Below are 288,358 nucleotides of genomic sequence, written 5' to 3'. Positions count from 1 at the left end.
AGACAGAACCACAGAGCAAGGTTCAGTAAAATTAAGTTGCTTTGCTGTTGACAACTTCATACAGTTAAAAATATACAGTTACTACATCTTCCCTGGGCTCTTTTCTTCCACTGCCATTTTTTGATTGCTCTGTGTCATGAAGTACTTCTCAAAAATCACTGTCTAACTTGCACAGCTCAAATCACTCTGCTTTTGACCTTGCCTCACGCTCCACAGTAGAAACACACTTTAATTCCAATAATCATGCAGTGTTTGTATTCTGAAGCGACAGATCTCAAATGACAATCACACCCTCGCATCGTTTTTGAAAAAAAAGTTCTTATTTTCTAATGAATTTCCCTGCTTTGCTTGCAGTCCCTGTGCTTCACCCCCTTCCCCAGCACACACAGACTCTTGTGCCCCATCTCCCAGGACAGCATAGGTACCCAACCAGGTGACAGTGCCAGGCAATTGTCCTCCCTGAACTTGTCAACAAGGTCCTTTGTAAATGTTGCTCAACACTCAGCGAGCGTTTCTTCCCTATTCCATGCCCTCCAAAATAAATCAAACCCATCCCACGTGCAATTTCTACAGAAAACCAACATGCCCCCAGCATCCCCAGTTTTGGACTTGCCCAATACAGAAATTCCTTGTGGCTCTCACTGCTGACACTTAGGTTTGCAATGTAAGCTGTGGCTTTTTTTGAGTACAAGCCCCTGTTGTTCACTTGCACTTTTATTTCACATCCTCAGGGTCGACTTAACAGAAGCAAATCCAAAGTAGATTCATGTCTACAACTGTACAAATTTGGCATAACAGAATCACAGAGTGACCTGGTTTAGAAGGGACCTTAAGGATCATCTTGTTACCTACAAAAAATCAACATAAACAAGGTAATAAACTTCATGTTTACACACCACCAGTCCTGTACTCTTCATTACCACATATTGCCTTGCTTTCCTGTTTCCTCCTACACAAATACTTGAATGGGGATTAGAATATGAAATTCAGCCATATCAAAAGAAAGAACATCCTGACTCTGATCTTCCTGCAAAGCCCTGGATGTTCTAGAGAGCCCCACACTGTGCCCAGAAGGATAATTAATTCTCAGAACACTTATACCAAACAAGAGCTGTTTAAAAATAAACAAACAAGGATAGAAGTGGGTTCCAAGTAAATCTTCTCTATTGGTTTCTTATTATGGTACATCAGTATGGCATTTCTGAAGAAATGTTGTTTTAGAAACATAGTTTAGCAATGGAAGGATCCATTCCAATTACAATTAAAATTGTTAGAACAGTCAAGGACCAAGTAACCACTGTTAATTCATACATTTTTCTAGATTGTTGCATAAAAGTTCACCCAAGTGTTACTGAACTTGATTTAAAATAGAAATAGTTTAATAATTTACCTTATTTCAGTAGGGAAAAGAATCATTTTTGATAAAGCAGCAACTTACAGAAATTTAAGCTACTCATAGCTTCAGCAATCACATGAATATATTCAAGCACATGATCAGCCTTCGTTGTGTAACAAGCTCCACAGAGGTTGTTATTAGTCACAGATAATAATTCCACTGTTACAGAAAATCTGTGCTCAAATAGTACCTCTCAAGGAAAAAAATTCATCGCAAAGGCAATAAAGCTTGGTACGACAATCCTCAGGTTGGGGAATTGGGAAGGAAAATTGAGAGCTTGCACAATATCATCTGTCATTTCAGGAAAAGCAGGCAAAGCAATCAGATCTTCTAAATTATGTTGCAGACAACATACTACAGTAGGGGGAAAATACCTCTTGTGAACTACAGAAAAATGAGTATATTTACCTTTTTAAGTTAATTCAATTATAAAACCACGGGTTTAAGCTCACTCAGAGCTGTTACTGGGCTCCAGTTTTTTGGCTCTAGGAAGTGAGAATTTGATTTCACAGCTTAAATGCAGGAAAATTTTAACGGGATACATTGGATAGATTCAGAAGGAAAATCAACACGTTAGATAGCAGATTCATCACTTCCTAGCAACAGGAACAACGTTAAGTGTGTCATCTTAGCTCCACTATCCTCTTATCAGTATGCTTTAATGTGTGAAGTCTCATTAACAGAACAACAACAACCTTCCCAGGAAGGAAGAGGCACATTAAGTATTTGCTACAGAGGACTAAAAAGAATACAAACAAGAACATTCCGCTGCTGATAATTTTAACTTGCCTAACTGAAGCAACAAACATGTTTGATGAGCTGTCATCAGTGGACAGATGTTACTCTTATTAGAGAATACAGAATTAGAGCAGTGAGTTTCCAGTGCAGGTCAAGACCAAGTTCCTCAGACTTCACTCACTGAGCAGATCTAGGAAAGAAAATACGACCATTAAAAAAAAAAAAAAAAAAAAAAAAAAAAAAAAAAAAAAAAAAAAAATTTACTTATTCATTTGTTTTGTTCCTTTAAATCCAAGGAAATTCTCTAGGTATGTACAAAGACACAAACCAAAGGAAAATATGTTCTAAAGCAGAAAGACCTAAATCTTGCTACTAAAAGAGTATTTAGCTTCATTTATGACCAGCTCACTTTCAGAGATCCTCCACATGTTCCAGTCAGAGACTTCTTCTGACAGAAAAGCAAGCAGCCACGTACCACAACAGCTGGTGAGCCCTGGGGTTGGCTCTCTGGGGTGATTTCTGGAGCCAGTGATGCTTTTACCTGGACTGTCGGGACAGCAGGTGCTGCACTAAAAACCCCAAATGGCTGACAAGGAGAACATTATCCACACTGCTGTCAGACTGAAACCACTGCACCACAGCAACTGCATTTATCATCCCTGACTCTGGCCGTGGAAAAGGTGTCAAACACACCACACGTCCCCAGAGTATTCGCTATTTTACTGCGTTTAGTTCACAGGAGTGAGAACTGCACCTCCTGAGCATCCCCACCAGCAGACACGTTTACATCACTGCAAGCATTTAAGTACTTTAATCTGGATTCCTTTTGGATTAAACTAAGCCAGAGGGTGTGCTCGATTAACCCATCTGATGTACCCTCACTGCTGCAAGGTTTTTTCAACCTCCAGGACCCAGAATTAATTTTAAATGACTGCTGCCTTCAGCTGCAGTGTCTCACTGCAAAGAGCTGTGCCCACTTCACCACAATAGCTGCTGATGGTCACAGTCGAAGTTTGATTGTCTCCTGGAACATCTCCAGAATTGAATTTACTTGTTGAGAACCTTGGCAAAATTTCTGAAAAAGGGAGAAAGGAAGAAAGGAGAAAGGGAGAAGGAGAAAGGGAGAAAGGGAGAAAGGGAGAAAGGGAGAGAAAGGGAGAAAGGGAGAGCAAAGTCTGTTTGAGCAGTCACAAAGTCCAGGATCTCAGGACTCAGCCATCTGGCTGGACCCCATTCAGTGCTTCCACAGTGGATGCTAATAGTTAAATAGTCAAAAATAATGAAAATGCCTGTGATTAATCTGCTTCTTCTCCACTAAATTTGTGTGGCTAAGGAAAGTATTGCTGTATGTTCCACACTTACTGCATAAAGGTGGCACTTGGATGAAGGGTGGTGCCAAGACAGGAGCTGGTTTGCACCTCTGTGTTAATACACATTTCTTTCACAGCTGCACCTTTTCACATATAACTGGCTCAAATATGAAAACTTCATTCTTAGAATTACAAACATCAACTTCTCCCGTGTTTTCAGGAAAGGATTACAATATTTTCTTGACTTTAATTAGGTTGAATAAACCAAGTAAGTTTGTTGTAAGTAAAACAATTCTACATTGAAATTTTAACCGTATATAAAATTAATCCTCTTTTCCCCATCTGATACTGAGGAAACAGCTGTAAGCCCCAAATGGTTTGTTTGGTCAAACTGAAGTACAAACCCTGATAATTGTGAATTATCAACTAACCCTGTCACCAAAATACACCAATAATTAAGCAACTCTTATACCGCCACAAGAAGAAAGCACAGTGTTCTTAAAGGCTCTTCAATATACCTTCAATTTGGAAATGCTTTATCAGTTCAGGTGAACTTCAGTTACAAAGATCTTGATATTTTCTGGACTTTTACTTTTTACTTTTACTTCCTTAGCAAAAATAACTTCTTGCCACTTGGGGGAAAAAAAGTTAGCTAGGTTTTATCAGTAAAGCAGAATTATTCATTTCTTTGGATTCAGTGTATTTGTTATGAGTTTCATCAAATGAACTTTCTGAGATCATCATGAGGATTTTATTATGTTTACAGTTACTGAAATAGTTCAGTTTATTACTAGTGCTTGCTGTTGAAAGGCTGATATTTCAGTTTAACAGGTCTATCAGTTCTCAAGTTTGTAACACAAATATCAGAATATAATGTTAAGATTCATATTTTTGTACTTATTGGCTTTGCGTAGCATTTTACAGCCTAAAAACACTGTGCTGCTTGAATCATGGGTTGCATATTCAGAATGCACTTATAAAACATGAACATAAATAAAATAAATGGGACGGTAACACTTTTTTTTATTAGGAATCAGATACCTTTTTTACCCCAACGTCATTAATTATCTTGGGTAATATCACTTGAATAATTGGCAAAAAGATTTTCCAGTTGACTCTGGTCACACGGGAACATTTCACTGTCAGTCCTGGTGAAGATACTTTTAAAGAAGGATTTAATCTTGTTGCTTGGCATCAAAATTAGCGGAAAACTAGAGTGTAAGTGGAATTCTGAGCGCAGTAATATATGGACATGATCACTGTTCATACAACTTGAGGCTCCTGTGTCCCCCTTTTCCCCACTATTCCTACCTGACAACCTGATTTTCTCTTCCCTGGTGGCTCTTGTCCCCTGCTCTTGCTGAGGTGCCTGTGGGAAAGAAGAGACACGTGCAAAGTGTCCCTCCACTGCAGCTCTGAACATGGAATCATGGAAAGGCTGGGGCTGGAAGGGCCTTAAACATCAGCCCCTTCTCCCCCACATCGTGGCAGGGACACTTCCCACTGTCCCAGGGGCTCCAAACCCCAGTGTCCAACCTGGCCCTGGACACTTCCAGGGATCCAGGGTCTGCCCACCCTTATAGGAGAGGAACTGTGCTGAATCTCTGAATCTACACCCATCCTCCTTCAATTTAAGGCCATTCCCCTTCTACTGTCACTCCAGGCCCTTGCCCAAGGTTCCTCTCCATTCCTCTTGGAACGCTTCAGGGGCTCTGAGGTTTCCCAGAGCTTTCTCCTCTCCAGGCTCAGCAGCCTCAGCTCTCTCATTTAACTGATAAACCCGAAGTATTGTGCACATGATTGCACATATTTTTTATCTTTCAACGTATCCATGGGTACTTATTTTTCTCTTGGTGGTGACAAAGAGTGTGGCACTCTTACACAGAATTATCTAAACACCAACGGCCCCTGTCCTAAACCCCAGCGGGCAGGATTAGACAGAATTAGGAGTAGATCCTACTTCAAAACCATTTCATCCTCCAAGGCCACCCACCTGTGTCACCTGCTGGGAGCTCTGTTGTCACTGGCAGGGACGTGTCATTCACACCAAAACTTAAAAGCCCCATATGTTGGAAGGAGCAAATGCTCGAAGTTCCATTTTCCCAGAAGAAAACTTTTACAGGGTAAGGAAAAAAAAAAAAAAAAAAAGAAAAAAGGCTTGTACATCCCAGGGAGTATTAATGGCTGTTTTATGTATAATTTTGATTTTCCCTGATTTCTCAAGTAAATAACAGCAAGCACTGAGAAATACTACAAATGACACAGAAGATGAGTTTCTATGAAGAAGGAAGAAGTGGCAATATTTCAGTGGAATGATGTGTTTTCAAGCTCCTGAAGGTAAATTTCAGGCAAGAAAAAAAGAAAAAAAAAAAAAGTAGGTCTGCTTCCAGGGGCAATCTCTGTACTCTGACAAGAATGCCTTTATATCTCAACAGTCCAATATTTTATTACCCTTGCCATGAATATTTTTTTAAAACATCTCCTCAAACATTGTACCCAAACTGAACCATCGTCCTCTAACGTGTAACATCACCTGCCTGATTATAATTTACCATTTTATATCATTCTGGTTCTAAAACTCCACTGCTTAAATGCAAATAGAAGCTAATGGCTTCCATTTTATGCAGCTTTTGAAAGCAACATCCAATCTCAGCCAATAGAGAATTTCTATACTGCAGTTTTATTTCACTTTCCACTATATGGAGCACGCTTAGTATTTTTCAAGGCAGTTTAATATCTTGCCTCTGTAGGCTCCTATTTCATGGTTGTAGAAGAATTACAACAAAACTTGAGGAATGTGTAGGTTTTGGAAATTATTTAAGCTTTGTGTTTCTGAATTGCTGTCTCTTGCACCAATCTTAAATTCTTTCAGTGTTCATATGGGGAGAAACAGAGAAACCATTTCCTCTATTTTGCTGCTTTCTCTCCATTAAATAAGTCTTTTTATTCATGTGCTTAAGATCTCCCTCACACCTAAATTAAATTCAACGAAGTCATAATAGTCATTATTCACACATTTTTTATAGTACTTGTAGTATCAGTTCTTTTCCAATCTCTTATTTGTTGAGTTTTTTGAGATATTAGACTGATTCCAAGCATGATATCTCTTCTCATATTGGGAAACACTTTCCAATGCCAAGGATAATCCACTCCTACAGCACCCACAAACAGTGAAATTTTCATCAGGGGTCTGCTCAGCCTCTAAAAGGAAAAGCTGACATTTTGGGGACCGTTCATTGAAATTCACTTTTGGGTATATTAAAGTGGCTTTAGGAATAGTAGCACAAAATTTAGTCCCAAACCTGCCATAATCAGTAATGGAAGTGTCTTTATAGAGGAATAGCAAAATGTGAGACACACTAAAAAAAATAATAATTAAAAAAAAAGAAACAGAGAAATTATAATGCTGTGAATGCCTCATCTTTGTTTAATGATAAAAATTTTCAGTCCAAGGACAACCAGCTGACCAACGATGAGTCCTTCATCATTAAGAAAAACACAGTTTCCTGAGTGAAGAGCTTCAACAATTTGCAAGGAATGATTTAATTATGGTATCTTGCTTGTCATAAATAGTCTCAAATCACATTAATTATAACAAACACCGCTGGTGACAGTTCTCACTTTACTGAACTTGCTTTCCAGCTCCAGTGCATTATTTCCACCTAAACCACTAAGTGCCACTAATCAGGACACCAAAGGCACCAATGGAATTTACTGTAAGAACACTTAGGTAAAAATATCCTTAAAATAGACGTGAAAGCAATTTGCCAAGCTCACTGCAGCAGTCATTAAAAGCCAGAGCTGTATGTATGAAAAATTATTTGAAAAGATTCTTTTGGTAAATGCATTTTTGAAGAGTATATCCTTTATCATTTGTTGAAAAAATCTGGAAAGGGAAGTAATTCTGTGTAGCTTATTTATGGGCTACATTCACTGATTTTTAGTTTTTTTTTCTTTAACTGTATGAGTAATTCTTTGGCAATATGCCTTCAAGTTAAAAGGATGAACATTAAATTATGCGCAGAACATTTTAGCAAAGACTACTCATGCTGCACACAGGAATAAGAATCCACATCACGATTGTATTTGGTCTCGGGATTTTAAATTGGTGGCAGATAACAATCTATTAGCTCCCGAATTTGTAGGGTACTGCTGCTGGTAAGTGTTTCATTTAATGCCTCTTCCACAGACTCTTCCCCATGTTCTGATTTCCATTTAACAGTTTAAAGGAAATTAAGCTCTACAGGTTCTTGTCAGGTGATTTTATATGCTAGACAGAACCAGCTTCCCTATCAAACATGTGGCCGTTTATTTTAAGTCCACAGAGGGAAAAAAAAAAATAAATAACAAGTCTTTGTAGCTTTCTGCTGCTGCCCTCATTCTATCACCAAAACACAAATCCACTCCAGGGGCTTCGACTGAACAGGAGTAGGGATAATTAAACAGGAAGAAACAGAACCACTCCAAGCTTCACCGAAAAGACAGAGGGTGCTAAAATAATCCTGGGTGACTACAGGTTTTCTAGGTGATGCCTGACCCCAAGTCCCCTTTGGGGACAGTGACCAGGCACCCACCTCAGGGATGCCAGCCCAAAGGCTGCCATCTCACGTCACAGAAATGATAAAGAGCCAGCTTATCAAGAAAATACAGAGCTCTGTTGGTTCAGCTTCAAGCAGCACCTGGATTGGATGCACAGAGCCTCACCAGGGCTGAAAAGGCCACACGAAAACAAGATTTCTCCTAACCCTGGAAAGCTGCCTTAGCTCTGCATCCCAGCAGAGGTGTAGGAGACTGTGGCAGCTACCAGAGATGGCCTCTCATTAAAATCATTAAAAGGGAGCAAAAAAATATAAAAGTAAGTATTCAATAAGGAAAGATTTCCATTTTTAATCTTCGCAGTAAAGGACGAGAAAAATGTAAAATCAAAATGTAAGTAATTTGAAGACTTGTTGAAGAAAAAGGTGAAAAATGACAGTCCTGCACAGCTAATGGCACATCACTGAACAGTAAACACTGGTTTAAGTGACCAGATATAAGTCATCTTAAGAAGCAGAACTCTTTTATTCACACTGTCAGGGATCATTAAAATAATGCACTAATGAACATCTGCAAACTCTCTGAAACTTCTCCTTTTCTAGAGATCCTTATGAGCCTATTAACTCCAAGGAAACACAAAAGGGAATTTTTCAGGAAGGTACCAGAACCACAGGGCTTCCCACTTCTGTAAAACTCTCCGTGGAGTCACACCATTGCTCCAAGGGCCAGGAGCCCATTTAAAGTCAGGATATCTCACTAAATGTACAGGGAACTCTTTGGTGGCCCCATTTGGTTGCTTGCACCATCTGCAGCACTAATTGGCACCTGTCTTGGCAGATTCAAATGAACAAAAGTAACGGGGACTGAGCAGCATAGCATTTCAATCATTTTGGAGAGAGAACACTTATGCCTTTACACCCAGTCCTGAAAATTCTTTTACAGCCTCCAACCTGAGGAACAAATCCAAAAAAAAACTAACACTGATGAATCACGCAACTTCACCTTATTAGTTCTTGCCTAAACTGAGAGTCACAGAGAACAAGTTCTACTTTGTAGGGGATTTTCCTTTACATTTATTAGAGAAGCTACCTGAATTCTCACACCTGTCCTTGCACCTGCAGAGCAAGGATGGCTCTGAGTGCTCTAAGGGAGCCAGGAGAGGGCTGTGTTTACTCACAGAGAAAAGATGGAGCCAAGAGGGGGTTTGTGCTCTGAGAGGAAACAAGAGGAAAGTCACAGCAGTCCAAAACCAAAAGCTGACCAAGGGCCTTGGCAACAGGTGAGGACAAAAGCACCATCACAGCTTTTGTCACTTCAGCACAGTGTCGTTCTATCCCCAACAAAGAAAGTTCCAGCAGCTGTACCCAAAGTTCAGGATCAAACCATTGCAAATGGCCTTACAAGGTGCTCCTGTAAGCAATCTGAGCAATATATGTTGGTTTTAAACTCCATCAGCTTCAGAAGGACAACTGCAGCAAGTAATAATACGCATCAACTTAAAAGAACACTAAAAAAAAAAGTCACATTTGTTTTGTAAAGCATTCAGCTTTCAAGACCTGCATTCTTCCACATGCAGGAGCACTAAACAACGAATATATTGCAACATACTATCTTCAGAGCAAATGAAATGCAAATAAATGAAATAATGCCCTTCCCGGCAGCTCTTTGTAAAATCATTTCAGGAGGAGAGAACACAGCAAGCACCTTTAGATCACCAGAATGCCCAGTGAAGATCCATGATGATCCAAGCTGACACAGTTCCAGCTGTTTTGTTTTAAACACCTGGCACAAGGAAGTTGTATACCCTGCTCTCTTCGCTTTTGCCATACAGCAAGAGAAAAAATTTTACTTGTCACAAAATTCCATTTTCCCACAGGGGAAAAAAACCCATCCAAACCCAAAAGCCACCAAAGACAGGTTAAGCTTTCTCATATTTTAGCAGTATAAGCACCATTCTTCCATAATTTTAAATTCTTTTCCTGGTGAACACTTTGCCTTGTAGCTACAGGACACGATCTGTGTCAGCATTACAGAGTTGTTTTTTTTTTTATTTATTTAACAGAAGTCATTGTAGAAAATGAATCCAAAAAACGATGTGAGTCCCTCCATTCAGGTCAACTGTGAGGAAATATTTGCTTCACCTAGCCAATGTGTACCTTTGGATGCAGAGAGGGGGAAACAAGAACGAAATAAAGAAAGAGATCAGCAGGAGGCACAAGAGGCGAGATTACATTTCCACCTGCATGGGAGTTTGCAGCTAACCCAGCCAGCCCTAAACTGTTTCACTTTGTCTGCATTTCCAAGAGGTTCATACTGTGCAGAATAACAGCTCCCACCTTCTCTAACACCCACTGAAGTTTGAAAATGAAAGAGAATGAATTTTTAAGAATGTGCAATTCTGATGGATCACACTGTGCAAAGAAACAAGCTACTTTAGCATTGTTGTGGTTTCACAGGGCAGGGAGCTGAGCACCACCCAGCCACTCACTCCCTCACTCCTTCCCCAATGAGACGGGGGAGAGAGGAGGGGAAAAAACCCAAAATCTGTGCCTTGAGAGAAAGGTAATTTAAGAGGACAGGAACAAAGGAAATGAATAATGATAAAACAATCAGAATGTAGAAAACAAGTAGTGCACAGTGCAGTTGTTCAGCACGCACTGAGTGATGCCCAGTCGGCTCCTCAGGCAGTTTTCCCCCCGGTTTATTCTCAGAGCATTCGGGATGACATGAAGAATGCAATATCCCTTTGGGCACTTTGGTCAGATGGCTCTTCCCTGCCTCTTCCTCAACTTTCTTTGTCCCGTACTAAACAACCTTTCCACTCCCAACACTTCTTGTGTACAGGGTGCCTGATGCTGGCCAGGTTGGTTTTTGGGGCAGCTGCAGCGCCTGTAGCCAGGGATGGAAGAGGCTGTGCCTCTTGTGCTTCTGGCAGTCCCAGGGACACTCTTTTTCCCTTTGAGCCCTGAATGCTGAACAGAGCTCATCAGCCAGGGACCAGCACAGGGCAGTGATTTCTGCCTCTTGGGAACTCTCAGAGCAGCAGCCCATTTTTCCAAACATTTCACCTCGGTTTGCGGGATTTTGCCACTTGCTCCGGGGTGAAATCCCAAAACGCTGGAGGTGATCGCAGCCCGAGGCACCCACCTTTAGTGCCCCCACACCCTGTCACCCAGAACCATCCAGCCTTGGGGCGGGAGTCTTAAATCCTAAACCTTAGGCTCAGCCCTAAGCAGGGCAGGAGGCACGGCAATGGGACCGCGCTGGTTTCAGCATATGGGGATACTGAAAACTCCCAGGAGCTGCCGGAATCAGGCTGGAGGGGCGGAGGAGGAGGAGGAAGGAGGGAGGAAGCAGGAAGGAAGGAGAAGGAAGGAGGAGGAGGGAGAAGGAGGAGGGAGAAGAGGAGGAGGAGGAGGAGAGGAAGCAGAAGGCGGAGGAGGAGGAAGAAGAAGGAGGAGGAGGAGGAGGAAGAAGAGGGAGGAGGAGGAGGCACTGAGAAGGAGGAAGGAGGAGGAGGAGGAGGAAGGAGAAGGGGGAGGAGGAGGAGGAGGAGGAGAGGGAGGAAGGAGGAGGAAGGAGAAGGAAGGAGAAGGAAGGAGATGGAGGAGGGAGAAGGAGGAGGAGGAGGAGGAAGAAGAAGAAGGAGGAGGAGGAGGAAGAGGAGGAAGAAGCAGGAGGAGGAGGAGGAGGAAAAGAGGGAGGAGGAGGAGGAAGAGCAGCAGCAGGAGGAGGAGGAGGAGGAGGAGAAGGGGAGGAGGAGGAGGAGGAGGAGAGGGAGGAAGGAGGAGGAAGGAGAAGGAAGGAGAGGAAGGAGATGGAGGAGGGAGAAGGAGGAGGAGGAGGAGGAAGAAGAAGAAGGAGGAGGAGGAGGAGGAGGAGGAGAAGAAGGAGGAGGAGGAGGAAGAGAAGGAGGAAGGAGGAGGAAGGAGGAGGAAGGAGAAGGAGGAGGAGGAAGGAGAAGGAGGAGGAGAAGGAGAATGAGGAGGAAGAAGAAGGAGGAGGAGAAGGAAGAGAAGGAGGAAGGAGGGGGAGGAGGAAGAGAAGGAGGGAGGAGGAGGAGGAGGAAGGAGGAGGAGGAAGGAGAAGGAGGAGGAGGAGGAAGAGAAGGAGGAAGGAGGAGGAGGAAGAAGAAGAAGAAGGAGGAGGAGGAAGAAGAAGAAGAAGAAGAAGGAGAAGGAGAAGGAGAAGGGGGAGGAGGAGGAGGAAGGAGCCCGCGCAGGGAGCGGCCGGGCGCAGGCGGCGGTGCAGTGACCGAGCGCGGCCGAGAGATGGCGCCCGAGGCACGGCAGCGACCCGAGCCGCGGCTCCGCACCGCCCTAAACCCGGCTTAAAACCGAGCCTAAAAAACTACCTCTGCCCAGCCCATCACCGCCTAAACCCGGCTTAAAACACAGCCTAAAATTACCTCTCCCCAGCCCCATCACCGCCCTAAACCCGGCTTAAAACACAGCTTAAAAAACAGCCTCAGCCACGGCTCCATCACCGCCTAACCCCGGCTTAAAACCGAGCCTAAAACTACCTCTGCCCAGCCCCATCACCGCCTAAACCGGCTTAAAACACAGCTTAAAAACAGGCCTCAGCCACGGCTCCATCACCGCCTAAACCGGCTTAAAACCGAGCCTAAAAACTACTCTGCCCAGCCCCATCACCGCCTAAACCCGGCTTAAACTGAGCCTAAAATTATCTCTCCCCGGCCCCATCACTGCCTAACCCGGCTTAAAACCGAGCCTAAAACTACTCTGCCCCAGCCCCATCACTGCCTAAACCCGCTTAAAACCGAGCCTAAAAATTACCTCTCCCCAGCCCCATCACCCGCCTAAACCCGGCTTAAAACTGAGCCTAAAAAATTACCTCTCCCCGGCCCCATCACCGCCTAAACCCGGCTTAAAACCGAGCCTAAAAATTACCTCTCCCCGGCCCCATCACCGCCTAAACCGGCTTAAAACTGAGCCTAAAAACTACCTCTGCCCAGCCCCATCACCGCCTAAACCCGGCTTAAAACACAGCTTAAAAATTACTTCTCCCCAGCTCAATCACTGCCTAACCTGAAAAGTTACGAAAGTGGAAGCAGAACCACATGCTGCAACTCTAACTTTGTAAAGATGAGCTCTATTTTCCAAATAAAAGGTTTAACACAACAGACGAACATAATGTGTCAATAATAAGCACCAATATCCTCTCACACAAGAATGTAAAAGACTGGGGAGAAGAAAAAAAAAAAAAAAAAAAAAAAAAAAGACAGCAAAATGTTCAATGATATTAATTTAAAACAAAGATTTTCTACATTTGTTGCCTATTAGAAACCAAATAACCAAAACACTCCACCATACACTCCAGAGGTGATTTTTCTTAGCCCATCATACAGTGTTCCAGCAGAGTGAAACCCATATTAAAATGCTTAATTATTGGGATATTTTTGCAGGCAGTCTGACTGATGCTGTAGTAACCATAAGAAGGAAAATACCTTATTGCTGGGCATTCCTAATTTTTTGGAGAGGCTGCAAAGCCCACAAAGTACATTCAAGTGATCAAAGAAAAGCTTACAAAAGAGAATTATTCTGAGCAAGGAAGAACAGAGGAGCATATGAGAACAGAGGATTCAGTATGAGTTGGTGTTACAGTGTTCGTAACTCTAATATTGAACAGTTTTACAAAGACTAAGACCCAACTTTCAAGCAACTGGCTGGAAATGCATAAATTGAGAGCGCAGAATTAAAATGCAGTCAGGGTTGATAAATCCCAATATGGGATTGAGGGAAAGGGATTGCTGGATTACAGCTCTGGCTTTACAAAAACTAGATTTTTTTTTTTTTTTTTTTTTTTTTTTTACATTACACACATTAGCCTCTTTAGGCAAAGCTGCTGAAAGGAAGGAGTAAATCAGATTTGAAGTTATAACTGTTCTCAGTATGACAGAATGCTTCCATCATCCCAAAGTAATGCAGTTATTCTTTCCCAGTTTAAAATCCGTGGGTTTCTTGGCCTCAGCTTTGAAGCTCCATAACATCACCTCTTGTATTAGCTCTAATAGCATGCACCACTCATTAGCCTGCAAAATGAATTTGGCATTTAAAAAAAAAAAAAATTTTTGTACCTGGGTAACATTTTGTTTACTGTATAATTATTTTTTATTAGTTATTTAGTTCAGTTATCTGAAGCCTTTAACTGATCATTTTAGAGGCATCCTAGACAGAGAATTAATTGTTGCACAATGATACTATTTTCTATTTCACACAGAGGCTGGCAATCCTGTCTTGTTTTGCTTCCCTTGTTTCTTTGGATATGATTAAGTACCCAGAAATATGGTTAACCCCAGGGCTGAAGTATTTAGTTCTGAGAAACTTTAATACAATCAATTATGTTTTGAACATAGGGAAGCAGGGAAAGGGGGAAGTTTTAATTACCATTAGTTAGCAAAACAGTCCTGATGCACTGTTTGATTACATTTTGTCTGAAATTCCCTCGGTATTTCAAGTTCATTACAAAGATATTTGAGTTCAGTTTTTCTGTAAATTAACTCTTTCAGTACAGCACTTCAATACAAGCTTTTAAAACTAATTTTGTTGGGTTTTCCACGAGAAAAGGAAGCAGAGAGACACAGAAGCATCTGTTCTAAAATCAGTAGATGCAGAACTATGATACTTTCAGAAAAGCTGAAATTAATAAGTCTCTATTTCATGGACAAACCAGTTGGGTTTTTTTCTGCCAGGAGAAAACACAGTGCTGAAATAAAGGATATGTCAGCAAATCAGTTCTGTTCTGTATTGAAGAGAATACCGAAAATTATTGTTTTTTATTAGTGTTTAAAACAAAGACTGAAGCAAATCCCCAAAAAACAGAATGCAACAGAAGACCTAAAAATCCTAAAATCTAGCACCTTCCCAAATAAACTACCATGGTTAAAGCAATCCAGTCAATTAAAACTGGGTTTCTCACAGCCCAAGAACTGTCCTCAGCACTCAGCTGTTCCCCTGCTCACAAATTACCTTTCTGATCAAAAAGAAATCCCTTCCAATGTACTCAAAACATTTATTTGCAGCATTCCTCTCACTCCTACAGGGACAAAAGGCTCCCATGACAATGGGGATGCCAAAAGTGAGCAGATCAGCTCTGCAGTTAGAGCTGCACCTTTCTGACTACTGCACTTCTGCCAGCGACAGATTTGCAATCCAGGCAAAGAGAAACCCCTCAGCACAAGGATGTGCTCCTCGCTGCACACCAGACCCAGGGATTGGCAAGCTCAGGATGTCACTGGGTTAATGCTGCCTCCAAACCTTTTGGATTTATAGATCTTATCTTCATTAGCTCGATTCCCAACAACCCCAAAACGCGTAACAGTCAAACTCATAGCTTAGGCTTACGGGCAAGATTTGCTTTCACAGATCAAATTTCATCCACATTTATCTTAATTTCTGATCAAATTTGAAGCCAAACCCTTTCCCGGTTTAGCAACTAAATAAAACCCCAACACACTAAAGGGATTAATCCCTTCAACTTTCTCTTTTAAGCTTTTCCTACACCAAATGATAGATATATTTTACAAACTAAATCATGAATTTTTACGAGCATGAGTAAACAGCCAATACCTGTTATTTCAAAACATTACAAGAATGGATGAAAAGAAAAGTAATAATGGAAGCTGGAATACCATTTTTTGCCATGACTTGGGGATAGTTTAAAGACAAAGTAGATGAGGGACCTGGGGTTCCTGAGCAACCCTCTGACTACAGATCAGCCACACTTCATCCCCACTGCAAGGTCACTTATGGAAAACGCAGCTGCATCAGGAAAGCATAAAATAAAGGATGAATAAGTATAAAATCCACTCCTAAGTTATCATCCTGTCTTTTGTGTGTTCCACACGTTCAGAGCTGTTGGCTTAGGAAGTCACTCCTCTGCTCCCTCCCTCTCCTCCCAGGCTGGGTTTGCTCACACACAGCATTTGGCAGCACAGCTGCAGCACCTGCCATGGATCCTTAGAAAACACATTTTGGTGCCTCCTCACCACACCTGGTTTCCACTGGATGAGAACAGCTGGGCCCCAGATATCCTGTACACTGGAATTTTGCTTTTGCCACTGTTGATAAAACAGGGAAATCAGCTCCATCCCACTCAGAGCCAGCCATTGATAACTGAGGAGCTGAGATGAGAGCGACTGATGGAGTACACCAGGGATGCAGGAAAAGAGTTAAAACCAGAACACAGCACCCTTTGAACTCCACTCCATATGGCTACTCCCACCACAGCAGATGGTGGAGCTATTTGTTTTCTGTTTACTCTTGATGTACTGTTTTCTGTCTTCTGATAAAAATCACTGTGGCTAAACAGCAAAACTGACAGCTGCCCATTGCTGTTGTCCTTTCCTTGCAGCTTGCTATCTTCAAGCTCAAGAACGCTGCTGAAGGAGGAGATTGCTCATATGCTGCAGCAGGCTTTCCAATTGCTGTTTCCTACTTCCCACTCCTCCACAGAGCACAGCTTTGCTTGGCTGAATAATCTCACTGCTTGGGAAGCAAGAGGAGGAGACTCCAGAGGAGTCAGGGTCTTGCTTACAGGCCATAAGCACCAGATAAAGGTAAAATGTTGTGCAACACCATATCACCACCCCCAGTTAAAAATCCAAAATTATTGGTGTGTTTTAATATTAGGTGTCCTTACAAAAACATCAAAACCCACACAAGATGCCTGAGTTAACCCAGTTCAATTTTATAACTTCAGAAAAAGCTACGGCTTTCCAAACAATTTAGTTCCAGCTCAGCTCTGAGCCTCAGGAAAGGCTTTGTACGATTCCAGTCTCCACCTGACTCCTCCTCCATAAAGATGAGGCTCATATTTAATTCAAGTCTTTCCCAGTCACTTCCTTCTCCACCTCAGAAATGACATTTTGGCTACCAAATATCCCGGGAACATGGCAGTGAGCAAGAGCTGTGATCAATTCCCAAATTGTACCCAGATAATGGATACAGGAATATTTCACGCAGATCACAGAACAGAGAGGTCTTCACTAAATTTTCCTTATGATTTATTGTATAAACAGAGATGAGCCTAGAAAGTGCAGCAAAACCGCACAATCATTTATATAAATTAATGACAACAATGTGCATCAATTTACAACGTAAAAAGACATTTCTGGGGATTATTTCAGCCACTGTTGAATGAAGTCATTAGCTTTCATTTCTTAGTATGACCAATGGAAAAATGATCCAAATGCCAACATCAAACTGAAACAAGAATTATGTACTGCTAAATTATAGAACAATCTCCTTAATGTAGGAAAATCAATTCTGTAGGCAAGGTGGAAATATGTAGAAATGCCTATTTGGCAAGAAGTAAGTATTATTCAGTCTTTTTGATATTTCCCAGGACAGTTTAAAGGTACATATTTATCTGAATTAATGTAATTCAGCCTCTAGACAAGTGACCTCTACAGCAGTAGCTACACACAGGTTGATGGCACTCGCTCAGCTGTGCCTTTTCTCCCTAGAAGTTAACACTGAGGTAACTTCCAGGATTCACCTCACAAATCCTGAGATCCTGGGCTGATGCTCACTCAAGCACTTCAAACAGTGACTTTCACATGGTATCAGTGGGAGATTTTCTATCCCTGACTGCTTTTAGAGTTACAGCAGTTTCACTGTGAAATTCAGGGTTCAAAGAGAAATCTTCCCAGCTGTAACCTGAACTCCAGGCTGCTCCTTGTCCCAAAATGAGGCTCCTCAAGAATGATTGAAGTGTGCTGGAACAACATAAAAGCTTCTGGTATGAATCTGAGTCTAAAACATTCACTCTGCTAACAAATACATTTGCAGATTAGGTTTGCTTGAACCATTTCCAGCCCTGAGGAAGATGTGTTGTTGGAAATTCCAATGTTCTCTTACAGGTACTTTCTCCTCTTTTAGACCTTACTAAACCATTTCAAGGACCCAGGCCCCGAGTTGTGCTTGGAGAACTCTCACAATTTCCACTGCTACCTCCAATCTCATGCTACTGTTTATAATGTATGAATTCTTTGTATTTCAAACAGATTTGGGTTAGTCCCTAAGTTGATCACTAGACTTGTGCTATGTCTGAACAGAAAATTCCTTTTTCTGAGCACTTACATTTCACCTAAGGAAGAATAAATCAAGTGTAGCACTTGCTGTAGGACCTCAGAGAGTTCTGCATGCTGATAGACACCAAACTCAGCAAAACTCCTGCTGCTGCTCTGGGTTGAATCCACTCTTTCTGTCTTACATCAGTGTGAACCATCAGCACAATCCAATTTTTGAGTCTGTCTGTATTAACCTTTCCATTCTCCACGATGCCCCATGGTTCATCCAGACTGGCCAGCCAGGCACACACTTCTTCAACCAGAAAAATCTAATCCTGCTTTGGTTTTGAATCTATTTGCTGTGGAAGGAGCCAAAGCCGTGCTGTCATTTCTTCTAAGTGCAGCTAACAAGTAATCTGTAAGTTCCCACATGAAGCTGTTTTGAGAATGAGAAGTTCCTTCAACCCAAAAATCTATCCTGAGGGTGAAAAACAAGTGTACCTGTAATAACAAGGGATTTGTCCCATCACTATCAGTAAAGAAAATACGTAAACAATCCGAGAAAAGACAGATTTTATGGAGAAGCAGAATACCTTTTATTAACCAACAGAATAACTGGCAGGAAAGCTGCCAACCAACTAAAGCTGCCCCTGAGGTTTGTAAAAAACTGTATAAAAGCCAGCATGCCACCACCATAAGGAGAGCCTTCTGAAGATTCTACCGTGTCACTCTATATGTCATGTCTGCCTCAACAATGACAATCAGCCAAATAAAATGTGAAGCATTAATGGTCCAGCACGGGCAGTGGATGCTCATCTAGCTGGATGCAAAGGCATCAGCAATTCCTGCAGAGGCACAAAAGGAGCAGGTTTGCTGAAGTGGATCAGTCAGTGCCAGAATTACCCCCGTTACTCATCCTGTGCAATGCACACACTGTCACTGGGAAGGTTGTGTTTCCCTGGCAACTATCAAACACATTGTTAATGTCCCTGAAGGATTCCTAGTCAATAATGATTTCACTCCTTTCAAGCTGATATTTTGAAGTAAGTTTTTGGTTAGCTTAATCTTACCTTCCAGTTTGCAGTGTTTAATTTATTATTGTCAGGTGGCTGGACATTTCTGGGAAGCAAAGTTTTTAAACCTGAGTTCTCTGCAGACATTCAGAGCAGCACCTCTGAAGAAATCAGAGATGCCAGAGAGAAATAACAACGTGCAAGGGGCCTACTCCATCTTTCACAGAAATCTAGAATCAAACCGAATTAAGGTGAATACTGAAATTACATCACAAATGCCAACTCCCATTTATATGTTTTTTTTCTCTCAGCTAACTCCTACATGGAAAACAGGAACAGAGAAACCAGTTTTATTACTGAGATAAAGAGAGCGACCTCAAATACTAAAGTAGGATGATAAAAAACAGCTTTAAGTTGGGCTTGAATTAAGATGTTGTTTTGGTTTGGGAGATTTTGTTGGGGTTTTTTTGTTTGTTTGTTTTGGTCTGTTTTTTTGGTTAGTGGTTATTTTTGTTTTGCTTTTCTTATCATACTGTCAACAAAAAATTGTATGTGACTAGTACAATCTGCCTTGTGGTTCTTCAAATGAAATTATCATAAAAGTGCACATGTAATTACTGAATATTAAGAAATATTGGGGGGACATACTAAATCTGGAACAACACGATTCCCTTCAAAGTGAATTTCTTTAAATTAGAGGAATTTATGGTATCTAAAACCACTAGAAGGCAGCCCAGTTATTTTCTTTGGAGCTGCTATTTTTCCTCACAACTAAAGCTTTGCTGTAGAAGAATCTCAGCCAGAAAATAGTTTATGGGAAAAGGAAGTCAATTGGTTTTGTAAGCTATAAAGGTCAAAACACTTCTGAGAAATATTCCCTTTGGAAAGCTTGGAAACAACCTTTTCCTCCAAAATTTTATGACAGCTGGAAAAGCAGGAAGACATATGCTTTTTTGTATTGCCTAAATAAAAGTGACTGATCTGACTTAATAACACTGATCCTCTCAAGATGCAAAAAAGAGTTTCCAGCAATTTTATGCTGTTCTTAATAGTCATTAAGAATATCTGCTTTTTGATGGGCAATATTTATCCTAAACATCTGTCTGCAGGATCAGTTTGAGGATTTATAAGATGCTTCCAAATTTATTAGCTTTCACGGAAAGTATTTTTCAGTCTATTGGGAATGATTAACTGAAGCTTTTAAGGCTACAGAAATAAAAACAAGCACTAAGGTCTGATAAAAGTCATGCTGGTAATTATCTGATTCATAGACCAGAGAAGTTCAGCTACTTATATTTTGAAAAAGTATTTCAGAGTTTTCTTTTCCATACACTTTTAAAACCAAGGGAGAGACTGTCCTGTAGACTGAAAATAGAATAGTAAATTCATTGTGGTAGATAAAATAATAAAAAACGCCTCTAAATAAATAACACAGACATAAAAACAAGAGCCTAGTAAAAATTCTTACTAAAAAGCCATACAGCTTCCAGAATAGGCAAGACACCATAATTCTTCATGCAAAACCAGGCTGAGAGGATGGGGGCTGCTCAGCTTGGAAAAGAGAATGTCCAGGGAAACCTTGGAGCCTCTTCCAGTGCCTCAAGGGGCTTAAAGAGAGGGACTTCCTACACAGGCACACAGTGACAGGACAAGGGGCAATGACTTCAGACTGCAAAAGGGCAGGTTTAGATCAGGGATTAGAAGGAAATTCACTCTGGGAACAGTGAGGCCGTGGCACAGATTGCCCAGAGAAATTTTGGGTGCCCCTGGATCCCTGGAAGTCTCCAAGGCCAGGCTGGATGGGACTTGGAGCAGCTTGGGACAGTGGACAGTCCCTGCTCATGGCAGGGGAGTGAGACAATATAACCTTTTTAACATCCCTTCCAACCCAAAACATTCTGTGATTTTATGATAAAAGGAAAAAACAAACAAACAAACAAAAAATCTACAATTAAATGGGCATCTTTGAGGAGGGAGTCTATGAAATTCCACTCAGATTCTCTATAAAATAATCTAGAATCTCCAGATCCTTCCATATATCCACCGACCCTCCTGGTTCTGGACAGCAGCTGAAGAACAGCACAAGAAGAGCACAATTCCAGCACTATCAGTGAAGCTGGTTTGCGGGGAAGTTTTCATTCATGGACACAAGACCAGCCAAGCATCGTGGGCACGCTGATGACTCTGAACAGTGTGCCCAGAGAGAGGCACACAGGCCAAGGATACTGACATGGAGGGCAGAAAGTTGCTCAGGAACTCAGCTCCATCACACACTTCCCTCTTGCAATCACCTCTACTCCTTGCAGAGCACAGACCAGACTTGCAGAGTCCCAAGAAAACTCACTGGGCACACACATTTTCAACCAACACTCACAGGGTCCCTGTCAACACGCACAGAAAGGATTAAAATTTGTGCACATGAAGGCTGCTTGGCTTAAAATATACAGTAAACAGGAACTGGGATGTTATTAATGGTTTTAAAAATAGAAGCTGTTAGACAGCCACGCTATTTGTGTTCCTCATACAGACTGCCCCACTTTCTCCCTGTTCTGTATCATCACTCTAATACAGTATTCTCACTTACATGGTTAAATACACAATTTTTTTTTCCCCTCACAGGGAGTTTTTAGTACTTCTTTAATACAGTCCAGCTGTCCAACACTGGGAAACTCTCTTCATAATGAAGCAGCACAACAACAAAGACTATGTCCTGGGTTGTAGTTTAGGATGTATTCTATCACAATCTTTAGTTCATGGCCCATCAATGCCTTGTGCATGACTCACAGATCACTCCCTCCGGGTGTTATCTCTCTTTAATGGGCCATCAAGGAGCTCCTCTGTGACTCATCATCCCATTGGGAGACGCTCCGCCCACGGGGAGGAGCCAAGCATTCTCACCTGGATATAAGCTGGGATTTGGGACAGTAGAAGCAGCCCTCACCCACTGGATTCCCAGAGGACCGGAGCTACCAGACCTTTCTATGGGATCACTGCTTCAGGAAGAGCACCTCACCTGGACTGCTTCCATCACCCTGATCAGGGTGTATTCTGACTCTGTCAGTGGTTTTTTTCTTTTTGTACTGTTGCTTTTATTTTATTTTATTTTATTTTTCCTTTTCTTCTCATTAAATTGTATTTCTGACTTAGAGCCTCTCACTCGGTTTGTTTTCAAACCACAACAGACTTCCAAACTCACACAAGGAAACTAACACCGCCATACAACACAGGTTTTGTCCAGATCACCTTAACCAAGGTGCAATCTTTTTTCCTTGTCAGCAGGCTCAGTCCTGAGCACACACACTGCAATGTGAATGAGAAGATTTCAGTCTTGTTACACTCCAACAATCCTTAGAAATACTACAGGTAACCACCAGCAAGTCCAGCAGAATTACCACAGAAATTCCCTAACAAGAAATAAAATAAAGGTCCCCTCCAAAATGGAATTGGTGCTTCACCACCAGACAGTGATCACCCTTCTACTTCAGAGGAACACAGTAAATTATTCTCTTCTTATCTTTATTAAAACAGGTTTTCATCAGTATTACAGTGCACCTAGACAAAGTCAGATTGCTGGGGTTGGTTTGGTTTTACTTTACCTAATACATCTAAACAACAAACTGATTAATAGACCATGCTATGTTTCTTTCCAAATGCAAAATATTGCAGGCCATTGCTTTTCCATCACAGCAGGCATTACATCCTTCTTTGCTGAAGCCTCCCAGAGCTCCCAGAAAGCCACTACAACTTGCAGATGTACAATTAGAGGCTTTCAGGGCAGTCAGAGGCTGGTCAGCCCAGCATTAGATACCAGCAACCCCAGAGATTTCACCATCTGAGTTTTGGAATCTCCTGCTGTGCTTTCTATTCTGTACAGATCCCCCAACCAACCAATTCTAGGCTCTGCTTCTCAAATTACTCCAATAACCACATATGGGAGAATTTAGAGCCAAGCCGAGAGATAGAAAAGGGATAATGATAGAACAAAAGGATAAAAGGAAAGTATTGAGGAAAATCAAGACAAAATACAGTGATTTAACCCACATTATAATGCGATATCTGAAGTATAAAATCCTTAAGAAAAATTCCTCGGGACAGGAAGGCAGTTGAGGCTGCTGGTCTTTGAATTGTAATGTGCCAAGGCAGCTCTTTAATCTCGCAGCCTATCTATAGTAACATTCTGCAGTTCTACAGAGCTAAGCTATTTTTTACTTTCCTCTCACTGTTCTTCCCATGCTATCTAATGCTAATGTGTACTGTGATTAATAGACTTTCAGCAAAAATCCAGTTTTTCAGTTATTCTGATTCCCTGCCTGCCCTTTCTGAGGAGCTCAGTCAGGTTTGTCAGTGCAGGGTCAAACACTCTGTGCCATCCTGCCCCTTGTCCCTGGAGTCCTCCAAAAGCAGAGAGAAGCACAAGAATGATTTCACACAGGCCAACTGCAGCCAATGTTTTGTGTGTGTGAACAGATGCTTCCCTAGCCTCAACAAAAACTGCGTTGGAAAACGTAGCATATTATGGAAATGGATGTATTCACTCATTAACCAAATTCTGCATTAACTGCTATTTAATGCAGGTAATCAGGCAAGAGTTACAATAAACTGGAAAAACCTCGGTATATTCACAGTAAAATTACTGTACTAATAATTTGCCCAAATAGAAGAAAAAGAAAAAAAAGTCTTGAAATTCCCTGATAGTACATATCTGATGCTACTAAGTTCATACAGCAACTATTCACTTTCTAGAACTGATCTGGCCGATACAATTCCAATTTTCTGGCACTTCCCTGTGAACAGAATGTGAACACAATTCCAGCTCAAGTCCCCATGGTCTTTAGTTCTTTTATATTGTTTCACTGTTCTTTGGTATTAAATTCTGAACATTTCTGTGAAAACCCAGGAGATCCCCAATCCTGCAGAATTTCAGCAGACTGCATTTACACTGGAGTACCAAACAGAAGAGTTACAGTTCCCTAGAGCTGGAAAATTGGCATCTTCCTTACAGGCACATCTCATGCTTATTTGGAGCTACAAAGTCTTGCTCCAAACCATGCAATTATAAGTAAGCAAATAATCACAAAATTATTTTTTCCTATTATGTCTTCCCTCTCCTCTGAAGGCCTTTATTTAAAATGAAAGCAGAACCAGGTCTCGATATTTAGTACCAACTGCACTTTGATAAACTTTAATAACCAGATCTGTCAGAGAGAAGACGTATCATTATATACAAAATTACACAGCTCATCACTCATTTCTAGACTCAAAATGGAAGGGAGGTGCAGGAATTTCCATCACCTAAGTCACTTCAAAGCAGTCCTCAACATCATTTTCAAAATCAAACTTTGTCATACTTCCAATAATGTTATAAAATGACTGATTCTTTGCCTCAGCAGCAACACAAACATCAGTAAAAATCCATTCCCGGCAGCCAATTTTTTTTTCAGGTTGGAAGGCATTTAGAATCCACATGCCCACATTACCCTTTCCTTCTATTCATTGTTGTCCTATTTCCAAGATCTTATTTCCACAAATATCTTCACGCACCTTGCTGACTTTCCCCCCACCTCCATCTTCCTTACTGATGGCACATCTAGGAATTCATGCATAGAGCTTGTCATCCAGACAATGACAGGATCATTTCTTCAAAAATAAACATAAGAACTCTGCCTTCTAAGGTTATTACTTTTATTGGTTCTTATTTCAAAGAAAATAGGGAGAAGAGGGGAAGGCAAAGAAAATGCATCATTGGGCTGATGAGAACTGTAGCAGTAAAACGTACTGAGGAAAAAGCAAATGGAGACAGGAAGATATTTAAAAAGAGGTACCTGTACAGCAGGTATTTACTAAAACAACCTTTTCTGAGAGGCTCACTGGGGGAAGTATGCTTCCTATATTTCTACATATGACCTTAAAGATCAAGGAAAAGGAATCTTTATCATGAAGAACTGCAGGGAGTTTAAAACATAGCCACATAAAAGAATCTATAATCAGGTAATTCCTCTGTATAAACAGATCTGATAAAGCAAGTACTCTTCAGTTCATCAGCTGATAATCCTTGTGTCTCATGGGCCGGCTTTCTTAAAATGAAAATTGGATAGAATTCCCTGTTGAGAAACAAATCCGTATCCAATGAGCACCATCCTTTTGTATGAATTTAAATCATCAAGCATACAAATTTCTGATTTTCGTGTCCTAACTACAGAAATTATTTGTTTCCGCAGAGAACGCAGTTCTATATATTCAGTGTGATGCATTTAATGTTTCTCACATAATGCTTATTTACACCCCAGAAACTGTTTAAATGATTATGCTTTTCCTTCTTTTCCATCTCTGTATCAGCAATGAATACTGAACTGTAAAATCACCTTTTGGGACCTTAATCTGTTGCCAAGGATACTGGGGATATAATTATGATTTTATTGTAGACTAACTGAAAGACTTCTCTTTGTTGCAAGTGCAATTCAGCCTCATCCAGTGTTAATTGCAGCTCCACACCCCCTTTCATCCTGCTACTGCGGAGTGCTAGGAAAATTATACACCAACACTCCTGAGACTCTGATTCTGGGTCTGTTCCATGGGCTGGGAACCTGCAGCACAAAGGCTGGGGATGCCTTTTGCTGAAGGTCAAAACTTCTACTGGAAATCAAATCCAGCGCCACCCTGACGGGGGCTGATAAAATCCACACACACCTGGCCAAAGGCTGCTGCCTTTGCTGTAAATTCCGACTTCGGGTGGGTCCTGGAATGCAGCTGTGCCATCTCCCTGTGCTCCCCAGTGCTACCCATGGATTTATCAGACAAATTCCACTCCAGTACGGGTGTTGTCATCGCTCACGTGCAGCTGGTACCTCCCTGACCAGAGCCGCCAGCTCCCAGGAGGAAGTATCAATAAATTTAGCTAAGCTTACACTCCAAAGAGCACAGAACTTGAAGGAAGACTGAGCCAATTAATTGTTGCTGTTGTAATGATAAAAATGGTATGGAGACTCAATAATGGAAGGAGGGGATTTGGGAGGGTTGAGTGTTCCCCTTTTTTTGTTGGGGAGGTTGATCGTTTTTTATTAATTTCCCAATATTTTGGGGGGCTTATAGACTATTCCCCTTCCTACAGCTCTGAAGCTTGATACACATCCTGTGGGCTCATTTTTCTCCCCACTCTTATCTTTAAAAGAACTAAAATGAGAAGGGGAACACATAATTTAAAAAGAAGAAAAAACCCCAACTCATACATCTAACAAAGGTGCAATTCAACCCAAACGCATTCATCAGAAAGATGAAGAAAACACCATACAAGGGGAGGAAAAAAGTACTAAAGGGCTAAAACATCTTGGAGAATTTCGAACATGTATTTGCAACCCAGACCCTGAATTTCCTGCTGCAGGGATTTTCTGCCACAGCTGAGGATCACACCTTGTGCACCTGGCCTTGCAGGCAGCTCCAGCTCAGGGGTTTTTAGCAGCTCATGGGCACCAGGACACTTCCCTGCCACATTTCCATCTCCCTGCAGTTTGACACGTCCTGGTGGCCCTGACTGATCTGCATCCAGCAGGGCTATAAAGTGGATTATGGAACGGCCCTGAGCTCCCAGGAACTGCCTCCAAAAAGGCTCCTCAGTCAGCTCAGCCATGCTTTCCGTGTTGAGCAAGAGTAATGTGAACATAAAAAAGTCAGAACTCTCAGGTAACGTCCACAGATAACATCAACCAAGCCTTTACAAACATTTATCCTTTTTTTATTACTATTTTTAAGCATTTCACTGCTGAAACTGAGCCATTTTCTCTTTCACGTCATGAAAAGTTTAAGGTGTCATCAATGCAGCACCCTCACCCTAGGGAAAAAAAAATACCAACTAGTCTACTAATTTTGGCTGAAAAAAACCCACCAAAACTCCCAAATACCCTTGATACACTCTCATTTTGATTCCTGTTTTCAAATACTTAATTGTTTGGTTTCTGTACTGAGAATATTCCGTGTTAGCATCACTACTGGACATGAAGTGGCTGAAAATATTTGTGCATTTTTCCCAAAACAAACAGAGGCCAGTCACTTTAACATAAAACTGGTTTGTGATGCAGGTAAGTGATTTCATTTGCCCTGAGTAAGACACTGCAATAACAAACCCCTTTCCTCTCCCTCCTAAGTACAGGGTCTTTTTTTTTTTTTAAAAAAAAAAAAAAAAAAAAAAAAAAAAAAAAAAAAAAAAAAAAAAAAAAGGAAGAACTAGGGGGGAGAAAAACCAACTAAAAAAAAGGTTTAAAAAAAACACCAAAACAAACAGGAAAAGAAAAAAAACCCAGGAAAAAAAGAATACCAACTCAGAAGGAAAAAAAAAAAAACAAACAATCCCCCCCCCCAAAAAAAACCCCAGGGAAAAAAAAAACCAAAACAACCTGGGGGTGGGGGAAACAAAACAAAAAACCAAAAAACCCAGGAAAAGAAGAAAACACAGGAGGAAAAAAAAAACCACAACAACAAAACAGGGGTGGGGGGAGAAGGAGAGGAAAAAAAAAGCCAGGAATAAACAACGACAACAACAACGACAACAACAAAATAATAATAATAATAATAATAATAATAATATTAATAATAATAAACAACACAAAACAAAACAAAACAAAAAACCCAAAAAAAACCCCCCCACACCAAAACCAAAAACAAACCCGGAATAAATCCAGGAAAGAAAAAAAAAAAAAAAAAACCAAAAAAAAACAAAATCAACAAACCAAACCAAACAAACAAACCGAAAAAAAAAAAAAAAAAAAAGAAAAAAAAAAAAGCAAACCCACCACCACAATAAAATTACAAAGCAGCAAGAAATCCTTTGCTCGTTTCACAATAACTCGTTTCACAGTAAAATTCCCGCTCAGCGTGGCCGGCAGAGGGAAGCATCACATTCCCCAAAGTGCCGCAGGACAGCGCTGCCGGAACGCACCAGCGCAGCCCCAGAGTTCTGCGGTTTAACTGCAAAGAAAAACTCCCAGAACGATCCCTAAAGCTCCGAGCGCCCCGCACACGGCCAGGAGATGCCGCAAACGCCGGATGGAGATGATGGAAATGCCAAAGATGATGTCTGAAGTGCGGCACGGGAGAAAGGATCCACATCAGGCAACATCTGTCCGAGGGGCAGTCAGATTTTTTGGCATGAACATTCTACTCACACCCAGAGTTTGGTTGGTGGCTTTTTTCATGGTTTTCCTTTAGGTGTTATAAAAGATTGCAGTGGTAGGTAGAAACACTTGATGAAGCAAATCCCTAACTATTCCATACTTCCCTGTTTGCATCTTAATTTTATTCCAAGTTGAAGGTATATAAATCGGGTTAAAATTAATCTAAGCAGGGAATTCTGTTTAGAAACCACATGAAGATAAGAACTATTAGAATGTGCCCTTAGTCAAACACTTGTTTTCTAAAACAACACCTGATATTTAACACTGAAAGAAGCACCATTGTAATGGTTTTCTCAGATTTGTGCAAATCCTTTCTGTTCCCAGCATATTGATTTTTGGCTCCTGCACAAGGCCAGACCTTGAAGGGAGGCCCTCAAACAAAGAAAAAAAGAAAAATCAAAACAGATTTCAGCAGTAAAAAGCCTCTTGTAATCCATCATGACTTCAAATTTTTGGTTTGTATTCATTCCTCTAATTAACATGAGTACTCTCTGCAGCATCTTGTTTAGGAACACTGGAAAAGGCTGTAACAATTTCAGCAATAATCTTTCTTCTCAACAACCCACTCCCCTTTTTCAGTTCTTTACCTTTCCAATAAAGCAGTGCCAATTCCATTACTTGGAACAGAAAAAACACTGCAATACCCTCCTTTAGCAGGGCTCAAAACCAACAAGTGGACACCAAGTTATCTGCAATTTTCTCTAACCTTATTTCTGCTCATCTTCACCTATGAGGCAGGCGACTCCTTTAGAACTTCTTTATTACTCTGCTAATAGCCATTCTCCAAACAGCCCCTTTGGGGTCACAACTTGCTGCAAACCTTCAATAACCAGGCCTGAATCACATTTCAGTGACATTACAGCTTCAAACATAATTTTATTTTGGACTGGGACAAGCATTCCCCGAGCATGGCTTCTCAAAGCTCAGATTGCTTCTGGTATATCTGAAAGCTTAATTGGTTATTAATTGGCCCCCATATTATTTGAGATTTTGAAATGCTTTGACCTCTCCTCCTACAGTTATTGCTGCCAGTTCACAGGCACTTGTTAATTTTTATCAGGCAGAAAGAAAAAACTGGGTTTAAATTAATAAAGCTCCAGCCTTCAAGATGAAGAATTTATTACTAGTTTTTAAAACTGTATATCTGAGGTAATTTCATAAGTATTCTTTATAAAACTTTCATTAGCAGAACTTACCAAAGGCAGAAAGAGCCCTGATTAAGGGAGGATTTAGTCCTTCCAGTGTTCCTCTGACACTGCTCAAATACTGGACTCTTCCCTCCATAAAAATCAATCACTGGCTTGTATTTTTAACAAATACAATTTCCAGCTGTGCACAATCATAGCTGTATTTTTATACACAACATACAGCTTTGCAATATCTTCCATAAATTATTTTTGCAGCTTTTTCCTCCGGTTACATGCCTCATGGATGTTTTCATACAATGCCTGGTTTCCTGCCCCATCATCACTTCCTATCTGACAAAGCTCCAGAGGGCATAAATCACAATGCAATCCAGGAATCAGTGGTAACACCAATGTTCTGTCTGCAGACTCAGGAAACAGTGGGGTGGTTTGATGTTCCTTATATTCATAACAGAACATTGACACTTGCAGAAATATAGGAATTATACACGTGGGAATAAACACAACCCAGTCATCTCATTTGTTATAGAATTTTATATTCCTGGGAAGTTTAGACACTTCCATCACAGGGATTTTAAAAGTGTGGAAAACTCAGGGTGGGACACGAAGTGATGCTAGAATACATTATTTTATGCAAAATTCCCAATTTATGCTGTGCTCTCTTTCTCTGTGCAGATGTGTGATACAGAGGGCTCAGCTGCCTTGCAGGAACACTGATTTCTCTTACACAAGTGAGTTTGACTTTAAGGTAAATTTCATTCAACTTCAACTTTTACCACTGTCATGACACATCCCAGTGCCAGGACCAGAGCATTTCCCTGTCTAGGATTCACTGTCACCCCAATAACCAGCATTTGTGGGATTTTACACTAAGTCACCTCTGCTTTCTAAAACTCTGATGCACTCCAGTTTCAGAGACACTCTTTAAACACAGATCAAGACCTTTATTTTATCCCTAGGGCACTGCAAAACAAAGAATGAAGGGGAATTAGAGACTAGCACAACTGGAGTGGACTAAAGATGAGAAAGACTCAACAGATCCACTTCTGTTTTTAAGTTAGGCCTGAACAGCCTTGCTCCTACTCCCTGCCCAAATTATGGATTCAAATACAACAACAGCACTACATCATGGCAGAATTTCTCATGGACTTAAAAATGGAAGGAAGAGGAACAGTATGAAAGGAAATTCAGCTGGTGACTAGAAAAACCGTCACTTGAAAAAGCCCTGTCTCCACATGGTCTGTGCCTCCAGCTGCTGTCAGCACTGCAGGAACATTCTTCTTACTCGTGGGCCTCTTTCCAAAACTTGCAGCTTAGGAAGGAGGAGAAACTGGGCTGCTGTTTTGTACTGGTAAAGCAAAACCTGGATTTCTTAACATGAACCAATGTTCTCCGCACAGAGGATAAATCCATGTGTGTAAGTCATGAATGTATCCTGCTCTTCAAAACAAAGATTTTCTGGTTACTCACAGATCTCCCTTCAGAGATTCACAGCCTCTCCAAAATTCTACATCCTGTCTACAGGTTAACGACAGATTTTACCTGCAATTACTTGGTGCTCTCCAAGTGTCAGAGATGATTTCTAGAAGCTTTTATTGTAGTCTCAGCTCTGTCTTCAGCGACCTCATTGGCTTTTCAAATACCTAAAGATGCAATACTGTCCTGTGCCATTAATTGGTGTCCTGTTTCTATTATGGTTTCAGGAAAAAAAAACCCAACTTTATCACTTAATTAGACTATGCCACTATTACTGAAAGCATTGGGCGCTTTTCAGCATCACTATGAAAAGGCAAGTTCATTTCTAAATGTGTTTCACAGAATTACCAGTGTACAGTGGGGGTGACCCATGTCCCTTTAATGATTATTCCCAGAGCAAAAAGCAGCAACATTAAATACAACTAAAAAGTCTGGTGTGCAACAAAGCTGAGTGGAAATAATTAGCAAAGACTCAGCTATGAATTCATTTTCTTCCAGGTAAAATTAAAATAATAGTGCCATAGCCTCTAACTCTTGTGGAATGTCCAGGTAACAACAGGTAACTTCAGAGACAGCAGAACAAGCTGAGGCGGTAGAAAGCTTTGTTTTGCTTTTCAGAAGCCTATTTAAAAATGTTAACTATAAGAGATAACCAGAGAGAAACAGAGTTCTTGATTTATTGAGAGAAAAATAATTGTATGTAGAAAATCTGCTTCAGAGAGCAGCAGGGAGAATGATGAAGATCAGATCACCTTCATCACTCAGTGTGACATGTTCCTACTGCTTATTTACTGTTCCACAAGTCACTTGGCAGGGAAAACAAAGTTATCTTTAATTATTCAGAGAGCACCAATACAAGCAGATGACAGAGGACAGTTAAAGCCTTCCCCAGTTCACGTTACAAATGCTGTACTGATTCTGACAAAGAAGACTCTGATAGTAGTAACCTGGAAGCTTTCTTCAACAAGTTTCTGAACTACTTGTGCTGTACACACCTTATCTTTTTTTTTTTTTTTTTCCCATCCCCATTTTAACCCAATTTCCCCCAGAGATCTCAAAGGATGGCCTTAAAACCTCTCTGAATATCAGTGGCAATGTAGAGGAGAGATCCACGGTATGTTCTGTATTGAAACTGCAGAAATTTATCCCTTACACACCAGAGAAGCTGTGTGGGAAAGAGGCAAGCACCTCATACGCTGGAATGATTTCAGAGTTTACACCTCAGATATGAGAACTTGAGCAAAACACTTCGAGAATGCAGGTTTCATAAACTCCTCTGTTCATCATATTAATTATCCTTTTACAGCCTTAGTTTTGTTTTTATTTTTATAATCTTTCATAACTCCCAAATCATTAACTATTTGAATCTCCACTTACTTATATTTGAATATCTGTAAACCCAGCTTGGACAAATCAAGGCAAGTTTTGCAATATTTTTAAAGCACCATCAACAACCACCTGCAATGTTACAAATCCAAATAAGAGCTTAAAGTGTGTGCAGACCGGATTGCTAAAACACAACTTGATTTTTACAAACACGTTTGGTTGGAAGCTTTCTGCCTACTCATATTCCATTCAGGCTTAAATACTTTAAAAGAGGGTCCTTTTTTTTTTTTTTTTTTTTTTGAAAAGGCTAAAATCTGCTCAGATATATGGAATGGAAGACACGTGGCCCAAAATTGGAAACAAAACCCCGTATCTAGTGACCCAGATCTGCTCTATTAACAGGTAGGATATCCCATCGCTATCATGAACATCTGAGTTATTTACTTGATGCACTTATTTGTAATAGAAATAATCCTGTGTAGTTAAGTACTCAGCTTCACAGTATCTCATAATCTTGTTGTACTTACACGGAGTAAGTATCCATTACCACTTGGAACACTCATTTAGCTGCTCAACTGACTGCTTAATGAGGTCTGGAAAGTAAAAGCCTTATCTGCAAAAAGCCAGTGTAGAAAGAAGCACGTATGTCTTTCATGTATGTTCTTTCTCCAAAGCAAAGCAAAGTATTTATTCTGACTTCATGTGAAAAGGATTTAGATTAAGGAGAGTGTTCACAAAAATAGAAATTAAATAAAAGATGAAGTACATATATGCAGTATTTTCTAATAATGAAAGCCATGTTTCTTCCCGTTCATTGAATACTCTACTGTTAGAATTTTGTCTCTATAAATACCATCAGTCTTCCAAAATTTCTCCTAGGAGCTAGCCTGCTACCTCACCCCCACCAAATAAACCCTTTAAGAATTCCATGCAGCAACAAGTCTAGTACAGCTCCCTTTAACAGCTTTTTTTTTTTTTTTTTTTGGAGTGCTTAATGACTCAGTCTGGTCTGTGTTTCAGCTCCAGAAATACAGTGGGACTTCATCAGCTGCATTCACTCAGGTTTTAATTAACATACTAGTCATCATTAAATGTTTAAAGGATACTGTCAGTGAGTGCTGAGTGCTTCCCCTTCACTCATCACCCATTTGGAGCTCCAAAAACAAATCCATTACAGTGAACCTTGGCCCTGCCACTGCTGCCAACACAGCTTAAAACCAGCGCCACCAGCTCAGAGATGCCCAAAAGGGATCAAGCAGAGCTCAGAAATTACCATAGAGATTATACATATACATAGACTGTTTCTCAACACGGATCTGCATCATGACTCAAAGGCCCTCAGCCACAAGTATTTGCTACCACAGAAATCTAAGTTTAGGATGTGTTCCATGAACTTTTATTTGTCTGCCGAGTGGAAAATATTGTTTTAAGCAGACTTTGAGTCATTCCAACGCTTTAAATTAAGTTTATGCTTATTTTGCTGCTTAAGAGCCCATATTTCTAAAAGCCGTAATTCGTTTATATTTACTTTCTCATTAAAACAAAAACAACTTCACTGATCGTGCAGCAAACAGAGCACTTAATCCTTCCTCATGAGCATTACTCAAAGATCTGGTATGCAGCAGTCCTTACATCTGCAGGAAGATCACTGGCACCACTGAGAGCTGCCTTTGAGCCCTGCACATGCACAAGGAGGAGGGGAATAATGGGTCTAACCCCATTTATTTGTCATTCCAGCAGCCAGAACTGAGCTGCTCCCATCCCTCTGCTCAGGGTGCAGCCCTGGGCGTGCCCCAGAGCTGGCACATCACTGCTCGGGTGATGGGTGGTGATGCTGCAGCCCCCAAAGGAAGTGTGACAAAAAAGCTGTTTCCTGCTCTCTGCTCACTGTGGCCACATTATTCATCAGTAACTAACAACAGCTTCAGTTTGTCGACACTTGGTTACACGTAATAATATACACCACCAAAAAAAAAAAAAAAACCAAAACCCAGCCCAAAAAACACCAAACCTAAACAAAATACACCTATGTAAAATCTATATGCTTACTCTTCCTATAAATTCTTGTTCGCCACTTTTCACACAGGTCTTACCCGTGCTTATCACACTTGTCAGTCAAAGTATTTTTTTCCCCCAATGCGCCTCATTTCTCTGCCCTTATGGTGATGTTATCACTGTCAAATGAATTGGTTTGACAGTTGTATGATGTCTCCGAATCACTGTTGCCATTCCATGGGAGAATTGGTCTCATGAAAGACAGAACACAGTAAATTTCCTGATTAAATGGAGAAAGGTAGGAGCAGCTAAAAACTGGAAAGGCTCCGAGGTAGTAGGAGTGAACTGCAGCCAGATTGCAAAAAGAAGGGCCAGGTGGGAAGCCCACATATTTCCAGGTTTCCTGACTCTTCAAAGATGAGGTTTTCCCATTCTTCAGTTTTCCCTTCCCTCGTTTCTCACCACTGTTCCCTGCGGCTGCTCAGGCAGGAGGTGGAACAGCTCTAAAGGGCAAACCAGCACTGCCCCACCTATTTGGCCCCAATTAACCAAAGAATCTATTATAAAACTTAGAACAACATCTCAGTTGTTAGAAACAGGGAGTTGTTCACAATTATGTCATCACCCTTATCTAAACATTCACAGGGTCAAAACATTTTTAACTCGAGTCTGTCACCCATGAACCAGTGCCCACATAATTGCATTAAGGGATTCAGTGACCTCACTTAGATGAGGCCTCCCAAACACTCCTCAAACCCAGGATCTGAGCCCTGCAGGCCTAGAATTACTGAATTTTCTATAAGAAAGCAATTCTAGATAAAACACACACACACACACACACACACACACATATATATATATATATGAAATCAGGAGTTCTGAGCCCCACCATGTCACCCTTTGTCCCTTCAGCTGAGACAAAGGGAATTTTGGGCACTGCACTCCATCTCCACTGATTCTGCCCTCTCCTCTTGGAGCACATTGCAGCCAGGGCTTGTTTAACTGGCTGCAATTAGAAATAAATATAGTTTTGTATTACAAGGAAAAAACCTCAAGGAACACTGTGGTTTACACAGAAAAAAAAAAAACCCATGGTGTTCTAGAAGCCACCTACAGAATAAGCTTTAAGTAGATTTTTAGCTATAGATACAGCGATAAGCATTTGGTTATTAAGGAGAGAATAAACTGGTTTGTTAAAGCACAGGTTAACTTTGGAAAAATAACTTCAAGAGTTAATTTGACAGGCTAACCGTGGCTAGTCAGACTACACTAAGACTAAATTAGTAGAGCACAAAGGATGAAACAGGAAATTTGAGTCAAACCAACACTGTAGGATGCTACGAACAACTTAAAAATTAAAAAAAAAAAAAAAAAAAAAAAAGGCTTTTTACAAGTATACTGGGTTCATTTAAAAGGGGGAAAGAAAATAACTAACAGAACCACAAATCCCCTTTCAAACTCACAGGACGGCCTAAAGACATCAATTTATTTAAACATTACATTAAGATGCAAAAAGAACCAGAAATAAACAAAAACATTCCTCTTTATTTCCGCTGATTGGTCTAAAAGCAATTAAATCCAGAAAAGCTCTTCTGCTGCCATAAAAGCACTGGATGTTGATATTTCTCCCATAAGTAGGACAAAAGCCATCCCTTTGTATAATTACAAATACAGGCCAATTACAAATACAGGCTGCATTATAGTGCTGCTAAAACAAAGCCTCCATCACTGCCTGGGGCTCTTCTTAGCCACCTTCAGCTACCAACAGAAACCACACAAACACAAATGCCAGCAAGCCTTAAAACATAAAGCAGTAACTTAAAAGCATAACTTGGGGTTAACAAGTTATTTCATTGAGAGCAGCACACCCACCAGGCTAATAAAACACCTGAAAAACCCTTGCTGGCCACACAAGCAAACACCCAGGAGTCAAAAATGAGCTTCTCCTGGCTGAAGCATTATGATTTATATGTGGATATCTTTCATTAAACTCTTCCTATATTCACTACAAATTTCATATTAATGTTTTGGGTTTTTTTTTTCCCCTTTTTAATCCTTAAACCACCAAAAAGCCAAGCTCAGGCTGTAATACTGCCTTTTCCCCTCCCCTGGTTGTGGTTTTCAGCCTTCTACACAGCTGTTGCCCAAAATGGGGCAACTTCCTCCAGCCAAGCTGAGGCAGCTGGGCCAGCTCAGAGCAGGGAGACAGTTTCCTGGCCAGGGTTTCTGAGGTGGGAAAGGACTTTTTAACTTTCCTTTCTTACCATTCTCCCCTCTTATACCACTGCAGGCATTTCTGAGAGCACATGACAGGCAAGTTCAAGGAGCTGAGCTAAAATGAGCCATTTTTTTTTTTTTCAAATAAGGTAAATTTTAACCCAGGTCACTTTTGCAATCCACTTAACACCAGTCACATGAACATTTGGTGTACACAAAAGAAAGCACCAAGAGACGGGGAAAGGCAGAAACAAAAGAATCAAATTCCTTTTGCAGCAGCCGTACTGTTTTAAAGTGACACCAAAGTCCAGAATAAACCCGCAGCACCTCCCAGCTAATAACATTCCATTAGCAGAACTATACATGGAAAAGTAGAACTTTACAGCAGAAACGTCAGAACCAACTCAGCTGTTACCTGCACAGAAGCAGTTTCGCCTCAGGTCGATAAAATCCTGTCCTTAATTAGGGGGTGGGAGTTTCAAATAGCCTTTGGGGAATTTAAAGAGACAAATCCCCCCAAGAATAATGAGCCATGATTTACAACACAGAGCCCCAGATTCCAATGCCAGTTCCACCCCGTCAGACTGCAGGGAAAGCACTCAGTGAAGTCTGGAATGACCTTCTGGTCCAGCTGGGAAACCCCGACCTTTCTTGTGCCATCAGACACCTTTAGCAGGTGATACAGCCAACCTCTGAGCTCCTTCTTGTTGCTCCTGGTTCTCTTTCAGAGACTTGTGGGCAGTCTCAGCTCTCACCAGCTCTGAAGATTACAGTCTCTCCTGTGGACTTTAACTCCCTCTTCTTGCTATGTTCTCCTTGGACAATTTCATCCACAGATTTTCTTGCCATTTCTATCCTGAAATTTTCAGACTGTCAGATGCAGGGGGGAGATGGGTCAGTGAATAACAGAACCAATATGATTCCAAGAGAAGGTGTTTGCTGTTTACATTTCATGTCAGATATAGATTCCAGGTCTGCTGTCCCCGTGGGCAGCTCTGGGCTGGCCAAGGGGCTTCCTCCTGAGGCAGGCACATCCTTCAGGACACCCAGCTGGTCAGTGTCCATCCTCACCTGGTGCTTCCCCTACCCAGGGTTTAGTCTTTGCAGACAGTTCCTCAGGCTCTCTTCTCTTTTCTCCTGTTGTTTTCTCAGGAACCGCGAGGAATTCCTGAGAGCTCTAACAACAAACCTGCAGGTGGTTTGATAAGATTACTCACACCCAGTTTGGCCGGAGCACCAGAATGGCCTGTTATACAGACACATGGCTACAGTCAGAAACATCAGGTTCTTCAAATTAAAAAAAGAAAGGATAACAACCATTCCTGCAAATGGAACCTATATTCTCCTACACATGAAATTTGCATTTTTTGTCCCATCCTTATCACTGGAGTGTTGTGACACCTTCCTGTAATGCATTAAGCAATGGAACAAGCATCTGCCACATGCTTGGCTCATGCTCCTCCAGAGAGGCCTGTGCAGGACAGGGTTTTGCAATGGCATCTTTGGATTCATACTGAAGACTCAATAAGGAACACGATGACAAAGAGTTCTGACCCAGAAATAGGCAATAATATCCACTGATATGGCTGATGATCTTAACTTGCTCTCAGCCTATAGACTTTGCCCTCTTTGCACAATTTCTATTGATCTTCAAACACATGGCAGAGAGCTGTGGCAACCTGGTGCACAGTGCTGGTCCCTAAGTCAATGTGGCAGCAGGAAAGGACAAAAGCCTTGCCAGCTTTCACAATACAAACTGTCAGGTCTCATGAACCAGAGCACTTTTAGTGGAAAGTTAAAGGTGAGAGAATGTAATTGTTAGCCTGATAATCTTACACTGTCACATTTGTGTCCTTTCCTTATGCCACAGCTAGGGACACTACAGGTGAGGATTAGCTCAGCAGACTAACCTGGCAGAGAACTACTCTCTTTTTTTTCCCTTATTCATTTTGTATCACACAAAAATGCTAAGGCTGCTGAACAAATCCACTTGGCACGTGGACAAAGCGAGGGAAATATGAACCACTGCCACCTTGAGAGTCACCTCTTCTTACATTAAATGAAATCTAATGTGTGTTCTCCTGGGCCGAGCCTCAAACTCATCTTCAGCCACTTGTCTGATTAAAATTAGAGAATTGTGCATGTGCAGGAGAAGATCACTGTCATTATTTTAGCACATGCCATCTTAATTCATTTATAAAAAGGAATAAGAGGACAAGCAAAGTATTTTGATATCAGGTTGCAGAATTTTGCGTTTCACAAGTAAGTTCACTGTGAGCAATTTTGCAGGAACTAACAGACACAAAAGGAAGAATAATTCAGAACAAACCAAAATGTGGAAGAAGATCAGATCCTTGTTTTCGGCAGTATTTTATACAGTCCCATCCTGCTGGAACTGTGTGCTGGATGACAAGGATGCATCTTTGACTTCAGAGCCAGGTTCTCTCTTAGAAAAGATAAACATGCACTTGATTTCAGTGAAAGTTACTAAAGACACTCAAGTTAAACCCAAATATTGAACCAAAATCAAGATAGGGAATGTACCAAAAACATCCGTGCTGAGAGCAGTTCTTCTCATCCCTCAAAGCTGCAATACCTGCTTTTCAAGATATTTAGCTAAGTCAGTCTTTTAAATAACATGATGAAATTATATAATAATATTAGCTTACGTGCTAAATAACTGCATCATGTCACCCATTTATCCCCCTTGAAAGAAGCTGTTTAAATAACCCCACTGTCAGCTCCTGTAAAAGGACACACTTTAAAATGTATCTCTTTATTCTCCCCAAAAATGGGCTTTAGTGGAATTAGGATGGCCATGGAAAAACCTTTGGTACAGGTGTGGCAATGGAGCTCCCTCCATACACCACCAACAAATTATATGTGCTACCCACAAGGGCAGAACAGCTAAATACAAAATAAAAATCCATCTCTTTCTAGGAAGTGAGACTATTATGAATATGCTGAACAGGCAGTGACCATGGGTGAACATTCTACAAGTTTTTATCTAATTCTTCCATTGAACAATTTGAACAAAGATTTCTTAACACAGTCTTTAGCTTTAATCAGGCCTATTTCTGTCCATCTGCCTGGAAGCTCTTCATTAGCATTACTAATGCCTTCACCACGGGCATTATTTCCATCAAAATGAACTTTATTTCCATCCAGAAATCTGCTTGTTGAGGTATGGGCTATGGAGAGTGACATTTCAAGTTACTCCACTGATAATTATTCATTTCCTGCACTGTAGAATTCTTATTTTTTAGGGGTTTGTACCATGTACTGAAATTATAAACATTCTGATAGACATATTTATTTTGTCTTTGTAGACAAAATAAAGTAGGAAAGTTCCCAGCCTGACCATTAAATGCCCAGTTTGGTTCTGTCATGCTCTGAGCAGCCCTAGGCAGCTATAGAAATGTGGTTTATTAAGAGAATGGCTGTGGTATTTAGTTTTTGTGAAAAGCTGGAAGGATGTACAAAAGCAGGACAAATAGAAAGGTCTCTAGTGCTGAATGTGGTCAAGGGAAGCCTTGCAGTAAATAAAAGGAGTTTATTTTGAACTGCTCAGTCATGTTTGAGAAGCAAATTGTACTGTGAGATACGAACATCAAAAGATATTTTCTAAACAATTTTGGGAAGATCCTACAGCAAGATAAGCTGTGAGCTCAGCCATGGGGCTGTGGGGAGAAGTGCAGAACAGAGAGAAAAAGCCTCCAGGAACCTTCAAGGGAGAAAAAAAAAAGTGTCCCAGTGTGAAGAAATAGCTTTTCAGTTTCCTTCTGCAGAACTGCAGGCAATGACAGAATTGCACTGTCAGACAAGACAAACCAGAGGTGCTGGGGGCCTAACACACCAGAGATGACAGGAAAAGAGTAAAAAATGAGTAGCTTTTACTGAGAATTTGAATACTCTATTTAAATCCACACTTACTGTTGGGATTTGACTCTAAATCAGAAAGATGTACTGTATTGTTAAAAACTGTAAGGGAAGGTAGCACATGTGAGTAATAGTAACTGTATGTTTAAAAACTGGGTTTAGTGGCAATTTTAACTTTTTTTTTCCCTCTGCACAGATCACCTCCAGTTCTTTCAGGCTTGGGAAAAGACTCATAAAGTATTATGAGACATAAATGTGTTTTATTCACATCGAGCAGTTGTGTTCTGGAATACAAAATGTTGGGGAAAAAATCAGAAGTACTAACCCATAAAGTTCTGATTATTCTAAGGAACAGGATGCTTGAAAGGTAAAGGGGAAAAAAGAGAATCAGTTAGTAATTAATTACTATTACTTCATATATCAGCAGTTTACTTAGTTTCTTATATGGGAAAAGTCCAAAATGAAGCAAAATAATTTCTTGTATTTTTTTTACCTTGTCCTCTGAAATAATCCTGCGCTATTTTTTATACATTCCTCATTTCTAAAAAGCATGAAGGGAACAAGAACTATGTTTTCTTACTGTCCTGTTAAAACCTGAAGGCAGAAAATCTTTTGAAGAAGATAAACCTCATTGAGATCTAGAATTATAGACTTAGTGGTGAAAATGCAGAAAAGAGTGACAACACAATTCATTGCTTCAACGAGGGGAAGTGTTTGTAACAGAGAAGTAACACTTTGGAAAATATAAGCCTAAAAACTGTATTGATGTTTTGTTTCCTGACTATTATTTATTATAATATTATATGACTATTATTTACTATAATATTCCTGACTATTTCCAGGCTCCAGGGGAGCCTGGCCTGGAGTAAATTAAAATCTCTAATGATTTTTTTTTTTTCAGATTAAAACAATTATTCAGTTTAATGAAAAAGGTGCCTTGACACAAGTAAACTTCATCTTTTTATTGCAACATTTAATAATAGTATAGCTCATCCAGCTTTATATTTGAAATCAGAGCTGGATTTAGTCAGGTTGAACTGGAGGTTTGCTGTAAGCACAATTACCTCCCCAACGTATTCAACATTAAATCTTTCCCAAACAATAGGTAGGAAACTCAACTTCCTCTTCCTGCAAGGCAAAAACGTTTAGGCTACCTTGAAACTGAAAAGTTTAAACCCCAATAAATGAGCTGTGGTGCAGCCATCTCACAGCTGGTTAAAAACAAACTGCACCCATGGAGAATTAACCTTGCTGAAGTGTCATCCTGAGCCATTTAAAAGAACGTTCAGAATCAGCTGTGGTTTTAATTAGCATTTGTGATGCTGTGCATGATTGTAACGTGAAATGTCACTGTTGAAAGGTTAATATAAGATGTTTAATGTACCTTCGAATGACTAATAAATTTTATACATGTGTGATAGTAACTTCTTGTGGCTTCATTTACAGAAGCACTGTGGAATGTTCAATTATTGCCTCTAGAAAGCCAGGAAATTATGGTTTAGATTAAATAAAGCTTTAGCAAACAAATAATTCTTGAAATTATCAGTGAGTGGATTTTCTGTGGATTTGAGTTTGCAAATAAATAATATATATTAAGTAGTCAAAGAGAGCGTTTTTTAGGAAGTGAGGTAGTTTTGTCAATAGAGACTATCTATTCATATGCAATCAATGCTCTTCATTTATTTTAATTGCTTAGCAGTTAATACTTCTAATCCTATTTTCCCACCTGTTAAGATAAGCTATTCAACCCCACGCTTTTCTTGTGATCTACCTATCTTACATTCTCATGCACTGTAAACAACCTTAGACTGATTTCCTTCTGAAGATAAATTCGGAAATTTTTTAAAATTCCTAAATGTAAATCGATTCCAACTAAAACTGCAAAAAGGAGGAAGAGACAGGAGAGTAAAAGCTGACTGCAGAGATGACACTGATCAAGAAGACAGAAAAGCTTCCAGCTCCACAGGAGCAGGGGAAGGATTGTGGTGTGTTTTCAGTGGTACAGTGGTTGTGCTAATGACATAGAATTTCTGGATGAAAAGCTGGGAACGTAATGCTGGGTGACTTAGCAACACATTTCCTGTTTGTGGTTAAGTTAAATACTGGGTGGTTTTTTGTTTTTTTTTTTTTTTTCTTCTGTAGCATACAGAGTAATTACTTTTTTTTTTTTTCTCCTTTTTTTTTTTTTTTTTTTTTTTTTTTTTTTTTCCCCTCCAGTGCAGTTAGGACAAAGACTACAAAACTGTTAACTTTCTTCTTCAATTCTAGAAATGTGGAGAGCAGAACCTTTCCCAGGGACTGAATTGCTGTTCTGGTGATATGTCAACTGCACTCTTCGAGCCTGTGCTTTCTCTGGCAAATGGAAATTCTACCACTGAATTATGAATTCTCATAAATCCAGAATCTCTTTCCTTTTCAGATATACTTGGAGTGAGTGCCTTCTGCAACCTTGCATGATTGCACTTTTGGTCTGTTTAAAGGGAGAATGTTAAGAGCTGTAAGGCCTCATATTGCTGGGTTAGCCACTCATCCTCAGAGGCCTATTTCATCAGTTCAGATATAAAATAATGCACGTTTTGGGGATGGTCAGGATACCTCATGCTGATTAGTGTCTGATCATTTTGCTGTAAGGTAATGGTGAGATCTCTGTGAGTGCTGTGGTTGTGTGGCTGAATGGGATTGAGATGACATGAAACCATAAGGAGAAATGTCAGCACCTACCTAGCAGTGGCTTTTTGGAGTTACATGTTTGCGGTGTTGTGAAAAGATATTTGTAATAAATAGTTCTGAAATCCATTTGCTTCAGAGATGAAGCCAAGTTAAGAACAGTTTGTACAGCTACTCGTTTCCACCCTCAGGCCACACTGTTGCTCTCGGAGTTGAGCCAAAATACTGCATTGCAGTGTCTGCCAAAATGAGGATTTTCTGCTTGCCTTAAGCAGAGTTGTGGTTTTCTGGAGAGTTTTTTGTTTGTTTCCTTTTTGTGTTCAGGGTTTTTTTCCATGTGAATTTTTCCTGATTGGGATAGCTACATTATTTCCTTTCACTCCTTTTGTTTGGAATCACCTGCAGAGTTTATATGGTCATAAAGGTCCTTAGTTCATACATGGAATATTTGCTTTTCAGTCCTGGAAACTGGAGTGGGGTGGGGGAAGAACACTAAAATGCAGGAGCATGACTAAAAACATTTTCAAAAAGAAAACAACAGGCTTTAAATTCTGCTGAGGAGGCTGTGAAGTGGATCTAATGACACTTGATCCATAGCAAGCTTTTCAAAAGCAGGTCTCCAGCAAATCCTGTAGCAATGTTTTGTACAACACAAACAACAATTCTGAGCCATAGCTGAAAACTCCAAATGGGGACTTGCAAAGCATTTGTAAATCAGAGTTAAAAAAATGACATGACTCTGCTAAGCAAGCAGCCATCTGTCCCAGGAGAGCAGGCAAACCCAGGAAGGGGAACCAAGAGCAGCTGTGGGATGACTTTTCATCACATGATGCAGCTGCAGCCTGATGGTTGCACATCTTCTCTCCATCACTCAGACAAGGGTACAGTAATTACAAAGTACCAGCACTAAAACTGCAAATCTCCTGTGTTTTCAGGGATGTGCAGTGTCCCCACACCTGACTTCAGTGTTTTTTTTCGTGTTCTGCTAAAATCAGGAATGTGCTCTGAGTTTTATTCCATCAAAACTGAATTAACTCAAGGGCCTGATTGTACATTTGCTCAGTTTTCCCCATTTTTCACATGTGCACTGGCTTTCACTCACACCACAAATTATTTTTGGCATGTTGTGTGTGCCAGCTGCTCCTGAATCTTAGGGGTCAGTAAAGGTTTTACTGAAGAACACTTGGCTAATGCAGTATGAGCATCGTTGTGGCAACTGCAGAAAATTTGGGGACAAAAAGCTCTTGGGCACTTAAGAGTTATGCTGAACAAACAGTGATACAGAATTTGGTTTAAAAACTCCTAAACTCGTGCACAGAGAAGCCAGGCTGTTGGAAATTATTCTCTGTTTACTCTGAATGTGGACTGACTGAATTTTGTGCTCCAGATATGGGTACTGCTTAATACAGAAAAATAGAGACAGCAAAGAAACCCAAAAATGGCCATCAGAGCTAATTGAAAAGAAGAAAAAAACCAGATTTGAGCATTTCTTTTTAACTAACCATTGTTAAACTGTTGCTGTAGGGTGATATCCTGTAAACTATAAACGGATGTAGTTCGAAATAACATTACATTTCCTGACATTGCAAACAAGTGATTAAATTCATGATTACTTGATTAATTTCATCATTCCAACTTAGGTATGGTTGAGATGGTGCCATAAACTAGGTCCAAATAACCACTGTTAAAATCAACAGAATGAAAAAAAGGAATATTTATACAGAAAGGAAGAGATGAATCTCAAAGAAAATTTTGGAACAGAGCAGCCAGACAGAGCTGGCCTATTTTATAACATCCTAACTTCTGCTGCCAAGATTCTACTTTGATTTTAAGACCCCTGTCAGTTTTAGAGCTCTCATTTTGTTTGAAAGCCGGTATTGTCAGATTTTATGAAGAGGTTTTCATTGCTGGATTTAAAAGACAAATATTTCCCCCAATACTCAGGTAAGCCTCGGGGAGTCACAAGAAATGCAGAGAGCCCCCTGAATCTCAGGCTTTGTATCACTGTGTATGTGTCAGACGGTGATCAGAAATCACTATTGTGTTGTGCTTGCCTTTTCAAAAGTACAACTTCCTCTGCAGAGGCAGTGCTGAGTTGAGACCATCTCCTAGAAGGCAATAAACTGATATATTTTTATCTACATGTGAACTCCAAAGGATTGTCCTTGTCCCACCAAAACAACAGATCATGGTGCTGTTCATGACTGCATTCTCAACATAATTTACCAAGCATAGATTCAGCTATAGCAACACAAAATGTGCATATTTCTTTTAAAAAGATCCATGACATTGATACAAAGATGTCTGTCAACATGATACCTTTAATAACCAGACATGTGACCCATGATTTTTCCCGTGTCCATGCTGATACAGAGCTGAGAGACCTGCAGTTTACACAGCGAGGCTCAGCCAAAGGGATTCTGGAATCCGCCAGAAACCGTTTAAACAGTTTTTCATTGTTGTCAGCCACGGGCACGGGTAGACGACTCAGATATTGCTCAGCCTGGAGAAGAGAGCGCCAGCTTTGGGGTGCTCTAAGTGGCCTTCCAGAACCTGCCGGGAACTTTCCCGGAAGATGAGGCAAGGCTGTTTGCAAGAGCACGTCCTGGGGGAATGGGTTCAAACTGAAACAAGCGCAGGTTTAGATTAGATATCAGGAAGAAATCCTTCCCTGTGAAGATGGGGAAGGCCTAGCACGGGTTGCTCACAACAGCCGCGGCTGGGCGTGTCCAAGGCCAGGTGAGACTGGGATTGCAGACACCTGGAGGCGCGAAGGTGACCCAGCCCAGGGCTGGGGCAGGAAGGACACGCTCCCCGCGGCTCCTCCCAGCGCACACGGCGCCACGAAGCCGTTCCGGAGCGGGGCCCGGCCTTTGGCAGCGGCGGGCGCCGCCGGGGGCGTTCCGTGAGGCGCCGCCATTTGCTGCCGGGGGCGCAGTGCGCAGGCGCGCTCAGGCGCGGTGGCGCGGGCGGGCCGTGCGCGTGCGCGGCCGGGGAGCAGCGGAGCCGCCCCGGGCGGAGCGGGGGCCCATGGGGCCGGTGCGGCCGTGAGCGTGAGCGCTCGCCTCGGCCCGCCTCGGCCCGCCTCGGCCCGGCTCGGCCCGGCTCGGCCCGGCTCGGCCCGGCTCGGAGCGCAGGAGGCCCCGCGCAGCCATGGACGGACACTCGGCTCCGGGCGCGGGCGGCGAGGAGCCGCTGAGCTCCGGCAGGATGAACGCGAAGCGCGGCGGGCGCGCCGCGGAAGAGGAGAGCCGGAACAAGCCCAAGCTGGTGAGAGCGCCGGCGGACGGGCGGGGAACGGCCCGGGCTCGAGGAGGAGGGTGTGGGCGAGGGGAGCCTTCCCGGGGATGAAAGGCGTTTAAACCCGCGGGGCTTCGGCGGCCGTGGGGGTTCCCGGGCGGTGGCTTCCCACGCCCGGGCGGGGACAGGGACGGGGACCGGGACAGGGACAGCGACAGGGACCGGGACAGGGCCAGCCGTGCCCCGCAGCCTGTGCCCCAGCTGGCGGAGCGCGGGGCGCGGCCGGCTCCGTGTGAACAATCCAGAACGCTGGTGGGCATGATGCACACCACGTGCTTGCCGATGGAACCTCTCACCGAACGGGAAAATAGTGTGGAAAAACTGCCTGCTTCCTTCCTTTTTTTTTCTTCTTTTTTTTTTTTTTTTTTTGTCTTTTTAGGGTGCGTAATTCTTTTTAAGGGCCGCCGTCTTTTTATTGTGGCTGTGCTCTTTTGGTATTTTTCACCGATAAATACAGAGGGAGTCCGAGGCAGCGTCACTGGGTCGTATCACACTTTAAAAATGCTGCTGTAGCAAAACCAGCTGATGGGACAGCGTTCACCTTTAGTTGTTTATCTCTGTTAGTTACACTTGTAGAGTCTACTCCCTTTTTTTGCCCAGTTTTTGCTTGTATTTCCAAGAGCAACAGTGGAGCGGACACGTAAACTCCTTGTTTCTTTTGGTGAGAGGAGGAGTTACAAACTTAATTTAACCTGTTGCAAGGGTTTCCCCCCGTACTGGTAAAACTGAGTCAGTATTGAAGTTTTCCCACCATGTGTTCCTTTCAGTGGGTTATAGAGCTTTTTAGATAACCAACCTGACAACTGCAGTTTGGTTTTTTATTTGTTTGGATTTTTTTCTCGTTTTGTTTTGGGGGTTTTTTTGTCACTGAAAATGAAGCGAAGGGGGAAGTTGGCAAATATGTAACATTGAGGCATAGAAAAGTTCCTGAAAGTTATAATTGTTTCAGAGGACGGTAGTCCAAAGCCTGAATGACTTGAACTGCGCTTGTATTAACAGTGACAATGTGTATCTTGGCAAAAGATAAGCAAATGTGGTGTCTTGTTTTGTTTCGTGGTGTTATTGGAAATAAACTCGTGTTTCCTTGCATAGGATAAACTTTGTATGAACAAGACGTTTGGGTGTGTTTATACTACCTTTACTGTTTCCTGCTAAAGTAGCTAAGAGGGCTGCCTGAAGATTCCTGCAGGGAACTGTTTCAAAAATCACCCAGAGAAGTGCTTCTGTTGGAAGCTGTGAGCATAAATTTGAATTTTGCTTTAGCCGAAGAGAACCCTGTTCTGATAGAAACATATGATTTGGAAAATCAAAGTGAAATGAGCTCAAAATTGGTTGAACAGGATGACTATTTCCATTGCATGGTCTGTTCATTTTTTCTAGAATCACTAGAAAAACTTTCCATTGAGTGGAAAAAAAAGAACATTGTGTTATTATTTGACTTCATTCACAGCAATATGCTTGTGTTTCTTGAGGGGGTGGATGATTACAGTCCAGCAGCACCATCGATCAGAGCAGGGATATGTTTCTCAAATCAGAGCCTTCTGAAAGAAAGTTCTGCCCTGGGATGACTGGCCTTCGATAATGTAATTGGATGAGTGGGTTGAATAGGAAAGCAGATTTTTTTTTTTTTTTTTCCCACTTTGGACATGATGTGCACAAAATAAACCTGACACGAACGGAGGTTTACTTTTGATAGAGAGACAGGGATGAGATTCAGGTGTGCTTTAGATGGAGCTGAGGTGACTGGACAGACAGATTTGTCAGTAATTACCATGGGGCTGTAAGGGAATAAGAAGCCTGTAATCAGGGCTTCATCCATTATACAGGAGAGTAATCCTATAAAATTTGGCTGGCTTTAATTTTGAATGAGGAATTGGTTCTGCTGAGGCTGGCAATGTCTTCAGGCACTGGGAAAGTACTCTTACTTGCACCTCGTCCCTGCTCTCTTCATTGTGCAAGTAAGATAAAGGCATGTTTGGGACTTGTGGCAAGAGAGCCACACTGTGCTGGTGCTGAGTTGTCACATACAAAGTTCCTCACAGCTGGGTGTGGGAATTTTCTTGGCTCATCTTTGTAACCTACAATTCATCAAGTTTCCGTGGAGTTACGGAGATGAATCAACCTGTGCTCTGTGCTGGGTGGATTCAAGGAGCTCTCAGCGTGCTGACAGGAGTGTGCCTCTGCCCCAGAACTTGTTTCACACATCCAGGGGAGTGCTGGGCAAGGGCTTGGTGGGAGAGGGTGTGCAGCAACACGGAGAGGAGAAGGTATTTTTGGTTCCTGGCACAGGAGCTGAAATTAGGCAACTCCTTGGGAAGAAGTCCAGAGGAATGATCTTTATATGATAAAAATGGCTCTAGGTGAGAGAGGGCTAGGAACTGAAGTCATTATCCTGAGGGAAGAGAAACTAGAACAGAAAGGTGGAAGGTTTTTTATTTCCTTGTTCTCTTCATCTGAAACTAAAAGGAGTGCAGTGGTGCTTGGCCTGCAGAAGTGTAGTGCTTTGTTTGGTGAGGTTTTTTAAGGGCTGCAGCCTGATCAACAGCACTTTTTCCTGATCGACAGGAAGTAGGACTGGGCTGTTGAGAGAGAATCTGTGCTGGGAAAGAAAACAATGCTTTAATGTATTTCTCTGTAAGACAATTGATGACTATGTATACACACAAGTCATTAAAGGTGAGCTGTATCAGAACTACTAATTCTTCTATTCTGTGCTTTAGGTAATTGGGAGAGGTGTTCAGGTTTCAGGCAATTTGTTGAATGTGACGGAACTGTGCAATGAGAATTTCGTTCCAGTTTTTATGGTAGTAGTGTATAAACTGGAGTACTTTTTTGAAGTTTGATGTCAGTGTTACGAGCACCTGGACTAATAACTGCCACTGAGGGAGCTCTGGTTGGTGTTTTGAGGGTCTTTTTTTCTTTATTTTTTGCTAGCTTAAGGTCTAGAGGTTGGAATAAGTGCCTGGTACTTTTTTGTTTACAGTGAAATGGGTAGAAAAAAAATCTGAATTGTTTTGGCAAACAATCATCTGATTTCACGTCAGCCCTGAGAATAGGCTGGCAGGAGGTGGCAGAGAGCAGTCCCATGCATTTGGCAACATGCTTATTTTGCTTGTTTTAAAGCATGCCTGTTCTGCTAGGGCAAACAGACTAAATTAAGGTTGTCAGGGAGATTGCTGGGATTCCTCTGTTGGTTAATGCTTAACTCAGATGTTCTTTGCTCTCCTCCACGCTTCAGTGTCACATGGGAAATAGAAAATTCTGTCGGGGACCTAGGAAGTGGGAAGTGCTTGAGAGTGTCAGCTCTGGTATGACAAAACTGGTGTAGCTTACTAAAGGCTTGGCGAGTTGAGCATCTCTTTGGTTGAGGAGTTGAAGTCAGACTTTTTACAGAAGCTTATGGCAGAAGAAGGGGTGATAGAGGTCATAAAAAGGAGCAGGAGAGGTTGCTGGAGAGGATACTATAAGAGAAAAAATAATTTGAGGGATGAATAAGTATTTGTTGGTCAGAGACACTGAAGCCACTGTTCTTGGAGGCTTTCAAGTTCTGAACCTGGACAGAGTCTTTAGCATGCTGATGTGAATTTGATAAGTGACCCTGATTTTTGGACAGGAGTTTGGACTGCACTGGGAGAAGAATGAGATCTTTTCAAGGATCTGTGAGTCAGCACTTGGAAAGAGGTCCTGTAACACGATTTGGGGTGCTCTGGGAGTGTTAAGAGCACTGTCTAACTAGAAGTTACCGTGGCCAGTGCTTTTTGGTGGTGTTTTTAATTCAAGTTAATATGTCAGTTCAGGGTTAGCAGGAGCATTTGGTGTCCAGTGCCATGCTGACACACGCTGCTTTACCCCCAGGTTCCCTCCAGGTCTGTGTGGGAGCTGTTCAGTGCAGGATTCTCCACTTACTACAAACCACATTTCTGAAAGGGGTTGCCTGCTGAGTGTGATGTGGTCTTTAAAATCAGATTAGGAGAAAGATGTTGTGTAACTTGCAAAACAAATTGTTAGGGGGAAGACAGCTCCTTTAATTGGAGAGCAAGTGGATTTGGTGATTCACCCAAGGAGCATCTCATATTTTGTTTCAAAAGCAGAAATTGTTTGTGCTTAACACTGAAGTCTTTTAAACCTTGTGTGCTTTGAGATGAATCAAAAGGTAGGAACTCAACATTCTGACTAATGTGCCATAACCTGGCATCAGAGAGTGGGATAAAAGCTTTTACGAAGTCTCTTTAAAACAGAAGTAAGCCGAGTGTGCTTGGGAGAGCTTTCCCAGCTGTGTTGCACCACCCATATCAGTGGAGGAGTGCAGTGATTTAAATTGTGCCTATCTATCCCTGTCAGACAGACTGCTGCAGGACCCACCCAAAAAAAAATAAAAAATAGCTGTGTGCTTTTTGCATGACTCCTTCAGATATCTGTGTACTGCATACGTGAATTATGAGTCAGGTTGAGCAGAGATTTTTGGCAATCATACCGAATGTCTTGCCTTTGAAATCATAGTGTCTTTCTTTGACTGAGATCTGTGCATGCCTGTGGAGAGTTCTTGTCTCAAGTGTATGCTTGAGGAAAAAGTGCACCAAAATGCATGTGTTCTAAAGAAGTCTTGGTCTTATTAGATCAAAGTCAGGCTATTCCAGCAAGTGAAGTTATCTAGGGTGCAACCATTACTGAAGAGTAAAATTCATGTCTTATGAAACTTCTGAATTATTCCGGTCAGGCACTGCTGTGACATGGGAGGGTAGGGCAGGCTCGGTGCTGATGTTTAGGTAAATGCTTTAGTTTTTAATGGGAATTGCTATTGACACTGTGTAAGTGAGGTGATAGAGACAGTGATAAGCCTATCTGTGGTAATTAAACTTCCTGAACTGCTCCTTGTAAGACAAAACCGAAGGGCACTTGTGTGCACCACAGGAAGCTTTGCAAACAGAGCAGATTCCACCCAGGCCAAGTGAAAGGCAGGTGTGAGAACAGCAAATGGAAGTGGTGCTTTCAGAGACTTCAGGCAGTGTGTTGCTGAATACCTAAGTTGGAGGATGGACTCCGGCTCTGGGTGTCACAAGTAGCCTGTAAAGCTTGCTGGTGGCACTGGGATTGTTGGCGACCTGGCAGGAGGAAAAGATCTGCCTAAAAACTTGGGGTGGGTTCCGAGATGGTTTCATTTTTTTCTGCATCACTTGCAGCTCCCTGGAGGTAAACAACAGAGCAGTAATGGGTGATAACATCCCTCTGATTCTTTTCATCCTTGTCCAAAGTCGGAGCACAACAAGCGATGTCAGTTGCTGCTGGAGCAACTGTCAGTTTCAGTTTGCTCTTCCTCCGTTTCCTTGTTCAACCTTAAAGCACGAGAAGTTAGGAAATTACTAAAATAAGTGGCTTTATTCAGCTTTTGTGTCCTCATTCCTTACATTCAATTTTTTTTTTTAAATGATGCTGTAATTTTTTTAGGAAGAAATAAGGTGTTTTTTTTTTTTTTTTTTTTTTTTTTTTTTTTAAATTGGCTATGGTGGTAGAGCACATAATTTTGAAAGATTAAGAACTGAAAAAGCTTCTTTAGTATTTGTGTAGCAATTGATAAAGTTCCAGGTAGACAAAGCTAACTTGTCTCAAACTTGCATATTGGTTCTGTATCAAACCGGTCTTCAAATCCTGTGAATAAAGTGGCTTTTTGCTACAGTAGTTTGGAGTGAGCACCTCCAAGGATTCCCACTTGCAATTGTAGCTTCCTAACTAGTAGATGGGTGGGATGTTGTGTGACAAAAGCAGCAATATAATATAAAAGCAGATATATAATACCTGGTAACAATTAATTGTACGGGAGAAAGGGAGGCCAGCTGAAGAATTGTCTTTTTCAGGCAGCGAAACTGAGTCAATATTGAAGTTTTCCCACCATGTGTTCCTTTCAGTGGGTTATAGAGCTCTTTAGATAACCAACCTGACAACTGCAGTTTGGTTTTTCTTAATTTGTTTGGATTTTTTTCTCGTTTTGTTTTGGGGTTTTTTTGTCACTGAAAATGAAGTGAAGGGGGAAGTTGGCAAATATGTAACATTGAGGCATAGAAAAGTTCCTGAAAGTTATAATTGTTTCAGAGCAAAAGCATTCTCCATGCTCCCCTTGGTGCCCTGCTGACATAAGTTTTGTGTGGCAGTGGGATAAACGAGTCACGAAAATCAACCTGTCAGAACAACTCCTTTACTATTTGCTTTTTCTTTGATTGCTAGAACCAATAAGACTGGAGTTATGGCACATTAGAACTGCTCCTGTTATATAAATTTGTCTAAAGTTCATCCACCAGTTCCATCAAATTGTGTCTGCTTTCCAGCCCTCTTCTCCTGGTCAGGGTTTAGTTGGACATGGTGTGGTAGCAGCACAGGTCTGAGAGGGATCTGCTGTGGCAATGAAATGATATTGTGATGTACATTATTATTTAAATCATGGACTCCTCTGATTTGTAGAAATGCAGAAGTACCTTGGGAGTTCAATTCTGGAAAAAGCCACACGTGAGAATTTCATGGTTTGATGGAGCTCCTGAAGGTTTTTGGTTCACTTGGGTGTGGTAATATTTGGCCTGAAGGTGTAGTGCACAGTGTAATGTCACCACACCTTCTGTGTTATGTAAGGCAGAAATGTTCTGAAGAGTTTCTAATGGATACAGGCTCCTCCCGTGGAAACAGGAAACTCTCCTGGGGGAGTGTCAAGGTGGTGCTTGTGGCAGGCAGCTTTCTTGCAAGGTTTCCTTCCTTAGGCTGGTCCTCAGATAAAATCACTGGAGACAAGAGGGTATTGGAGAAAGTAATGAATACAGCTGAAGGTCTGACGTGTCTGCTGTCTGCAAGTGTTCTTTGCATAGTGTTACTAAAAAGATTTTCGATTTATAACAATCTAAGCTTGTTTCAAAGGTCGAAAATGTTAGTGTAAAGGTCACTGATTAAAAACAATTAGAAAAAAAATTCTGTTTTGTATTCCTGAGTGATTTGTGTGTGTGTGTGTGTAAATGTATATATTAACACACTTACTGCTGTCTTACTTACAGTGGAAATATGAACTTTTTATAACCAGACCCCATTAACATATTTAGTTTGTCCCTTTGAGTGAAAATAAATAAAGAAGAACTTGCTTGACGATTGTGGAACTTTGACTGCTGCTACTGCGCAGTTTAGAACAAGTTTCTAAATAAAAAATCTGAAATATTTGGGGAATAGTGCTGTAGAGTCCCAGCCTCTGGTGCTGCAGAACTGTTGCCCTACAGCCAGGAGGGCAGCAGCTGTAATTTTAGGTTCCAAAGGCTGAGAGAATCCCAGCATTGGTGAGTGCAGGTTGGTTTGAGAGACACAGGCCTGATTCTTTGTTCAGGGATTAGCTGGTCAAACATTAATAACTTTGTCCTGGCTGGAGTCACATAAACAAAAAATTAGCACCATACTACGTGTGTAGGCATGAAGATGAGAGGAAATAACCTGAGACCTTAGGTGTCCCCACAGACCACCTTTTTGTCAGAATTAGTTGGTTATGTATTGTCAAGTGGCTCTGTAGAAATTCAGTTTGGGCTCTCAGGAATGTGGAAAAAGACAAAATAAATACTTTGATCAGGAAAAATGTTAGTTCTGCAGTTCATTACTCCTTTTTAATACGGTAAGAGCTAATGATGGTTGTTATAATGACCTTCAAGGATGCCTGTGGTTTAGGTTTTTTTTTTAATGAATGTAGCTTTGTCAAGAACAAATACAGAGCCAACATGAGATTCATTTGATTCTAGCTCCTAATAACAGAATACAAGCTGTTAATTCTTATGCAGTATAAAGTTTTCTGCCCTCCTGTCTGCATTTTGGTTCTTCATGTTCTTTCTCTTGCTGTGAATTATTTTTGTCTATTGAATTTGAGTAACTTCTGAAATACTTTGGTTTAATAATGGAGCTGTGCTGGGTGTTAGCATTTGTAATTGTGTAAGTACATGAGTAGATGAGAACTTGACAGTTATTAAGAGTTGGAGTGTTTGTAGGTCCCAGTTATATTAGAACAGGTAAGAATTTCCAGAAAGAAGACAGCAGCACATCAGGCTGAGAACACACACTGATGTATGTTTTAATTTTTGTGCCTGACACATTCAGTGGGTAAATAAAAACAAGAGGTTTGAGCACAAAGCTTGGAACTCCAAGGGTAACTCCACTGGAGATGGCCAAATTCCGGAGGTGACACACCAACTCAGAATCAGCTGACTGCTCTCCTTCAGGCTGGCTCTGCCCCTCTTTGGGAGCTACAGTGTAGCTTTGCTATCTGAGCTTACACTGGGCTAAATTTTATAATTTACAAGCAATAAGTTCACAGAAGTGAATTTTGCTTTCATCCTCCAGTTTACTGTAGCTTGGTGGAGATGCTCCCAAAGCAAAAAGGTAAAGGGTGCAGCTGAAGGCTTTGGTGAAATTTCTGCCTGTAAATCAGAAAGCCAGTTGGCATTTTCAATATGCATTCATGTTTGAATTTCAGACAAAGCTTGGGTGGATAGGACGGGCTTCCTAAATCCATTAAGGTTAGTTTATAGTGGTCTGTGATTCAGACTAATTCCTGAATGACTTCTTAGATAAGCAGTAGTCCCATCAGTTAACATGTGATATTTCAAAAGAATTGTTTTGTGGAAGACCTTTATAAAATTCATGTGAATGTTTTGGGGTAACCAAAGCACATTTTAAACTTTAATATTAGGATAAACCTTTTTTTTTTTTTTTTTTTTTTTTTAATCCCCTTATATCCTTAAGCAGAAAATAACAGTTTGTCCATAATCTATGACAAGTTTCTCTAATTGTCTTGAATTCCAGTTTCTTCTTAACAGGGACTCTCACCTGTACTGAAGTGAAACAATACCATGGCATTCCTTGTTATTAAGTACAGTGTAATTCCTCTCTGTTCACACAGTGCTTCATTTCCTACTTCCCCAAAGGACAAATAATCTTCTAAGGATGCTGTTATAAACAGGAAAGAATTAGGAAAAGAACAGAAAGACCTTGTGTGTGACACAGCAGCTGTACATTGTTTAACCCAATATTCTTTGCCTGATGAGTTACATTATGGCCCATGCCTGTGGAAATTATTCAACCTTGAATTTCAGTTATTTGAGGAAAAGCCAGACTTCCCTGCTTCAACTACTCATTTTTCCAAGTTTTAGTATCACATAGTTTATTATTAAGGGAGAAAAAAAGTGACTTTTCCATCAACTAACTGTAATGTAGGGACCAAATACTGCTCTGATTAAGTACTTACTCTTTACTAGTAGGTCTGTCTTGGAAGACAGACAACATTATTCCAAGAAGCTGTTGACATGATCCCTGTGACCATGTTCCAAGTCTGCTGAGTACAGACAAAATGAATGGTCTTCAGAAGGAATTCCAGCTCCTTTGGCTCACTGCATCCCTTCTGCTGCCAGTTTGTTTGTGGGCTGTGCTTTGGTTGGTTGGGTTTTCTTATGCTTACAAAATAACCCAAACAAAGCAGATACACATGTTCTCACTTTCTCAAAGTCTATCAAAGGCAATATTTTCCATTTTCAAGGAACTGCCCAGTATCCAGTGGAGCTCCTGCAGCTTGCCGTGGGTGTTCTGCTTTATTTTTAAGTGTATTAGTCCTCTCCCAACAGATGCATTCTGCCAGTTTAACTTTTCAAATGGTTTTGTAGGAAAATCCAAACAGAGTCTGACACTTATTTCAGTGTTTACTGTACCCACAAGAGCCAGAGATGTTCCACACAACCACCAGTATGCACTGAAGAATCTTACCAAGTCTATCTCTAAACTTCAAGAGAAGTTTACAGAACCTGAGCCTCTCCCTGTACAGGGGTATTGGGCTATCCTAGCATACACTGTCATAGAGGAAGCAAGTAAGCAAAAAATGAAAAAAAAAAAGTGTGTAAGGTTTAGAGTGAGGGCATTTCTCAAAGCATTTTCTGCTTCGTTGTTTAAGATAATTTCAAACCAACTCTGTCAAGTCAACTTGCTCCTCTTGAGAAAAAAATACCGAGGTTGCAACGAAAGTTTAATTCCGGGTTCAAAGAGTGTGATTGTGGTTAAAAGGGTAAAAACTAAGGCTGCAATTCAGTCAGAGCAAAGGCGGATCTTGTCACCATGAAAAAGGTGTCTCTTGAGGAAGTGAGGCATAAAAGGAGGCCTGTTCTCACTCCTCTTCATTGACCCAACTCGGAGCTTTAGAGCAGCTCTCATCAGCCCCAGCAGCTCCCCAGTGTGTCTGAATGAAAACTCAGCCCCTGAGAGCCCAGGAGCAGGGGCAAAAGATGAGCAGCAATTCAGTGCACATCAAGTGTTGCTACCCAGCAAAACTGCTTTGTGCTGCCACTGTCATGGGAGCAAAGAGCTCAATCCCACTGCCTGTATCTAAGCAGAAAATTGAGATAAAGTCTGCACTTAACTGTGTCAGGAATTGTTTCGACATCGTTTCTCCAGTTTAACTGTTTCAGAATATTTCAAAAGCCCTTCACAATAATATTATACCAAAAAAGCAAAAGCCAAGTTACTGAAAAACTCAAAGCTCAAGTCAACTACACTTTTGAAAAATGAACAGCAGAGGTCCAGTGCTGAGCATGGTTCTGCTAGGCACACTTTGCAGGAAAGCAGCATGGCTCTTTCCAAAGTCTAGTTTGCAGAAGTTTTAACAGCAAGCTGTTGATAATTTGAACTGAGGAATGTAAAAGCTGTAGAGCATTCTGAGGAGATGTGTTTTCCTGTAACAAAACCCATGCTGTCTCTAATGAAAAGCATGCTGCACTGTCACAAGGCATTTTTTCAAGGTGCTCAAAGCAGAACTTCTCTTGCAGAATCCCTAGATATCAGGACAGGACCCAGACCCTGGATGTAGCAGGGGCTGCATGGAGAACTGTGCAGTTTTGTAGCAGGGTTATGAACCCTACTGGTCCTGGGCTGCTGGTGTGGCAGCTTATCTGATATAGTCGGTGTGGAGACTTGGTGAGAAATGTTTGCATTTCATCTACGGCTCTGGAAAATGCCAGAACTTCCTTAATTTGCTTCTGCACTAGCAGATGTTTCTGCAGTTGTCTAGCCTGATCTGATTGTCCTGCTGCCACCCTTGCCCTGTGTCTCACACCCGGCACTTTTGTTGGCTTAGGCTGACGTGGAACTGCAGCTTTTGGGAAAAAAAAAAAAAAAAATAAATAAAACAATTATAATTTTCTTCTGTTTTTTAAAGCTTATTTATCAATGAGCACCGAGAAACCATTGTCTGAAACAAACTTTTCAAAACAGTGATGGCAGTTTGAGCTTCAAATTATATATTTATATATATATATGTATAAAAGTTAGTTCAGATGTCTTCCTCATCTCCTTTTGTACCTTCAGTTACAAAGCATTGACTATGTTTGTTTACAGTGATTTTTTTTTTTAAATGTATTTCTGGCTGAATTTTCTGTTTTGTAAAACCTCATCCCCTGGCATTTGTGAGGGGAGTGTTTGATATGATTCCCAAGCCTCTAGCATGGGTTCCCTCCCCTTCTGTTTGGGAGCAGTGCTGAGGCATCTCCCAGCAGGCAATTAAAGAATTGCTGCCCTCTGCTGTTAATGATTTACCAGCCTGGGTGACCCTCGGGCTTTATTTAGCGTGAGGAATTGTCAGACTTATTTCTGCAGCATTGCTCATTTGTGGATGGTCATTCTCCTGGGAGGAAAACAGTTCTCCATTTTGGCAGTCCATGTTTCCCTCTGTCTTCAGGCTCTAGGTTAAGCCTTCATTTTAAAAAAAACTGAATAATCAAGGAGTTTTTGAAACAAGCAGCTGCAAGGCAAACAAGATTTTTTCCATATGGTGTCATATAGACCAAATGGAAGTGTACAACAATAGTAACAAAACTATTGGTATTGCTCAATTCAAGTGTTTTTGAGAAAGCAGATGGATTAAAACAGTCATTTGAAGGTTTTTCTGAAAGCATGGTGAATGCTCCTTGAAGTGCGAAAAATATTATGCTAAAGCAAACATTAGTAATAAAATTAATAAAAATATAAATCACAAAACATCAGGTATGCTTCATCCTGCGTAAAGATCTTGAAAGGCCTAAATGAGTGTGTAGTCCTGTTTTCTGCACATCTGCTTTTATGACTTGGGTATCTTTTCACAATTTCCTAGGTGCCTTTTTAGATTTAATTGCAAAACTGAATATGATAGCAGATGGTTAAATTGTCTAATGGGAACATTATTCATTCTCTGAACTGAAGAACAGAGGTTGTAGGAGTGAATTCTATTTTATGAGTAAGACCTAGATTCAAGATGCAGACAACTTTTTGTACTTCATATATTAACCAGTTTTATATTTGTCCCTTTAAACTCTCGTGGTTCAGGTGCTCATATGGGAAGTTATTCCTTTCCTGCTTGTATGCAAATTAAAAAGCTCTTGACCTTGATTTGAGCTGTACCAGGCCTTTTGCAGGTGTTGAATTTGAGCTAAATTTTAGAAAACAGTAATATCTGCTCCATTAAAAAACAAAAAACCCCCAAACAAACAAAAACAAACAAATACACTACCACCCCAAACAAAACAAAAAACCCCCAAAAAACCAAACAAAGCATGGAAGTTAAGAGAAGGTCAAGTTTCTGATTGTTGCTGGGAGCAGTGGGAGCTGTGCAGGAGTGGGTGTCCCAGCACACCACAATTTGCCTGGGCACTGGAGTGAAAATTGCTGTGAATTTCAAAAGTTACCCATCTGATCATTGTTCATCCTGCATATGGTGATCTGGGAGTTGCTGCTGGTTTGATTTTTGTGGTGAGATTGAGATTTCTGAGCATAACAATTCAGAACATGGCAATGTAATACTTAAATATAATCAGCCCATGTCAACACATCTCAGTTTACAACTCATGGCCAGCTTAAGTGATTTGGAAGGTTTTATTAAAGCACAGGTTAGAAAAAGGTATAAAAAAGTACCTTGCTGTGAGTTTTGTATTAAAAGTTGATGCAATCAGCTCAAGTAATTTAATTCTGTGAATGTGACATTGTTGCTGCTGTAGCCTGCATCGTTTGCATGGAGAAAGCAGTGCTTTCTGCATCAAGAAATAAAGTGATCTATGAATATCTTTCTACTGTTTTCATGTGCAAGATTTCAATTACTCAGAATATTAACTTGGCTGAGACCTTTTGAGATAAAAGAATTGTCTGATGCAGTTGCATTAGTACGTGCTATTATTTTTGTGTGCTTTGCTGTCACGATCTGTCTGTACCAATGAAAGTAGCCAGATACACAGAGTAAACTAAGACTGGGAAGAGTGAGTAGAAAATGATATTAACTATTGATAGACTGGAAAGGGAGAAGCTGTATCACTTAAATCTTCTAAGCAAAGAATGAAGTCCATCAGTAGAAAATGCCTTCTTTGGTATAGAAGCTGAAGAAGTTCTGTGGTTTGTGTAGTAGACATTGTAACTAGGAGAGAGAGATGATCTATAGCTGTCTTAAAGTGTATGTGTTATTATACATAGAAGTTTGATATCCCTTATCTGCAAATATTTGCTCAGAGATTTTTTTGTGAAGCTTTTTCTCTAGGGCTGCTCCTGCAAACAGGGACTCAATGTCTTTAACAAGCTAGGAAGGTGTAGATTTTTCTGTCTTGTCTTGCTCTGGCTGTCTCATAGATGGCTGATAGAATAATGCTAGAGGACTACAGAATCTGCAATATCTTGAATTTCCTTCTAGGGAGGTAAACTACTTTTAGGTTATGTTCTGAAATCAGCCTGGAAGTGCGATTTCTTTGTTAGTACAAGAGGTTGTCAAAATTGTATGAGGATCTGCAGGTACAGAACTGCCTTGACTTTGCCTCCAGCTACTTGCAATGTCTCTCCTACCTGTTAAATGTGGTGCTTATCTCGAGTGGCTGCTGGCAGCAGTGGAGCTTGTGCAGCGCAAGAATATCTGGGAAGAGTGCTTGCAGGGTCTGAAAAAAATGCAGTGTGCTATCTTGTTTTAGTATTCTGTATTTTGCCCAGAGGAGTTTGAGTGACAAATGCAATATAAGTGTAGAGATGAGGTAGATGATCCTGTTCCAGCTTCTGGCAGAGATTGACAGTACTTAAATGAGAAGGGGGAAAAAAACATTCTCATACAAGCAGCTCCTAAAATGCATATGGAGTTTCAGAACTTCTTGCTTGCCTGGCTGTCTCTGGGCTAAAAACAGGGTTAGGCTTTACTTCATTTTTCTCTGTAATCTCAGTAAAAAGGCTTATTTACCAGAGTGGTAAGTGAACATCTTAGTTCTGATTTCAAGATGGTAAATTCCGTGCTAAGTCCAGGAGAGGTGTAAGGAAGGGCATTGAGATGTGGTGGTTTGGAAGGTGAAAGGTTGGTGTCAACATCTGGGTTTGGAGATGGTCTGTACTGGGTTAAGCTCAGGTGGAGTTTGTTCAGAACAGCCCATCTGGTGCTCTGTCCTAGGTTTGTGACCAAAACAGCACTGACAAGAAAGAGCCCCTGTTCTTCAGCTTGTGCTGACCAGCTGTTGCCAGTGTCCAGGATTTCTGTTTCTTGTGAGCTCCCTCCAGGAGCAGGGTGGGTGGTCTGGAGGTGGGGACACAGCCAGGACAGCTCATCCACAGTGACCAAAGACATTCCAAAACCTACCACATCATGCTGGGCAATGAACACAGGGCTGCAGGGTGGCGAGGAGGAGTTTATTCCAAATCATCAGGTGCTCAGAAGCTGGGTAGGCATTGGCCTGCTGGTGCCAAATCATGGCTTTTTTTTCTTTTTTTTTTTTTTTTCTTCTTCCCTTTTTTCCCATCTGGTACTACATTGTCGTTATATCTCAACCATCAAGTTTTTCTAGCTTTTGTACTCCTGATTGGCTACATGATGCTGCTGGGAGGGAATGAGCAAGCAACTCTGTTGGGACTGACCTGTGAGCCAGGGTCATCCTCTCCACTGTGCAATGTACTTCTGAATTCTTCTCAAATTCTGTCCCCCCACGAGTTCCAGACCTTAACTCTTACTCATGACAGTGCTGTGTGTCAATTGGGCAAAGTTCACAAACCAAATGCTTCCTTGATAATTAATGATTGTTGCTGTTGGTGTGCGATGTGGGTGGCTTTTTTGTCCATGAATAAAAATATAACGTTGGTGATTGCCATCAGCAGGATTTTCCTGCTTCAGGAAGAAGTGACGGGGCAAAAGGAGGGAGGGAGAGTGGTTTGTGCATCATCAGTTCAGACTTCAGGCAGTTCATCTCCAGGCTGACATGGCTCAGTGTCCAGGAGCACTTGGCAGGAGGCTGCACAAGTTTGGGCACAGGGAAGTGCCTGGGCAGAGCTGAGAGTTCCCCGTGGCTCTGCTGACGCACTCGGGAGTCCAGGAGTCCGTGTTTGTTTTGGAAACCCTTCTGAGAGACCAGGCTGCTCTTTTGTGCAATAGTGGGGGTGCTGCAGCACTGCAGGCTTCAGGCTCATCAGTTACATACTCAGGATAAGGTACAATGGGATGCAAGCTTGCTTTTTCACAGAAAAGGCAGGAGATTCCATGTCCATTCGCCTGCAGCTTTTTTTAGAGCACTTAGTGACATTTCAAATGCTTTTTAATGTTCAAATACATGAAATAAACGTCTTTATTCTGAAGCAGTAGGTAACGCTGTCTTTTTTTCTTTGATTTGTGTGTTGTTTTTTGTGTCTTTTTTTGTTTTTTTTAATAGAATATTCAAATAAAAACTTTGGCAGATGATGTGGTAAGGTCTTTGTAGCATCTTAATATACAATGGTAACTCCTGCTGCATGCTACTTTACTCAATGTTGTGGACAAAAGAACAGTCTTATAAGGATATTAAGCATTAGATTTCAGAAAATTGAGTGACTGTTCCTAAAGATCTTAAATTCTGAGTTCAGTTGAAGTAGATTAATAATGATTTCTATTTGGAGAAACTTCTTTAAGCACATTTTAAATACTTTAGTAATACTGTGGCTGTGTTGAAACTGTTACTCAACAGTTGAAGTGTTATTTCTCTTGACCTTCTCTTTACCAATAAATGATCTGCAGTGTTTCTTCAAAGTTGGTTGCCACATGATTCAAGTGGAACCATTTTGAGTAATAAATGTGTACTGAATGCCAAAGAACAAGTTTGTATTCAGTAGCACTAATTTGATAAAGCTGAATACTTTGAAACTGGTTCCAAAGTTTGTTTTTGTTTTTGTTTGTTTTTTTTTTTTTTTTTTTTTTTTTTTTAGAAACTTATATCAAAATTGATTTAATTAAAATTGCAGCCTTGTATTTTATATATAAAATAAAACCAGGCTGGTTTTTAGTTAATGATTGTCAGCACATCTGCAATGAGGAAATGGTGCCTGGTAATCACATAGAATATTCCTTTGTGTCTTTCAAGTGATCTCACCGGTGCAATCTCCTTGAACAAATTTTATGTTAATCAGTTATGCTTGAAACAGATGACAGTGTGGTGAAATTGGATCTTAAATGACTTTTTGTGACTGTTGAATGGTCAACAAAAAGCTGAATTTGGCTAAATTTGGATACTGCCTTTCAGGCATTGTCGTATCCTTGGCCTTTTCACCAGGCTATGCCCTAATTTTAGTTTCCAAAAATGTAATTTAAACTACTCTAATAAGGTAGAAAATGGATTAAAGTGATATCCTTGCTTTGTCAAAGATATTAACAGTATCCTTGTAAGTATTGTGCTTCTGTCCACGAATATAAAAAATATTTAAGGAAGAGGAAAACTCCCCTACCACCCCCCCCACAAAAAAAAAAAAAAAAAAAAAAAAGTTAAAAAGAAATTCAAAGGGAATGCAGCTTATCTAGGGACACATTCCTTCAGAAATTTAAGGTAATCTTGTAGGATCTCAAAAATTACAAAAACAACAACAAAAATGTATTAAACCCCCAAAACAACAGAAAAATAGTATTTCTTCTCCATATGCCACAGCTGTTGTTCTGATGTCTCCACTCTGGACTCACTAATCTGAAATGAATCAAAATTTTTGCAAACAAAGTACTCCATCCAACGTTTCACACCTCAGAGAGGTTGTTTAATTGTAGCCAATATAAATTTTGGTGTACATGGTATACATGGTGACCCTACATCAGCTGCTGTTAGATGGAAGCACATCTTCATAAGGCTGTTGAGTGCCTGAAACAAATACAGGAGTATTTGTGGATGCAGACAGTTCTTTGAGGAAAATTGCTATATGCATGATGTTCTTGAACATATATATGTATATAAGTATTAAAAAAATGAAGACAGTTATTAAAAAATTCGGAGTCTATTCAGAATAGAGTTATACACAACACATAAAGACAGCCTTATAAGGAGGGTGCTGATTATTTCCAATATTAACCCAGTAACTGAGCATGCTTGCAGCCCAGGAGGTGGGGATGGGGATCAGCCCTAACCAGAGAACACCCTGGCAGTGTCTGATGCTTCCACCAACGTCTGGCCGTGTGTTTAACCATGGGTGGCTGCTTCTGTGTGGGCAATCCATCACCTGGCTTTCTAAAGCTCGGCACTAATTCCAGGAGTTCCTACTCAAAAACTCTTCAAGGAGTTGTGAGCTGTGCTTGGAGCATTAATTCCTCTACAAACTTTATTTTACTTTGGCAGGATTTTTTGATAAGCCTGATGGACTTGTGAGTATCTCCTTCCCAACACTGCCTTTTTCAGTTGTCCTCCAAGGACTTATACCTCTTCAGGGGAAGGAGCATTGGACATTCATTACCTTTGTGGTACCATAATTATTCACTATCACATAATTAGAGGGTAATGGAAGAAGATGAGCTGAAGATATTGAACTGCTAAGAATTTAACCTATCTGGTGCAAATTTGGATCAGTGAGAAATATTTAAATCTCTTTTGCATGTGACCTATCATGAGTTTACCTTATATGTTATTGTCTTTCTGTGCAAAGTAATCTCTTAATATTAGAGTATTTTTACTTACAGTTCAGTTTAACTCTGCTGCTTGAATTAACTAAAAACACGTGCATTGCTGCCATGTAATTGGCTGCTTTTCTCTGTTTCTATTTCTGCTTATTTTTGAATGTCTTTGCAGCGTGACAGAATCACAAGCTTCAGGAAATCAGCAGTGAAAAGAGAGAAGCCTCTCATTCAGCATCCTATTGACTCCCAGCCTTCCATTAGTGAGATCCCACATGCCCAGGCACTTGTTGATGAGCGCTGCATGAACTTATCAGAAAAAGAAGTTATGGATCTCTTTGAAAAAATGATGGTAAGGTGTGGGTATGGGGAAGAACTGTCGTGTTCCACTGGGTAGCTCAGCTCTGTTCAGTGGAGCTGTGAATGTCTTTTGAAGGATTGGATAAGTGTTAATTAAGTCTTGCTTGCTTTGCTTGTTAAGGGATTAGTTTTTACCTTTTCCAAGTCATGTTAATTGAAGCTGATAGGTCTGTCTCAGAGAGACCAACAGTTCTGTGACAAGGCTGTTCAACAGTTGTCACTGCAGGAACATTGGCTGCTCTGAGGTGCCAGTCTGAAGTTACTTTGACTTTTAATGGCAAGCCTAGTAATGACTGCATTGTATTTTAATCAGTTATTAAGTTAAAGTAGTGTCCTAATAGATGTAATCTAGCAGAGCATTTTGACTTTTAGGCTTGTTTTAAATATATCAGTTGAAACAATTTCACCTCTACCCCTTCTACAGGCTAATGATCCATGTAATTACAGCCTTCTGATTAGATAGTGCAGGAATGATGTCCACTGTGATAAGATTTCTCTAAAAACACAGGAACATCACAAGAGTTGACATTTATGCATCTGCTTGAGGTGTAGAATTGTTGTGCTTTTCCTCTAGTTTTACTTCTTGAGCCAAATTTCACAAATGTTAGCTACCCTTGATTCAGTTTAAATTTTGTCTAAATCTCAACAGCAGTGAACATTTCAGGTGACAGAATTGTGAAAATCAGGGCAAAATCAAACACATGCATATCAAGTGGAAAAAAGTCACTTCTATTTGTTTGAAAATTGATTGTTCAACAAAAGTAGCTTAAAAAGAATAAAGGCTAATAAAAATTCTGAGATGTTATTCCTGATGTTTTGTGGTCTGTTCCTTTGCAGGAAGACATGAACCTGAACGAGGAACGTAAAGCTCCTTTACGAGACAAAGACCTGAGCACAAAACGTGAGATGGTTGTCCAGTACATTTCTGCAACTGCCAAATCTGTAAGTACTCAGCTTTCCAGGGCACACCTGAGGAAGGAACTTAGCTTTGAGTCTGAGGCTTTTCAGGCTTGAAACTTGATTTTTTTTGTCTGGATTTATCTAAGAGTGATAGGAAAAAATAAGTGTGTTCTTGCTAACACACTTCTAAATGCTTGCAGCTGCATCTGAGCAGTTAGTTTGCATTTCCCTTGCTGAGCAATGTAAAAACTTGATCCTTTCTTAGAAACTATAAGAAATGGCAAATCCAGTGATGTGGAGTCATGGATGGAACCTGATCATATTTCTGTGCAATTCATCTTAAGAATTTTTTGGTGCCCATAGTTTCTGACTTGGTGATTTCTGTAGCAATGTATGCACTAGACTCCTTTAGTGAAAAAATGGTCTTAAAACCAGTTTCAAATTACATTTTGAATAGAAAAAAATGTTTTGACTTTTCATTGATGTTGATTATTCTCTAACTTAATTGATTGGTTAACCCTTCATGCAGAATTGTTGAAGTTTAACTTCTTTAAGGTGCAAAGAGTATACTAAGGAAATGACTGGATACCCCAATGTTTTTGGGGTGGAGAAATAAAATTACAAGTAGTGAAGAGCTGCAGTTTATTTTCTGCAGTTGAACTGCTCATACTAATTAGTTATACTCCAGCAATGCTTTGTATGTGTTAAAAGTTAACTGTGGCAAATAGAGAAATAAGATTATGTTGGTGTCTGCCTAAGGAATCTTTAGGCGTGGTCTGCAAGCAGTACAGTTGACTTGTCCCTTGTTAACCTTGAAAATCAGCTCTGCAGAGTTAAATTTCAAACATTAGGACTACAATGACATATAATTATTATGAAAATGCCTTGCATGAAACATTATAAACTTCATGAGGAAAAGCTTGTGTTATAATGCTGATGAAATGGTAATGAAAATGGTTATTTAAGTTCTGAGAGGAGTGATGTTCCTGCACGAGTTCATCTTAAACAAAATCCACAGTCCTTTAGTGTATGCTGGAAGGAATCCAGTGCTTTAAGCATGATCTAACTAAATGTACAAATTACTGGAGAATTATTCAAGCTTATGCAGTGAATGTTATGAACCATGAGCTAGACTGTCTTTGGGAACTGTTAATTATGCTTCGTAAGGTTTTTATCATCACTTGATGATCAATATTAAATCTGAAATTTTTCTTAGTATGCAAAAATACTTCATTGAAGCAGTAGGAAGTGGAAATAGAAACTGAAGTATTTGTGTTTTTCCCCACAAAGTAGTCGAACAATGGTGATGTCTCTCATGTACACTGCAATTGAAATGCAGTTGCCTCAAGCTCCAGATTTGTGCAGCTGAATAAGGAAAGCATGGCTACCATTGCATGGCTCACTGCTGCAATTTTATTGCATTGCTCCCCATGTGTGCTGCAGCATGGGAAATGTAACAGAACTAGGAATATATTTGTCCAAATGTACTAACAGTTTAAAACCCAAGTCATTCTAAAAGGTCCTCGTTCATATATGTGCACTTTGAGGTAAAGTCAGCCCCGGTGTGGATGTTTTACATATTGCGAAGTGTTTTTCCTGGAGGAAAAACAGCTCCTATTGAAGTCTGTGTGCTTCAGTATGTCCTCCTTGCAATTGAATCACAGCATTTTAATGGAATCTTTCACAAATGTCCATTACCTTTCTGTAGCGTATTGTCCTAATTTAACTTTTAAATTGCTGGCATCTTGATTGTTAAAAAAAATCTAAAATACAGAGGTTAATTTTAAAATGTTGATTGGGATCTTAAAGTGGCACAAAATCTCTTTTACTTGTAATTTCGTCTTCTGCTTAGTGCAACTACTATTCTGCTCAATGAATTCAAGTCCTAATCAATCTTTACTGCATCATGAATTGTCAAACTTTCTTTTCTTCAGGATTGTCTTCCATGAAAATGCTGATTGCATTCAAAATTATTTGTCTTTAGATTTTCTACACTTTTCTTTTGTCACAGATAACTATCTGTCTTCCTTTTTTACACTGAAAATACTTGGCTCTTCTGCTTAGAGCTCACAGAACATTTAACAGTTGATGTGACTTTTCTTGCAGTTCATTTCATGTTTGTTTTAATTAGGCTTTTGAGCTCCCTCCCTTCTTGTGAAAATATCACTTTCATTTGCTGATATTGTCTTAACCTGATTATTTTAAATTTGATGCTTCATTTTCTCTGCCTGTGTGCTGGCTGCAGCATGTTGACCATGCTTTTCTGAAACACTTATCTTCAGAGTTCTGCGAAAGGAACTTTGGGTTTCACTGAGTGAAGAAAATTTTTCCTTTGCGATGGAGGACATGTAGAAGCTGATGAGCTGGATGCTGTCATGGGGAGTGATTTTCTGTGCTTCTCATTCCTTCTCTCACTTGAAGAGATAGATTGTTGACCATGGAAATTGTACCTGAGAACTGGTGAAGGATTGAAATTCCATTTCAGAGCTGAACCTGGTGACCTTTTGTACTGTACTGAATAGTTGGACATTGGTGAGAGGAGAAGATAGTAAATTAGGAGGAGAGATTGTCTGGTGGTGGCAATCTCTTCTTGTGTTTCTAGAGGAAACTTCTTCAGGAAGAGAAGTGTTGATTGTGAAAGACTTGCAGGGACTTTTGTTTCAGAAGAGTTCCTAAAGGAAAAGATAAGAGTAGAAAATGAAGCAGGTAGAGGCTGAACAGATAGAGTCACATTCAGATCTCAGAACCAAGCCAGCTGGTGATCAGATAAAAGTGTTTATTCAATGAACTGGCTGCTGTCAGGCTGCAGCAGGTGAGCTGAGGGGGAGAGGATGCGCTGTTGGAGCAGATGTCCATTGTCCTGGTGTTCCCAGGAACGTGGCCATTTGTGCAGGGTGACAGAACAGGGCACAGATGTGCTGCTTTCCTGCAGTTTCCTCTGGGGAAAGTCAACTTTTTGTTCGTGAACAGAGAGAGATGCTGTGCCACGGTAAAGAGAAGATGGCATTCTGAAAATCACTGTTTAATTATCCATGTAATTAAAAGCATCCATACCGAGCAGTTGAATAAAAATGTCATGTGAGATTTTCTGAAATGCAAGTTGGAGTTATAACTGTAGGCTATGTTTTTGATTACGAAAACTTAATTAAATTCAGTGGTGACATCATCTAAACAGATCAAAAGCTCCATAATATAAGCAGTTGTTATACATACAAGGAAGTCAGTATGCCATTAGTGTGTTCTCAGTGTCATATATAAAGTATCTGACCTGATAATTTTAACAAATGGCATATTTAATCTTTCAAGATGCAGCTGTCAAGACAGGTATTTAGTTATTTGTTGTTAAATGCATCAAATACTGATGATTCAGCAACAGAACGTAAGAATTTGAAATTGTTGCTCCTGCCACAGAGCTGCTCTTTTCCTGTTGAGTCCCTAAACCGGTTGATAAAGTAATAAGAGAATGTAACTACTACTAATGATTAAACACTGAAAAATGTGTGTGCAACTACATCCTACTAAGTACTGTGCTGTGTTTATTTATGTATTATTATTATCTTTTTTACACAATAACCTCTCTTGGCTGACCACTGCATGCAGATAGTCGGAAGTAAAGTTCCGGTGAGTACGAACATAAGAGTTTTGTTTCCTCTTATGAACTTCCCCTCTTAGAGATTAGGCTGGAATATTTTGGACTTTTATCTGGGTTTTAAAAGTTCAGTGGGCACAACTGGATCCTTGGTTTCTCAAAATAATTGTCAACCACCTCAAACAAGTTTATCTTACCAGTGTGAGATTATTGCTTACACTTCTGAGGGATTTCTTTGAGTTTTCGGGAGTTTATTTCCAAATACTCCAAACTCACTGAGCTCATCTCTTCATTGTGAGCAACAAATATGATTTAAGGTTGTCTTTTTATTGAAGGCAAGCACTTGAAATTTTCAACTGACAGTATTTGGCTTATGTCATTCTGTTTAGATGTGGAATTTTATGTCTTAATTGTTATTATTTGTTGCTTGTCTTGGAAATGCCAACTTCAGCAGATTAGTGTGAGAATAAGATTAATTTAGAGGATTCAGGAGGTCATTAAGTTTAAGATGAGATCACCAAGAGCATAACTTTTCTCTTAGTAAAGACTCATCTACATTTTATGTTGTCTTGATTGAATTCAAATATTATTAACAAATATTTTGAATTTAACTTGTTGGAGTGAGTTCAGCGAGTTTTTGTTTCCTGGAAAAAAGTGTTTTTCTGGGGAAATAATTACAGATGAATTTTAAGCAGTGGTTGAAAACGAAGATGTTTTTTTAAATTATGGATGGACTTCTTTTTTATTACAGCCAAACCAGGTTTTTCAGGTCCAGCAAGACTTTCTGCTTGGGTCATATTCAGTAATTAAATTCTGTAGTAAAAATAATAGAAAACAATCTAACTAACAAGTTGTCTGATCATCACCTCAGATGTAGTTAGGATTTTATCCTACATACTGTATTCTTATATCTTTTTTTCTTGGCTTTGTTTTATTCAGAGTGGCCTTTAAAGATACTTTTATGTTCACCAGTACTTTTTAGTTTTGAACACACTGTTGGTTCTTCTCCTGACTGAGGAAAATACCTTCTATGTACTTACGTTTTTAAAAGTATTAGACTTTTGAGGAGACAAATTATTAATTTTCTAGTTCAGTGTGTTAAAAGTAGCTTCAAATAGTCCCTGCTGCTGTGTAATTTCCTTATGGTGTGAATTAGCCTGAACAGCTGCTTTGCAAATAGGTTATTTTGTAAAGGAAGCTGATATTCCCACAGTGGGCAGGGGAGAAATTCTAAGATGTTTTCTTCCTCATGCCTTTGAGTTCAGGGTCGGATAGACGGCAAGAACAGCTCTGCATTAAAAGAGTGTTTTTGTGCAAATAACTTGTTAAATACTAAAATAAGAAATGCTGTGCCTGGAGTATGGCTTCTGCATATTATTGCCTAACAAGTGCTTGCACCTCCGTGTGCTTCTTCCAGGATTCTTCCTCTAGGAACTCTCTGCTTCTGCCAGCACATGGAGCCATTTCCTTGAAGATTTACAGATTCACTGTCATCAGAGAGGAGAGGAATTTTGGGATGTTTCTGGTGGTGCTCTTGAGTTGTAGAGATTGCAGAAAGGAGGTTTCCCTGTTCGTGGGAACTTGGGAGCTTGAACTTTTTTGGGTTTTGCACAGCATCCTCAGCACTGTTGGGAATGCTGTGTGGTGCAGCTCTCATTTGAGTTGCTGTCAGTGAATCATTAATTAAGGCATCTCTGCCTTAATTGTGACACTCTGAAGGCGATTGGTCAGGAAGTAAATTCTAAGGTTTTCATTATTAAGCATTGGTTTAATCTCTGACTGTTCTGATGTGGGACCCAAGCCTCTTCAGTTTTTTCCTACTTCACTTTAGCTTTCATCTTCATTAGATGTTCTTCTGTAAAACATTTTTCACTGAGACCTTGTTCCTCAAAGTAAATGAAAAATGTTTTTGTTAAAATCTGATACATATGGAGGCATAGCTATACTTAAAGATAGTATTCCAATTAAGCTCTCTTTGAAGAGGGAAATAAAAGAGGTAGCACCTGGTTCAGCATTGGAGTTAGCATGGCTAGAGGTAAGACTGGATTGAGACTGAGACACTGATTGCAGGGAATAACACAAAATATTCCTGGTAAGCTAAAAATTCTGTGAAAGATTTCAAGAATGGGTTTTTATGAGCTGTCTTGAGTGACCATATTGAAGAGGGAGGAAAATAAGGAAGAGGAGTTGGTTGCTAACTGCTGTGCAGTTAAAGGTGCTTTTTGAAAGAACCAGTGAAGAAATGTACCTGTCCTGCAAGCCTTAGTATGTCCAGCTTCCTCCTTGGGATTTAGTAGAGCACACTGCCAGTTCTTTGAACTGTTGGTTCATTTTTTGAGGGAGTCATGAGTCTTCTGAAAATAAGGCACTAGGCAGAGCACGAGTGCTTCGCTGATGGCCTGGGTGGCGCAGAGAGGAGGCAGCAAGATCCCACCTTGGTTTAAAAGCAAAACAACAAGTAGCAAAGACTTCATGTTGCCCCAGCCTGAGCTGGAATCTCCTTTTGAGCCTGCAGCAGACTGCAGTGGAGGGACAAACTCATCTCTTGGGAAAAAAACACTGTCTTGCATTCTAGAGTGATTTTCAGGGTCTAGTTTAACAGGCAATAGCATTGACTGAAGTTGCCATTGTCTCATCTCTGTGCATTTTGTGGCTCTCAGCAGCATTTCTGTTCTCTTTCTACCGTTTGGGGGTTGGCTGAAATGACAAAATTTGTGCCCAGTTAGATCTGTATTGCATAGATGATGTGCAGTGATTACACACAAAATCTTTTCTGATTCCCATCTGTGCAATGGGTGGGATAAAGCTGTTCCTTTTTCCTAGTTCTTTACCTTATCATCCTTCAGAGTGATGATTTTTCTGAATTTTGATGATTTTTTAATATATTAGCCTGATTTACAAGCAGCTCCTACCCTTATAAAGATAATCCCCACCCATTTATTCCTTTCTCTTTTGGCGGAAGAGCATCTTTGATTAGGATGTTGATGGTGACTGATTCTAGTCCTTTTATGTCCTTCTTACTCATCTTTTCCTTGGTTCTTTGATGTGTACCTGGCATGTGATGCCCAGCTAAAGGTGCTTTGCATGTTAGGAAGGAATGTCCTCAAAGCTGTCACAGTGCAGAAGACCCTGTTGTCTCACTGCAGTCACAGTCTGTCCTGGTTTTGTTCTGAATCTGAAAGTACGTTGTGAACTCAGTTCTGGTTTGTGCCTTGAATCTGGCTAGGTCAAAGTCATGAAGTTAAATTTAGACAAGTCATTTTATCTTCAGCCATACTTCGTGTGTGTTTGGAAAATGAATGGTAAGAATTTGAACAGAGCGAACCTGAAGAATTGGAGCTTTGTGAAAGAGAGACAATTTGAATATTTGTAGTGGAAGAGATACAATTAAAACCAAATACATCTAAATCCTCTTCTAGGACAGGCACTTGATATTGCCTTTACACCCATGACATCTTTATCAGGTTCTCTTCAACAGACCCTTCAGAGCTAAGGAGCTTTAGGAGCTGCAAATGAATCAAAACCACTCTTCTGAAATAAGCTTACTGCAACTTGTCAGAGCTGTACAAAAGATTAGTTGCACCTTTCGGAAAAATATTTTGTCTTGTTCATGTGTTTGAATAATACAGCTCTAAAAACTGGTATTCAGGTATTTTAACAGTGAAATACTGTGTGAGTAGTTATTCTTCTGTAGTGGCACTTCAGCAGGAGAGAGCTCTGTCAAATCTACTTTATGTTTATTTTTGTGGCAAAAAAGCTCCTCTAGACACCTCTATTAGGGGCCAAACATGGACTATGGTACAGCTAAAAATTGGCTCATGAAGTTGCATGAACTGGGTTTTTTCTGTCTTTGTTTATGAATGATTGTTTCCAATACAGTGTTGTGAAGTAGCTGTTTAATACACTCTTATTTAATATCTTAATATAGCTGAATGATGGAATTAAATCTTATATTCAATTTGTAGTACATGAACTTTTACTCAAAGAAGTGAAAAAGATTCCAGCAAAAATAGTTATCCTTGTGATGTAAAACCTAAAGTGTTAAACTCTGATGTCAAATCCTTGAATACTTGTACTACGATTTGAAAATTCCTATGGAACTAATAGTCTTCTGTTTTATCATCTAAATAGTGTTTGATCACTAGAGCACTTACCAGCATTCTGCCTTCTGTGATAGGGTGGACTAAAAAACAGCAAGCATGAATGTACCCTGTCTTCACAAGAATATATCCATGAACTGAGATCTGGAATTTCAGATGAAAAACTTCTTAATTGCCTGGAGTCTTTGAGAGTGTCTCTAACCAGCAATCCAGTCAGGTAAGCAGAGCAATTTCTGCAGTAGTTTTCATCATGCTGTTTTTGCCAAGCGGCAGAGTTGTGGGCTTTGGGGGTTTTTTTTTGAAACCAGGGTAATTATGCTAATGCTTGTTGACAGGAGAGCAGTGTTGTCAGCACCCTGGATAAGGATATGTGAAATGTTTGCAGCTGTCTGCAGTATCTCCTCACCTTTCCCTTTGGCTTTCAGCAATCTGTGCTTGTTGGGACTGTTTGCCTTTGTTTCTGACCACATCTTTAGGGAAGTGAGACCAAAAGTGGAGCCTATGAAGGGATGCACAAGCAGTAAAGGAGAAACAGCTTTGCAGGTTTTGCATTTGATTAAGAAATAATTAAAAGCATTTTTCTTTGGTTTCTTATTTTCCAGCTGGGTTAACAATTTTGGGCATGAAGGTCTTGGACTTCTGTTGGATGCTTTGGAGAAGCTTCTGGACAAGAAACAGTAAGGACCTGGATCATTTGAAGGGAGGGATGGGGAGGTTGTGAAGATTTTCCTTATGTAATTTTCCTCATTCCTCTCAAGGCAAGAAAGTATTGATAAGAAGAATCAGCATAAACTTATCCAGTGCCTCAAAGCATTTATGAACAATAAGGTAAGTATTATTTTAAAGTCACATACTTCTGGCGTGATTGAGTTTTGTTGAGTTCAAGACGTGTATGGCATGTTAAATGTTGGAGAGGGAAGGAAAGTATGTCTATCTAGTGTTTCACTCTTTGGAAATGCAGGTCTTAGACTTAGTTTAACTTCTCTTGAAAATCTTCATGAACCTTCATGCATGTTTTTCTTAATTTTGTTAAACACTGTTGATCTTAGGAAATAAAATATTTGATAGAGAACAATAGAATAAATTTAAAGTAAGTGAATTTGGAAATTAATTACTTGAAATTGAAAAAAAATAACTTTCCAAATTCAGGCTTCAATACATGATTGTTAATATAATATACTTTTCACCTGATTTAAATTGACTAGGATTTGATATCTTTTTAGCTGCAATTTTTAAATTGGTAAGTCATGGGTAAGTTGTTTTTTTTTGTTTCTAATGTAGGTTACTCAGGTTTACAGCGTATGAGCATCTTCTAGAAGCTGATGTGTTAAACTTGTAATTTTGCTTTATTCATAGCAAAATATTGTCTTGTATTTATCTATCTCCCCAAGCAAGTAAAACTGCATAAAAGTTACTTGTAATTACTTTTACTTAGTTTAGAAATAACTCACAGAAGAGCATGTCTAATGAAGTGAGAGAAAAGCAGATTTTTCATACTTCTGAGGTGTTTCAGATATAGATGGAAAATAAAATCTGGTTTGTCTTTTGGTGGGTACTATTTTACAAGGTCCTGGTGTCCTCTGAGGAGCTGAGTCTCTCTCAGTCAGGAGAAAGCCTCAAATGCAAGACTGGGGACACTGACCTGTGTCCCCAAGCAGTGATGGCCAGGGGTTTTGGTGGAGTTTTGGTCGAGTGTTGCCAAACCCCTTCTGGGTGGGAGGAGTAGGGAGAATCCCTCAGGATATTAAGTAGGTGATGAGTATCCCAGGCAAGCACAACCTTTTCACGATGAGCTTTTTGTTTCTCCCAGTATGGTTTGCAAAGGATTCTAGGAGATGAAAGAAGTTTCTTGTTGCTGTCAAGAGCAATCGATCCAAAGCAGCCTCACATGATGACTGAGACAGTGAAAATACTTTCTGCTATCTGCATTGTTGGAGAGGAAAACATGTAAGTGAGATATTGAAGCTTTTTTTTTGTGCTCCTCTGAATTGTTAGTTTGGGCACAAGTGAGGAAGGCTGTCAGTGAAACAAGTGTGACCTATGAAGTCTTTAATAATGTGGTTTAAAATTAAAGAGACTTCACCTGTTTTGTTGCGTTAAATTCAGTATTAAATCAGAGAAAAGCAAATGGCAATACACACTGTGGGTGAAGTGGAAGGTTTGAAAGAACAAATCACCTCTCTGCTGCAGGAGCAAGAAGTTTACATTTACAGCTGGGCTTTGCAGCAGTTCAGCTTGGAGTTATTTAGCACTTGCCCATGACATTTTTAAAACAGAGATAATCACTTTGCATATGGTTCCTGTAAATTCACCACTGTGTTTATTTACTGAAGGTTAAAATGGGCAAACTTCATGTCTTCTATGCAATAAATAGATTAAAATATTTTGATTTCTGAAAGGACAATTTATTAGGATTTCCAAGCGTTAAACATGTCAGCTTGTTAATAAGTACACAGTCTTGCAAAGGTTAGGGACTTTTTCCTCCTCATTGGTTGTTGCTTGGCTGAAACAATAATATAGTTATTCACCTTTTTTTCTTATTTCAACATTAATCTTGTAGACATTTTTAACACTTGGTTCTTGGAGCGTTTTCAACTTCCTGTAGATAAATGCATTTAAACTAAAGTCTTGAGCTGTGTGACTAGTGGGCTGAGTATGTTTAAAACGAGCAAGTTTGCTGTGCTGTGCTCCTCTGACAGTTTGTCTTTCTCGTAGCCTGGACAAGCTTTTAGGTGCTATAACAACTGCTGCTGAAAGGCACAACAGGGAGGAACGTTTCTCTCAGATTGTGGAAGGCCTGGAGAACCACGAGTACATCCAGCTGCAGGTGAGTCTGCCTTTCTGTGTGCTTCAGCTGGAAGGCTGGAGCACTGGGTATTGCTTGGTGATCTTTAATTTACACAGGACTTCTCTTAGTACCATTAATCCAGTGGTTAGTAAAAGAGCAGAAATAAATACCAGTGGCCTACTGGTGCTAGGTTTTCTTCTTGTTAGTGGTGGGAGGCCAAGGAACTCATTTCCTGTCCCAGAAACAGGATTAAGAAATCCTGGCCTTAGTGAAGAGAATAATTAGTGATATTTCTTTCCTTGGATGCTAGGTGTCATGTTCAGGTAATAAATCTATTCCTAATGCTGGTATTTTAGGCAGCAGTACCTGTGGTCTCTTAAATATTCAGATAAATGCTGATGATGGCAGGTGTGTCCATTTTTGGCAGGGTCTTTTTTGGGATGAGTGAAGTGCAGTAGGATGTAATCTGTACTTTTGTCAGCAAGGACTCTGCATTCCTTGTGTGTTCAACATGTGCCTTTCATCTGCCACTAGTGGTTCTCGAGGGGTAATCTAGTGAGCTTCCAAATTTTTTTTAATACAATAATAAATAATCTGTGCCAGTGGTTTTTGCTAAGTCATGACTTAGATCATGTTTATTGCTGCTTGTTTGTCCATGGGTAGAGTATTTTTATGCTCTGTGGGCATCAGAGTTTTGGTGCTATTAAGATGTAAGCTTTTTTTAATTGGAATTGGTTGGGATTTTTTTGTACTGCCATTTTTGCATCGAAGCCAAGTGGCTGAATACCCTAATAAAGGATGACTTTGACTTATTACTTTCTCATAAGACAGTAGTTATGCACATTTTGTACTAAAATGTATTTTTCAGCTACCTTGGCTGAAGGATATGGAAAAATACAGGCAGAGCAGGTATCCTTGGGATGCCTTTTTCCAGTCTTGGCTCAAATACACATCAGCTGTAGTTGCCTTAATGCTGTGTTTACCATCAGCACCTCTAGTTTCAGAGCTGATGAGTTAATGATGTCCAATAAGTTCCCACAGACGACATTCTAATGTTAATAGTGCTCTCACTGAAGAATTCATTCTGGAGCTGTCTCCTACTCCATGACCTTGTTGATTTAAGGCAAACAACAACCACCACCCACCATTCCTGCCAGCCTCCCCCTCCCAAAGCTCCCTGATACCTCAGTGAAGGCACTATTGCAAGACTCATTACCTTGTTCCTGACAAAATCCTTCTTTGCTGGTAATGTATTAGCACAAGCCATTAAGGCAGAGTCTCTCTGGCAGAAGCAATCAGAGCAGATGGCACCTCTTCTCTCTATTAATTTCAGATTGGACATGTGCTTTGGCTTGTTAAGTCATGTCATAGTAGTAAAATAACAAGAATCATTCAAGCAAGCATGATGATACTGCATTATCTGAAGATGCAGCTCTAGCAAGAGAGTGCCTTTGAAAGGATGTTTTAATAGAAATTTGACACTCCATAAGGTGTTTTATTAAAGCTAAATAGTGAATGTAATTAAAACAGGAAGGTGCTTTTTATCTGATTTTTTTCCTCTGCAGCTATTGATTTTTTTTCCTACTCTAAAGCTACTTCTATTTGCAGTTAACATCTTTTACCAAACTTAGTATTTCCCTTGAGTCCCATTTTAGTCTTTTAACTTGGGTCAGCACTTTTGGTGTTGTGCTGTTGTCTACCTGTATCCAAATAAATCAATTAAAGTGCACAGCTGTTCAATTAAAGCATTAGCCACTACCCTGAGACTTCAGGCATTTTGCAGAAGTACTCTGCAGGAATGGAAAAAACACCTGGTGATGTGGCTAATTTGGGTATGGGTGTTTGTTGGGTGGTTCTGATGCGGGATTTTTAAAGTTTTTAGTTATCGTAGAACCAGTTTGTTTTCAAACTGGTGAATACTGAGGAAATAGAGAACGAGGTACATTGGGCAATTTTAATTTGGGAGAAACTAGTGCATGATTTTAGGGTGGGCACAGGGTGCCCAGAGCAGCTGTGGCTGCCCCTGGATCCCTGGCAGTGCCCAAGGCCAGGCTGGATGGGGCTTGGAACAACCTGGGATGGTGGAAAATGTCCCTGTCCATGGCAGGAGTGGCACTGGATGAGCTTTGAGGTCCCTTCCCACTCAAACCATTCCATGCAGTTGTTCTGTGATGATCATTCATATGGTGCTATTTTGACACGGCAGAAGCATCCCGATATGGAAACAGAGCAGTATTTGCTGTTGCTGAAATAAACTCAAGTGTTGCGTGTGTGCTGCATAATAAATAATATCCATCTCTTTGGTTTTATAATTACACTGAAACAGGGACTGAAAGTATTGATTTTCGTTCTGTATTTCTGATTACAGGTAGCATGTATGCAGCTCATCAACGCCCTTGTTACATTTCCTGAGGATCTTGATTTCAGGATACACTTGAGAAATGAGTTTTTACGTTGTGGCCTGAAGAAAATATTGCCTGTAAGTAATTTCTATCCAGGAATTGATCACTGTCCACTATGAATGTTGAAGATAACCAAACTGTTAAACTAGAACAGCAGATGTGAAGGATTGGAGGTGCAGAAGGTTACATTATCAATCCAAATCTGCTTTCAGGCCTGCAGAGTTACAAATTCAAGTTCTCATGAGCTGTATGAACCAGAATAGTAGTTAAAATAAGTCAATACATTAGAAATTAAATGAGAGTAGCCAAATTCTGCATAATGAGCTCAAAGCACATGCAGTGAACATGAATCTGGCTGTGGAACCAATCTTGGATTAACTTTTTGTATATGCTGTTCCTGTTGTTTTCTGTGAAATCTGTTTTTCTTTAATCTGCCTGCTAAGAATGCATTGGGACGTTTTAAGGAAAAATCAAATCAGAAATTCATTCTGAGGCTGCATGTCTGCCTTCATGCAGCTGCACAGACAGGAATATTTCTGACTTCTGGAGAGATTTGTAGCTCCTAGCCAAGAAACCATTCTGATGCTTACATCAGGAATAGGTATATTTAAGGTACTCATCCCTCTCATCAAAAGATGAGAGAAACTAGGTACATGTTTATATTTGTTTGAAAGTGAATTTATTCTGCTATGACTTTCAAGATGTAAAGTTTCAAATTGTCAATTTGTCAGAAACAACTTATTTACATTTTTGGCTCATTCAGCCTTGAGACACTTTCTGATCTTACTTTTTCTTCAGTATATTTTTAGGGTTTATATCATCTAAATACATTAGTATGATTTACTGGCTTTATTTGCTGTGGAACATCTGAAAGCCTTAAGAAATCAAGTCTTTTTGGTTTTAGTTTTTTTTAATAATCTGTTGAAAGGTTTTTTATAGAATCAATAAATACTTAAAAACTTTAAGGATGGGGTGGGTTAGGTAGCAAAGAAACTGAATTGTAGCAAATCATGATATGACAGAAAATTTTGGAGAGTGTACCATCATCTGTCATACAGATATGAGTGTAAAATCAATTAATATTTGGTGATAACAGTTTATTTTAAGAATGTTGAACAGCTAATGTGTTGAAAAGAGTCAGGAGGGAGATCCAGAGCTCCGGCTCCTAATCTGCTCAGATTCAGAGCCTCCTCCTCTGCTTTTCAAGCATTGGAATTGGCACAATTGACACATGGCTGCATCCAGTCATGACAAATCCAGGCAAATTTCCATTTCGGTCGTGGTCTGCATTCCCATGAATGGATGGGAAGGAACTTTTTTTTATGTGCTTTGGCTGATAGGAAGGTAAACTTAGTTCTTATGGGAAATAAGACAATTCTCTGTATTTCTTAAAAGAAAAAGCAAGTGGTCACTTGTGTGGGTTTTTTTCCCTCCTCTATATTTCTCCTTGTACCATTTTAATGCCATGGTCTAGGTTAAATGAGTAACAGAAATTGTAAGCAAGTCTTCTTTACAGTTTTTTAGGCTTCTTAAGCTCATGTCAATCCATGTTTTGAAATATACCTGTTGTGGTTTTTTAAAAGGAGCTCTGACATTAACAAGCAGGAACTGCTATGTCCCATTAGGAGAAATTGGTTCATCTGGAAATCTTGTTTGTTCTGTAGCCCATACCTGCTCTGTGAGCTGATATTTTGCCTTTAGTTTTTCTCAGTTGAACCATTATAATAAAAAAGCTCGGGTACTGAGTGAAAACTTGTTTCTGTTCTAAAGGTTAATGTCTTATACTTTGTCATGATACAATCCTTCAAGGGGGGAATTCTTGCTTTAAGAAAGGAAAAATTAAGATATACTCTACCTTGAAAAACAGGCCTTGAAAGATAAGGAAAATGACGAGCTTGATATTCAGCTGAAGGTGTTTGATGAGAACAAAGATGAAGACCACTTTGAACTGTCACATCGTCTCAATGATATCAAAGCTGAAATGGAATATCCTTTAAGGAAATGCTGTTATAACTTGTGTCATTTGAGAACTTTATTAAATGGAAATTACAGTGCTCTATGTGCAGGTTATTTGTCTCAGTTGTGTGTCTTACCAGGGGCTTTGTCAAGCAGATTTCTCTCCAGTTGCTTTTTTTGTTAGAAAATATTTAGATAATTAGTGCTTAAATTTGCATGTCAAATGTAAGTCATTGGGAACTGAATTAATTTTTCGTAAATAACATTTATTAAGCTAAACTCTGTCTCATAATACATGAAGAGATAAAATTATACCCGTGGAAGATCGTAAGGTTGAAGAAAAATCAGTTTTGATAATAAAAGGAACAAAATTTCTGGTAGATTCTGAAGCACTTCAGATATGGACCTTTTCTAGCTGTGAAGGAGCAGGAAATTCAAAGTTACCCAGGTTCAGAGTGGCTGCTTGCAGAGTTTAGGAAGAAGCAGAGGGAGGTTGAGGCAATCAATGGGAGGATATAACATCCCCTCTAATGTTGGTGCTTTGCAGAACAGGTAATTACAAGTAAAGGTCATTATTAGGAAATGAGAATGATTGACCAGTGTGTGTTTGCCAATACCCTGGCTGACCTCAGAGTGGAAACAAAGCTTTGTGTGAAATATTTTTGCAGAGTTCTAAAACATTAACTCTGTAGTGTGAGTGTTCCGATTGATAATGAAGCATGTCCTAATTGTTAAACAGGGCACAGAAATTCTGTGCACAATCTTAGTGGAAGAAATCATATCTACTAAGGATAGGAGTTCAAAGTGTAGGGGGATTTTACTCGAACAATATGGGAAGTGTCTGGGGAGCAGTGTTTGGGTGGGTGGCTGTTCTGTGCTGCAGTGGGGTTTTTGGTCTTTTGTTTGTTTTTTTTTTTTTTTAAGTTTTTGGTTTTTAAAGTACTTGTATTTTCTTAACAATGTTTGCACTGATGTAAGCGAAGTATTTCATCTGCTGTATAATATGGTGAAAGATACTTCTTCTGAAAATTACTTCCTGTCGATTCTCCAACATTTCCTTCTGATCAGGAATGATTACTATGTCCGGTGAGTGCCAGCTGCCAGGCTGGGTTTTTTGGGGGAATAGGGGCAAGAATGCAAATTAAGACCCTGGGAAACTGAGTAGCTCTTGCCTAAGAAGTCACTCTCAGACTGATGTGTTATCTATCTTTTTGCTCCGTGTTAGTATTAAAAAGATCTTGGTAAATATAATAGTGTTTTTAATAGTGTAATTGTGTTAGTCTAACACCCTCATCCCGAAAACCTCTTAACTTGTTGGGTACTTTTTCTTTATTCAAGTTTGTTGCCTTCATCGCTTCAAAGAGCATGAAAGTTGTACAACTGATAATTGAAAATACTCCCACTTGCCTTAGATCTGGTCTTTTCAGTGTAAACTTCTCTTATGTGCAGCACAGTGTCTTAGCAAGGTCAAGGCACCATATCCAAAATATTAACAAATAAGAGTTTGAACTTGATACTTCTTCTGGCAGTTGTAGAATTCAATTATTAGGAGTTAGTTGCCCCCCTCCCTAATTGCATAAAGGCTTGTTCATGTTCTTATTGTCTTGTAAATGTTTCCTGTTTCAGACCTCAGTATTACAAGATCATAGAAGAATGTGTGTCACAGATAGTTCTGCACAGCAGTGGCATGGACCCAGATTTTAAATACAGAGGAAGGATGGACATTAATTTTACACATCTTATTGGTTTGTACTGTTTAATCAGTTTTACCTTGGGGTTTTTTTTTGTGTTCTTCTGTCTACATTTACATTGAATGTGAATTTTTTTCAGTGTTCTGGAAATACGCATGTAAGCTACAGGTGTACTTGTGGAGTACCAGATCAAATGCTGTAGCCTTTAATGAAATCAGACAGGGTAAAAAAAAAAAAAAAAAAAAAAGCCTGTTGTTTTTGTGTCATGGGCTCACAGGGTAATTGTGATTGGAAGCACCTTAGAGCTGGGATATGTTTGACTTGACTTGTGTGTGGTCTTTTCTTTAAATTGTAGATGCGTGTGTAGACAAAGCTAAAGTAGAGGAGAGTGAAAAGAAAGCAGCAGAATTTTCCAGAAAGGTAAGTTCTACTCATGGTTCTCTTAAGGGTGCAAGAACAGAAACCTGACTGGAACACAGTCAGTTTCCCAGCTAAAACTGGAAAATAGTGGCTCTCACAGGGAGGATGTGCTTTCATATTTAAAGCTCTCTGGTTCTGTGTGTGAGGAAGGCTCAGATGCAGTTGAGTCTGAAATCAAAAGCATCTGAGCAGCATTAAATGTACATCTCTTCAGCTGTATTCCTCTGCTGTTGATAACTGATGGGAAAAATTCCACTTGTTGCTCTTCTGCCCTGAAATAGTCACAATTAAATAACTTTAGTGCAGGTATAAACTTAAAAAAATGAATGAATGTCTTATATTAGCTGCAATAGTGCTGAAGTTCGTCTGTTATGGAGGTGTGTATTGAAATAGTTCAAAAAAAATTTTTTTTTTTTTTTTTTGCTGGTCTGGTCTAAGTAGGCATTTTCAGGCCAAATGGCAGAACATGTTCTTGAACATGATGATTGCAGATTTAATCGTTAATAAATTTAAGCTTGCTGCTTAAATATTGTTAATATTGTTAATGAATTTAAGCTTGCTGCAATAGATGTGTACTTGAGTTTGGCTTGAGAACTCTGCAGTGTTCTCTTGGAGGGTAAAACCTGAACTGAGTATCTGGATCTGGGTGGTTCTTTGTCATTGACTTACTGTTGGAAGAAATTGTGATGCTAAAATGGAACACGTTAGAAAAATGGTGCTAAAAGAGTTAGAGCATCAATTGCTCAGCTCTGATATTGTTCAAGAAATTGCTGCCAGTATAGGCTCTGGTGTGGGCATAACTGGACAAACTCTCCTGTACTGGTTAAATCATTACAGTTTGATGAAGAGTTCACAGCTCGACAAGAGGCACAAGCAGAGCTGCAGAAACGAGAAGAGAAAATCAAAGAACTTGAAACAGAAGTCAAACAGCTCCGGACCCAGGTAATAAAACATACCGCATTTAATTCCACAGCTGAGTTGATTTTTTTTTTTTTTTTTTTTTTTTTTTTGAGAAGGAGTTGAAAAGAAATTGGTCTGGAGTACCTTGTTTCTCTGGAGTTTGGAATGTCTGTTAGAGGTGTATTGATTTGTTTTGCAGCCAACATAAGTTACTAAGGATAGTTAATGGAGGTAACATTTTTCAAACAGTAGTATATTCAACCTGTCACAGGTACCTGCTTTATTGAGAAAAAGTGTTCCTTAGGCTATAAAAATCTTGCATCCAGCCTGTTTTTTTTTTTTTCCCCTGCAGGTATTTGTTTATGCTTTCACATTGCTTCTTCTGTATGTTTTGCAGAAAGTTTTTGATTTGGAAGTGTTTATTTTTAAAGGCTTTTGGTTTATATATATTTTTTACTCTTACATTTTATATAGGCCTTTTTTATTTTTTAGTTTTTACACCAGTTTTGGGTTTTAGACAGGTCGTTTATACCTTTTAAAAATGAACAGATATTATGATTTAGTGCTATTGCCTCAGTCTGGCTTGTTTTGTACTCTTTCAATGCTAGGTGAGGTCTGCCTGTTGCCTTTTTGTCTTTATTTCAGCTGTCTTAATGCCTATGATCTCACTTCCTATTTGGGCACTAAGGTGGAGACACAAACATTCCTGTTCTTACTTTCTTCTTGCCAATTGTCATGTTTCTTTCAAATTCCTACAAGCCAGTGTTACACTGAAATTTGACAGTCTGTTTAATAAGTTTTGCAGCATTTCATGTATTATAACTTGTGGGCTGAAGAAACACGTGCAAAGTTAAAAATGCACTTTTAGTTGAATTAATTGTTAGTCCTGTTTTTTTGATTCCAGTTCAGATTATCCACAGATGACAGGGCATTGACAGTAATGCTGACCATTGGCTAATTAACCATGTAATTCTACTATCTGTTCCCTTTTCTAGTGTTTTGCTCCCTGCAGAATATGATGACCCTTATTTGTAGCTGCACTCACCCCTCTGATGGTCTGATGTGCTGCTATTTCTCTTCCTTATTAATTAGCAAGAGCTTATTAGAATGGATATTGTGATTGCTGTTTCTTTCCTCTCACCAAAGAAACACCCTCAGGCAGATTTCAAAGACAGCAGGGTGGGTTGTTGCACACCCTCCACCCCTCCAGGTGTCAGAATAGTTATGAACAACTCTGGTCCTCTGACCTCTTGCACTGCAAAAGCTGCTCCACTGATTGCTGGGGGAGATTTTCCAGCAGCAGATGAGTGTTGTTAAAATTCAGCATGGTTATTCTCATCTCTGATGCCCCAGCTTGCCAGGGTGTCCTAAGTGGGATAAATGTTTTGTGCATTGGTTAGAAATAAAATGCTGTTCTGTTCACTTAAATGTTACTGCTACTATTAAATTTTCTTTAAAATTGAAACAATTTGTTTTTATAACAATGCTAGGTTATTCAGTTTGCTTGGCAGCTTTATGGTACGTGGTATAATCTATTGTTATTGTTTCTCATTTAAATAGGAGAACAGTTACATTTCTCACTTTCTTGAGGTGCAGTTGGCGAAAAACCATCCTGGTTGGTTCAGTTTCGTATCAAACTGCCTCCTGTCACTGATGAAAAGAATTCCTCTTTTATGTTTCAGGGTCCAGGCCTGACAGAAGTCCCAGCAGTACCTCCAGCCCTCCCAAGTGAGAAAGCTCTGCCATCTCCAGCGCCTTCACTCCCTGGTGGATCCATCCCTCCTGCTCCTCCCCTCCCTGGTGCAGGACCAGCAATCCCTCCTCCTCCTCCTCTGCCTGGAGGACAAGCAATTCCTCCTCCTCCTCCTCTACCTGGGGGACAAGCAATTCCTCCTCCTCCTCCCCTACCTGGAGGACAAGCAATTCCTCCTCCTCCTCCCCTGCCTGGAGGACAAACCATTCCTCCTCCTCCTCCCCTGCCAGGTGGAGCAGCAATTCCTCCTCCCCCACCATTACCTGGGGCATCACTTCCTCCACCAGCCCCTCCTCTGCCTGGTGGAGCCATCCCACCACCCCCTCCCCTGCCTGGGGGAGCAGGACCTCCTCCTCCTCCTCCCCTGCCTGGGGGAGCAGGACCTCCTCCTCCTCCTCCTCTGCCTGGTGGAGCAATCCCTCCACCGCCGCCTTTTGGGGGGCCCCCGATGCCTCCCCCTCTTGGAGGGGCTCCCTTTGCCCCCTTCCCCATGGTGCCAGCATTGCCACACGGGATGAAGGAGAAGAAGAAGTATCAGCTGGAAGTGTCCATGAAGAGAATCAACTGGTCAAAGGTATGACAGGAGGTGTGGGGATGGTGTTTCTTCCCCTCCTTCACTTCACGGTTACTCTCGGTAGCGATGGATTTTTAAATCATCTTGGCAGAACTCGTTGTACCAAGCATCCCAGGCAGCCAACTTACTTCCAATGCATTGTATCAGGTGCAGTGGACATGAAGTGCAGCTTTGCATCAAGTTGTATATAGATATCTCTTTATCTCCAAACTCTTTTAAAGCAGCTTGCACACATACCTAGCAAAGCAAACCAACTTAAGCTTTTAAAATTGGTGATGCTTAATGTGACTGTGAGTCCAGAGATTGCTGATAACAGCCTTAATGTTATTTGTTGATTATTTATCCCAGATATTTGTTGGCGAGTCTCGATTAGTGATGTGTTGGAGCAGGGCTGTGGCCACTGGGAGGAGCCATGGGACTGCTCAAGGGGAAGGTTTGGGCACCATGAGCTTCCAGTGTCTTAACATGGTTGTATTTAATCACATTTCATTCTTAAAACCATCTTAAAGTATAAACATTACTTGAGCAGGAAAGTGCAAGCACAATCTGATTTGCAAGCAAACCCTTAAAGCAGTTCCCAGTTATTACTTGCCTCTCTGTATATCCAGTCCCTCTCTAACAGGAGAAATTATGCAAACATCCAGGTGTGTGTTGGGGTGTGTTGTCTTAAACCCCCTTTTTGATCAGTGGTTTTTTTTTTTCTTTGATCAGCCACTGCTCCTTCCATGTAAAGAAAATAAATGTGGAGTATTGGCTAATTGTGTCTGTTATCAAGACTAAATCATTGCATTCTAAAGTTGTGGTTGGCAGATTTTTAGTGGTATAAAATACGACTGATATGTTGTTGTTTGGTGTAGGAAAAAGCACCAAAATCACCAAATCATCAAGGCAAATGAAAGGAGGACTTTTACATATTCAGTGCTGTGTGGTGCCTCTGAATTCTGTGTAGTCAAAAGGCTCTTTCTTTGAGATAACAAAAAACAGCAGAATAACTCCACCAGTTTCAGAAGATGAATCCAGAAGGTTGAGAGAGCCTGTGTGGAAATGCATGGCATGCCAATTTATAACTACTTTTGGCATAAGAATTAATGCTTCAATGATTTCAAATGATTTCAAAATATTTGGGGATGTGCTAAAACAATCTGAAAGTGTATCTAGCTGTTGTAGTTTAAAAAAAGGCTTTCAATATATTTGACTAGAATGATACAAGACAGCCAGCCATGTTTTTAGAGTATTAATTCAAATAAATTTTAAAATCAGTCTGAAAATCTTTACTTTTTCTGTAATTCTTATAAAATAATCTGCATAAAAGGATAAATGATAACTTTCCTTCTTTGTTGTGGGAGGAGGAATTGAATATCTTGGGCAGAAAGGGCTGGATCACAATGCATTGCAGGAGTTTTGTAACTGTGGGACATAGACTGCTGTCCTGTAAACATAGAGAAAAGCAAGCTTTTATTTTATAATACATGCTGGTAATTGCAGCCAATTTCACTGTGATCAGTTCCATTGGGGAGTTTATAGGAATAATTTCTAAAGTGTCTGTGAACACTGGCTGTGACAATGGGAAGGAGCTGCAGATGGACGCTTTGCTTAAGTGCTCTGGGAACAGTGCCAGAGATCTCCTGCCTACTGAGAAAGTGGAAAGTCTGTTTGATCATCACTTTTAAGGAGCCATCATTTGAGGGATAAAATTCTTACTGTTTAATTTAGTCCTTTTTGCTGTTACTGTCTTGCCCATTAGTGTTGGATTAAGGTAGTTTTTTAAAATGTCTTCCCTGGAGCTGCTGCTGAAGCAGGACTGAAAGGTGCAGGACCAGGGTGTTGCAGGGAAGTTGGAGTGAGGCTGACACATGCAGTATTGCTAAATTCCCTGCATGTCATCTTGAAGTGAAATAGCCCTTGGAAATTACTTGGCATTCGAACAGACTTATGAACAATAATTAGTGTGTTCGAAACTGTTAGAGGAATATATTTTGGAAAGAGAAGAGCAGTTCTGAGTCATACGTGAAGAGTCAAGTTGTCTTTCAGCTTCTGTATTGCAGAGCATTTTCTTCCTTTAAAATGGCCAGTAGGGAGCTCATACTGAGTCTCTCAAGGTCCCCATGGATAGTTAATTTCCTGGGAAGTTGTTCCATCCAGTTCTCAGGTAGCAGGGAAGAAGTGCTGAAGAGTTTGGGAACTCTCTATAAAGGATCCAAGAGAGAACTAGAACACTTTCAAAGCCAGCTGCTGCCATTTGGTTGTGTTTGGAGAACTTGCTGAATGGGAGAAGTCCATTTGTGGCCAGAGGGCAGCTCAGCTCACGGTGTTTGTGCAGGAAGGAAGAGAAGGCAGCAGGGAGAGAACCTCCCAGAACGGGGTCAAACCTCATTCAGCCCAGTTCTCACAGAAGTTCTGTAGCATTTGTTTTTAACTTGGCTGTTGAAAACCCTCCTTGCTGACTCTAGAAATGCTGTTTTCCTTTCAGATCGAACCTCAAGAAATCGGAGAAAACAGCTTTTGGGTAAAAGCTGAAGAAGATAAATTCGAAGACCCGGAGCTGTTTGCAAAATTGGCACTTACCTTTGGAACCCAAATGAAAGGTACATTCTTACTTGACTCTTTATTGTGCTTTTATTAAGTTTAAAACTGTGCAATGGCAGTTTCTTTTATGCTTTGTGCAATATCATGGAATTCATAGGATGGTTTTATAGCACGAAGATGATTTAAAACATATATTAAGCATAACAATCCATTACAAGAATTGCTCCTCCTTCACTTTACAGCATGAGGGGAGGAACCTTTTTCACAATAATATCTTTTAAAAGTGCACTGCATGTTGCAGACAGATGTGAGTTTTCCTCTATAGAAATTATAATTAAATTTAAATTCTGATCCTAGAATCATGTTTATTTGCATTATTACTCCTAGCTGAGAATTTCTGGAATAAGAACAGCAGTTTTTACTAATGCAGTGTTAAAAAAGATGAACTCAGGAAGGACTCTCAGAGGACTCTAATGAACTATTTCTTGAGTAGTTTCCTTGAATTATTTCTGAATGTGTTTTTTTTTTTCTGTATTCTTTTGAAACCTCTTTGAAGAGTTGGTCATGGCTGTTCTTCATAAGATTGCTGAAAAGAATATGAATCTGTCAGTGAACTTGTGCCATTAGAATTCTCCTATTGCAGCACACCTTGGAACCACTTTCTGGTCTAAATATTCAGTTATTCCATGCAGTAATTCAAAAGTATCCTTTGTAGTAATTTAACATTCTTTTCAATACCCAAGCTGGATTGACTAGCACTGCAGGGAGGGTAAAATGATGTGGAGTTGGTCACTTCTTTTGGTGTGACAGGAAGAACTCTAAGGGAAAAAATGCCCCCCAGCAAATGACAGAATGGCATGAGCCCCTTCTTAATGAAAAGGACAAGCTTCTGCTTTGAGCTGAATTCTTTCATCAGAAATCTGAGGAAATGTTTTGAAATTCCTGAAAAGCATCTTCATTAAAAATGCTGAAAAAACCCTCTTGAATTTTTGACATAGCTGACAGTTTCCAATGAGAAGAAATTCTTGTTGACATAGTTGCACAGTTGTAAAACTAGGAACAACAGGAACTCCTCAAATAGCTTAATGTGCTGATAGCCTTGCAGATATTTTTCCTTGTGTAGTTCTCAGTTAGTGATTGTAGAAAATAAGATGCCATAGCAAAGGATGCACATTAAAATGCTGCTGCATAGTACTCAGGTTATGAAAACCTTACTTGGCCGACTGCTGCAGAAAGGCAGAGTTGTCTGAGTTCATGGGTTTTTTTAAACTTGAAAATCTATTGGAAGTCAAAAAGACTTTCAGAGCATTTAGTTGCATCACAGACCCAGAGAACTGCATAGCAGAAGCAACTTTTTTCCTACCATCTGCAAAGAGAAACATGGAATGATGTTCACCATTCTTCCTCCCATTTTACCTTAAGCAGCTCAGTAATGTCCCAAATGTTTATTTCAGGCATCATCTGGGACCAGATTTCTCTCTTGCTTTAGTCCTGTTGCATGAGGTGGTCCCCAAGTACATTATAGAAGAGTGATAAAAAGCCAAATAGAAATGCATGTGAAATTCTCTCAAGAGCTCAGTCAGCATGTAAAACAAACAAAGGGATGAGAGGAAGCAAACTGACAACTGCCAAAAGCAGTTGTGATGATTTAGTGTTTACTGCCTTGTATACTGTGGAATTTTGGAATGCCAGTGGGAACGGTAACTGAAACAAAAGAAACAGTAGTGTAGACATTTATTAAAAATCTGTGATTCTGTGTAAGTTACAGGACTGAAATTTGTTTAAACCTCTGAATTCTATTTGTTGTTCTTTGGTACAATGAGAAAAATGCTTGGTGAATTCTTCTTGTTTACCATAGTTTTGGTTTTGGATATTCCACAAATTACTTATGTTGGCTGTCATTAAGTTGTGGGCTGCCTTGCTGTTTGAGTGCTGTCTTTTTTAGAGGAGTGCAGGCAGAGCTGAAGGGAAGGGGTATTTTTTGGGGAGAAAAATTGTTATGAAGTTGAACAATAATTTTTGCTTACTACATTATTGATCCAGTGTGATTATACATCTCAGGAAACCTGGGCTACTGCTTTTTGATGCAGTTGAGGGTGTGTATGATTTAATTCTGTAGAATGTCCTAAAACCCCAAACAACTGAAATTAACGGTTTAAAATATTAGTGTTCTTGTCAAGAACCTACTTAAATCTTTGAAATCATTTAAGCAGATCATGTTAGGTCAAGCACTCATTTACCAAACTTTGCTTTTGTCCCTTAACTGATATCTAATTTTCTCTCTGGCCACCAGCAGCACTGTCATGTCTTCAGTGCTTGGTGGAATATGATGTCAGAAAGTTCCTATTTAATTGATAGAACGTTAAATCCATGTAGAATTGAATGCTGAGGTGTCTCCTAAAAGGTACAGGTGAAGTCTGCAGTGTTGTGACACATCCTATACTCAGGCCTGTGACAATAATCAGTGCTGGGCCTGCTGCTATCAAAATCATTTCTCACTGTTTGATTGATGGTCTAATTGCAAAACACTGCAAAGCAAGTTAATGCCTTCTCCCTAAAGGATCATGTTAATTTCTGGCTCTTGTAATTTAGGTTGTGTATTTTGCCAGTCAAGAATGATAGTAGTGCTCAGAAGAAATTAATTATGTGTACAGTAGGTCTGTAAAGGTAGTAATTAGTACATAATAGTCTGTAACTACTGGGATTGTTCCAATACAGAATTCATTATCCATCCAACTTGCCTCAAGGGAAAACTTCTCGATGAGGGTTCTGTTGCTTTACAATTAGACTTTTAAAATACAACTCAACAATCATTTTCATATTTTCATATGTTTTCAACATTGAAGTAAGGTCTCAATAGCTGAGTTGTATTTTCCACATTATGGGAATTTGAGTGGGAAGGGGCAAGAGGAAAAAACAAACTTCCATGTAAGCTGCAACTGAACAAACAAAACATGAACAAAATATTCAAGTTTTGATTTTTGTATGTATAGAATATGTATATAATGTATATAAATAATATATAATAGGTCAGTGCACCATTAAACTTAAAAGAAAGCTCTTTGCATTCATTTGCATTTGGGACCTGTAAATTCAAGGAGCAGCAGTGAGTTCTTTTAAAAGGTGGCTTTGAATTTGCTATGCTGAGAAACCCAGCTCTAATTCATCAGAGAACTTCAACATTTGCAAGCTTTCAGTGGATTTAGCTGTGGCCAGATTTCCTTTAAGACAGCTGTGTCTGTAGGTGTGAGGCAGCCAGACTCAGTTTAATGCAGAAATCTCTGGTGTTAAGCACTGCGGTGTTGCACTAACTCAGCTACCTACGCTGCTTTGTCAACAGAAAAAGGAAGAAAAACCTCTGAACTCATCCTGAATTTACTTCAGGATTGCAAACTGCAGGTGGCTCCCTTGGTCTGCTGATTATTCAGGCTGTGTTTGTTTGGTTCCTTTCCCTCCTCAGCCTCTCCTTTGCAGCAGGGTGGGAATCCAAAGCAGGGGAGGATCAGCTTTTGCAGTGTAGGGTCACTCAGTGCTGTGTGGCAGAGGAATTTCATTTCCTTGGATTGCACACGTAGGTCATCAGTCTTCATATCTGTTTCACACAGAAGTGCAGCAGATTGGTTTGTTTTCATCTTTGGATGTATTTGAAATCGTTGTTTTTCAGCAACAGAATAAATTCAAGTACCATAAAGGAGGAATGAGTTATTCGTTTACTATTTTTCACTTTTCCTTTTCCTCTCCACTCTATTTATCCAATAGGTAAACTCTCAAACTCAAGAGTGAAAAAAGGTTTGCATGGTTTAAATAAACTGCTGCCTGAAATTATAATCTAGCATAGATTTATATATGTATATCTCTGTATTTTGATCGATCTATCTATCTATATCTGTATAGATATAGATATAAATTCCTAAATGGTCTTAGAGTTATTTTAGAGTCTAAGTCTTATTTCAAGGGCATCAGGGCCCATTTCATTCACCATGGCACAAAAGGACTGATATGATCCTAGTGTTCAGAAGGGTCTAAAAGAAAGCAGAAGTTCCATTTAGGAGGTAAAGATTGTAAATATAAGTGCTTAATATTTCATTTCAAACAGCATTTTAATGCACTCACCTTTCAATAGCTTAATTTCCATGTCAAAGGTAGTTTTTAATATGGAGTCACTAAGAAAACATAATTTGTTTTGAAAAAACATACTATATAAAATACATGTCCTATTGGTGTGATCTACTAACTGTAAAACTGTAGTTGTTGTCATCATGTGACAGTAAATGAAGACTATCCCAGATTAAAAAATAAAGTCTGTTTGGACGATTTTTAGAAGTCAGGTTCAGTGTTTAATTTTCGTTTATCATCTTCTTTTCCTGTAAATTCTTACATAAATAACATTTTCAGAATGCTCATGTTTTGGGGTCAGACAGAGGTAGGAATTTCACTGCAGGTCTCAGGCTGTGGCACACTTTGGTTATGTCTCCTAGGACTTTGCATTTAAAAGCTTTGTGGTAGATTCATAAGGGGGAAAAATCAGGAGGGATGGGTCAGATAGATGCAATTTTCCTGCCTCCAGTTTGTTATTCCTGGAGCTTCCTTTCTTTACATCTCCAACAGAGTTAGTATTTTTTTCAGAGCATTATTGTTCCATAAGAGGGTTCTGACAGAGAAGTTTGGACATTATCTTAATCAGCATTACATAAAGAATTGCAATAATTGCACCTTCAGAGAATCAAATACAAACAGCCTGTGTGTGAATTAAATTGTATGCAGATTAAGAGACAGGTGGGAAATAGTTTGAGGTCTGGGCTATTTGAAAGGCTGCTATCATTATTCATGGATTGCTTGGAGGTACAGCATAATGTATTCCACACAATTCCTGTAGAAATAGAGTTCATTTTCAAAATCAGCATTCTGTCTGTTCTGAATCCAGGTCAGATGCTCTAACGCAGAGGCCATTCCTTCAGTTTTAGTTTAATTGGCAGTGCTAAACCCTTTGGGAACATCACTGGGACAGGTGAGAGTTCTCTGCTGGAGACTTGAGGAGCAAGGATCTGAAATAAGGAATCCTGCTGGTTACTGAGTGGCTGGGGTAGTTCTGCAGGTACAAACTGATTATCCACCTGCCTTTTCAGTGCCACCTGGCAAACTGAGACTGGAGAGGCTCTGGAGTCTGTGTGTGCCTGCTGCAAGGCCATCTTTTGGTTAAGAAATCTCTGGCACTGAAAAATGTTAGTAACAAAGCCCCTGCTGCTCAGATTTTCTGCAAGTTTCAATTAGTAATTTTGTCAGAAAGTTTCACCAGAAGAATTTAAAGAGAATTTAAATAGAATTGGAGTGGGGACAGGCATGTATTGTCTAAAGAAACCTCTTCTGTGTATTTATATCAATGTTGTGACTGAGTTGTCTTAGTTTTAATGTGTTATATTTTAGGTGGCTGCTTACAGAATTCATGTATTAATTTGTTACACCTGAACTCTTAAAATATGAAAATGAAAATCTTGAAGAGAAAAGATTGGAAGAGCAGTTGTGACTATAAGAATAAGCCAAGGGAAGGTGAACACTCAAAAGCATTGGGTTTTTCCTACAAAGGAAGTTGGTTCAGCGGGTTTTTCCCAGCATTTTTCATAGTTTTTCAGTGGGTTTTTTAAGGTGTTGGAGGTTTCCGTTTGAGAGAAGTGTAAGAATCACTGCTGGTGACACACAGACAGATGTTCAATACCCACACATTCCAGAAGTCTGGAATTCCAGCCCACTGTGTGATAACTCTGGTAGCAGTTAGCACCTCCTGTACCTCCTCCATGCCTCAGTTTTTCTAAGGAGCTGGAGCTTTTGTGTGCATGAGCTTGATGAAATCCAGCAGGGGAAGAAAGGCATCTCTGCATTCCCAACTGTCTGACTGAGGCTCGGTGATGCAGTGCTCAAATAAAGCCCAGCACATTTAACGAGGAGCTGAGGACAGAGACACATGTACTGGCACTGCAGAGACAAGGATTGTGTACAAAGACTAATTAATTAGCATGAAATATGAATACATTCATGAAGTAGTCTTGATCTATAATGCTCTTACAGAGAGTGTTTTTTCTATGAATTTGATGAAAAAGAAAATCCAAGGTTGAATTGGAAAAAAAAAAATCTGTGTTGAACTGCAAAAAGAAATGGGTTTTGTTTGTTTTTAAGCAAATAGAAATCTATATTCCTGGAATAAAATCCCTTCTGTATGAATAAATAAAGAGATCAGACTGAGAAGAATGCTTTCTCTAATGTCAAAACAGAAAGAATAACCTGCAAAAGGTGCTCCTCTTCAAGTATGCAAGAGCATTTTTCATGGGAATTTAGGTTAGTTATTCTAAAAATCTATTTAATGTGACTCTAGTTCCTCTCAACATGAAGTGTTCAAGGCAGGTTGGATGGAGCTCTGAGCAACCCTAGTGGAAGGTGTCCCTGCCCATGGCAGAGATTGGAACAAGATGACCTTTGAGGTCCCTTCCAACCCAAACCATTCTGTAATGACACGATGAAATCATTCTATGGAATTGACAGCAATCCTTTCTTCAATGAACTGTTGATATTATCCACTAGTAACAATTTTCCTCAAGTGTGGCTTTTCTTTCACATGCAAGAATTGATATCTGGAAATGTACATATAATACACTGATGATGAGTCGGAGGTCAATTGCTTGGCAATTCTAGGTCTGTGTTCAGTAGTTCAGAATGGTTTTAAAACAATTCCTTTTGCCTTCTGAGGTGTTTGTAGCTGTAGATACATTTTCTGGCAACTTCCTCAGTGCTGGTAAAGGAAACTGCAGCTGAGTGTTCCAGTGCAGGTTCTTCAGCTGAGCATTGGCTGGGAATTTGTGACCCAAGTGAAGTAGGGGAAGAGTAAAAAAGTCTAGAGGAAAGCATGGAGAGCAGACCAGCTACTTACCAGGACTGTTGGTGCTGACTATTAAATAGATTATACACCAGTATTTCACTCTCCTGAGAACTTCCAGCAGAGTTCTAGGAATAACAATGCATTTGCTTAAATAAATAAAACCCCACTGTAAACAAAGCCCTGGTTATAAGCAAAATTTATGGTCCTATTTGTAAAATAGTTCTTTCAAGGCTGCATTAAAGAGATGTCCCCTGCATCTTTCAGCAGAACCACGGTTAGCACATCCTACACTTCCTCCTAAATCTACTTTCTATCAAAAGAAATAGAATGTGGTGGGTTTTTTTTTTTTTTCCTGCAAAAGCATAAACTGACAAAATGTGTCTGATTCATGCCCTGGTTCCAGTTGCTCACTGTGCTGACCTGCAGTGATTCTGTGTTTGTAGAAAAATGATGCCCTCTCCACGGGTTTTATGTTTTATGTGCAAAACTGTTTTTCCTTTCTTATTGCTGACCAAAAAAAACCCCAAAAATGTGTCATCTGCTCTTGACATGGAACATTTCTCTGAGTGATAGTTGCTTCACCTGTAATGCTGTGCCAAGATGCTTTGGACAGAGTATCTGCTTTTGCAAGAATTTCTGCCATTTATAGTAGAGCAAGGATAGTTCTTCTACCTACATGAATAAGGGTTCTTGGGAGAGATGTTCAAAAGCTATCTAAAGGATTAAAAGTTAACAATCATGCTATTAAGTTTCTGAATTCATTGAGAAATTGAAAATACTAGGTACATAGGCATTAATACAGATAATAACGGAAGTATCAGCTTTTTGAATTACTTATTAATCATCTCAAATAGATGTAAAGCTGTAATTACAACTCTCTATATCGTGTGACTGTTGTGTCTTGTGCAACGTGAGAAATGTCTCTGAAATTTCTTCATTTCAGGTGCTTTATTCTGTTCTGTAAGGTGGGAATCTAATTATTGTAGTTTCTATTACAGAAGACTTTCCCACTGTGAAAAGACTCTGACTTAAAGGCTCTCTAAAAGCAAAAAAGTCCACATGGTAAAAGTCGGAGTGGAATTATCATTTAAGTTGCATATTCTGAATGGGAGTACCTGTGGAGTAAATTTCAAGGTCTTCTTTGACATTTTTTTTTTTATTATTATTTCATTGAAGACTTGGATCATTAGCACAGAGACACTGCCTTCTTAATGAATCACTTTAGGCTAATTGTGCTTGTGTTGGTAACAGTAGAGGTAAGCAGAGCACAGCTGCTAAATTCAGAATGTCCAGTGGATCCTGCCTCTTGCAGATTGTGCTGAGGTGAGCAGTGGAACCTGACGTTGCTGCTGAAGGTGAGAGACTGGGAGCCTGTGTGTTCTGCACTATTTTTAGTCTACTACAATGCAAGCAGCTTAATTTAGCACCCTGTAGGTCTCTTAAGACTAATGCTGTAATGTGGCAGTAATTCATCTTGCATGTCTTGAAGGCAGATAATCATTGCCTGTGTGTTCTCTGAGCTCCTGGGTGTGTTCAGAACACTTTGGGATACTTGGACCCCAAGAATGCTGTTCCAAGGTGGATCCAATGTGGTAGTGACACACACAACCATCCAAGGCTGACTCCAGGCTGGTTGAGCCCTGCATTTCATCTTCAGCAGGTGACTGAGAGCAGATGCTCAGTCAAAAGAGTAAATACATGTTATTATATATTAAATGTCTGCTGCTTGATGTACACAGAATCGATTAAACAGAAATGCTTCTCAGCTGCCAGCAGCTGATGTTTTCTCTAAGCCAGAGGTCACATCTTTACACATAGTAAAGTCTTCATTGTGTTTTGTCTCCAGTGAACTCAGGATCTTTCAGCATTTATAACCTGTGCCATTGCACTTCTCTATTTTTTCAAACAGATGTGTTGTTTTGCAGAATTTTAGCCCTGCTGCTTCCATTCATCCTGGTTTGCTGCCTCCTTTTTTTCTCATTGAAAGTCTCATTAATAGCTAATTTATATTTACTTCTTTGTGTTTAGAAAGACTTGCCCAGAGAGGCAGACCCAAACTGTGCATAATCCACAAAAGACACAGTAAAACATCCATCTGGCCATCACCCAAAAAATATCAGTGATTCCACCCATTTACTGAGGGGCACTCACAGATGTGGCTGTCACCAAATGCCTGCCTTGCTGTTGGGTTTTCAGAGTGACATTTAGGATGCCAGAAACGTTCCAGTGTCCCAGGATATTGAAACTATTGGGATGAAGTGAACTTGTTCAAGTGATCATTAGTCAGAGTGATGGGGAGAATGGGCAATGCATCTCCCTTGTGATGCATCTCTTCCAAGGCAGCCACTGCCCTCTGATGTGGCTGCTTAAACCCAAGGAATTCTGCTCCAGGGGCCTTGCCACAACATGTGTGTTGACATGTGGTTAGGTTGAAAGGGCTGCTTTGTTTAGCTTCCATGGGACTCATTAAATTTATTTGATACCATCCACCACAAAGCCAGTCTAAACATTTGTTTGTGGAGGACTAATTTCTCAGTGTTTTATCCTTATTTCTATTGATCAGCCATCAAAGCTGTGCTTGCCAGTCAGCCTTATGGGGCACTGACTTTTACTATTGAAATTAATGGAATCTGCTAAGACAGATCATTTCCTAATTATTTTTAATATGATCTTTTTACCCTGTGAAGTTCTGCTTTGGCCCTGAAAGCTTCTTTTTGAATTACCTGGGTTTAATTTAACAATAAATACCAGCTACTCTCAAATTTTTTTTTCTACTCCAAATAGAATTTTTTTCACTGAACAAAATCAAATTTCTTGTATACCAAGTCAATGGAAATGTAACATTGTATATTTGATTGTAGGGCGGAGTGTATAACCAAGATGAGCTGTATTGCGCTAAAAACTCAAGCAATTTGGAATTCAATATGTTTAAATATTTCGCATGTCATGTTAATTTAAAATCTTGATGATAGAGAAATACTATAAAAAGAAAGAGAATACTAAAATGTCTGTTTGGACATGTGTATTTTACTTAGCGTTTCAATATTTAGTCAGGATTGTTAAATGTCAGATATCACAGTGATAGAAGAAATCAATTTATTATTTCATTTTTACTAACATTTTAGTGAGTTCCCTTAAACACCAATATCTAATTAACTTGACTGTATAAAAGGTTTTTTGAATCTTGGGATCTTAGCGTCATAATTTGGGAAGTTCCTTTGGGAAATGTGAGTCCCGTAAGTGTGTTTGTTTGTGGAAGTGAGCCTTTTATGGGCTTCACCAAGGGAAACAGTAGGTGAACAAATAATTTACAAGATACCTATTTATTAGGCTTCTCATAGTAATAAAAGAAAATGAGTTTGTTAGAATCGTGGTAAAATATGACAGCAGTTTCATGACTTCTTTTTTTCGGAGTTGTGATCCTTTTTTTTTTAAACTTTTGAAAATGGTATGCATAAGAAACACGTCAGAATCTGGGAAATAATTACAGCTGTCCTGTCTCAGATTGGTGGTGATGGTGGCCTGATGTCAGAGGAAAAAATATAACTGGGCCATGTGACTGTTTAAATTAGAAATGCTGTTGTGGGCAGCATTTTATTTACATAGGCAAACATCTTCTCTCCCCTGGGACAAAACTTCCTGGGTGAGTTCTGAAGTGCAGGGACCTTGGTCAGGCACTGGTATTGGGGCTGTGCAAACCTCAGTGCCCATCACACCCCAAGGATCAGCAAATCCTCCAGGGGGAAAGCTTGGAGATGTTGGCAAAGGCACACATGGGGTGCACAGTCCTGAGACTCTCTCCCATTTCAGTATTCGTGGAGAAAAGGGGAGAGAAGAGGTCATGGAAAAGGCTACTGGGTTTATTCCAGCTTCTTACAGCGCATCTCCAACACAATAAATGAGGCCCATGGAGGGTATTTTCAGTTTAATCCTTGTTTGCCTGCTGTTGTTTGATTTCTAATGTTCCTCTGGATTTCTGCAACCATTTGTCATGAATTGTTAATATTTGCTCACTGCCTTACAGCAAAAGTAGCATCTTTCACAATAAGTAGAAGGGGGCAAAATCAGCTGTGAAATTGGGTGTGGGTGTGTTTGGGATTTTTTGTGTATGTGTGTGTGGAGGGAGGTTCTTTTGGTTGCTGTGTTTTTTTTGATTTTTCTGTGGCCAAAGCGTCTCCTAGATGTTGTTGATGGAGAGCTGAAAGCTGTCCCAATACAGAGTGGGCTAATTAAGTCCACTTTAGCTGTTCAACTTTTGCTGCACAAGTTCTTGCCTAGAGATTGACAATTAGAGTATTTACAACCATTTTAGGGCAATTGTTAACAGAGGAAGGAATATTTCATGTGAAATTAATGGTAGTCATTAAATCTGGTGGTCAAATAAAGTAGCAATCAATTATAAGAACAATTAATAGGAATGCACATCCCCTGTTACTTTTTTTTTTTTTTTTTGCAAAACTAATTTGTAAAACTAAGTTATGATCTTTTTTATTCTTCCACAGAGCATAATTTGTTGGGTTGATGCCACTTCCTTCAGCTTGATTACATTAATTAGGCAAAAAACATACAAGATTGCAAGAGGTTCCATGTTTTTTCTTCCCTGTTAGTTTTATTTTTTTTATCTTGAGAGCTCAGTGTAAGATTCTCTTTTAGATCAATTGCTTGCTTTGTAATAATTCTTTTTTTATTGCTGCACCAGATATTGAGGTCTTCTGATTGCAGAAAGGACAGAGTGACAGCAGGAGTGCTTAATTAATTTTGCTTCAGGAGTTGGTAACTGAGTGATTTTAGGTGAACTGAAAAATGCCAGGTGGCATTGGGAATAAACATGAGATCCCACAGCTGCTGCATGAATTGACAGGAGGCGTGGCTGACATCTGCTGATGCTCTTGCATCTCTCTCTGGATATTTGGGGAAACTGTTTGCTGGTTGTCAAAGTTAGAGTCCAAATGACAGAGTGAAGGCTGTAAGTGAATTTGGATGCCAAAGCACCTTAATCTCAGCTCATGAATTGCATGGCACCTGTTCTGCAGGACGGCTGCTGTCATCCAGGAGAGTCTGTGGCTTCAGCTGTGTGAACTGTGGCCTCTCCCAGAGTCTCTGGATATTCTCTGTGTCTCTGGGTGCCACTGGAGGATAGGGAATTCCTCCTGGTCACTGCTCTGTCGAGCTTGCACTGGTGCTTTCTCCTTGCTGCCAGCATTAGGGCTCTGCTTCTCCAGGTCACCAGGGACAGGAGCAGAGGAAATGGCTTTAGGCTGCACCAAGGGAGGTTGGGATTGCATATCAGGAAAAATTTCTTCAGAGAAAGGGTTGTCAAGCATTAACACAAGGGAGGTGGGCCATCCTGGAGGTGTTCAGAAACTCCAGGATGTGACACATGGTGCTGAACGTGGTGGTGCTGGGCTGCTGGTTGGACTTCAGGACCTTAAAAGGCTTTTCCAACCTTAACAATTCCATGAATCCATGGACACGTTTGCACTTGTTGATGATCAGTGGGTTATTTGTGCAGTTTGGCTTGAGCACATGAACTTTGACAAAGTTCCTGCTGCTGCCTGCAGCCAGAACTTGGATGTGGTTCATCTGCTGTGCCTTGCAGGTGGCCGGAGGAAGGTCAGGCTGTGTCCCATTCCCTGGGTCACTCCAGCCTGGGAACGCTGTGGGCACACCAAGGGACACCCTCAGGTGGGTGTATTGCTGAGGGAAAGGAACAATGCAGATTTGAGACTTCGTGTTTTACTTTCCTCCTTCTCCCCCTTCATTTGACTTCTGTTTCCATCTTCAAGTGCCTCTAGGAATACCACAGAAATAGGAGACTGTCAGTAGCACTCCAAGATGATCAACTTAGCCTGACTTTGAGCAGTTTTATTGTGCTGCAACAGAATTTGCTGAACTTTTGTGCTACAAATTACTTTCTAATCTTTCAGTGACACTCCTAGCTCCTTTTTTCATTTTTCTACCAAGTCATATCACATCCAGAGTTGTGTTTTGTACTTTTTTTTTTTTTTTTGGGAGGGTGTGTGTGTGTAAATTCAATATAATTATTTTCAGCTACTCAAGGCTGTTCTTGTGTGTGTAGTTTACATCCCTTGCAACTGTACACTTAATTCTTTTGCTCCAGTATGCCTGTACTAGCCATAGCTCTTCTCCCAGGTAGAGGCAATAACAAAGTAGTTAATCTCTTCTGTATATTTACTTCTACTGCCAAATAGTGGTAAATGCAATTGGGAAGCCACTTGCCAGATGGAAATAAGATGAAATTACTCGTTCATTTCCCAAGACAATATAAGGATGTTTTTGTTCACTGTGTGTACAGAGTTGACAGAAATTGGAGACTTAGGCTCAGATTAAGGTAGGCTAAAGTTCACCTAAGTATCTGCTTTCTCCATGCTATAATTCAGTGTACTCCTTTCTACCTCCCTTTAATTTTTATCCTCATTGTATTCATGACTGACAGTTTTTGCTGTTAATTCTTTATTATTCATTGATAATTTAAAGAAATAAGGGAATTTCATATGAGCTGGACATTTCAGCTCATAATAAAATGCTTTAACAGCTTCAATATCATTAAATAAAATCATATATATTTCAAAAAATTGGTCATAGCCACTTCTAATGCTATTCAGTAGCTAAATTAATGAACAGGTGTAAAATGATAATTTTTGAGAATAATGTATGCTTCTTTTTTTATTACAGATGTACAAAAGTACTGATGGCAGAAATTTTTCCTAATTAAGTCTCTAAAGTATTTCAGCCTGTTTGTGTATGTTCTTTGCCATGATTATCATTAGACTTGCTTAATGTGTTTTAAACTTACCTTACATTTTGGTTAGGGTTTTGTATACCCTGGCTGAGTTTGAAGGGTTTCATTCAGGGCACTTCCAATGGGATTACAGGAGTTCCCAGCTGAAGGTCTCACTGAAGGCACAGCTGGAGCTGCACATGCTCTGGGAAATGTCAGATCAACACCAAACAATGCCTTGCAGCATCTTGCATCAGCTTTTTCCCCTCCAACACTGATAAACAAATGTATTACTGCTTGTTTAATAGAGCTCTAAATTAGAAAAAAGTAAGTTCTGTAGTGTTGGTGTTTACATCTGTGTTTTCTGGTCCCTGGAAAGAATCTGTGTGTGCTAAAGCTGGCACATGCTCTCTTTTAGCTTTGTCATAGTGACTCTTCTTTCCTTTCTCACTTCTGTCTGAGGTAAATGCTAAAGAAAAGCCCACCCAAAACCTTCTACAGGTCTAACAAGTGTGAGATAATTCTGCATTAGTGGCAAAGTGTTCCAGTTCCCAGGGCACACTCACTGTTCCAGACCTGAGCTGTTCTTTCCAGCGTTCTGTTGCTTCATCAGCTGTGGTCAGAGAGTAAGGAGGCTTCCCCTCTTGTTTTAAACTCACCATTTCTGGCTTGGAAGCCTGGGTATGGCAGTCACCAGCTCTTGGTGCTGCCTGTAACACTTGTTGATTTGGAACAAAGCTGATTTGGAATGAAGATGTAAGCCAGTGCCATTATCAAAGCACTGTAATGAATAATCACAGCACTGAACTCCAAGGTCTGTATGAAGTAATACAGCTGCTTTAGCTTTCAGATTGATTTTTCATCTTGCTTTTCTGAGCTGCCCTGTGCTGTCTGCTGTAAAATCCTTCTTTCATCTCTGCCTTTGGTTCTATGGCATCAAACCAAAAAGTGTCTTATCTTTAAACAGGCACTTATGAAAGGAAAACCTGACAAGGGGCAGGAGGTTGGTCAGCAATGGTGTATTGAAGTCTGAAAAGTATCAAATATCTTTCTAATTGAGTTATTTTTCGAAATTCCGTAATCCGTGGTTGTGTTACAGTTGAATCACTGCTGAAATGGACTGTGTGATCAGAACCCCTGGCAGAAGAGGGCTGAGCATGGCTTTGGAGAGCTCTCTGATGCTCCATGTCTTCTCAAGCATGGCTGGAATGGTGGTGCAAAGATTCTAGGAGCTGTCTAATCTAGAAATTTTAGTAGAATCTCTCCCTGCCTGTGAATTTGGGCTTGGTAAGATTCGCATTTATGCTGCATTGTGACTTCAGTGCAGTCACATTAAGCATGTGGTTCTAGTGTTTCTCCGGTTTTTGTGAATTGCCATGAAGTGGACTTTGGAAATCTCATGTGTGGAAAGGTAGAACCTTTTGGAAAGAGCATATTCTCTGGCCTTTTTCAAGTAGAAAAAGTTTAACCTGACCCAGGCATCTAATGTTTGTGAAATGGTTGATCTATAAGTAGTGCTGTTGCAGCCCTTCAGGCTTGAGTAGGTGAGAGTAGTTGTGGTTTGTTATGAAACTTTGGGATGTGTGATCTGCTGTGGTCTAAATGTAGCTCCTGATATTTCAACCAATAGAGGAGTTCACCTGCGCACAGGTGAGGAGTAGTGATAAGGGAAACTGGTTCTGTGCCCTGTACAGGCAGAGTTACCACTGTGAATTCTGCCTCAGCTCATCCCTCTGCATGTCTGTTTCTGAAATATTATGTGCTTAAACCCCAAGCTACTTTTCCTTATTTGATACTACAGCAGCTGAATAAATTAATACCTGTTTTGTATTGGGCTGGTGTAGCACCTTTGCCCCTGAACTCTTGCTCACAGAGGTGTTTGTCACATGCTTTCTGATTTACTTGAATTATCACTGTAGGAAGAAAGTTTCTTTTCTGTGAGGTGGTGTTTGGTAACAAAACCATCTATTACTCTTGTTTGCTTTTTCTGTTACTTCTGCAGTTTGCAAGCCGGGGAACTGGGTTTTACGCAGTTTTGTTTTTGGTGCTGCCAACTCCTGAGACAAGTCTGGTACCCTGGTAGGGGAGGCATGTGGTGTTCAGGGCTTTAAGGACTCCATCCACAGAGGTCTGGAGGCTTTTAATTCTTGAACAAGTCAAGTTTGCAATAGGTCACTCCTCTCCTTGAATCCTTCTTAGCAGACACAAACCCAGGCTTTGCAGTGTCTGCTGTGATAGAACAGAACTCATAATCCTTGTTGCCTCCCCGTGGGACAGCTGCTTTTTAACTCTTGGGTGGCTTTTTGTTTGTGTTGTTGAGCACCTGGTCCTGTTTCCTTGTTTAATTGAGAACAATTAGTGAGAAGGGCTTGATTACTGGATGAAGTGTCACTTTAGGATTTTAAATGGAGCTCATTACAGCTAAGGGGTCAGTGCTGGGGGGAATTCTGAGGTTATCTGGTGATGTGCAGCTCAGGGCTTGTACAAGCACCAAGCCAGCTGCTCATGGGAGGCTTGCAGGGCAGGGGAAGGCAAGGGAGGAGCTGCTTTGTTGTTGAATCATCTTTTTGGTTCAGTTTTCTCTGATTTAGGCACTTTAGAGGTAGCTGGGGCTGAGGGCAGTGCCTGGGACTGGCTCAGTGAGCATGGTATGAACATGCCTAAGATAAAGTGATTATTCAGTAAACCCAGCAGAATTCCTTTATGCCAGGTATTTTCCTGGTGGTAATGGGTGTAAGGAGACAAATGCCTATTTTCTGCATTCTTTTACTTTTTTATTGAAGAGATTGAAGCTAAAATTTTATCTTGTTCTTTGCACTAAAAATTGACATTTTTTTCTTAGGAAATACCTGTAATAGAACCCATGATGGCTCATTACAGTGCAACAAAAAATAGTGCTCAGAGAGCAAAACCACGTTCAGTCTGCTTGGAACTTCATCTTAATTTGACTTTCCAGTTTTTCAGCTACTTTTGAATGACTTAAAATATTCATTAAGTTCAATTAATGTTAAGCATATTAAGAGTCTATTCCTTCAGTGCCAAATATGTGATATTTAAAAGGAAATAAATCCTTGTTAATGGGTTTACTTAATGCTTAGGAAAATTCTGCGAAAATTGACTATTTTAAATTATGCAAAAAATCAGCTTATATTTTAGGTACTCCAATGCCACATTTCTTTCCATGTAATTTAAAGTGCTGAACATAAGGCTAGTGAATCTTGCTAATTTAAAAGAAATCACTTTAAAATACGCACTGTTTTTTTAGTTTTGCTCTTTACTACTGACAATGTAAATAATTACTACAAACATACCTTTCTTCAGTATGATAACTATAAAATGATTTATGTTGTTTGTTTTGGATAAAGAACTTATAAATATTATTAATGTTTCAATAGAGGGCACTCATGTGCTTTGAGGTAACAGCAAATCCCTGTATTTTTAAAAATGCTTGCAGTGAATTGGAGCTGAAGTGAAATTTCATGGGTTAAAATACATAAATATTATCTGATAGTGCTTGAGAAAATTGTTCATTGTCATATTTTTATTTCTTGTTCCTTTCAAATTTGGACATTTGCTTTGTTTGTTTGGATATTTTACAGTAGGTTGAGGCAGTGCAGTCACTTTGCCTTGAACTGATTTTAAAAGATGTATTATTATGGCTTGCTAATGCACTTGCTGTTAGCTAAGATTGAACAGTTGTAATAATGAATAGAATTTAATAAATACCTACTTTCCAGCCAAAAAGCCTGTGGAAGAATCAGAAGAAAAGAAAGCAGCTCAGTCAAAGAAGAAGATCAAAGAATTAAGAGTTTTGGATGGAAAATCTGCACAAAATTTATGTAAGTGATGTCAAGGGTATTAGGTCAATGTCTAAGTAGCATCTACACCTCACTGTTTGTGAATTGTCTTTTTTTTTGGTTACATGTGAAATTGCTTTTTCTAAAAACTGCTAATTTGAACATGACTCTTAAATTCAGAGGTGCTTAAATAGAGTCTGAATTCACTATATAACTTGGGAAAAATGAAAAAATGTAAAGCAGAAAAATGATTTAATGTGTTAGTGGGTTTTTTGTCAGTTAATTCTCTCTAGTATTGCTCTGGACTGAAAGTACAATTAGCAGATGATCAGATTTGGGCAGAGCACAGTGTGGGTGGGGTTTGAGAGATAGGGTTTAGAGGCCATACCTAATTGTTCCTTCTGGTCAGAGCAGTGAAGAAATAGAGGTTTAGGGGAAGATATTACCAGATGGGCTACATAGGTGCAAGTACTGCTGCTATAAATTGTAACAAAACCAGCCCACTTGTCTCATTTAACTTTCTTCTTCCTTTCCTCTTTCATTATGGAAGGAAATCAATCATTAAGACTAGTAGAGTCTTTTATTTGAATCAGAAACACCATAAATGTCACTAGTCCAACTGTGCCCATGGCAAATACACGTGTAAAACCCAAATGTGGGCATTGTTTAGTACCACGTATGTGAGCAGAAAATGAGCTATGACACAATTGATAGAAAACTTCTAATTTTGAAAGCATGGATGCAGGATAATCAGCCACAGTAGTTATGCTGAATATAAAGATATAAAGCACTTTTTTACAGTGTTATGCTGATCCATCTGTTAAGAATTCTTTGTAGTTTACTGAATGGAGGTCTCTTGAGATTTTTATAACATTCTGAGATCAAATTGCTTTGAGAACTCCATCTTTGAAGGGTTTACATTATGTGTGTTTCTTCTAGAAGTTCAGATACCTTAAAAGTGGTAGAGTTAGGGTGGTTTTTTTACTTTTACCCAGCTCTTCGTTACCCCTGTGAGGTGATTTTCTTTTGTGGAATATCACATAAACATAATTTACCAAATTGTTAGTACAGTACAGCTATTCACACTTGAATATGGATGCAGTAATAATAATAATAGACCAAGATATCTGTTATTGGCTGAGTCGGTCTGCTTAAGTAGGAATGCAGATGTCATTCATAAAGATTAAACTTTATTGGAAAGTAACATTGCTAGGGAGCTGAGACTGATTTAAAAGCTAAAATTGTGGTCATAGTTTCATTTCTTAGAAAGGAGTTTCATTACAAGTCAATAGTGCAATAGTGTGCCTTTCTAGCGTATGTTTATATGGGAGACTTCTTAACTGTGAAACACAATTTGGATAGAGGGATGATTTTTGAGTTGCTAGAAATGGTTTGCCTTTGTAAATCAATCTTTTTTGACCTTCTTGATTTTATTACTGAATTTCAGCAATATTTTTGGGTTCCTTCCGTTTGCCTTATGAAGAAATAAAAAATATCATTCTAGAGGTTGATGAGGAGAAGCTGAGTGAGTCCTTGATTCAGGTATGTGAAAATACCTCTGCTTTTGGTTATAGCTGGTTTTCCTCGTAAAATGGCACAAAGCAGTAAGAATCCCAGGGCAAGACATGGTATCAGTTGTGTTTCTTTGATTTCTCTTCTACTTTTGATTATGGTCATATGTAGCATGAAAACTGCCTTCCAAAGACACTGTTAATGAAAGAATTCCTTGGAATTTCCCCTTCCAAAAGGAAATCTTTCTGGAGAATTCTGGTGTTTCAGCTTTGAAGACAAACTGAAGATGGTTCAAGCTGGTGCATAATGAAGTTTCACGAGGCTTTCTGAGGAAACAACTCTGTAACAGCTCTGCCCGTCTCTAGTGAGAGATTAAACTCCCTGAATGTTTCAGGATACTGCTGCAGCTCCAAACCTAGCTGTAAATCAAACCTGCTCTCAAGCTGGCTGAGTCTCGTTTTGAGCCCCAAATCTCTCAGCTGGAGAGAAGAAAGGATGGAATGCAACTTCTTTGCATCCCTCTCTGATTTCCTCCCTCTAGGAGAAGTGTGTGCATGGCCCCTTGTGATGTTTGAGCAGTGGCAGTTCAGCAGAAAAGCATGGCAACCTTAAAATTCACAAAGATTTAGCACCCCAGCAATGCTGGTGTTGTTTTATTTAACATCATGCACAGATTCAGATTCCTGCCACCACACTGAGCCTCGATTTATCCTATCATCTTTCCCTGTTTGCATCTTCATCCCATTCCTCCAAGGTTTTCTAAATTCATTTCTTCTTACTATTTTGGACCTGCAGAAGGTTATTCTGGGGACTCTGGTCTGAACTGAGTTGCCTCAGTTTGAAAATAAGTGCCAAGCCCTGATTTTATTGAGGGCTTGGTTTATTGATCAGAGGTGTCAGATCAGATGATTAAGAAACCTTCAGGTTTAGTGAAATCAAAAATCAAGGGGGAGGAGCAGCCCCACCTTGGACAGCTGAAGTACAGAATATTTTCATATTGATCTCCTCTACTACAAAGATATTATTATTTGGAATTCAATTTGTGTATATATGAAAGTTTAAATGCAATCCACATTTTCACTGAGTATTTCTTAAAACAATTGTTCAGTCTTAATATAAATATTTTAAATACTTAACTGTATTTTGACACCTCAAGATCATACGATAACTCACAATTATCTTTGGGAACATGGATAAGATTGCAAGCAAACAGTACTTTTTCCCGAGTTCCTGTGAATTTGCCATCCAAAAGATCTGTACAATTTTGGGATAATGACTTTTTTTTTTTGGTAAGGTACTTTTAAGTGTATTTTGTGCACAGTTACTTTGAATGTCTAATGATTGCTGTTTTGGGGTTTTTTGCTACTTCTGTCATATTTTACACAGACCAGTTATTTCTTGATTGATGTTTAATGAGCATGATGCTACCATTAGGGCAGAAGGAAATTGTAGAGGGACAAAACTCCTTGATGCTGTCAGACCCTGAAAAATGATACCCTAACCTTTTAATACGTTCTTCAAATCAGAGACTGTAGCAGAGCAGCTGATGTCTGTATTAAATAATTACTGCTTTGATTTGATGTTTATATAATGTTAAAGCTGCGTAAATAAAATAAGCGTCCTGTAATTTCCTTGTGCATTTCCATGTTGTGGTATTTTAAGCATGTTATTTTTAATATCCTAGGTAGTTTAATGTAACAAATTTGATATAATGCCTTGTTTGTTTTAGAACCTGGTGAAGAATCTTCCTGAGCAGAAAGAACTCAATGCCTTAGCTGAATTAAAGGATGAATATAATGATCTTGCCGAGCCAGAGCAATTTGGAGTTGTGGTATGTATTAGTGCAAGGATTAACTGCAGAGTTCCATTTTGGCACATAGAAATTGATAAATTTAGGGATCAAATCTTTCTGTTAGTGTTTCTGCAAGACCTGCAGTAGGAAAAAATTACTGTTTCCTGATGAGTATTAATCAAAAACTCTCTTTAATATGTATTAGGCCAGCCTGGGCAGGGCTCTGACCAACCAGGGTTGGAACTAGATGATCCTTAGGGTCCTTTCCATTTGAACCTCTCTGATTCTGTGACTCTGGGTGCTTTTCTGGAAGGAAATACAGTATAGCAGGAAAAGCAACAGGCACTCCTGTGGCAGGCCAAATGTTTTATCTGCCTGTCTTGCCTTGAATGTTTATTAAACAGTTCTGAAGAACCTTTGCCTTCAAGCAGATGAATTTCCAAGAGTCCATAGAAGACCCAGTTACCCCATGGCATTGACAGCTGATAAATTTGTTTTGTATCAAAACCCGTAAACAGCTGAAAGAGTTACTGTGTCATTACCCTTATTTTATATGTATGCATGCATACATATATAAAACATCTATATTTATATGGACACAGACTTGCAAAATGGCTCAAGGAGAGGTGTGAATTTATATTGGAAGTGAAATTGTTCTGTGCCTTTCAGTAGCATTCAGTCCCTGGATCTGTTCAAGAGCAGTGTTAGAATGGCTGGGGCCTCTCTTAGAAGGAAATTCCAGCATTTCCATAATTTATTTAATCCATGCTGGTGGGTGAGGGTGGTAGACTGAGTTACTGAGTTCTGTGCCAGCCCTTGGAAATCACTTTCTGCTCCTGGTCTTCCAAAGACCTCCTAAGTCTTTAGGCAAATGAGCTCCTGTTTTCACTTCCCTTCGTCAGCCTAAGAGATTAAAATGATGACGAGAGCTTCTGTAACGTGCTCAGGATTTATCCCCATCTCCACAGGAGCTACGTTTGCTCTTGCTGGATTTTTAAGGCATTATGTACATTAAAATGCATTAAAACTGAAATAGAGGCCTCTTAAAAGACTTTTTTTTACTAAAAAGCTCTGATTTGAGCATAATTTGGTTTCAGAAGTGCCTTTTGAGTGATTTTTTTCAAAAATTATTTTTCAGTTGGGGAAGTAACAGAATATGGTTTGTCCTAATGAGATTTTTGGAGAGGATTTAGAAAATGAAAGATATCAATGGCTTCTTTTGAAAAACTTTAGCCTATTGATTTCCTTTTTCTTTTCTTTTTTTTTAAAGTAAATGGCATAAAGTTCCAAAAATATTTTCTTTACAAGCAAAGATGAGGAATTTTGGTAGAAGTGGGATACATTAGTTAGTGTTACTGCAATAAGTAAAACATTTCCATTTATGGATCAGTAACAGTCTAAAAATCTCTATAAATACATATTTTCTGCTTTCTTTAAAGCAATAATAGGATGCATATATATCTTTAAAATATAAACACATCAATATTTTTGGTCTTTATCCACAGATACGTTTTGGTCTGCCTATATTATTTGTGAATGTATTGTGTGTATATATTATGTGTATTGTGATATATATATATATATATATATATATATATATATATATATACGTAGTTTTTACATACGCCTATTTATGGGTATATTCCTCCATTCCTAGATATTTTCAAACTGAGAAATTCCTTGGGTTTTGTGCAGAGAGAATATCTGGAGTGTGTTGAAGGGAAATGCACAATGGAATCAAGGCGAGGTGGAGATGTTAGGACAAAGGAAGCCTCTGATGTTTGGGGATTCTGTTCAGTTTCCTGCTTATAAACAGCAAAAAAATCGGCAAAATTTTGCATAATGGCCTTGATTTAAGGGGTTCTATAGGCATCCCTCCATTTTACTGCTGTAAGTTCCTTAGTGTTACACCATGATCTTTCTAACTTGGGTCATGTCCTGCACTGCTCCCTTCTTCTGACACACATTCCCTTTTATAAACACCACCCCTGACTTGTCTCAGCTGATATTTCAGGATTGGGATGCTGCTTTCCATATCTGGGGCTCTTGGATTCCTTGGAGTTAGGATTCCTGCTGGTCTGAACCTGGGTGGGCTTTGCCCTTTTCCTTTGGTTATTGAAAAAGCCATGAAAGTTTCCTTATTCCCCAGCAATCCCAGGATGGCCACAGTCACTATTCTAGATCTGTGTTTCTGGTGAGACACTGACTGGAGAAAGTTGAGAGAGTTTCCAATTATTTAATGCAACATTAATTAGCAAAAACTGCTTAATCAAACATCATCAAATGGTGCTATTTGCCTTATGAAGGAACCAAGTTTCCTGAAGCTTGTTTGCTTATTCAGCTTTACCATCTGCTTTAATAAAAAACAGTACTTTGCCTTGTGGGTCCTGCTTCTGCCTTATTTCTAGAGGCCTCTAACTGCATTACTGGTGCTAAAATGCTGGATTTGTTTCTGATTTTGATATAATTGAACTATCCATTAAAGTGGAAGAAGTGCAGCTGAACATGAAGTCTTGGCTGAAGTTCTTTTTTCCAATGTGTCAAATTAATTTTTGACTTTCCTAATAATAATAATAATCTTAACCTTGACTTGAGGAATAGAAGACAGGCTACTTTAAATAATATTTAGAGTGTATCCCTTTATTTTTATGTAAATTTAGGTGTGTTAATTAATTATTAAGATATATTAATTGGATAATCCCATTGCCCATCAAATTTAATAAAGGTTGGAATAAGTTGCTGAAAATTTGTGTAGAAAAACCATACTTAGTCAATGATGAACTTATTTGAAAGGACCAATTAACTTAATATTCAGCTGATATGTAAATGAAAATTAGAATTGCATTTTCATTTAGATGAGATGTTAAAATCAATTATATAATCTAATTAGTTATTGGAACTTTTTGAAGTTATATCCTGGGATCAAAAAAGGCACCACAACGTTCTGTAAAGGAAAGTTTGCATTGATGTTGAAGTAGAGCAAGAAAAATAAATTAACTGAATCAGCTGTGTAACATTAACTCAGCTAGGCAGCATGTTACCTGAATTCTACGTGTAAACCTTGTGTTCAAGAGTTAATTTTTTCATGATATGGGAACAGCTGCAAATTCAGTAAGGAGACTGCATTTCCACTTCAGTGCCAGTTGAACATTTTTAATATCAAAAGCATAAATTTGGCTGAGGAGATGTATAAACTTTCATATTCTCTGACCCTTTTTTTGCTGTCTAACCAGTTCAGCTGTCATGAGCAGTCCTGGCTGGGAGGCAGACAAAGTGGGGAGAATTGTACAAGTTTATTGCACCTCCATTGGTTTAGATTCATTCAGTCTTTTAAATTGAATTTATTGGCTGCTTGTTTGGCCTCATTGTAATTTTGTGAGCTGCTGCAGAATTAATCTTCCTGGAACATTTCCAGGGAAAAAAAAAGCAACTTTAATATAACGTAGGTAAGAGGCTAAGTTGTCTTAGTAAGTTGACAAATTTTTATTAGAGGAGTGTCAGCTTTTTCTTTGGAAGTGAGGCAAATTTAATTGTGCTTTTTGCCTTTCTCCAATAGCCTTTGATCCTCGTTTTAATACAGGGCTTGAGAATTGAATGATGATAATAAAGCATAAAGAACTGAATAAAGAACTTGATTAGGTAGAGAGTTCAGACAAGACCTTTATGAGAGCCCGGGAGGGGGAATAATGACATGCAGCCCAGCACTGACAGTCAACTGGAAAGGAAATGTCCATTTTCTTTCCTCTTTAACTGTGTCCTGTGGAAGCCAGTGCTTGCTGTTCCATGCACCTGTCGGAATGTTTCATTTTTTATATGCCTTTGACACTAATTTTATTTGGAGCCATAAAGAATTTGAGCTTTCTGAGTGAATGTAGGCTTTGGTCCTTTCCCTAATTCCATGAGATTCCTCAAAGTTCAAAGTGTGCTCACTCTTTCTCTGCCAGTGAACACATGGATTTAGAAGCAGGCCCACAAAAGGGGAAATCAGGGCAGGGTGTGGCAGGAGGAACCAAAATAGCGTTTGTGGCCATCTTCTACTGATACCTGAAGGGCATAATGTGAATAAAAATGTTCTGAGTTTTAAGGAGACAACCCGCATGAAACAGCTCTTAGGAAATTATCAAGACAGTTTTAAAATATTATGTAGGTCAGGGAGTGAAATTAAAACTTACTCCTGGGTTGGTGGTCAAAAGCTAATAAATGATCAGTGTTCCATGACACTGCACAGTACTGAAGGAAGAAAGGACATTCTCTGAAGATTAAAGATTATTTTTCACAAATGTTTATGTCACACTCTCTTGTGGCCTTGTACATGTTTTGTTGCACTCTGGTTTTGGGATCTAAAGCTTTCACAACTTTTTTCTGTGCCATTTTGAGTAAAAACAGCATTTGGAGATTGTTCTACAAAAGTTAAAGCAAATTATGTGATTAATTTTAATTTCCATCTACTGCAGATTAGTGTAAGTAGATCCTTTCAAGGCAGATGTTTTCCATATGATATTTCTGAAATACAGAATGATTAGAAGAATAATGTTTCAAGACTTTCAATGATTTTGGCTTATAGAGGCTGATAGAGAAATTTGTGACAATGGAGATTTATAAAAAAAGATCACTAGTTCTGCTGAAATGCTTCTTTTCTGATCCTTTCCCTTTCCTTGTTCCAGCCTGATCATAGGAATTGTTTGAGACCATCTGGTGTGCCTTCATGTTTATGTACATTTTAGAATGAATTCATTATTATTCAGGCCACTCAAGTCCTCCCTGTGAAAGTTATTGCTGCTGCTCCTGGTAGCTGTTGGGAGGTAACACCAGTAGAAAAATTATGGTTCCTCAGAGGACCATGGTCAAACTTTGGCCGAGAGAGACAGGAGCACATCAAAATCTTCCTGTTTTGATAGTCAAAACAGGATTTGTCATATAGCAAAGCTTTTCTTCCCAAGTGCTTCAGGAACACCACTGATGGTGAATACATTGGGGAAGAAATCTTTCTGCTATGTAAAATGAGATAGATTTGGAACATCATCATTCTTGCAATTAAATTAAAAATTTCAAGTAGTTTAAAAGCGCTCAATACATCTTTTTTTCCTAATTTTTAATTTCTCTTGTGAATTACGGTGTGCTAAGCAGGAGGAAAAAACTCTGATCACTTGTGCAAAACACAAAAGACATGGCCATATTTTGTTACCCAGCCTGGTGAGTTTGGTCCTGGGGATTTAAATTAATGAATCAGAATTGTAGATTATTTTCAGTATCCCTGTCATTTGCCATGTTACAAAATCAGGATTTATAACCTCCCATCTTTTTATCAGCACGGGAAGGAATTTTTCCTGTGCTCTCTTTTTTCCAAGTGTAAAACACAAAGGTGGTAGGATCCTGGGGCACCTGGAAATACAGGATAGGCAATGAAAGCATGCAGAAGCTGTAGGCTTACTGGCTGGGGTTTTTAATATAAGCTTTTCCCCTAAACAAACTCTTTTTTTTAAATATTTCGCTGTACTTGTTGTGCAGATGAGCTCAGTGAAGATGCTGCGGGCGCGGCTCAACGGGATCCTGTTCCGGCTGATGTTCGAGGAGCACGTGAACAACATCAAACCTGACATCATGGCAGTGACCCTGGCCTGCGAGGAGCTCAAAAAGAGTGAGAGCTTCAGCAAGCTCCTGGAGCTGGTGCTGTTCCTGGGCAACTACATGAACTCGGGCTCCAGAAACGCACAGTCCCTCGGCTTCAACATCAGCTTTCTCTGCAAGGTAAGCTGCAGCCATAAAGCACTGCAGTGCAGCTTGGTGAAACTCAGCACACAGGAGAAAGTGCCCAAAGCAGGGAAAAGTCATTTGCTGGCTGCATCTCTGTCTTTAATAATGGACGGGGAAATACAGGCTAAGCATTCCCAGGATTCCTTGGGTAATTTTAATTTTTTTTGCTCCTAAGGAATGTTTTTCAGCCTCCAAGCTTGTCTAGCAGAATTTGGGAGCCTTCATTTTGCATTTTGTTATAATAACTCCTTTTTTTAGACCAGTGACTATAATTTAGTGGACTTTCTGCCCCATGTTAAGAAATTTTTTTTTTTTTTTAAGTCAGGTGTCAGCAAGGTGGAAGATGTCTGTGTACACATTTCTTTGTGCAGAATGCACACATTTCACGATGCAGAATCCTAACATGATAAATTCACCTTTCAGTAAAACCAGAGTTTTGTATTGATTTTTTTTCCTTGTTTCTTGAACAATCTTAAAATTATTTGTCTGTTTACTGGATGCAGTACTTACATTATACAGTCTGAAAAAATGAGAAGAAAAAAGGCAAGTATTGATCTGGGATAAATGTTTGGTTTTGGAAAATAAATGTTTTTACAACAGAGCTGATCATTTCATACACAGAGATCTGTTTTTCTTACGACTTTTATTAAAACATGATAAAGAAAAGAAAGCACAACTCCATCCTGTCTGGACTGAGCTGGAAGGCTAATGACTGAATAAGTAATTGCAAATCCTTAAAACAGATTATCTCTCTGGATGTTATGTTGCAGTGTATGATGTTATTGAAGATAGAAATTATTTGTAAACAACCTTTGGCAGAAGGCAGAGAACTTAATTTTGTTCAAATAAGAGGCATCAACATCAGGATTCTTGGGATGTATCAAGCAAGAGCAGCTATTCCTGTGCCTGCACCAGAGCATCTTCATTGCCTGAGCATGGAATGCTCTGTAAAAAAAGAAATATGGCAGGAAAAGTGCTCAGGCTGAGGGAGGCTGCTGTAGTAATTCACTAAAGGTGAAGTTTGCTGTGTTTGTTTAATGTGTCCAAAGGATCCAACTGCTTTTTGAACCCTCAGTGCAGCATGAGCCCCCTCAGGAGTTCCAAAATTCTGCTCCATGGGAATGGAGCTGAAAGGAAAGAGGTTTGTTTTAGGGATGTGCAGGTAAAGCTGCTGTGGTGCTGAATTAAAGTGAAGACCAGCAGCTCAGTTTCAATAAAGCTTTTGCAGCATTCTGGCTGGATCAATGTGTGTTTTATCTGTTAAGTTCTGGTATGTTACTTTTTGTTCATGGTGCAAATAGAACAAGACAAGCTGTTTATCCAGTCTGAGTATTACTGATGAGGGGACATTTACTGTCCAACAGCCCTTGTTGTGGGAAGAGGGGAAAGATTTCTAGGGTAGGAGAAGGTCTGTAATCTCATAAAAATCAATAGAGAGCCTCTTTATAGCTATAATAAAGTGTCACTCCAGTGATGGTTCGTACATAAATTTTTCCTTGCATTGGCTGCCACGTTTAACCCTCACACCTGAAAGCTGCATCCAGAAGTACCTGGGAAAAACCCAGCCCCCTCCTGGCTGTGGGTTGTGGTGTGACTGGCATGGTTTAAATGCTTTACTCTGTCTAAAGGGAGAGTTTTGTTCTGGTGGTGTTTTTCTGGCTTACAGAATTAAACATCTTACTTTGTGTCTCCCTTGATCTGAATGGTTGTGCTGTGTTGTGCTCTGTGTAAGCTTGGCCTTTGATCCTTTCCCAAGCAATGGATCTCATGGCGTTGACCTTCAAATTGATGCTTCAGCATTCAGCTGGTGCTGCTTTCTGTAGCCCACACTGATCTACCAATTTATTTCATTTACTTGTAAACTGAATGTGTTATTTCCAAACTCCATCTCTTGGGCAAAAAAAAGGCCGTCAACTCAAAACCTGTATTTTAAAATTTGAACACCGCAGTGTTAAAAATTTATCCTGAATCATAGAATGATAGAATATCCTGAGTTGGAGGGGACCCACGAGGTTCCTCAAAGTCCAGCTCCTGGTCTTGTAAGCACAACTTAACAGGCTCTTTTTGCTTTTCATCCACTTGGCTGGAGCATGTAGAACAGCAGAAATCAGGCTAAGCCATTATGTTTTTTACAAGCCAAGGAATCTTGTATCTATTGGGCAAAATTACTGCAAGTAAAAAACTGAACATAAAAAGTATTGCATTTGTATGCAAAAAAAATTAAAAGAATGTGTGGCTTATTGAATATGAGTATATATTTAATATCTTATTTTTCATAATACGAGTAGGCTTAGGACTTGATTTTTAAAGTGCAGATAAAGTACAGATACTGAATCTAAATATCAAGCAGACCTATCTGTATCCATTGTGTTAAAAATAAGGATGAATATTGCAGACTTTATTATGATTGGGCCAAAGAAATGATTTTGATAACATTTATTCAAGTTCTAAATAAATGTTTACTACAAGGTGCTAATACTGACTCTTGTTATGAGGTCGCTCTTGGTGGCAAAACATGTTCTTCTTGTAATTTGAAAGCAAAATAATTTTGTCCATTTAGAAAAAAAAAAGTGCTTTATCCACTTGATGATGTCAGAGAGATCAAAGACTGCAAATCCCACTACTGTTGTTCACAGACAAATTGAAATGCAATTTCTTTTTTCCATGCAGATGTTTAGCCAGTAAATCTACGATTTTTTTTTCAAGTCAGAAGAACTTCTGTGTATGTAACACATTAAAGCCCTTTAACTGCATACCATTACTGAGCATTGTTTAGTCTTTAATCGCTGAATTGGTATGAATTAAATTGCTTTCTTAATTGCCTAAATACCTTATATTTTTAAAAGCCTGTTTTTCCACTGCACTCATTTATTCCTAACAGGGTAATCCTTAAAGCTGAAAGGCCTCTATTAAATTGAACATCGATGGCAAGCCTGTCATGAGGATTATAGAATTAGAACTTCAAGTGATTTAGAGAATGAGAAAACAAATAGGAGATTTTACACACGCATTTATGTATTCTTCTTAAATAAATCCTTTATTTCATTTGTTGTGTATGTTGTAGCTTACTTCTGTGTAAGAACTGTACCAGATGAGTAAAATGCTGTTAAAACAATTCTTTCCAGATGTATTACTAATTCTATCAAGTGAAATGTGCTCTTCTCAAAATCTTACGTACACCTGCTGTCTGTTGCTGTTGTGAAGAAGAGATCACTGCTTCTGCTGCATCTTCCATCAGCTTTACACATTCCTTCTTTACATCTGCACGAAAATGGGCAAACTCAGAAATTTGGTCCTAAATTTGTTCTCTCATTCTCTTAAATTCATGATGTTCCTTTGTCTGGACATGTGCACTCTGCTGTGGGATTTAGCCATAGGGTTACTTGAAATATGCCACTGGTCCTATATTCTAACAATTAGTTCAGATTTTTATTTTAAGTAAAAAAATCTCATTTCAGCAGTTCATGCACTCAAGCTAATGGAGAGCAGAGTCTTATCACTTCTAAGAATACTGATTTATTCCAGGCCACTAAAAAGTGCCTCTGCAGTCAAAAGAACAGCAAAAATATACATTTACATGTTACTTCCCATTGTGCACAGTTTTCCTGCAGCTTTTCATAAATACAACTGAATGCATTAAATTTCCTTTAGCTACAGTCAGGATTACCTTAGCTTTTTTTTGGTAGTCATTCTGGATTCCAGTAAGGCAGGGTGCATTTATTTTATGTGTCTCTATAGAATTGGTCTCCAAGTCTTTAGCCTAAAACAGCATGGTTTAGATTTTGCTCCAAGAAAAAAATGTGGATTTACAACAAGGAGTTACTTTAATTTGATGGGTCAAAATGCAAATTCTGGCTGTTGGCATGATGTCCAGCTATGCAGCATTTCAGGGATTCCTTTAGAGATTTGGCATGTAAGACACTGAAGGAATGTTCTAAATTCAGTTCTGTTTATTCTCTGTTCACAGCTGGTTTTTATCTGGGGGATTCTGAACTGGTGATTCTAAAATCTCAGCGCTTTATGGACTGTCTTCAGGTCTTACTCTCATCAAAATTAATAATTCTTTCTTAAAATATATAGTAAGATAGATTCCTTTTGTAGTCCTAAATCATGAAGAATTCAAGAAATTTCATTTTTTAAATCTGTTTATTTTCAGGCAACCCATGAAAGCAACTTTTTGCTAATAAGTTGAAGTCTGCAATATTCACTTTATTGAAACATTTTAAGAATTTTTTTTCCTTTTTGTTTTTTTTTCCTGTGTTCCCCTTTTAGATCCGAGATACCAAATCATCAGATCAGAAAACCACCTTGTTGCATTTTCTGGCAGAAATCTGTGAGGAGAATTACCGGGACATCTTAAAATTTCCAGATGAATTGCAGCATGTTGAGAGTGCAAGCAAAGGTAAGCAAAGAGACAAACCACCTAAAGGTAACAGTTGTTCGCTTTGACATTAAATACTTCCACCATTTCATTTGTGAGTGCAGGGTTATGTAACCTGTAAGCATTGATAATCCATGTGGATTGTGTCTTTCTGGTATTTACTGAGCTCAGAGGGAGGGAAAAACAGTAGGAGAGAAGCTCCTCTTTTTCTGTTATAGGCTGTGAAAATGATACAATTTATAATTTATTTATATATAATATTATAATATATAAATGCATTTATAACGCAAATTATTGTATTGTCAGTGAGGTGCTTGAAAATCCATGGCTCAGGAGTTGTGTCAGCAGTGCTGTGGTGATGCTGAGTGTCCCTTCACACCTCAGAAGAGTGAGCTCTATGTGAGCCCTCACACACACAGAGTTCCTGCTTTCCACACCTGAGAGAGAGTAACAAACATGCCCTGGAAAAATCTCAGGATGCTATGAATAGAGTTTAATTGTGCTGCACAGGCAACAATTAATAATTGCTTATTGATTATTAATTAGTAATTATTAATTGTTGTAATATGTATGCTGTAATTAATAATTAACAATTATTAATTGTTAATTAGTGGTCAGTTAGCATTCCAGGCTGAGGGGTGTGATAGCTTAGTTCATCTTTTGGGCTGGTTTTCATGTGGCACAGGCTGTGCTGCTTGGCACACTTAGTGCTGGGTTTTCTGCTGAGGAAAAGTGGGTGGTGGATGAAGATAACACATTAAATTAAAAATTAAAATGACTTTAATTTTGCCCATTTCGTCAGAAGATAAATACCTGGGCAAGCACAAGAATATAAAGGAAAGCAGAGGTGAGAAGTAGCTGGATACACATTTCCACCAGCTCTGTCCAGGTTTTCTCCTGGAAATTTTTGTCTCCTTTTATCCAGTGTTATCAGTCAATGGCTCTCTTCAGTGCAGTGATTAGTATCTGTTAGACAGATACTTTATTAATTAGGCCATCATTTGCTTTCAGTTTGTGTTCTTCTGTCTTAAACTGTCTGCTGAGAGCAGAACTCCTGTTTCCCCAAGGACCTGGGGAATAGTTCATCCATCAAACCCAACTTTGCCTTTGTTTCACCTCAGACTTCTTCACACTTTTATGTCTCGTCTTAATCATACTTTTTTTTTTTTTTTCCTGTTTCTCAAACTTTGCAAGCACCTTTCCATATTTTTTTTCTGCACGTAACCTGTGCTTTATTTGTATTGATTAAATGTGTCCCTGCCTCACTTTGCTGCAGGATGGTTCATTGGCCTGGGTGCCTGGGGACAAAATGGGATTGATCTGGAAATATTGGGGTGTCTGTGCAGGGCCAGGAGCTGGACTCGATGATCCTTGTGAGTCCTTTCCAGCTCAGGATATTCTGTGAACTAACATATTAATGAAATTATTTATGCAAGTAGCAGTTTGGCATCTTATCTAAATTCCAAAAATGTTTTCTACCACTTGATAATTCTTTTCTCGAGGTGACTTTTAATCTTTTTCTTCCTTTCTTTGTAAAGTCTTCTGGTTTGCCAGGCACTTTTGATGATCTTTTATGAATTTTCTTCTGTGGCTGACACTTGACCTTGCAGCTTTGAGATTTTTATAGTTTGATTCAAAGCCTCTGATGTTCTGTAAGTTGACTTCAGGAATTAAACTGAAAGAGTCAGTAAAGTTTAGTTAAGCTGAAGCATCCTAAACAGAGGAAGCATATTAATGGGAAAAAAGCCTTTAATAATTCTGATGCTTACAACACATATGAAAAAGATTTTGTTGCAGTTAAATTTGTTTCATTCTGTAAGATAAAAGCTACATTTCCTATAAACAGCACTGACTTCTAGCAGAGCATAAATTACTGTTCATTTTTAATGACCAAAACTTCTCCTTCAGCCCTTCTTTGCTTTCTGGAGCAAGGCAGATTTTTGGCAGAATAAATGTGATTTGTGCAAGTTGCTTCAACTGTTCCCTATTGTCCTTCTGGGGGTTTGTTAATTGTAAATGTTCATCTGCTCTGTCACACGTGGTGCTTTTTCTGTGTAGGAAGTTGAAATGCTTTGCATGGAAGAGACCTGCACTTCCTTTTTATTGTTTGGTGGTTTATAAAGCAGCGGTTTTGGGGATGGACAGTTGGGTTTATTTTTCCTGTGGGAAGCCTCTTTTGGAATAAATTGGCTGGATATGAGGATGCTGGCATCAGTTATTCATGAAATAGGAAGAAATCTACCAGCAAATATTATCTCTGCATGAATTTTAAATAAGGAAATATGAGCTAGGCAGGTGAGTGTCATTACTTGAGATGGATGCTGATACCTTTTAGTCAGGAGGCAGCCTCATAGTTTGGACTGTACATTACCTTCCAAATGCTACACTTGGCATCCACAACTTCTTTTCACTCTTAGCTGCATATTCTGAGTTCCTTGTAAAGAGGAAAAAAAATCCTGTTCATCTTAATTTTCATATAAGAATAAAGAACCAGCATCTGAACAACGTTTTATTTTTTTTTTTTAAACAAAGAGCAGATAAAGCATAAAACTGGATTTTAATATGAAAAGGTCAATGGGATTAGATGAACTGCCCATGCATGTACTAAAATCTTCAATAATCTGATATTAAGTATAATAAAATAGTTGATCTTTTTAAAGATGGAAGATCAACCTGCAGGTTTATGAAAAGTAAAAATAAATTAGGAAACAGGTTTATTCTGGAAAATACACGCAAAAATCAGAGTGATTAACTATCAAGAGATCATTGGAGAAGCATCTCTTCTTCCTGGAAGCAGACTATGAAAGAAAAACCAAACAAAACTGAGGAGTCTGTGGCAAAGTGCATTGTTTGATGCCAGTGATTTCCCTTTTTTCCTTTTCATATTTTCTTTTTCCTCTTGTCCCTTGGAACCAGGTCTAGCCTTGTTGGCACATTCCTGCCTTCTTCACTTCACTTGCTATCCCTCTTGCTGCTTTTCACTATATTTGCTCTTACCACTTTGTAACCTCAGCTTTTTATTAAATACCTGAAAAATTCTCATACCATTTTGGGCTTCAGTGAAATTTCCAAACGAAAACAAAGAGGTTCCTTACAAGCCAGATATTTCTAGGCAGCCATGAGGTTAAAAGTATAGCTTGGAATCAATCAGAAAAAACATGTATTTTTGAAGTTAAAGCTCTCTCCTGAGTGTCAAGCGTCTGAGAAAACATAAAAGTGAAATAGGTAACACACAAAATTAAAATGATTAAAATAAGTTACCCATGTGTTTTATAACAGTAACTTAATTTTAAGTGCTTAATTAAGAGCAACAGTTTTGCATCCCAGTTCATGATTTAAACATTGTGTCTGCAAATAATAAAACATAAAAAATAAGCCCTAGCTATGTCTTTATCTGTTGAATATCATGTTCCTGACCTGCTTGCCCTGTCACTGGGCTGTGCAGAGTCACAGCAAATTGAGATTAACTGTGAAAGTGGTATATTTATAATATAAATATCTGTAATTTTTAGTCTCTCTCAGTAATAATGAGGCTTTTTTTTGAGCACTTTACACACTGAATACCTTGCCTGATATAACTGTGTGCCACTTCATAGTTCTTTTGAAGTGTTGTTGAAAGTAAAATCAAGTGAAAGGTGCCTTGTGGGGGTGATTAGGTCTGAGCAGTGGGCTAAAAAATACCAATAACAGCAGCACAAATTTGTCACTCATGTGGACATTGAAATTTATTTCATTGATTTGCAAGCATATGGTTGTGATGGTTGAGGCATCTCTCTAGAAAGGCCATTAGCAATCGGAAACACTGAGGATTGCAAATATGTGTATACTTTTTTATTACAAATACTGTAATAAAATGTTAATTTTGAGGTTTTATACAGGTGCTTCACTGTGATTTAATGGCATCATTTTAGAATGGGGGAAATATCTTAAACCATCCTGTGCCACTGGCACTTTGAAGTACAGCAATTTAAAACGTGCTCATGAGCAGCAGCCGTTTTTCTGTCAAACAAAAGTTTTATGGTTTGTTGCAGCAGAAGAAAACCTGTGTTTTAGGAAGGAGATCTGCAGCATTTCCACCTTGCGCAGTTTAAATTGCTGAAACAGGTTTTGCCCAATCTGGCACATGGGTGGTGGGAGGCAGAAACCTCACAGGCACTTCTTGTGTTCTGGTTCCAAGCAGCAATTTCTCTAAGAGATCCTTTTGGAGCCTTGCTAAGACTCTGGATTGCCTTACACTCTGCTTAGTGCTTGGTGAATTCTCCCAGTCTGTGAAGGCTTTGAGGATTTTTTTCCTAGTTGCTGTCTGTGTGTAATAGATGCTGTACAGAGCCGTGGTTGTTCTGCATTCTGGAGCTACATTTTGAAGTTATAATTTGGAATCTCCATTAAACAGCTTTCTGTATGGCTTGCATTTTAAGGCTCTGCTTCTCTCCCTGAAGTGTAAGTATCAAGGGCAAAATGAAAGAACAGTCCAAATGACTCTCATGGGCTGTTGCTTATTAAAGAAATTAAAGCATTTAAGAATTTCTGGCTGTAGTTAAACCAATTCAGAAGTGAAGATTGCTTTAAATGTCTTAAGTTGTGTAATCCATTTAGAATTCCTTAATGCAAGCCTCTAGAGAGAGGGCAAAGCCGCAAAATGGCACTTTCTTCTGCTGCTTATCTGTGTTGGAATTGGCACTTTGATGGCTGTGGGAAGGTCGTGGCACCTCTGGAAGTGGGTCAGGCAGTCAGGAATGCCAGGCTGCAGTTGGATGAAATTGTCCAAATCTCTGTGAGTTCTGATATCAGCAGCAGGTTGTGTGACATCAGCTTTGCTCCTTCTCTGTGCATTCCTTATTCTGTGTTGACTTGTCTCCTCTGCCTCATTTGCAGTTTGTCTTACACCCCTGCCAGCAGTTCTGCTTCAGCATGCTCATTTAATACATACTGATTTTGTAATTATAAGCTCTCTTTCAAAAATAAACTCAACTTCTGGGATCTTGAAAGACATTTGTAATTAAATCAACATCAAAGTGTGGCGAGTTTCTGGAGTGCTCTGGATATCCCACACTGCTGATTGCAGAGCTGTTCTCACCCATCAGCTCCAAAACTCCAGGTTATTTTTCTAAAACTGGGACATCTGATTTTCTAAAAGATTTGAAGTTGTAATATGAAAAGTCAGTTCAACTGAAAAACTTACATTCTGCAACACTGTTTGCTGTTTAGTTAGTGAGGTACATGTGGAAGGTTGGGGGAAAAGGCTGCCCTTGATGAGGGAGAGTGGCACACACACAGTGCCTGGGACTGAATCTCTCATTAAACTCCAAACCAGGAGTTACTTGGGCTTGTTACAAAGGGCCTTTACTTTAAAACTGTGATTCACCTCTATTGCAGGTGGGCAGGACAGTGGCAGCAATGCACAAATGCTGTTTCCTTGTTTAGCCAAGGCAGTGAAGTTCCTGTAACAGCCTGAAAAGGTGGAGCACAGCTGTATCCCTGCCTTCTGCCTCCTTCCTCTGCAGTGCTTCCTCTGCTGGGGAAGGAAATCTCAGCACACAAATCAAAAGTGCAAATGTACATCCATGAATGAAATCTGTCTGTTGAAAGTTCTGCTTTGAAGCGTCCTCAGATCAAATTCCAGTACACAGTAATAGGATATAAACAGAACATTGCCATTTGGGCAGACCTGCTGTGACTCCTAAACTTGAAAATGTGCAGAGGAGATTCTGTGAGGGGAAAAGTCTATTCTGCGTGATGGATTGGTAGTTAAGCACCAGTTCTTGGTGTCAGAAATCTTTCCCAGTTTTTGAAAGAGGAGGATGGTGACTCCTCTAGCTGGTAAGATGGGAGCTGTTCTTTGCCTTTGACCCTGAGGTGTTTAAACATTTATTGTCTTAACAAATAGGAACTGACTTGGTATGAATTGAGTAATCAATGCTTGTAATTCCTGCAGATTATGTACTTACCCATTTCCCCCCCAAACTGCCTTTCATTCCTTTGTGAAAGACTCTTTCCATCTGCCCTCGGGCAATAAAAAATAAACAGTCATTAGTATGCTTACAAAGTAGTTATGGTACAAATACTGTCTAGACTTAAAAATCCATGAGTTGATTTGCTTTGTACAGACTTGCTTTTGCTCTACTGAAGTAATTTATGCTGTTGGCTTTCACTTCAGTTTTTTCCAGCTGTGGACGTGGCCATCCCAGTTCTGCATTATGATCAGAGACCATTTAAATTTCTTATGCAAGAGGCACTGCACCTAATCAAAATGTATCATTTCACCTCTTGTTGTGGGGAGGACTCTCAGTCTGATGCAATCTTATTTTAGAAGGGATTAGTCTGACCTTTGATACTATTGCTGTATTAATGTAAATACAAAATGCTTAGCTTGACGACAGGGACCAGTTAGTGCTCGCCATCAACATGAGATTAACTGCTTGGAGCATTTTTCTGGGACTAAACTGCTCTACCAGACACTCACTAAGCCTTCCTTAGCGTGCAGACTGTGCAACTGCTCTCCCCAAAATAAGTGGATAGGATTGCTTTGAGGGTTTTTTTTTTTTTTCCAGAGGAGCAATTAATATAAGGAAAATAAGGTGAAGGAAATCATTACCTTCCATGTCGGAATAATGTTGTGCCATCTCTTCAGTGACTGTGATTTTCTAGTGTAATTAAATAATAATACACAAAATAATCTTTTAATCAGTCCAAGATTTAATGATGCATGATTGAGTTGCATTCAGTATTTGTGCAGAGACAATATTGATGGATCTAAGTGCTTGTGTTGGTCTGCCACGGACAGGAATCATCTGGACAATACATTATTGCACATCACTTTACCTTGTTCTTGTTAATTCTATATATTACAGTGATTCTGTAGGGAGTTGAAACACAAGTTTAACCTCTGCTATTGGCTTTTTTCTTTGTCTCACAAATCTTTTTGTCACCAGGGTTTGAGTTACACATATTCAAGGTACTACATTTCTTTCTTCCTTCGAGTTGCAGGTGCTCTCTGCAAGCCAACCTTTTCTTAGGGCTAAAGCAAGGGCCAGATTGACACAATTTGGCATAGACTGAGAAATTTTGCTGCCTTCTTTTCCTCTCTTTGGCCTTGAAGATTGGCCCATATATATATTTTGGGGTTTATGTGAGTTTTTTAGGCAGAGGAGAACACTACTGTCCCTCCAGCCTGTTTCCCCCACCATCTGCACGTGTTCACAGAGCCTTAAAAAATTCTGCCCCTGCCTCTTACTTTTGATATCTTTCTGAACTTGTCTAATAATCCACATCATTCCTTTCTGAACTCATTTATACTCTGTCTTCACTGTTCCCTGTATCAGGAAATTTGACTGAATTTTGAATTCTTAAACTTTCCCATTTCTTGAATGCTGTTTTTCTGCTGTGGATGGGAGTCTTCATTCTCCTGTACAGCTGTGAGGGTGGGTAAGTGGGTTCTTTACTACTGTTGGTTTCTTTTCATTTGGAAATGTTTAATGTTTTTGAAAACCTTTTATCTTTGTTAATACAAGGAAATAAATGGCCAGGCATCCTTTAGGTTGCCTCCCTTTTTTAATGGGGATCTACTCATCCTGGAGTGTCTGGGAGTTACACACAGGGGCTTTATTTTTTTTTTTTTTTTTTTATTCTGGTGGCTGTTGCTGCTGGGTTTTTTTCTTCATGTTTTCCTCATTTTCTGTACTTGCCTCATGTTCCTACCTTGACATCAGTTATTTATGTATTGGATTGAGTTGGTTATTCTCTCTTGCTGCAACGTTAAGTGGAATAATATTGGAATGGCTGCTCCAGAGAGGCTTTATCAGTAAGAGCCCTTGCCACTGAAGGCCAAATGCTGCCTTTCATGTCCATTTTTGAGACCAGTGCTATTAAATCCCTAATTTTCATGTGGAGTGATGGGCAAATGGAAGGTAAACAAGGCTCTGTCTTTGAGGAGTGCTGGGGACAGGCTGTTCAGTGTGTGCATTTTGAAATGATTTCAAGGAAATGGCTTTGTGCTGCAAGTAGAATTTATGCTTTCATAAATTAAAACCTTGCAAGAGTTTGAAGAAATTTAAATGAATTTCCGTGAAAGTAGAAGGTATTCATGTTGATTCCCTTGCACATTACTGAAGTAGTAAATCTCTAATAAAAGGGTTTATGGGAGGAAATGCAGATATTTTATTATAGTCTATATATATATATATGTTCCCTGTTCTGTCGTCTTTTGAAATTTGTCTTGCAGAACAACAGCTTCATAAATTATTTGGACAGAAACTTGTACATTTGCCTGGGCTAGGGGGGAAAAAAGTGTACAGAATTGCATATTCTACACCTTGTTTTGTTAATTGAGTGTGAATATGAAGTTAATTATGGGAAGCACAGCTTTAGGATGCAGCCTTCTTGTCTGGATAAAGTTCCTCTCAACTTTCAAAGCCAGTATGTTCCTAATCTGGGGCTTTCTGGGCTTACTTTTATAAAGGGATTTTACTGGAAACACTTTCCATCCATCTTAATCACAAAGTTCAACAGTTACTTGTCATTGCTTACTGAATTTCTTTGCACTTCTGAATTGCAGACAAAAACAAACTTTTGCTATGTGGTCAGGCACTTAAATATTTTCAAATTGCTGCGAACAGCTAAACTTGATGTTATTATGTTGCCTATTTACGTACCAGCTGCTATTCTTTTTATGAACAGAATGACCATTTGCATCCTCCTCATTTATTTTTCACTTCAGCATTTTCCTTTAGTGCTGTTCCACAGCAGCCCATAAAAATATTATAGTAATTCAAGTTCTTCAGTTCAAGCAAAAATGTGTACTTTGATCATAATATCAAATGATTAAATTAATGCAACCATAACCTAAAAGCTTTGATAATTTGTTTTTCAGAATTTTTTAGTGGTTGATTTCAAGGTTAACTCTCAAATGTGAATTTAAAAGCTGCGAGGATTCTGTGGTCAATATAGATTCCCACCCCAGTTGAATTAAGCTTAAAAAACTTCCACTGTAATTCTAGGATTACATGATTAGTAGTTCCTTTGGTAGCCAGTATGAAATGGATAAAATTGAAAATAAAATCGAGATAATGGCTGCTATAAAGACAGCTCTATTGGTGCCTTATGTATCTGAACACGCTCATGAAATCAGTGTTATGGCTGATGTGAGTCTTTACTTAGAAAGAATAGAAAATTGATTTTCTTTTGGGAACAGCTTCCTTATTTACCAGATTTTTATTTCCTATGTGCTGTTTTTCAGGCCATCGTGACTCAATTTCCTTCTGCTCTTTAATCTCGTGTAGTCACGGCACCTTTTTTTTTTTTAATAGGAAGAAAATAGAAAAATAAATGGTTCTTTAGAAAGTACTTAGTGGAATTACTGGACAAACTGCTTTCCATCAAACGATAATAAAAAACTCCTTAAAAAGAAAAGTAGTTATTTGTTTTTCTTGGCTGCACTGAGGGAAAGGGGTCTTGGGATTCTCTCCTTTTTCTTGAAAGCATTGATTTGTGAACTGTGCAGGAGACAAAGAATGGGAGAGAGGCTTGGGTTCCAAAAGGCAGCTTTGACTGAAGAAGTGCTTGTCCAATGGTTCTTTGTGATAAAAACGAGACTGAGAAATGGACCTCATGGATTATGCCATAAAAGTCAATGTTTTGAGTTCGGGTTGTTTTGGAATTTCTCTGCAGAGGCTCTGTCACTTTTCATCCCAGTCTGGAATTTCTTTGTGATGTGGGATTGCTTCACCTTCACAATGGTGCTGTCACTTTTAGCTCACAGGATGTATCAGTTAGGGGTTGTTTAATCCAAATTAGCATCACAGGGCTTTTCATTAGACTAGCTTGTCACACAGCAAGCAGGAGTTCTTTACAGTCCCCCCCCCTTTTTTTTTTTTTTTTTTTTTTTTTTTTTTAATTAGTGTGCTGTACTCTGAGTCCTTTCCTTCCTTTTGATTATCTACAGCTTTTATTATTCAGAGCTACCTTTGCTATTAACACAGCTCTGGGTCCCAGATATCAGTGTAATTTCAATGTAAGAAAAATATTTAATTTCCCTCCCCCTGCCATGTCTATTCTTTAAATCATTCCTGTAACAGAAATGTGCATTAATAAGATCATTCATTTAACCGAGTACATGCATTAAGGAGATGAAATCTCTTTGAACTCTAGTTAGTTTTTAATCTTTGAATTAGATTTAAAAGAATATTAGAAATAATAATATTAGAAATATTGGAATTTTTACCATAAATTTGAATAGAAATGGAATAATTTGAACTAATGGTAGAATTAACTGGTGACATTTCAATGTTAAATATGATGGTCTGGTATATTACAGTAGATATTTTCACTTTATTTTTATGAAGGGAAGGATTTTTACGAGCAGTAATTCAGAAAAATATGAGCCTACTTAATGGAATCATTCTCTTTCCGCCTATTTCTACTGACATTGTTTTTTCCCCTTCTGATACCCTTTCTGGAATCTGGAAGCTTTATAAACTCTTTTTTGGGTGGTTTTTTTTTTCCTTCCCCTTAGTTTCAGCCCAGACTCTGAAGAGCAACCTTGACTCGATGAACCAGCAGATCCAGCGCCTGGAGAAGGACATTGAGAATTTCCCTAAATCCCAGGATGAACACGATAAGTTTGTGGAGAAGATGAGCATATCCTTTTTGCACGTCCTCACTGGTGATGTGAGCATTCTGATCCTCTGCCTGAGTGTTCACAGCACTTGAAAAAAAAAATAGGTTTTAAGTCTCTTTTCATGCATTTCTTCTAGAGCAGAGAAAAAGCAGCAGTGGATGTGGTGAATGTAAGCAAAGAGAGAACTGAAAGCATCAATAATCTGATTTTCAAGGGGTACCCAGACAGCTTTCCTGAAGGAAGTAGATACAGTGAGCAGACAAATTCAGTATGGGGATTTTTTTTTCTGTCAGAAAGAATTATTGAATCGAATTTAGAAAAATACCAGCAGTAAAGTTGCTATATGTATTATTTTAGCTCTAGATGTGGTGGTTTTTGAAGGGCAGAAGAATAATTTCGGTAATGGTTTTAAGTTGCTTTTTTTGCATCATTTTAGGGGAATATTTATATTTGTTTTCAATCTAAAGTGTTATGTCCTTTAATTTCTGCAGGGAGTAGAGACTGTGGATTCTTCAAGCATTACCAAGTAAATCTGTGGGGGACTGTAATATGATGTCTGTCTAGCCTGGTTTTGTATTTCCAGCTCTCATTTCATTCAAAAGTTTAAAGTAGCAAGTCTACTGAAGGTACAAGAAGCTCACAAAAATGCAGCAAAGGCTGAGAAAAAGCCCTTAAAAAAAATAGAAATTCCCAGATTTTTATTGTGCTTGAATCTCAGCTCTGTGTGGAAACATGGGAGCGTTTGGAGTGTGGTGCTTGGCCCAAGGCATTTTTGTGCATTTCCAGGAGCTCAGATGGTTCTTGTGATATCTCTCCTTTCCTGTGCTACAGAAGTCATGACAGAAACCGTGGGGTTCGGGGTTTTTCAGGAGAAAGGAAAAGGAGGGGATTTGTGTTAGACCCATTCACAGCTGCTCATCACGTTTGGTAGGTGGATGTAATGAACATTTCTCCCCAGTGCTGTCTCTGTGCAAAGTCAGTTTTTTGGCAGGATTTACCATCTGAATGCAGTCAGTGACAGAATTTCACAAGCAGACATTTAACATCTCCTCTGTATGGATTTATTTTAAGTTTCTGACAACACTGCTGGAAAGTAGCTTAAGGGAGTCAACTCCTGACTAAGTGGAAAATTGTTTCTTATTCCTTACATCTTCCCTTTCACCTTGTCTTACGTGCAAGGTTAAGAGACTTGCTGCTGGTAATCACTTTTATCAGTTCTGCTATTAAACAAAGCTCATTATTATTTCCCTGAGATTCATTCACATCAGAAAAACTTTCAATATTGCCTTGTAATTGTCTTGTGCCTTGTCACCTCATCAGAGGCTGAATTCTGTGCCCACTTGTGTTCATAAATTAAACCAATTTATGGAATGCACCTTTACCACTGTTTTTTCTTGTTAAGTTTGACAGCTCTGCTTTCCAGGTTACAGAAATTATTGTTCAGTTGTATTTTCATTTTGCTGCCTATCTGTTTAGTTGCAGACATGATTAGCATCACTCAGATGACTTGGTGAGGAAAAAGAGCCAAGTATATTTATATAAATATTTAACTTTTTTTTTCTGCAGCTTATCACCTGAATTACTCAGAGAAGAAAAAGTTTGTCAGACAATGCAAAAGGGTTTAAAAGAAAATACTTGCTAATTTTTTTTTTTTGTGGCAAAACCAGAAGGAGCCTATGAAATGTTTGAAAATGAATTATTCCCAGTGTCCTGGGCAGGCTGGCTTCAGTGCTTCAGGATGTTGATTCCCAGGTAGATTGCAAACTCTGGAATTGAACCAGGCCCCCACAACTGGAATGCCTGTCTGCTTTTATCAGCTCTGGGACTTTGGGGGCTTGGCAAAAGAGAGAAGCCTTTAAGCAATGAACTGATTGCACTGGGATTTGTGTTTGCATAATTAATAGATGACCTGATAAGTGGTGTGTTTCTGTTTCAGAAAGTCATCTCCGTTAGATCAAGTGATCAGGTTTGTTTCTGCTTATCACTGAATATTTTAAGCCTTTCCTACACTCCCATATTTTTTATTAGATGGGGAATCGTTTTGGAGGGTGTAAAAATGACACCCTACTCTGCAGCATGTATTTCTTTGATTTCCTCAGCTGCCTGAAGATTTGTTGGTGGTGGCACATCCTGAGATTAGAAAGTTACAGAATTTCAAGTTGAACATCTCTCTGAGTGTTTCAGAACATTTGAGATGTCTCAGTACAGTTTTAGGATGCAGCAATTATAATATTCAAGGCATAGTTTCTCGTTCCTGTCATAAACAAAGTTATTTACCAGTGGTTGTGGATGAGAATTTCTTCAGAGGATGTGAGAAGGATGATACTGCTTGGAATATCAGATAAATGTAGGAGGCCAGTGACAAGAAAAAGTACCATTCATAATAAGAATTTTTAACAATTAAGTTAATATTCAAAATACAGAAGTAAATTCTGTGAAAAAAATTTTAGTAATTTTAGTTTTTCGACATTTTTTTAGCAAATAAGATTTGGTACAGCGAGTGACAAAAAGATGAATAGAAATTCTACCTGCATTTTCATTTTGGATTTTTTCCTTGGTCAGTTTCTAAGCAAGGTAATTTTTCCCTTCACTTAATCAGTATTTTATTTAGCACATACAGTTATTCATCTCAGTGCAATGTGGCTGAAGAAAATAAAGGGATTTAAATAGTCCCATGAATTCTTTGCTGTATTAAATAACTTACATGTGATTCCTGAAAGTACTTTTTTATGATCTGATCCATGGCTGGAATTGTATTTTACCTGAAGATCAATGTGTCAATAATTCAGCTTTGAATGGGAGAGATTTCTTTTATAATCAGCCCTGCTGCACTGAGGAGTCTGATTCAACAGTTTAGAAAAGTAATTATAGACTATACCAAATCTGGCTTTCACTGCTTGTCTTATTTCAGTGTTTGTGCCTCTAACTGAAGATCTTTTCTAAAGTGCAGAAGTCTGAATTTCATATTTGTTTGCTGTAGGTGTATACAGTGATTTCAGTGATGTTAAAACTTTAGTGTCTAGCTGGGGATTGTGAAAGGTATTCAGATTAATGGAGTTCAAATGTAAGTGTTATTAACAAAGATTAAAAACAGCTGAATTGAAAAACAGTTTCAGAGGGAATAAATGGGAAGTTGTACAGAGTTAACAGTAATATTGATTTAGAACTATAAATACATTAATAATAAATACCTTTATTCTTTTTACCTTCCAACATGCACACACACTAAAGTTTATTTCTCTAGAAAATAATTTGTTCCTCTAGAAATAAACAGGAGCTTTGAACATTGTTCCAAGGGGCAGCAGGACCCATATCTGGTCACTGAGTTCATGCTTTTTGTTATCCTGCTGCATGGACAAGAATTATTTTGGCTGTGTATATTTTATAAATGATCTGACCTGAATTTATTTCCCCAGTGTGCCCTACATGAACTGGTGTATCCTTAAATGGAGACCTTGTTTGGCTTTTCAGCTGGATCATTTACCCTAATAAGAGATATTAATGTGCCTAAACTTACTAAAATCTTTTGCCTACCCGAGCAATCAATGCTGCCACGTGGGTTTTCTAACTGATTGCATACATGTGAAGAATTAAAAGCTTATTTTTAAAGAATTGTGAAATTAACGGAATGATGGATGAAAGAGCAAAAATTACTGCAGATAAAAAAAATTTCAAAGCACTGTGCATTCATCTTATCATTAAATGGAACAGCAGCAATTTGTGAACTAATTTTAATTTCCAGTAAGGAACACCATTCATTAGAAGAGAATCCTTTTTATGGAATAAAAAAGCTGCCTTCCTGAAAGGCATGTATCCTCACTTGATGTGCATTTATGCTCCCAGTTCTATCTCATAACCATTACAGCCTCACAACTAAATATGAGGGGTTTATTTCCTCACTTAAAGCACTTCAGTTGTACAGAAATGATCTGGGGGCAAATCTAGGGACTTTTATGCAGTGGGAATGTTGATGATTTAACGTGCATTAAACATCAGCTGATAATTCTCTTGTAGGAGCTGCACTGCAGGGTCCCTTAGAGCAGCCCCTGGGGCAGGAGCCAACATTCCCAAAGCGCTGATCCTTTGTTCCCAAAAGATCTCAGCATCCTGAAAGGGCTGGGAGCTGTGCTCTTGTCAGTGCCTGAGAAGCAGGACAGCAATTCCAGCAATTCCCAGAATGAGTGGGAGTGGCAGGAGCACCCCTGGCATCTCTCAGCACTTGGGATTTCCTCCTGGCTTCTCAGGGAACCATAATTCCCTTCAGGTGTTTGGAGATGGCATGTTCAGGAAAGCCTGGTTGTGTTTTTGGAGCTTGAGATGTACTAGTGTCACCATTTCTGCAGGAAAATGTGCATTAATATCTGAATTTGCTCATAAACAAGGGGGTTCTCACAAATAACCCCACAGGGAAACATTTCTAGGAATGTTTCTTTGTGTATGTGCCTCCATTTGAGGTAACTGCCTTCTGCCTGAGTGTATTTAAATGTGGTTTTCAATGTAGAGGCATTTCTCAGGGCTTGGGGAGAACTATTCAATGATTTTTCAAATATCAGGTCATGTATAAAACTTAGAAGAGTTTTATACATCTGCCTTTTCTTGCAGTATTTTATAAAGCTTTTGTTCTCGCTATCTACAAAAACATGACATTTGAAAACAGTTTAATTTGCAATTGCAACTCTTGGACAAAGGAGAATTATGGTTATTTATCCATATAAAATACTTTTCCTAAGTGTTGTGCAGGGAGAGAGGCCTACCCTCCTGCTTCTAGATGGAGCATGGGTTTTATTTGTTGTATTTTAAGTTTATTATTAAATTTATTCCTTCTGCTTACAGTTCAAAACAAGCTTTAAGGGGCAGGAAGCAGAAAGTTGCAGCTGTTTAGGATGAAACAATGATAGACTCGTTGAAACTTTAGTATTTGCTTAATATCAATAAATAATAATGAGCATCCAGCAGTAGGAGGAAGCCTCTATTTGGTATTGATTGTCTAGGACTTTGTAAATTTTGTGCTTGTTTGCATTTAAGTATGAGGAATTATTTCTTGGAAAAAAAGTGTGATTAATTTAACTTTCTATTAGCTTCATACAAGAGGACCTCTATTTTTTTTTCCTAAGTTAAAATACTAAGTGGAAGAAAAAGACTTTGCAGTGCCTCTTGAAGACACAGCACAGGAAAATAATGATTTATTTACTGTTCAATCTTTAGCTTTATGAGTTTTCTGTTTAAATGGAAAATGTCTTAAGCAATAATTATAAACCTTATAGTGCTGTACAGTTGCAATTAATTTTGATGTATAAATTGTTCAAGTTTCAAGGAACTTTCTGAAGAAGAGCCTGTATTTAAGTGCCAGGAATACCTTTTTTTTTTGCCCTGCTACAGGGCAAATTGATTAACATGAGCGAAGGAAATAGTATCACATGGGTGGTGTACATTAAATTTTGCATCTAAGATGCTCTCTTCTAAGTTTTTTGTAGCTCTTAGACAGCAAAATTTGTGATTTGAGTCTTAGATTTGAGATTCCAGTGATTTGCTAGGCTGTTTGACAGCTCCCAAGTCTGCGTGTCCCAGATTTGCATTATTTTGTATTGCCCCAAATGCAAGAAAAGGATCCCTAAAACGCACTTTTGGAAAGGAAATTGACAGTGTATCATCTTCTGAGGGGTTACAGTTAAAAACCTTTTATCTCTGAACACTCGCCTGATATTTAAATGGGGCTGCCAAAGCAACTGAGATACACTTGATTTAACCGCTCGTGCTTGTAATTCTGAGAAGTACATCTGAGGGGCTGCTGGATTTCATCAGCACTGGCAGAAAATCCCCCTGCTGATAGAAGATAGGAAGAATTAGTTTGTACAAATAATCTGCTTTTCTTTTCCAAACTAGAGGCTTTTTTTGGAAATTCAGGGCATCAGCGAATAAAGAGAGTTTTTCTTCTTAGTTTTTTGCACTGCTAATTGTTTAAGCTCGTGGCATCTCAGCAGTTTGAATCCTATTGAAGAACTGACCCTGCCAAGTTAAAAATCAGATTACAAGCAATTTGGGCTATATTTAGTTACTTATATTCAATTGACATTATTAAGCTATAGGGGAAAAAGCCACCAGTATTTGATGTTCTTGAGCTCAAGTGTACTTCAGTTGTTTACTTAGTCTTTGGAGAGTGTGTCTCCCCAGCACATAAAATTATCTGTGTACGCAGAGCTGCCTTTTCATGGGTAAAAGTTTAAAAATAAGATAATTAGTGGGTCAGAAATATGGCCAGGACCTTTTGCAGTTAGAGGGAACAGCATCAGCAACCCATTCTGAAATCTCAGCCCTGAGCAGCCCAGCAACACTCAAACAATCGCAGAAGCTGAGATCTGTTTGTTTATTTATTTGGAGAGCCTGTTCTTCACTGACAGTTGTGATAGAACTGTTGCCATTAAATTTGATTTCCACTGAGAAATGTCCTCTGTGGCCCTGTGGCATTTACTAATCCTTTCACTTACCTGATTTTTCAGGAATAAAAAAAAAAACCCCAAACAAATAATACCCCCACTAAAAGAACTTTGAAGTATTTGCATGGGTGGTGTCCCATTTGGTGTGTCTGGATGTTTGTCGTGAAGGTCAATAGATATAATTGAATTAAGGTGAGGTTAAATGTTCTGATTCTGCTGTAGATAAATATTCCAGACCTGTAGCTCATTACCCCCTTGTGTTTTTGCTGGGATGTGCAGCAGGTGAATGCTGTGAATCTTTGGACAAAGTTAACTTCTTAGAATACTGTGCTAAAAAAAGGCAAATTATTTTGCAGTCTTAATAGAATGACTCTGCTTTTCTGGTCATGATGGAAACCGGTTGTGTTTGGTTTGTTATTTAATATAGTAAATGGCAATGTTGCTAATTATTGTCTCAAATAATCATCTTTCTAAATTAGTAGGGGGAAAAAAATCAATTAATTTGTCATGATCTCATTACAAACCTAATCTCAGAATTGCTGTGCAGGTTTTTACACTGGCTATTTAAAGGGAAATGCTTTTCCCTCATTTACTCTTGTGCTTTGGGCTTGCATGGTTCCTAAGCTGTAACCCTTGTAGAATTAGATATTTCCCAATTAAAGATGAGTTTAACCTTGTGGAAAAACAACTTTAATCTCCTTCTGCTTGGTCAAGTCCAGTTTCCCTACTGAGAGCCAGGATAACATGAACATGTCTTTGGTAGAAGATGGCTGAGGAATTAAGGTTTCAGCAGTTCTAGTCTTCATTCTTCTGCTTTGTTTATTCTGAATAAATTCCAAGAGAGATGTAAGAAATCCTGGTGGGAAGGACTTTCAGTCTGTCTTCCGTTAAATCTGAAAGTTTTAAAAGTCAGGGTGGAATTACAAGGGCTTCTTGTGGGGTGTGTGGAGCAGCAGGTTTATCTTGAACCAGAACACCACACCATCATTTCAAACCTAAAGCCCCTCCTTTGTTTTACAGCCTCTTTTTCTCAGCTTTAATGAGCCATGGTGCAGCTTTCTGGGATGAATGTGGGTGAGTCTGTGTGTGGGGGGGGTTTTAATCACTCCAAGCATGAAATTTTCCTTAAGGTATACTGAAATTTTGTATTTTCCTCTGTGGTGCACTAAGCATCCAAAGAATTGTTAGTCTGTTTTTATTGCAAACCATCAAGTAACAGACGTGCTGTTTAGATATTTCATGTGGATTGTTTAATTTGATGTAGTTTGCATGTTGCTGGGTGAAATGGAATTTAGAAAAAACTTTAAATTGGTCAGGTCTCTTTTGGCAAGATTCCAGATGTTTATTTTTATCCTAATACGAGTTTTTTACAGTACTCTGCTTGGTACCTGGCTTTATTCCCTTTATTATATCTATGTATTTTATTATCTTGATGTTCATTGTTGGGAAAAATAATTCTACCCAGGCCTGCATAATTGATCATAAGATATTCCATTCTTTTATGAACAAAATGTGTTATAAGCCAAGAGAGAGCTATTAGTAAATCAGTGTTTCAGTGCTTGACCAGTAATGTGAAAATTGTTGATTTGCTTTGAGACAAGCTCAGCCTCAGACTCCAGGATGCCTTAAGGGTGTGAACACAGCATGATGAGAGGTAACAAAATGTGCAGTAGGATAAGGGATCATTCAGGTTCTTCAGGGGCTGGTGGGAAATCCATTTTTTATCCACCTGCTTCAGAGAGAATCTTAGTCTATCAGCTAAATTACCAGATAAAAAAAATCAGTAAATAATTCACATCCAGAGAAGAAATAAATGGTGGATCAGGAATCAAGACCTAATAGTGTGAGGGATAAACTCCATTAAAATGGAGGAAAACAGTGATGGACTTGTGCATCTAGCAGGATGTGGTTTATGGCAGGATAAATTGTGCACTGTCTGCTCTTTTTTATGAGGTAAAAATCCAGAAAGTCAACACAGCAGGAATTGCAGAATAACAACATGTTCCTCATAAAGTAAAATTAATTAATTAGACTATTTGCCAGGGGTGTGTTCTTTATTTTGTGGTGCAGAGATGGCACTGTGAGAGTGTTGATTTCGTGTTTTTCTGTTTGTATGGATGCCATACACTGAAGAAGTCGGGGCACTCTGCAAATTGTTGGGCAGGGTTGAAAGTTAGGCTGGGAGGGTGATGGGATCTTACAGAAATACCTGTGGGCAGGCCTGGGGGGGAAGAAGAAGTACATAGAGACAAAAAAAAAGAAAAAAAAAAGCGTTAGTTATTAATCTTCATGAAAAATCCTATGATTTTTTTATAGGAATATCGAATCTGTGAACTAATGTAAAACTTTGTGTTTACGTGCCCTCAGTCATGTCTGATAAAAGCTTTTGTGAAGTTTGCCAGGTGGTGAATTTACCCAGTTCAGCTGGATTTTCAGGGTCAGTGGGGACTCATTTTTTGTTACCTTACTGTTGCTCTCTAAAGGGGTTTTCTCTCCTTGTTTCCCCCTTGTTCAGAGGTGTACAAAAAGAATTGAATCTCTTGTCTTGCCAGACTCAACAGTGCTTTTTAAAGAGCTTTCCACTCCCTTTTTTATCACATAATATTTCTTTTCTTCATTTTTTTTTCCTCTTTGATCCATCTTAAAGCAAAGTGAAAGTGCTTGCTGTGTTCCAGGTGATAACTATAGGATTATTTAGGTATAATCTTTGCTTGGATTGAATTTGAAAAGCACCTAATAATGTGTCATGTTTTACTGCACAATGTTCATTTCTCTTACAGCTATTTGATGTCAGTAAAAAAAACCCAAACAAAACAAGACAAATCCCTTTGGAAAGTGATTCTTTGTAATTTTATTGGTCTAGACTAAGGCAGAGTTCTCATAAAGCTAATAGTTTAAAATAGAAGAACTTTGGAACATTATAAATGAAAATTGTGTTGTGCAAAGCACAATATCAATTTTCTTTGACAGTTTATTTCTACCTTCAGATTTTCATTCCTTTTTACAAAGGAAAGCCCTGATGTGAGGAGATGTAAGGTTATATTGTTTCTTTCATATTGGGTTGTAGTAAGAATTCCGTGAGCAGGGGTGTACAGATAATCTGTACATTCCATTGCAGTGTGAATAATGGAAGAAAGTGGTAAATGTCACAAATGGGGAGGCATAATGATATGCAGGATGTGCAGCTCTGTGACAATCAAGAACTTCTAGTAGTTTAATTTTCTAATTTATTCATTTCCTGAAAAGCAGATATTCTGTAAATTGTATAGGATGGACTTTTGTACATTTAATTGCAGAGATTAGATCAGAGATCACTGTTGGATTTCTGGTGAATCCCTAAGAGGATGGAGCCGTGCCCCAGCAGGGAGCTCTTTTCTGTTCTGCACCTTGAGACATCCCCTAAAATTGTGCTGAGAGCTAAGGAAAATCCAGAGAGGATTTTTCCAGGGAAAATCCAGGGAAGGAGGAGAGACTAAAAAAGAGCCTGTGTTGGGTGGCTGGGACAGAGAACGCTCTGACAGCAATCTACACAGCACATGGGAAATTATACAGGAGAAAAAAATCATGTAAAGAGTTGAAGCAATAAAGTGCTGTGAACAGAACTCTACTTCTGTACCTGGAACAGGGATTTAATGGCTCCTTGATTGTGAATCTTTGCCTGAGGGGAAATTAGGCTTTCGTCTGTAAGTTTATATTAAACCAAGTTGTCCAGATCACTGAAAGGTATTTTTGTAAAGGATTGTGCTTTATTAGAGTGATAATCCATTAGGAATCCATTCCCTTATTATTGTATGCTTATTTTAAAATCAGAAATTGAAGGGAAAGTGCATTCTGTAAATCCCTGTAGCTGCAGCTTTTAGATCTCAAAATCAAACTGTCCTGAGGTTCTGCTTTAGCAAAACTGTTGGTGTTGATGGAGCTGCTTTCTGCCCTCCACCCTTCTCCACACTCCAAATAGAAACTTTTTTTTAAAAGTCTCAATTGTTTTGGAGGGGAAGGATGTCACTGAGCAACAAGAGTTGCCTGTGAATAAAGGAAACCTTGATTTCAGATCCTGGTTGCCCTGTGAGTCTGCTCGTGGCTTTTCCCTCTGGCCAGAACAGTTGTTTAAGGGATGTTTTCAACTGCCTGTTGTCTGAGATGGAATTCTGAGGGATAACTTCACTTTCCTGACTTTTCCTTGGTTTAATCCCAGTCACTGGGGACAAGGTTGTTTATGTGCAGTCAGTGGTAAGCTTCTAGCAAATAACTGCCCAATAAGTTATTAATCCCCAAAATGTGGATCCATTTCTGGGAAAGAGGAGTGGAGAGACGTACTCCACTCAAATCATATTTGCTATGTGGTTTTATGTAGCCATCTGCTATTCAAAATACCATTTAAGTGCAAAAAAAATTCATTTTAGTGTAGTCTTTCATTTTCATTTTCTCCTCTGCTTGAGTTTGTGAACATTGCAGCAGTTGTTCAAGCTAAACAAATCTCAATTTGAATATAGGTATTCTATGGGTGGTGTTTTTTTTCCCCCCTCAGGTGACATAAAATTCCTTTTCCTCCTTGATTTGGAGCATCTAGGCTCTTGAAACATCCTACAATCAGCAGTTTTTCAGATATCTCAAAACAAGAAATTGAGGGCTTTTGCCATGGCAGCCCTAAAGGAAACCCAAAGATACAGGAGGGACATTTCTCTTTTCATTCCCCAACCTTTACCAAAAATTCCTTTCCAAGAAGTAACCACCAAGATCTCCTGATTGAAACTGGTGAAGAGTGCAAGTGACAGCTCAAACATCCCTCCCTTAATTAAACCCAGCTGAAGTGAGGAAAAGCTTTATGATCAAAGAGAGGGAACGTGGCTGCAGCTTCCCTGAAAGATTCAGGGCACACCAAGCTGTAATTATTGTTTAAGGCATCTGATTGTGTGATCCAAAGCTAATAGAATGTTTCTAGGAGCGGCCACCAGGCTTTTACTGAAATACCTAAAATCTGGGGTTTTATCATTGTCAGAGCGTGTCAACTCTTTATTTGAAACAGTCACAACTAATTTGTGTATAATATGCAAAACAAATTTTACAACAGCATTTTGTTTGTACAAGCTGCATTTCCATTGTTTTCTTTCTTGTTTTTATTCATCTAAAGAGATTTTTATCTAATTGTTCTCCAGGGAAGGGATGCTACAAATCCATTACTCTGGCAACATTTTGTCTGATACATGCTCAACTATCATGTTCTCTGTGTTGCCTTCTAATTAATGCAGGAGTAGTGATTAATTGTTTGCCACCACAAATTTAAAAAAAAAAAAAAAAGATATTTGAATTTTAAAACAAAGCTACATATACCACTCTTCATACTGTTTCAAATTATTTAAAAATCAAAATATTGCAAATGAGAATTTAGAACTAGGTGATTTTTGTTATCAGGCAGTAAAAAAGGCAGTTTCAAAAATCAGTGGAAATAATGTGTTGCTTTAGCCAGGGTGAAAGGTTTGGTTTGCTTTCAGGGGTTGTAGAGCTTGTAAAAATTCACTCTTTAAAATGAGAGCATGGAATTTGGGTATAATTTGTCTCTTACCATAATGGGGAAAAAAAAATTCTGAGTTCAAAACTTTCTTTTTCTTTGAATAATAAAACCCACACGAGGGTCAGGTTAATTTAGGTTAATGCCTTCCTCTAATTCTGGAAATTTTGGAGGGTTTTTTTAATGTGGGGGTTTTTTTATTTGTTTGTTTTTGTTTTGTTTTTAAGATCTTGCCTTCTCTCTAGCCTGTGGCTTCAGAAATTTTGCTTTTTGTGTTCTCTTTGGAGACTCAAAAACCCTCTCATTTTTAAAGATTTCTTTTTGCTACCACAGGAAATTCCTAATTTGCCACCGAAGTCTTGGAGCCAACTTCCCCAGTATAAAACAGTTCAAGACACAGTCTGTGGAGCTTTGCTCCTCGGGCTGAATGTTTTATAAAGTAGGCCCTGTGTTTACCAGATTTTTTCTCAGAGACTTCCTCTGGGACTTTCAGAGAATTGAGCAGTGATCTTTGTGTCCTCATTAACAGGAGTATGAATAAAAAAGTAATATTGAAATTATGTTGACAAAAGCTTTCTCCTGTGCATATCAATGTGGTGGAATCGATGGAAATTTTCCTTTCATTATTGAGAAGTTTGATTGCAGCAAAGTTCAGAACTGATGTAATTGCTTAGAGCTGGGAGGAAGTAAACACTGACAGGAATTTTTAGTGTTTACCAACATGAAAATTTTATGGCCATTTAGGCACAAGTCAGAAAGCTTCCTCTTAACTAATGTGAGTTAAGGGGTATTTTGAGATTTTGGAAGAATGAGCAGGTCACAGCCAGAGTCGTTCTTGGATGGGTGTGACCTTTCTGTGCTTCATTTCCACAAGCACAAAACCCACTGAGATCCTCTCTTTTTACAATGAATGCAATTGTCCTAAATACTTCTGATAGTTAATGATAATTTCAGGTACTGATGGAACAAAGAGGGAGGAAGAGCCGTCCTTGCTCATAGATAGCTGAGCACCCACTGTTCTTTTGTGGTTTTGCTTGTTTGGATTTTTCCCTGAGCTGTTCTGTCAAATGCTGAATGATGAGGTAATTTGCTTTGTAATGAGGAAGAAATTCTCACACTGAGCTTTTTATGGGTAGTTTATTAGGGAATCTTCAAGCTTTTCAGGAATACATGATTTTGTGTACGCAGATCAAGTTGGGCTCCTGCTATGGCTCTTTGTTTCTTTGGGTTCTAATTTGGGTAGAGTCTATTCCAGTTAAGATTTCTGCAGGGTTTTTTGTTTTGTTTTGTTTTGCTTTTGCAAAGGCTTCCAACAGGAAGAAAAGATTAGGGATGTAATTGTGATTCATAATTGTCTATGTATGCTCCAGAAGTCTTGGCTGGTGTGCAGTCACAGAGATGCATTATGGATGGAGTGTCAGTGATAAAATTGTTAGCATGTGTTTACATCCTGATAGCAGGTGAAAATAGAGCTATCAGTGGAAATGACTTAGTGCTGTTAAAGCTGAATTTCTGTCTTCAGTTACCAAGTTCTGTTTGCATTGCCACAGTGCAATTCAAAGAATGTTCTATTATGAATGAGCTGGGAGATGAGAAACCAAGAGCTCTTGTGCATCCTTCATTAAATACGACACCACTGGCTCAAACTTTCTCTTCTAACAAGTTAAAACAGATATTTAGTCTGGTGGTTCCTCAAGCCAGAATCCTGCTCTGCAATGGTACGCAAGAAAACGTGGAATAAACAAGCTTCTTAATAGAGTACTTTCTCCTATTTGAACAAGCACTTTTAAACTTGCTAGTGAAAAAATCTGTCATTTTTGGTTTGGTTTAGAGTGGTGAGAGTGAAACCAAGTTTACAGTTTTAAAATGAGCACTTGGTAAACCTTCAATCTCTTTTCAGGAAAACTGTTGGAATTAAGTATTGCTATTACACTAGAGTTGGCATACCTCAGATTCCTCACTCATTTTTTTTCATGAAATAGTGTTGTCGTATCTGGCTCTGCTCCCCTGGAATTACTCCATTGGCTCCATCAGTACATTTGAAGGAGATGTTTTAAAATACTAATATTTCAGTAGTAGGAAGGTTGGATGAAGCACATAGAGTGTGACAGTAACTTTGTTAAAATTGCATGGTCTGGGGCTGGGAACTATTGTCTTTATAGCTCTGCCTTGTCTTCTTCAAAATTAAGCACTGTAGAAATACTCAATTCTTTCTTTGCTCATCCTGTTCATCTGTCTTGCTGACATCCCTTTGTCTTCCTGGCCATCTGTTAAAGATATTTCTTACTTGCAGTTTAGTATTTAATAGATAAAAAATAATAATGTGGAAATCACAGAGTCTATTTCTAGAGTGGTGCTTTAAAATCTCTACTTTCAGTGGCAGTACTGGGGATTTTAGTGCTTACTGTTATTTCTTTTGTGAGTATGCAACATCAGTGGAGAACTGGGAGCTCTGTCTCCAAGAATAGCCTGCAGATCTGGAATTGTCATAGTATTTTTCTTTTTTTTTTTAGACTTTTTGATCATTTTTGGGTTTGTATTATATTGCGTAATATTGATTTTAAAGGCTCCACTAAATTAATTTATATGTTTATATGTATTTCTTTCTGGTGAGTTGTTCACTACAGCAGTCTGCTGACTCGAAGGCAATTCGTATTTTTTTTCTAAAATTTTTAGACTGTGCTCAATAATTCAGTAATGTGCCATTATTACCTATTTAATGTATTCTTGCCATTAAACTTTCAGTTCCTTTTGTGCAGTTAAATGTCACTGAAGACTGAACTGTACCAGGTTTATCTTGAGATGAGTGACTCAACAGTCCAAGCTTGAAACTCTAATCTAACAGGTTAAACTTGTTTTCAATAAACTGAGGATTAGGTATTGCCACTGCTGTGGCACTGTATAGGCAGATATTGTCTCACAATCTTGATTTTATAAATTAATATCCATCACTGTGTTGGTTTCTGTTTCTAGATGAACTTTACATGGCAACAGCTTTGCTCTTAGGCCACCAAGGCTTCAACTGAGAGAATTGCTTGGAAAAATTGGTATTGATAAAGTTTTCAATCATACTTTTAAGAACCAATTTTTAAATGTCTCTTTCTGTAACCTCCCAGTAGTTAAAATGGGCAAATCCAGGTGGAATACTTGGCCTCTTTCCAACGGAAGGTGTTTTCAGCTTTGTTGTGTTTGCCTGTAGCCTGTGCAGTGACAGGTACTCAATAGCATCCAAGTACAACAGAAACACTGTGAATACAGCATCCACAGCAATTTCCGTGCCTTATTCTGTAATTTGCTGACTGCTTTCTGGAGGATCACAATTGGGTTTAGTCGCACCTCAAAAAGAAACAAGGATATTTTTAGGATTTCTCGGTGTGTCTCTTGTCCCCTGTTTAGTGTGCAGTCTGTTTGATGTTTTGCAGAGAGCCTGGGATCTCAGAAGTGGTGTGGAATTAGAAATGTGACACCAGGCAGGCTCCCAAATGAGAGGGGAAGGTCTGGTGAGAGGCTGTAGCAGAGCTCTGCCCTGTTAACAACCAGAATTCACACGGAAGGAGCTGTTACAAGGAAAAGCCACGGGGAGCCAGGCTGCAGGGTTTCTGTAGCTCAGGGAATCACTCGTGTCTTTTATTCTTGGGCATTGATATGTGCAGCAAACACTTTCATCAGCCACAATTCACTATCAGCAGAGCTGGTTTAATCCTGGAGCAGATGTGTTTTTCCCAGTGATTTGTGACTTTGTGGCTCCAAACAACCCCACAGAAGAAAAGAGCAGACTAAAACGCTCTTGCTTTGAGGCAAACCAATATTTCCTTTAGTAGCTTGCACCCTTTCTTCTGTTTCCAAAATAATTGTTAATTTTTTTTTTTTCTAAATAGGGGAAAGAAAGTACCACATTTTTCTATTTAAAAGCATTATGTCAAACTTTTAATGATGGCTGCTGGGATGAAAGTCAATCTCAGTCTCCTTTCTAGGCTTCTACACTTCCTAAAGAAAAAAAAAACAAGACTTCTGCTGTTTCATGGTGTTTTTCTCACTAATAATTTCTCAAAGCTGTTTGTCAGCTTGTTTGTGGGTATTTCATTTCTGTAGGTTCAGTGGAATTACAGAGTTGAGATTGTGCCCCAAAAAGTGAACCTAATGCAGGCAGCCTGAGGCATGAACTGTGTGGCTGGTTAGGAAAGAATGCACAGAGAAGAATTTTGTGAAAAAAGGCCAAGAAAATGAGATGTCATACCGCGTGATTTTGTCATTGATAGTTATGCACATTTTACCTATAAAATGTGTGTGTGTGAGGTGGGGAACTCAACTTCACTTGAGCAGCGAGATCACAGATTCTCACAGCAAACTCAATTTCACTGTGTGTTTTCGTAGAATTCATTTTATAAAGTTGTTCATCTCTTCAAATAAAAATGTCCACAGTATTTGAAAATTTTATAGAGCAAGTTGTATTCTCTGTCAGTGGCAAATCTTCACCATTGGAAAGGGATCATTTAATGGAAGTGTTTATGAACTTGTAGACATTAATAATATAAATTCATAAAATAGTAACAATAATATTACTATTACTATTAATTCATAAAAATGTCCTATTTGGAAGCAGAACAGCACCTGCATATTTTGCAGTTGTAACCTTCCTACTTGAGAGTTCTTTCCTTGTGTACTCTGTTTCCTTTATTTACTGTGATTTTATTTTTGTTCCTTTATTTGTGCTGCATTTGAGTCATTTTCCTTAACAAGACCTCACAGCTTTGCAGAGAGTGCCCGAGAGCAATATGAAAAACTGTCCAACATGCACAACAACATGACAAAATTGTATGAAAATTTGGGAGAATACTTCACCTTTGATCCCAAAGCAATAAGCATAGAAGAATTCTTTGGCGATCTGAGCAACTTCAGAACTCTGTTTTTGGTGAGTAACACCTGCAAAATGTCCTTTTTTTCCACTCCTAGTTTTAATTCTTCCTTTGTGTCCCTATTTTTTTCTGTTGTGCTTAATTTTGTGTTTTGTTCCATGGCAGGAAATTGGGTGAATGTTTCCAGAATTATTTAAATTTTGGTCATGACATATTGTCTTCCAGCACGTAACTTGGCAACTCAGCTGTGGATAAGGATGAGCCAAATTTAATTTAACTTTGATATTTTAGCAATGTAATGGATCACTTTTGATGGACCAGGGCAAGCATTAAGAGTTCACAGTGAAGCTTTTTTTTTTTGGTCTGGAAGGGGTAAAAAAAATTTACAAAAAAGAATTAAGGTTTTTTGCAACATTTTGATGCTTGCAAGAAGTTTTCCCAGAGGAAAAATATACTGAAATTCCTTTAATCTGTGGGATTTACTTTGAAAAAGTAGTAAATACTGATAAGAATTCAAGAGCAATCAGATAAGACTAAGGGCAGAGAACACCTCCAAACATTCCCTAGAGCTTGCACATGTGTTAAATTTGTCCAGTTCACGTTGCTGTAATACCTTCTTGCTTTCTCTAAGTGATCCCATCAACTTCTTTTACTATTTTGGTGACTGGCTGAAGTATAATTCCAAATGTTTTATAAATATTAATGACTCCTTTTTTTTCCTGTTCATCATTCTTTTATTTTCTTGCTGGTGGCTGTCTATTGCACAAAGCTCCTTTCTTATGCCATGAGCCAGTTTAGTCTAGAGGTTGAAAAGTTCTTCAGGTTGTTGGAGTGTCACAGGAAGGAAATAAAGCATTTCCACAGGATTTTCCTTTCCCAGTGGAACACGAGTCAAATTCAAACCTGGAGAATAAAGAAAAAGGTGTATTCTCTTGGAGCTGTCAACTGCAGAAAAATTAAATAAAAAGTAGCAAAAAGGGTGGTTTGTTGCGGGTTTTCCTTTTTCCCTTCTTTGCAGTTAAAGATCCACTGGGTAATAATATCTCTTTAATATTTAGGACTCTTCTGAAGAAAAAACATTTTTTTAGATTTTTAGTCCTTTATTCCATTGCAAGTAAACACACATTACGATTGTCCTTGAGGACAACTACAACCTGATCCAATATCAAACCCAAAAGGATCCGGCTCTTATCAAATAATGATTAATCAGTTGCCTGGAGCAAGATGCCAGTTTGTTCTTTTCCAGTTGTGCTCTTTTAACTTGCTGTCTCACACTCTCTGTCAAGTGACCTGTAATGTTTTCAGGCTGTCACTTTCTGAACGTTTGTTTGTGTTGGTGGCAGAGGATTTAAAAACATCCACCAAATCTGTCATGCCTATCTTGGTAAATGGACATAAAATTCCTTTCAATCTGTGCTGTGGAGGTTGTATGAGATACTCACCTCAGCACTAGATAGGAAAATTTCCTTTTTTTCTTACCCGGTTTTCAGATGTTTTAGATTCTGTTTTCTCTGTGGGGTTCCTTTCCATGCAGATGGTCTTAAAGGTGAATTTTGAGTCTAAAAAAACAAAGTTGTTTTTGAAGCAGGAAAAGGGATTTTTTGGGTGTAGTTGTATGAAATGCAGAGAGGCTGTTTTGTTCAGTGGAGTGATACTTTCTTATCTGGTAGACAGTTTTATCAGTGATGACTGCTTCCTTCACATTTGTGTAAATGCAGCCCTTTGAATAAGGAAATAAATCTTAAAGTACATTAGAAATGTACTTAGAGAAAAAGGGTTGTAATTTCAGTTTCAGGCAGTATTTAAACAGATCTGAGTAACTCATCAGGTGACAGAGTGAGAGATGGTTTTAGTAAAAGACCAGTGAAATAAATTGTCCTTTTATATCAACACTGGTACTGAGTGATGGCTGCTGTGTGCCCTGCAGTGCAACATCCACGGAGTGAAAGTCTCCCCAAAATGAGGAGACACATGAAATGATCAGCAAACAGAACACTTTTTATTGGTCACCACTACTCTGGGCTTCAAAGATTTTGCAAGATTGATGCCCTGGACCAGACAGGACACAGAACATCTGTTATGTTGCCTTCATAAAAAACAGTTTTTACCACAGTGGATTCAGCATCCTAAGTAGAAATGTACCTGTGAGACCTTTCCTCCTTCCTAATTTTTATTTGTTTATAACTTGCTTTAAAGTGAGTTTCAAGCTCTGTGACTCAGGAATGGGGTTTTTTTGGTGGCTTTTTTTGAAATGTCCCTAGAATGCAGCAGGTCATTTGCTAGAGTAATATAACTCAATGAATATACAATACATAAATAAATACATAATAAACATCTGATTTACTATGAAATACAATGCATAGTCAGGCTAAATCCCCAGCTTTCAAACTCATAAATTGAGTTTGTAATTCAGGAGTGGTTTAAAAGAAAGCCTCTATTTATTCATTGTTCTCTCTGGTTATTTGTCTGGGAATACACTTCATCCCTTCTGCCTAAAAAGTAACAGTTCTTTAATGCAGCCTGAAAGGGAACAGTTTCCAGCTAGCAGGAAGCTGGGAAAAAATAAAGAATAATGAGCAAGAAGTATTTTCTTTAGCGAAATTTCCCAAGGGGTGGTAGCAAAAGTGAAACACTGTCCTTATTAACAGGCAATATACAGAAAGCCCTTCCCCCCCGAAATACAAACCTTTTGTAAGCTCTCTCATTTCTCATCTGAGTGTATGCATTCAGCTGGTGCTGAGCAGAGTAGGTTTTAATCATTATCCTGCACAAATCAGGAATTAGGTGTAGGCTAGGAAGGGATACAGGTGGTGGAATTCACAGAGGAGCAGTAATTCAGCTTTATTTACAAGGGGTTAGTGCTGCTGGAGAAGTGCTTTATATATGATGTAAAACACAAGGATGGCATTTCTCTTGGAAGCTCCCCAAAAGGTGTAAAAATAACTAATAATAAAAGAAATCAAACTGTACACTGTGTTGGTAAGTGTAGAAATAACTTCCTAGATGGAGTTGGATTTTATTCTGACCTAAGTTGTTTCTCTGTTAAGGTGGTGCCTTTGTGGATAAAAGCACTGGATCTCTCATTTCAGGGTAGAGATGCCAGTGATTAGGGAATATTTCCAAAAGTTATAGGGAGGGTCATGGTCCAGAGGAAACTATGAAGTTAAATTTCCTAATCTTAAAAGAAACAGGATTACACAGAACAGGATTTTCTTTAGATTTTTTTTGTTGTTCTTTTATATTCAGTGCTGGTAGCAGTGAGTCCAACTGAGAAATGTCATTATTTCCAGGCATTATCTTTGGAAGTTTGTAATATTTAAATGAGGATTTGGAATCCTCATTCCACTCTGAAAGCAAAGCATGGTTTGGGATTTTGGCTGAGGCGGAACTTAAGCTGTTGAAAAGCTCCTGTGAAGCAGTGACTTTATTACCTGCTCTGAGTGAGTGCCTTGGGCCTGATCCTAAGTCCAGAAGAGACCCTTCCACAGATGATGTGTGCAGGCTACAGATGCCAACATCTGCATTTATATATTTCTGATAAGCTCTTGTGTTAGAATGAACCTGTCCTCTCTAAAATCGCCACGATTTTGTTTCACGTGTATAATCTTAGTCTCATCATTCTGTTTGTTCCTATATCCTATTAAGATAATTTGATAATTGGAATCTGTATTTGTCTTAATTGTGATTTCAGACTGATCATGGCATTATTGCAGCTTCATTTAGCGTGCTGATGTTGGAGTAAATTAGAGCTCATTCACTTCCTGAAGTTCATATTTGCTTGCTTAGCACGTTTAGGAAAATCCAAGCAGGCTAATGGAACTGGATAATCCTGTCAGAACACAGAGTGAAGCATGAAGTGGAAGGTGTAGGAAACCTCAAGGAAAAAATTGCAGCTGTGTGAGCGTGTCCCTTCAGTGTTGTTTTTTTTCCATTTTTGTTATTTCTTTGCAGTGTAATGCCTCACACCCTCTGCAGTGCTTCCTTCCACAGTCCACCAACCATGTCTTTCAGGAAGTCTGCAAAACCTTTCCAACCCAGCTGTTTTTGTCATTTAATTATATCTTTATATACTATGCTGTGTGTAATTCTCGCAGTCTCTTTTGAAATCTGTAAAGATTTTTTTTTAAATCTTTTAAAATCTGTTGAGGATTTCTACCCAGAAATTTTGAAACCTTTTGGTACATCACATTCAAGGTCCTGCTATTAAAAAGAGTAATTCACTTTTTCTTCCGGATTCAGGCTCTTGTGTGAACAGTTCTTACAGACTTGCCTTAAAATGAATTGTTGTTAAAAAATCTAAAGGATTGTGCTCATATGACGATGTGCCAAAATATTGATTGGTCTTTTCCTTGATCCAGAAAGATTGCTTTTGGAACAAAACAATAATTGGTTTGTCCTGGGCCTTAGTTTCTCTTTTAGGATTGTGCCCAAACAGATAACATTTGTTTTCCTGGGGTTTTCAAGTTGAGTGTATTTTGTAAAGACAGTAATCCAGCTTTGTTTTTGTGTGTACTTCACTCTGTGCCTCTGTCAGGAGTAACCTGAATGAGGTTTGTGTGTTTATTCTGCTAACCAAATGTTGATTGAAGGGAGCTGGAAAAACAGTCCCAAACCTGTCTGCTTTAAGAGCTATTTAATAATTATTCCAGTTTACACAGTTGAGTAATTAAGAGATACCATGCAGCTTTTCATTGAGTGTTAAATCTGGTTCAGTGAACGCTGCAAACCTATTCTGCCTGGACAGTTTGAAGAGTTTTTTTGCATGTCAGCAGTAAACTCCTCTCCTTCCCTGCCCAAGCAGCAGCAGCTCCATTTGCCAAGCCCTTAATCTGTCCTGGCAAACCCAGGACATTTGTGCCACTGGGGTGGCCCTGCTGTCCCAAACCTCATCCTCTCTGCTCCACGGCCACCCAGCAGGAAATTCAATTTGTCTGCTCTTGTTTAATACCTGCTCCTTACATCTCTTTTCCATTATTTTCACAGGGATAACAATGTATTTAAATGTGTTATCCTCCAAGGAACACCCATGAAAGACCTTCCCTTTACATGGAAAGTGATTGCTCAATCTGCTGTGTTTTAACTCTCTGAATTTCTGTAGATTAACTTCCAGTTAATCTGAGTTTGTTGTTCCTAATGACTTACGACTGAAGAAGATTATTTTGCTGGAACTTCAGCTGACATATTTTGCAGTTGCAAGGCAAATTTGGGGAAGGCCTGAGGGATCACAGGCAGCCCTCATTATTGGTGCATGACCGCTTTGTAGCCAGCTGCATCTTTAATATCCAGGGAGATTTGTGCATTACAGTTTGTTTTCTTTCTTCTTGTTTTTAATAATTTACCTTCGAGAGTCTATTTACAACCGTGTCGATGTGTGAATATGTTTGTCTGTCAAAACTTAAGATATGTACAGAATGCAAGAGATGCATTAATTTTTTATTTGCTTCTTAAGGAAGCCAAGCTGTAAACTGGCAGTGCTGAGCACCAGAGCTGCACTTCAGTGAATCCTAATAAACACAAGGGGGAACATCAAACTATGTGCTTCTTCAACTAACTCACTTAAAAAGAGATAATATTCCTTGCTGAATCTATTTCTCTGCTAGGAGAGACAATAATTCGGTTTTGTTTTTATTATAACAAAACAAACCGACACTCAAACTTTCTCTAACTTTTAATTTCCTGTTGAATTAGCAAAACTGCTTGCCCTTATGCACCAACCAAAATAACAGAGGGTCATGAAAAGCACATCAATAAAAGGGTTTTATGCATTTAAGTATTCCTGTCTGCTGAGATTCACTCAAAAATTATTTCCCTTTTTGCATGCACTTACATGTTTTCAGCAGACAGCATCTAGATGAGTACTTTTCAAAATGTGTTCTAAAGCTGTTGAGAAGGCTTTTATTCTTACCACAGGATAGCCTCTTTGTCTGATTTATAACTGTTAGATAAGTTTAGTTTTAATTGGAGAATAAATTTAGTTGTGTAGTAGATCCCTATGAACAGTTCTTTGTCACTTTGGAATTATATTGCAGTAACAAAACTGCTGATTTTTATTCCCTCTTTTAAAAGCAATGCCAATTACAGAGCTATTTTTTTTCAATCTTGAAACTGATCTTTACCTTTTGAAGTAATTCAGCCTGTTAAGCTACGCAGAAGGAGGATCTCTGGCATTTGATAGTTGAAAAAAAACTTGTTAATCTGGAATAGCACTGTTCTGTATTAGAAGAAATCCACTGCAACTCAGATGCTTGAAAAAGAAAAGGTCTGGGGGAGTATAAAACCATGCCATGAGAGAGAGAAATAACCCTTTGCAGTAAACTGTAGAAAATGAAACTGAAAGGCTTGATACAATTCATGCAGAGCAAATGCTGTAGAAACCACTGTACACCTGAGTCAAATTCTCTTTATTTACATTAATCATCAGTCGGTTTTGAGAAACTGTGATCAAATTTGTTAGCAGTATCAATTCAAATATAAAGTATGTTTATAAATATAGATGAGTATAGATTTATTTTGCTTTCTGCACTGACTTTGATAGCAGGTGGGAGTATGTTCTTGCCAATGATTTTTTTTCCAGCTTTCATCTTACTCTGACTAAATGTATAGCAATAAATGACATAACAAATATGGAATGGTTGAGAGTCCAACTGCCTGATGGAGGGTAATAACAAGCAAGTGTGTTCCAGGTGATGGATGGGTGTAGATCTATAAATAAAAAGGGGCACTCTCACACAGAATTAGGAGTATTTTGTTATCTTGCTGTTCTTCAAGAGGATTAAACCTTTATTTTGAACGGCGTTTTGTTTTAATCACCACTGGTATCCGTTGTATTTTATGAAGTGCAGTCTGCATTTCCACAGAATCTTCCTTCAGATAAAACTCATTCAGTTCGGCTCAAAGAGAATTTCCAGATAAAATAACTTTAGAGCTTGTTTAGTTCAGTCTGCTGTAGATTTCTGGGTAGAGAATGTGACAGAATCTATGATCTAATCACTAATGGCTAGTGAGCTACCAGTGCAACCATGACATTTCATATTTGCTTTCTTTGCTGAGACTGGGGCATTTCCTTCCATTACAGCCTGGGAAGCTGCAGTAAAATGAAATCTCTGAACTGCAGCAACAGAACTGTCCAAAACCAAAAGAGATTAGACATTGAGTTTGCCTTCTATTTCCCTTTTTTTTTTTTTCTGAAAGAAAAGGCATTTCAGGTGTTTCTGGTGCAGCTGGCTCTGTGATGGAGCAGTTCTTGGCTTAGTTTGGAGTGAGCAGCTGGTGTCCAGAGTTTCTGCAAACCAGGGATGGAATGTGGTGTTTGACCTTAGGAAACTCCTGAAGTGGCACACTGAAAGATGCTGCCCCTTGCTTGAGTTAATATTCTGTATTTAGAAGCGTTTGGGAGTCTTGGATTTTTAATTTGCTAGTTTGTATAACCTGTTAGCTCAGAGACATTTTACTCATAATCTAAAAATTCAATTATTTCCCTTTTCTTCTCCTGTGTTTTCTCTATTTTAGTTATCCAGACTGGCTATTTCAACAAAAGTTCTTATGAGTTGTGTTTAAATTCTAGCACCTGAGTTTCAGCCACTTGTAATTGGGTTTACATCATAGTGGAAACTTGGCTTCCTCCCCACTCATCCCTCCTAAGAGCATGGCACAGACTTAAGGCAACCTTGCAATCTTAATAGGGAAAAACACGAACAAGTTGCTGCTGAAAAAAAGTTCTTTTTTCTTCATCATAAATGCCAAGCTATTTCAGTTTCCCTTGCTATGATCAATAATGCTCATGTAGAAGTGATGTGGAGCATTATGTTCCCTCCAAGATTTCTGAGGATGGCCCAAGTGTTGGGTCAAGTCCCTGTGTTTTTCCTTCTCTCATTTAATGTAAACACAGGTTATTTTGGTTTCCCTCATTGTACAGACACTCATACTCATTTCCTCTAATGCAGGAGGCATTAAAAGAAAACAACAAAAGAAGAGAATTGGAGGAGAAAACCAAGAGAGCCAAGCTGGCCAAGGAGAAGGCTGAGCGTGAGAGGCTGGAGAGACAGAAGAAGAAGCAGCAGTTGATTGATATGAACAAAGGTAAGGCAGCATTTTTAGTTGAGAGATTATCGTTAAAAAAAGGCAAAACTTTTAAAATTTGTCATTAAAAAAGTCTGGAGTAATAAACTGAAGTAATAAACATCTTTCTGGTCGGTATGAGAAATACTTGCTGACAGTTCTGAAGGCTGAAAAAAAGTTTACTTTCCCGAATGGAAAATTCTGTTTTGTTTCAGCCTACCTGGTCATGTCATTATTCCATTTCTGCCACTTAATGTGTGCAAATGCTCCTTTCAAGGTGTTTTGTTGTGAATTATTGGCGTTTTTTTTTAATTTGTAGCACTTAATTGATTTTTTTCTTATGGATTGACTTCCAAGAAGAAGTGTCTTCCTTGCTTTGTTGTTAATTTCATTCTGTAAACATCTCTATAATCAAGGTATTGTGGCAATTAATGTCTTTCTTTTCGGGCTTGGGGGGCTGTGTTAGAATGGATGTTCTCCCAGTAGTCCTGTTAGGAGCTGGAAAATCTCATTGAGCTTGGAGCCTGAGTACAGAGTGACATTTCAGCACGATAAAAAGCAATGTGTTGATCTTGTCAGCTGGGAGAATATTGTATTTCACATGAGACCTCTCTGACAGAGAGGGAGGTAAGAAAGCAGAAGGGATGGGGTGGGCTCAATATTGATGCTGTGCAGATTTCCAGAAGGTTGTAAAATAGAGGCTTTATTCTTTACCTGACTCCAGAAGACAAGTAGAGGTAAAACTGGGTTTAGGCAAGAGATTACTTGCAGTTTTTTGTTCAGTTTCTATGAGTTTGTGTTAATCTGCTAATCTGAAGCAGCTATAAAAACACCTGTCCTTGTTATCCATTTAACAGGGAAAATTGCTGCAATGGTACCACAAATCCTGTTATCTTTGGCCTTGCTTGAGCTGGCAGTGACACTGCCTGGAATATTCTGGATCAGATTTCTTTTTTCTCTAGAAGACAAATTTTATAATCAGATCATTCAAAGATGAGTTTAATTTCAGTATAACTAAAAACAAAATGCAAAATTTAAACACAAATACATTTTCTTTTCTCTGTGAAGTTAAACTAGTGAAGGTTTCTAATGAGACTTTCCTAACACATTCTTTCAGCATAAGATTAATATTTCTTTAATATCTGCCACCTGTCAAAAAAATGTCCATGGTACTATGGGCAGGCACTTTTCTGTGAGTGGAGAAGTACCAGCTGAATGTCCCTCCATCCCCTTCCCTCTGCTGGAGTGCTGGAGAGAGTTTATTTGGACTACCACTCCAGACAATTCAAGCCAGGATGTTTTGTGAGCTGTTCAAAAGTGTGGAAATCTCACTTGGATGCTTTTGTCAGTGACTTGGGCTGTGGTTAAGGGCTGCAGCTCCCAGTTTGAAGTTACAACTTGTAAAATTGCCTCAGCTCAGTCCTAAGAGCACACTTTCCTTTTCCTGCATCCCTTCACTTTCCAGGCAGGTGAGGGGACATCACTCTCAGCAGTGGCACAGGTGCCCTCACTACACTGACAGCATTTTGCTTTCCATCATGAAACTCTTCTCCTATTAAATGGTACAACTAAAGTTTCATTTTGCATTGTAGTCCTCTCTTAATGAAAATGCAAATGTATGAATGTCTTTACATGGCCCAGTGCACCAGAACTGCCATTTAAATAACTAATGTTTGTAAACCTGTGACACAAAGTAAATTTAATACTTCTAATTTTTTTTTTCCGGTTTGTAAATGTTTTAAAATATCCATTTCATATACTACAGCTCTGCTTCTGTGGTAGGAGGAGAGCTAAACCTCCATCCCCACTGGATTCCATGACATTGATATTCAGTTGACTGTTTTTTCCAAATAACTAATTCTTTTCTTGATGCAGCTACTTCTGTGCGCTCATTGCTGCTTATATAAATAGTTTGTAAATTTGTCTAAGTGAATGTGACACAGCAGACTTAGAGGAAGGAGGCAGATGTCCTCTCAAGCTGTCACTTTGACAAGGTGATTTTCACCCAAAGGCTGGTTTTAGCCTCGCCCTCTCTCAGCTCTTTCTCTGGATCTCCCCGAGTCAAATTTGATCTCAGTGCTGCAGCCTTTGAGGTCAAAGCAGTTGGGTTCCTGCATTTTCTAGCTTCTTGTGTAGTTTTATATTAAATATTTTTCCTGTTTTCTGACTCTTCAGTTACCACTTTTTGGTGGTCAGACTGATTTTTGTTCCAGATTAGATTAGTTATAACTAATTAATTTAAAACCAGTATCTGTTTCTTGGTGTAACTGTAGAAAACTACAGTGGCCAGAATCAAGAATTGTTCTGAATATTTCCTAGTCATAAAGTGAGTCAGACTTTGCCAGTATTTTGAAGACCACTTCACTCAGTTCAGTGGTTTTGTGCTCTGTGTAACTGAGCTGCCACATAAACACTACACATAAACTGCTGAACATTCCAAAATATTTGAAAACGGATGCAAAAATATATTTTAAAAAAGCTGTATAAAAATGAGTATTCCAAAAAGGCATCAAGATTGTTAGCATTAGGGGAAAAGTCCAGGTTTCCTGGTGAAGTTTGGAGGCACAGAAAGGTTTGTGCCTTGTGCACACACCTACAGATCTGAAGTGTCACACTTCAAATCATGATCAATTCTTTCTCCTTATGGGAGATGAATTTGGGGGAGAAGCCTTCCATGACTTCCATCTGATTCAACATCTGCAGAATTCTTGCAGCATTGCTTCTGTGTGCATGTCTGGAGTAGAGGCAGGAAAAGAATTGGAGAATTCCTGGGAGCTGCAAAGTGTCTAACAGCAATTCTGATGCAAATGTTATTTAATCAGAAACAGTTTTGCTCTTCATTATATCTGATTACTGTGGCAATTAAAATCACCTTTTAACCACCAGTATTCGGATAAAAGATAGAGCTTCCTCAGTCCCAATTAGGATTGAATTAATTGTTTTGAAGACATATTAACATTCTCCCCTAACGCAGATAATACAAGTGAAGCTCTGTGCTGGAGGTTGATGGATATTCCTGCTTTCCCTTTCCAAGTACCCCCATATAAGATTTCATGTGCTTTTTATTCAGTCTGGAGTATTCTAGTGTGAGTTCTGCTGTGTTTCCTTGAGCTGGGGCAGGATATCATTCCAGAGGTTGCTTTTGCTGCAGTTTTCTAATGATTCTGTGCTTTTCTGGTTGGTTTGTCTTATTTCCACGTCCTTTAGCGTAAACAGAAATCCATATGAAGCTTATTACGAGTTGCATGTTGTTTTGTAAATGTCTTTTTGAATTTCTGTATTGGCTGGTGACTTCATAGGGTAACCTGGAGTGGTAAAACTTGGGTCTTATTTACATTTTAAAGGTGATTAGTTTGTGGGGGTGGATGTCAGTAAAGGAAAATGTTGAAATTCCTTTGGGAAGTCATTATTTTTCATATTGATGTCGATGGTCTGATTGAATACGCTGCACACCTCCTGAAACCTGATATTCACAGAACAAAAAACAGATTGAGCTTTGCATTATGCTTAAAGGTGAGCATCTACAGAACCAGGATGAGGTTTGAGTTTTCCCCTTCAAAGCAGTTCTGCAGGAGCTGCTAAAAATCTTTGTAAGATCTGTTTGTGCAGGAGTTGAAAGCTGCCTTGAGAATGGGGTGAGTGTCAGAATTCCTGAACTGCTGCTGAATGGGTCAGAAACAGCTCAGGAGAAATGTAAATAGATGTCAGTGTGGACAGGAAGTTAGAAAGAAATTACAGCTTGAAATTAAATGTTTTGCTCTGGAAAAATTTGGGTTTGATAATGAAGATGGCCTGTATGGTACCTTCTGAGTGTGTTTATCGGGGAGAAAAATTATTAGACTGACAAATCTGTGATTGAGATAATTGCAGAGAAGAAAGAAAAATTGGATTCCTTTTCTCTTAAAAGTAGGTTTCTTGGGGACTGTTTACTGAAGAGCAACAACTAGTAACTTCAGGGAGTTTTCTATGCAAATTCAGCTTTTCCTTAGAGAAATATCTGTGCTTCAAAAAGGAGGTACTGTTATTAATTTTGAAAGTAGCCGTAATTTTGTTTATCTCAATGTAACTGCTGCATATTTTGTAGAACTTACAGTGTTAAAAAGCACTTCAGAAATAATTGTTGATCAGCTTCAGTGTAAGGCTGCTTCAGGAATCAGGTTGGGATGGGGTGAGGAGCAGAAAAACCCTTGGCTCTGTGTAAGGGCTGTTCAGTGATAAGAAAAATCCCTGTGAATTATCAACCCTGTTCCCAGTTCCAAAACACAACCCCACACCAGCTGCTGTGAAAAAAATTAACCCTATCCCAGTCAAAATCATCACCAGTATTGAAAAAAAAAGAAAGTAAAAAGTTATCAAGAATGTGTAAGAACTCTCCTTTCCTCAAAATGTGTTCCCAAAACTCCTTTATTCCCTGAAATGTTAGAGCAGTTGTTCAGTTAGAAAGAACATTTAAAAGGAAATTATTAACCATGATAAAACATTTATGACTTTGTTCTGCCTTAGGAATCTGCTCATCACAGAAATTAAAAGTAGCTGAGCACTGTAGCTTAAATGTAGTCTTGAAACTGCAGCAGAACTTTATTTACAGTTGTAATAGTGAGGTATAACATGGGATTTTTTGTTTGTTGTTTTTCTTGGTGGGCTGCACAATCTTTTCTTTCCCTCAGAGAGGCAGTCTCTTCCCATTTGCTCCAGGTAATTCACATTACAGCCTATTTTTGGTGTGGTCCTTGCATGAAGATGCCTCCATGTGGGAGTATCTCAGTGAAGCCACAGCAGACCTTGACCATTGGGACATTTTCTCCCAATAAATAACTCCTTTTTATTAATTTATTTAAGCCTGAGGTCAGGTTATCATCAACAATACTCTTAATTGGTGTGTAAGCAAGTGTTTGCCTTGTTTTGTAAGCTGACACGAGCTGGGGGTTCACTTCTCAGCCACACTGTCCTAACTTGTTCTCCTTTAATTAAAAAGTAAATAAGAATCACGAGACACCACTCTGCTGCAAACTGCAGAGTAGGATTGCTTCCTGGAGATATTTATTATGCATGCAAAATGAATTTAGCAAATGAATAAAATGCAAATATATGAGGAGAACACAAAAACACGCTTTCCCAAAGACATTGAAGGCTGACCTTTTTAAGTGAATATATTGCAATTAAAAATTCTGGTACTGGTTATGAATAAAAAGTCTTGTTTAAAAGTTTCTACAGGACACACATTAGACTTTGAAAAGTGCTTAAAAGTTCAAAGCAAAAGGGTAGTGCAAGATAGGAATAGAAGCATAATTTTAAAACCCTTTGGAGCAGCAGTAGGCAGCGTGTGTTGCCTAAGGTGGTATTTGACTGGACTCTTTTAGTAAGGGCCCAAATTTATAAAAAATTCCTTATAAAATTCCTGTGAACCTTTGCCCAAATGGCTGTGCAATATCTACTCTTCTTATTAATTTAGATCAGTTTGTAATCAGTATATTCATAATAGCGAGTACAGGACCTTTTGCAAGTGCATGTGGAAAAGACTAGAAAATAAAGATGTGCCAGCAAAATATGTGGGCACTGCTGCAGTAATCAGCAAAAAGAGAGGGCAGCAAAACTCGGCTCCAGAAACAAGAGCATGTTCCCAGCTGTGGATCTGAACTGAGGAAAGCAGATTTATTGGAGGTGAACCGTGCTGGGCTGAGCTCTGGGGTTTCATGTGAAGAGCAGTTTCTGTAGTCCCAAGTTATTCCAGCAGCTGGCACCTTCTGAAATATCAAACCTTTAAGTTCGACTTTGAATCCTTTTGGCCAATACTGCTGCCTGACAAATGTCACCCAAGGCTCCGGAAGAGACCCCAGCACGGGCAGATTTGATTGCCAGGATATCTGCAGTGGCAGCCTCGGTGTTGTGCTGCTGTTCCTCAGCAGTGCCAGCCCCTGGGATGGCTTTGCTCTGCTCAGACTGCCCAGGTTCCAAAGCACAGGAGGAGCTTGCCTTACATCCTTTCAGTGTCTGCTTTGTGCAGTCTGAAGAAACTGTGCTGCCTCGGGCGTTTCATGTTGGAATCCCCTCCCCTGGTTAGATGAAAGGCGTTTCCAGTTGTGATTTCTCTTCTGTGAGTGCCGGACTCAAGCTGGGGCACCACTGCTGCTGGAAACACAGGATCCTGGGGTTTCATCATGCTGGCTCACTGTTGTTTCTGTGGTCACCTCTCTAGACTACAGCTCTTGGGCATTCCCCTTTGGAGAGCTCCTGGCTGGCCTGTGAAGTTACACACACTCATTCAGTTCTTTCGGATGATTTTATTATTCTGAATCTTCTGCAGGTTGGGTCTCTCCAGCAGTGCGAGGAGCAATAATGTTGTTCTCTGGAAGAAGAAAGTTATTTTTGTCCTTATTATTATCATTAAAATACTACAAGGCCCAAATATAATAATATAAGGCCCAAATCTGTTGGGCAGCTCTGGTCTAAACCCTGGGACCTGCAGGAGCACGAGTATTTCTGCAACCTGCTAAAAACACCCCCACACAGTCTGGGTCTCAAAACCAAAGCTGCAGTGGAATTAGTGTCAAATCCAAATTAAAACAAATGGGGCTCCCAGTTAACACATCAGTTAATGATTGAGAATCCTTCAGCCTTTGCAGTCCTCTTTAATACCTGTAGTGAATCTGGATCTTTACTAAGGCAAATCAAAGTAAATTGCCAATTTTTTTTTTTTTGCATGTCTCCACACATTTGCTCCTTCTTAAATGCTTGGGGCCAACTTGGAGAAGAAAAAATGGGGAAGAAAATTACTTGCTCCAGATGAAACTCCTGTCCTTGTGTACAATGAAAGACATCTAAAAGAGAAATAATGACTATGTATTTTATTTCTGCTGACAGAAATTTTGGAAATAAGTTTTTAGTTTTCAAACTTCTGTCAGTTTCTGTCTTTGTTTCTTATTTGTGTCTATAAATTGCTGTGGGTGCTATAAAAGAGACAAATTGAGGAGGTAGCTGGTACTGTGTTAAGAACTGCAGCAAGAACTATAAAGACTTAAATTTCTGTTGAATTTTATTTATCAATTTTAATCAAGGCTCCCTGAAAATGCAGTTCTTTGTCCAGTTCCCACTTAACCACCTGAAGACTTTGATTAAGATGCACTGCTGAGATCAGACCTTGCTTGAATTTTCTTTGAGGAGTTAAAAATCTCATCACTCTGTCCTACAGCTTCCTTAATAATGTGTTTTATGTTGTATATTCTGGCATCCCAAAACCAGGCTGGGTTTTGGCAGTTGCAGTAATTAGCAGAGAGAGCAGCTCACTCAGCAAAAAAGTGGAATGCTGCATAAACATTCATGAAGTATTGAAGGATTTTTGTCTTTTTTAATAAACTCTGCCAGCTCTTACTTTTAATGAAGATCGAAGAATATTGTAATTTTTCTGCACATTAAATATTCTAAGATATTAACTAATTCTGGGTCTGCAGTCACTGCCATTAAATGTTGCAGACCAACTTGATGTGTATTAGTTTGGACAAAGTGTATTCAAAGACCTTTGATTTTGAAGGTAAATTTAATACAGAGCCAACAACAAATCAATGAATAAGCATGGGTAGGATAAGAAGAGCAAAGAAAAACAATTTTGTTATGCAGTTTAGAAAAATTCTGGCCTTGTTATGTGAGTGGGAATTGAGAGAAGCTAATTTACTTATTTGTTTTGGAGGAGCTCAGGTATTTAAGGCTTTTAGATGGAATGTAATTAAAACTGGTATTTCAGAGTCTTGTGCTGGTTCCTGCGCTTGCTCTGCTCCCTTTCCTCTTACCCTGGAGAAAACTCTGTTGATGTGTTGTGTAGGGTGTATAAAATGCTTTAAGTTAGGTTGATGTATAATTTAAAGGTATCAAGTAGTCGTTCTCATGACCAGCTTGTAGAAATTTTAACCAGGTACCGTTTTTCTGATTGTAACAAGGAACCAGGACAGAACAGCTTATTCATTAATAAGCTGCTTTTAAACTCGAACGTTTGAGAGCTTGAATGTGCATTTTAACCTCCTACACTGTGTATGAGTCAGAAGTTTTTTGCCACAGTGTAATTTTTTTCTTGCATAAAGTAATGGTCTTCCCATTCCCAGATGGGGAAATTTATATTAGTTTGGAGTCTGAGAGATGTAGATGACATGTCCACCTACTTGCTGAGTGTAACCTATATTTTAGTTTTGGGTTATAACACAGACATGGGAACAGAAAGAGGCATTCATCAATAGTTTTGTAACCTTGCACTTCTTTGACCTCTATTTCTCGTGCTGCTGAATGCTGCTGTCAACTGTTATTAACAGACTGAAATGCAAAGGAATGTAAAACCTCAAATATATAGAAAGAAGTAATTTTTCTACCCAGATTTCCATAATGCACCATAAAGTCCAGCAATTTAAAGGCTACAAGTTAGCTTGGATGTGAAAAAAGCGAAATAAAAAATTTAGCAGAGGTGAAATTCAGCTGTTAAGAAATGTTATGCCATTGAATTCCACTGCATGATTATCCCCTCTTCATTCTTCCCTTTATGTCACCTGAAGACCATCCATGCCATTGATTGTATAGATAATTTTTTTCCCAATGATTTAGTGACTCGTGAAGTCGGGAGGCAGAGCACAAAACATTTTCTCTGTGCTGCAGTATTGAACTTCCTGCTGCTCAGTGTCATCAGATGCATTGATTAGATTGACCTGTTTCCACTTCAGAAAAGCCTTCAGCTATCCCAGCAGCCGTCACTCAGCAGCAGCTGCCCATCTGCATGCTGAAGATGCCATCAATAATGCACAGGATGACATCTCCAAGTTGAAGGAACAGTAGGATTGGCATCAGTTTTGGCTAATGGAGCATCACCCCCGAAGCAGGCAGTGCTACCTGCACTGCCACCAGCCTTGCACTGAGATGTGGCTCGCTCTCATTTGGCAGCATTTTGGAAACGTGACAACACTTTGACTTTTATTTCTTTGTAAAGTCTGCTCTCAGTGGTGCTGATTTAATTTTCTTTCCCTGCTGCTCGCAGAGGGTGACGAGACAGGAGTGATGGACAGTCTGCTGGAGGCCTTGCAGTCGGGGGCAGCTTTCAGAGACCGCAGGAAACGAACGCCGCGAGCGCAAGGTAAGAGAATTCCTGCAGACTCTGGGCTTGAACCGAGCAGGCTGAAGCTGTTTGGCAAGGATTTGCCAGCAGATTTTGGTCTCACTGGAAACCACCGGGCTGCTGTTGGGTGCTGTGAAAGCCCAGCATGGTATGTGTGTGTCCTATGAAAGCCCAGCGCTGTCTGCGTGACCACGGATTCTTAACCTGTGTGCCCTAAGGGCTCCTGTTGTGTTTGAAATGGCATCTAAACATCCCTGCACCAAGTGTGCTTAATTCTTACAACTGTAAGTATAATTAGTTTATTGTAGGTGGTGCCATGAGGAATGTTAGCTTCTTAACAAATAAGACTTGGAGTGTTCAGTTGATCATCATTTCCAAGTGCTGCTCTTGGGTGTGTTCTGCTTTGGTAGGAACTAGCAGTATTTGGAGATTTAAAAGTTAAAATGTATTAAGCTTCATTTTCCTTAGGAAGACAATAATATTGAACTGAACTTTGTCCAGTTTACTGTGCAATTGCTTCTTCCTGCAAAGCTCGTTCTGAGAAAATTTGAGAAGTCAGTCAGTGGCAGCATTTCCTTCATTCACTTCTCTGCATGTGGTATTCCAGTGGCACAGAGTTTGTGAAATGCACTTAGTCTGCTTTTACTTTTCATCAAAGCTCGTGGTAACTGTTCTGCAATTTTTTATTTGAAACATATTTTACAGTAAAAAAAAAATGCAGTCCTAAATATCTCTACAGTTGAAGTTACTTGGCATAAAAGCTTGGTTTGGATATGTTTGGCAAAAGAGAGTCATAAATAAGCCATGTTTCTCCACCTGGTCCTCAGTGAGCTGGGGTTAAGTTCATGTTGGCTGATGACTTTTTTTTTAGAGGAACAGAAGAGTAAAGGCAAATTCTGTTACCCTCTTTAATAGCAAAGGTAATGCATAATTATTTTTATTTTGCCATATGCATGATCTTATAAAAAAATAAAAATGAGTGACTTATTTGTTCATACTGTGAAGTCAATACAGTTCCAGTATCATTCTTAATTCAGGGCTTATTTCTGCTCCCAGATCAGACCTGAAAGGACTCCTTGCCTCGATCGAAATTTGGGGGGTTTTTCCCTATCTTGAGAAGTATCATTTTGAGAGATGCTTTATCTGTATGGTGACTTGAGGAGACATTTGTCACCAAGTGGTGACAAAGCAAAGCTTCCCAGACCAGAGGAGATTGCACAAAATCTACGGCAGCTGAGAAAACCAAGAAGATGATTGAACCTGGGTCAAAACCAGGGACTCCTCAGCCAAAATAGGGGACAGAGCTAATTAAAAATCCCTTTGACTGATCTTCTGGTTTATGTAGTTACTTTGACTTCTGCGTTTGGAATTTCATTGAGTCAGGTGATATTCCAGTGGGGCCTGGCCTTTAAATTTAAGGAGCTGATTGACTTTGGAGAATTCATTCTGAGAAAAGGACTGGGTCTTCCAATTACAAACTCTGGCCAAATGTAAGTGATCTATAAGAGAAGAAGGCCATAAGGTAAAATTTTCAGGGGTAGCTAAAATAGGAGGCAATAAATGTTACTCCCAGTCAAATATCTTATTTAAACTTCCATCTAAATTTTCTCACGTGGTTTAGAAACATACTTGACATCTAGTGAGTAACTTGTCTACACACCAAAAGACTTGTCTAAAACTATGGCTGTGACATTTCTGAGCAGTGAACTACAGCATGAAAAACCTGGGACCACATTTACAAACTTCCACATCTCTCCTTCAAAAGCAGAAGGTGCAGTGACAGTTCCCTCTCCGCTGCCAGTCTGTCCTGCAGAGTTCCAGCCAGTGAGATTGGAATAAACAATTAACTCCGTGCCTCCTGTGGTTCCAGTGGAAGAGGAAAAAAAAAAACAAAATAAATAAAAGGCATGGAAAGAAGAGACTGGGGGATTTCTGGGCTTGCTGAGTCATGTGGTTGTGACTGGCAATTGTATAGTAAATGGAGTAATTCTGTCTGTGGGCAGTGCACAGTGCAGGAATTTTCTGTGCATTGTTAGAGCTGAACTCCTCTGGAATCAGCCTGGGTTTGGGACGCTCATGGGGGAAAAAAAAAAAAACTAAAAAAAGGTGTTGTTATTTCCAAAGTTTGACTTGTCCAGCGAAGTTTTGCGTTTGAACTTGTCTTGGTTACACATTATGGTCTGAGAGGAAAATCTGTTGTTTTCTGTTTGGACACAAATCTCATTTTCTTGTGTCAGTTGTGGTTGTCATTTAGCAAGGAGAAAAAAACAACTCCTGCTTGCTTACTTTTTGTAGTTTTGTCAATTACTTGGTAACTGGTGGCCCCTACTGAAAGGGCAAAAAAACCTCCTCTCCAAACCCCTAAAAAACCCACAAAGAAAATGCCCCCAAAACACTCAGCAATACAGTAAGTTTACTTTTGTACATTTTTCATGTATGTGCTCTAGATCTGTCTTTTTCCAAACTTGCTTGTTCTGTTTGCATCTTCTCATGGTGAAAATTAAAACCTTAGAGGTTTCACGCCCTCACAGTGGCTGCAACCAGAAGATCATGGAAATTTAGCTTTTGTTGTGTTTTCTTCCAGTGGTTTCACAAAGGAAATTTAATTCAAAAGGAACAAACTGTAATATCACTACTAATGGCATTTTTGATCAGTTTGGCTCAAACCCCACAGCTCTGAAAAAATAAAAAATACCAAGCCAAAACCCCCTCTGTGTGTGTTCCCTGCTGGCTTTAGGTGAGTGGGTTGGACCTGGGAGGGATTAATTAATTTGGATAACAGAGCTCCAATTACCACAGGCTTAGGGCCAGCCCCAAAGAGTGTCATTCCACCTCTTCAATTTGCCTTTTTTTTTACAGAGGTTGCTGCTGTGCCTCGCAGACTGTTTGTGCTTACATGGTCATGTCTTTAAAATATTTCCAGTCAGATTCAGGCTGGGTAAGAGGTGGAGAAGGGAAGGGAGTGGTGTGCTCTGTTCCTCTAGAACACAGGGGGCCTGCTCAGCACTGCAGTACTCCTGCTGGGCAAAAAATCAAATGGTGAAATGTGCAGACAGGTTCAGAAAAATAAAACCCATTTCAGATATGTTTAAGTGCATTATGTGTTTTTTTTTTTTTTTTTTTTTTTTTCCAAGCCTGGAAATGAAAGGCTACGCTTTAATGGGTTGCATTACAACCCCAGACTTTTCCAGTAAAAATGGTTTTGTTATCAGGTCATGGAAGTAATAATAATAAATTCCTGACCCCCTCCTCTAGTTTTACTTTTCATTCTATTTTTATGTGTTCTTTCTTCTGTAGACTTCTCAATGTGCAAAAACATTGTGTGGTTTCTCTCTCCTGAGCTCATTACTCCACCTTTATTGTTCCTAGCCATTGGATTTCAGGGAGAGAGATTGTCCTTTCAGTGAATTGCTTTGCTTATAGAGCCTATAAAATAATAATTAGAAATCAGTTTCTAGAAATGTTGGTTCCTCTTCCAAAAATACACTTGCATTTTGCAAGTTTGCCAATATTGGTCTAATAAAGAGCAGTGTTGGGTGGCATTTATCACAGGGTGCCATTAAAATCTGCATCCAGCACTACTGCTGCACAATAATCCCTGCCCTTTTTCCTGGCCCTGGGGTATGAAATTATTAAAAGAAGACCAATTCAGGAATAATTCTTTCTCTAAATTAGCTTAAGCAAATTTCTGCACAGAGCTGACTCTTCTGCTTAGTTTCTTTCTATTAAGTTTCTAAGGGGGTTTTTTTGCCATGGAATTTAATTTCTTTAAGAGATGGTAATAACCAGTGCCCTCTCCCATATATACAAACTCTGGCAAACCTCCCTGATGCTCTGGGCCATTGTTCCTGTGGGAATTCAGAGCTGCAGAGGACATGGGTAAAGGTTCTTCTGCTTTAGATCTCTGTGAATTTCTTGAGGATTCCCCATGCTCTCTTAGCATACAATTTGGATTAGTCTTTAATTTCTGCATCAAAATCAAATAAGTTGCTCCTCTGTCATTATTTCCATACTAAGAGTACACCTTGAGAGTGAAAGGGAGACAATGAACCTCCCTGGTTCAGTCTCAGCATCTAATTTGTGTCTTTGGTGGGAGCCATCTGGAGGGCTTCCACTCCTTGTTTTAACTTTTGCAAGGGAAAAGGGAGTTGTGGCAATGGAGTGTTCCTATTTTTAATGGGTTTTGATAATTTTCAAGAGGCATTCAATTTAAAATACGAGTTTGTTTAAGAGGGTGGACATTTTATGTTGCATCAGAATTCTAATAAAAAGTTATCACTTTAGGAATATTGTGTCTTCTTCTTGGAGATGCAGATGTATTTAAAGACTCACTTTTGCTTGTCTACCTTGCTAAACTAATTTTACCTTTGCACTGATCATATTAAATAAAATCTGGAGGGTTGGTTGGATTTGTGGGTGCGCAGTCTTCATTTACCTGAACCACATTCAAATAAAAACCTTCAGTCAAAGCAAATTTGCTTTCCTGATAGCATTGTCAGTCATTCTGGATGTGACAGTTGTCTAAATAAGCTGGGTTTTGATATGCTTGCATCTGTGAATTGGTGAGAATATCATAAATGTTAAAATGCAAGGAGGTGGGAGGTGCACTGAATTTGTGCTCAATAAAATGTCTTTCAGAGGAACAGATCCTTAGCATTAAATACCTGTTACGAAGCTGGAAATATCCGTAATGGACTATAAAAATTTAGTCTCGAGTTTAAAAATCAGTTTGTATTTTAAACTTCTTCATCTTTTCAGACGTTTTTTACTTTTGGGAGCTGAGTATTTAAAAGCATGTTTGCTATTCAGTTGTGTTATGGAGGATTTTTGCTTACAGTCAGGTGTTGTGTTGGATTAATGAGACACACACATGATCCAAGCACTTCAAAATTACCACATCTGTAATAGCAAGAGCTAAACAAGATCACCAATAATAAATTTACTCATTTTGCTATCATGGCATTATTGTAGATTTAAGTTTGCTTTTATTTCTAAATATAAATACGGGCACCATTCAAATTGAATCTCAGCAAATTACCTGAGTCCTGAGAGCTCCATAAACAGTCCCAAAGCTGTTTAAAAATAGGTATTTGTGGTATAATCTATTTTTACTGTGTCTGCATTTTGTCTTATGGCTTTTGTAATTAAAGGAGTAGATAATACTTTTTTCTGGTGGCCTGGCATGAAAGAAACAGCTTTAATGTGTGGAGATTTTACTTGACAGAGGGAGGTGTCTCTGCCCATGACAGGGGCTTGGAAATATGTCAATTTTAATGTCCCTTGCAGCCCAAACCTGAATTCTAGAAGTTTTCAGAGGAGTTCTCCTTACAAGCAGGAGAAGGGGGATAAAGAAGGGTCTAATGTGGCTTGAGCCTCCAGACTGCTCAGGATTCTCCAGGTTTTTAGCTGGACACCTCATTTGTTGAGCAGGCAAGGAGTGAGGAGGCTCTGGAAACACCTCAGGAACACAGAGTGGGCAGACAGAAAGACAAAAGTTGGAGAATTCTGTACATTTGCATAATTGCTTTCACCTCTGTTGGTGTGTTACCCTTCTCTGAAGCAAGTGCTGGAGATTGGTTGTCTTTAAAACTGATTTTCTGGTCTTGGCATGGCAGGAGGTTGTTCACGTGTTGGCCTGGAGCATGCCAAGTGTTTATAAATGTGTTTATAAATGTTATGTTTGGTGAACTCGACAGACACAGAGAAATGGGAATGTGAGCTCTGCACTTCCTATCTATTGCTGCTGCTTTCTCTAAACCTAAGCTGTTATTTGCCATTTCATGTGTTCTTATTTCCCCGTACAAAAATGTTTCCTGAGCAAGTGAAAGTGTGCCATCAAATGGCAAAGCCATGTGCACGTTCTGCTAAATGGCCTTCAGAAAGTTGTTGTGCTGTGTAATTGTAACTAATTACCTCTGAGTTTGTTGTTCGTGTAAAGCATTTAATTGCTTGCCCAGGCTAAGGAGAGTTCTGTACCCCTTGCTTTTGGTAGTGTACTTCAGAGTGCATTTCAGTGCAGTGGGGGAGAGTTTTCTCAGTAAAGTTCCAGAATATTTTTCAAGTTTCAGCATTTTTAAAAACCAGCACTGCTGTTACTTTCCTCATTGAATTGCCCTAAGATCCAAAGAGAGGAAATTCTAAAGTTTTGTGCCTTTTGAAGTAAAAACCCCACTGTCCATGAGTGATGATGGCAGTTCCACTGAGGATTTTTTCTGCAGCCTCACGGCATTTGCAGGTTCTACCACAGAACATCTGAGCTTGTGCCAGACAGGTGCAGAGCTGTGCCAGTTCCCCCAGACCTTGAAATTGGATGTCGTATTTAATTTTAAATTTTCATACATATTTGTATTTATTTATGTTTATTTCTTTGAAGTTGTTTGGGTCTGTTTGATCAGAAGACTCTGCAGAACAGCTCTAGAGTCACACAGAGTGTTTGTTGTGGAGCTTCTTTCTCTTAGGGCTGATTTGGCACAGTTGCCTCTGAACCTCCTAAAAGCCCTTAGAAAACCAAAAGCCTCTTTGAATGTCCTGTGTTGTGAAACAGATTTTTAGAAATAAAACAAATTCTTCACAGTAACCAGCCTATCAAAAAGAGTGATCCAGGAGGAGGCTTCCAAGGTCATGTAGGAGGATTTTGTATGAGCTGGAAGTCACTCACCATTCTGAATTTATTTATTTCTTAATTCACACTGAATCTGAAAACTGTTCTATTTTAATGAGCTAAGTCCTGCTAGATGGGAAGGCCTTCATTTCCAGAGATTGATAGCTGAGTTTTGGCTGCATCTTTATGCAGTAGCTGAAGTTAGAGGAACTTCTTTTACATGCAGAAAAAGGATATTCATGCATTCATTTACCAACTACATGAGTAGTAATGAACGATATGCAAGGCTAACTTAATTTGCATTTGGCCATTTGAATTTTCTTTGTCAGTGCTGACACTGTTATCATGCAATTATTGTGAAACACTTCTATTTGAAAAATTTTCTCCCATAGTACTGTTTACTGAGGTAAAGCACATTGGCTTTAATATTTTAATATATATATATATACATAATGAATGGAAAGGAAAGAGATGAAAATCACCGTTGCAGTGCACGACTTGGGAAGGGATTAATTGAAGTGACATTAGGTCCAAATGGTTATTTTGTAGATAGGGAGAATTTCTGTTCCATCCTGTTCTGGGCACTCAGTGTAGAATTGAGTCCCCCAACCTCAGCACAGAGACACTGGCCCAGAGTTCTTTATTGTGGCTGTCATCTGAACTGTAAGAACTTAATTAGTTTCCTTCCTGCAAAGACAATATTTACCCTATGGGTTGTGATGTAACAGAGCAAACCATGAAACTTCTCATTTTTTTGTTGCATTAGCAGGAGAAAATAAGATTCTCTGTTCAGCACACCCAAAATAACAATGCTCAGTTACAGAGTGCTGATATCATCTTAGTTATGTCATCCTGTGAGAGGCCAGCATTGCAGTTGCCTGAAGGATTTTTATTTTCCTGATGTTTTTAGTTGAATAATCTATGAGAGGATAAATTAAAGGTCTAGCACAGGTGTGCAGTGGCAGAGGGACAGGTCGATTCCAGCAGTGCTTTTGGAGAAGCTCTGCAGAGGGGGACACCACGTGTGGAATGGGAAATGCAACCTGCATTCTGGCCTTAAACTTCTGCTGTTATTATGGTGCTCGTCAGAGGTGTGCTGCCCAAAAACCAGGGTTTGATCTTTACAGCTTATTACCAGTGGAAAATGTTGCCAGTTTTGTGGTATAGATTTTGTAATATCACATCGTCCTAAATTTAATTGGTTTTATGCTTCTAGGAATTTGGGGGGAGATAATTTTTGGGAGCTGGTTTGTGTATTGGCAGGTTGTTGGCCGGTTTTATACTGTGATTTTTTGCATCTTTCTACAAAGCATCTCTGGCCATTAATTCACAATATGTTGGGCTTAAAAGGCTGCAGGCCTGGCTGTGCATGACAATGCACTTTGTCAGGGTGCATTCAGGGTTTTGCTGCAGGCAAGTTGGAATTTCAGGAGTCGTGTTGAGACCTGGTCAATCATCGCTTCAAACCCAATTTCCTGTTGGTATCTCCGTTGCATTCCTGAAACTGCTGCACAGGTGGTTCATCTAATTATTGCACATTATTGCCTCAACATAATGTAGCTGAGCTGGTACATTTGTAATGTATGTAGTTCCAGAATTGCTCTCACATCCTGAGCACTGTCTGTGCTGGTTAATTTTGGGGCATTTGCTAGATTCTTTCAGTTTCAATACTGTTATATTCTAAAGGGTGCTGCAATTAGGGTGAAGTTATTCTTAATGATGACTAAAGCCAGATGTGAAATATTGGTGATGTACATTAATAGTAATTCTGATAGTCCTGTATTTTGAGGAACTAGTTTCAAATCCTAGAATTGCCTTTATTCTGTAAAACCCAGACACCAACCTCAAAAGGGTTGGTTTTATTTAGCCATCCTCAAAACACACTGCAGAAGCGAACCTTTGAGATGATTTGTTGTGTCTCATTAGAAGATCTCTGCATGTTACACACCTGATTTCTCTTTTGGAGGAAAAAGTGATATAATAGGCTTTGATACAAGATTTTGTAACATTATCACTAATACATCTATTAGTGTGTGCATTAGCTCATCTCCTTTACCCTCTCATGGAAGTATATAATGTCATAATATTGTTATTTAAAATCTATATACACATTGTACAGTGCCTCCCAGATGGAGGTCTAAAAATAACAAAGATACTACAGTTCTTCCATAGATCTACATTACATCCAATTCTCATTTTCTCTGTGATTTCTGCATTTTTTCCTTCAATTTTTTTTTTGTTGCAATGGGTATTTCTTCTGTTGGCAAAGAAGATTCTATTTAAATAATTATAAGGCGAGTATATAAAATTTTACAACACTGTCTATGTGTCTGTAATTCCATGAATATATTACTGGAGTGGAATGTCAGCCTTCCTGCATTTTTCCCTACAAATTTAAATTACAAATTAAAATAGACATACCACACTGAAATAGGGAAAATGTTCAGTCATTGTGAGGATGATATTTTTTTTTTCATTTTAAAGGGAACACATTTCTAAAATAACATAATAGGGGAAAAAAAAGCCATTATTGCCAGTGTTCCCTCAGGAGAGGGGGAAATAATTCAGCTTGGAGAGCCCCAGCATTTTCTGTTCTGTGATCAGGTTCCATTGTCAGCTCACCTGGCTGTGAGCTCTACAAGAATTATCTCCAAAGCAGAATGGGATGGACCCAAAAGGTCCTTACGACTTCACGGAGCAGAATTTGAGTCTGAGAACAACAGCAAATTCCAACATTTCTGGGGGCTGATTAAAATCCAGCAAGATGTTCAATCAACTATTTTTTATTTCCTTAGGAAATTTCCTTAAGGAAATTTTTTATTTCCTTACAAATAAAACAAAAACAAACAAATAAACAAAACTCCCCCCAAAAAAACCCACAAAACAAACAAAAAACCCAAGACAAACCACCAAAAAACCCCTACCAAAATAACCAAACCAGAACAAGAAAAACCACCTAGATCTGATGATTTACTCCTGAAAAAAGACTTTATCATTCCTGTCAGACATTCCAAAGATGACTGGCAATTTCTTTACTTGTAAAATCTGTTCATTACAAGGTGGTTTTGACAAAAGCTTATTTTATTTTTAAATCTACTTTACCAGAGTGTAAACCTTAAAGAGAGATTTACTAGAAGTTTCATTTTCTTCTCGTGATGGGTAACCACTCAGAAGGAAGCTGGAATTATGTTTATGGAATCTTCTGAATACTTACTTCCTGTTGAAATAATAGAGACACTATTACTGAGGAATAGACATTTCAGAAAAAAGGTGTCTCTTCACTGAAGGCAATCATGATTTGTTTTAAAGGAGCTCATCATCTAAGTGAACAGACATGAATCAATTTCTGAGTTGTCCTTAAACTTCTTAGGAAAATCTCTTAAAATGTGCAGTTAAAGAATCAGAATGTTCTGTAGCAGAACCAAGTGGGGAGAATTTAGGGAGATGGGTGAACCTGAATAAAGCAGCTTTAGCAGTTTTCTGGAGTTGCATTTGTGCTGAAGCCTTTATTGGTGTAGGACAGGAGGGGAAAGGATGGAACAAACACCAAGCAAGGCAGTGTAAGACAAAGCCTGTTCCAGAGGGATTGCTCCTCGGTGTGGGAGGTGCTGTCCAAGGTCTGCAGAGCTCTGTAGTTCCATGGAATTCTATCATGGGAAGGAGAAGCAGGAAAGCCTTTTGTCCTTGCCTGGGTCCCTGTGGTCAGGCGCTGCAGCCCAGCCTGGGGTGGCCCTGCAGGGCTTGCCTTGTCCTCTCAGTGACATTTTGCAAACACCTCAGCATTTAAATACCCACTGAGACCCCCCTCTCTAGCCGTGTGTGTTTTGGGTCCATCCCATTCTGCTTTGGAGATAATTCTTGCAGAGCTCACAGCCAGGTGAGCTGACAATGGAACTTGATCACAGAACAGAAGATGCTGGGACCCTCCAAGCTGAAGTTTTTCTCCCCCTCCTGAGGGAACACTGGCAATAATGGCTTTTTTTCCCCCTATTATGTTATTTTAGAAACATGTTCCCTTTAAAATTAAAAAAAAAAAAAAATCCTCACAATGCACACCTGTACAAATTTGAGGAGAAAACATCCTGAAAGGCTTCAGTACACCATGGTCTCTTGGGGTTTTTGTTTGTCATCCAGAAGAGCAGAAAGGCTGCGGGATTTTGCATTTCCCAGGAACATTTAATGCTCAGAGAGCTCTCTGCAATGGTCTGCATGACTCTTTGGCATTGAAGCTTCATGTGCTATCAAGATTGTTTTTGAATTATTGCTGATGGTTTTCTAGACACAGCTCATTGCTTGCCATCCTTGGGAGGTTTTGTTCTCCAGCTCTGCAATTTCCTGGGATGCTTTCAGACCTGCTTTGCCTTCACACCTGTCCTGTTATTTCCTTTCAGGATAAATACAATAAGCTGTCATAAATAAAAGCAGGACTTAACATTAAACAAATTATTATAGGGCGGAGGAAATGAGTAATAAAACAAAAGCACCTCGTGTTTCTTAAGCAATTGTTTCTTTTTGAAACCCCTTAAAGCAGCACAGTTCCCTGTGCTGAGGCAGTTCTTCTCCTGCTTACTGTCCAGTGCCTGGTTTTGGAGCACATTTTGCCCTCCAGATGTCAGTAGAAACATCTTCCAGGCAATTTTCAATTCTTGTGTGAATCTTCAATTCTTGGCTAGAATCCCTGACTTAGAAAATACCTCTTGGCGTTTTCAGGGAAGCAAAGGCTTAAACTGTTTAAAGTCTTTATACATGAAGGTAAAAACTCTATTTAAAAAAAAGAAATCATTTTAAAACCAACCCACAAGCCAAACAAAACAACAACAAACCCACCCATAATCTTTGTTTAGGGCCTTCAGCTGCTGGAAGTGTCCTCTGGCCTTTGTAGTCATTACTAGAATTGGTAGCACACTCAAGAGGAGTTAAAACAGGACAAAAATAGTTCCAATCTTGGTGTGTCTGGTAATTTTCCCAAAGCACATCTCCCATGCCTTGCAGTTTCTCTGCAGTTCATGTGTATTGAAGAACAAAGAGACCAAATTCATGCTTGCATATTCATGTCTTTGTTTCAAAGAGGCTCATGGATGGTGGAAAAATGGAGAAATTATGCTAAAGCTTCCAGAAGATCAAAATATCTCAGAAATGATGCAAGAGGATTCTTTAAGGATCACTGAAATACCAATCTGAGAGAAAAGTTCCTGCAAAATATTGATAATAAGGCAGTGTTACTCTGAGAATTACATGTATAGAAGTGTAAGAAAATCTGTGGATTTTAATTGCCCGTTGTCATCTTTAAACATGATGGCTGCAGCTTTAGATTGCTGAGGACCTTTTAAAAATGAACTTATAAAGGAACCTTTTAAGGATAGAGGCTAGGGTACATTTGAAAACTATTGTTTGAACAGTTTGTGTTTTCTAGCATAAGATAACTTCCATAGGGTTTAGGACTGCAGATTTTGAATATGGCACAGCTTGTTGTAAATGAAAGCAGGAGTTCTTAAAATGTTCTTAATTTTTATTTTTTTTACTTCCAAGGATTAAGGAGGAATATAGTAGAATGGATTTCAAAAAGGAATTAGGAACTTCTAATTTGATTTCCTCAGAAAATAGCTGTACAATACCTTTAGACAGAAAAGTACTCTTAAATTTACACATATGACCAGGTTCTTGTTGACTTCACTGATGTTCTGAGGAGTGGCATGAACTAAGATGGGAGCTGGGATCTGCTCCAGTGAGATATTCAATGGCCCATTATTCCATTTACAAAATATGAAGATGTATTCTTTCCTAAAACATCTTTTCTTGTAAGTGAACAAAAGGCAGTTGAATCTCCACAGAAGCCTCTGAATACAAGAAAAATATCCAAATTGCAGCTCCAGCTATTAACAGGTTGTATTTAATAAGGAAACAAGAAACATTTGTAGGAATGTTTAGAAGCAAACTCAATTATTTAATTGCAAAAGCAATGGCAAATAGGGACCGGATGTGAACAGAACTTCTGTTTAAAAAAAAATAAAAAAACAAAAAAATATTTTATCTAGAAATCAAATCAAGCTGGTGTTTTGTATACAGATTTTATTGGGAATTGAAATGCAGAGAGGGCTCTGGTTTCCCTTACTGAAAAGGGGCTCAGCAGTGTGTTTTACTGATGTGGGTGGTGCAGTGATGTGACCTGGAGTGACAGGAGACAGGAGAGAGGAGCATGAGGTACTTGAGAGCCCGGGAGATGTTGTCAGGTGAGTGCAGCATCACCTGGAGAGGAGGAGCACATGTGAATCCTGGTGCTCTGAGCTGGGTGAGCCTCAGTGCCAGCCACAGCCCACACCTGGAGCTGCTCCATGTTGTGGAAGAAGCTTTTCCACAGCTGGGAAAAGGTTTGGGGTTTTCAGCAATTCAGGGAGAGCAGGAGGCTGCAATTCTCCCTCCTCCTTCCTGTACAAATATTAATCAGTGAGGAGCAGGTTCAGAACTCCTCAAATGGACAAAGACTCTCCCATCACTTTTTTTTTTTGTTTCAAGTGTGGTTTGTAAACTCTCTCTGTCTGCCCAAAAGCTGCTCCACCTCTCTTGTGTTACATTCCCTGTTCTTTTCTGAGAGGCTGATCCACAAATCAGGGCAGGACAGAGGAGCCAAAGGCAGAGTTGCAGCCTCGAGCCTCCAAACGCAGGAGATTTCTTCTTCTCCCTCAACAATCCTTGCACTCATTCTGCATCGCCCTTTGCGGCAAGAACACATTCACACTGCTGCAAACTGAAAGATAAACATGGTTTTGTTACTTCAAAATTATGTCTTGTTGTTTTCTAAAAGTCTTTCTGCAGTTATGATTTTTAGATTACTTTTTACCAGATTTTTCTTACAGATATGAACATCTTTATAATGGGCTCATCTTCAAGTGCAATTGCTGTTCCCCAGTATTTATTCCTTTATTTGAGACATGATATAAAACACAGAGGCAATGGAAAATATGATGTTTCTGGCACTGTGTAACCTTTTGATTTCCACTTTCAACTCCTTTTTTCTGTATATAGATAACTCACAAAAATCACAGAATTTTCTGGGTTGGAAGGGACCTACAGGGATCATCAAATCCAAGTGTTAAGTGAATGGCCCATGCAGGGATTGACCCTTAACTTTGGTGGGTTTAGCATCCTGCTTTGACCAGCTGAGCTCATCTCCATTTAGATAGATGTATATTTTCAGTTATTTTTTCAAATGTCTGTTTTAGAAATGGCTTCACCTTGAACAATTGGCATGAAAAGGTTGAGTTTGCTATTTTTTTTAAGAAGAAATCTCCCCCAATAGCTTGCTGTTACTATCAGTACTTCAGGTTAAGTGTAAATATTCTGGGCTCTGGCTTTAGCCTTTCGAAAATTACTCGATATGAATTTACTGTAATGATGGGCTAATTAGTTAAAGTTCACTGAGTCTAGCTAAACACACAGTGTTTGATTTAGAGAGATAAATCTGTGCTCTGTCAACCTTTTCAGACATAATCCTACTCCCAACATTATGTGACAGGTAGTCAGCCCGTCAGGCCCGGGGATGTGCTGCAGCTCTTCACTCTTCACTAGTTATTTATCTCGTGGAGCAGAATTCACAACTGCCAGATGGGGAGTGGGGAGCACCAAAGGAAACGTTTCCAGACTTCCTTTCCTCCTTTCATGCAGCAGGAAATGGTCTGGAGATGTGGCTGGAACTCACGTTGCTGTGTTTTGGGGCTTCTGGTTGCTGTAAACTCTCTCTTTGCCCTGTATATTCTGAAATATCTATATTTAGAAATGCTCTGATATAAATAAGACCCCATTATAAATAAGACTCTGCAAGCAATTTTAACATTTTGCATTTTCAGGATATTATACAATTCCAAAAGATAAATTTCAGAAATGTCTTCACGAATGAGGCATTCACACTTTACCTGATGAACCAAAACCCCCCAAACCTTTTTTTGGCTCATCTGTGGCATCTCTGGATGTTATTTTATTGGAAGGAAAAGGAAAAGAATTCCTTACTTTATTGAAAGGAAAAGGCTGAGTTGCTTCTGTTGTAGTTCCAGGCATTCTGAAAGATGTGTTTAAATCATTTACTGAGGGCTGTCCCTGTCAGTGGGGAGACAAAAGTCAGTGAAACAGGGTGATGGTCCTCAGGCTCCTGTGCTGATGGGTGAGCAGAGCCACTGGATAAAAGCAGCTTTCTCGAGAGAGCATCAAAGCCCCCAGCAGCAAAAATCTTTTTTTTTTTCTCTCAGCTGCTCAAGCAGTTTTTTGCTCAAGTTCAAGAAGAACTTGCTCCTTGGCCACAGATGAGATCAATTGTTAAAAAAAAACCAAAACAACAAACAACCCAAACAACAAAAGGACCCACAAATGTCATCTTATACACAGAATTTTCTTACAATTTGTTGTAGAAATCCTGTTCTTATAGCAAATGAATAAACTTGGAAGGGACTCCTGGGAAGAGCCCTTATGGTTTAAGGAGAAAATGACACTGACTGGGTTCTGGCTTGCAATGAAAATTAAAGTTCAGCAATTGAATAACTGAACTGACTAGCTTGTACAAACCAAAAGCTTATCCCTTAAATATTTGATGGAGCTATGAGCCCGTGAGAACTTTGATGGGTTGAAGTGATGTCACCAGAAGTTGTTCCCAGTTTGTGTCCCAGTGCTGCCCACTGGAGCTGTGTGGACACCACTAGGTGGAACCATCAACCCTCCCTTCCTGGCAGGATAAAGCTCACTCACAACTCAAAGAGTCTTTTAAAAGGATGTGAGAAAAGAGTTTTTGTGTTATTTTTTCGTGCGTCTTGCGAGGGAAGAAATAAATTGCTGCCTGCTTGGCTGAAATTGTTTTTACTAAAATAGGCAATACAATCTTTCCTATATGACCACTGGGATTATGTGTACTGGCAGTAACGCAACCTTTGCAGTGTTTTCACCCCAAAGTTTTTGGGTATGTGTCCCAGTTCCTGCCTAAAATCCCCTTTCATCGTGTATAATCAGTTCTCCAAAAATTAGGCCGGGCTTTAATATAAATTTCGTTCTTTGTAGGTTTTTGAATGAGTAGTGTCAGTGAAGGAGAGCCCTAGAAATACATCTTTTAGAACCACATTTAGTATTTATATACTTTAATTCTCTTCTTAGCAAAAAAATAAGTGGTTTGTCATTAGGGAAAACATGAATTCCAAGCAATGACTGTGAGTAAGGGATAAGACTTCTTGTTTTTTTTTTTCTAATTTACTAGGTTTGCTTGCATTGTCCTGTATTGTGCATGAGTCTTTTCATACAGTAATTAAACTTTCAGTGCTGTCACAAGGCCATGCTCACTCCAACTGCAAAGCCCTGACACATTGCTGGAAGTGGGGATCTGCCGTGAAATGATGCAACAGCACTAGAAATAATTGCACCCTGAAACTGGGAAACATCTAGAAACTGAAACAGTTTGTCATTGTGCTTTTCCTTTTTTTCATTGACAGCAGTGATTGTAGTAAAAGATAAGCAGAAAGGAGAACTTTTATGGTGAGAATAGTTCCCTATGTCTTACTTTTTTAATTTTTTTATTTTTGGTGTAGCAAAGGGGAAGCTTTTCATCTGGGGACCCAGAGAATGCAGCTGCAGACAGCAGGGGGAAGAGTTTGGTCAAATTGCCACTCTACCAAACATCCATAAAGCAAAACAAAAAAATTTACATTCCCGATGACAAATCCAAGCTGAAAGTTGGCCTTGCCTGTTGTCATTCATTGCCATTCATATTTAGGAAGCAGACTGCTGTGATAATTGATTTGATGGTCCAGCTTGAGTGGAAGCACTTCTGGGCATAGCAGGCCTCAGAGATGCCAAAAAAGAAGAAAAGGTGGGAATGAAATAATGCACTACTTTCTCCTCAGAGGCATGTGGCCCAGTTTTTGAGAACAGAAAAACATGCTTTAGAAGAAGGAGGGAAAAAAAAAAAACTTAGTAACTCAGTAATAAGTACAAAAATGACCATATAGCCTCAGTCAGATAAAAATAGGCATTCAAAGAGAGACAATGAGTGTACATATTTTACTGGCAGGTGAATAATAGGAGAATGCTGTGGAAATAATCTGATTTTTAACGGACTCTGTCCAGGGTAGTACCTTTCTTGCTTCTTTTTTTGTGTAACAACAAAAGAGGCTCCCTTCCCTCAAAACACAGGCACACAAAAAAAAAAAAACCCCAAACCACCAAAAAACAATGTTTAATTTTTTTTAAGCTTTCCAAAGAGGAATTGATAGTTTGGAAAAAGGGAACAAATGCAATTATTGGATTTGAAAGGCAATATATGTGCTTGGATTATGTGAACTCCCGTTGGGTTTATTTACTTCAGGCGTAGGTGATAATGAGGCTTTTCCCTGTGTTTCTGGCCATGGGGCAGTGTTCACCCACAGCCTCCTGCTGGTATGAATAACTCGGGACACCGAGTGCTAGTTGAGGGAAAAAGTAGATTAAAAAACTTTTGTATTCCGTGCTTGACCTCTTAATCACAACTGCCAGCACCCTTTCATCGATTTAAAGACCCAAACAAAACCAGATAAGACGTGAGCCATTGAAACACAAAACTGTAATCAGAACTGATTTGTCTTTTGAGTGATGCTTATTTACTTACAAAACCAGTGTGGTCCCTCAACTTGCTGAACTCTTTGTATTCATAGCACTGAATCTTTTATCCAGGGCAAAGAAGAAATAACTGAAAGTAGTAAAGATTGGAAAAGCAGGGCTGGATGAAGGAGCAGGAGGTTGGGAGTGTGCTGTTCCAGGCCATTCATGAATATTTCTCTCTGGTTTTCGTGTTTTGGAAGGACCTATCCTGCCTCGATGAGATGACAGTTGGTGTAAGCGTAGAATATATTCTACAATTAGAAAAGAGTCTGTAAATTTTACTCATTTATTAGAATATATCAGATTTTCATATATGTTAGGACTTTTAAAATTTCTTTTTAATATATTGGAAGCAGAAGCTCAGAGCTTCCTAAGCCGTTAAACATCTAAAAGTGAGATAACCCATGTGCCATTTTAACTTTGAATTCTTCTTGCTGTCTATCTACTTATCTATAGAATTTCTTTTTAAGTATCAAACCACTCCATTAAACTGATGGATATAAAACATCACACGTGGCAGGTGTTTAAAGGAAATGCTGTTTGTGTATGTCACCAGAAGAAAACTTCTCTGTGAAGCCTTGATTTGAAGTGATGCTGAAGTTCAGGTGGGATGCTTGTCGTGGTCCCAGGGAGCTCAGGTGGGGCAGCAAGAGAACAAGTGAGACTTGAAGGGTCTGGGTTTGGTGGGGATTGATGCAGCAGTTAATAACATTAATAAAAGGTGGCAGCAGGAAGAATCAGCTGATGAGGGGAATGCCTGGATTAGCCTGACCCTGGATCACTGGTACATCCCTGGATCTGCACCACAGATCAGCTTTCTCCTACTCTGAAATGTGTGAATTCTCCTCTGTGTTTGTTGGGAAGGGTGTTCTTCCTTCCAGGGTGTTTTGGAGACATTTGTGACTAATGACTGTGTTTCCTAAGCACACAGACCCTGGTCAGTTTATCTGAGCTGGAGCTAGGAGTGTGCTTCCAGCTGAGCACACTGCAGTAAATATTATTAGACCTTGATTAAAAGATAATTGGAGTAATTTAGATTTTGACTGCGAGTTCTGCGTGAGCCATTGTGTTGTAGTGGTAATGATTAGTAATTATTTTTATTCTATTTTCAAACTGGGCAGCATCTCCATGCTTCACTAACTGAAGGCTGCTGCCTCTCAGGCAGAACCTGCACAAGGCTGAGGCCAGAGGAAATCCAGGGAATGGCCCATGCTGAGTTTTCCAGCTGGAGAGCTCTGCCTGCACATGGAATATTGTAGGAGCTCCCTGACCCCATGTGCAGCTGCTGGCCCTGGAAGGGGGGAGCCTGGCACCAAGGAATTGAGAAACCTCCTCACAGCTGAGTGGATTTTCCACTCTAGCGTATAATTTACTCATAGCAGCACAGGTAAAACCCTTTTCATCCTTTGAAATACCCTTCCCCTGGCCGTCTTCCTCCCCGTGGTGGTGGTTGGTGTGTTCACAGCATCATGGAATGGTTCTGGGGGGGACCTCGAGGTCACCTCAGCCAACCTCCTGCTGAAAAAAAGGATCCACGAATCAGGGGCTGTCCTGGGTATTTCCAGGGAAGAAGTTTCCAGCCCTTGTCTGGGAGGCCTGTGACATTTAATTGTCACAGTGGATTTGGAGGTCACGCTGAAGGAACTGTGGCCTTTTGTCCCTTCTCTTGTCACCACACCCCGCGGTGCTGGCAGTGCCATCCTGGGCACCACTTGGGAGTCCAGGAGATTGTGTCCCAGTGCTGGGCTGAGCCCAAACTCACTGCCAGATGTCAAAACACGTCAGGACAGAGCTGCACCTTCCCTGACTGGTTCAATGTGCCTTCTGTGCTGTCACATCATTTTTAATAGTCACATGCAACTGCTACATCATAAAAGCAGCCCGTCCAAAGCTCTGCTCAAAGCAAAGGAGAGATCAGCACAAAAGCACCTTATTTAAAAAGGAAGAAAGCTATTGGAAGGTGACAGCTGGAATTCCAGTGCTTAATCTGTGTAATTAACACTTCTCTAAGGAGCAGGAAAAGCAGGTTGGACTTGAGGTAGTTTTAGGAGTTAATTAGCAAGGTCTTTTTGAATATTAAGAATGCCTTTGAAGGATAAAGTTTTAAAAAACTAGTTCAGGGCTTTCAAACAGCATAAATTAAGGCAGAAACTTTTTACACGTCCTGAAGATGCAGACAGAGTCATCCTCCCTAACCATGCCATTTCCTTCCATCAGAAATATAATCGTAGATCCTCCTCAGTGTCTGATCTTCATAAGGATTTATTAGCTTGCTAACAGTGCAGTGGTAATTTAAGTGGAAATAATATTTTACAGGAGATTTTTGCACATTCACCATTGCAAATACTGAAGTCAGTAGCTCTTAACCCATAAACTGAGTTTCTTCCTGGGCTGGGTACTGTGATAGATCACCAATATTGAAAACAGCAACCTGCATATTTCACGGTACAGCCATAGAATTATAGAGTGCTTTGGGTTGTGAGGGAGCTTGGAAATCATCTAAACGATTCCAGCCTCCCTGCCCCACCTTCCATCAGCCCAGATTGCTCAAAGCCTTTTTTAACCTGGCCTTGAACCCCCCAGGGAGGGAGGGGGGCACCTGCATCTCTTAGGGCAGCCACAGCCAGTGTCTCGCCACCCTCACAATGAAGAATTTCCTCCTAAAATCCCATCCAAGCCTTCCCTCTGGCAGTGGGAAGCCATTCCCTGTGTCCTGTCACTCCCTGCTCTTGTCACAAGGGCCCCTCCAGCTCCACTGGAGCCCCTTTAGGCACTGCAAGGGGCTCTGAGCTCTCCCAGAGCCTTCTCTTCCAAAAGCTGTGCCTTTTTACAAGGGAACACTGCTGAAAATATGTCCTTGCTTGTTCTCACGCGGCTCTGGTGGGTTTTTGTAAGCATTTGCCAAGAAATAAAACTTAAGCACACTGAAAATTTGGGGCCATATCTCTTAAAATGTATGGAGACTGTGGGCTTGTTCTGTTCATATTTTATCTGGGTTTATGCTTTGTTTTGTGAATGCACTCACTTTCACAGGGAAAAAGAGCTCTGTGTTTCTTTTACATAGCTATGTGGGCAAAATTTAGAAGATGTACTTTACTTTTACTCACTTTTTATTAGTTTTGATGTACTCAGCTCCTAAAGAATTTCTCACCTGTGAGCTGTTTTAAACAGCTGTTACAACAGCAGAGTGCATCTTGATATGAAACTAAATTAATTCACGTGGTTTATTACCTGTGGGTTTAGAAAGCAAATCAACCTCAGAATTCTCTATCAACAATAAATATATCAAAGCAAGACACGCTCAGTGAATGGAGTAAAGTTCTTGTGGTATCTTTAGACATAGTTTAAAGAGGAGTGCACTGTCCTTCAGGTGTGAACTCCAGAGGAACTGCAGAATTTTATAGGATCAGTCATTCACAAGGCATTATTTAAGTATATGTTAGTAGAACATTCCAATCTGTTGAACATTTAGCTTCCCAAATGTCCGGATTCAACAGACTTCAAAACCACTTAATGAAGAGTCAAAAAATCCAGCTATGAAAAGGAAGATGAAGGTATAAATTAGTAGTAGAATTTTACCTCTGCCCAGTGGTGAATTATTTAGAAGTGTTTCACTGATTGCTTCATGAATCAATACTTATCTTACTCCTTAAAAATGCATTGTTGTAGAAATTTATAAACAGACCTGTCCAAAAGTAAAATGCTCTGTTTCTAAGATGAGTGGTCTGTTAGGGCTCCTAGTTAGAGGAAAGAAATGATAAAATTAAGCAAATAACAAGAGTAACAACAAAACCCAAGCCTGAAGTTCATTGTAGAACAATGTAAAAATACCAGCGTTTAATGGCAATATTAAACATTGACCTTACAGCAGTGTAGCTCACCCAGCTCTCTGGTGAATGGTGCTGGTGAAAAGGCACATTCCAGTGGTGGTCTCAGCTGTGCTCAAACACCAAGGATGAGAATTTGTTAACCCTGAGAGCTGCAGCTCCAGCCCAGTTTGGCCCTACAGCTGTGCAGATTATTTCTCAATTAAAAGGATGTTTGGCATACAGAGAGAGCCTTCATGGCTTGTAACTGAAGTATATTGAAGGAATAGTGTCAAGCATGAAATAATTTATTCAGTTGTTCATAGTGTTGTGAGGTTTATGGTAATACAAAAAGAGGCACAACCTCGTGGTGGAGCATATGTCACGTCTCTTCTCTGTTACACTTCAGCCTCATTATTTAGGATTTTTGGATGCCTTTTCTTTGGCAATGTCTACCTCAGAATCACAGAGAGTGACTCTGATGCTTGCGGTGTTTGTCAGTGTGCCCTTGCCCCGATTCCAGCAGTTTTCAGCAGGAATGATGAAGAAATGCTTCGTGGCATGTTACACACAGGAGTACCTCAGACAGCGTTTGAATGGAGCAGACAAATCTCTGAGTAAAATGCTCCATGAGCAGGGCTGATGTATTTAAGAACATATTTCAGACAACCTGTCTGTGGTGCAAATTAAAGATGTGAGAGGTAAAACACTTTTAACATAAACGTCAAAACATTTTATCATTCAAAAACCTCCATGTCTTTTTTATCAGTCACTTCTTGATGCTGTGTGAGGGGGAATGTTCAGGCCTTAAAAGTCACTTTTGCTGTGCAGAAAATGAGATCAAAAGCTCTGTGTATGTGTAGGTATTATACACGTGTGAATCTGTGTTGGATTCTATATAATATATAGACAAATATACACGTGTGTAAAAAATTCTGTGCTGGCACAAATATTTCAGGAAGCTATAAAGTTTTATACTGACTCCAAGCAGACAGTTCAAAACTGGCTCTGCATGCAGAAATAACCCAAAATGTCCAATAACTTCTGTGAGAAAGCGAAGATGTAGTTTTAGTGTGTAAACTTATTTTAGCTGACTTGTAAATTTTCATTTTAAGACACTCCGTACTGCAGCCTGTAGTTTTAGTGTCACCTCACCATTTATCTCTGACTCTCACAATGCTTTGAAGAAAATATTTTAATTACAAAATAATTACGTCTTTAAATATTAGTTCAATTTGTCTTTATTCTTCATTTTCTACACAGAAGGATCTTGCCACTGTTTCTCTTTTATTTGGCCAATTTGTGTTTGCCAATGTTCAATTTGTGACATTTTTTATTCAAGTTACTTCCCATATTTGATAATCTGACTCCATCTCAGGTTATTTGTGGACTTTAGAAACCAAACCTAAAGAAAATATCTTCCCAAATGACATTTTTATGTTGAGTTTATTTCTGATTTGGCTACGAAGTGGGCAAGGTAATGATAACATCTTCTAGTTGTAATATTTATCTTTTTTTAACTATGTTTTAATTTCTTTTATGGAAGCAGGGGTTTAGATTCTGGGACAAGATAAAGTCCTAAATGTGTGCTGAGCTTGCGAGTCTTATTTATAGTGCAAAAATGGAAATTGTCTCTTAGTGTCAGACTTGTCACTGGTAAATAGTGCTTGTTGAGAGGAAATATTTCTATCAGCATTGGAAATACCATTGTTTGGCCAAATAGCTGTGAATTGGTGTTAATTTTAAATACCTGCTTGTCAGACCCTTGCTGGGGCTCCTGAATCAAACCCCACACTCCAAAGCTCTGAAGTCAATTTTGGCAAAAAGGCTTTTGCAGGTGATAGCAACTCTTTCAGTGTTTATTTTTGCTGTGATGAGCTTCCAGGTGACAAGTTGCCATAAAATTGATGAGATTGTGCTGAGGAGTATTAGCAGGTAAACAGCTTTTTATTTATAGTTAATCCAAGTTGTTTCTCTTCACCTTCTTCTACTTTTAAAAGTGGCAAGAATCATCATTATCCTGTAACTAACCCCTTCAACAGCTGAATATAAAAGTAATGATATATTTATTTTTACAGCACAGGGGAAAACAGATACTCCTGAAGTAAGAAAATGCTTTTATCATCATGAAAACTGTTTTGTTCTATTTCACACAGCTTTAATTAGTGACCTTTCCTGAATAATGTGTTACTCATAGTTTTTAAGGATGGCAGAGCATTCCAAATTTCAATTTATCCTCAGCTCTTTTATTGACAAGGTAAAGGATGTGAGAGTTCACAAAATGCAGCCACCATTTCTCTGTGAAATAGTTTCTTCTTTATCAGAAGATGCAAATGTCTAAATTATTTTCATCTTTTATTATCCTCTGATACTTTGTTACCAAGTGTTTTTTTGCTGAATAGTAAGTATATTACAAACTAAGAAACAGTAAATTAATTAAAAACAATCAAATTAAACAACTCAAAACTAATGATAATTTCTACTGCAGATGAACAAAAAATTACTTTTGTTTTGTGTGGGTTTTTTTTCTGGTGCTAACGTGGCTCAAAGAAACTTTCCCTGTCATAACCCAGTTTCTCCCAAGAATAAGTTTTTCTCAGGTGCAAATAAGGATTTTTGCAACTCCAGACACCTTTTCATACCCAGTGTAGCTCTGTTACTTCTAATTCTGCTACTTTTAATTTTGCTACTTGTAATTCTGCTGCCTGAATTCCTGTATGAGTCCCAAAGGCTGGCAGAAGAGCACTGCTGGCCATTTGAGTTGTTAGTCTCCACAGATAATTTTATTTACTGTTAATTATCTGCTGTTTACAGTCACATATTTGTATCTGAAAAAAAGATATTTTTATCCACTTGAGCTTCTTTGTTGAGAATAATTAATAATAGTTGCTCACATCTCTGACCGTAAATTCTCAATATTTCCCACAAACATCACTGAAACAGAGATTTTCCTAAATAACAAAGGATAATTTTAAGTGAGTTCCTTCTTCTGATAGCCTTCATTTGTCACTGTATCTCTTTCTCCAAAGTTTAGAAATAGCCAAAATAACATTTTACTGCTTTCCTGTGTTTTGCTCTGACATAGTGGGTGCAGTGGTGTTGGATAATGAGTTTTAGAGCTGCAGTTCCACTGGACTGTAAATCTCTAAAGAAAAAATGCCTCACATAATATTTTCAGTAGTAAAGCAGAGTTCATGATGGCAACCAAAGAACACTACTTGTGCCTTAGATTTTTTTATGTTTTCAGAGTATCTGGAGCTCTGTTTTTCTTGGCTCTGCAGGGTGAGATGAAGAAGTGGTGTCCAGTTTCCCAGCTGGTTGCATAATTCATAGTCCAAATATAGAGCAAATTAGTGCAGATTTTTTTGACTCTGTTGGAGGAAGTTCACTTTGGAAGTGATTTCCATGCAGATAAAGCCATAGTGGTCTTGTGATATGTGTCATTTTATTCTGACATCTTTTCAAAAGGGCAGCGAGTTGTCTTTGAGGCAGTGTTGATTTTTCAAACATTGCCTCAAAATTAGTTAATTGAAACACCTTAGTTGAGGTTTCTTCATGCAGCTTCAAATGTAGTGTGATTCTTGAAAGAACTATTTTAAAGGAAGGTGTGATTGTGACCACAATGAAATGAAAATTGCAGTTCTGAAATAAAGTGTTTGAGGCTTTAGGGGATGGAGAGAGGCGAAAAGGAGCATTTTGGCTGTGCTGAGGAGCAGTGATGGGGCTGTTCCATGGCACTGCCTGCTCCTGCTTCCAGCAGAAATGCGCTGCTGGAGTCAAGGTGACTCAGAGAGAAAACCCAGGGGCAGCCTGACTTTGCCATCCCCTCGCTGGGTGATGCACAAATGAAAACAGACAGGGCAGTGGTATTTATGTTTTATAAAGCTGAGCACTTAAAGGCGTCCTAATAAACTCCTCCTGAACGCTCTGCTGGTGCTGCTGTGGTGGCACTGCCTCTGCAAATGTCTCTGATCCTCTGCTTGGGTGTTGTCACACCTCTGGAGTTATCCTGGCAGCTGCAGCCTTTGCCGTGCACATCTCTGGCCAATATTTGGGGTTTGTGTGTTTGGCAGATATTTGGGATCCGTGATGTTCTCACTGAGCCCTGTCAGGGACAATGTGTCAGGAATCAGCCCCGGGGAGCACACACAGACACCTCACTCTTCCCACAGGGACACACAGCTTTGGGAGCGTGATATTGGGGAGGTTTAGAATTATCTGTGCCTTAGAGAATTAAAATTATTAGGAAAATGTGTATTTTAAGCCAGAGTAAGATATCCCACATGACCAAAACAGACAATTGAACTCCAGGTGCAATGGTAGCAATTTAAAATCAGCCATGTGCCTCAGCAAGGGAAATTTCCAATGTGGTTCATGCGTGACAGTTCCTTTTTCTCTCAGTTATACTCAAACCACTTAAATTATTCTAAAGATCTCCAGACAAAAATGTTCAGAAAGCTGTAATTGCATAAACCGTGTACCCACTGCTGACCTTCCAATCTGCTGGAGCTACACAGGGAAAAGAGACTGACTTTAGGGACTGCTGCAAAAATTCCGAGGTCAAATCAAGACTTTTGTTTTCCAGGAACGTGGGCAAGGAGTTCATTTAGCTTAAGTGCCCTTTATGAAAAAGGAATAAGGTCACAGATTCTGCTGCTGCTCCGTAGCTGCAGGTGGATGGCAGGCAGTCACTGCAAAAGAACTTTATTCTCTTTCTGAATGAGGTATTTTGGTTAAACACATGCCCTGTGTTTTCCTTTTGAAGAAAAGTGCGGAATTCACCTGGGATGGAGACGAAGCCTTGGCTTTGCTGTGTCCTGTAGGTGCTGAGGTTGGGAAATCCATTCTGGGCTTCAGAAGAGCTGGGGACTAATGGCACAGTCATGAATAAGAACATTTTGTCCTTATGGTGAATTAAGAATAAAGAATGGCCTGTCAGAAATTTTGTAGACTTGTCTACGTTGTTCAATTCTCAAAATTCCAAGATGATTGCAGGTGCAATGCCTCAGCATCAGGACTGGGTTACACATTGGTATGCATTTAATGTTTTCAACATAATCCAAATAGTGAAATTAATTTGCATTTTATTATTTTATTTACTCTGATATCATGTTTCAGGAAAAAAAAATTACTTTATTGGCTCATCATCATCTTTTGAAACTCTTCTGGTGTAATTAACCATGCAAAGTAATGAATTCTAAATTACGTTTTCAATTACTTGTGACTAAAATTATCTTGAATTTTTTTAAAAATGTGTTTTTTTCTCTGGAAAGATTCATTGCTTTCTTGGTGCTGTTGTGGTAGAGCTCTAGATTAGGATAACTTGATTTTTAAATGTCAAATATCATTTGCTGTTAGAAACATAAAGGGTATGGCTGTATTCTGAAGGAGAAAAAAAAGTCACTTCAACATCATTCAATAGTGTTGTGTATTTAAAATCAGCTTTATACCAGGTGGATAATGTCTGGCAGAAAAAAAGGAAGTTTTTATGTACTTTTGCATGTGTGGATCTAGAATGTGTCTATGCACACTGTGCTGGAAATAGAGAAATTTGCAGTTTGGTCACAGATCTTCTGGAAAGAGAAGATTCTATCGTTTAATATTTTCTATAAAATGTTAGTGGTTTTAGAAATGTGAGATTGGTCTGTTGCTGTGTGTGAGTGAATGGATTTAAATGTTGGGAGGTTCCAATAAAGCAGCACAACTGTGGAGAAGGGAAGGAGAAACAGAGGAGAGGGAATTTAAACTCATTGAAGGGGTTCTAGGGAACGTGTTTGAGGACTGTATTTTAGGTATTACTTGGTATGAGTTAGAGTTATTAGAATTTTTCATTAGCAGTCTTCAAAACAAAGAATTTTATCATTCTCCCCTACTGAGATGGGGAAAGGCTCCTAGTGGAAAGAAGTTCCATTTTTCCCTCATCATCTGCAGAAATGTGTTCTGTAAACACTGATTTCAGGCTTTGCTCTTGGAGTAGGTGTGTTTCCTAGAGAGTTAAAATAGGAGAGTGATAATTTTAATTAAAATATTCAAGATGTTAGGAGTTTTTTGGACTGGTCTAATATAAAGGGAACTGCAGGGAACGTTAATCTAAAGGGAGATTTGGGGGGTGTGGTTCATTTAAAACCACACCAACATCGTTGTTGGCATCATTTATCACTCTCACTTCTGTTTCCTGCGTGGGAGAAAGCAATGACATCCATCCCACAAATGCCACCACCTGTAATTCTTCCTGGTGCAACTCTGGCGTTTTAGACTGCAGACAGCAGTTGTCCCCTCACAGGTGACATTGAGGGACCCTCTGTCCCATCAGAGGTGACAATGAAAGGATATGACTCCCTCAAAGTGACATTAAGGGAACTGTGTCCCTCCAGAGGTGACAAAGGTGAAACTGTGTCCCCTCACGGGTGACAATGAGAGAGCTGTGTCCCCTCAAAGGTGACACTGTGGGAGCTGTGACTCCTGAAAGGTGGCTGTGAGGGGGCTGTGTCCTCTCAAAAGTGACAGTGAGGGGATGCAGCTCCCTTAATGTCGCCTTGAGGTGACAGTGCCACCAGAGCTGTGTCCAGAGAAGGCTCTGCCTGTGCTTCATGGTGGGTTGAGCTGTGCTGAGCAGCTGCCAAAATGCACAGTGAACATCAGAGCTGATCTCCTGTTCATCTGTTCATCGTGGGGTGGCTCCTCCAAATACTTTTCCAAACTGACAAAGCAGCATGGGAAGATTGAGATGGGGAGGGTTAAAAAAAAAAGGAGAGTTAATTACTTCCTGCAAATCCCAAGCTCCTCATTTGCCACGGAAGATATTCAGCACTTTTCACGGCACCTTTTTAGGTTTTATGTTGAAAATAGCAAAGAAATGGATTTTATAGACAAAATGGCATCTTTGGGGAACCCATAAGTCGTATAAAGTCAGCATGAAGGACAACTCCATTCACCTTTAGCTCACTGTGCATTCTGCAACCCACTTAACAGGAGTGCTGTGTGCAAATTTAGAACTGTTTTGATGCAGATGAAGAAATTACACGGATTAAATGCATCGTGTCAGTGTGTGGAGAGTGTCACAGAAAGAGATGGAACCCCTTGGCCAGTGTCCTGCTAAAAACACAACTGCATTTGGGTGAGGTACAGGGCAGAAAAGCTGAAGGAGCCAGAATTGCAGTGGGAAGAAAGGAAATGCTGCTCTTGTCTTTCATCTTCACCCATCACTTTTGCAGGCAGAAAGACCTCCAAAACCTTTTGTCAATTGCTCTACAGGCCAAGTTAAGGCAAACCACACAGAATCAAACTGTGCTTTGTAAAAGGTTCTCTTGGTGTTCCACTGGAAGGATAGATTTTGTGGGTTTTTTCCCTTGGTGTTCCACACAAGGACAGGTTTTTAGATTTTTATGGAGGGCAAAAATTTGAGATTGTGGTGTGGTTTTTGTTCAAGCATTTATAGTTTCTTAGCCCCTTACAGGCTGGCAGCTGAGCTGAGGGAGGGTTTCTCAGCTGTTTTGGTCTCCTCCTCTGAGACACAACCTGGTGTTGCAGGGCAGGGCACGTTCCCACCCCTCTTGCTTCCATTGGATGGGTATTTCTGGAATGCTCAGGCTAAAACAAACAGATATGGCATCAGAAGGGATTTCTTTCAGGGCTCAGATGAGCAGCAACCTACAAATTATGTTTCAGGTTAGTACGATTGAAGGATTTTGGGGAAACATCTGCCAGGATTTTTGTTGCAGTCAGAATTCACATGAGCTGCCTTTGGAGCTCACTTTGGCTCTCAGGTGTTCTGCTGTAATCTTTTACTCAGTGCAGGACAGAATTCCTGCCCTGGTTCATGGGGTTTTTTGTGTTTAGAGGAACTTTGCATCGAGGGGAGGCAATGTTTTACATCCACTGGAGAGCTGCAATTTGAATTGGTTTGAAGTATAAACCATGCAGAGAATAAAAAATGAGCAGTCAGGTTAGACACCAGGGAAAAGTTCTTCCCAAGAGGGGTCAGGCACAGGAAGAGGCTCCCAGGGGATGGGCACAGCCCCAAATCTGAGAGTTCACAAAGCACCTGGGCCATGCTCAGCCCAGGGTTTAGTGTTCAGTAATCCTGCGAGGAGCAGGGAGTCTCACTTGGTGATCCTTGTTGGTCCCTTCCAACTTGAAATATTGTATGATTCTGTATATAAATAGATTGTCATTGGCTTGTTCTTGGTTTTACAGTGTTCCTGCTGCCAGAGAGAGCTCTGGGGCAAAAAAAAAAAAGGAAAAAAAAGGAAAAAAAAAATCAATGCACAGGCTGTACAGCTTCTGCATTCCCATTTTTCACACCACTGTTAGTTCTAATGTTACTTCCCTGCAGACATGACCTGAAAGCTAAAAATTTACCCAAAAATCATTTACTGCATATCATTTTTACTAAGCTGAAATCAGCTGCTCTATAAAAATTGCACAAAGCACATTATTTGAATGCATTATTTTGGCCTGATGGGCCTGGGTAAATAGATGCCTTGATCTTGAGGGCAGTGTTGTCTTAAAGTGAGCAGCAATGTTTCCACAAGGTCACTGGGTTAAAACTCTTCCATGCATTTCCCATTCCAGGCTTTTTTGAAGGAGTGCTTGAGGGGTTCAGTTTGTCTGTTTGATCAAAGCAGAGGGTTGAAGGTCTGCAGGTTTTAATGAGGCTCCCCATTTCCCTTCTAAACCTTTTAGTGTACACACTAAGGCACAGTTTTTTTCTCTGTATTTTCTTAAAAAATTAGTTACTGCCCCACAGGAAATGCCGAAATAGGTATTCTGCATGATGTTTTCCTTATATATGTAAAATCATTTTATTTTGTCTGAATTATCATCTCAGTTTACTTTGTTATTCCTAAGGGTTATCAGATGATCATTAAATCTTGATTTTCTGTCAGGAAGAATTAATAATCTTGACTTCTGAATGAATTTAGAAGCAATAGGGGATTGGAGTCAAATATTTGAATACCATTTCAGTGTTAAATCAGTTATTCATGTTTCAACTTAGGCTTACTGGTAGATAAAAAATAAATTCAATTCATAAATCCTCCTTTGCATTTGAATATTTTTTTTTTTACCCCCACAGCTGGATGAGGATTGCTGCTTGAGTGTCCTGTGTTTGAAACATACTTTCATGCACATTCTAGCACAGAATTTATGAAGCCATGTGCATGCATAATATATAATGCTGTATTAAAAATCAGCTGTGTAGAAAAAAGTAAGAGTTGGTTTCCGGGTGAATTGGTCAACTTTAAGATGAGGAAAGCTCAAGTTAAAGGTTGATATTAAGTTAAATACTTTGATATTGTGGCACTGCCTCCCTTCGACCTGCCCCTGGAGAACCTGTGCTGCTGGTTATTCTCTATTTTGTGACTCTTTAAATGTCTGTGCCTTTATTAATGAGTTATTGCTTCACTCCTCAGTCACAGGGGCCTCTGAAAGGAAAAATCAATGAAGCTGCAAACATCTCAGAGGTGTTTGTGGTCTGCTCCTTGGTTTGTGCATTTCTGGGCTGAGTGCCTACAGAGCCACATTGTCCCACTCCTTTCACTCTGGGACAGGACTGGCTGCTCTGGTGGACACAATATTCACCCACCACATGGCCTGCCTTTACTTACCAGATACAGGAGGTCACTTAATCCTCTGCTTTCTTGAGTCTGTTTTTTTATTTAACTTAACCTGTGCTGCTGCACAGCATTTAATGGCCTCTCTGATGCTCTATGAAAACTATTTCCTCAGCTCTGGTATTCCAAATTAATTAATTCCTCTGCCTAGTTTTTCTTGCTGTGACAGGTTTCTGATCATCTCCTCTAAATGCCATGGATTTCTCCCATATATATTTGTGTACGTCTATGCACACATCAGCAGTGTACATATATTCCACATATTATGGACGTGTTTATAGCTTTAGGCTTGGAGTCTTTACAGTATTTTGAACCCATATGTCATCCCGTCTGTCCTTTGAAAATAAATCACATTTCTTGCCTGTATTTTGTTCTTCCTTCTGTGTTTAGCCTGAGCTTGAGGACACAATATTCAGCTCTCAGTGGTTTTCTGAATCTCAGTCGTGTTTTAGTTTCTGTAGTCCAGCTTCAAAAAAGAACTAAAAGCAAAGATGTGTTGTGAATTCAGTCAGAGTAATTATTTTAAATTCTAGATCTAATGACACTGTTTAATTAATTAATTAAGTGGCAATGAATCCTTTTGTGAATAACAAGCAGGTTTATTTAGAAGCTACAGGAAAATATTTAGTCAGAAGGTCAAAATCAGTCTGATTTGCTGTCATGAAAGTTAGCTTATCTTATTCTGTTTTCATTTGATTATTCACAGTCTGTCCATAAAAAGTAATGTTTATACTTTGTAGAATAATAATTTTAATAATTCTTTGCTGATTTATAAGCTTTTTTCCCCATTTTATCTCCAAGACAAAGATCCTGAACTGCAGCTTCTTTGGCAGATGCAATTTTCAGTGGTGGCTGAAAGTTATTCCACAGCTCGAGCAAAAAGATGATTAAGACAACTTATACCAACTAGTTTATTCTTTCCTTGAAGTTGCCCTGTAATTTATTTTGTTTCCAATTTTAGCATACGTCATAAAAAGCAAAGCTAAAGTTGCTTGTGCTTCATGATTTCAGACCACGCACACTTGAGAGACATCTGTCAATCACTCCAGTCCCTGTGGATCCCATCTTTGCTATAATAAGGCCACAAAAAGTAACAAAACAACACAAAAAAAAGCCACCACATCACGAAGCAGTCTGATGAGCTTTTTCTCCCCCCTTCGGTTTCTTTTAACTTCTCAATTTCCTTCTGTTTTCCGTGCTGACTTTTCTCAGTTACACGTCGTTTTCCTCTGATACACACATTCACAAATCAGTGACATCTCAAGAATTTGTCAAAACTTGCTGCTTTTCTTGGAATGTCCTTACTTGCTGTTATAAAGCAGATTCTGTCAGCCTTGTGTTTCTTTGGTGAAGTCCTTCAGCAATCTGATTAATCACATTTAGCAAAGATAACTAAGTTTTCCCAGTCTTTCACTTTCCTTCCTCCTCCTCCACCACCCTTGCCCACCTCTCTGGGTGTTGTGAACGTGGCAGGAGATGATCTTGAGAGCTGATTTAGGCTTCTATAAACCTGATTATGGCTGTCGTAGTTGTGAAAATAGGATTAATAATATTTCACATCTGTTAAATGCTGGACCATTACTGGTAGTTTGGGGAATCCTAGTTCTGCCATTATTTTCTGAGTCCTCAGAAAGGGGTGAAGATCCTCTATCTAAAACTTAGGTTTATTTTTTCAATATGGGCTGTAGCCTGTGGGCATATGTTAACTATTTTAAGAACGAAGCTAAATAATAGATGTTAATTTATTTTAATTTTGTACAGTTATTTATGAAGAAGTCTCACTGAAGAGTTCTGGCTTAAGCTTTGAACAGACTAGAAATGATAAATTGGAGAAAAAAAAAATAAAAGCAGTTCTTTCCTTTTTGAAAAATATCACTGAAACCGAAGCCTTGGCATTTAGAACTGCAAAGAGCGTGGATGTAAATACTGATGACAAGCCCAAAATAACTAATGTTAATACTTATTATTTCTGAATCCCTGCCATGTGCTTGACAAGAACCGGTGAGCTGATGGGGTGTGAGAAATGTTTGAGAGGGCTTTTGGGATTCATCTGCTCAGGGCAGGATCAGCACCACGCTGGTGGGGTCAGCTGGGACATGTCAGAGCAGCTCCCACAAACCTGCCCAGCCCTGCATTTCTTGGCTAAAATGTTTTGGGTGGGTTTTTGTTGTTTTCTTTTTTTGTTTTTTTTTTGGTTTTTTGGGGGTTTTTTGGGGGGTTTTTTTGGGTTTTTTTGGTTTTTTGTTTTTGTTTTTTTTTTTTTTTTGTTTGTTTGTTTGTTTTTTTTTTTTTTTGTGTTTTGGTGTTTTTTTTTTTGTGGGGTTTTTTGTTTGTGTGTGTGTGTTTTTTGGGGTTTTTTTGGTTATTTTGGTTTTTTTGCTAAATTGAAGCTGCAGGTTTGGTCTGCTGGCTCTTGTTTTACCTCCTGGCTGTGCCCAAGAAGGTTTGGCTCAGGTTTTGTGATTCACCTTCAGGCAGCTGAAGGTGTTGTTAGATCCTTTCCCAGCCCTTCTCTTGACAAGAGCCAACAAGACCAAATCCTTCAACCTCTTTGCAGTTCACAGTCTCCAGGTCACCTGAAAAAAACAAAACAAAAAAAAGCAGGACAAAGCATCTTAATATTCTGAATTTTTTTCCTTTCTTACAGACAGAGCCTTTATGACCTGAATTAATTTGGGGGTTTTGGACACAAAGTAGATTTTGCAGAGGCAGGGGATTGGACGCATAAGAATCAATGATTTCAGTGAATTATCTGAATATGGGCAATATTAGTATTATAGATTAACTATAAACTCCGTAGGATAAGAATTAATGTCTGGTTCCATCAGTTGTCAATTACAGGCAGGGAGTTTTTAATTACATAAAGCCAGGCTGGATGATTAAGCCATTTTCAGGGAGAAGGAAGGAAAGACAGCTTAACTTGTGGCTGAACTACAAGGATTAGACCCAGCATATCCAGGGCTAAGTGGTTTGCTTAAATGCTGACTCTGTATTTGACCTGGGATTTTTTTAAAGATGCTTTAGTGAGATTTTCAGCACCACTGGAAATAATTCTGCCAGACATCTATCACTGGGAGAGAGGGAGTGAAAAACCTTGGTGCTCTTATCCATTCTCCTGTGGAAATAGGGGTGGAAATAACATTGCTACTTCTTGTCAAGGGTTGGCTTTGGGAATTTTTGGGTGATGCAGAGATCGTGGTGCTTTGCTGGGATAGTTTGGACAAGATTTGAGCTTTTGGAAGGACTCCTGCTTGTTCAGAGCAGCCTTCTCTGCCCCACTCAGCGTTGGTTCCTCCCTTCCACCAGGACAACACTCAGTCTGTTTTTCCATTCTTCTCTCCCATAAATTCCCTTTTCCTTCCTGCAGTGGCTGGATTGTTGTAAAACAGCTTGGGGAAAATCAGATTGTACCTGTGGATTTAACTGCTCTGCAAGTTATCTGTAAAGTTAGCTGATGTTTTATTTAGAGAAATAAAGAGTGCTCTACATTCCTTACAGGCTTCCAAATGTATGATTGGGACTTGGTGGGGTGTAAATTATTTTTCTCAGTGCCAAATTGGTGTGAAGACCCTCCCTTTTTAATTTTTTTTTTTCCTTTTTAGAAACCTGAGGGGTTGTTGGTGACACAATTTAATATGCAAAACAGTCTTCTCTCTGTCATGAATCTCACCAGATAGCTCTTGGCAAACTGCAGTTAGGATAAACCTGTTAAATATCCTCACTCACACACAAATATCATGAACCCCTCATGGTTACTGTTGCCTTGCTTTGTATTTTGCAAGGTTTCTCAAACTTTATATCACATTTCCTGATTACTCCCTGAAGAGGTGGACACTTAGCAGCAGATTGAAGCTTTTATACTTCATGTTGTGAAGCAGAAATAAATCACTGGAAGTGAAATTATATGACTACAAGCAAACTCAGAGGAAACTGAGAAAAAAAAAAGTAACTCAGAAGTGTACAAAGTCAAAATAATCTGTAAATGTACACAGATATTTCATAACAAAACATTGCACTGTTAATGCCTTATTAAAGTTGAGAGATCTGGTGGTGGTAAATGAGAATGGAACATACAAGAAAAGGGGAAAATTATGTCAGTGCTTAAAAATCTTCCTAAGGTGGCAGAATTAATATCTTGTGTAATAATGTATTTTCAGAAAATTTAAAATGTGCTGGAGCCATATTGCTCTATATAATTACCTTAAACCTGACTTCTCTGTTTGAAAAATGCTTTGGGAAAAGTGCTGAAAATTTTCAATATTACATTTCACTGCTTTATAAAAAGGAAAAAAAGTGTTGGTTCTTCATTTAGTGAGTTTATCAGGACTTCAATTAATACTAATTTTATTTGGTTTCAGAAACATTCTTAGAACTTTATCTTTCTACTCAGATTTTAGATGGCAAAGATTTTTTGACATGCTCTGAGAGTGAGTTTACAATGCTAAAATTTACTAGATTTATTAGTGTCTTAAATGTTGTCTTTAAACTCCAAAACCATAATTGTTTTCAGCTGTTAATCAATGTTCAAAGACCCATATGTGGCCAGAAATTGAGTGATAACCATTTTGACTGAGTTATTGCAAAGCTTATGAATTTCCAGACGTTATACAAGTAGTCATTACCTATGTCAAAGGAAAATCTGAAATCCTGGATATCAGCTATTTATCATTTTTCCAGTGATTCTTTGCCTTTCAAAAGGCATAAGTTGGTGCTTTTCTAAGATATGCCTTTATGTATACATATATAAACTTACTTTAAATTATGCAGAGCATTTTTATTTAACTTCCAGAAGGTGCCTTCTGTGTCCAGGTTTGTTCATGTGGGTGAGAATGCATCAGAAAAGGGATGATCTTTTTGAAAAGGGAAAGTTCATAGACCTTCCAGCCTGATGCAGATTTTTTAAGGGCACCCTGCTGTACTTTTCCTGTTCAAACTCTTGAATCATTCCCTATTTTAAGGATCTGCTATGCCCTGAAGGTGTTGTGACATTTTCTAATCCTTCCTGCTGGACTTTGCAGATATTGAGGCTCTCTCATGCTGGGCTGGACTTGGAGTGCATAAGGCTTGGGTTTGTATAAAAACTCAAAACAAACCAAATAAATCAAATTGCAGCTAGCACCTTGACTCTTTTTACTGGCATTCCAAGAGTATTTAACTGCATTCTTGTAAAAAAAAAATAAAAAAAATAAAAAATAATAAAAAAATATTAAAAGGCATCTGAAAATACTTTGCATTCTTTAAAGTATTTATCCTCATTGGATTTTTCCCTTCTGGACTGAGATATCATTTCCAGCAAGCATGCTGCTTTATGGAATAGTTATTTGCCTTAAACTGAGTCAGTAGAACTCTTGGAATATAAGTAGCCAGATTTGCATAGTTTATGGGGAAAAAAAAAATCCCTGTAACAAACTTTGTAGTAAACCTTTTGAAAATATTTCATCTACAGTTTGCTTTGCTGCTGCTGCTGCTGCTGAGTAGGAAATTCCAAAATCACAGATGTGAATTTCATGGAATTAAAATACCCCATATTTGAAAAAGTCCCCATCCTCACAGAAAAGTCTCTAGAGATGGCTTTCTGTATCCAAAGCCTAGAAAACCTGCAAGTCAAGTTGTTAAGCTGAAATACAAGCTCTCTTTTATTTACTATTTCAGCTTTTTGCTGTTTTCAATTGAAATATTAGGTTGGAAAATTGGAGGAGTTTGCTGATTTCTTTTTTCGTTGTTTTTTGGGTTTTTTTTCCCATTCATGATAAACAGCTGATAAAGCACTTCTAAGAGCATCAAAAATGTCTTTTTCTGTAAGTTTATATAATTGTTTCCTTGAGTACCCAATACAAAAGAAGTACTAGGACAGCAGCAGGAATTATCATCAAAGTGCAGGAAAGTCTCAGCCCTGTTTTACAGACAACTCTGTCTAGAACATCTATTTAAAGAGGCTACAAACAAACAAACAAACAAAAAAAAAAGGTAACAAGTCCTTTGATCAAACGTTTAATTCAACAAAATGGGCTTTTCTGGTGCACAATGGGCAAGCTGCTCTTGGTTTCCCTTGATTTGGCTTTAAAAGCAAACAGAATCCCTTGTCTTTGGGAGCTGTGAGAAAGCTCAGGGAAGGGGTGGGTGATGGTTAAAGGCCACCGTGCCCAGTGAATCACAAATAGGTGTAAACTGTGAACACACTGACTTTGTTATTTCTGAAGATGAAACTAGTTCAAGCGTGAAAAAATATTCCCTCGGATGAAATAGAAGGAGCTTGTAGTTAAAAGTGTTTATATACAGCAAAACATGATTCTAAAGGACATTACCAGCTTAGGGCAAAGAATAGCTGATGGATTAATGTGATTTCAGTGGCACTAAGGATGTATTTTCCTAATCATTTTATCCAGCAGCAAAATCTGTGTAAGTTCCTACTCTCTCCCACCCCAGAGAGAAACTCCTGTTTTCTTTCACCCAAATTCGTAATTGCCTTGTCTCTATGGTAAAACCAGTTTTTGAGTGGTGCTGTGAACAAGATGTCTAAATGGCAACAAAGCCAGAAAGAAAAATGCTGTTTGTTTTGTGGCACAAAACCTTCTTTTCAAGTCTAAAGGCGTGGAAGAGGCGATGGAATATCCTGAAGAGTCTCTCCCATGTCAGAGAATGCAAAAGATCACTCAGCAATCCTCATCCTGACTAGCCAGGCAGGCCCTCTGTGCACAGGAGGTGCTGAAGGCCAGGATTTGTCCCCAAATTTCTCATTTTTCTGCACTCCCAGTGCCCTATTCTGCTGCCCTAGACACAGCCAAGCCCCTCCTGCCTCATCCTTCAGTCTCACTTCAGCCTGGAAAAGGGTGAGGAGCAGCTTCAATCCCAACCTCTCCCTGAGTACCTCTGTGTGAGGTGTTTTTCCCTGCAGCCCAAGTGAATGTGGATCCATTTCTTCAATCTTTACATTCCCACGTGCTGTGGGAGCTGAAGGTTCAGTCCCACTGCTTCTGCAGAGGAAAAACAGGAGTGAATGTCTGACTCCTGGTTGTTCAGGATTTGGAGCAGCACGTAAAATAAACCTTCCTCAGATATTTATCAACAACTGTTAAATGTATGAATATAAAAATATTTATCAAGACAAATATTTTCAGCTCTTTAGGGACATCCTGTTGCCCTCTCCCAGCATGAATTGTGTCTATGCTTTTATTCTTTATTATGAACATAAAGGGTCAAATTCTGCTTTCTCTGATTCACACTGAATCATAATGGAGTTGTCTGTGCTCAGCCAAGAAAGAAATTAGACTCCTAAGTTCTCAAAAGTTATTATATTTTACCTCAGAGCCTGCCATGTATAGACTAAATTACTTTCTTGTATGAATTATTTTAATAAGCAACAGTTTCACATTCACATAACCTGCACATGCAAATAATATAGATTAAAAGTCACTTTCAGGACCGAGTTATTATCATCTGAGGGGTGCAGAGAGGTAACAGGTGGTGGTGAGATCATCCTGCCAGGCTGGAACAGGAGCTTTTCTTTCATGTTCTCTGGTAAAATGCAGATGGGCACAGAAAACCATGGCCTGTGCCAGCCGGTCATACAGGACTGATGTAGTTTTAAGTTTTCTCATAGCATATTCAATTCCACTTAAATATTGCAAAGTGCTGAATTGTAAATGTTAACCTAGCCATGAATAAAAAATGCTGATATTTTATTTAATCAAAGAAAAAATAATTACGGATATTCTGCCTTTATTGTATTATTTAAAATATTTCATTTTACATGTAGGCTACGAGTCATTGTGTAGTAGGTTTTTTATATATATATATATATATATATTTAGAGAGAGAAAGAATTTTTTTCTGATGCATAAAGAGTACAGAAGACTGACTTTTGCAGGCTACAAGGAATATCACCATTGTCTGTGTATGGAGAAAAATCAGTTTGCATGAACCAGTAGGAAATACCTGCTTTTCAGGATCATTACCCAGCTCCTGTGTTGAAGGAATTTCCTTTGGAGCAAAGAGAGCTTTCCCTTTTCTCACTGTCTTTGAGCTCATTGCTTACAGGTTGTGGGCAGGAAGATGTGGCTGCAGTGTTGGAGATGCTGGCAGAGGAAGCTGCAGTGCAGGTGGGGTGATCCCAGCCAGGCAAACTTGTATTTATTCTCTCAACACCTATAGATACCTATAAATAACTATATTTATTCTCTTTAGGTGGTTAGAGAATAAAGTGAGTATTTATTAAAGGCTTTCAACAGGCACACCTTGGGCAGTCAGAGGCTGCACCCAAGATGGACAACAGTCATGAGTTTTTCAAACAATTTTGAGTTTGGTCCATTTACATATCAAGGTTTAATCCTACATTTACAGATCCAGGTAATCAAGTCATTTAGCCCCAGTTTGCTCGCCCTCAAATTCACTTTTGTGAATTGTGAAATACTTTAGTGGCTGTGGGGTGTCCTTGGATCTCTGGCCCAGAGGGATTGTTTTGTCTGACCAAAACGTGAAGACAGCTATCTACACTTTATGTGGAGTTTTGTGTTATACCCTGGTGCAGTACAGGATTTGAAAATACAAAAGATGAAATCCTAAAGGCATCATGCTCTTTAATAAAACATTGTAGGGAATGGCTGTCCAGCTTCCCCTTTGACTTCCATCTGTCAGCTTTTGATTGTGACTTTGGGAAGGGGTTGGTATTGACTTCCACCAGGCAATTTGGGAGAGGGGATGAGGAGCCTTTTGTGCCTTTTGTCAGGTCGAATCCTCCCATCTGAGGGCTGATGTCAGGCTCCAGCTCAAGCTGGTGCTGCTCTCCCAGGAGCTTCCCTCTTCCCTAAAAGTCTGAGATTGAATGGGGAGGTGATGGCAATGTGGCTGGACAGAAACAGGCTCCGTGCAGGCTCAGCAGCCCTCTCTGAGAGCAGGGACCACCGGGGTGTCAGCCTGATTCCTTAAAGGACAGATGCAGGATGAGGGATGTGAACTTGGGGGCTCCCTGTGCACTTCAGGTTCAGAACCTATTACTGTCTGTGTTCCTTGTCCTGGTTTGTAACCTCACGGTCACCTCGCTTTCAAAGCAAGTACAAATTGCAGGAGTGGAAGTGTTAATGGGGGAGCTGGGAATAGGACATTTTAAATTACATTATTGATGAAGAATACAGCGTATTAGCACCAGGCAGATCTGCTTAAAATGTGAATACATGTGGTTTTTTGCAGTGTCACATGCTTTTCCTTAGCAGAGAAATAGTAGGGACAATTAAAACAGGGAAACACAGCTTTCACAGCAGCAAACCAGTTCTCTCTGACATGAAGTGTTTTTGAGTAGAGGCTCTACTTTTACTATTGGACAACTACTAAAAGTGTGTGTGTAGTCATGAAAGAAGAATCACAATCTCTGTGTTTTGAGGGTTGGAATCTTTCAGTACTGATGCAGACACTTAATTTACTCTCTGAAATTTGTTTCACCCCTCTCATTCATTACTAAATCTTTTCTCTATGCAGGAGAGGTTACAAATAACAGGTTCAAGGGAAAAACTATCTGAAAAAATGAATTTTTATGGTCAAGGATCCCTCTCTCTTTTTCTTTGTTACTGTTACTTAGACCCAACCTTGCTGGATTTGACACATCATCTCACTTGTCTTATTCTTTTCTTTGAGCTGTTTTATGAAGTACTTTCATTTGTCTCGTTTGGCTTAAAACAAATCACACGTTCATGTCCTAAATGTTTCACTAGTCAGAATAATTAAGTTGATCAGGTCTGGGAGCATTGGAAGGAAAATAATAGGGTCATTGAAGCATTCAGGCTCTAATGGGAACCTGAGTTCATTCAGATATCAAATCTAATAATTGCTTTACACCTGTACACACACTCCCAGTGAGCGAGTTCACATGAACTGTTCAGAGCTTTCAGTACTGTTTCCAGGGAATATTAGTTCTGTTTTTAAAACACTAAGTTGTTTGGACTGCTTTCTACTTTGTTCTTGGTTTTTTATATATCAGTTGTACCTTAGCTGATTGCTTATCTTTATGCACAGGGAAATATTTTCACATGACAATCTCTTAATAAAAGTAGGATATGATTAATGTATTGCAAATCAGATTTAATAGCAGTCAGAAAAGTAAGAAGACTGTCAGCTGAGTTTCACTGCTATCAAACAATTTATTAGCCAATTTAAATACACTGTATACAATTCAAAAGTATTCAAAGGCTGAAACTGAGTCTATATGTGATTATGTGTACAGCACAGCAGAAGGATTGTGGGGATATTCATAGCCATGATTGCTCCTTGAAAAAGGCAATTTCAGAAGAATGAGGTAAAAATCAGTATTACTTTGTGAGATTTTATGGGAAATGAAGCAATAATTATAACTCCTCAGTTTGACTAAATCCTGTGATAAATCTCTATGAATGCCAGTGGTACAGGCTGTCATAAGGATTCAAGAAAATTTTATCACAATCAAGAATAAAGAAATACTGCCTAGAAAAATGACAGCTATTCATAGAAGATTTCAGTAAATTCCAGCCTCAAATGCTGGTCACAGTGCTGCTTGTTATTGGAGGGGATTTGAACTGATGCAATCGTTCCTCTTCATCTTCTTTTTATTTTCCCACCTTTATAAGTTTACCTCTCAGCTGAGAATTCCAACTGAAAAAGAAATGGGAAATGGCTGTATATGTGCCTGCATTGTACTGACATGAGGGCCTATTTTTCTCTGTAATTTTAAAGGCCAATTACCCTTGGAGGAAAGGAGAAAAATAGATTGATTTGTCTTGTAACCCCGAGGCAGGCATGTGTTGTCTCCTGCTAAGGCTTTTCCAGTGCAACTCTTGTGGAAGAGCTTTCACTGCACGTCCCAAGTGGTGCTATTAACAAAGAAAGCAAAGGCAAATTAAAATATTAAATAGATCATGTAAAGGTTTAAGGAATCTTATCTTATTGGGCCAATTCTTTCTTTGTTTTTTCGGGTTGTTTTGAAATCTTAAGGCCCGGGTGTAAGCAACAGGGAAATTTCCTTTTAAACTGATTATTTGAAAAATAGGGTTTACAAATCCCTTTTTCATCCTACAAATACGGAACTTCAGCTCTAAATAGGGTAAGTATTTATTTCTTTATTGGAATGATGATACAGATGGCCAGTATCCTCAGTGTGGGCTGCAGAAGTGTGACTTTTGTTGTGCTGCCACGCTGTATTGGCTGTGGTCACAGCTGGATTGCGCTGAGCTGGTAAATGTCATCACACATGCCATTTAGCATTAAAACATCCCACATTATTCCATTTTAAAGCATTTTTTTGTGTCTAACACACAGGACACAAATAAATGGGTTTTCCACTGATGTTCTGCATTTTTCCTACGACTCAAAGGCTGCAATTAACAGTGCCCAGCAAGCTGGGTCTGAGTGGCAGCACAAAGATTAGACGTGGCTTTGTTCCCTTTTAATCTGAGTAAAACTCTTTTGTGGCAGGGCTTAAATTCTTTAACTCTCTGTATTTTGGACCTGCTTCTGTACTACAGTTGCTCCTGGGTATTAACAAATTTATTTAGCAAGTTAAAGAGGATCCAAACAGCAGCATATCTCCTCCGTGAGAAATTGTTCACGCGGAATAGTCTGGAAACCTTAAAATGAAGGTGCTGTGTGTTACCTAAATGACTTAACAGCTTTGAAGGCACTATTTTTGAACAGAACACGACACTCCTGACTCCTGCAGATAATTCAGGAGATGTGTGTTTCTGCTTTTTTTTTCCGGAGGAGGAACCATTCAGCCTTTAGAGACATCCTTTTAAGTGCTGCAGTCCTCCTTAGTGCTTTTTCTTCCTCCTTATTTCTTCTTAAACCTTTTCTTCCTCCTCAGTGCCTTACAGATCAATATATTTGTAAACGTCCCAGTAACCAGGAATATATTTTTAACAAATGATGTCTATAATTAATTAGTGCTAAGTTGATTTTGAGGACTTAAAAAGAAAAATTAAAAGGCAAACACCAACAACCTTTTTCTTTTTTTTCTTTTTTTTCTTTCTTTTTTTTTTTTTTTTTTTGGCCTAAGGGTAAGTTTCTGTTTCTCGATCATAACATTTATAAACCGAGGTTATCACTCTGGTTTCACATGAAAGTCTTGACCTAAACCAAAATAAACCAGGATTTATAGAATTTGACCTTACAGCTCCAGGGTTTGCCTGAAATCTCCGTGTTTTCTTTGAAACTGATGCGAAAATAACCTTTTTAGCTGTCATTTAACTTTGATTGTCAAGAATTTGTGATTCTGTTTCGCTAAAAAAAAAAAAAAAAAAAAAAAAGAGCCGAGAACGGGAATGTTGGATCACTTGGTGCATTCCCATTTTTGCTTACAAAAATATGAAATCCAAGTGGATGTCATATGCTTTGATGTGATAAAGGTTGTAAAGGGTCAAGTTCAGATTTTGCCAGGCATGTTTAGCTTGAAATAAGAGTTGTTTAAATACTTAAAGATTAATAGAAAATATATTAACTGTACAGTTTCCCTTAACCCAGTTAGCAAAGTGTTTTATTTGCTTGTTTCATCTCTTGGCAATAAGGATCTTTTGAAAAGAGCTATTTCAGAGCCTTTCCTGCAGTGTTATTTCGGCTGTATTTCTCCCATAACTGATTTTTACCTTATTGCTATTTTTTTTTCTCTATGGGCCATGCATTCTGAAAGATCAATTTGAAATCAAATCTCACAGAGATGGACTGAATCTTAACAGAATTGAGGTTAGGAGAGCCATTTTCTCTCAAAAAGGGTTTTGCTCCAGACAGAGACAGCAGTTTTGATGTTCTTAATTTCCTTTCCTGGCTGTTTTCTCAGTTGAGATCTCCAATAATGTCAGAGGAATAGGCCAGGCAGTACCACAGGCAGTGTTCAGCTGCTAAAAAGGAGCTGGGTGTGGATGGACTTCCCTGCTGGTTTACTCTGGCTCAGGTTCTATCAATTCCATTTCCTGAAGAAATCTGCCTTTCGTTGTGGGGAGGCTAAAGGTGATGAAGGTGCCTGCAGTCCATAAAGGAAAATAGTAATAATAAAATAAAAATAATAGCAACAATGTGTCATTGCTATTATTATTATTATTATTATTATTATTATTATTATTATTATTATTATTATTATAGTTGTTGCTGTTATGTTGTTATTTTGTTGTTGTTGTTGTTATTGTTGTTATTATTATTATTATTATTATTATTATTATTATTATCTTGGGTTGTTCCTTCAAGCAGTTGGTAATGTGCTGTTACAGCAAATGATAAGTTGGCTCCAGTTTTCCCTGTGCTTGGGTAGCTTGAGGAGAAAACTAGAGGCTCAAATCAATTGAATTTAACCTAGCTGGTCACAATTTTTTAATCACTGACACTAGAATACATTTAGTTATCCTGATCAGAAAAGAAAGTGGTACTAGTAAAATTAAATTGAGGTTTTCACCTTTTTCTATTAGAGTAAATGCCAATGTCATCTTTGTTAGAGATGAAGTGTGTGATGCTTGGAATCCATCTGTTGTGACACTTTATCCATTTAAAACCTACTTAAATGAGTAGTTTCCTCATTTTTTCTGTAATCATTCCACACCTGTAGGAAATTGTCTTGCTTTTCTGACTCTTTTCCCTGTTCTACTTGCTGCAGTGCTTGGGACTGCATGGGTATTTTTCCTTCAGTTGCTCATGAAAACAAGATGTGTTTCAGTAGGATTTCCTAGTGAACAAGATTTTACATGAATGAAGAAATAAATGTTTGATGCAAAGGCTTTCATTGATTCCCAAAGGCACGGGCCATACAAATTCCCTTACAGCACGCATTTCTGTCTCTTTTGCATAGTCAAAACTATTTCAAAAAGATGAAATTTTAAATATTTTATTAACTGCTGAGAGTTCTACCTTCTTGCTGTGATCATTTTCAAGGCAAGTCAAACCAGTACCTCCTTTCTCTGAGCATTAAACAGCTTTTATTATTATTATTATTGTCAGCTGTGGAAAGGTCAATTCTTTCACCTTGGGGAGGTGATTTAGGAGGGAAAAAAGGAGTCAAATAAGGTACCAAGCCCAAGGTAGCAGTTTGTAGCACATTTATAATTTTAATATCAGAGCTGAGAGATAATGATACAAGAAATTATTTTTTTTCTTGTTGCAGGATAATGCAAATTCCAATCAGGTACCTTTGAGGTATGGTTTTATAGACTCTGTCTCTTCCATTATCAGGTATCTCGGTGTCATGACCAGTCCATTGGACTGCACAGCATCTATATTATTACTAGCATTGATTGCTCATAAAAAATAGAGTTTATAATTAGGAGAGCATAAAGTTACTACCTGGAAGAGTGGATAAGGAGAAAATGAAATCAAAAAGTCACTTAATCTTAGTACTGCAGTTCTGCAAAGTACCATTTCTTTTTCTCCTCATATAACTGAGTTCTGTGTTGATAACAAGCTACTGAGTTAATAAATCTGTGGCAGCTATTGAGACTTCTCTTTTAATAACAGAGCTAATGAAGGAGCATTAAGGGAAGGAAAAATAGATTTTGCAGGGTTTATTCCCATCTTGGTACCATGCTGAGTGCAAGAAGACTTGAGCAAGGCATTGTTTTTATAGCAAAATCCATCTGGGTTTTGGCATGGTCACCACTGCATTCCAGGGTTATGTGTACTAAAAAGGAACTCCCGGTTTGATTGCTCAGCATTTAATTTTATATTTTCTTCGTTTTCATTTGATCCAGCTAGCTAAAATATGAAGAGTATTTTGTGATATAAAAATCGGGGTTTTTTCCATTTTAATCCTTTGCTGCTCTGAGAAAGATCCTTTCAGCAGACTGAGCAGCCACTTTTAAAGTCTTGTGTTCACTTATGAGATAGATTATGATGTCTATAATGAGAGCAGAGTGGGTCTGCTTTTAAAAGAAATGAACTCCTAAGATCAAAGTGAGAAATAAAGTTCTCTTCCCTGTAGGTGGGGTTACCCAGTTACTGACTGGCGCACACAGAACCTATGATCATGTTTTCTAGTAATGTTTGCGTGTTTTCCAGGTACACCTGAGCCTTTGGGCAAGGATTTTTTATTTCATTTCAAATACTTTTAACTTACTCTTGTTTTCCCTCTCCATGCCCCCGTAATAAAAGGAAATAATGTTAGGATTTATTGATGTTATAGTTAATTTTATGCCTGAGTAGTCGGTCATGTTTACGAGCCAGACTTGCTTTGTGTTGTATTCGATATGGTCTGTTACACAAAAAAGGTAAATACAGATGTTGGAGATCACTGAATGTGCATGTGGAAAGTGATCGAAATTTAATGATTTTTCAAAATTCTTGCTCAAGTAACTGAAAGGCCAGCCCAATCCGGTTTCATATCTAATATTAAACCCTATGTTTTAACCTAACATATATGTTAAGAAAATAGTTTGTTGTTACCTGAAGAAGGAAATTCTGGGTTTTTTTATGATTTTTATGATTTTGCTTTGTGGTTTTTTGTTTTCCTAAAGTCCTGGCCCAGCTTTGCAATTACTGTCACGGAGAGAAAATGTTTTTCTCTACCAGGATGTGAATAAAAACTGAAAGGAGAGAATCTTAAAAAAAAAAAAAAAAAAAAAAAAATCAGGAGTTTTTAGACTCCGTTAATCTGTTTTTAACCTGTAGAGTTGATGGGCTTGAAAGTAGTGTTGGAGGCCACGGAGAGCAGGTATCACTTCACTCTTGGTGGAGCAGCAGCTCATTGGAGTTGATGAGTTCCCTTCCTTTGTGCTTTAATTGCCGGCGCTTAGTGACACTGCAACCAGCGGAGAGATTTATTCCCGTGCAAAACAGATTGACTTAGGGTAATTTGAATACTTTATGCATGGCTGGATTCATTAGGAAAAGGAGGCAAGGCAGAACTATAAAAAGAACTAATAATCTTGCTAAAGGAGCCGTTAATTCCCCGTAGCATTGGGGACACTTCCACTGAGCAGGGGGAAGAGAGGCTGATTCTGCAGTCTCCACGGGCAGCCTCTGTTCCCTGTCCAGAAACATCGCAGAGATGACTTCCTTTGTCCTGTTTAAATTGCCTGTCCCGTTTCTGGCTTTGCTGGGTTGGAGCAGTGGCTGAGGTTGGAGGGCACCTCTGGAGGTCACCTTGGCCACCCACTGTGCCCAGCCTGCTTCCCTGGAGATTGTCCAGGACTGGGATGGAATATCCCTGAGGATGGAGGCTGCAGCACCTCCCGGGGCAGTGCCCAGAGCCCTGCAGGCTCAGGAGGAGTTTCCTGCTGGTCACAGTCACGTCCTGTGTCGTGCCAGCTGGACATCACTGGGCAGAGCCTGGCTGCAGCTTCTGGGCACCATCCTGCAGGTGTTCACAGCCACTGCAGCATCCCAGCGCTCTCCCTGCTCCAGCCTTGCCCCTGGCACTCAAATCCAGCCACAATCCAGCTCACACACCGTGTGTGTACCCCCAGACGTGTGTGCCCAACCCTCAGCATGGCACTGCCAGGTGGGCTGAGCAGGCAGGGAGAGCTGAACCTTTGGGAAAAGCTGAGGAAAACTGAGTGCCTGCAGTGTGCCTGGCAGGTGTTTTGCTTGGGAAGTGACTCTGATGCCTTAGGATTTCAGCTTTTGTATTTTCCATCTATTTGTAATTCTGCAGTTCTTAACTCTAAACTCGAAACACAGTGTGAGCTGCTGCCTCCCCACTTTGGGCAGACACAACAATTCCTCTCCAGGGCTGGGGATAAGGACCCCTCACTGCCCCAGCCCTGAGAGATGGGAACACAAGGGAGCTGGGGGCAGCAAACTTGGGGTCAATGATTCATCACCTGAAGCTGGAATTGGAATACTGACCCCCAAACAGACCAAATTTATAAAGTTGTGAAAACCTGTGACGTGTGGTCCATTTTTGGGTGCAGCCCCTGGGGGTTTTCCTCTGCCCTAAATGTACCTGAGGGCCCTTCAGTAAATAGAACAGCTTTTTATTCCTTTAACTCTGTCTGCCCTCTGTGTTTGGGTAGCCCCAAAAGGCATCAACTTCTTTATGATATTCCAGCCCTGTGTAAAAGTCCCAGCCCTTTTCTGGGACATTCTGATGCTGCAGCAGTGTAGGGGTGGAAGTGATGCAGAGCAGCAGCTAAACACCATGTGAAGGAAAAAGTCAAAAGGAAGCATCCACCAAAACAAAACAAACAAAAAAACAATGACAAAAAATAAAATTTGCATGGCAGGAACTCACTGTCAAAAAGATGCAAACCTGCAAAACACTAAGAGGGGGGTTAATCTTCTGCCCCTTTTTTTGTGTGTGTGTGTATTCATGGCTTTAAAATTTAATTGTAAAGGCATTTAGGAGTTTGACTGGTACTTGGTGATTGTTTCCCTATGATAGAGACGTATTTATTATTCATTGCAATAATTACTGCGTAATATTTTATATTGAAAGTTGTTCACGTTGCACCATCAGGAAATGCTTAGGAAGTGGCTGATTTAACTGTTCTATTTTTAACTCTGTACCAAATTACAGTGGGAAGTGTTTGGGCTTTTTTACTTGGAGCATCTACTAGGTTTTCACCATGGCACTGGTCAGTGCATTCCCATGAAACTCGAGGTGTATTTTTCCAGAGATTCTGTGCATAAATTATTTATAAAATTTGGAAGATTTTCACCCAGAATTTTACTTATTATGTGCTGTTTCCAAGGGGACTGTGTTTCAGGATTCTCCTAATGCTTTTATCAGCCAGCTTCTCTGATCAAGAAAGTAATTTATTGCTGATTGCAGAACTCTTGAACTCAGTCTGGCAGCTGCAGTGTGAAACTTCTCTGATCCAGTCTCCTACTTACTTATTTACATATCATTCAGAATGATTTTCAGGGCTGTTTGAAAACCTCTTGACATTGCATTATCCGTGTTTCAAATCTTGTGGTGATTTGTTTTTTCCTCTCTTTTTGTTCCAGATAACAAACGAGTAACTTTGGAAAGGTCTCGTTCTCGACACAACGGAGCAATTGCAGCTGTATGATTCTTCTGATGCCAAAGAATTAATGAATTGTTCTATTTACAATGAAATGGATGTGCTTTGGGAAGAGTTTGTCATCCAAATTGGCAATGGTCATGAAGGAATACTGGTATTGATTAAACGAGATGGTGTAAAAATATGTAATTTTCAAGCTGTTGCTAAAGAAATCCACATACTGTATCTTATTACTCAAACTACCAAGATCTGTAAACAGTGTTAAACAGTAGGGTATATATCTTATTTTCTTATGTTCTTTCTTTTTTTTCCTACGCCTTTTTGTTTAAGCTAGCAACTCACATGAAAGAACTTGGGGATATCTAGGTTATATTTTATATAGGTAAGAAAAATATAGTTCTGTTGAAAGAGTACAGCTGTGGATTCCATTTGCAGTTCTGATTTGAACATGAAAGGAAAAATAATAAAATTGTATGTTAATAAATTCAGAGATGAGCTGGTCTACATTATCAGAATCTTTTTTGTAAACCATAAAAAAGCAACACATAGCCCCAGTCAGGTTGCTGAAAACCTTATCTCAGTGTAAAGCCTGGTGGATTCAGCTGTTTTAGCTGCCAGTAGGAAACACCACATATCTCTACACTTTTGGTGATATGATGATGAGTAGTTACTTATCATTGCTAAAAAGAAAAAAAAAATTAAATAAAACAGAGCATAGGATTTTTTTCCAAAATGATATCAAGGGCAGAATATGTTTTTAACTGTACCTAAGGAGGGATTTTTTCTAATTGTGCACTTGTATATTCTTTATAAAGATATTTGGGGGAAAGTGTGATTGTCCTATTTTGAAGATGCTCAAGTCGCTGTGTGTGGGTTTTCAGAGATGAGATACACGATGAAGATTTTCAGAACTGCCTCTGAGTTTTTCCTCTGTTTCTCAGGTAAAATTTGCAGAGGGGTCTTCACTGGGGGATTTCAGTGCTGAGAGTTCAGCACCTACCAACACATTTCCTACCTGGAGCACTGCCCAGCAGTGACCAAAGCCTGATTTTTGGGAAGCTCCTCCCTTGATGGCCATGGCCTTGCACTGCAGCTCCTCAGGTGAGCAGCTGCCACTCCCTGGGGAGCCACTGTCCCCTTTGTCCCCAGGTGAGTGTCCAGCCTCATCCTGCTCACTGAAAGCTCACTGCTCACCTGGATGGGGTGGAGGATTGGAAGTGGAATTCCAGTGGAACTACTGCATAACTTGCTGAGCTATGGTGATTTTTTTTTTATTTTTTTTTTTAAAGAATCAGGATGCTCTGTAGTAGCTGGCACTTGTTCTCAGATTTTTTAATGCTTATCACTGATTGATGAAATTATATTGTGGATGCTTTTATTGCCTGGTGTTATGGGGAATTTGAGGGTTTTTTAGTGTCTGTAAAGCCTGTTTGGAAGGTGAGGTGTCACGTGGTTTCTGTGCACAAACTGCTTGCTCTGGAGGGATTTTGCTCCTGGGGCAGTGGATCTTTGCACTACTGCTTGAGCCAAGCATCTTTGTACAGTCAATTATTTTTGCTTCTCTGGCGAGATCCTCTTTAAACTATCAGACTAGCGTGGGATAAATTCTCACAATTGCAAACTACGTTATTGTAAGAAAGGATACAGCTCCTTTTCAATCTAGTGTTGCATTTTTTTTTTCTTTCAAAACTTGTCTGCAAAGAATATAGGGGGTTTGCCCACAGCTGTAAACACAGGAATACCACTGAAGCCTAGTGAAATGCTTGCTGTCAACTAAATACTCTCTTTAAACTGTTTGGGGATTTTAGTAACAAACTGAAGAGTTGTATGGTACTTCAGGAATTAAACTAAAAAAAAATATTAAAAAAAAGAAAAAAAAATTAAAAAAAAAAAAAAAAAAAGAAAAAAAGAGAAAAAAAGCATGCAACAGGATTTTGTCTCCTTGTTTATCAGTAAGAGCTAAAAAGAATTCTGTTCTGTTTCCTGCAAGGTCAACATCAGCCTTGTATTGAAGCATTGCTTCTTTAAATGGAACTATTAAATTTACAGTTATAAAAATGTGCTTAATGTACAAAGCCAGTTTAAAGGATTAGGTTCATAATGTCTATATAAATCAATAGTGTCTTGGAATTCAGATTTTGAAATTAGCATTTTGCTGGGATTTACAAGTCTCGGCGTAATCTTTATATGTGAAAACTCAAAAGCTCTCCACAGAATCTTTATATGATAGCAGTAATTATTAGTGCACAAATTTTCCATTTCCATGGGTTATATTTCTTTTTGGAAAGCTCTGTGAAAGCTGGCTACAAATTTTGAAGAACCAAATCTTAGGGGAAAAAAAAAAGGCAAATCCAAAATAACAACATCATCCAATGCTTCTATTTTACTACTATTTTTTTCATATTTGAAACATTTATATAATTTAATGGACATATCTGTTAGAACAAAAGTGTCTTTCAAAGGAAAAGTAGTTTAGAAGATAATTTATGTAAATATAGGGTGCTCGTATTTATGAAGTCTAAAATATTTTCTGAAATTGATGCTGGTCACTTTGTCTTTTGATAGTTTTTCAGTCTATATTAAATTGCAGATATTTTTAATGTTTTTATTATTGATCTAATTTTCAGAGGTGTCACATGTCTATCTAGAAGTGTAGAAGAGTAGCACCTTTTTCAGAAATGCACTTGCCTTATTTTCTAATTTAAAAAAAAAAAAAAAATGAAATATATCAGTTAAATTATATTTGTATTCAAAGTAATCCCAGAAAGAAAATCACTGGAGGGTTCATACATAAATTTCTTCCTAATTATGTTTCACTCTCTGTCCTCTGAGACATGACGTTAACAATATACCAGCACATCTGTTTGCATTCACATTTTACCAGTTACAAGTACTGAGAGAGTTTTTGGGGGTTCTTTTTGTTTTTTGGTGGGTTTTTTTTTGTTTTGTTTTGTTTTTTTGTTTTTTGGGGTTTTTTTTGTTAATGATGTTACACTGTTTACATTTCTTAGTTTATTTAAGAGGAAGATGATTTTACCTTTGCGATTAATCGAACTCAACCTCCAAACGTCATGGGAATTAAATGTTTCAATCATATACAAATATACATATCTGTGGCTGAGCTGCTGGCTCTACAGATCAGAAATGGGGAGACACTGGGCTCCTTTGGGTCCAGTTTTATTTCAGTTTACTGACAAAACAAGTGCAACACGGTCTGTCATGTATGTTTGTCTGTGATTCTGCAGGGATCCTTTCCCAGCACACCGGTGATGTTTGTGTTAATCAAATTATTTGGCTAAAACCAAAACAGGATCAGTGCCTCGGGGGGCACTGGCAAACAGCTCCAGGGAGCGTTCCCAGGAATTATTGTCATTTGTTCTGGTTTTAGCTGACTGTGGTCAACGTGAGAAACGTGATCTAAAATGATCTGTTCTTCTTGAGAATTGAGAAACAAGAGCGTTCCCATAGCTCCCTTCTGTAATATGCAAATAATCATGGATATCTGTATATTTTTGCATTTTTGTGTGTGGTATATGTACTACCTCAGACAAATGCTGTAAAGTAAAACCCATAATATTTTCATGGTTTCTATCCAAGCCACAATTCATTAGTAACCTACTTTAAATTCATCCCACAGCACACCAAACTCTGAGAATCTGGCTGAGTTTTGGGTTTGGCTCTGGAAATCCTCCTATAGCTTTTGTTGAGGAAACTTTGCAGCCTTCAGCTTTTTCATCCCTCGGGCAAACCCCTGCTCTGATGGGTGCCTTTAGTCCTTCCTACCCTGAGAATGATCTAGCTAGTAAATATTTCAAGCTGGTGATAGTTCTATGGGAGCAAACTTCCCTGTGTCTGTAAATCGCTTCTTTTCCTTTCAGCAAAGGCTTTGGCTGAGTTCTACTTTTGCTGTTTGCCTTCCAAGTTGCTGCAAGGTCGGGCAGGACGAGTGCTGAGCAATGTCCAGCCCGCCTCTGATGTGCCATACTGTATTTGCAAGTTTAAACTCATTTTTAAATAAGTATTGTAAGAAACCTTTTCCTCCGCGGTGTCTCCACGCGCGCCCACGCATGCACGTGAAATGTAAATTTAAAAAAAATTAAAAAAAAAAAAATGAATTAAAAAAAAAGTAATCAATCAAAGCAGATGCAGCCAAACGCCTCAGCTTCAGGTGTCTCCAGGTCTCATAGTGCTGCTTTTGTGCTCCAGGGAGGGAGTTGTGTGAGCTGTGCATCCTGCAGTCCTGCAAGCACCCACTGATGTCCCTGGGAGAGTGGGAAAGGAGAAGGATTTGTTCTTGGAGTGCTTTAGCACTGTTTGAGGTGATACATATGCCACAGAATGTGAACAAATAACCTATTACAGTTCAGTCAGTCTGCTATCATGCACCATTTGATTTCCCTTTTGGAAGTCGTAGAACTCCTGATGCCAAAAAAAAAGGAAAAAAAAAAAAAAAAGAGAGAAAAAAAAGGTTAAAAAAAAAAAAAAAGGTGACAAAACTCATGCATTTCTATTTTTTAAACAGCTCTGTGTTTGTATGTAATGTTGAAAATAGGAATTTGATGAAATCACAGCCTGGCCATTGTTAATCCATGTATTCTGAAAACTGTAATAAAGATATACATACCATGATTTTGGTAGATGCACCAATGTTTTACTTGATTATCATGTTTGTTTCCTATTGAGTACCATCACCTCAAAGCCTGGGTTTGCTGTATAAAATTGTCATGCTGAAATTACATTCCATTTTAGCTTACTGTCATTTTATGGATTTGTCTTTTTTTAATCTGAGGTGTCAATTCTATTTGACTTTTGGGGAACAAGGTGCCTTTTCCAATGGAGAAGGACTTTAAGAACCAAATAATCCAGAACCATACGTAATTTAAAAAATGCAGCATGATCATGGGGATAACTATTTAACTTTTACAAAAATAACAATAAAAGGGAATCAATGAACAAATTCCATGGGTCCATATTTATTTTAAGAGGCTGAGTTTCAGTATATAATTTCTAAGACAACGTATTGTCAGACAGCTATTGCTGATGTTTCCCTAATTATTTCGTTCATTCCTGAAATGGTCTTATCAGAACAGAAACTTGACAGACTCTTCCCTTCAAAGCTGTTAATGATGTCACCAGAACAGACTGAACTGCGCAACAGTATAGAGAGACAGCATTTGATTTTACTGAGAATTCTAATTGGGTATAACCCTAATGAATATGAGCAGCCATGTTGATACAGCTTCCCTTAAGTAACTTTTTAAATGTGGAAAAGATGTGCCCAGGAAGGTCAAAGCCACAGTATATATTATAAAATTTCCCCGAGCCTTCTGCAAGTGCCCACAGAAATATTATATAAGTTTTGAGTCTTGAAGCAGTAATAACTGGGTTCTTTTTTAAAATAATGCCACTATCAATTGTATGGGTTCATTAAAACTGTCATTGCTTTCCTGAGCACCCTTTGCCTGCTGATAGAATATTTGATGGTTTATGACATTGTTTTCATCTCATAATTACCTCGAAGTAGCTAATTCCCTGCCTTTAAAAACTCATAATGAGGAACTTAAAAGTGCATTTAATGGTGGCATCAGGTAGTTAAAAATGATTTCATAAATTCTTTTTCACAAAACCGAGCGCGGATTCTGTTTGGGGGAAAACATTTCCAAGTTATCTCCCAGTTCCTGTGAATTTACCCAGCCACAATGGAAGTGTCATTTGAATCATCCCCACTGCACAGCAGGCACGTAACAGCAGTGAGTAATCTGCAGTCATTCACAACAGCATAACTTAATTATTACTTTAATATGGCGTTCCTACTCAGTTGGGTATTTAAAGCACACAGTGGTAGAGGAGAGCTCTCTCCAGTTGAGGAGAGTGGGAGACAAGCATCTGACTTCTGAATAGTGAAGGATCAACAAAAGGAGGAAGCGGGATGCTGATAATCAGCTGTCAGTCTGAGTTCTCAATCATGCTGGCAAAAATACCCCGAGCAACTTGGTGATTTACACCTTTGGAAACGCTGGAAAGCGGCATTGGGAACCACAATGCCAGGGAGGACAGGAGGAAATAACGAGGGAGAACAGAACACTTTAAAAAAGTGGATTGCAAAGTGATTTCTGGAAGCTTCACACAGTGATGAGAAGACAGAAATGCCTCCAAGAGGAAACCTGGCTGGTGCCACAGAGGGCTGAGCTGAGGAGGGCAGGGAGCAGGCTGAGAGCAGAGGGGGAAAGCCACCATCCAGCACAAGGATCAGCCCAGCTCTCACCCAGCAGCTGCAGGGGGATGCTTGTCCATCGGGGTGACACCTGGTGCTGCACAGCCCCGGAGGAGGGCAGGGGTTCACTCTCTCCTCACTCAGCCAGATCTGCCTTACAAATGTCTGAGTTGTAGTTTTCTGACAGTAACCATCCTTGTCTGCTGGGCTTTGGTGGTCTGTCGTGGCAGGTAAAAGGATTATTAAAGAAAGGGCTCATAAAATCAGGCCTGCTCTGCCAAAGGTAGCCTGCCACTTCTAAGAAATTTGCAAGTTCCCGTGTGAAAACCAAGACCTGTTCCTGGGTTGAAAACCAAGGGATACCTGCAATAACAAGGGATTTGTCCCATGACTAAAGAAAATATGTGAACAATCCAAGAACAGAGAGATTTGATGGACAAGTAGAACACCTTTTACTAACCAATAGACTAACTGGGAAGACTAATTAGCCAGTTAGCCAAAGTTGCCCATGAGGTCTGTAAAAACTGTATAAAACCAGTTGTGAAAATAAAGAATTGGCTTTTCCCACATGAAGAAAATGGAACCTCAGCAAAGTTATTACCGTAGCGGCTATCCTCAGCACTGCACTGACAAAATTCAGTGCAAAGTTTCCCTGCAAAATTCAGGTCAAAATCCCCATATCTATCTAGAGTGTTCTCTTCAGAGAGCACCAGGGAACCTAGAATAAGTTAGAAAACAAGATCCTCTAACGCATAACTTCACAACAGATAAAGCAGGAAATTTAAAGGATGTTTCTTAACTATAAGGCGGAATTAGATACCTAATTTTTAAAAATCTGGAATCAGAAGGAACTGCTTTGCCCCTGCATCAGTTCTGTATTTGTTGCAAGACTTACATACCTGCTGAAGTGAGGGGCTTAGTGCTCTTTGCACTTGGAGTCTCTCCAGAATGTGATCGTCATAAACCAGAGTAGGCACAACTTAAAAGAGGGGACAAGAACATAACTGTACTAAATAATTCAGCACAAATTATTTTCAGGTGCTTCCGGGGGGCTTTTTGCATCTGCCTTTGTATTTTCTTCCTAAATCATTTCATTTTGGTAATCTGACTTTTACAGCAGCAGCCATTTAAAGCAGCACTAAATCATAGGCACTATAATCTCTTTTACACAAAGGAACAATTTAAAAAGGACAAACTTCATTTTTCTGGGTTTCAGTGAACTCTGTGAGGGAAGTGTTGTCTTTTGCCATTCATTTGTGTTTGCCTTGAGCTCACCAGTGTTTTGCCCTGTAAAATATGAATTGTCCCGATTCCTGGATTTGGCAAAGGACTGACACAGCAGATAAAAGGTCTCTTGAGCTGCTCCCCTGTGTGGCCCAACAAGAGATTCAGACTTGCAGCTACTTATCTGTGAGCCGCAGAGGCTCTGAGGGTCAAGCTTAGCTTCGTGGGAGGCAAAACTGAGAATACCAAATGCAAAATGAAGAGAACCTGGAGGGCGACAAAAACACATCCGTTGAACCGCAGCTGTGATGTCTTGGTCTGCTGGAACTATTAGGAAATGCTGGCCTTTCAATAAAGCATATTTATGCATATTATTAAGAGATCTGATAGAAGAGTGATGCCAGGTTTGATTTTAGGTGTTGCAGACTGCCAGGACTATTCACCTCTCAGGTTTTTGCTGTTGCTCACTAATTTCCCCGTGACTGGCTTTCAGTTTGAGCCAGGCTGATGAACACTTGCAGTGAGGAGGGGTGCATTGATCAGGGTAGGTGGGAACTGAAGGAAATGAGCAAGGGAAGTCTTTAATGTAAATTCTTCTGTGAAGCAAAACTATATTTTTGCATGTAGTTCCTTGTATAATCAAGGAAGCAAATTATATAAAGCAGATCTTTGATCATGAGGATGTTTTCCATGCAAAGTATGCTGCTTTTCCTACATTAATATCCTGTTTGCTCCTAATGAAGGCAAGAGCCTGCAATTTTTGTTACAATCCAGTACCAACACAGTCATCATTTTCTTTCATTTTGATTTTCCTCAGATTTCTTTCATGGGGGATCAGTTGCAGGTGCCTGAGTCTAGAGAGGAGCAGGTGTGAAAGCTCAGGTACAATCTGATGGCTGGTGCAAACCAATAGGTTTCTCTTGAACCTTAGATTTTTTTTCACCCATGAAGCCAATTTTCCTTCCACCGTGTGTTTTGTCCAGTGTTCTTCCAGGTGGTTCCTGTCTCTCCACACCATTTTCAGGGTGGTGAAAAAATTAGGTAATTTTCAGGGGCTGCCCTTTGCAGAACAGAAACCTGATTTTCTCAGTGAAGATCTGCATTTTCCATCTGGAAAAAGCAAGGAATGTCCGACAGAACAGGTGACGGAATTTTCTAGAGACACAAAATTCAGCAAACTGAAGCAGAGAGAGGAGATCCTCCCAGTTTTCATGGCAGGCAGGATTCACCCCAAGAATCCCTCTGTGGGCCAGGATGTGCTCTTAAAACACCCTTCACTTACCTCTTCTCCTTGGAAAATGGCTTTTAACTGAGTTCCCACCTGAACAAGGCTCCCACTCTACTGGATTCTCACCTTCCTCTGCCTCTTTCTACATGAGCTGACACTCTTTTGCAATGTAAGTGAGGGTTTTTTTTGTTTGTGTGAGTTGGTTACAGTGGGGAGAGAACATTTTTATGGACATCTCTTGAGGAGGCAGTATTGACCAGAGGGAAAGAATGACAGAAGTGTCATTGGTTTATTGATGCAGCCTGCCGGGAAAGGGAATATTGAGTCCTGAGCGTGAGGATTGTTCCTTAGTGCAGGGTAAATGTGTATGAGGGGTGAGGGGACGTGAGCTGCTCTGCCAGGGAGCAGTGCCAAGGATTTCACCCAACCTTGGGGCAAGGGTGAGAGAAGCAGAAGTTTCTATTTCTCAGGAGGCATCACTTTCCCTGGAAAGATGTGAATACATCAATCTGTGATGCCCAGCAGCGTGTGATGGGAATCATTGTTTTGGCCCCAGTTCATTGTACCAGTGGCAGAATTAAAATCCAGCCTGCTGACTTTTGGTTTTCTCTCCCTCAGAGGAGGCAGCCCCTTCCCTGGCTGAATGTCTTTCCCAGGAAACCTTCTGGGAAGTGAAGAAATGTCATTCTGCACCTCTGTCCTGGGCTGTAGTTTAGGGTGTATTCTATCACCATCTTCAGTCCATGGCCCATCAATGCCTTGTGCATGACTCACAGATCACTCCCTCCGGGAGTTATCTCTCTTTAATGGGCCATCAAGGAGCTCCTGGATGACTCATCATCCCATTGGGAGATGCTCCGCCCACGGGGAGGAGCCAAGCATTCTCACCTGGATATAAGCTGGGATTTGGGACAGTAGAAGCAGCCCTCACCTACTGGATTCCCAGAGGAGCTACCAGACCTTTCTATGGGATCCCTGCTTCAGGAAGACCACCTCACCTGGACTGCTTCCATCACCCTGATCAGGTTGTGTTCTGACTCTGTCAGTGGTTTTTTTGTATTATTTCATTTATTTTGTTTTATTGTTTCTTTTGGGGTTTTTTGTGGGGGTTTTTTTGGGGGTTTTTTTTTTGTTTTTTTTTTTTTTTTTTTTCTTCTCATTAAATTGTATTTCTGGCTTGGAGCCTCTCACTCAGTTTGTTTTCAAACCACAGCCACCTCATCCTGCAGCTGGTAGAGTTGAACACACCTAAATCCACCAGCTCTGGTTCACAGCTGAACCTGGGCCCAGCCTTTCTGCAAGACAACGCCACAAACACCCAGCACAGAGGCTGATTAAAAACTTTTCCAGATAGCTGGTGGCTGGCTGCAATTTAGAATGTGAGTTTCTACACCGAGATGCTGAAAACTGTAAACAGCATTTGCATTTTGTTATGCATGTTTTGCATAACTTTAAGGATGTTTTCTTTATCCCCAAGTGGGTCTGTTTTGAGCCCATAATGTGCTGTGAAGTTCCAGGAACAGAAAAATTTGTTGAGCACAAACAGGCCAGCATCACAGCAGACGTAAGAGTGTTCAAGCAAAGAGTGTTTTGCATCAAAAATGGGTATACATTTGCATTTTTGATGCAAAAAGCTACTTAATCGGCACTGTGGATGGAGCCCATAACTGAGGCAGTGCAGAATTCTATGAAATTGAAAAGTTCTGTGTAATTTCTGAAAAACAAAGTCTATTTTGCACGGGTCTAACTATAGCTAATATTTAAACCAATTTAATCATCAGTGAACTAACATGGCAGAAGCACTGCCAGCTTCTTTATCACTGCAAGTTTTTCATGTCCCAAGATCTGTGCAGAGTACTTTTTTAAAACTTTTTTTTTTTTTTAATGAAACGTTTATCCTATTTAATTGCTAGGAAAAGAGGGAAAAAAAAAGTGCAGAAAGATTGAAATCTGAATTTTAAACATCCTTGTTTTAGGTGTGTTGGCTTTAGTTCTCAGTTTTCAGGGAATTGTCCTGGGGGAATCTCAGCACAAGATTCCTCTGGAAAGGCAAAGCTGAAGTTTTCATCTCAGTCACTGTTGTTGTGTCAGAGTTAAGGTGCCTGTTCTGGAGTTTACTGTGGAATTCCACTCTGTAGATGCCGCCCCTAGCTGATTAAGAACTCCACAATTTTATTCCCCAAATCCTGACTTTTGAAAACACTGTTTTATGCAGAATGAGTTCTGTTTTCTGTACTTAGGAATCACCATAAATTGATCCTCTGGGTTGGGTGTTCCCTGGGAAAGGGAGTGACCTCCATCCCAAAGCTACTTTTAATCCAGTTAATTGTTGCTATCAACTGTTAATTCTTTCTTATGCAATAAAAAGATACTTTATATATAAATTATATAATATATATTCTTATATTTTGTAATCATATACAATGTAATTATATTTTATAATTATAATTTATTTATCATGCAATCCTCCTTGCTCATGTTGATGGATTCTTATTTTTAGTGAACAAATGTCTCCTCTATCAAAATTCCACCACACATTCAGTCTCACCAGACTGACTGGACAATGCAAACTAAACAATGATTTTATACCCAGGGCCAAGCCCATCTCCCTGACCTGAGGAGGTGAAGTAGGGGTGTGGAAACTGGCCAGGACTCCTCGTGCAGGTGGGTGATTTACCAGTTGTCTTTACTGGCTGACACAAAGAATTTCTTGCTTGGTCTCAGAAAAAAAGAAAAATAATAGAAAAAAACAAAAAGAATGGGGGGAAAAAAACCTCCATTTTTTGAGACTGTGTTTAAAAAAAGAAACCTGAATTTCAATATAGGACCAGAGGAAACATGTAATTTTAAGTCAGTAGTGTGGTTGGTCTTCTTTTCTTTTTGGCATTGACATTAGATTAAAAGGAGATCCTTCTTTCACAGAGTAAGAGAGAACTTCTTCTTCTTCCTTCTATAAGCAGAATTCCTGGTGTCAAAGGCTTAAGATATTTTGTAAATACTGTGTTAATACATTTTGAATTCTGTGCAGCATTTCTAGACAATGTCATTAGCCCGAACAGGGAATCTCAGTCAAATGTCAGGATCTTGTCTGTAAGGTATTTCCACTCTCTAAGTGTAGTGCAGAATGTCACTGTCATTCCAATTAGTGCAGCTGATTGGTATTAAATTTGTTTTATTTGACATACTGCAATATTTTGCTTCAAGCCAGACATTTTGTACACCATACAGGAACACCACATAATAACAACAGACATTAAGGCTAGTGGCAGACAGGACCTCTAAGAATTGTCAAAGAAATCAACTTTCTCATTTTTGCAGGGTTTCAGCTCTATTTGTTGCAGCAATAATGACAGATATTTTAGGACAGTACAGAGAGGGAAACCACACCATTTACAGTCATGTGCTCCTGCTTTGCTGGGCAGTAATATTAATTTACTTTGCCAAGTAAGGACACTCATTTCTAACACTTCACTCGTTTGTCATTGCACGCTCTTCGCCTAAGAAATGAGGAGGATGAAATTCAAAGAGGAGGATGAAAATCAAAGTAAGATTCTTAATGTTAGTCCTCCTCTCCTGGGGGAATTGGCCAAGCTGAACCAACCCTAAACCTAAGGCTGTGGGAAACCCCTTGGTAGTTGTGGTGAGCAGTGAAGGTTCATGGGAGTTTGCATGTTAATGAGGTCATCCTATATAAGGTAATGTTCTTGTGATTGGTCAGTTGTGCTGTACCAATATGGTTCTGTTCCCAGCTGGAGTTTCTACTGGATCCTTTAACCTCAGACCTGCCCTAAAGATTGTCATGTTTTCCTCAGTTCCTGGTATTCACTTGGTTTCCCCCACGGAGTTCTCCTGGGTACTGTGTACAGTTTTGAGGCACTGTCCCTATTTCCTTTTACCCCTTATTAAAGTGTTCTTTTTCCAGTGCCAACTCCTGATTATTTCCTTGCCACCCTCTGCCCTGAAGTCAGGGGACGTAAAGGTCGGTCACAGCTGTGACACTCTCCTTAAGTGGCCCCTGCGTGAGGCTTGTGGGGCTTTGGACTCCCACAGGTGGAGCAGTTCCCTTTTCCTGCAGGGATTATCAGTTCAGCAGCTGAATTCACCCTGGAGTCACAGAATATTCTGGGTTGGAGGTGTTAGGAAAATGAATCCACAAACGCCAGAGGTTTGTGTCCAAAAAGGAGACAGAGCAGTCCTTTTACTTTATTAGGATAAAGGGAGAGGCCGTGGGGCATTTCCCCTGATGTCTCTCCAATTTTGGAGGGTGCAGCCTCCTGTTTATCCCAGTTTCCCAGCCCCATTTCCCTCTCTCTTTCCCCACTGGCTGAGGGACTTGAGAGTTACAGACTTCCCTGAGTGCCCAATACCTAAAATTCCCCTTTAATGCATAACTCCCCTTGTAATTTTTAATTCTCATGGAATTTATGGGTTTTCCCCCATGGTTTCTTTCATCTTTCAATATCCAGTTTCATTCATCAGCAAACCCACAGTTTGTCTGTGAAGGCAAATATCTTCCTTTCCATTCATCAATCAGTGGAATGATTCCCATGGTTTCTTTTCTCTCTCAGTGCTGGTTTTACTTACCAGCAGACCCAGAGTTTGTTTGTAAAGACAAGTCTGTCATTCCTCTCTCAGAAGGGACCCACAAAGATCAAGTCCAGCTCCTGATGCTGCCTGATCACCTCGGGAATCCCTGAAAGGATTATTCAAATCCTGGGAGGGAAACACCTGGAGAAAAGTCAGTCCAGGGGCTGAGAGGCTTTTGCAAAGGGATTTCCTTTGTGCAAGGGTGAGGGTGCAGGGAGAGAGCCCTGGGCTCTGTGCAGGTGATGTTTGGCCTCACCTTTACCTTCTCCTCTCTGCCATGCAAGGTCCCCACCCTTCTGTCTGAGGGTGGTCAAATCCTCAGCACCCAAATTTGCCTTGGGTTCCCTCAGGGAAAACATTCAGGGAAGAATTTGAGACCCCAGTGGTTTGCAGAGGCATGGCAAGTTGGGAGTTCTGCAGGAGATGCTGAAGTGTGGATGGAGTCTGAGCTGCTCTGCTGTGTGCTGTGGCCATGCAAATTAAACAAAAGCTGTGCTGGTAAGGCACTGGGGAAGGAATGGCAGAAAAAGAGGAGCCCTCCATCCACACTGGCTGTTTTTGTATAAATAGACTTTCCTCTGTCTGCCTGCCAGTCAAACATCCTCCTCTAGACTCACTTCAGGAACATTTATGCATGCCTAACTTAACATTTTACCTTGCTACAGTGCACTTGTGTTGAAAAACAGGGCTCAGCTCATCCGTCTGATGTTGGTGGGTGCAGTGATAGCAGCAGAGAACAATTGCTGAACCAAAGAAACTCCTCTCACAAGTAAACACTGCTTTTCTTCCCACATTAACCCAGCAGTGTAATTACACCGATAATGAGACAACTGTCAGATTTTTCATCTGCATGACAGATTCTTTGGGATCCCTTTCAGGCACAAGCCTGGGTACTGTTTCCATCACAGGGAGCCAGCAAGCTTCAGGAATTCCTTGGTAACAGAAAAGGTTCTGGAGTAGAATGATAGCAAACAGTTTGAGGGATGTGAGGAAAGGAGGGTATTACATACTGAGAATATTTATGTAGAAGTGTTTGTAAAAATAATCCCAGAAAAAAAAGCACCTCTCTATGTCTTGAATGTCACAAGAGGAAATTTTCAGAGGATACATTGCAATCTCTTTAAATGATTCCTGGTATATTATTTATTACGCTGGCATTTGGGGAGCTATTATTTTTGTTTTCACTTCTTGTGGCTTTCAAAACATGATGGTACTACCCACATTTTCAATCAATAACATGACATTCTCAGGCATCATTTCTCTGGGATCCAGTGATGGCCAGAATTTCAACCATCATCTTGAAATATCAGCAGAGGACTGCTCAGTCAAGTGAAGCATCACTTCCCTTTTCTCAAATGTGCAAACCAAACTACATAAAACAAACTGGTCCTTTAGGAGACTCGGCTCAAATCAGGGCCCAGAAAAGGTTATCATAGTTCAAAATTAGGTTTAATAAATCCCTGAAAAGGACAGAAAAAGATGTTACAAGCTGCAGAGCTTTTCTCTCCCCATGAAAATGTACAGCTATTTCTCCCATATTTATCTGTGGCTAACTGTTGCTAACAGCTAAAATTAAGTAGAAAATTGAAAGGGGAAGTGGAATATTCTCAGTCTGGAAGGATGGGACAGTCCTGAGAAGATTTCTAGGCACTTTTCAGTGCACAGAAGAGGCTTTTCTGTGCAGACCTTGAAGCCTGGCATGTCTGAGCCTTGCTCTCAGGCAGGATCTGTGAGCACAGGCACCAGCACCAGGCACTGCAGGAGCAGCCAGGGGCAGGGCTCCCTGTGCTCCTGGTGCTTGCAGAGTTTTTTGTTTGCACTCCATCTCACCAGGGTTAGGTTGGTCAGAGGGCAGGGAAGGGCAGGAGCTGGGGAAAACCGGGGGATATTTGCACAGTGCACCGTAGCTGCTGCTACGAGGGAAATATAAAATTGTTTAATGGTGCCAGGAGACTCCTGTGAGAGTGAGAAATCCAAGGCAGAGAAGTAATCATCCCTCTGGGAGAGGCAGGAGTTCCCTGCCCAGTGGAACTCAGGAATATGAGGCTTGTGGCCCCTGTAGGTCCCTCCAGCCATGAGGGGTATGAACTGGAAGAACCAGCAGGAGCTCAGGGAGATTAAAGCAAACAAAACCCTCCCTCATGCAGCTGTTGCACAGCTTTTAATGGAAGTGATATGTGGATGGAGCAGAGCTGCACCAGGAGCTGCTGTAATAGGGGTAATATATCCTGTAGATAAACATAACAAAACGTCCTACAGAAAGCATGCGGGGTCCTCTGGGATTTCATGCTATAGCTTTATGGACTTTTCAAATGAATATGTATTAAATCTAGCATATTAAATGTATGTCTAATTACTTGTATTTTTAGTGGCTGTTGACAGAATTTATCCCAGCAGCTCTATTTACTCATGTATGAGAGAAGAGACTCTATTATCTACTGCTTGCAAAGTCTACATCTGTTTTTGTTCCATTCTGCTGCCATGTAGCTTTAGCACTGCGAGCAGGAGTTACTTCATTCTGTCAGAACACATAATCATCCCAGGTTAATTCAGAACTTCCCCTCTTTCTCCCAGCATTACCCTTTTACATCCATTTCTTCCTTTGTTTTGGGTCACTGGGCCAGGCTTTCTGTCTTGTTATCAGAGTTTTACAGTCTGAAACCCCTCCAGTTCTTAACAGATGTTGCAGGCAGGAGATATTTAACCACTGCTGCTGCACAGGTAAACAGAGCCGTCGTGGCAGAAGGTGAAGAATTGTGTTCCCAAACAGAAATGACACGGTGAGATGTTTTACTAAGGCTCATCTTACAGTTATCTGAGGTTTAGAAAACCTACAGTGTCCCTTGCCATTGTTTGCCTTCAGTTGTCCCTGGGATTTCAGTCCCACTCAGCCTTCAGAGGCTCTAAGCAGATCACCAAATAACTAATATTGCTCTAAACACTGCGCTGGGCAGAACTGTGTGTCAGGCTCTCCTGTTCACCAGTCTCAACAGAATTATGGTGACAATAAAGTCCTGACCTTTTGGTCTAGTACAGACTTTATCCAACTGGGATATCACCCACATTAGTCAATAGAAAATGGTGAAGAGGAAGGTGTATATTAAAACTTAAATTCCTTGCGAGTTTAGGAGCCTAATCCTGGTTTGAGGTTTTATATCTTAGACCAGAATCTGGGAGTTGAACTGCTGTATCATATGTCTCAATAATCATCACTATTTTCTCTTAATACACATCTAAGGAAAGATGTATTTCTGCTTCCTGCCATCTCCTCTCATATAACTTGTGGCCCTATCATTTTCTCAGCCTGGGAAAATAATCTTACCAGAAGCAGGAGGTAGCATTATCCTGGCTCTGTGTTAACATTCCTCAGAGTACTCCAGGCTCATGCTCCTGTTTCCCACTCCATGGAATATATTTATTCAACACCTTTTTTTTTTTCCGTTTTTTTTTTTTTTTTTTTTTTTCCTCCCTTGCTGCAAATTGTACAGACAATCCTTTCAACTGCTGAACTGCTGTATTACAAGAGGCCCCAACCAACTGCTTTTACTCTGGCAAGCTGCTGTGCTTGCTGAGTTTCCTGCAGAGCATGATAATGCATGTAAAGCATGGCCAGGAAAAGCCCACTGGGAAGTGCTGCATCCCAGGGACACGCAGAGGAATGGGTTTGGATGTGATGCCTGTGCTGAGCCTCTCAGCCCAGAAAGAGGCAGCCTTGAGTGTGAGTTCCTTGAGAGGATGGGGAAACGTGGAATTTTACACGCTGCAGACATCCCAGTGATCACCCACGGGTTTGGGGGCAGGTAAAATAAAAGTTTGAATTTTAAGTGTATGAACTACCACAGATTCCGTTCCTGCTGGTGGTGTTGGTGCAGCCAGAGAAAACAAAGCTGATGGCAGTGAGGCAATGCTGTGTCTGCTCTGTGAATAATCTGGAAGTGTTCAAGGTTAGTGGGGATTTAAGCAGCCTGGAGTAGTGGAAGGTGGCTGTGTCCACGAAAGAAGGGTTGGATTAGGGGATTTTTAGGGTCCCTGCCAACCCCACCCTTTCGTGACTCCAGGAATTTCAAACCCTTGTGCATCTACTCTGGCAACTTTCACATTTGTCATCTATGGGAAAAAAAAAAAAAATTAAAATTTAACTACATTTCTTGAAGCTGAGCTTGGCCTCCTCTTTCACTGATTTTGGTCACAGCATCTACAGAAAAAGGATGGAGGAAAAAGAAACAAAGGATTTACTGTTTGTCCTGGGTGCTCTGAGTAGAGGAGAGCAGCCACAGCAGGGCCGTGCTTTGCTCACTGTCCCTTTTCCAGTTCTGTGTCTATTGTTCCATTAAATCTTTAATGCAAAAGCTTCATATGCTTATCTGCTTGATTAAGTATACACTATCTTCTTTCATCTTCATCATTAAACTGACAGTAATTACACCAAATTGAATGCATGACCTCTAAGTGTTTGCCCCAGTAAGTTACCAGAGAAGGACTGGCTGTACTTCAATCCACTTCCATCAAAGTTACAAAAGATTTAGTTCCCCCAACACAGAGACAGCGATTCACATCAGAAAAAGGTGCAGATAATTGCCATTTATTACCTGCAATACAAACCAGGGCTGAATCCTCTGTCTGTGTTGACATGAAAAATAACCACTACTCACTGGAGCGAAAGGTGGTGACCCACCAGCTAATGAAGCATCAAAACGAAGCCAGCAAAAAGGATTGACTTTCAAAGTCACTGAAAGGGACGAGAAAAAAACATTAAATGGTAAATACCTTATATATTTTTGAGGATTGACGCTAATTAGTTTTCTTGGGTTTTTTTTTTTTTGCTCTTGTTAATTCAGTCCTGCTGAATAGGCTCTGCTAAACCCAGATGTTTTTGTGGGAAATTGTATCATGTTGAGAAAGAGTAAAAATATAGGCAACCCCTGATATTATTCAAATGGAGAGCTCTTCTACTGTTGTGCTTCTGTCAGATTGCAGGTCTCAGACAGACCTGCCTGTCTCCTGGATGGAGTTGGACAGCCCTGCTCCTGTGGAATCAGCCCCCAGACCTGACAGGCTGTGGAATGACTGCAGGAAAACCCAGCTCTGCTCTGTTGAAGGGAATGGAGTCAGACCCTGTTTGTGTTTTTTAGCACAACAAACAGGAATAAATGTCGCTCCAACCACTTCTCAGGTAAATGGCTACATCTGTATTTAACATTTTGACCCAGCTGTAATTTGCTCTAATCAATCACTAATTACTTTCAATTTAAACGTACACAAGAACTAGTAAAGAGCTGTTCTTTCAAATATTTCTCTGACAGAGCAGCTTTTATTGGAATTATTCCACAAGAAACTATAGTGGCACAGGCCAGTGTCAGTGAAAAGCTACTTTTCAAGAAAACAAAATAATTAAAGTGTATTGGCTTTATCTGGACACTACTTCTACGAGCTGTTAGAAAAGTTTTGTTTGCTACATGACAATTTACTACTTTAGTTCCTCACTTGCATCAGTTGGCACATAATGAGATCAAGTGAGAGCTCAGCTTTAAGCTGTCTGTCTGTCAGCATATTATCTGTTCTGCCATGGAATAGGAGCTAGCAGAGCAGCTTGGATAAATCAGCTTTTGCAGTTGTCATTTCCTGCTATGTGGGGACTTTATGGTAGAAATACATTGTCTAGATTAGGCATGGATTGATAGCTGTGCTCTCCAGGAATGATGAAGCAATATCAGAGATGATCATTATCCACAGAGGCAGCTCCTTCACTGCTTCACCTTCCGTGGGAATAACTTTTCTCCATCTCCTTCCAGAGAGATGAGCCCGTGTGAGAAGCAGTGAAGAATTCCACCTGTGAGTGCCTTTGTACCCAGCTCAGCAGAACCCCTGAAAGCTCTGCAGTGGCTGGACACAGCTCCTCACCAGCTGCAAGGGAACCAGGAGGCAACATCGGATTTCTTTCAGCAGGAAGCAGAAGGAAAAGGTATGAGGAAAAAAGGGAGAGAATACAATTCAATCTCCGCAAAGGAGAATGCGACGCTGAAGGTGTCACGGGGCTGGAGCAAAGGTTAGGACTGGAATGTAAAATGTTGTACATATCCCAGCCCCAGTTTCAATCCCAGTGCATACCAGAGCAAATGGAGGCTGCTGTAATTTAAATGGTGGCTGTCCCACGCCGTGGAGTTTGGAGACCTCTCTTTGGCTGTGGCAGGAGCACCGCCTGGCTCAGGAGCCCAGCAGGTAACACTGAGCAGGAATCCTGCCAGCCATGGTGTGTGGGCTCTCTTCTGAATTCCCGTGCCTCTTCTATTACAACACTTCATTCCTTGTAGAAAAAACACAGAAAAAAAAAATCTATTAAAGTACATTTCTCTCATTGGCACTTTCTGGTTTATCTTGATCCCTCAGACCAGATCTTGTAATGTCTCCTTTTCCAGCTGTCCTGCCTTTGAACCTGTCATTCTGAAGAGCTGGACTTTAAGAAATTCTGTTCTTTTGACCTCCTAATGAAGGCAACACAGACCACTGAGGGGTTTGTCTGCCGTGAAACATGCTGATGATGACTAGTGATCGAATCATTACTATTTGGTTACTAACACTCTGTATATTTTATTATGCCAACGACCACACAGATGTCTGCACCCACCTCTCCAAATTCTGTTTTCACACCTCTGGGACCCAGAAATGCTGGATGGACACAGTCCCTGTTCTTTAGAACACTGGCTCAGGTAAAAACGATTCTTACACACAGAGCAGTGACTCCAAGAAAAATCTGATTTCATAGCTGTCCATAAGAATCCTTTGATTTGAAAATGCTGGTTTTCCATTGGAGATAACTGAAGCATGAATATTTCCCCCGTGATAAAAGATGAATCAGCTTTCCCCAGGAGCATCTCCCAGACCCGTTGCAGTCTGTCAATCCAGGGCTCTGCTAAGCTGAGCCTGTCCCTCCTGCCAAAGTGTGATCTGGTTCTGAGATGTGGCATGTGGGCACTGAGATTAAACCTTCTAACTTATCACTTATGAATTAAACTGGGACTGAACATCAGAGGCATCAAAGTGGTTTTTGCCTGTATCACAAACTAAAGAGATTTTTATAGTATTCTGACAAGGCACAAATATAAGAATCAAATCGAGCAAAAATTGTAAAGAGGTAATGCAAGAAACGAAATCAAATGCTGTGGAAGCTGAAGCTTGAAGAGCAGGGATTTGATAGGAGCCTCTTTTGTACTTGTGTAAGAATGAAATAAATACTATCTGGCAGCACGTGTGGCAATATGCTGAGAAAAATAGAGAAGGTGCTCTCTAACTCAGGATGATAAGATTCCTGACCCCATTTCTTCAAATGCTTGTTGTTCACAGGCTGGGAGCTATTGTTGCTTTTGTAATGCAGATGTGAATCGGGTAAAAAGTCTTGCTTCGATTCATTACGACATTTTCAGTGCCCATCTGGGAGCACACTGGGAGGCTGAACTCCCACCTGAAGGCCCCAGTATTGCAGGTTCTTCCCCAGGTGTCAGGATTTAAATGCAGCCAAACGCTTATTGGCTTGAACACCAGGTAAATGGAAAGACTTCTGACCCCAGTTACCACCTTCGTGCTGCTGTTGGATTGATGCGGTGCCCACAGAATTCCTCCTGGCATCTCTACAGAAGCAGAGCCTGCCCTAGACATTGCAGCTTGGAGCAGGATTTTTTGTTTGTTTGTTTGTTTACCTAATTTCCACCAAGCCTCCGAAAGGAAGGAAACATATGGATGCTATATATAGGAATTATTTCTCTCCAAATAAGGTGCAGCTACCTGTGGACTCAACAAGGCAGCTGTTTAAAGATCACACTAATTTCTGAACGAGGAAAACAAAACGTGATTTCAGGATCTTTGTGCAAGTCAGCAGCATCTGTGTTTAATGCAGCAATCAGGCAGCGCTTTGCTTCTGCAAAAGTACAGGATTCAGTTTAAGCCTTTGGGATTTCAAACTAATCAAATTAAAGATCAAGCCAGGGAGTGATGCTTTAAAGATGGATGCTGATGTAATTTTTTTTTTTTTTTATAATAGAATGCCATTAGAGTTGGGAGGAAGCAGTGAGACACTCCCTTGTCATGATCCTTTTCTTGAAAACCTGCATAAGTGACATTGAAACAATGATTAGACATTGCTGAGTAGATTCTTTCAGCAGTTTGGGGGGATTTGTCAAACTATTGCATTTACCTCTCTGGCAATCAGTAAGCTTGGACACTCCAAAGGATGAACTTCAGCAACAGCCACTTTTGCAAACTGCATATTCAGCATTAAATAAGTACCAGCACACAGCAAAAATGGATATGGTTTATATAGGAATGGCAGAGATAGCATGTGCATGCTAATTATTTTAATTTTCGTTCATTCATTGCTGCATTTTCCCATTCCCACCCTACTGCAGATGGTCATAATGCCATTGTGGTGTAGATAAGAAAATGGACAAATAAAAAGAAGAGTTAAAAATATTCTTCAGTTATAGCATCAAGTTTATCACTTCAGTAGCTGCTTTCATATTAAGTGTTCCTTTTATTTGTTTGTTGTTAAACAACATTTGAATATTGTGAAAGATTATGAGTTGGGAAAAGCAGTGCATTCTTTGCACCCCTTATATACTGCTGGTGCATTGCTGCAAATAAATCAAAGAATCACTTTGCTGGTATTTGGTTTAAGGCTTTTTCTTTCAAGTAAAAGAAACGTCTTAAGCGAGCTGCTTGCCACCCACAGAAGAGTTTGTAATATGTAAAGGTTACATTGAAAATAAATAAAACCTCAAATGCAAACTCATTGAGGCTGTGATTTTTCTCCTCAGTGCAGCTCAGCCCCTCACTGTGCATCCCAATGTGCAGCCCAAAAATGTGTTTATTTCCCAGCCTGGTGCTGGGGATCATTTCAAGCCCATTAGGTCCAACCTGGAGAGGGATTGTTCAGAACCCTTGAAACTCCTAAGGAAAAAAAAAAAGAAAAAAAAAATTACTATTTTGATCACACTAGGACTTTTGCCTCTCCCCCTTCCCATCTGTTTTTAAATGTCTGGGTGCTCAAATATCCCTGTGGGAAGGTGCTGAAGGAGCTGCTCATCATCGTGTGGTGATGCAGAGGGACAAATGTCTGGGGAATTCTGGCTCTGGCACCTCCAGACTGCAGGGCAGGAGCATTCCTGAAAGGTTTGCATCCCTCGTTCTTTGCTGGTTCCCAAGCACAGCTCCAGCTTCTGAAGGCTTTGCTTCCAGAATGCAGTTTTAATGCATAGAGTTTAGCACAAGCTTTATGTTTAGCTTCCCTTGTAATGAATTACTCTGCTGCTTCTGAAATCTGTGGAAATAGGATGTTGTTTTTAATATGATCTGTGTTTTCTGGTAAGATTGCCAAAGTTTGAAATGGGTTTGTGTTGCTGGAAAGCGCCATTTGAGTTTTACCTCTTGTCTTAAAGATTAGAAAGACGAAAATTTATTTTTTGAGCAATCATCAGCTGATATGGTTTAGAGGTTTTTTTTTTTTTTTTTTTTTTTTTCATTCTTAAAAGTGAAGCAGAATGTTTGAAGGCCATCCTTAAAACTGAAATAATGTTAAATAGTAACTACAGAAATGCCATCCAAAGAGGAGAACCTCAGGATGGAGCTCTTTTTTAATTATATAGGTTAAGTAAGATTCCAAATTTGACTCAGATACGATAGAATTCACAATTTTATATACACGTATCACAGTTGTGATCAAGAATATATAGACACAAGTGTCAACCTTCTGCATAGAACTGTTCAAAACTTTTTTAAAAAAACCAAGTCATTTACAGAAAAAGCAATTCCCTCGAAACAGGAATGCTCATTTTTAAAACTAACGAAATCAAGCTGGATATTTATATTTTTATTTGAAAGCTGATAATGTTTAAATATTTGCTCTTCAGAAGGTATTTTGGTTCATCCAGCTTTCTGTGTGCTTTTATTTTGTTTTGGGATCTATTTTAATATTATTGAATTATCTCTTGAATATTAATATGGAAAACTTTTAATAGCTCCACATTATTAAGATTTTGAGATTTCTCTCAGATTTTCATCCATTTTTTTCAAATTGCAACATGATGTTGAATACCATTCTAACACAAAGTAAATATTAACTGTATTTTTTCCATTTTGCCAATAAACTCAATCAGTAAGTGATATAACCTTGTTAACACATTCAGAATTTAATTTTGCATACACAATTTTGCTCGAGCAAAGGTATTGAGGATTTTTTGTGCAAGCACTTTAAGGCTTTGGTTTCCTGGAGGTTGCTCACATGTAAATTCAAGTTGCAAAATTCTAACAATCACAGAACAAAACTGTAAAATCACTCAGATATGATCTCAGCTGATTGCCACAATCTGATTTAGTAAACGCCAAACGCAAACTTAAAATTTCTTTAGGTCCTGACATGTTGTCAATACAAACTCATCCCAGCTTGTGATGGCAGGGCTCAGTTTGCTCGCAGAATGCATTTTCCTGTTCTGATAACAAACTACTGCTCAGTGGAAGGAATCTTACAGAGAAGCATGAATCTGAACAGAAGGCAATTGCTATGCTGCTAAATGTGAAATCATAATGTTTTTGCTACACAAACCAAGATTATCTCACAGCACAGAAAAAAATCTCCAAAAACCATGATACACAGAGTCACTGAAGTGAATCTATCTTTAAGAAAGCCTAAGGTGTTAATTTTAAAAATCTGCCTAAACATTTTCTGTGTAGAACTCATTTTTATACGTCGCGTATAAATGGCGGCTCTTCTTTCTCAGAAAAAAATTTTCTTTTCTTTCAGTCCCAGTGTGGTAGGGATGTTTTAAAACCAGTTCTGCAGCACACCAAGATGGGAAGAAAGGCAAGGAAAGGAGAGCTTTGCTCAGAAAGTTCTGCTCAAGATGCTTCACCCAATCTTGGAGATGTCCAGGACGCATCACCCAGCTTTTCATTCAGAGCAAACAAAACTCCCTGACCTGCAGGGGAACAAGGAATTGGCAGCTGGAAAACCTACCTGGAGGTCAACAACAGAGGGTAATAATTGGTGCCATCTCATCTCACTGCTGGGAGCTGTGCAGGAGGTTTGGCAGGAGGGAAGCTCCTCTCCCTGGCGCGGAGTCGGAAGGCGCGATCGGAAAAGCGCCAGGAGAAGGGACCATCGAATCTCCCCAGAGGGATCCCTGTGGGGAATATGAATCAGGGAAACCTTATCAATATTTTGCTTAGCAAAAGATTCTGAAAATATGAAACCTTTAATTGGGATAGAAATGAAAGCTGACTTTGAGTTGTAGGATACTGAGTCTTAGTTACTGTAGAACCTGAAAACAATGGTCTAGCTGAAGGAGAATCCCTTTGGATTGAACAATCCCTTTCTGCTGGCTGAGGGATCCAAAGGTCAATGTAGCAAAACAGAAGTCTAAAGAGTAGTTTTTAGAGTTTAAAATATAACACAGTATGGTGATATAGCAGTTCTTACAGGCTGTGTGTAGATTCTATAGGATTTTGTGTCTTGTGTTGGTTGGTCACTGAAAATTAGAATATTCATCACAAAAGGAGATATAATAGATTGTAACAAGGATCTCGCTCTCTTAACTCTTAGCTCTTAACTCTTACTCTTACCTCTCCTCTTAACTCTCACCCTTCCTCTTCCCCCTGCTCTTGCTCTCTCCTGCTCTCTCCCCTGCCCTTTGCTCTCTCTCAGCTCTCCCCCTGCTGTTCTCTCTCCCTCTCTCTTTGGGACTCCCCTCCAGCCCAGGCTGGTGGCTGAAGGCAGGGCCCTTTTACCCAGGGCCCTTGCAATAAACCCACATGTTCTAGAATATCCAGATTGGCAGAATTCCTTGTCCCAGCCGTCCGCGGATTTGCCTACAGATCCGTGTGGGGAATAACCACCAGAGAGCTCACAGAGCCAGCTCTGGGGGAAAAGGAGAGAAAAAACAGCCTTGGAAAAGAGAGAAGAAAGCAGCATTTAAAAACCTCCTCCTGTTGAAAGCGCTGAGTTTGAGTACCTGGGGTTTTCAGCTCTCCTAAATTACACCCTGTGAAAAACACACAAGAGGAGCTGGTTCAAAGCAGATTTTCTCCGTCAGGTGGAAGATTTAACTCCTTAGCTGGGCAGTGCAGAGCGTGGCTGTCCCATTCCACATAAATCAGGATCAGGGATGTCAGCAATGGGTGGGACACCTGGCCCAGGTTCGTGCCAGAACAAAGCTCCTTTCCTGAAAAGGGAAAAGTTTCACTCCTGGGAATCAGGAATTCTTTCGGGGTAAATGTGATGAGACAAGGAGCGAGACTCTTTTTCATTTGCAGAGAAGCAGCAATGAGATTACTGTATGGTTTCAGAGAAATAGTGACTTGTAGAAATACTCTGCATTCCCTGTGCCCCATTTCTTGTCTGCCTTTAAAATTGTGGATCTCAAGAACACAGTCTGAGGTCAGAACAGAAAAAGTGTCTGCCTGTGGCAGAATTTGGCTCAGAACACAAGATTTCCATTCTCATCTCCTGTGTTGGAGAGGAAGGTAGACATTTGCTCAAATCTATGACTTTAGACGTGGGGTTTTTAGGCCTTGTTAATAATTTTGGTGTTTTACAAATGTTTGGAATTAAATGAGATTACAGGAAAAAAAAATCCATTCTAATTCAATCAAATTAAATGTAATTAGATTGTGTATTAATTTTTTCAATGTCAAGTTTATTACCTTTAGGAGGATTTGCAATATAGTATAAATTGTAGCTCATAATAAGGGGTTGGAGTAACAGTGAAATGAGTTTTTATTTTATTAGACTTTATAATAATGAGAGTGATTAATTTCTTCTTTAAAAAGATTTGTTCTCTTGCTTGACAAGTCAGTGTTTATGAACAAAACTTTTACATTTAGTTACCATCACGCCACTCTGAAAATCAATAAATGCAGATCTTTATTATGAACAGTATTCATGCTATTTTTAGCCTTATGACACAGAAAAGAAAGAGAAAATTGAGATTGGCTTGCTCCTTTCTGCTTCACTGGATGAAGCAGAAATTCTGCCTGCTCCCAAGTGAATTAACCAGCACACAAATTCCATTTGTTGGGAAAAACCTTCCTGTGGTAGCCAGATTTTTAGGATGCAGGGAGAAAGGCAGAAGCAGTGGCTGAATTTGCTGTGTTTGTGCTGTTGATGGTTCAGCTTCTCCGAAAGGCAGGGAATGCCCAAGCCATGATCCCAAAGATTTGCAGTTCAAGCCAATTTAGACCATCTCAGGTGATCACAGCAGCTCGTGGGGTGTTCTCTGCCCCAATAAATGTGACTTTGCTGTGCTGGAGGTGAGCTGGGGATTGTGTCAGACCTTCTCCTGCCTTGACTCAATACTCCTTGCTCCTTGTTGTTCTTAACCACGGGGTCTTTGTTCTCTTATTACTGAACAATCTTTGTTTTCTTGCCCTGCACTGTCCCCTCCCATTTTTGGGGACTGTGGAAGACCTTTCAGGATGCTCCAGACCCTGCAGTGAGTCAGAGACTCTGCCTTCCACTTCTGCTGCTGCTTCTGCACAACCTGACCCTTGCCATAGCTTCAATATTCCATGTCCCAGCTCTTAGGGAGGTGCTGACCGCTGCCTGTTGAACTCAGGTCGTCAGAGAGGGTGGATTTACAGTGAGGACTTCGGCTTATTTCTAGAACAGGAGCAAATATTTTCGCCAGTTTTCCCTTGTAGATTCCTTAACCCGCCACAAAATGCTCTCAAGATTGGATTCGTCAGCTCTTGCCAGGCCACAAATTACTGCAGATGAATAATGGATGTCCCCCACTCCCAGGTTTGCCTCTCCTGCCTCAGCCTGGTCCTGCTTCCAGGTGGCTGCTGAGGCTCTTCAGCTGCTGATGAAAAGCAAACAGCCACCAAGGTGCTGTGAGTGGCACAAATTCATCATCCATTCCTCCAGTCCAGGGATGCCTTGCATTTTTGAAACTATTTTCATTCCTTTTGGAGCCTGGAGACTGCTGAAGTAATAATAGCTTACCCTAGGAGCAGATTTCTTAGTAAACACCATACCTCTGTGAAAAAATAGCTATTATTGTGTTCGAAAGGAAGCCAAAGAGACAGATTTATTGGATTTGCTTTTTTTTGGTTGGAGTTGGTTTTTTTCAGTTGATTGGTTGGAGGTTTTTTTGTGCTTTGTTTTTAATTCCAAATACTCGTTTCTTTGTTAAAATAAACAGCATTTGAGGGCATTTTAATCCACCCATTCCAGCATAAATGAGCGTGATTTACCTTTTTCTGGGTAACTGTCATTGTCGTTTGAGATGGTTTTTGGTTAACTAGATGCCTCATAGCACAACTTGCATCTCTGTATCTCACAAGCCAAAATTACAGTCTACTGAGCAGAACTCTCACCTTGCTCTAAAAGTCACAGATCTTGCTAAGGAGGAAGCTCAAAGCTTATTTTGGAGCTCCTGTCTGTACCCTGTAGCTGAAAGGACTCACTGTCAGTAGCAACTGGAGATCTAAGAAAAGCTTTTCTATTTTGATACCTCCAGAGCTGAACGCAGATCTTGGAATTTTGTGCTTTGGGGATACTTATGCTACGTGTAAAAATAGGTGGAACTGAATCAATATTATGAAAAAAAAAAAGATATTTTGTCTATAAATTTTAGTGGAAGAGTTTAAATATTTGGTTTCACGTTGCTCAAGCCAGTCCATGCAGTCTCAAAAACTGGCACAGGAGTGACTGATGGCACATAAAGTAATCTATGCATTTTTAGCATCCATAATCATGTCTCTCTTTTCACCTAATTAATTGGGCAATCCCAAGTTTCTTCCCCAAACTTCAATATGGACCTGCAAAGGGAGAGGGGCCAGTCCTGCAGTGACACTGATGCAGTAAATAACAACTGGAATCACTGGCAGGTGACAGCTCATTCCTGCACAGCTCGTGGTGCTCTGCATGTTCAGCCCTCCAGGATACAAATCCAGCAGCAGCTCATCAATAGCTCCAATTGATAAGGCTTCATACAGATTCCAGTTAAAAATCAGCAAGGATTTGTCAGCAATTAAGTGCCAGCTGTCCTCTGCATTTACTGATGAAGAGACTCTTTGGTGGTGATACCAAAAGCGTTGTGTGGATCAATTCTCTTCTTTTGCTAAATTGGGTGACAAGGCCAAAAAATGTTTGGAATTATATCTTTCTTGATAAGAAATGCAAATTATTTATCTCTCTTCTTCTTCTTCTTGCAATAAGGTGTTCACAACCAGGCTGCTGAGGAGCCAGTGTGATCTCCTGGATGTCTGTGGATGTCTGAGTGAGCAGCTAAAAAGTCCTGCCAGTTATGCAGGTCTTAATTATATGATGCCTTTCTCACCTCTAATCAGCTGGGAGAATTCTTGTATTAAGTCTAATTACTACAAATATTCCACAGCAAAGCCCCATAATCTCGTTAATTCAATAAAACCTCTTTCTGTATGAGCCAGCTCCAAGTGATCATCTGCGCAGATCTATTCATAGTTACAATAAAGAAGCAGAGAAGGTATTGTAAAACTATAGATAAAAATGGAGGAAAGGTACAGAGAAAATCACTTCCTTTGCTTGCAGATTGATTATTTTGAAAACCTAGAAAAAGATTTCAGGGGGCCTAAATGTTGAAAAATCTGGGAATCTTGGATTCTTCTGAAGAGTCTTCAATCCTTTGGATTTTGAAGCCAAAGTATATTTTCTCCCTATTGGTCATTATTATTTTAGGGAAATGTTGGAGACCTATTACAGCCGGAGTTGTGAGTTATTGCAAGGTTAGAGCAACATGCATATTTTGGATATTTAATGGAGAACCAAAAAAGATGAATTAAATTACAGGGCTTCTGGTGAGTTCTTGTCTATCAACCCAGAAAATAATTTCAACCTGTCAGGAAAAAATGAAAACTGGAGTCCTACTCAACAAGGTGCAAAATTGTTGCTTAATGTAATAGTAAATAAGCTTATTTTGCACTGTTATTCAGGATGACTGATTTGCACTGCTATTTAGGATGATTGGTTTCAGTGCAAATGAAATATTTTTCAATTTCAGAAAAATAAAAAAACCACAATCCAAGTGTATTTTAGGTCCTTTGTGCAGGTAAAATATCTGGATGAATCCATTGGTGCAGCACTCCTCAGTCATAACTTCCCACTGTGCCCCATCCTGGGAAATGGAACTGAAACAGAGGGACTTCCACTGAACCTGTTCCTGGGAGAGCAACTTTCTAACAGAAAACACAGATTTCACAGGATCAGCTATGGATTTCTGGGGTTGTTTTATAGGAGAGGAAGTTTTTAGCTGGAAAAGCAGATTGCACGGAAACAGGGAGGTTTTTTTTTTGTTTTGTTGAGAATTCATGATTGCTGATATTTGCAGGAGAACTCAAGGAGCTCATTCCCTGATGTGCTTTCATTTTCTTTGCCCCAGGGCAGAAAACTCTGGGAGATTGGGAATGCAGCACAGTCCTCAATGCCAGGGGGACCAGAGGATTGTCCCATTAGCTGACCAACCATGTTCAAACAGGCCATTGCACTCCACCGGGAATTCCAGCAATCCCAGAGGTTTAACTGGATGGAAATCAGCCACCCAGCAGCCTGGCCTCTCCCTGTTTGTATTCCTGCTGCTTGCTTGGCCAGGATTTCGACACCTGACTGCTTCTGCAGCAGAGCTGGCCTCGATGCAGTGGGAGAAGCAGAACGTGGATTGGCAAATTTAATAACATCCAAGCTCAGGCATTTCTCCTTTCCCTACCCACACAATCCCTGGCACCTGCTGCCTGCAGCCTGACTCCTCTTTCTCCAAGCACAGGAACATTTTGGGGGTTAGCAGGCAGCAGAGTGAACCATCACAGCTGTCAGGATGCCCGAACCCATGCTGAACATTTGTGCTCCACTAATCCAATTCATGTGTCTCAAACCCTGTTATCTAAACAGAGCTGCCCATCTTGTCCAGATTGGCCGGAGACTTGGGTGGTGTTCTTGTTATGTGCTAATTTTATTTGAGAATACTCAGGTGCGTCTCTTAGAAAGAGTTGAGCTTAGACGTTTTGATTTCTCACAGAAGTTTTGATTTCATCTCTCATCTCCAGCTTTACAGTGCCTTCCCATTATCAGTACAAAACTTCAAATAACAAGAAGTGCGGAAGCACCTGGGCTGGAATTCCCCAGGAATTTCGGATGTGCTGAGTGATTTAGATCACTGACTCCCCCAGCCTCTGAGGAGCGTCTCTTGAGCAATTACACCGCCCTAATCCCTGCAGCTAAGAATTGTCTTTGTTTCTTTCATGTTTTCTTCTGATACCACTGCAAAATACAAGCAGGCAGTGAGGAGACACGCTGCTGCAGCCTCTGCCTCCTCCTGAAGGGGATTTTTTGCCCTGATCAAACGAAGAATTGTGATAGTTGTGGGCTCTGGTGCTCTCCCTTTTCTCTGTGTGACCTGCAGCACAGCGCTGCTCACCCAGGGCTGTGGGAAGGATAAAAGGATGTGCCAAGCACAGGATGGACAGCTGTGCGAGGGAAAATACAGGATGGAGTTCCTTTCTGCAGAGGTTCCTAAAAATCCTGCCCAAGGTTTGTTGTACCTCTGTGTGAAGCAGATTTTGTTTCCCTGCTGGTGTCCTCTGCCAGGGGTCACAACCTCATTTCCCTGCCGTGCATCTCCAGAGTTTTACCTTTGGATGTGGAGCTAAGGAACAGGCTAATTTTAGGAACAAAGAACTACACTGAAACCACTTTTTTTGCTAATGAAGAGTTTACTTGTATGCGCTAAGGAAAGCTTCTCCAGTTGGTCTTCTGTCAAAAAGTTTTCATTTGAATCTATTCTCTTTTTCTTGGTAATTTTAACGCCAACATTTCTTGTGAGTAGAGCTGAAGGATTTTATTTTCCCTGCCAGGAGGAAAAGCATGTGCTGCCACTAAAGGTGACAACCTGGGGCACCTCCGAGGCTGACAGAGCTCTGACCTTTCCTCCTTCCCTCAGCCTTTGGTTTTCCCTTGCTAACTCAATTAGTCACCTTTCTAATTGGTGCCCACGATGGAGGAGAGTTTCTGCAGCGCTCGGTGTGGGTGTGTAACAGCTCAGGTGTTTCCAGCATCCGTGCCAGAGCTGAAGTTCCTCGTTTGTTGCTTCCCAGACCCTGCAGCCAAGTGTGATGAACTCAGAAGACAGACTTGTGAGGGAGGCAGGAGGAACCAGAGATGAATTAGTGTCTGTCTTCTCTCGATGGCTGTTGAAATCCACCCAGACAGAAACAGCATCAATCTCCAGAGTCCTGGGACTTAGAAATGTTTGAGTCTTTGTTGTAAGCAGCCAATTTCTGAAAAAAAAAAAAAAAAAAAAAAAAACACCACCAAAAAAACTCCCCAAAAAACCAAAAACCCAACAACCAAAAACCATAAAAAAACCAACCAAACAAAAAACCAGCAAAAAACCCCACCAAGAAAACAAAAAACAAACAAAAAAACCCACCCCAAAACCCATCCACACACACCCACCAAAAAAAAAAAAAAATCCCCCCAAAAAACCCCAAGAAATCAGAAAGATTTTTCTCAAACTTATACTTTTTTTTTTTTTTTCCCAATCTGTATTTAACAGATATTTAACAGATTAGTTTTATACAGAACTTGAGCAGGTAACAGTCACATTTAACCACTTTTGATGCAATTTCTCTAGGAAGGAAGCTGTGCAGTCCTGGCTCCCCATACTGACCTTAAGCCTACCTGGGAGCTGAACTCGTTGTCATGACTAGCTGAAGGTGAGCAAGGGAGTTGTTATTGAGAGCCACAAACTTTATTTTAATAACTCATTTTACCCAATTTTATAACTGGGGAGATGGAGTACAACAAAGCTGCAATGCCACAATTTTTGTCAGTCTGCAATTAATTTGCTGTTTCCACAATGACAATGGTACCTTAATTAATTTTTAGTAGCCTTCTAATTCTTTGTGACCCTAAGAATTTTCTCTCTGCTATCAATACACTGTAGTTTATTTCTGTTGATTTCTGAGGCATTGTTCAATTTCCTGTTTTGTAGTAGAATTCTATTAATTTATCCCTTATTTATACTGAACTCATTATTTGTCTTCATTCTTCATCTTTGTTTAGCTCCTGCAAATGTTTTTTTACTGCAAATTCCTCTCATTTGATATTTCATTCAACACTTTTATGTAAATGACATGACACTTTTCCTTCCCCTGCCTCTGTATTACTGAAGATTTTCTCAAGTGCTTTTGTCCTAAATGGATGTGGTCTCCATAATTTTGTGCTTATTTCTGTGTGTCCTTCAATCACAGTTATAGAGTTCACTTTATTACTTTTTTTTTGTATTGTTTTTCCAACTCCAGTGCTTTTTGCTTCCACTCCTGTTTTCGACACTGTAATTACTATACAGACCTAATGTCATGTATGAGGTTCCTTTACTCTATTATTTTATCCTCTTTTAATTCTAATTTTTGATTTTGCTTTATTAGTAGTGTTCTCCCCCTGTTCTGACAACTGTACAGCATATTCTGATTCTCCCACATCTTTCCTCATCCTTTCTGCTTCCCTTCCCCACTGTCGTATCCTAGCTGATACCATCTTGATGAATAAATTATCAAGATTGTTCTACAAGAAATCTGTCATGGGGTGTGTGACCTCCTTTAAATCTGAGATTTAGCTCTGAATTCCATATCAGCACTACACGAGCTGCTCTGGTGGAAGTGTGTAGGAACTGGTGGCTGGCAGTTTCCTCTGAAGCCTTCCTGTCTTTGTTCTGGTTTCCCGTCCTTCTATAATTTATCACTTTTAGGACACAATAAGTGACTTGGAAAAGGGTGTTTTGTCCCAATTATGGCTTGATTGAAGTCAAGTTCGAACATCTGAACTCAATGCACAACCTTGTAGTATTCTAATATTACATGTTAAGAAATGAGCACACATGAACACAAGAAAAATTTGTGGGCTTTCCCTCCACCTTTATTTTTTCATTGCCAATAAATAATGGAAGTGTCAAATTATGATTATGAAAATCACTTCTACATTTTAGTTCAGCCGGGGGAAGGTAGAACTGGAAGCCTCTGTTAAAGCATTCTCTAAATATTTTTTCAAATGTTCTAGGTTAAGGAAACATTGTTTGGCTTTTATTAACACCTTAAAGTAGATCCTTCAGCAGTGAATCAGAAGTCCCAGCAGTGACACAGTGAACTTTCAAGGTAAAATACCCATTTTAATGTTTTCTGTTATGAAAATGGTGCCGTGATCTCAGACTTTCCAGGATGGTAAGAAACATTAAGCAAAAACAAAGTGAAAACAAATTGGAAAAAGATGAGTGACAAATGAAGATTTTCAGGTATCTGACTTCTCCAGGCTGCTTCTGAAAGCACAATGCTCAATCCGATGTTTAATCCCATGTGCTGCTCTTTCAAGTGGGAAGACTTTCAGACACTTTTCTGCCTCTCCCTCTGCACCAGAGCTCCTCAGAGTGGGTGAGGAGGATGATGATGATGAGCTCTGCCCTCTGGTGAGGGGTGTGGCTATTGGGGTGCATCAGTTCTGCACTCAGAGAGTTCTGAATGCTGTCATCAGAGTGAAACCCTTGCAGGATGGATCCAAATTCAAGACCGTCTCCTTTAATAACTGAGAGGAGGGTGGTCCATTTGGAACCCTCTCTCTTGTCTGTGTTGATATCATTATGGTGTACAGGACTGTGATTAATTAAACAGGTCCAGATTAGTGCTGCATGCACAGTCTGAAAATATTTTCTCTTCATATTTAGTCATACACATAAAGGATTTAAATCAGTGTTCCCTGCTTTATATTTCTGATTTTCCAAATGCAAGTGGAGCAAGTGCAGTGATGTCCCCAAATGTGAAATATGAAGGCAAATCTTCTCTTTTATTCTGCAAAGGAAGAGTATTTTTAGCATGTTTGTGTATAAGGAATTAGTGAAAAACTGAAAACTGAGTAAATTCATAGACAGAGAATGGGTTGAATAGATTCTTACAGATTGTCATTTTCATTTTGCTTTAAAAACTGTTCTTTAGACTGTCAGCTTAGCTGTAGTTTATGAATTTATTTTCCATAGGAATGTAGGAGGTTCTGCAAGTGTCCCAGAAGATGTGTGGGGCACTCAGGTGCTGCAGTGACAGACACAGTATCTGAATACAGGAATGGGCAGAGCCACTGCTTTATGATCATCCCAATTCCCACACCCCAGCAGCTCTCCTTTACTCCCATTATTAGATGACTGTCCTATCCTTTATGAGGTCTCTTTCTGCCTTTTCTGAGGCTTTCATAGATGTGCTTTTATTACAGGAGCATTTAGAATTTAATTTCTGGTAATTGTGGCTCCATATTAACTGCATATACTTTATGTACATGAATAAGTCTCATTATGCCTGTATCTTTTCCCAGGAGAATTATCCAAGAGACAATATTCACCATGCTCAACTAGGCAAAGCAAACTGATCATTTCTGTGCCAGCAATTTTGAAAAAAAAAAACCATATAAATCCACCAACTGCAAATCCAGACTTGAGAGAGCAAATCTTTTAAAAGCAGTTTCACCCAGCTTTCTTGGAGGCATTATTCTCCCGATATATCTCACATCAAAATAGAGGAAACATCAGTTTCACTCCAAAAAAAAAAAGTGTAGGACTGTGGGGTTTGTGTGCACAGGTCTGAGATCCAGGGGGAGAAGAGAATAGCAGACAGCTAATTCTTAGTTTGAACAAGTGTTTCTCTGTGTGTAGAAAGAGTTTGTGTGACCACAAAGGGAATAATTTACAAAAAACTTCAGAGGTTTTTTTTTGAGAAAAGGATGTATTTTGGGGAGTTGGGAAGAGAAATCTCTGTATTTATCAGAATGTATTCAAGCCTGAAGAATGACATTTTATACAGCAACAAGCTCTGAGGTTCAGAATTCAACTATGGGAGAGTTTGGTGTAGATATGCAAAATGTGGCATTTCACATAAAGGACCAGGAGGACACTGAAGGCAGGAGCATGAGGGGTTTGTTATAGTTATTAGCTGCAGCTTGATTAGATAATAAGGGAAATGCAGATTAAGGTGGAACTGTGGTGTGGCATAATGCAAAAATGCCTGTAGTAGTGCAGACATACAAAACTGAGCAGAAGAGTTCCTCAGCTCATCAGCATTAGCATGCAAATTCAGGAAAATATGAGCTAATCTTTAAAGGCACATATCAGTGATTTTTACAGTGCTGCAGAGAAGCAGGGGACGGATTTGCAGACGCCTCACAAAGAATACAAAAGAAAATAGGAATTACAATAGACAGATAATGACTTTTACCGTGCTTTAAACCAGATTGTGCAGTCCTGCAACACCCACAGCAAAGGAGGAAAACAGCTGGGAGGTGGAGAAGAGACAGCTTCTGCTGAGTGAAGCCTCTTACCACGCTGGATTCCTTGCCAGCACAGCCCCTGCTGTGTTAATGCACACCAGAGTCACCCTGGGCTCTCAGCTGCAGCTCCTGACAGCAGCAGGTGATTCCTTGGGCTGGAGAATATTCTTCCCAAGTTTTCTTGGGCTGGAGAATGTTCTTTCCAGGTTTTGAGTCAGAGTTGTGTGCACAACTCTCCATCAGTTTTCATCTTGTAAGTTCTTTTTTCCCCTCACTATCAATGCCTTACTATTGTTTTTAGTTCTTTACTTACACTCCACAACTCACACCTAAGGAGAATGAAGGGAATTTTAGCCAGATGTTTTCATTCACAGCGTGTAGTCTAAATCTGCAACTCTAGAACAAACCCATCTGTGATCTCATGTTGCTGTAGGACACGAAAGGAAGACTCCAAATATTTCAGAAGGCAAAGAGCGTACAAAAAGAAGGCCTTTATTGTCTAATCCTTCCTACCTTTTATAAGGTGCTCCCATACAGACTTACCATGATTGATGAATAGGAATGACACCTCTTTAATGCCATTGGTTAAACCAGAGAAACAGCAAAACGCCACCTGCAGAAAGATTGTTTTGAGAAAGGAGAGTTTTTGGCCAAGATTGTTTTGGGAAGGAGTTTTCTTGAGAAATTTTTCCTTGGGAAGCAGTTAGCAGCTGCTAGAAGGCTAAAATCTCTCAGACTCAGAAATATCAGGCCCACAATATCGCAGGAACCTCTTAGACCCCTCAGGAGCTCTGGGGATATTTTTCTTACCTTGTTAGCGAGGAAAACGCATAATCACGGATGATGATGAGGTGCTTTATTGAGAGCTCTGGGAGTTGGGGTACAAACCCAAATCCAACTCCAACGAGGGTCCAAAAGGGGCCCCGTATTATACCATTTTGTTACACAACTCTATGTTAATCATTAAACCTACATTGATATATTGTATACACCCAAGCATGAATTTTGGTAAATATCTTCCCTTGTGATTCTCATAATTCTAGTTTGAGATAATAACCATGTTCAGCTACCAACAATCATTACAATTCGATCATCTGTCTTATGATGATTAGGTACAGCTTCACCCAGACCTAGTAAAAGACAGCTTTATTTCCAAGTACAAACCGTCCCAATCTTCTCCTTCTCCCCCACCCCAATTACCCAGGCAGAGTTATTCTTGATTTGGTTGGAACAATGGAAGCAACATCCTGGTTGCAGTGAAGCAGAGACTCTATTCCCAGCTTCTGTGGTAACAGAAATTATTAACCCTGTCTTAACAACCTAAACCAGCCTGGGCAAAAAGTCTCAATGCAGACTGGATGGATTGGACCTCAGCAAAGGTTACTGCCCTGGAAGGGATATCCAGGCACTGGAGGAGTCTCCATCCCTGGAAATGTCCAGGGAATGTTCAGATGCTCAGGGACAGGTCAGTGGTGGCATTGGTCATTCTGATGGGCTCCAAGGTCTTACAGGGCTTCTCCACCTTTAACCATTCCATGATTCTATCTCTTGCTGCAGCTTTTCCCACCTCTGAATATCCACTGAGTCCCCCTGTGGATGCACAGCAATCATCAGCACTCATCAGTACCTAAATTCAGCAATTACTAAAAAAACCCCTCAGATCAGTAGTTTATTTTATCTTAATTTAAAGAGAAGCATGAAGAATCCAGCAGCTGCTCTGTTTATTACTGCAGTACACAAAACCTTGTTTCTATAATTTCATGTGACCCTTTGTGACCTTGCTTCCTTTTTTGAAGAGGAAAATAAAAAAGGTTTTTTAAAATTCTGCTCAGAACATAAAAGGATTGGCTCATGTTCCATTTCTTCTCTTTTCTTTTGATAATTCCATAGTTCTAGGGACTCTAAAGTTCTGGAAACTGCTCTGCTCCAGTTATACCTTGTTAGTACAGGGGAAGGGAGGGAAAGAGAGTTGCTCATTTTTTTGGATCAACACAGAAGGACTCTGTGAATTCATTTCAGAGGCTTTGCCCCTTTTGCAGGGAAACAATGAGTTTCCCTGACAGTCCCAACACGATTTCTGGGCTGCTTGGCTGTTTATTTACCACTTCACTATACAGCAGTTACAGTGGTATTTTCCATCTGCCCAAAGTGTTTTGGGGAGAGAGACAGAAAGTGAATCCAATGCTTACTTCCAAGGCAAAAATCGATTTTAACTAGAACCAATGCATTTTATATTCCTGTTCAACTCAGGGCTGACTTAGTATTCATGGTGCTTTTCCTCATGCAGTCCATGTGGTGAGTTTCATTTGCAAAGAGGCATACACAGGAATAAAGGCCCAGAGGAACAGAGCCCTTCTACCTCCTACAAAAAGTAAATTAGTTTTTCTTAGCTTTCTGTCTCTTCATCATCTCAAAAACCTGCTGCTAGTGAAATTCTCTTCTGATGTCCAGCACCTTCTGGAACAAATCTGTAGCTTGTTTAAAAGGCAGCTGCAGTTTGCATATAATCAGCAAACATCTGCAGTAATTCAAAAGGAAAGGGTAAACCACCAGCACTGGAGAGAACGATCAGAGACAATCAGGTACAGCAGATGTAAATTTTATCAATGACTGGAAACCAAGGGAGCCAGGCAGCTTCAGGAGGCCCAGAAGTGTCCAGGGAAAACAGGGTTTGTTTCCTGTCCTGCCACACAGAACAGCTGCTAGAGGACTGCAAAAAACTACAGGAGAAAGTCAAATGACACTGCTCAATTCCAGCTTGATGAAAAATGGCTTCACTAACTCCTAATACAATCCATTTACTAACTTCAAACTTAATTTATTTACTAAATTCTAGTCTATTTACTAACTTCTAATCTACTGTAAATTCTAAATTCTAATAAAGTAAAAAAATAACTCACTAAATTCACTGAAGTCTAATGTATTTACTGTTGAGTGTGAAAGCAATTTTCCATGGTATCCACTCAGTGAACATGGATGAACACTGTAATTACCCTCCCGCTGATAACGTGCCCCTAAAATCAGAATTTGGCATCCTTGTCCTCTTGCTGTAGAAAGAGAACTATTCACACACACAGACACCTGAAATATGCATTTTGTTCATTTGTTCAAGCACGTCACCCCCCATATATCCACCTTTTATTAGCTTTTGCATTTTCAGAGCAGCAGACAAAATCCTTGCTGAGACTGAGTCTGTTAGGGAAGGTCTGCTTATTTTGTTTTGGACTTTTTTTTTCCTTGGAGGTTCAGTGGGTTTTTAGTGAAGTCAAGTGACTTTGTTAGTGAGGAAAACACATAATCAGGGAAATGATTACGTGGGTGCTTTATTGATGAGAGCTCTGGGAGCGGGGGTACAAACCCAAATCCAACTCCAACAAGGGTCCAAGAAAATCCCAATATATCTGTTACACAACTCTATGTTAATCATTAAACCTCCATTGTTCTATTGTATACACCCAAGCATGAATTTTGGTAAATATCTTCCCTTGTGATTCTCATAATTCTAGTTTAAGATAATAATCATGTTCAGCTACCAACAATCGTTACAATTATATTCATCTTATGATGATTAGGTACAGTTTCACCCGACCTAGTAAAGGATAGCTTTATTTCCAAGTACAAATCGTCCCAATCTTCTCCTTCTCCCCCACCCCAATTACCCAGGCAGAGTTATACTTCATTTGGTTGGAACAATGGGAGCAACATCCTGGTTGCAGTGAAGCTGAGGTTCTATTCCCAGCTTTGTGGCAACAGAAATTATTAACCCTATCTTAACATCTTGAGAGCTGAGAGTGGGTTGGGAGAAAAAAAGAAATAACAGAGGCAGGGTTTAGTGTCTCCCAATGTTGTGTTATCAGCCACCAGCTCAGCTCTCAGCACTCACACATTCCACAGGAGGAATCCTGGGAGAGCTGTGCTGCAGCAAACCCCAAAGGCCCCCTCCTCAACAGGTCCAGGAAAGAACTTCCTCAGAGAAAAGTGGAAAAAAACAATTCATTTAACAAACAAAGCACCCACAAGCATAAGGAATGAATAATATGAAACCTCTCATTCTGGAGTGAGATGGTAAATTCAGACAGTCCCTGCTGTGGATGGAGCTCTGCAGCTCCAGACCCCAGTGCAGGTGCAGCTCCTGGGGCTCCTCTGGGGTTTTCAGTCCAGGACAGCTTTAAACAGTCCCAAGGAAAAGGAAAAAACAGTCCAGGGAACTTCTCTGCCTCAGCTGGCTAAACTAACTAAAAGCAAAGAAGGTCTCTGTGCCACTGGTTGTCCATGCCTCAGACCAGCACAGTCCAGGAGCAGGGATGCAAAGGAGTCAATACTGTTTCCAAAACAAACTCCACACTTCTTCTTTCTCCCCCTCTGCTTTCAGAACAGGTCCCACAGCAGGGATTCTCCCTCTCCTGAATCCATGAGCCTCAGCTTCATGGATCTCTGCTTTATGAGTTTTTGCTTCATGTGTCCCTGCTTCACGCCCATCAAGGTTCCTCCTCCATGATGATCCCATAAAGAGGTGACATTGGGGGGTGCTGTGTGTGCCCACACAGGGGGTTTCACACCCTGAGAAGAGCACAGAGTCCCCCCATGTCACAGCAGCTCTGGGAAGCTCCCAGGGCAGGTCAGTGTGTCCACGCCACTTCTGTGTCCCCTTGCTGTTCCTCCCACTCAGTAGGCAAACAAAATATGTTCTGTGTGAATACACATCACAACAGGCTGGCAAGCAGAGCAACCAAAGCAAATTACTGACAAAATCCCTCTGTCAACTTAGCAGCGGATCTAAACACCAGGAACTTTACTAGGATGGGTGGGATAGAGAAAATGCTGATTTTTATGATGCTGCCACGAGCTGAAGGAAAAGAATTGAAATGCTGAGCAGGAAATGATGTCAATTTACCTTCTCTTCCACTGTCCTCCTTTTTCACTTCCTTTTGTCTGTCTCTCTTAACTCTCTCTCACATAATTCTTCTCATTTTATTCATGTTCTGATGATCTTTATTCAAGACCAGTTTTTTGTATGCACAGTTATACCCACTCTTCCCATATGCATCAAGATGTCACTTTTATTCCTCTTATTAATTATTCTTCTCTGTTCTGGCTTTAAATTTTAAACACCAGAAGATTTTGGAAGTCTCAAAAATCTTACTGCTTAATAGTTCATATTTAACTCATGTTAAACTGCTTTTATCTTGCAAATGTCAGTCCTTCTGACTGGTTTATCTCCCTTTAGGGTTTCCTGATCAGTTTGTTAATCATAAATTAGAGAACTGCAAATGTTTAGTAATATCTTTCAAGTACAAATGAAAATTCACATGGCTGGAAGGTGTTAATTAAAAAAAAAAAGGTAAGAATTTCTGGAAGATTCAGGTCACTCCTCTAATCCAAGAGTAAGATTTACGTTAGGGCCTGAAAAGCAAATTCCACTACTGACTGACATTTCTTTTTCCTGAATAACAACATTTTGGAAACCTTTAATTCCCCACAGAAATGAAAATGGAGCCACTTCATAGTTTTCAGAAAGGGGGAATGTTATTCTAAGGTTTATATTGGGCGTTTGCTTATGAGTCCCAGATTCCACATCAAAATATTTTCATTCCACACCACTTTGAATAAAGGAGAACAGGAGCTTAAGTGCTGTCCTGGTAATTGGACTGCAGCAGCTTTTGATTCAGTATTCCAGCCCAGGTCTTTGCTGGTGGTTTCGCTGGCTTTCCTCAACAATTGCTGCATTGTATGTCACGGTTTTAGACCACTGAACCAAATCCTGCCTGCCTTTCTCTTCAGCTTCACTGGGGGTTTAAAAGCAAAGTATCAGAGCTCAGAAAACAGCACACTTGAGCTAAAGGGAGGATTTGGGGTGGGTGGTTTGGGGCAAATTTGTGAGAGAACCCCTGAATAGGGGAAGCAAACCCCAAAGGCCCTCTCCTCAACAGGTCCAGGAAAGAACTTCCTCAGAGAAAAGTGGAAAAAACAATTCATTTAACAAACAAAGTGCCCACGAGCATCAAGAATGAATAATATGAAAGAATAAAACCTCTCATTCTGGAGTGAGATGGTAAATTCAGACAGTCCCTGCTGTGGATGGAGCTCTGCAGCTCCAGACCCCAGTGCAGGTGCAGCTCCTGGGGCTCCTCTGGGGTTTTCAGTCCAGGACAGCTTTAAGCAGTCCCAAGGAAAAGGAACAAACAGTCCAGGGAGTTTCTGTGCCTCAGCTGGCTAAACTAACTAAAAGCAAAAAAGGATTTCTGTGCCACGGCTTGTCCATGCCTCAGACGAGCACAGTCCAGGAGCAGGGATGCAAAGGAGTCAATGCTGTTTCCAAAACAAACTCCACACTTCTTCTTTCTCCCCCTCTGCTTTCAGAACGGGTCCCACAGCAGGGATTCTCCCTCTCCTGGATCCTGCTTCATGTGCCTCAGCTTCATGGATCTCTTCTTTATGAGTTTTTGCTTCATGAGTCCCTGCTTCACACCCTGTCCTGGGCTGTAGTTCAGGATGTGTTCTATCACCATCTTCAGTCCATGGCCCATCAATGCCCTGTGCATGACTCACAGATCACTCCCTCCGGGTGTTATCTCTCTTTAATGGGCCATCAAGGAGCTCCTGGATGACTCATCATCCCATTGGGAGATGCTCCGCCCATGGGGAGGAGCCAAGCATTCTCACCTGGATATAAGCTGGGATTTGGGACAGTAGAAGCAGCCCTTACCCACTGGATTCCCAGAGGACTGGAGCTACCAGACCTTTCTATGAGATCACTGCTTCAGGAAGAGCACCTCACCTGGACTGCTTCCATCACCCTCATCAGGTTGTGTTCTGACTCTGTCAGTGGTTTTTCTTTTTGTATTGTTGCTTTTATTTTATTTTATTTTATTTTATTTTATTTTATTTTATTTTATTTTATTTTATTTTACTTTATTTTATTTTACTTTATTTTACTTTATTTCCTTTTCTTCTCATTAAATTGCATTTCTGACTTAGAGCCTCTCACTTCATTTCAAACCACAACACGCCCATCAAGGTTCCTCCTCCGTGATGATCCTCCCCTTACCAGCTAAACTCCTCTCTTATCTCATTCATCCTTTTTGGTTAATTAACACAGCTGTCACTTACCAGGGGTTACCTTTATTAAAGGCAGAGAATTTAACAAAAAGCACAAACAGAGCAGACAACTGGGGGGTACAACACCCACGAGTCACCCCAGGAGAGCAGAATGCAGTCATGAGGAATTCCGGAGCTGTGACTCCATCAGGTGCCTTTGGAAGGTCTCAAAGTTGTTCCCCAGAAGGGAGAAGAGCCCTGGGTTGGGAATTCCCTATGCTCTGGGACACGGAACAGGGAGAGCTGCAGTGGGGAGTCTCAGGGAAAGGCAGAAGGTGCCAGAGGTGAGAGAGGAGCCCTGGTGGTGTCAGAACACACAGCTCCTGCCCCAAGCTGCTGAACACAAGTTGGCCCTGCTGCTCACAAAGGCAATAAAACACCTGGAAGTGCAGGCTGGGGGAAAGCTCTGGAACTGCCCTTTCTATTTTATGGGACAGCCCTTTGCAGGAAATGCAAAGGGAGAGGGAATTAAGGTGCAGAGACCTCATCCAAATCCAATTTTCTGAAGCATTAGAATTGCCTAAACAGAACTCTGTGACCGGTTATTAAATTATGAGAAGTCCTTTATTGCCTCTCCCCACTTGCCTGGAGCCCAGAAATTCCTTCTGGTAAAGCACATTCTCAGGACCCACGCAGAGCCGGGTTCAAATTGAGACTTTTGTTTGGTTCTACTCTATAGGAGGAAATAAGGAGAGATTTTTGATGCTTCTGCTCAGTCCCCAAACAGATATAGCAGCAATTAAAAGGGATTTTTCTGCTCTTTTCTCCCCTTTACCAGTCCTGTTCTCCTAGACAATAACTTTCCCTAGAGATTCAAGTGACAGACTGTGGCTAAGTTGGGAAAGAACACGTCAGAAATAGCTGCTGGAGTGGCAGTGTTGGACTCCAAGAAGCCCCACAAAAATATGTCAGAAATTGGAAAAGCTTTAATTTTTTAATCAATTTTCTTCCTCCAATTAAGTGGTGTTTTGAAAGTCTTCTCTATTTTCATCTGAATGTTGAAATAACGCGTTATTTAAAATATTTCTGTATTTTTTCCCTTCCTTTATAATTTTAAAGTATTTTCCTGAAGTTAAAATTAGTACAGAGACTGTTAAGGACAATAGTGATGGAGTGTTTGGATTTTTTTTTTTTTTTGCCCAATACTACTTCATTAAAATATGTTTTACTGATTAGATACGTGCACAGGAAAACAAAATGGCATTCCCTTAATCAGATTGTCAAAAAATATGGGCAAAACTGAAGCGAAACCCCAAAATTCGGACATGTGTGTAACAGAGACATTCTTTGGAACAAGAAAACCCCAAAAGATCAAAAAGAGCCTATTTAATTCTTTAAGAAAGTGTAATTAACTTTTGTAATAAGTGTTCCTTCTAAATGGCTACACAGGGAAGCATCTTCTGAGAACGGAACATGAAATAATCTTAAGGCAATTACAAAGAAGTTTTTTGATTTGCGAAATTTAGTATAATTATGTAATTTTCTTTTGTGTGCAAGCAGGCTTGGCATTGAACTCCCACAAAATGATGAGTCATATGGAGCTGGTTATTTCCCTGAGAATAGCAAAGAAGAGAGTGAAAATTATCATTTGAATGCCAGAGCCCAGGAGTGCAGCGCACAAATCTAGTTTTACGTGGCAAAACGTTCACCCTGATGCTTGAAGAAGGTGATCTTTGGAGCACTTGAGGCCCTGGCAGGATGTGCAGTGGGAAACTGCTCCTTCCCTGAGCTGTGAGAAGGCTTTCACAATCCCCCACCTGCAGGAGAGTTCACTCCGTGAAGGGTTTCATTTCTCTGCCAGGATGTTTGAGATGAAGGAGCTGTAAGAGCTTGTGTTTGACTTTATTATGCACTGTGAAAGGTGAACATATTGTAGACACTTAACAGGTTCCTTCTCTCAGACTTGTTAAAAATGGAGAGCTCGAGAAATTAAATGTTGCCCAACTGAGTGAGTGCATGTGTGGATGCAGGAATTTGTGCTGTAGTACACGCAGGAAAAGTGAAACTCTATCAGCCAGTGATACCCTTAATCCAGACTTTAATGACTAAGTCTGTGCTCTTGAATAGAAAATTGCTCATCTCAGTGATATTAGCCCACAAAATCGTTTGGATTACATCCCATTTTTTGTTTACATCCCAGCAGATACTATTAAATTGCTTACAAATGATCTTTGTAATTTCTTTCAGTTTTCAAAGTCCTTTTTATACTGCTAGATTTATGACTGAAAGGTGCTTATCACATTCTGAAAGTGCAGTGTTCTACCAAGAGCAGGGATTCAGCTGTAAAAAGACACTTTGGATTAAGCAGTACCTTTTGTATTTTTTCAGAACTGAAAATATTTTTTTGCAGATTTTTTTTTTTTTTAAATATAAGCAATTATAAGAATGAAGTCCTTTTAAAAACCCACAATCAGGTGTCAGTGGTGCCCAGTGACAGGATGAGCAGCAGTAGGCATAAACCACCATGCAGGAAATATAATTTAAATTTAGATTTAAATAGGAAAATCAACTTTTTTGTAGTTGAAGTGGTGCAATAGGCTTGTGACAGGCTGAGAACGGGAATTTTTGGAGAAAATAAAAACCAGATTGGCCCAATGCCCTTGGAACCTTTTGAGTTGGGGCTGCTCTGAGCAGGGCTGGGAGGAGCTGAGCTCAGGAGGTCCCAGCCTCAAAGATCCTCTGACAAACATTAGTCAGCAAAAAGGGATTATTCCCTGTTTTCAGAGAAAGGAATTTCTAATCAATGCACCCTTTTCAAAATGATCTATGCCTCTGCCAGCACAGGTTTTAGAGCAGGAATCTATATTCTAACTTGTTTTTTTTTTTTTTCCATGGATTGTGACTCTGGCGAGAACTTGTTGTACCATCTCTCTTCATTAAGAGGTACATGACATGTTCACAGGACCAAACTGAGTGCCTTTACAGGACATATGCTATGTGACTGGAGACACATTAAAAGATAATTAAGCATATTAAACAATAATTTGATTTATTCCGTATTTGTTTTATATGGGGATATAAAAACTGATTCATGCCTAGCTCATCTCCCAGGCAGTCTCTTTTCCTGGCACAGATGTTGAGCAGGCAGTGACAATGCTGTCCCCACAGTCCTGCTCCTGGAGTGTCAGAGAAAGGCTTGAGCAGACAGCCTGTAACCAAAGGGTCAGTCACAGCAAGGGGACAAACACATCTGTCCTTGAATTCTTCTCAATCTCTTGGTCAGAGGTTGACCAGCACAGATAGAAGTGCTGAAAAGAGATAAGGAGAGTTAAGTAGGAGAAGAAAAAAGTAAACCAAATTCTGTTTCAAGAAGGTGTTTTTTTTTTTGTTTTTTTTTTTTTTTTTTTTTTTTTTTTTTTTTTTGTTTTTTTTTTTTTTTTTTCCCCAAATGACAAAAGCAATTTATCGTAGGTAGAAACCTTAAAAAAATTCGTGCTAATTATCCTTTCACCTTTCCCTGCATGAGGGTGGTTCCTTGAAGAGATAAAAAAATTCGTGATGGACTTGAAGCCAACAAAAAATTTCTTTGTCCAAAGCAGGTACAGATTTACTCTTATTTTACTCTTATTTTACAGAGTGAAAGATTTAACTGAAAATGGAAATATAGACAAAAATTAAATGCAAACTTTTTAATAACTCCTAAAAGGTGATCTTTCACTTCTTTGTTAAAATGTATTCTGATTTAGATGGCTGGAGTGTTGTGAGTAATCCATTGCTATGAAACATCATTCATAAAACGCCACTTAACACATCTTGTGTGAAGTATCTTTTATTAGCAGATTGTTGATTTCTAAAGAGCAGAAAAAAACTCAGAGGTAGAGGTGAGATGAAGGATGAAATTTCACCTTTGTAAGTTTTTAAGGAGACAAAACAAACCATGGAAACTTTTAACAATTATTATTCTTAATGGAATGCCATTATTTTAGACATTCTTAAGGGAATGAATTTGGAGGTCAGGTTTAGAAGCACACAGAAGTAACAGCATGGATATGAAAAATAAAATGTCACTTTGGAGAGCACTTCCAGCACAGTTTTGGCACAGTATCAGCCATTCTCAAACATTCTCCTCAAACAGCAACCCAAGGTCATCCAGCAAACATCACATTTCACAGAAATCCTCCCACTGGGTTGGGCTGGGACACTGATGGGGTTTGGAGGAAGCCCTGGAATGATTTTCACTGTGGTGGAGGAGAACCAGAGTCTCTACCTCCCAGAGTCCACTTCAGAGTCTTCATTTGGCTGCTTATCTTTTTTTTTTTTTTTTTTTTTTTTTAATTTCATCTTTTACAAATTCCAGGATTGTTTTATTTTATTTTTTTTTTCCTGTGGTTGAACCATGTTTAGGGATACAGGAAACCAAAATATCCTTAAATGGGAGACAAACCACATGGACAGTGAGGTGATGCTGGCCAAAGCTTTGTGTTTCAGCTGAGTTCTGGGACCTGCTGGATGGGATGGCAGAGTTATTAAAATTATTATTATTATTGTTGTTGTTGTGGTTATTACACATTTCATTATTAAATTATCATTTATTATAATTGACAAATATAATAATTGCATGTTGTTATTCTCTGTGCTCTGCTGCAGCCCAGGGAGGGTGACAGCTCTGTCCCTGTCCTGGTGTCCAGCCAGGCTCTGGCTCCCCACAAACCCACCTGGGGCTCCCAGAAGTGCTCAGAAGGACCAGGCTCAGTTGTTCTCTCCACCAGCAGCTCCTCAGCAGCCCCAGAATGTTTCAATAAACTCATTTGAATGTCCATTTAATAATGGCCAGTTCTGAACGAATTGGGTCTGTGAAAAATGGGGGGTTTTCTGTCAGCAACACCTCTTTAATTTCAGTTCCAGAGTCAATCTTCAATCTTCCACTGTGGTCAGGGCACTAAAGCTCTGCATAATTCACAGGCCTACTTTTGATAGACAGGACAGATTATTAGCTTCTTCTTCTTTTTTTTTTTTTTTTCCCTAATTTTTCATTCTTTCAGAATAGTTCTGCTTTTGAAGGCAGAACCAGGAAGTTTTTCTGAAGACATCGACAACAGATTGGGTAGAAATATTTTTTCAAAGATTTGCTTACCAACAAGATTTTCCCTTTTATTTTTTTTTTCTAAATTAATAAAATCGGTGTTTAATATCCATTAATCATCTACTTCTATTAGGATGTAAGTGCAATAAACACATTTTATTCATTTATTTGCATGCTATCACTTAGATCTCCTCATTTTTAGATCATGGCTGGATTATTCAGGGCTCTCTGCAGACCTATAACAAAGAAACAAATACTCCAGAGAATTTACAGTATACATGAAAGAGAAGATGAAATAACAGAGCAAGACAGACAATCAAGGTTGGGGAAGAAAAGGAAGATAAAAAATGAACAGAAGTAGGCAGAAAACAAAAGTCACTCATGACTCCTGGTAAAACAAGAAAAAAACGTGGAAGTATGATATTTGATCAAAAATGTTCTGAGATGTGCAGATGCTACCAGAAGTAATGAGATCTGCTTGCATTATTTCTAATTAATTACCTAATTTCGCAGCCATCTTTACATTTTAGGGACCAAAACTCCCTGCCTCTGTTTGCATTTCAGGGTATTTTCCAGTTTTCTCAGGATTTTGAGGGCTTTTGTCCTCGGGGTCTTTGGCTCACCTGGTCTGCTTCTCAGTTTTATCAGCAGTATTCTCTGTGGACAGTTATTTCTTTGGGTATTTTTTGCAATTAGCGACTGATTTTGAGAACTGATCTTTCGTGCTCTAATTACAGAGATGCTGAGAAGTAATTTGTATTATTTTTTAATTTTATATAGAATATGTCCTTGGTCAGCATTCTACACGACTGTCAGCTCTCTCTAAATTGTTAACTCAAGATTCAGAGCATGTTTCTTCCATGGAGAAAACCTTGACCAAAGCTAGTTTCTACCATCAAAGAAAGATTATTTTGTTGTTGTTGTCTCACATTCTGCACTGGAAAACGTTTAAATCTGAATTATTTCTCGCCATCTAGCTTTTCCTGTGCTCATATTTACCTCTACAGTCACATGCCCTACACTTACAGGTTTATGGAATCCTCTCAAAGTCTCACTAAACACACACCAATTAATTCCTATTTCGAGATTGTAATGGTTTCTGTTCTTGGGCGATTTGTCATTTCAGACCCTCCTGGAAACAGCAGAACTTTGTGTTGCAACGTCCTGGAATTCCCTCAACACCTGTGCTGAGGGCACACGGATCTGCTGATGAATGTCCCGTGCTTGGAGCAGTGATGTGCCATTAATCACATTAAGAAATAGGCCTAACAAGCCATAATTTAAAAGTAAGATGGCGTTCCCAGCTCTCTTTTTAGTGAAAGTGAACCAGTCTATTAATATCTCTGCCTTTGGGATGCGGGAACACCTGGGTGTTGCCATGGCAGGTCCTTTTCCAAGGCAGTGCTCCCCATCCCAGGGATCTGAGCCTGGGGATGTGACAGAATTCCCTCCACGACCACAACCCCCCTTGAACTCCGCTCAATTTGCACTAATCTCAGCCAGAGCAGGGGCAAAGTGCTGAAATCTAATCCTCATTTACTCTTTCTGTGAACAGAAGCAGGAAGTGTTTGGTGTTACAGCCTCAAGGACACCAGGAATCACACCCACAACTGGAGCCATTCCCTGCAACAGCCACACTGAAATTGCCATTATCAAAAGCTGCATCATCTGAAAAGGTAAGCGACTGCAAGCAAGAGATATAATTAGCATAATCTGTTATTTAAAAGCTACACCTGCCATTAAAGTTTTAAAGAAATGAAATCTTAGCTGAAACCATCTTTGTAATTTACCAACGCTCATTTCCATACAATTTTGTCAGAGCAGCACAAACTTGGTGTTAACACAGCCTGAGCCTCCAAAGCTGGGCTCAGTTTATGCAGTTTCCCTGTCTGTAAGACTGACACTCATTTCCTCAGATTTCATAAAATTTTTCCTCTTAAATCTCAGTTCTTTAAAACCAGTTGTGAGCAGGTGAGGTAGGTGAGAAACAATTCCCTTTGTTACTGACCACAGCTCCTGAGAGACCATCTCTCAACGCCATCAGATGGATGCAAAGGGAAGGAAGCACATTTGGATATTGGTCTGTGGAGTGCTGTGAGAGGAGAATTATTGTTCCTCTGACTTGGTTCAAGAGCAGCTGACCACTGGCTCACGTTCAGCTCCCTGTCCACATCACCCCCAAGTCCTTTCCCCCGTGCTGGAATTTTATCCAGGACCTGAAAGACCTCAGGTATGCTTCCTTGTTTATATTTGAATTTTAAAAATGCCAAGCATCTGCAGCTGTTCACCTTGAATGGCCTTCTAAGAACTGTTCTAGAAGGTCAAACCCTAACTTTTTTACAGTCTCTCCTTGGAAGTAGGAGAAAAAAAGACAGAAATATCACATTCCATGAGAAAAAAAAAATAGGAACTAAAAATGCAAAGGTCACTTTTCACTTGTAACTGCAAAGATCTGTTATCTCAGGTGTTGCAATGTTGAAATTCTTTTATTCACTGAGGTGCCACCTCTCCTTAGGCGTGTGAGAATTCTCCTACACATTTAATGAAAAATAAACAGGCTTTTTAAAGACCTGGACTCTTCAGGAACCAGTACAGGTAGGAACTTTAATTGTTTTAATATTCAGGTGTTTATTTCGGGACATTGCAGTGGCAAAAACTTTGGTGTTCATACTTTCCAATGAAACTGTGCAAGTCCAGAAGAAGTTATGGATGTGTTAAATAATATTTTATCTTTAAGCTTCGTAGTTTTCTCTTGGCTGACAGGTCACAGACTCTGCAGGTGAGACCCCACATTGACACCTTGGAAGGCTGACCTGGAACAGAGACTGGATAAAGCCAGAGAATAAAGTAGATATTTATTAAAAGCCCTTTAGGACACACCTTGGGCAGGACAAGAGCCTGGCCAGGGATACACCCAGGGTGGACTAAGAATTGTCACAAAATGGACACAAAATGGACACAAAATGGTCAAAAAATGACACAAAATGGACACAAAATGATCACAAAAATGGACAAAGGGTCACTAGATCTTACATTTTTGTAAGTTTTGGTCCATTTGCACATTGGGGTTGAATTGTCCCATTCCAGCTGCAGGCTGTGAGGTCCCATCCTTCTTGTCCCTCCCTCCAGCCCACCCTTGTTTGTGCTTTGGGGCTGAAAGTTGTCCTTGGTGTGCAGCAGGAGAAGGATTTGTTTTGTGTCCCTGCTGTGTGCAGAGCTGAGTGACACTGACTGTGAGCTCAGAGCTGAGCCCTGGGCACCACAGAACCTGGGATACAGGAAAAATAAAACTTGAGGCATCAACCTGAGGCCATTCCTTGGGTCCCCATGCTGGGGAAGCACCATGGCCTGGCAGAGGGTGGCACTGGTGGCACTGCCTTGGTCACTGTCCCCTCCAGGACATCCTGTGCTGCTGCCTGGGGGAGTGCAGAGTTCCCAGGGAATCCCTGAGGAGGGATGAGGCTGTGTTGGTCTCTATGTGCAAAGGAGCATTAACTCCTGCCTGCCTTCCTTTCAGCCTCCCAGCCAGGATGATGTGGTGGGGAGAACCAGGAGAGGCAATTTCAGTGCTCAAAGGGAGCTTTTGAGCCTTTCACAGCCGACCACAGAGCAGGGTTCAGCTCATGCCATGATGAAATCTGAGTTTAGAGATCCTGGCTTATCTGCAGAAATCCCGGTTTATCTGTTTGTGTAGGGGTGCTATAAAAAGCACATCACCATGGTATCCCAGCTCTTTCCAATTAAAGAAAACTATTCCTACCATTTACTTAGCAGCTCTGACAATAGCCTGCAGCAGCAGTAAAACAACTTGACTGCCTGGCATTTTACAAGATAAATTCTCCACTGCACTCTGGTTTTTCTTGCACTGTTGCTTGCAAAGACTTAAAAAAGTTACTGCTTCTTCAACGACTGAGACTGGTATTGTTACACTCATTTGAGCTATGGATCACTGGGTACACTTTGTACCTTCACATGCCACTTTGAGAAAAATCAATTTTAGTCTTGAAGAGCTCCAACTGGTATTGCAGAAGATCAGTGCACATTTCCAGGTGCTGCAGGGCATTGGCATCTTGATGTGGATTCAACAAAACATGACATAGGTAGGGTGCAAAATTGCTTACTCTTACGCTAAGGGATCTTCTGAGAAAAATTACACAGTAAATCAGAATACTGTGAGGACATGCAAGGCACAGCAGCTGCAGTAAACACCTCTACTTTTTGCACAATATTAGCACAAAAAACATAATTTTTGTTTCCAACCGCAAATGGCTTTGCTAATGAATGTTGTGGGTACAATAGAAAAATTGGGTAATATTTAATATAGAGATTAAAAATAGTATGTAACCTATGTTGAGGAAAGAAGCAGTTTGTGCCTAATAATGGTTAGAAAGCCCCTGTAAATAAATGGTTAAAAAGATTCTGTATTAATTGTCACCTAAATTGGACATAATGTCAATACATTTACCCTCTACCATTTTTAAAATTTATTTTAAATCTCTGCACCATTTTTATGCATCTGCAAAGCTTGAGAAAAGGATCACTTACTTTCTTTACCCTGCTGTATTTCTGCAAAGACAGAGGAGTTAATTTCAAAATCTCTGTAATTTAGCAGTGGGTGTAGCCTTGCCTGTCTGAAGGACTCAGATTGCACTTCCATGGGATATTAACTGTGCTTCCAGAGAAATGCTGAGTCCAGATAAGACATTCTGCTGAACTCATAGAAATGTTCTCTGCCAGATCATATTTATGAACTTTTTTGAAGGAGTAACTTTGCCTCCGCAGAGGTTATGCTAAATCAACTATCATCTGTTTGTAAAAACTTAGTTTAATGCCAGGTCAAGTGCTGTCTGTTCTGCAGCCGACAGAAGTCAGATGTGTTCTGGAGCAAGGATAAAGCAGAATATTCATTTCCCTGGGCATCCAGGCTCACTTGATGCAGATCTGTGCTTCTGTCTGGAGTCCCACCAGCTGCAAGCTGCTTCCTCTCCACACCAACATTTCCCTTGTGGAAGGTGATCCTGTGTGATCTGCTGGATTTCCTTACCTGGGCCCTCCTCAGCTACATGATCCAAGTTATCAAACAGAGCAGGCACAGGGGAATTTTGCCAGTCAGACTGATTGGGGCAGGTTTGGGAAGGCTCACAGCAGCAGCTCCACCAGGAGATTGGTGGCAGCAGTGACCTCCAGACACTGCAGGGTGGTGACCACAGGGTCAGAAAATCACAAAATAACACAGTCACGAAATCACAGAGTCACAGAGACACAGAATCTCAGAATGGACTAGGTTGGAAAGGATCTATAATATCCTCTAGTCCCAACTAGATAGATACTATGATTATTGCACCAGCCTTGCTTTACCTGGGGAAGGAGGTACACAAAGAGCTTTACTGATAAACAGAATGTGGATCCTAAATAAATAGAGATTGGAGCTCTCCATTTCCCAGTGGAAGCACCAAATACACAGCCAACTGCAGGCTCAGGAGGAAAACCAAAAGAACAGAAAGGGAGGTTGAGCAAACAGACTTCTCCAAGGATTTACTCTTCTTCTTCTTTTTTTTTTTTTTTTTTTTTTTTTTTTTTTTTTTTTTTTTTTTTCTTCTTTTTCTGTGTAGTTTTCCAGAAAATACAGTTAAACAAGCAGGTGTGGTATTGAAATACACTCTGCATTCTTCCCACAACAAATATGGATTTGTGCAGAGACAGTCAAAACTTCCCTAGTCATGCCAGCTTTGTATGTGCTTTGTTTAGAAGAAAAAGGCAGGTGAAAATTCACTGACAAATATCAGCTCTGCAGAATAAACCGGATAAAGGAGTTGTAAAATAAGAGTGAATTAAGAAATTCTAAATTTATGACTCAATTTGATCATAATATAATTGATCTTCAACGAAATATGAAAAGCAAAGAGAGATGTTTAAAGTGCTTCATTATGCAAATTCTGGGTTGTTTTCTTATTGTTTCCTTTAAAAAACAGGTGGTGATGGTGGCGAGGATTTTGTGACAAATGACTTTGACATTTACCCATTCTACTGACTGTTACTGGACATTTGTGTAATTTCTTGCAATGATTTATGAGTAAAGAAGCCTAACAGTGTTGAAGTGCTGATATCTTTTCTGTAATTCTGGCAAATAGTTTCTAAACATCATATTTTCCTTCTGTAATTCAGAGTTTCTGTAGCACATAGAACATTTACATTCGTCCCTACAGGGGGAAATTCTCAATGACATCACCTTCACTTAATATTCCTTTCTTGAGAATACCTTTGAGCACAAATCAGTTTTTGCATTTTTAATTTTATGATACTCCAGTTACAGATTGTTAGTGTCTGGATTTGGGGTGCATCAGGAAACATTTACATTTACAAAATTATTGTTGGAATATCCAGGCTTGCTCAAGTTCCCTTTTAGTGGGAGCAAGGCTTCTGTAGGCATCAAATATACTCAATATATTTCTTTTCAAAGAACTCAGAAGAAAAAAAATCACTTTATCTTGGAGGGGGTGCTGTTGTTCCATTTTTGTTAAACAAGAGTGTTAACAAATATCAGGAGCCTGGCTGAAAAATTAGAACGTCAGAAAAATAAAAAGGAATTTGGGGCAGTGTGGGACCAAATCCATTCATGGGAATCACCATCAAGAGGTGGATCAATGGGTTCTGTTCTCAAAAATCAGGGCAGGAATGATGGGTTAAAGCTTTGCTAATCTTGTCCATATGTTACAGGCCAGAATCAGTGGAGCATTTTGATGCAGAGTTCCCCCGTGGTAAGCAGTGTTTGCTGATGCAATTCAAGCCCTTTTATTTCCATCTCATTTTGCTTAACGAAGAAATCTGCCCCATTTCAAAAGGGAAATTCCTACTTCCCCCACTAGAAATGAATCCCACCGCTCCAAAGACGAGTGGAACAATGTAAACGCTTCCTGGAAATCCTCCTTGTGTTTCTGTCTGATTGATTGTCAAACTCCAAAATTTATCTGATGAAATTATGGCTGTGGAAACCCACTTGTGTGAGCCCTAGCATGTAATTCCAGACTGTTCTCATGCTGTTTGAGAATTGTTCTTCCTATATATTGGCTTTCCTGACCGTGTGACCATATGCTTAGAAGTTTATTTTCAGGAGCAGAATCAGTTGATACGGCTGAGTTATATTTATATTATCTTCACTGTTGCAGTTAAAGAAAGCAAAATTCGGTTTTGGAGATTTTCCTAATTAGTCATCACCTTGAATGGAGTGTGCTCAAGGAAGAATGCCTCATCCATGGTCTATTTTTCATTGCTTTCTATTTGTTTTTTTTATGTTGAGAGTAATGTTTAGAGCAGCATTACTGCTCATTACCCTGCTTAGGACTTGACTGTTTCCACTGACTGCCAGAATATTTTTATTTTTTGGGAGAAAAATATACTTTTCCTTTTAGTTTGCTGCTTCTAAATTCAACAAATATAACACGTGCCATTTCCTCTTCTTGCAGGTTCTGCAATACCATACTGCATGTGCAAAGCTAAAAATTATCTGTGCCTTCAGTTATAGGTGATTTCAAAATCAGTTCATTTATGGAAAATATTTCAGAAGGAGTATCTAAAGCAGGTCTATCCCCATTCCTTTTCATGCACAAGAGAAGTAAACCCACATTTTTTCCTTCTGCCTCTCCTTACTGCCTCACATGAAAAACACTTTTTTTTTTTTCCTCCTCTGATTATTCCTTGTTTTTTTGCTGCATTTCAGGACATCTTTGAAGAAACTACTCTAGGCAGATAACAGAGAAGGAACTGAAAACTCATAAATTAATTAGATAATCTCCTTCCTTGCCTCAGCTGGCTCCAGTAAGTGCTCTTTGCAAACCTCATGAGCTTGTTTAGACTTGTAGTAGCTATTCAGAAGGATCTGTAGCTTGCCCTGTTCATGGCCAAGTGTGTACTCCACAGCTGCAGTGATTTCCTTTTGTTAAATCTGGGGTAAAAGTATTTGAGCTCGGCTGAATGATACGTATTTTAAATATTGACTGAAAAGATGGTTAGAAGTCCAAAAATGTGAGTTCAATTTGTTTTATTCCGGTTTAGCACCGCTCATTACATCTGGTGTTTTTCCTGCTCTGCAAACAGCAAATGTATCAGGCACTGAGTCAAACCCAAACCTCACCTGTAGCTGCACCTCTACAAGGAGTATATTAACTTGTCAGAAATTCATTAAAATGATAATTTGTGAGTGTTTTAATGAAATTATTTTGACACTGAGACAGAAGAAGCAGCAGAAGGATACAAGAAACCTGTGAGTTAATTACTTGAACTTAAAAGCCTCAACCGAAATATCAACAGAAAAAAAACAAGTGTCTATTTTTGCTTCAATACCTGTGATACTTCTCACAGATACATCTTCTTTACTATGGTTGTATAAAAGGCCTTTCTGAGACATGAATGATCGTGAGAAAAACAATGCTCTTACATTAAACATCTTTATTAATATGGATACTGTGTGATTTAACTGTGTCTAGCTTCAAAACATGATGTTTTGGAAGACAAAGTACAACCAGAATTTAGAATGAATGTGAGAAATAAGCATTTGTGGATGGATACTTCGCTGACAATTCGAGTTTAATCCTTATTCAAATTGAATTTCCTTTGAGAAAGCTTAAGGCCATCAATCTATTATCAGGCAACAGAACTGACTATTACTCATTCGACTTGGGTTTGTTGTTTTTTTTTTTTATTAAACCTGAAAGAAGTGCAGTGAACTAATGTGTTTGTAAACCCAGCCTGCAAAACCACAGCAGACTGACAGTCACGTTTGGTTTGGTAAGAAAAGAGCTTTGGTGAAGTTTGTGAAGTTTGCTGTGAAGTTTTTCTTTATCCAGCCTGCAGTGTGAGGGCTGTGCTGCTGTGGGATTCACAGGTGTCTGTGCTCACCAGCTGCTCTCCAGAGACCTCCCCCAGCACTGCACAAAGCTGTTTTCATGGCAAAACCTTTGAGATCCGAAGGGAAATTCCAGTGACTGTGGGTGCCAGGTCTGGCTTGCCTTCAGCAGGATGGAGTAAAAATGGGATTTACCCTGGAAACGAGGACCAGAACTCTTCAGGGCTGCTCCAGACCCAGTGCACAGCAGGCAGCTGGAGCTGGAATAACACAGGCAGCGCAGCAGAACCAGCTGCTCTGTGCCACAGTTACCTGGGGTAAATCACCCAGCAGGGGCAGGGCTGGAGCTGGCACAGATTTTGCACCTGCAAAGGTGAGAATCCTTTTGGAATCCCTGAATGGTTTGGGTTGAAAGAGGCCTTAAAGCTCCTCTGGTTCAACCCCTGCCACAATGTCCTGGGGTGAGTTTCTGAGGCTTGTATCCCCAATTGTCTGTTCTGTTTATGCTGTTTATTAAGTTCCACACCTTTAAGACTGGTTCTGAGAGAGAAGTGGGGGAAAAAAAACCTTCCCAGAGAGATCCCATTTGAAGGTTTCCTCCCAAATTTGCTCCAAACCAGGGAAGATGGGCAGGGACACCTCCCACTATCCCAGGGTGGCTCCAAGCCCCATCCAACCTGGCCTTGGACAATTCCAGGGATCCAGGGGCAGCCACAGCTGCTCTGGGCACCCTGTGCCAGGGCCTGCCCACCCTCACAGAGATCAATTCCTTCCTAATATCAAACCTGAAGCTCCCTTCCTTTAACTCAAGGCCATTAATATTCATTAATCATTTCCCCATCCCCTGGTTGGGGCTGCAGCCTTGCTCATCTCTGCCCTGTACCAGTGATTTCCTCATCTCTGAACCTCTCTTTTACATCAACAGCTTTGCTTTCCCCCCCTTCTGCTCTTTAAAATAACACTAATTTGTTTGTTTTGCCAAAAAAAGTTGCTTTTAGGGGACCAGCCAGGACCAATAAAAGTCACAGATGCTAATTAAGGCAGTTGCACATTAATAGATTGCTTTTCTAGGGGTTTGAAATCACCATACGTTGTAAAGTCAACATTAATCCTCTTTTTAGTGACATGTAAATGAGGACAGGTTATTATTTGGAAAACAGGAGCAAAACCTGTAGCCTCTATCTCATTAAGTTTTTTTGGTTTTTTGTTTTTTTTTGGTATAGAACCATAATAATCAGTGTTGCTTGGGGCTGAAACAGATGCCCAGTGTTGTGATTAAGGATATGTTTATGCATATATATTTAAAAGAAAGCCCCAGAGGAGAGGACACAGCAGGATTCTGTACCCAGGCAGTTCTTCTGAGCAGGTAGGGGACAAGAATGACATTGCTCACCTCCTTCCTTTTTTGTGAACAATACTTCAAGCAATAAACCTGCAGACTAACAGCAGGAATCCAGCAGATAGGTGTTGGTCTGAATGTGCTGCTCAGTCATGGCAGAAGCAGCATTTTAGGTAGATTCAGTTCCATTTTTCCTCCTGATAGTTGCATCATTAGGATTTTGCTTGAATTTCAGGTGTTAAGTGTACTATTGGTACAATAACACAAAATGATTAATGGCCTATCCTAGGGAACGTGTCATGTCAATAAAACTGTTTTTTAATAGCACTGTTGCAATTCCCCAGTTGAAAGAATTTCAAGAGTCAGTTAAGACAAAACCTATTTTTCTTTATCAAAATTCCTTAGCAGTTCTGTACCTGAGCACAGAGGACAGAGTGGGCTCAGTAACTGCACAGAGGATTATTGCCACTCTGCTGCCATTCCCTCACTCCTTATCAGGGAAGAGAACAACAAAAATATTGCTTGCAGTTCCTTTCCTCTATCTCCCACCATCCCAGTAACCAAACTAACCTGTGCTGCAGAAAAAGGGCTAAAAATATCACTGGCTTCAAGCTACCACCACACAGGATCTGTGTGCCCAAAAACATTAATTGGAATATTCAACAAAAGCATTTATTTCCTTTGTGATTTTTTTGTGTGTGTGAGTGACCCAAAAAATCCTTTATCAGACCTTTTTCACTTCTCTTGGTTGCGTGCCTTTCACCTGGAAATTAGTCACAGGTTGGAGGGAAGGTGATGACAACTTCCAGTTTTTGCATTGCCCCAGTGTCCATTTCCTTAGCCACAGTTGTGGCCCCAGGAAGGCAGATGCAGCCTCCCAGGGTCACGTAGACCTGCTGAAAAGGGAAACAGTTAATAAAAGGGAAAAACAAAACAAAAAGCTCTAGATGTCTGGAAATGCTGCTGAAAAGCTCCAAAATTATAATACTCAAACTGATTGCATGAAATTTCCAGCTGTTAAAAGGTGAACTTGATTCCTCCTTTAATCACTCTGAACACATAATACATGTCTAAAATTAAAGGTCACCCACTCACCCAGGGCCCTACAAACGTGCTTTGACATTAAAAGGTTTACAATTACAATCCACCAGGACTGGGAGGTACCAGCAGGGCCTGTAGGGATGGAGCAGGGCTGTTCCTAGGGCCATGAATGATTTTAATTTGGTGTTGGGGCTGAGAGGGACCAGGCAGAGGGACCCCACCCTGCTGCCCCTGCTCCTGGGGGTGGTGGCAGCTCTGACCAGCAGTGTGGGCAGGGGCAGGGGCAGGGATGGTGCCCATGGCCAGAGGTGTCCCAGCGCCTGCCAGCCACCCCTGCAGAGCTGGGACATGTCTGAGGTGACAGGTGACAGGTCCTGGGGAGCCACTGCCGTGTCCTGGTGCAGCCAGGGATCACCAGGGGCAGGGGCAGCCCCAGATGTTCTGTGGATCACCAGGGCCAGGGTTAGGGACAGCCCCAGATGTGCTGGGGATCACAAAGGTGAGGGAGAGCCCCAGATATGCTGAGGATCACCAGGGTCAGGCACAGCCCCAGATGTGCTGGGGATCACTGGGACCAGGGTCAGGAACAGCCCCAGATGTTCTGGGGATCACCAGGGTCAGGGGCAGCCCCATATGTGCTGGGGATCACCAGGGCTAAGGTTAGGAACAACTCCAGATGTTCTGGGGATCACCAGGACCAGGCCCAGCCCCAGATGTTCTGGGGATCACCAGGACCAGGCACAGCCCCAGATGTTCTGTGGATCTCTGGGACCAGGGTCAGGCCCAGCCCCAGATGTTCTGGGGATCACTGGGACCAGGGTCAGGCACAGCCCCAGATGTTCTGGGGATCACCAGGACCAGGCACAGCCCCAGATGTTCTGTGGATCTCTGGGACCAGGGTCAGGCACAGCCCCAGATGTGGCGCAGCTGGTCAGGCTGCAGCCAGAGATGACAGTGCCAAGTGAAAAGCAGCAAAGGGGGGCTCAGCCCTGCCCCAGGGCACCCACAGAGCTGTCTGGGCATGGGGACAGCCCAGAGCTGCCCCACAGCTGAGCTGCCCCTGAGCCCTGGCAGCAGGAGCTCCACAAGAGCAGGAAGGCCATTACACTTTGATGCATTTAATGTTTAGCGGAACCCCGGCTGCTCCTCTGCTTAAAATTATTTCTTTACCAGCAGAGCAGAGACGCTCTTTTTCTTTACATTTCTGTCAAGAAACAATTGGCGTGTCAGGTTGCATTATGTCACATCATTTGGTGAAACACGAGCTGACATACTGTAACCGAAAGGTATTTGAACATATCATGTCAGAAACTGGAAGCAGGAATGCAGGCTCTTGTCTCTCTCTGTCTTGGCAGGAGTTCTTGTTCTCCACTCTTGTTTTAATTCCTCTTGATTGCCAATTTAAAAAAAAAAAAAAAATCACTGCAAAGACAACTGTCCAGTTTTGCTGCCTGTGCTCAATGCCCCTTTAATCTTTCCTTCTGTTCCTTGAGAAAATGCAAAAAAAGCCAGGAAAGCAAAAGAAAATCTACCCAGGTGAGAGAACCTGCTTACAAAAAAGCACCTGTGAGAGTTGACAACCTGAAGAAAGATTAATTAAAGTAAATGGAAATTTGGAAATTAAAGAAACAAGGAAAAAAAAAAAAAACCCAAGGAATCAATAGAAATCAGTGCATAAGAAACCAGAGAAACCTGGTGCCAGTCATCATCATTTTGTGGGATGATACATGTCAAAGATTGAGACTGAGAGATTGGCAGTAATTTATTAATTTTAAGGAGAAATCCAGGGCAATTTATGCTGCTGTCTCAGAGTGATGGGATTAGGAGCCAGCCCTAGGCACCCCCTTGCTCTTGGAAGTCTGAATTTATGTGCCCCTGACCTCTATTGATATCTCACCCAATTCATATACTCATTCATTCATTTCTCTGTGTGCTTCTTCATTGATGCTTTTTCAGAGGCTGAAGAAAAGGAAATTATAATCTCATTAGTGTTCATTCTCCTTTCCACCACTTTGTTATTCACTCTCTTCTGTCACTGCCGTGCTCTTCTCTTTTCTGCCTTCCTTCCTTGATTCTCTTCTTCCATTTCATATCTGCTCAGCACATTGCTCTCTTCTTCACTTTCAGCCTTCCCCTTTCTTGTTTTTCTCCAACCACCTTTCAAACTCCGTTCTTTTCCTGTACTATTTTACTTTTTTTTTTCTCACTAGAATATTCTTCTCTCATTTTGCTCAGGAGCTGAATTTTGCTGGGAAGGACTTTCAAAAAGCTGCTGCTTCCCCAGTTTCCTTCTGCTGAGATGGTTACCCGAGATGAGGCTGCTTTGGCCTGCATTAATATTTACAGACTTGTTTTATGAATCTGAAGATTGATTTAGTGTGAGAGTAATGCAGGGGAGCAGATGAACCATGGAAATGGTAAGGTCTACTTTGCTAAGATTCATAAATCTAAAAGCCATGCTGAGGTGAACAGCTTTTAGAAGAGCATCACCTAATGACTGAAAATCATTGAATGTCTAAAGTCTTAAACAAGTTCGAAACTTATCTTTCACAGGTAGCAAAGAATGATCTTTAATGGTTAAACACGTTCTCCAAACTTACAGAATTACAGCCTTTCTCTTTAAAATGTATAAAGTCTAAGGAGTTCAAATAACAGCAGTTTTCCTAGGCAGCCAGGTGATAAATGTGCTATTTGCTAACATCAGGTATGCATTTTCTTAGAAAAGCACTGCATATTTAAGATACTCTTAGTCTCATACTTTTCTTTTTCAAAAATTATGGTGGTTTTTAGCCACTGAGTTTCTTGTCTTGTAGATACTAACCCAAATCATTTTTCAAGGTCAAACCATGCAGCAAAGATTTAATTTCATCAGGGACACGTTAAATGGTAATCACCTCACAGTCATTATTAACTCCAGCAAAATATTTCCCTCACAAGTGAAACACAAGATGATTTTTGCCAGGCCTTGCTACAGAACTACCGTGCTTTTAGCCCACCCAGAAAGGAACATTTTGGAATAAAATGTGACATCCAAAGGCTGGAGTGTTATGTCTCTTATGCACAATAAGTTCTGTAATGGAAGCATCACAGCTCTGTCTGCAGCAGAGGATTTAACACATTTACTGCCCTGCTGACAGGGAAAGACAGGGACAAGCTCAGTGGCTGTCACACAGACTTGGTGTTTAAGAATAAGACATGTTCTTCTCCTGGCAGCTGTGAGGCAGTGGGAGGGAAGACACCTGAGAAATGGACCTTGTAACAGTCAAGGACTTTGTTTTCTCTTTGTGTTCTGTGTTATTTTGTGCTGGGAAAAGCGAGCTGAGCTCCAGGGTGAGCCTGGGTGTGCACTTGAGCAGTCCACGCACAGGACCTGCCTTTTACCTGCAAATTCACTTTACCTTGCAAGAAGAATAAACCATTTTCCTTGAACCACTTAGCTCTCCAACCTCTGCCGGTGAGGCTTGCTAAAACCAATCAGATTAGTCTGATATTTCCTACAAATTATTTTATGTAATGTGAACAATTCTCCTCAGTTTAAGGCTAAAAGCTTGATTTGTATGACCAAGGCCTATTATGAAAAGGAAAAGTTAAAAGCAAGACACAATGTGCAATTTAAGAGTAAAACTGCAAGAGAGTTCTGTTTTCAAGAGGTTCTTTTTTTTTTTTTTTCCTTTCAACCCATCATGCAAAGTGATGTTTATATAGCTGCTGGGAGTGTCTCAAGTGTATAATATCCACATCACAAAAACACACTTTCTGGAAAACAAAGTAGTACCTATTCAAGATGGAAATGTAAAGTCACTGCAGAGGAAAAACAAAAAAGACCTGTGGGGACCTACCCTGGAATTTGAGTCAGATTGTGAAGCTGGGCACAAGGTGTGAGGAGAACTTGCAGCAGTTACGTGTGGCTTGGTTCCACTCAAGCACTGAAGGAAATTCAGTGTTAGTGAAGCATTTCCTAGCATCATCCATTGTTCTCTTGGAAAAACCTGGTACTTAGTGGTACTTGCTTCCTGGCAAAAATTATGTATTTTGGTGTTTATAATTTTGGCAAATAAACCCACCTGCATTCCAGAGCCTTGCAGCTGTGGGTTCTTTGCTGAGCCACCTGGCACTTCCCCTCAGCATTTCTGAGTATTGAGAGCTAACTAAGGAAATTAGAATTCTAAAACTAGGCAAAAGCTTTAGGAAAAAACCCCACCCAAACCCCAAAACCCCCTGTGAATACTCTTTGACTTTGTATCTGTTCTAGATTCATTACTCTGGTGGTTAAGTTTTAAAATTGAGCAGGAGATGTAAATGTTGTATGTGAACACAGTGGCTTTCAGAAGTGTCCTGAACATCACTAAAGGATCAGTGCTACCAGGAGAATCTGATCATTCCATGTTTTTCCTACTGCAAAATCTGTGGTCTTTATCAATATTTGGAGAGTCAAACCATTCCCCCCAAATGATTAATAGAATCCCCTAACATATAGGGGAGAAAAGGTTAAAATTTGATTTTTTTTAAAAAAAAGTAATCTAAGAATAAATTGTTTTCATATAGATTTTTTTTCTGAACCTATATTGAAGCATTTGAATTGTGCTCATGGAGCTACATTTATAAGAAAAAAGTATTATCTTTTATTAGATCACATAGTATATCTTGAAAAAGAAGCATCTCAGGCTCTCAAATGCTTTCTTGGCCCCTCTGTAGGGATATGGAAAATAATCTTGCTGGGAGGAAGAGAGCTCAAGGGAGAATATAGATGTCCTGTTAATCAGGACATAAAAAAGAAAGGAGAAGCTGTGATGTGACAGTGACTGGTGGGAGAAAATCTGGCAAACAGCGGAGAGAAGATTGGGAGATGTGACAATTTGGGAAATGTATGTATAATTTATAAATCCAGACTTATTTTATCAATTTCATGTAGCACTCTTGCTTGGTCTGTATTTAATCTGCCACTTGCTGGCTGGGGCTGTGCCATAGATCACACACTCTGTGTGAACAGATACAAGAGTGATCTGGGAAGAGATAACAGGGTATGATTTTTGCTCAGAAAAGCTCTAATGCTAAATAGACTGGTTAAACTAAAGGAAACTGATGGTCTCAGGTTGTCTTCTAATTTAGAGCAGTGGGAGCTGCCTGGTGAGGGAGCAGATGAGGAAAGCTGCTCTGTGAGCTGCTGGAGCTGCAGGCTGATCAGCAGGGCACTGGGCTCCAACACCACAGAAGAATTGTCCCAAACTCCGAGGTCTTACAGGGTTACAAGTCCAAGAGAGAAGGGTTTGATTTTCTGGATTTTTTTTCTTTTTGCCTTTTTGCTTTTTATTTTGGGAGGCTGTAAGTCTGGGCGCTTTCTCCATCAGCATGGCCTGGATAATAATATAAATTTATAGTCTCCACTTTACTCTGTAAGTGCTGTAGGGTCTCACAAGATGAAACTGTAAGCTGCAGTATTTTGTGTCTGGAGTGGGAGCTTATCTCATTCTCCTGGCTCCTGCTGTTCAGACTTTGGTCGCTTCCTGCTCATTTTACTGACACAAAATGTTCAGGTTTGGCTTTCCATCAGTGTGTGCTTACCAGCAGCACTTTGGCACGATCACCTTCCCTTCCTCCTCCCTGGGCACTGCGGCCTTGAAGAACTTTTAAGTGAGGGCTGAGCACAAGTTTGTGTTTGTGTAATCTTGCCCTGGGAAGGGGAGATGTTTCACAGAGCACTCCAGCTCAGCCAGCAGCTGAAAAGGAAGCAGGGCATCCTCTCCACATCAGCACAGGTCAGCACAGAGATGTTTGTTGTCTTCCTGCCTTCTTTAAAAGGTAAATACTGTCACAAGTTCAAATTGCTGCTTTTTTTTTTTTTTTTTTTTTTTTTATCCTATAACAAGCCTTTAAGCATTTGGGATCACCAAGGTCCTGTCCCCGTGACCCCCAAGTTGCTGCTAGAATACAAATATTTTCTAAACACTAATGCAACAGCACTCTTGTGACAATAATGTGTGCACTGAGTGCCCAGCCCCAGGAGGCAGGGTACAGCCCAGATTCTGTGTCTGCCTCCTTGATCAACAAATTAATGGAAATAAAGAATTTTTTTCATCTTGTTACATTTGCTAAGACTTTATTCATAATGAAATATTCAAATTACGGACCAACTGACTCCTTTTTTCCCCTCAGAGCAGTTACAATTCCCTTGCGTGAGGAAGAGGAGGAGCAAGATATCCCTTTTCTGACATTGTAAATCTCTTCTCTTTGATGACCACTAGCAGGACCTGAGGGAATGCCCCACAGCTGAGTCAGGGGAGGTTTAGGTTGGATATCTGGAAAAGATTCTTCATCCAGAGGTTGGTCAGACCCTGGAGCAGGGATGTGGTCACAGCACCAAGGGCTCAGGAGGCATTTGGACAACACCCTCAGACACAAATTGTGACTTTTAGGCTGTTTTGTTCAGGGCCAGGAGTTGGATACTTCTGACTCCTTTCCAACTCCAACTATTCTGTGACTCCAGCTGTTTTGTGCTGTTTGTGTTTGTATTTCTGCAAGCTCCCCACACAGCTTGCCTCAAACAGCCACTCACAAAATCAGAATTATCTATGTGAGAGCTGAGGGTCCCTCCCCAGAGGCACCTGAGGTGTTTCTGTGCCACTGCACTGAGAATAAATGGCCTTAAGGGACAGGACGGGTTTGTCAGGTCAAAAGGAAATCAGGAAGGTCAGTATTTGGGGAGAAAACACCTGAAAAGGGTCTCCAAAGGACACCCTGTATTGTGTAGCTGCCCCATACGTGTATGTGGGTGACATCTGGTATGCATCAGATAATTTTAAAATACTTGGTGAGCTTGGCCCTAATTTCAGAAACAGATCCACTGTGCTGAAGAGTGAACAAAGGCTTGTAGGGAGTGTTGGATTCACTGGAGTTTTTTGAAATGCATCCTATAAATCTGCAGCTGAACGTGTCTCCTCTTCCTACAGCAGGTCCAAACTCCCACCTGTGCAAACCACAAAAGATATGACAGAGGAACAATGTGTTGATTTTGACAGAACTGTCAAATTTTTCTTTTATTTTTTTGTTTTTCATTTGCCATATAATGCCGCTGAAGGAAGCACAGAGGAAACACTTTAAAATTGCTTTTCAAAAACAAGTTCTTCTGGCAAATCAAGAGACTTTTTTTCAGTTATTTGCTATTTTTAGTTTCTTTTATAATATCCACTTTTCTAGGTTTTTTTTTTTTTTTTTTTTTTTTTTTTTTTTTTTTTTTTTTTTTTCTTTTACCCACAAGTAATAATGGTATCTTTAAGGGAAAAATTTGATTTCTGAGGCTAGTCTTGGTTCTTAGAGCTAATCTTACTCCGTTTCTACTACTTTTTGTTAGTTTGTTTATAGCAAGAATTCTTCTCATGCAAAGCAAATATTGATGAAAATGTGTAAATATTTCCTTTGTAAATCGAGGCTTTTAAGCCAATTTCAGTGAAGTTATGCTCACATTGATGTATCAGAGCAGAAATAGCACACTGCATGTCTTGCTTAGACTAGGATATAAAACTGCACTTTGGGGCAGGCTTGCTGATTTAATTGTTTCACTTTTGTGCATTCTCTTTAGGTTTTTCTCTTGATTTTTTCAAATTATTCTGGAAGGTGTCTTTGTGTAGATCCCATTCTAATGAATGTTCAATTTCCATGTTTTGAAAAATACCTTTTTTTTTTTTTTTAATTTGGAACCTGAAAATGGAACTAGAGGAGGATCAGGCAAAATGCAGCAAGGATTCCTTTAGCTGCAATTCCAGAAGTCCACTGGACAGGAAAGAAGCAGTTTTAGGATGTTCTTTATAGGTGTACATGGCAGGAGTTCAGTCCAAGGACTCCTTTCTCACATCTCATTTAGTTCTTATCAGTGTGTTAATGAAGCACAGCTGCATTCTTGTAACTGGTTTTAACATGGAACACTATAAACCAAAATGTACTTATGATACCCCTTTTCTGACATTATAAATTTCTGCATTTTATGTATCTGTCTATAATAAAAATAGATGGTTATTATTGTGCCCTACAGTAATAGAACAAGTCGTGTAAATTTAATAGAGACAATTTAAGACAGACATCCAAATTAGCAACAGTTTCGTGCTTTTGACTTAGAAATCTGGCTTTGGTTTAGTTTAAAAAATAAAATTAAAAAAAACTTTATGAGGATGCAGGGAATCTTGGCTGCCTGCAGCCATGTCCATCTCCATCTGACATTATTCCTGTTATTTGCCTGGCCCACCTTTGCCAAGCCATTAGAGCTCCATGCTTTGCATAACGAGGTGAGGGGCATCATTTGCAGCTGGGAGAACCATCCCAGGGAGGTCCCCTCTGGGTTCACCTGGTGGCTTTGCTGTGCCAAACGTGGGAGGCAGGCATGGAAAATAGGATTTCTCCCAGTCAGGAGGGGCCAGCCCCACTGCAGCTGGCAGCTTGGGCCTCTCGTGCTCCATCTAACAGGAAAACACTGCCTGATTGTGGCTGGAGAGGGAAAATTAAACCCCCTCAAGGCAGAGGCTGGGACCTCACTGCGAGGAATTGGCTGATGCTGACTCAGAGTGGAGGAGAGCAAACGCTGCTGAGCCCAGGTGGTGCCACGAACAGCTGGAATTCCTGAGCCTGGGTGGGAGGTCTGTCTCCTCCTGCTGCCCTAGGATTTGGCTTTGGTGGTGGCCAAGGCTTTCTGAGCAAAACATCTTTTTCCTGACCAGAGAATCTTTTTCCTGAGCAAAATTGGAACACAGTTCTGCTGCAGTGCTCGACATCAGGCCACCACCAGATGCTGACAGCAGCCCAGGATGATGTGCACTTAGAAACCAACACGACTCAGTTCTCAATAGATGCCTGACAGGTGCTGTAGGCAAATGTTGCTTCAGCTACCAAAAAATTGCATTTGAAGGAGTCTCTGGCCCAAGGGATACGTAAGCCTGTGCATTGACATATTTCACTACAGTTCAGTATATTTCCATAGCTCAGTATTGAGCAGATGCATTGCTTAGGACATTTTATGTCCTGTTCTATTATATATTTGTCCAATTATATTAACTCTTGGAATTTTAGAAACAGGAGGACGTCCTGTGTGTTTCTTGGTGTAATATATGAATCCTGGAGTGAATATGTGACACAAGGATTTGTGAGTTTTTTGTGTGTCTATCCTATCTACTGACCTCCTTGTGTCTGATTCCCATCTCCTACCAGTGCCTGTCTTGCAAATATTTCCTCCTCTAAGCAGAACTCCTTCTTCCTGTTGTTTCTGCCAGGTGGTCTCAATGCAGCTGAGCCTCTGCTGGAGCTTTGAGACAGTTCTGAGGCAGTGCTGTCCTCCTGGATGGAGAAGCAACATCACGCAGGAAATACCAACAGGGATCAAGAGTAGCTTGTCGACCAGAGAAATACCACCTAGAGGTCCAGGGAAGTTCCTGGCTGGTCCTTTTCCACAGTGACCACACAGCCTCTGTTCCACCTGGTCCAGTGCTCAGCCAGCTGGGAACAAGAGGGTGGAGAAAGATCCTTTTTGGCTCACCTGCAAGTTTCACTTTACATCTCAGGCTTTCTAGCAGTTAACAGAAATAAAAGTGAAATGCCTGCAAAGGAAACAACATTCTCCCATTCTCCAGGGCCCCTCGAGAACACTGAGTGTAATCCTCTGCTCAGACAGAGCAGGTTGCTCAGGATTGTGCCCGTTCTGGTTTGAGCATCTCCCCAGAATCATTAAGGAGGTGTTAACACGCCTAAAAAGCAATTACTGGTGCAGCAGGACATGGTTTGCTTAGCAAGGGCCTTCCCATTTTCCTGGTGGCTGCTGGAACAGAGGAAGGATTTAGGAGGAGCAGGAGAAACAGAATTGGAGTCTTTGAACAATTACAAACTTCTTCATCCCACGTGGTGCCTGCCCACATCCCAGTGTGGAACCTGGTGATGGAGCAAGAAAAGATTTAGGAAAATAAATCTCAGAAAAGATTTAGGAAAATGTTAAGTCTAGTAAAAAGTGACCAGTGCAAAATTTCCCCCCCAAAAAAATCCCAGCTGGAATTCAACCATAAACTCACACCAAGCCCTGCAACATTTGGTGTGGAGGAGCAGATGTCCAATACTGCTCCAAAAGCAGCACGTGAGGCAGCACTTGCTATTGGATTTGTAACTGTGTATTTTTTTTTTTGCTTGGGGAGCTGTGAATATGTATTTTCTGTTATTAGAGATAACAAATATCTCCTAATATTAAAGTTAAATTTAGGTCTTTGCATACTTAACAACTGCACGCATTTAAATATGCAAATAATAACACTTAACTTACTCTGAATTTACTTCATCACTAAAATATTTGTATTCCAAACCTGGGATATTTTACAGGTTCCTAGATTAACTTTGAAGACAGCTTGTCAGTGAGTGGGGGTTACTTGTGTGGCCTGGTGAGATGCTTTTGACAATCTGTTGCCAGAATATCTGTCTATCAATAAGTTTATCAGTAGACTTCATTTATTAAAGGGAAAATTAGTAGCTAGCTTTGTTTTTCTTTTCTGCTTAAGGAATGAAATAAATTGCCAGTTGGCTTGTTTTGTTGTTGTATTTTTCCCCTGAGTGTTTGTGGTGGTTTGTTTTCGGGTTTTTTTTTTCACTGCAGTACTTGCAGTTAGATTTGAATTACCCGAAGGAATAAATTCCTTTTTCAGTGATGAGGATTAAAAGAGAGCACCAAGGTATTACTATAGTCAGACAACATTCCACTGTGTCTCATATTAAGCATTCCCTGAAAGTAAAGATTTGCATTTTCCACCTTAATTATCTCACCTCTAGTTGTACCCCCTTGCCATAATACCCTAACGAAAGTGCTATTTATATTAATAAAGCATTGCACTCCCAAGAACAACCCATCACACTGGTCTTCACCCTACACACAATCCCTCTAAAATGAAAAAGGAGGAAAGAGAGCCCTACCCCGAGCAGAAAGTGGGTGAGAGTGTCTGGCAGCTCCTGGAAACACAGCACATCCCCAGTCACATCTGACTGCAGACTGAGGGGCAGATCACACCTCAGACAACCTCTTTTCCTCCCTCAGGGATATTCATTCTCTTTATCCACCCAATTAGCATGTAAAATTAACACTGTTCCTGAGAATATTAGTGATCGGAATTCTGGTAATGCTCATATCAACATTAATCTCACTGCATTTTCCATGACAATTAAGGAGGGAGTAGAATTCCATTGTAAGAGTCCTGTGACATCCCTTTTTGTCAGACCCTTGTCCTCTGCACTGGTGCAGGGGCCTGTTAAAAAAGCCCAGACTCTTGCACTTCAGAGGCAGAAATTTATTTTTTTTTTGGCCTTTTCTCGGTGGGCTGACTGTGATAGTTGACACTTATCAGTAATATTTAATCACAGCGTGGAGTTGATGCAGAATGACTTATCTGAAGCATCTTAGGCTATCTCTTTAAAATAACCCTGTCACATGTTCACAAACAAAAATAGAGGTCAGATAATGTTACTTGTCAGGTCTGACTGTGCCCTGGCTTTTATTTGAGAGTGCAGAGAGACCAATCTTAATAAGAGACCAGCACTGCTGCATTTGAATTACATGCTTTTTATCCTTTTCTTATTTGAAAATCCTGCCTGCTTAATTTGGCAATAAATTAAGCACTGCTGCTAAAACTAGATTTTCATTGAGACTGAAGGAGCAATGTCCCTGCTAAGGAGAAATGATTGCAGTGAAGAGGTTGGGTTCATTCATCCTCACCTTAATTGAGCTGTAGGACACTGGATTTAGATTCCAACCAGACCCTTCCTGGCAAAGATCAGTCTCAACAAACAATGTGAATTTAGGACTCTATGAAAAGATGGCTTAATCTGCATATTTCCCTTTCCCCCTGCTCCTTTCCTTAAGACATAAGCTGATATGTCTTACCCATGCTGCCCTCTCTTCTGTGGTCTTCCACTAAAAAGTCTGTGGCCAGGCTCAAAAGGGAAAAAAGATATTTATATTAAATATATATGTATATCCATCTATAAAATGAGATATATATATATATATAATACACCAAGCAATTTTTAATAGTCAGAATTAATTTCTTTACAGGAAAGTAAAATTATTGAATAATATGCTTTACTAAAGCTGTTCCATGGCAGTGAGCATGATTAAGAAAGAGCAGTTTTCATCCTGTAAATTATATTTTAAAATTAAATTTTAATAATGCAGTAATGCTGTCATTCATGTTTCCTGTATTTTAATAAGTAAATTGGCTACCTTTCAAATCTTGTATAAAACTGGATTTCTGTCCTATGACAAAACTGAAAGTAGTGCTTTTCCCAAATTATTAAATTATAGTAATTAAGGGGAAAATCCTAAGAGATTTTATTTTCACTCCACATTTAACCTTCCCGTTTGTGTTTATGGAGGTTTTCCTCTGGTTCTTGTTTCTAAACAAGAATGTTCTCCTGGTGAACATTCGTTTCCACTGAGCCCATATGAGCAGACGTTTATTGGCACTGTTAAAACAAACCCAGTCCCTCCAAATGAGAGCGGGGTTATACATTTTAATATATCTATTTATCTTTGTGCTCCTGTCCGAGCCAGTAAACAACCTGAATATCTCTCTTTTATTGGCCATAATGGGTCGAGTGGAAGAGCTTTGGCAATTACGTAATTAATTCCATTGAACATTAATGCGTGTTGTTGCCAAGATATTTATGGACTGGTGAAGTTCACCCATCTTTTGGAGCTCAGTCCTCTTGGAAACGCCTTCTCTCTTTAAGATCAGCTCCTTCCCCTGAAAAACACACACATTTGTGGTCTATTTTTTGCTTTTCTGCCACGTGGCACCAAGAGGAGTTTATAGTTTTTCCTGCCTACCTGCTTTTTACAGCAGGATTCCTGCGGATTGGAGTGTTTTATGTGAATCCTTTAACTGCACTTAGGAGAGCAAGCACAGAGGGGTGCTTCCTGGGTGTGGGACACTTAGATTACCCCAATTTCAGGGATAATTCAGAGGAATTATGGACAACCACAACTCTCTGAAGCCCCTCATCCATCCCAGCCCGGGGAGTATGAGGCACATCTCCTTGTCCCTGAGCAGAAATACCACCCAGGGCAGAGCTTGTATTAAACTGTTTTCAGCCACTGGTAAAAATTCTCTTTAATTCCCACTTATGTCAAACAGGCTTTCCACTGAGGAGATTTTATTTGTGCAGAATTAACTTATAAAATCAGGGCCCTGTGTTGCCAGGATGTAAAAGAAAATAATCAGGATATCATTCCCAGGGGCACAAACCTCACTGCCCTGATGTCCCCTGACTTCCACAGCACTGGTGTTTGGCTCCAAACAAAACAAAACAAAAAGATATGCAGTTATTTGTGTAAGGGGACAGGAATGTTATATAGAAATGTAATTATTTGAACCTTTATCCAGAAAAAATATCCATCCAGAATCATGTAGGTGGAAGAAATTGTACCTGGTGGGTGAGCTGTGCACAAAGAGCAAATTCAAGAATTAAGTGTTCTCTAAAACATGAAGGGTTTGCTGGTTATTAATGCTACTGTGGTGCAGTCCCAGTCTGAAAATACATCCTGCAAACACCACAGAGCTCCTTTGGAAACCAGCAAAGCTTTGGGAAGGGTCAGAGACAGGGAATTTCTTCCCCATGGTATTCAAAAAGCAGAAATTGGAGCAGAAGAAAACTCTCAGCTGTTCAAAAAGTGACTACATATGGTTCCCAACAAATCTTGTAAGCTCAAATGTGGCTAATTCTAAAGAAAAGAGTCTAAACAAAGTCTAAAAGAAAATACTGAAAGAAAAGTATTCAGTGGAAATGGTGACACAGGAATGCCCAATTATTTGGGCAAAGGTTAAAATTTGCTGGCAGGAGGTTGGAGAAAGGTAAGACCAGATCAGCTGTTTCATTTGCTGATTTCAATTAGCTGATTTTCAAAAATACAGACTGACTGAGGAGATTGCAACAGTCTAAACATCATTTGCAACTTGGATCTGTAAGTTGCGTAGCTGCCAATAAATATTGCATTTTCTCAGCAGTTCACTGTCTTAGAAATCCTCCCAGTGGCAAATTCTTTTGGAAAGTGAGTTTAGATTGTCAAGAATCTTGGAGCAGCAATCAGCCATAGGAACGGGGTGGGTTTTTTTAGGCCACTCAGTTAGTCTGGTTTTATCTTGCCTCCTCGGTTTGCAAACACAATTTAGTTTGTCTGCCAGCTCACCCCTCGACCTTCTGCTGAGAATGACATTATAACACCAGTTCTGGTGACAGCTTGGGATGTGGATATTTATCCACTGAAGCTCTGGACCAAACCCATCAATTCTCTGTGTCCAGAGGATAAAATGTGCCAGTGGGCAGCTCTGACTTTCAGCCTTTGCTGTCTGGGGTCAGCAGGGAACCGGGGACCTTTCCATGGGTGACACCACGGCCTGTCAGAGAGCTCCCATTTAAAATAATGCTCTAAAACAGATAAAGATACACTCAAATCGCTAATCAAAGAACAGCTTTAATGCCTCAAAAACCATGGAGCAAGTTACAGGCATCAGAATAAATTGCAACTGATCTTGAGCAGTCATTGAAGGAAAAGTTCAGGGGCCGTGACAGAAGAGCCCTTGGGACTGGGTGATACCTCATTAATTCAGTCTGTGAGGTCAGGTCTGGCCATCTGTATTTGCAATGGGTCCAAAATGCCTCTTTAAACATTCACAGCTTTTTTATTTCTTTGCAGTTCTATGGCACACTTAGCAGGGGTGGATGTATTTCATGTGTTTAGCTCAGTTCTCTGTGTGGCACGTGCTCAGGACGTGGTGAACAGACATTTGGATATATACACTTACACAAACACAGAACAGTTAATCTACACAGAGAGCATCTGGGGGTGGTTTTTGTATTTTATATTACAGCACTGTTTGCATTACACCTTCCCCTCCTGCTTTCACTGAGCCTTGCCAAGGGAGGACCCTCAGGCAAAATACCTACAGGTTTTCCAAATAATTCCGCAGACTAGTTTCTCCCATTCTCTTTCCTTTCTCTCCTGCCTCCTTCCCTGCAGTTTTATTGCCTTTATTAATGATAAGTATTAATAAAACACTATTTGAATTCTTGATTTTAAAAAAAAAGCCACACAAAATAATTCCTTTTTGGAGCAAAGGCTTTGGGGGAATGACCGTGACATGAAGAAAGACACGAGAAGGAGTTTTAAAATCACTGTTAATTTTGGTTTTGAGGTTAGCATCACGTGGTTTTAAGCAGATAAATGCTGATGATGCACAGTAGAGTTTACCATGGTGCAATACAGCTCTTTTCACAATTTCCTGTACCAGTGCTTACCTTCAGGAAGTAAAACCCTGATGTTTGCTGGCATTCCAGATAATCAGTGATAGGAAATGGTAGAGATCTCAAAATTACTTATTTTGCCATTGTTCACCTGGAAGGGTAAATCTTTCTTTTACAACAGATTGCTTTCCAGAGCTTGTTGTGGCAAAGAGTTCCCAGAGATTTTCCTTCTCTAAAAATAGAAAATCTTATTTATAATAATTAAGCTATCATATATCACAGAAAATTGTTACACCACACATAACCTTTTCTTGCCGATAAAAATAAAATGCTTTACAGTTACAGGTTCACTTGGTTTATTCATGTATATAAATCTCCCCAAGGATGTGTGCATTTTCAGTAACCTTTTTATGCTTTAATTTGCAGCTTATTCCAGCAAGCCTTTGTTAGAAAAAAACCCATGCAATGTCTTAAAAATGCGGGTTTGTGGCATTAAGATAGAAAAAAAATTAAAATTAGAGTTTGTGATTCATCTTTCCACCTGTTTTTACCTGGAAGAAACTTGGGATCAGTGAGAAAAAACATCACTTCATCTCTAGAGAGCGCACACCTGACTGAGGAATTGGCTGCACAGGCAACACACTCATAAAATGGCTTGGACTTAATAAAGTTGGATTGGCTCTCAGCTGCTTCCTGAAGGAAGAAAGTTTGGTGAGTGAAGATGTTATCTGTGGAAGAATATTTTTCATTTAATAAGTAATTCGCTGTAATTAAAATAAAAATGAAATGGCTTTCACTGTAATATCCTCAGAGTGTTTACCAAACTAATATCCTAACTACATAAAGGCAGAGGTAATTTTTCATCCATAGGCTTTTTATGGAAATACATCTATTATTTCCCAAAGCAGAAAATGATGCATTTTATTACATTTTCTAAGCAGGAAGATTTTTTAGTAATAGAATTTTTTACACAGTGCATAATTTATGGACTCTGGGAACAGGTGAGTAAAATGTTGTTCTCAGTTGAGGAGGAACCTTTGGCACACCTTAAGATCACTTACATTACCAATATATTTTTGATAATTTCATACAGATGAATCCTCACAGAGAGCTTTCACAGGACAAGAGAGAACAACACTGGCTGGATCTATTTGTGCTTCTCAGTCTATTCCCTGTTTACGGAGCAGTTTATTTTATGTTCTGCTCAAAAAAAAAAAAAAAAAAAAAAAAAAAGGAAAATTAAAAAAAAATCAATATGGGCTGTTTTGAAAACAAGCAAACTGTAATTAAAGGCATTGATGGATAGTTACATTAGCAGCTCTTCAGCAGCTAATCTGGGCCCATCTGTTCTGCAGTGGCCTGAAAAGGTTAACAGCATATGGATGCCTCCTCCTGCCACAGCCTCCAGCACAGCCCTGCCAGGCTGGGGAACGGGGCACAGGGCAGGATTCTGCAAAGGCACATCCTGCTCCAGCTCAGCCCCTGCTGCCAAGAGTGGCCACACAGGACACAGCCTTGCCAGGCAGGCACAGCATTGGATGGTGTAAGTATCATTGTTTTCCTTTTTTTTCTTTTTTTTTTTTTTTTTTTTTTGTGTGTGTGTGTGTGTTTTTTTGGTGTTTTTGTGTTTGTTTTTTGTTGTTTTTTTTTTTTTTTTTGTGGGTTATTTTGTTTTTTTTTTTTTTTTTTTGGTTGGTTGGTTGGTTGGTTTTGTTTTGTTTTGTTTTTGTTTTGTTTTGTTTTGTTTTGTTTTTTGGGTTTTGGGCTGTGTGGATCAACAAGGCTGAATCACCAAGCGGGTGTATGGGGAGCTCAGAGGCAGCTAATAGGAGTTACTGAGGTTTGGGGATTTTGGGTGGTGAGGGCTGGTCGGTTGGTTAAAAAGAAAAATGAAAAATAAGGAAAAGTTTGAACAAACCACCAGAAAACACTGAATATCTTCAGAAGAACCCTGAAGCTGATTAATGAAGAATGCATTGTCTATCTTCTTTGCAAAATTGATAATTTTTTTTTCAATTATGGCGTTCATAATCAATGTTCAGTACACTGTCATAGAAGGAATGTCTCTGGGGCAGAGCTGTTGTGTATGTGGGGGTCTGACAATGCCTCAGGTTTTACCCTTCCTGTATCCCAGGTTCTGTGGTGCCCAGGGCTCAGCTCTGAGCTCACAGTCAGTGTCACTCAGCTCTGCACACAGCAGGGACACAAAACAAATCCTTCTCCTGCTGCACACCAAG

General features: G+C 39.7%; 1 protein-coding gene across 1 annotated transcript; it reads left to right on the top strand.

The window, feature by feature from the left end:
• Positions 1-45,989: 45,989 nt before the first annotated feature.
• Positions 45,990-216,714, top strand: DIAPH2 (diaphanous related formin 2). Its single transcript, XM_066338673.1, has 28 exons — positions 45,990-46,165; positions 61,873-61,905; positions 64,237-64,413; positions 65,259-65,363; positions 68,922-68,942; positions 73,088-73,227; positions 73,613-73,687; positions 73,769-73,838; positions 74,821-74,957; positions 75,726-75,837; positions 78,167-78,277; positions 80,068-80,186; positions 81,126-81,242; positions 81,783-81,901; positions 82,203-82,267; positions 83,105-83,209; positions 84,850-85,494; positions 87,965-88,079; positions 105,368-105,469; positions 106,875-106,969; positions 108,669-108,770; positions 114,240-114,479; positions 118,758-118,887; positions 129,377-129,502; positions 146,173-146,336; positions 154,224-154,359; positions 163,349-163,444; positions 211,939-216,714. The coding sequence occupies exons 1-28, from the start codon at positions 46,049-46,051 to the stop codon at positions 212,001-212,003; spliced, it is 3,639 nt and encodes a 1,212-aa protein (XP_066194770.1). The 5' UTR covers positions 45,990-46,048; the 3' UTR covers positions 212,004-216,714.
• Positions 216,715-288,358: the final 71,644 nt, after the last annotated feature.

The sequence above is a fragment of the Sylvia atricapilla genome, chromosome Z (assembly GCF_009819655.1).
Source record: "Sylvia atricapilla isolate bSylAtr1 chromosome Z, bSylAtr1.pri, whole genome shotgun sequence".
Lineage (NCBI taxonomy): Eukaryota > Metazoa > Chordata > Aves > Passeriformes > Sylviidae > Sylvia > Sylvia atricapilla.
This window is presented reverse-complemented; position numbering and strand designations above follow the sequence as displayed.

Excerpts from the sequence above, each read along its gene's own strand:
- DIAPH2 (XM_066338673.1), top strand. The coding sequence starts at position 46,049 with ATGGACGGACACTCGGCTCCGGGCGCGGGCGGCGAGGAGCCGCTGAGC. Across the intron at positions 114,480-118,757 it reads ACATCAGCTTTCTCTGCAAG|ATCCGAGATACCAAATCATC; the intron begins GTAAGCTGCAGC and ends TTCCCCTTTTAG. Across the intron at positions 118,888-129,376 it reads TGTTGAGAGTGCAAGCAAAG|TTTCAGCCCAGACTCTGAAG; the intron begins GTAAGCAAAGAG and ends CCTTCCCCTTAG.